Here is a 243793-nt window from a genome sequence, read left to right on the forward strand (position 1 = left end):
AGACTTACAAGAAATAAACACAATAAAAGTATTTCTGTGTATTTCTGCTAATACTATAGTGTTCTAATAGGCTAATTGAAGTGTCACAAAGACCCCCAGTATTTTGAAATGAATCGCAACTATACACAACCATCTTAACAGGGTGTCGGTTTTACCCTAACCATAGAGTGTCGGTTTTACCCCAACAGCGCACATTTTGTTATAAAAGCAATTAAAAATATTGAATTTTTCAAACTCGTCTTCAATGCACCTAGTTGATCATAGGACAGGCTGATAATAATAGGTATTGAAAAATGGGGTGATTTGAAAAGCTTTCGTTCGGTTAAAACCTTAAAATCTACCAACGAAATTTTACATCCAGACGAATATGAACGCTGCTGTCGAATGTTTTGTTAATTTTTATGACATTCGGCGCACCAACGTAAATCCAATTTTTCTTCAAATGCTCTGAATAAACGTACTAATAATATTGTATCATTATGAAATGAATAAAAATTTGATTTCTAGGAAAAGTTGTGGAGTGTCGGTTTTACCCACAGTGTCGGTTTTTCCCACAATTCCCCTATATATTCATAACAAAGTTGAATGTAGACTGGAAGACTGGAAGACTGCAGTTCATTTGTTCATCTCAAAAATGATAAATTTTATGAAATAATTGAAAAACTTTTCTAAAATTTATTTTATGTCTGATAGAGCAGCAGCACAATACAAAAATAAGAAAAACTTCGCAAGCTTGTGTATATTCCAGTCAAAGTATGAATTAAGTGCAGAATGGCATTTTTTGCAACATCCCATGGAAAAGGACGCTGTGATGCTATTGGTGACACTCTCAAGCGAATAGCAAAAGGAGCCAGTCTTGCTCGCGACTGTGAAAATACCACAACAACTCTCCGAAAGTTATATAACTGGGCAATTGAACAAACTGATAGAAATATCAAAAATTAAATTTTTGCTACATATCCACTGAACACTAGAACAAAAAGTCAGAAGAACTCGAAGAACTGTATAATAACTGTATAATAACGCCAAAACACTATCTGGCACTCAGAAATTCCACAGTTTTGTGCCTATTCCTGGTGGCAAAGTAGTGGCGAATAGGTATGCTAAATCAGAAGATGAACCAAAAATATTTTCCTTGTATAGAAATAATACAAAATAGTATGCATGAAGATAGTTTTAAGACAAATGTTATATATAAAAATAAATAAATGATTAAGTAAAATTCAATACATAATATTGTGGTGGTCATTTCTTTCCCTGATCTTTTCTCAGAATACAACTAGAAAATAAAGAAGTAATAATGGAATATTTGTTTAATGACATGAACATAGTACATTTGTGGGACAAAAATGTCAAGAAAGTTTGAATTTACATAAAGGCATAAAGCAATGATTTCATTACATCGCGCTTATAGTATTTTGGTAGTACATTTTCCAGTGAAATAAAAAGCATAAGTTTATAAAAATAAATTGATATTTGGCGGAGTTGTGGCATTTTCCCCGAAACACTTTTTTATTTAAGAGGTTTTCATTAGTATATGAGAATTCCTCATACCTTAACGATTAGTTGAGTTAGCTGTTTTAAGCTCTAAAAATTGTACTGAAAATTCTTATTCATGAAACAAAAATTTGTGCATAAAAAAGGAATCGTTAAAGTACGAGAAAAATTAATTATGATCAATTGAAAAAAAATTAAGAAAATCGATTAAGTAGATTTTCGGCAATCGTGATCACGGAAAAACCATTTTTAGTAAAACGACATTTTGAGAGAATCGAGTTTAAAATTTCGAATTGCCATTGCTCTTGGTGGACGAAGCGCACTTGGAAGCGCTGTAACTTTCGATCTATTTCTCGGATCTCTATAAAAATTTGAGAAAACATTTTTGAAAAGTTGTACTTTCAGATAAAGTAATAAAATAAATTTCGATTTTATGAAAAATGAGGTATGTATTCCCCAAATAAAAATATACTTAGTTGCTAAATTAGACAGTATCCTCTCATAAACTGAGTTTTGTTGGATTCTGAGATGATTATGAAAGTGGTTTAGTTTTAGATAAAAATACACTGAAGAAAAAAAAATCAGTTTGGACAAGGAAAAGTTTTTTCAAATAACTTTTTTCCTTGAAAGTGCCCAACTTGAAATTTTGACGGTAGGTAGGGAACATAATTACCTATCTTGGAACAAAATTTCATCCAAATCAAAAATGGTTGTTTTTGTAAATTGACTTTAAATTTTTAAAATCCATTTTTTAGTTGTAGAAATCAATGAAGAATTTTTTCAATATTTTTATTCTAAAATTTGATTAATTTTGTAAAAATCATTCCTACAACATTTTTTGTAGGATTTGTCATTTTCAGACTATAACCATTTGAAAATAATTGGTTTACCCATTCATGCCCATGTTGTTTGTGGGCAACAACGTTTTTAAACAGTTATAACTTTTGATTGAGGCAAGATTTGCTCACAAAAACAAGTAAGGCTATTAAATGTGACTATTGTCTTTCATTTGAGTATTAACAGTTACAAGGATCAGCTCTAGAACTGAAGTTATTGCAGTTAGTCTGATTGCATTCCATAGGAGCAGTGCTGCCAGGGACAATTTACGTTGACGACGAAAAATGAATTTTTCGTATATCTTCGTTATGTTGCAATATTATTGATTGAAAACTGACAAAACTTATCAATTTAGAGTGCCTTTGGCTACGTTTTCCACACAAGTGGACTATTGTAAATATTCTAGGAGAATTATTGAGCATTGGAAGGTAAAAATTGAGCAGCTTCTAGCACTGCGAGGGAAGCACCCATCTTTATGAAAAATGGCTTTTCGTGTTTCTTGACCCCACCGTTTTCAAGGAAAAATAGTTTCAAAATCTCACATGCACTAGAAAAAAGTTGGGCATGAAAGGGTTAAACAAGTTTGGCCCTTTTCAAAAGACAAAGTCTTCATGTGCAGAAAGTTTCATTAAAATCTGAGAGGGTGCTGCCAACTCTGAATACGATTTGGCGCGAAATTCGTCATTGATCACAAGAATTAATGCTGGGGAGACTTGACCAAGACTTTATGAGGAGACTTAACCATGTGGCAATAAACTGGAGAAAGATACAAAATTTCAGATATTTACTATTCTGTGCTACTACTGTGAATGTTAATCAAGTCACAAAAAATCACACCTTAAACACCAGTAGGGTAGACGCGCCCTTATTCATCGCATTAGTCAGGATGTCACATTATTTTGCCGACAACTAGGCTTACAGTGATCGGATTGCGCTTGTATAGATGTCAACAGCTTTGCTTCATTGCTAGGAAGCAGTACCATAAAAAAATCTGGAAAATGTTAAATGCCCGCGTTTGAGCGAAGCGAATAGTCGAGTACAACGCACCCTTATCCATCCTACCATTTGAGCTAATGCGTTGAATAGAGATAGCAGATACTGCTCTAACTAATGTGTTTGAGTGGGTGAGATGAATAGAGGTACTGAGATGAATTAGGGCACAGTAACCCTATATATATATATATATATATATATATATATATATATATATATATATATATATATATATATATATATATATATATATATATATATATATATATATATATATATATATATATATATATATATATATATATATATATATATATGTATATATATATATAGTCTATAGTACCAGTCTATAGTCTAGATGCCGTGACGTGTGAACATGCACAGGAATCAATACAGTTAATCCCAAAAAGGTAATGCATTAAAAAAAATCAAAATCCATGAAATACAATCCTTTTATATTTTTACCGGTGCTAAGAACCTCGACAATATGGAAAAAATGATAGCAGCATGTTTTATGCCATTAAGTTTTTGTTTTGATATTAATACGGTAGCTGGATATCTAAATTTAACTATATTTCTAATTGTCAATAGCTCTATATAAAAAGCTAGAGACGAGGATCGGACAGTGGTCAAGGAGGACAGAGATGGGCGGGTATGCATTTTTTCGTACCCGCACCCGACCCGAACCCGAATATTATTTTTGTAAGCTTACCCGAACCCGGCCCGTACCCGGATTTTATAAAAATACAAAACCCGAACCCGACCCGTACCCGGGCCTGTAAAAAAATCCGAACCCGACCCGTACCCGACCCGAATACGACCCGCAGTCAAATTAAAATAAATTAAAAACCGTGTCTGGCCCGAACCCGGTTTTCAATAAATAAATTTAACCTATTTGATTCGAAAGAGTAGGGAAACCCGGTGCTAGTTGGCGCAATTTTCATTTTTCATCTATTTTATTTAAGTAGATTGTGCTCTATTGAAAAATATTATCATTCACGTAATAGAATAAAACTCACCGGAAATAACACAAACTCCACAACATTAAGGAAATTCGTTTATTACGTTCGAAAACTGTCACCCATCATTTTTACAAAATAAAATGAATTGCAACATATGAAAACATATTTTACATAATTTTTGGTAAAAAACGAGAGATATCTAATGCAAACGAAGCCAAAGGAACTCTGCCAACTTATGCCTTCCGCAAACTAGGCCCGGGCTTCTATTACACTAGTTTACCAATTTTGGGGTGATTGCAGTAAGCTAAGAAAAAAAAAGTTTTCAATGTCAATTTTGGGTCACTGAACGCGGAAATCTTTTTCGCAGAATCGTTTTCGAGCTTTTTGAAAAATATGTTTTTGGAACTTTTTGTAGTCTTAGGAATAAAACTTTCAATCAACATAATCGACCCACCAATCGAAAGGTTTTGATGTGCCCACAACAAAAATGTATAACGTGTTTGGATTAAATATCAACAATTTGGGGTTAAGAGCGACCAAAGTCAAAAAAGCAATATATTGTAAATTATCCATTTTTAGTAACAATTCAGAAAAAAGTCTTTCAAAATCTTATGTGGCAGAGAAACTCCTCACATAAATTTAAAGCCTAAGATCAGAGGTGGGAAAAAACCGGTTTAGTACCGGTGCGGTGAACCAAATTTTCACACGATTTTGTGTTTCCTTTACATCGTGTGCGGTCTTACCGCTGGTTGTGTTTCAACGAGACACGAAAACCAAACCGAGTTTCGTTTACACAGCACCGCCCACTGAGACGTCCAAAAATTTGTTTCAAAATCGTTCAACACGGGTCCAACGATGGACGTTCGTTGAACGGTTATTTGTACGTTGTCCAAATTGGCCCAACGAACGTCCGTCATTGGTCGATTTTGAAACCAACCGTTCTTAGAGGGCGTGGTTTGGTTTTGATTTTCGTTTACCGGTGCACGAGTATGGAACGAAACACGAGAATACCGAAACCAAACTTCGGCTGTGTTGCGGTTGTGTATTCGGGTTGATGTTTATCGGCTATGCTAGTGCTGCCAGAATTTTTATTAGAAATTCAGTGCATATTTATTTTAGATATAATGTCAGGTATTTTTTCGGTAATTGAAAAATTGTTCTGAGACATCTTCCATGTACAACAAAAATGTTCCTCGTCATTTTGGAAGAAAATAAATGACTTACCTTAACTCAATATTACGGCATTTTCATGATGATTTATCATCAGGAACTTTGCAATATGGGTATGTTTGGTATGGGGAACTGCCCAAAAATCGAAAGTAAAAGGAAGTTTATTAGCCTTCGCTATTTTTATATGAGAGACTGAGAGCAAGAGTGGATTAAAATTTTGTTCAGAGCAAAAATGGGTTAAAATATTCCCTTAGATCCGAAAATGTATATTTATCAAAACTTCAGGCAAAAGCGGGTCAAATATCATTTAGCGCAAAAATTGTTCGACAAAATTTTCAGAGCAAGAATGGTATAGAATATTAACCCATTTTTGCGGTACGAAAATAATACATCGACGCTGTTGTGCTATCTTATGACAAGCGCCATTTTGCACATTTCGAGAAAAACGATTTTTAAGGCGGCAGTAGGATTTTATCTTGTTAAAAATCCGGAGAGACTTCAAATCCCTACTACACTTTTTTCCCAGTATTGAATTTGTGGAGCATATGCAAGTTCACTGTAGTAGTATCATACCTATCAACGATACAAAGTTTTTCCGCCCAAAGTTCAGCTAATTCTACAAGGTAGTATTTTTTCATAAAATCGCTTGGATTTTTCAATTTTTTAAACTTTGTAGCTCATTTTTATGTGTGTTTGTTCGATTTGCTCAGTCATCTGACAAGAAACGATTGAGCAACAGAAATTGATCAAAGCAAACACAGTTGGAAAAGTGCAGTTTGTTTACAATCCGAATTTTGAAAATTTCAATAAAAAATAAAATCTAAAAATATCAATTGCGAATGTGGTGTAACGCCGTCCAACTACTCGACTATTGCAGTTTAAATTGAGATACGTGTCCTAACTGGCATGTTCAATTCGATGCCTTGCAGTGCTAATCAAAAATTCTAAAAAATCATTTGAAATTCTGAAGGTAGCTTCGGTTGCTTTTATTTATTCCATACCGTACCATGGATACATTGGCTACTGATGATTGAAAACTGAATTCATATATGATAAAGGATTTGTAACAAATGTAAAAAATAAATTTATTTTTATTTATTGCGATATATTTTTCAGCTGCACTTCTAACTGCCCCGAATAATGATGACTGACGGTCAGTTTTGCCAACAACAATAATTATACGCGATCAATTATGTACTGGACAAAATACACTTATTATAGAAGAATGATACTTTCGATGAGATAATCTTTCACATTCTTCCCTAACGCATAGCCATCAATGCACTTCAATCCTTGCATTAGACGATTTTGTCATTGATACCCCATGCTGATATAAACATCAATGATATATCCATAAGTGTAAGAATTTTAACTGAAGTCTGCAACGTTTTATTGATTAGCATGAGCCGTGCTCACCACATTACCCGTGAATTATATACCCTGTGTATGCTGCATGACATCGAATTGTTTTTAAAAATGAATGTGTCTAGTTTGGAAATCAACAAAATAATGCAATAATGACAGCGAAACTACACAAGAGTAACATATGTTCCAAAAATCATTCCGTCATAATACAGAAAATAATAGATAAACTACACTAAGCGATATCAACAGGTTCAGAAGCTCTGGACACCATCAATGATATCAATGAAGAGAAAGATACCCAGCTTCGATATTTTCCATACATTCCATTGGAGACACCCTTTTATCGTCCTTTAGTACCAACTGTTCAAGTAAAATCATACTAGTGGCCTATTTCTTTTTAAGTTTAGCAATGATTTGATACTTTGGTCATTTTCATGTCAAGTCACCTGATCGAGAGTTTAGGTTATGCCCCGCGATTAGTAACAATCCAAGTAGTGAAGGCTCGAAACTATGTCTTCGATTTTTCGTAGAAGTTTGGTATCTTGGACACCATTGAATCACACCTTAGTGAGCATCAGTGTTATTTTAAATTTCACCAATTAATTCATACAAGTACATAGTCAAATCGGTCGACTTCCAGATCTGGATTTTTAGATGAACAGTATTTTTGTATTCGATTCTCTAGTTTTAATCATTTATACTTGCACAACTTATAATATTTATAATTGCGTCACGATAAGTAATTAGCATATATGTATTTTGTCAATTCATATGGCGAATCATGCACTCTGACGTTCTCGAATTTGCAGTAAGTGTACATAATTGAGTTGATGTTATTGGGGGAATTGCTTATCTACTCTTCCGTCCATCATAACATGTAATAGATATACTCCATATGTATAAGTATGAGTGATATGTGCCACTTGATTGTCTGACAGCCTGCTTTTCAAAGGTTTGTGCAATTTAGATGTCATTAAGTAATATTTGGGTTCGGATATCACATCGCATTGGCGATGTAGTATATTAATTTTGCTTTGTTCAGTTTGATAAGCTAAGAAATATTACCAGGGACTTTATGCAGGGGAAATACGTATTGTTTCGTCTTAGTAGGATAACGGCGGATTTTTGTTGTTATCAACCAATAAGTGACCTCTGATTAAATAGAGCTTTCAAAGAGTTAGGATCAGACACAAGTATTTTTTTACTGAGATGAGATGGGCTGTTGGTGGACCTGTGGCCTTCGTCTGGCACGGTCTATTCTCTCGTTGGTACGTAAGTCTTCATGACTGGATGGTGGGAATTCCTCCTTACAAGTGAATTCAAATTTCTCTCGGGTGGGGATACATGTGGGTCCTGCTAGTTGTCGACTCTTTTGATCTTGGGTATGTTGGCTGGCTCAGGGAAAGAGTGCAAGAATGGCACCTGGGAGAAAGCTGATTATTTCGTTCGATCAATCACTTTGGCTCTTGGAAATGACGAATCGCTTCTTCAAATCGGTGTGATATGTTCGAATTGAATGCTTAGTGGTTCAAATGTGCACTCGATTTAGGTCTTGAGTTAGGTCGTCTTCAAGTGCAGATTGTCACTACTCTAGCATATTTTCCTAGTATACATCATAACAACTACCAATATCGACTAGATCAGCGATTATCAAATGTTATAAGATCGAGAAGAAATATAGCACAGTTGTAGCGAGTAATGGCCAATATTGTTAGCATCTTTTATCATATTTATTAATTGTCGATTCATCCCTTTCAGACCTAAGAAACGAAAGAAGATAATTAGAACAAAACAGAAGCGGTTTCAATTCGAAATTTGTTTATTATAGATAATGACGACTCAAACGCGCTGGCAGGAGAACATTTTATAGGAGTAGACAAACTGAAGTACGCGACTCCACACTTTTGGAAACAAACATGTGCAAAAAATTGTCCTCCAGCCGATGGCCAGTGTATATTTGGCAAACAGTTTTCACTTCGTCTAATTTTGCAAAATTTGTCTCACGGGACGGATCGAGATCAACAAAGCCATAGGTTGCAGCTCTAACAGCCCGCGATGTGCCACATTGTCATTGTTTGTTTAAATAACTAGAACCGGTGTAATTTGGCCACACCTTTGCTAAACATTTGTTGAACATTTTACTGTCCGTTATTATCCGAATTTGAAAGATTTATCGAGATAAAATGATAGATTTTGATCGATTACCGTTTCCATTGGATTGACATGCAGATATTTTTGAAACGAACCACACTACCTTGAAGCTTCTACGATTTATAGAACAAGAATGTCAATATTATAAATGTAGTATAAAGTAGACCCGAAAGAATAGCTATATCAGTGGATTAACCGGCCAAAGTGAAAATTATGCATTGAGCAAGTGTATTGGGTGATACGCTTCTGCACTGCTACTGCAAAAGCGAGAACAGACTAACATTATGTTGACCCTAACAGAAACAGACAGTTCTCTATGAAGCCAACCGAACAAACATAGCCCCGGTTCCGTGTGATTCTAAAATCTAATCCGCGCCGTATTCGCGAGTACGCTACCTGTTGTCACATGATTAAAAGTCCACCAACTCCTGTTGTTGATAGTGTCCATCGTCACTTCATATTCCAGATGATATATCTCGACATCTACTGCTTATTTCGTTTTTGGCTCAGCGTTAGTGTAAGGTGACAATTTCAAACGAACTTGCCCTGACCCGCATTCAAAAATGAAATCAACAATAGTATTACCACATTCTATCAGCTAGGTACATATGAAGTAGGTAGTAAACAGGCCACATTACACTCAATACTTCAGTATACCTATACAGAAATAAAAGTTAAATTTTCAAAGAACTACATTTTGACGATTATCTTATTCCCTGACCAGCGAATTTTGGAAAAGACTGACTCATGACAGAATTTGATGCTATTGAAGCACGATTCTTTGGTGGAATCCCCGCCAAGAAAATGAACGTTTTTCAGGATCACTATCTGGTGGTTCGGCAAATTGATGTCGACATCAAATACCCGTTCGTTGATTCTTCCAATTGATTCCCAAGCCTAAAAGAAAAACAAAATTTTGAAAAAAATGTTTAATTTGCTACTATACTCACAAATCGAAAGTTTGTTTATGGCGTTTTCGTTTTTTCTTGGTGCTACACCGGTGTAGTGCAAAGAAAGAGATAGACTGATTACACCCAAGTTTGAATGAGTGTAGCACCGACTACACCGGTGTAGTGCACTGTCAAAAACGAATATGCCATTAGATATTTCGCAATCATTTGCGGTATCCAAGGAAATATAACAAACAAACTTTCGTTTTTAATCGACGGTGGGTACTTCAACGGAAATAGATCAGTTTAAAAATTAAGCAACATTCAAAATATCTCGAGGGGCCAAGTCCCTCCTGCCGCCTTAAAGTTTGAGATTGAATACCTCGAAACTTATAAATGGTATAAAAAATTCAAGGAAGGCAATTGATGCTTCTGTCTATTCTGTGTTAAACACTCAAATTTTACAAAGATCAGTTGACTATGTTGCGAGCTTTTAGTATAAATGTAAACAAAAGTCGCACTCACACGTGTCATAGATGTGTATTGATGACAAAATTTGTATAGCGTGTCATAATCGTGCATGGAAAATTTTCCATAGAAAAAAATCATAATTTTTTTACTTTTCTTCATATTTTTGCGTTCATATGGTCTATAAACAATCGGTGAAATGCATTTTGAAGGAAATAAGTCAGGGAATCTAGCAAAAATAGTGATTTTTGGTTACAGTGTTGCCAAATATGCTATATTTCCAGTTTAAAATTTAAATTGCATTTTTTTCACAATTCGCGCATTTTTGTTTTGAAAATGATTATGCCATTGTGTTTCTGAGAAAGTTTTACATATAAAAACATCTTACTCATCAAGATAATTTGAGCCAATCCCACTACACAGTCATTTGAAGCAAAAAATTAAAAATTTCTCAGCACATTTCTCGCTATATCTCAGTAACCATGCAGAAAGTCGAAATTCTGTAAACGCCACTTTGTAGAGATTGTTTAGACAAGTAATGTGGCATATCTAACTCAGTTTACCCCAAAATGGCGTTTGTCATAAGATAGCACAACAGCGACGACATAGGTTCATAACAGGTGTTCAGAATATTTCTTATTCGGACTTGTGAACAGAAATCGTAAGATTTTGGATCCGTATAGGTCAGCAGACACCGAAAATTGACCATTACCGCCATTTTAAAATCCAAGATGGCGACTTCCGGTTACCACAAAATAGTGAGAACCACCATCAATATGGGTGTCATTTTAAAAGATATGGTCAGCAGACACCGAAAATTGACCATTACCGCCATTTTGAAATCCAAAATGGCGACTTCCGGTTACCACAAAATAGTGAGAACCACCATCAATATGGTTGTCATTTGAAAGGATATGGTCAGCAGACACCGAAAATTGACCATGGGCGCCATTTGGAATCCAAGATGGCGACTTCCGGTTACCACAAGATAATGAGAACCACTATCAATATGGGTGTCATTTTAAAAGATATGGTTAGCAGATACCGAAAATTGACCATTAGCGCCATTTGGAATCCAAGATGGCGACTTCCGGTTACCACAAAATAGTGAGAACCACCATCAATATGGGTGTTGTACGAGCCTGTGCTCGTTCTGCGTGTCTCCGTCGGGAGTCCCTTGGTTGGAATCGGTTCCAGATTCCACTCGAAACTGATCCAGACGATGCGAAGAAAGGTGGACGATGAGATGATGGCGGGCTTTCGGTGACCGACGCGATCAAACGAGAGCGACAACGTAGATACGTGTGCTCGGTATGAAGATTAGGTTTTAACTGCCGTTTATTTCACTTGATCGGTATAAATACATATCACCATTATCTATTATTTCCCTATCGATCTTCGTACCGGTAAATGTGATGTTAGGTAGGCCTAGTTCTGTGCAATCGAGTTCAGTGTGAGTGCTAGGTGTAGGGGTGTTCTTAACCTAAGTGTAATAATTTACATTTCATTTAATTATATAATTTGATTTCAAATAATTCTTCTTCTGCGCTCGTACATGCCGCTCCCCTTGAAACAACCGGTTTCAACGTAATAGAAAGGTATCGGTGAGGCGTTGGATCTTCGGGCGATCGGGTTGACATCCTTCAGTCCCACGTGGCGGAGCCATTCGAACCGTTGACGAGGTCGTCGTTCGATCCGTCATCTGGCCGCGACTAATTTTCAAACCGTTGATGCAGGAAACGACTGTAGCACAGTAGCGTGGTTGATTGCAGATGCGATTGAGTTCGGATTTTATGATGACTCAGTGTGTAGTGGACTAGACGCTGTGCAAGGTTCATCCACCTGTGGCTTGGGTAACGGACATAGTTTGTGGATGCCGCGACGGTAAGTGACATTTCCGTCGAGCATCACTTCAGCAACTCGTACCTTTTCATCTTCTCCTGTAATGACCTTTGTGACTCGTGCGATTGGCCATTTGAATGGCGGTTGATTATCCTCATGTAACAGCACCATGTCTCCAACTGATAAGTTGGACTTGGGGCTTGGCCATTTGTAGCGTTTTTGAAGAGTTGGCAAGTACTCCTTGTACCATCTGGACCAAAATTCTTGGAACATGCGCTGCATTCTCTGCCACCGTGACAAGCGGTTGCAAGGAATATGCTGGAGATCGGGTTCAGGTATTGCTTCAAGCGGACCACCAATGAGGAAGTGGCCTGGAGTTAGAGGCTGCATGTCATTGGGATCGCTAGACATCGGCGAGAGAGGTCGCGAATTTAGGCAGGCTTCCACCTGGGCTAGTGTAGTTAGCATCTCTTCGTAAGTGAGCCGAACATCCATAGACACCTTATTCAGAATTTCCTTTGTCGACTTGACGCACGCTTCCCAAAGTCCTCCAAACGACGGTGACCGTGGAGGAATGAAATGAAATTCGATGCCAATACGAGATGACTCATTGATAACTGCAGTTTTATGTTGTTGAGACTCGAACTGCCGTTTCAACCGTTTCAATTCACGATCAGCACCCGTGAAGTTTGTTGCGTTGTCGCAATAGATGTGCTGGGGGAATCCACGTTTTGCCCAAAACCTTTTTAACGCACCGATGAAAGCCTCTGTGGTTAAGTTGGTAACGAGCTCGAGATGTGCAGCCTTCGCTGTCATGCACACAAAAACACATATGTAGCACTTAATTGGCGGCTGGTTACGTTTGCCTTGAATGACGATTGGGCCGCAATAATCAATCCCGACGTTGCGGAAAACCCTGTCTTGATTTACACGAACAGATGGTAGGTCAGCCATGATCTGTTCGGCTACTTTTGGGCGATAGCGAAAGCAGGTAATACAGCTGCGTACGGTAGCTCGGGCTTTATTCCGTCCGTCTATGGGCCAAAACCTCCTGCGAACTGCTGTTAGCAAGTGTGAGGGACCCGAGTGCAAAGTTTCCCGGTGCAGATCAAGAAAGAGCAATTCGACGGCATAATGATGCTTTGGAAGTAGGATAGGGTGTTTCTGACCGAATGGTATAAAAGCGTTTTTTAAACGACCGCCAACTCGAATTAGGTCCTCACCTCTTCGTATGAAAGGATTCAGTGCCAGTAAGGATGATTTTCTGTTAATAGGCAAACCTGCTGATAACTGGCGGTTTTCTGTCGGAAACGTTTCCAGTTGTATTTGGCGGATGAAGAGCATTTCTGCTGTTTTGATTTCTGATGCTGTCAGCGGACCAGTTATGATGTTGGTTTGAACTGATTTACGCTTACAATTTGTGACAAAGCGTCTACAATATGCCATCACACGCAAAACGTCATGAAAAGAATCATAATTTTCGAACGTACGTTTTAACCAACTTTCGTGCGTTCTCTCCTTTTCGATAGCAACCAATACTGTCGCACGCAACTCGAGATCTCCATAGGGAGGAGAGACATTTTTCCACAAATGTGAAGACTTCGGCCAATTTTGCACTGGATTCATAAGCCAGTGGGGAGCATCCCACCACAACGAATTGCAAATGATGTCGTTTGGATTCAAACCGCGTGATATATGATCGGCTGGGTTATCATTGGTCGAAACATAGTTCCAGATTCCGCCTTGTGTCAGCTGTTGGATTTCAGCAACTCTATTTGCGAAGATTTTCCATGTTGACGGTTCCTTTGCTAGCCAGTGTAGGACGATCGTGGAATCCGACCAAAAATAACATGGGCAGTGCACTTCCACACTTTCTAGCACCTTTTTCTGTAGATTGGCCAGAAGGAGAGCTGCACACAGCTCCAACCGAGCTAGCGTAGGTCGTCTTCGTTCCGGAGGAGCAACACGAGATTTTGCAGTCATGAGACGTATCGATACACCACCCGATGCAGACACAGCTCTGAAGTACACGCATGCACCATATGCTCGTAGAGATGCATCGGCAAACCCGTACGATGTTGTCCGTTAAAACAAATCGGGGAATACGAAGCTGTTTAAGGATCGGTAAACGGCTTACGAAGTTCATCCACTGCTCGTGAAGCTCCGAAGGCAAGTGTTGATCCCATTCAAGATTTAACTCCCACAGCGCTTGAATGAATATTTTGGCGATGACAATCACTGGTCCGACCAATCCTAACGGGTCAAATAAGCTAGCTGTTTGTGACAGTACGCTTGGCTTTGTAGAAAAAGTTTGTTTGGTCCATTGTGGAATTTTGAACAAAAAATCGTCTGACATTGGTTCCCACAACAGCCCAAGAGCTTGAACTGGAGCCGAACTGTCTAACTCCAACACCCTTTCAGTCTCCCAGTAGTCGCGTGGGATTTCATTGAGAACATTACGGCAATTCGACGACCACTTGCGTAATGATAGACCAGCTGATGACATCATGAGGTGTAACTGCTCCGTTGCTTCTAACGCCTCTTTGAGGGTGTCGAATCCATATAACAGGTCGTCAACATAAAATCCTTTTTTCACCACACGTGCAGCCGCTGGAAAATTAACTGCTTCGTCGTCAGAAAGTTGCTGTAGGCATCGTGTAGCAAGAAAGGGAGCTGTCGTGGTACCATACGTGACAGTAGTGAGCTGGTATGTGTGTAGGGGTTCCTCGGGAGCGTTTCGCCACAGGATTTGCTGATACGGTAGATCTTTTTCTGCTATTTTGATCTGGCGATACATTTTTTGAATGTCCGCTTTAATGACGATTGGCTTCATGCGAAAACGAAAAATTAGAGAGAGCATGTCATCCTGAACTGTGGGGCCTTTGAGAAGTAGATCATTTAAAGCAAACCCAGACGTCGTTCTACATGAGCCGTCGAACACCACACGTAGTTTGGTGGTAGTGCTCTCGGGCTTAATGATCGCATGATGAGGGAGATAATAATGTTGTCCTGGCAAATCTGACACCACATCAACCAGCTTCATATGGCCCAATGAGAGATATTCGTTCATAAAGGAACAATATTGGTGGTGCAACGCCGAATCCTTTGCAAGGCGTCGCTCCATGGCGTGGAATCGTTTCGTAGCTATAGATCGTGAATCTCCAAGATGCCCAATGAATTCTATGCGTTTAGGTAAGGTAACGATGTAGCGACCATCCGAGTCCCGTTCAGTTGTTGACGTGAAGATTTCCTCACAAAGACGCTCTTCTACTGACCAGATTGATTCTGACTGACAGGATTCAATTTCCCAAAATTTTGCTACCTGCTTGTTTAGACTCTCAGTAGTGATAACATGAGTGACCAAACACACTGGCGCTGACGAGCTTCGATGTGCTCCCGCAACTAACCAACCAAATACGGAGTTGTGTAGTGTAGGTTTATCGTCGTCGATCCGCATGTGACCTCTCCGAAGGAGATCGAAAAAGACCTCACTACCGATTACCATATCAATAGCACCTGAAGTGGCAAAAGTAGGATCAGCAAGTTGGATGTGGTCTGGAATAATCCACCCTGTAGTGTCCACCGACGAAGTGGGCAGGTCAGTGGTAACTTTCGGCAAGACTAAGAATTCCAACACCGCTCGATAGTTGTTGAACCGCGAACATACTGTTGCTACCGTTGAAAATGCAACCACTTTCCGTTCAGCCCCAACACCGTAGAGCTCCGTACTAGCTGAACTTTTTCGAAGATTCAATATTTGTCGAAATCGTTCAGTCATCAGGTTGGGCTGCGAAGCATTGTCTAGCAAGACTCTGGCAACAGCTATGTTTCCTTTGGGCCCAACCACCTTTACAAGTGCAGTTGACAGGAAAACTTGTACCTGGGGTGAGCGGTTAGATCGAGACGTCACAAACGAGGACTGAGAGGTACTAGGAATTTGGAGCGATCTTGAGTGTGCGCTTTCGTTTGGCGCCTCAAGCGATTGAGATATGTTGGTTGGTTCTTGTTGATTTGACAGCGTTGATGTACCTTTGGCGTTATGTGGAGACGATCGATGCAGAAGACTATTATGTTTCTTTCCACAAACCCGACAGCTACGCTGTTTGCATTGATTTGGATGGTGCCTTTCACTTATGCAGTTCGCACAAAGTCCTTTGCTGGATACGACGTTAATTCTTTCCGGAACGGTAAGTGCTTTAAATTTACCGCAGTAGAATAGGGAGTGATTTCCACTGCAGAGGCTGCAGGATCTATTAGACGAAGATGTGGTAGCGTATGTGGCTCTGGTGGTTTGAGATTTAGCATTCCGCTGAAAGTCAACTTCTAAGGACTGCAATTGCAATATATGGTTTTGCAAAAAGTATACAAGCTCCTCAAATTTTGGCATAGACTTTGGATCTGTTGTTCTTTCCCATTCACGTTTCGTTGCTGGATCTAAGCGCGAAGTTAGCATATGGACGAGAAGAGAACTCCAATCACTGGTGGGTTCGCCAAGTTTGTTCAGAACCCCAATGTTTTTTTGAAAATCATCAAGTAGATTGGACAAGGATTGTGCCGATTCAGTTTGCACCTTCTGAATGGCAAATAGAGCATTAAGGTGACTCTTGATTAGAACCTTAGGATGCTCAAATCGATCAGTGATAATTTTAAGGGCTACCGTATAATTATCTGCGCACAGGGTAATGTCGTCAATAAGCTTTGCTGCTGTACCCTTCAAGGACGCTTTAAAGTAATGGAACTTCTGGATGTCCGAGAGCTCTGGATTATTGTGTATCAAGGAGCGAAAGGTGTCGTAAAACGAATACCATTTATCGATGTCCCCATTGAATTCGGGAACTGAGATGCTAGGAAGGCGAAGTGTCCCACAGGTGGTTCCCGGTGTAGTATCAGGAAGCCGCTCAGCCTGACTCGAGCAATGGGTTTTGAGCCAAGCTTGGAGAGCGAAAAAGTCATTTTCAAACTCCTCTAAATCTTTCTGTAAATCCATTTCGTACTCCGTGACTATACCATCAGTCAGGATTTCTAGAGCCGAAGAGCTATCTTGATAAGTAGTATAAATTTGATCTAATCGAGCTAAACGTAGCTGAGCTTCTGCCAGTCTAGACGGTTCGAAAGAGTCAATGAATTTGTGCATACGCTCTAAAGCATCTCGAGCACGGTTGCAGGTAAATACGTGCTTTTTTATTTCCTGACTATTCGCTGCAGTCGCGGGATTAGGAATGGCAATATCATTTTCACTTTTAGAACCCTCCATTATGTCTAACTACAATCGCACGGGTCACACTTGTGATCGAGGGAAAGCAAAATGGCGACTTACGTGAATTACCTCCAGTTGAGCGCGTCGTTGGTGATACTTGGTGCGTCCGGAGTCCGAAGCGCGGGAATGTGTCCGGCTTTATGCAATGGGGACTGATGTCCAGGATAAATTGTGGATCCGATACGGTATTAAGTGATCGCCGGCTGTCGACGAGAGTGCTGCTGGATAGTGTCTTACGCGCTCGTTGGAACCAACCGCCCATTCAATCAGTCCTCATCAGTCCAATGACGCTAAAGTTGTTCTCGAAATCCTGTCTCACCCTGAAATGGTATCGAAAGTGCGATCAGTTCCTTTTCTTCCGTGATCAGGATGATTGGAACCGGACTTAACGTTTGTTACCGGCTTGGCGTCCCTTCCAGGAACAAAATGGAGTTCGATTTTCCTCGCCGAACAAGATGCTGCGATGAAATCTGGCCTTCGCGGTGATCCGGCTCGAAGGACCATGTACGAGCCTGTGCTCGTTCTGCGTGTCTCCGTCGGGAGTCCCTTGGTTGGAATCGGTTCCAGATTCCACTCGAAACTGATCCAGACGATGCGAAGAAAGGTGGACGATGAGATGATGGCGGGCTTTCGGTGACCGACGCGATCAAACGAGAGCGACAACGTAGATACGTGTGCTCGGTATGAAGATTAGGTTTTAACTGCCGTTTATTTCACTTGATCGGTATAAATACATATCACCATTATCTATTATTTCCCTATCGATCTTCGTACCGGTAAATGTGATGTTAGGTAGGCCTAGTTCTGTGCAATCGAGTTCAGTGTGAGTGCTAGGTGTAGGGGTGTTCTTAACCTAAGTGTAATAATTTACATTTCATTTAATTATATAATTTGATTTCAAATAATTCTTCTTCTGCGCTCGTACAGGTGTCATTTTAAGATATGGTCAGCAGACACCGAAAATTGACCATTAGCGCCATTTGGAATCCAAGATGGCGACTTCCGGTTACCACAAGATAATGAGAACCACTATCAATATGGGTGTCATTTTAAAAGATATGGTCAGCAGATACCGAAAATTGACCATTAGCGCCATTTTGAAATCCAAGATGGCGACTTCCGGTTACCACAAAATAGTGAGAACCACCATCAATATGGGTGTCATTTTAAAAGATATGGTCAGCAGACACCGAAAATTGACCATTAGCGCCATTTTGAAATCCAAGATGGCGACTTCCGGTTACCACAAAATAGTGAGAACCACCATCAATATGGTTATCATTTGAAAGGATATGGTCAGGACACCGAAAATTGACCATTACCGCCATTTTGAAATCCAAGATGGCGACTTCCGGTTACCACAAAATAGTGAAAACCACCATCAATATGGTTGTCATTTGAAAGGATATGGTCAGCAGACACCGAAAATTGACCATTAGCGCCATTTTGAAATCCAAGATGGCGACTTCCGGTTACCACAAAATAGTGAGAACCACCATCAATATGGTTGTCATTTGAAAGGATATGGTCAGCAGACACCGAAAATTGACCATGGGCGCCATTTGGAATGCAAGATGGCGACTTCCGGTTACCACAAAATAGTGAGAACCACCATCAATATGGGTGTCATTTTAAAAGATATGGTCAGCAGAACCGAAAATTGACCATTAGCGCCATTTTGAAATCCAAGATGGCGACTTCCGGTTACCACAAAATAGTGAAAGCCACCATCAATATGAGTGTCATTTGAAAGGATATGGTCAGCAGACACCGAAAATTGACCATTAGCGCCATTTGGAATCCAAGATGGCGACTTCCGGTTACCACAAGATAGTGAGAACCACTATCAATATGGGCGTCATTTTAAAAGATATGGTCAGCAGACACCGAAAATTGACCATTAGCGCCATTTGGAATCCAAGATGGCGACTTCCGGTTACCACAAAATAGTGAGAACTACCATCAATATGGGTGTCATTTGAAAGGATATTGTCAGCAGATACCGAAAATTGACCATTAGCGCCATTTGGAATCCAAGATGGCGACTTCCGGTTACCACAAAATAGTGAGAACCACCATCAATATGGGTGTTATTTTAAAAGATATGGTCAGCAGAACCAGAACATCCTCATTTATTGGGAAGGTTTAAAAAAATGTGAGCCTGAGCTGTACGCCTTGGCTCAGGTGGCATTGGCCGTCCCATGTACGCAAGTGTCAGTGGAGCGTTCTTTTAGTTCGCTGTCCCTAATCTTAACAGACAGAAGATTAAAGCTGAACGATAAAAATTTGTCGAACATTTTATTTGTAAAACTTAACAGAGACCTTTTTGAACGGAAATAGACATGTTTCATTAATTCTTAATAACATGTGGAACTGCATAAATATAACAAAACATGTAACTTAAAATAAATAAAGATTTCTTTTTACATCGATCACCTTAGATTTAATCATCCATCTTCGGGATTTCTTTGAAAGTTTGAAAGTACCTTGGAATTTCAAATATTGCATATTTTTAGGTTTAATTGTTTTCATTGATTTCAATGGTTTGATTGGTTTGATTGGTTTGATTGATTTGATTGATTTGATTGATTTGATTGATTTGATTGATTTGATTGATTTGATTGATTTGATTGATTTGATTGATTTGATTGATTTGATTGATTTGATTAATTTGATTGATTTGATTGATTTGATTGATTTGATTGATTTGATTGATTTGATTGATTTGATTGATTTGATTGATTTGATTGATTTGATTGATTTGATTAATTTGATTGATTTGATTGATTTGATTGATTTGATTGATTTGATTGATTTGATTGATTTGATTGATTTGATTGATTTGATTGATTTGATTGATTTGATTGATTTGATTGATTTGATTGATTTGATTGATTTGATTAATTTGATTGATTTGATTGATTTGATTGATTTGATTGATTTGATTGATTTGATTGATTTGATTGATTTGATTGATTTGATTGATTTGATTGATTTGATTGATTTGATTGATTTGATTGATTTGATTGATTTGATTGATTTGATTGATTTGATTGATTTGATTGATTTGATTGATTTGATTGATTTGATTGATTTGATTGATTTGATTGATTTGATTGATTTGATTGATTTGATTGATTTGATTGATTTGATTGATTTGATTGATTTGATTGATTTGATTGATTTGATTGATTTGATTGATTTGATTGATTTGATTGATTTGATTGATTTGATTGATTTGATTGATTTGATTGATTTGATTGATTTGATTGATTTGATTGATTTGATTGATTTGATTGATTTGATTGATTTGATTGATTTGATTGATTTGATTGATTTGATTGATTTGATTGATTTGATTGATTTGATTGATTTGATTGATTTGATTGATTTGATTGATTTGATTGATTTGATTGATTTGATTGATTTGATTGATTTGATTGATTTGATTGATTTGATTGATTTGATTGATTTGATTGATTTGATTGATTTGATTGATTTGATTGATTTGATTGATTTGATTGATTTGATTGATTTGATTGATTTGATTGATTTGATTGATTTGATTGATTTGATTGATTTGATTGATTTGATTGATTTGATTGATTTGATTGATTTGATTGATTTGATTGATTTGATTGATTTGATTGATTTGATTGATTTGATTGATTTGATTGATTTGATTGATTTGATTGATTTGATTGATTTGATTGATTTGATTGATTTGATTGATTTGATTGATTTGAATGATTTGATTGATTGTTTTCAATTTGATTGATTTCATAGATTTCATTGTTTTCATTGATTTGATTGATCGCATTGATTGCATTGATCGCATTGATTTCATTGATTGTATTGATTTCATTGTTTTTATTGATTTCTTTGAAGTCATTAATTTCAATTTCGACATTGTTACATTAACATCAACGACTTTCCCGAATCAAACATATCTACATTTATCGGTTTCATACGATTATTCGCCAAGAAGGATAGCCATTTTGAATTTCGTGTCCGTTATCTTGGTTTTTAATATGGTAAAGAACATCAATTGTGAAACGTTAACAATCGCCCAGAACCTAACATTTCGATATTGCCCCATCGACTCTCAACAACTAACCTTATTCAATTCAGTTGTTCAGTTGTTTATTCGGCAGCACTGCACATGAATTTACTGCCTCTTCTTTCAACCGAAGCACCGCGTACAGAAAAAAACCAGGTTCGGTTTTCTAAAGCCGAACCGATACCGCTGTTTAGAATACATTAACACGAGTTGAAAATCGTGCACGCATGTAAACGGTGCTGAGTGACTCGGTTTGGTTTTCAAAACCGACACTCGGTCGAGGTTGTCATTTCGTTTACCGTGTGAACGAAATCAAAACCGCACGCGATGTTGATCGCTCGTTTACACGTGTTGAGACTTTGAGCACCATACCAGTGACTGTACGTACCGGTTGGTTTTCTTACCCACCTCTGCCTAAGATTAGCCTTTACATCAAATATTTCAGCCATTAATTCTCGGGATCATTTCACATTCAATGATGGAATGATAACATGTTTTGGTCGACAAATGTATTCGAAGGGTTAGACTAAACGAAACTCAGATATTAATAGGGATGCTGAAAACGCCCCGCCAGCAAGGAAAAGAATCGCAGTCCGCACTGGTAAATTGCATGCGCGGGATTCGATGAACACGAGTTGAGAATTTTTCTTTCATTATCTTTTTTTACAAATAAATTGAAAACATCCACGACTTTGTTAACCTTCTAAAACTCGCGTCATCGTAACTAGTACAACACCCTTAAAAGCTCCAGCAAAATCACGTTTGAGCATCAGCGGCTGCTCATTTTGGGAGCCATTCACGTGAATACCAGAAGGTTGAGCTTGTGTGTCGAGCCAATAGACCAGCGGTTCTCAATCTTTTTCGTATCACGAACCCCTTATAAATCACCCTGGGTCGCTGCGGACCCCCGCGGATAAACATTGATTTTGTATCAATATTTTGTTTTCAGTTTGTTAGGAGTAAAACTTGAAATTTCAATCTGTACTCGGAAAATATAGTTTTCTTCGCGGACCCCTAGCAACGACTTCACGGACCCCTAGGGGTCCGCGGATCCCAGGTTGAGAATCACTGCAATAGACGATTTGAAAAAGGCTCTCTGAGAGTGCTAAAGGGTAAACCACTATTTGATGGGGATTTAAATGGTCACCTGAGTATAATAAAGGAACTCAAACTAAACCCTGTCTTGACAACAGGAGGCTAAGCCGAACTTCGATATCTCATATATGACTCCTATACTACCTCAAGGTACAATGTCATTCTATACGGATGGTTCTAAAATGGGTGAGCTGACTGGCGGGAGTCTACGGACCAAGAATTAAAGAAGCGATATCAATGGGAAAGTGGCCTACAGTTTTCCAGGCAGAGGTATATGCAATATACACGTGCTCGGAGGTCTGTAGGAAACGAAACTACAGACATGCAAAAATCGCAATCTTCTCGGACAGCCAAGCAGCACTGTTGGCATTAAAGTCGTCGAAATGTGAGTCCAAGTTGGTTTGGGAGTGCATCACATCTTTACAACAACTGGCAATTCGGAAAAAAGTAATGATATTCTGGGTGCCTGGCCACCAAGGAATCGATGGTAACGAAGTGGCCGACGAATTAGCCAGGTGTGGTTCATCAAACATGTTTGTTGGACCAGAACCATTTCTAGATATATCTACCTGTGCCATTAAACTAGAACTTTCGGCTTGGGCAAGAGACCAACTACTAAACGACTGGCGTAACGTAGAAGGCGCTCGACAAGCAAAGAAATTCATACATCTAGGTACAACGAGAGCCAAAAAACTAATGGATCTAAAACGTAAAGACCTACGTATAATCACAGGTATATTTAAGGGACATTGTCCTGCTATCATCTGAAAAAAATGACAAAAGTCAAGATGAAATTTGTCGATTTTGTAACTACAAGCCCGAGAGCGCGGAACATATTCTCTGCCAGTGGGCAGTACTATTTCTTCGAAGGGAGCGATACTTCGGAAGGCATCTTATGACGCCTCACGAGATATGGCATACCTGTCCCAAACGGATCCTCAGCTGCATCAATAATGTACTACCCGGTTGGGACGACACATGTCGACAGATAAACAACTCGCTTCCAACTACATTGGACTCGGGCAATTTGTAACATGTAGACCAAACAGGGGCAACCACAAAAGATAACCTGAATAGCGGTCGCAGTGGCAAAGTTTCCCCCAACAAAAAAAGCATCGTTAAAAAAAGCATCGTTAAAAAAACGTTGCCGAAGCAGGCTGTTTAATACCGTTGTGCATGGCTTTTCGGAATATTCAATTCAACACATACGAAAACGTTTAAGTGGAAAAGCTTATTTTCGACCGAAAGTGTGATTGGCTGAAAATTACAAAGTAACTTAGTGTCCCATAACATCCGTGATGTGAGGACATTTTTTCCGAAACTATTTAACCGTAAAATCGGGGTATATTTGAGCTTATATGAGACCTCTTTTAGTAAATTTGCGATGAGATCAATTCTTCCAAAAATCATCTAAATTAACATCAATTTTATTCCACAATTTATCAGCATATTTTGGATTAATTGGAATAATCTCGTGTACGCATATACATGTGAACATTGCTTCTTAATTAAACTTATCAATACATTTTGTAGTAACCTGAACATTTTTGCCAATAAAACCATAAAAAATCTACAATTTTTGGTGTTTGGTGGTTAAGTTAGACTATTTTCCTTGAACTGATCGATAGAAATCATTTACTACATATTTTTCCCATGCACTTGTTTTTCTTTTTGAATGTGGAATGATGGAAATTTACAACATTATTATTTCAAAAATGCTCGAGAAACTTCACAAAAAGCGATAAATGTTTCCCTGTTTTATAGAACAGCAAAATTTTTCAAACGAAATTATCTAAATGATGAACTTCCAGTTCAAAATCTCCCGGATAGTCCTGTTCACTCGATACACTCTCCTGGAAAATTATGTTTGTTTCATATTTTTCTACGAGGATAAGTTGTCATTTTTTGATTTTGACGGAAAAGGCCATCCAAACATTCAAGAACGGGTAAGTGCATAATTTTTCGAAAAAACCCGGAATAAATATATTTTAATGTACCCGACCCGTCCCGTACCTGGTGATAACAAAACCCGAACTCTCCCCGGTTCCTTCGGGTACGGGTTCGGGTCGGGTATCGGGTAAAAATACCCGTACCCGCCCATCTCTAGGACACAGCCCTCCCCCGCGAAGCAACTAGTGAGTCGGAGGGCTCCGTAAACAAAACACGAGGAACACTGGAACTCGTCACCTAAGCAGGGCGCTATGGGTGACTACTGAGAAACGGCCACAAACCCGCTAGAGTTAGCAAAAATCCCAATAGGGAAGACACCAACCAAGCGACAGCGTTCGGGGGTTATCGAGCAGCTGAAAAATATTTGGTGCAGGAAGGAGCCCCAAACTAAAACGATCAAGGGGCAGGATCCAAGACCGTCACAAAAAACTGAGCAACGCCCAACTTTCAACGAAATGGTCAAATCGAACTCGATGGCTATCATTTCTACAAATATGGGTATGAATCTCGGAATTGTCTGTGCAGACAAAGTTACAGCTAAGTGACTGACGGATGGCACAGCTGCTATGAAGCCTTGGGAAGGCGCTTGATTGGAAGCTGTTGAAGCGTCACAGATTCCAAAGCAAGCGCTTTACATCGAGTATTTTCTCGACAGCATCGACAGGTCCGATGGGAACATTCTCCACCTGGCGCAGAATCAAAACGACAATTTCTGCACAGAAGGGGGAAAGTCGCGAAGAAAAGCACGGTCCTCAAACGGTAGAACTCCTGTCGGTGGTAGATGAGTCTTCAGTGAAACTGATAACCTCCTAACAAATCCAGCTGAACTACGTATTCGGAAAGGCTAGAATGCGCCAGTTGAAGGGTGCCCCGTTCTTCGCCGAACGTGGAAGTTCTAGGCAAGCTTGGACTGAAAAAGCACCTGCGTGACACACGACGGACTTCTGATCATAACAAGCCTGCAGCAACGGTAACAAGTGCTTTTAGTTCGAAACTGTTTCGTTTAATTCTAGACCTCTGATAGATCGCCTCAGTGTGAAGTTTAATGAAAGTGCGATCTTTTTTTCAGATAACACCGAGCGCGGGCTGCACAGGGATGCGAGCTGCATAGTAGGCGAAAACCGTATGGAGAACGCAAAACTTGAAAAATGCACATAAAAAATAATAATGAATATGTTCAAAGCATTTTCAGGAAGGGCAAACTTTGTTCCATGTGTAATCTAAACTTAGACCACATTTTAGCAGGCGTCTTCCTGCAATAAATATCTATTTATTTTCTCGCATAAACAGTAGCTATACTATATCAAATAATAATCCTTCGGAAGCAAACACCATAAATCTAATGCGAAAAAAAATCGAAAGGGGTTGATTTTTCCGGTTCACCACAGGATCTGAGTGGTATTGGCATCGGCATTGTCGATGGTGTTATATCGCACATGTGTGCTTTTATTCACCCCGAGGTTAAATTTCCACCAAGCGGCACAAAAAATACAAAGAAGCAAAGGGTGACTATATCAACTAAGCACGGGAAACGGTTTGCGATTGAAGGGACTACTGCCTGGTGCTGCTGTTTGCTCACCTCCATTACTCACTTGTTCGTCTATTTGTCAAAGATCACACTGAAGTGGATTTGTGCGGATGAGGGAGACTACGGCGGTGCCCCTATCGGAGAGGGCTATTGTTTTGTGGTTTTAGGCTAAAATATGTTTCGAAAAATGTAGCCGACCGATTAGCCCCTAGGGGAAGGAAGGGAGAATGAGTCTTTGTGATGTTTGCTTTATTCAAGCACTTCACCAGAGGAGGCAAATGAATAGCGCGAAGTTCTTACTATCGCATTAGCGAAGAGAAATTACTAGGATTAAATGATTATTATGTTTCAGAGCTCGTTAGCGAATTGTTGAAGTGATTGAATTAGGCGATATTTATTAGCATTATTATCTGTTTGACAAATGGAGTAGCAACAGTCCTGATAATCCTTGAAATAGCAAATAACAAGTTTAAGGAAATTGCTGGTCCGGGTATGGCAAAGTGCAGTTGCCAGAAACTCACCTTGTATCATGTACGCTTTTCTTGTGGCAGCGGAGACCCTTTCCAAAATTTCGGAAGAATCATGAGTGATAGTGTTTTAACGTCAGTTACTAACTGCCAACAACTAGCTACTGAACGGAATTACGTAACGTTTGCACTTATCAATTGGAAAAATTTACACAAATTTTGTATTAAATTTCAAAGTATCAATAAATACTTTATAATAGGCCCGTGCGCAGAAAATTTTAAAGGGAGGGGTTTTGATTTTTTCCATTCATTTTAAAAAAAAAGAAGGTATAGAAATTCTCAAACGTTGAGGATTTTTTCCGAGGCACGGAAGACTGAGTCTTGTACCGGTTCGGGTCAACAAATTGGGAGAATGTCTCTTATCGAGAAGAAATCTTGATTTGACACCACCGCCTGCTGGCTTATGTTAAAGTAGTATTCTTACTGTAGTGGTTTGTAGTAAACCTACCGACTAAATCTAAATCTCTTATTCCTCTTAATCTTCATCCTTCCGGGCCACAGTTAGATATTACTTCAGGAGATATTGTACTCTTATGTACTCTTCGACCTTCGTGGTATAACTAACCTGCTCAAGTCAGCTGCAAATATCGTCACTTGACGAAACGTGAACCGATTCAGAGATGCTGAACATAACGACTTAAATCTCCTCAACACCTACAACCTTTACCAACCGCAGGGATTTTTTATACTTCGTGGCGATACTTGTTCGTGTTTACCTACTAGCTGGCGCTGAGAGCTTCCCGGCGGTGGAATTTCTCCCGATACCGATGTTCGTTTTCGTGAGCCATTCAATTCTTAGCCACTCCGCTGCAGAGAAGCGATATCCCAATTTTCAAATGGAATCCAAAACTCTCATGGAAGGAGCCCCCTTGCGCACGAGCCTGCGTGGTACACCTGCGTAGTAAACCTAACTAGTTGAAATTCTTCGAATTAAAAGTTACTAATAGTAATTATTTATCAATCTGTTCTTGTGATGCTAAATCTAAGGCAGATCACTTGTGTTGTGATACATTATTAAAAATCAGCGAAATTAAATGCATTTCTTTCCATCAAAATAGAAATTCATAATGTGTTTTGCGTTGCGTGTAAGACGTCAAAATTCTACAACAAAACTAACCCTACATTCAACAAAACGTCGAACAAAGTGAATCAGCGTATAGGATGTTTACATGTTGCATATGTCTTTTGTCATTTTTCTTAACACTGTTTACCAAAACAAACAAAAGACTTCAAGGGTCGATAAAAGTGATTGGAGGCTCGTAAAATAGGACTGCTCAACAAAACAGAAAATCTTAAGTGTGCCGAGACCACATACTGATTTTCGGAAAGAAGAAGAAAAACGATGAAAAATGGCGTTTTTGTGTGATGACAAATGGCGTTTTTCGTTTGTTTCTAGCATGTAAGGATCGGTTTTTATGAGCATTTGAAGATTTTTGTGCCTTTTAAAAAGTTGTTTTTAATATCATTATCAACAACTTTACCGAAGATACCAATCCTCTAAATAATGTTTTGAGTTTATTCTCCGTAATTATGTACAAGCGAATTAATTACCAAAATTGTTCTTTTTAAGAGATGCTCTGAATTATGTTGTATAATTTCTTTGAAGACATTGAACCTCCATAGTTGGTGGTTGCGAAATAATGTGATCTTGGCCGTGAAAAAACTGGTTTCGAACCTTTATTTCAGAATTCTTGACATAAAAAGTGCATAGCTTGAGAACGTGGCCTTGTGTACTAATTACGCCATCAATTTAGCACTCAAATATACGTCATAAATGGCCTCTTATTTCAAAATATTTTGCGAAATTTTCAATCCCACCTGGCTATTTTTATAATTGATAATTCAAAAAATTATTAAATGCTCTTAATAATCTATTCTGACATACTAGAAATAAACTGATATTGCCATTTTTGATCATTTTCCTTTTTGCCTTTCTCAATAGAAAGGTTTTGCAATTGCTCTGAAAACCGACTTTTTAACGGAGGCCCGGAGGGCCGAGTGACATATACCATTCGATTCAGTTCGTCGAGTTCGGCAAATGTCTGTGAGTGTATGTATGTAGGTGTGTATGTGCGTCTGTGTGTGTGTGCATGTGACCAAAAATGTCACTCATTTTTCTCAGAGATGGCTGAACCGATTTTGACAAACTTAGTCTCAAATGAAAGGTGCAACGTTCCCATAGGCTGCTATTGAATTTCTGATGGATCCGACTACCGGTTCCGGAATTACAGGGTGGTGAGCACGAACATGCAGAAAATATCGATTTTAATAAATTCTGCAATGAATGTATAATGGTGAAAAATCTTTAAAATGTGACCACAACTGCTTTGATTTGTAGTACTAGGTCACTAACAGCCATTCAAAGTCTTTTTGGTCACTTTGGCCACCATCACCGGTTCCAGAAGCCCCGGAGGAAGTATCCAAATTCAGAATAACAGTCACATCGGTTTCTCGGAGATGACTAAACTTAGCCTCAAATGAAAGGTATTGCGTCCACGTAAATGACTATTTAATTTCATCCCGATCCGACTTCCGGTTCCGGAGTTACAGGTTGTGATGTGTGATCACATAGCAAATTGTGATTCAAACCGATACTCCGATGAAAGCAGAAAAGGTAAAAATTTTGCTAAAATGTCTCTCAAACCACTTTAATTTGCAGTTCTAGGTCACCGACAGCCAAACCAATTTTCGTTGACTACATTGACCACCATAGACGGTTCCGGAAGTGCTCGGGAAAAGCGGCCATCTTTCAAAACTAGCAAACTCATATCAGTTTCTCGGAAAAAGTTGGGCCGATTTTCACAAACTTAGTCCCAAATGATAGCTATATTATCCCCACAGATGTCTATAAAATTTCGCACGGATCGCTTATATGGTTTCGGAAATATAGACTGAACTGTCTGGTCACATATCAAATTACCATATAAGCAGGAGTTCTAAATTTTTTTCAAAGGGGGGACCCCATGAAATTTCAGAAATCGAATTCGTATTTTTTATGCCAAACATCCTTAAAATGCATGAAACGTCGAGATTTTATGTTATCTCGAAAATTTTTTTTTTTATGAAAATCGACTTTTCGGGACTGCCGATTTCGCACCTTTTTCCAGTTCAATATTACCGTGGCTGTTTTTTCTTTTTCAAAATTTTAGAACTCGAATAATGATTTATTTTCCTGTATATATTTGTCATGTGATGTATAATATATTAATAAAATGTAATATATGCATTTAAATGCTTTTAATGAATATAAACAACGCACACATTCTCGTGATTCATGATTGAGAAAGGCACAATTGCACCGATAAATGGGTTTTTCTATACTAAAAACAATATGCAGTCTCAACTCACTCAAGTTTTTTTGACAAGTAAAGTTGTAAATGTTACATTAAAATAAATCCCTTATTTTAGAAAATGCGATAAATGCGTGATGCTTTATTGTTGAAAAAGCCTCTGATATCAGTATAAATTAATGATATTTCAATGAAAGTAAATAAAACTGGTTAATTTTTATTTTATATCGAATTCAAGAAATGTGTAAAGTAGCCCCCAGCTAGTTCACAAAAAATATTTTTGAACGCTTTATGAACAACTTTTTTATGTGTGAACTAATTCTGCTCATATTTGGCATAAATAATACATACACGATAACGATAAATCTGTGCTGATATGATATAAATCCATCGATTATTAAAGCAGTTATCATTCGCCAAAATTGAAAAATTGATAAAAAAGCGCGCAAAGAAGCCCCGCACGACGGTACCGTACCAGAGCAGACTTGTGCTTAAATGCTATAATTAAATTTATATACCATGTATATAACATCAATTACTCGATTTTTCCAAATTTAAAAATCGTTTATCCTTCATCGTAAATTTTTTACAGTTCAAGTTTTTCGAAATATCTGCTCTACATTTCGCCAAATCAAAGTTTTTAACGACATATTAAATAGTTGGACGCAACCTTTGAACAATTGAAGATTTAATGAAGTGATTTAGCTTCATTTTGGTGAGTAATAATTAGTAATGGCAGCTAGTTTAACCATTACGTTAATTTGAGGGAATTTCTTAAACTAGTGTAGAGGAAACTGTGCCAATGAACGCTTTTCTGTAGTAATAAAATCTATTTTTCTAAGTAAAACAAAAAATAAAGAAATAACAGGTCTTAAATTACAAATTAAGTGATTTTTCAAAAGTGTACGAATATGAAATTGTGCCATTTTCACACCAAGTAATGATTTTTTATGTGTAGTGTACGGAAACTTGCACACTTTAGATTGCAAATGACAAGAAAATGACAGATGATGATTCTACTACCACATTTACAAAACAATACCTATATTAAATAGCGCAAACATTTATGAAACAATATTAAACAGAGGTGTACGAATATGAGATTGTGTCACTGTATATACATAGTGGAATTAAAAGGAAGATATGTCTTAAGTATGTTAAATTAAGACATTCGATTCCATACACTCAAAAAAATATAAGCCTATTGATTTTACACATAGATTTTTGCAATTAGCGGAGGCAGATAGACACTATTTGTTGGCACATAAACCTAATGTGTGTATTTACAAGAAATATTAATCTTACATTCACATTTCATAACTATAAGGCACATAAAACCCGATTCTATAACAATACGCACATATAACTTATGTGTGTTCATACATAGTTTGTACAGTTGACACATAGAAGGTATGTGTTCACGTGATAACATTAGCATCTCTTCTTCCTATGGATTTTAAGTGGTTTGAAGCAAATAGAATTAACATTTGGATTTTTTAGTGTATCAATGAAATCTAAATTTCGCACGAAAACGAAAAATTTAAATAATTCAATCCCTGACCGCTTTAAAAAACTTTTAATTCGATATCAATTGACTTCAAATTTGCAAAAGGAATTTTTTTTCGGCGTTAGGATTTAGGCGTCTTGGTATAGGGGAGAGTGGGGAGGTAAGTATACTACGTCATATGCTGATGATTTTTACGCCCATATTATTTTTCTTGTTAGCACTTTCGGCAACCTAACCTTACACGAATCTGCAATAGCGAATGTTTGTTGACGCTTTCAAAAATAATCAATTGTTTTGTCGTTAAAGTGGGAATGGGTGAACCAGGGGATAAGTGAACCACTATGAATGTTTTTCATTTTGGATGTCGTACCACAGCATGCAAAATTAAATGATATTTCGTACTTTCAAAACAAAAGGCCAAACGATAAACGAAAATTTTCCATATCGGTCCACGTGTGTTTATATTTGTTGGAAGAGTGGTTCAATTTTCCGCCTTGGGTGGTTCTTTAACCGTGGGGATATATGAGTCATTTAACATACATTTGTTAAGTACTAATAATCATTACCACACGTAAATTTTCATTGCCAGAGGTATTATATATGGTAAAACATTGTTTGTTCATTCAAATAGAATACTCAAAAGGCCTAAGAATTATTGCAAGTAACAAAAAAGTGGTTCATGTATCCCCACTCCCCTTTAATTTGAAACTCATTTTTCCCATCTTCGCATAGCAAATCAAAAAATGGGAAAATGTTTTTATCAATTGATGAGTTGCTCCAATATTAATACTTTTTTTTTGCCATTATTTCCAGGTTACCAATATTGGATAATCCTAAAAGCGGTTGCAAAAAAAAATGATAGAATCAATTAACATTTTTCTTTTCCGCTGAGCGGACAGCAGCAGGATTTTTTTCGCCTCGTTAGGCGATATTCCGAATTGGTTTGCATCCCGTATAATTTATTTATATGATCCCACAAAAAACCGCCGTAAAGCAAGTTATATGAATTACAATTAATTTTATGAATAATTGAAACGGAGAGGAAATTAATTTTTCTGATTTTTATATTTTCATTACGAGTTTTTCTCTTTGCTTCTCTTCTGGTTCCACCTAATTGGAAATATCCAACATATCGTGCCCTTCAATACGATAGCGGAAGGTTGATTTTCTTCCACAAAAACCAGCGTTCATTTTTCGGATCGTGTCATCATCATATAGTTTTTTTTTATACGAAAGATATTAATATGAAAATTTAATAGCAAATTAATGATTTGAAACGGGAAAATTCATATGTGTTTCACGTATGATAATGTTCTCGCTGATAGGACGCAGGTACGTATGGGTCAGTGAAACCAGAATGGCATACAAGTTAGCAGGTGGCATACAAAACCTTATAGAATTCAGAATAGTTACCTAATGAGCTGGTATTAAACTTGCTTATATTGACTACAGGGTCACAGGTCGGACTCGATTATCCCAGGGTTTTAAAAAAAATCTCACCCCGGTTTATCGAATCACCCGGATAATCGAATCAAACCTTTTTTTTGTGTAGTTTTTTGAATTTTAACTTCATTTACGAAGAAATTGGAAATAAAATGGTCAGTGTAAATTTTCCTATTATGGTAAATGTAAATGTACCTATTTTGGCCCTAGTCGATTTTTCAGAATTTCAAGGTGTGATTTGTATTTTCAGTTGGTTTTCATTTATTATTTATATTGGGAACGAGTTAACGGTGTGTATCAGTTGTTTGTAGCTATTTGGGCAAGAATTCTAAGACAATTTTTTTTTAATAAATGTGTGCATTTTGCAATATAGGTCAAACTCGATTACCTTTGGTTTCGATTTTCCGGGGTAAATGATTCGATTACTCGTATACTAGAAAAGAAAATTAAGTAAGTAAGTACGCTTCCGCATAAATAAAAACTTTATCTGGAATCCTCCATATTATACATAAATCATAAGTGCTATGGTAACCACATACTTTAAGGTCTATTTATGATATTACGATAAAAGCGTTTTCCTGTAAAATTATAGAATGAAGATACGAGTTATTGTTACAATATAGGGAATGGTTATAATATAATATTGTATGTTGGAAAAGAATTGAGGTGCTTCCGCAGAATTATTAAAAAATATATCGAAACGATTTGAATTGAAGTCACAATGATGGTAGTCGTTTTCATATGGTTCTGTAAGGTTTGCTTTAAAGAAAAACGTGTATCGTTACAATTTCCTTACAAGATTACCATAATGTTCACCTCAAGTTGAATCGTTTGGTTACAGTTTTCAATAATCCTTTATATTGAATTGAATGTGTTGTTAAAATGAAATAACGAATCTTTGTTTATTGCACATATTTATTGGGAAAAAATAATAATTTATCCACGGATAAAGTGCTTTAATACTTTATTATTATTTCTTACCAAATGGAAATCAGATTATTTAGGTTAGATAAAAGAAATTCCAAATTTAATTTTTGGCGTACAGGTTTTGTTTTTGGACAAAATCTAAAGCTTCATATATTCTGTAAAAGGTGAAATGAATCCACAAGGCTGTCAATAATGTTTTACTCAGCGAAGGTCGATTAGATTAATTCACATTTCATCTATAGCAACAATTTGTTTATAAGCACATTGCAAAACGGTAAAACTAATAATTAAATTTCGTATATGGCAAAATATATCACATCGTAACACTGCCGTTTAAGAATTTCTGTTAGTAGGAAGGAGCTTCACGAATTTAGGATGGACTTCTAAAGAAGGGCTAATACCATGTATTGCAGTCCTAGCAACTCAAGAATTTCAATCCTCCTCTAATATCCGAGCTTATACCTTTTTCTTAAGTGGATCAATGTAAATGTATTACATTTTTCGTATACATCATGAGTCTTTTTAACAACGTAAGTACACAGCTGCCGGAAGTTGCTACACCTGTCAAGACGAAGAGTCATGGTCAATTCTAATAACGGATGCATCATCCAGATTCTCGATTTGCCTAACCAACCAGATTCAACGGTTTATATATTATATATGAATGTATTGTATCAAACACACAGCTCACCATCACCGAAAGGCTCGCAAACCTCCTCTTAAACCAATTCAAGGAAAATTAAGGGAAAATTTGAATTGAAGTTCCAACCATATACGGTATGCTCCGTAATTATTCAGCTCTTACAATCATGGTCATTCGTAATCATCAACAGGTTATTAGTATATGTCGATTTACCCTCTTCCTAAAGTCGATTGTGGCTAGATTATTATGAAGACCAAAATACGTTCCACAAAATTACAGAAATAGCTCAATTGTTAAAATCGGCAGTACCACCACCATAAGATGTCAACAACCGAACATGGAGGCGGCATGCAATCAAATCACAGATTACCCATAAATCGATAGAATAAAAAAAGTTGTTCGAACTGATGAGGGGGGAGGGGGAAAGAGGCTCTTGGGTGAATCAGAAAAAAAAAAAACATTTATAAAGTTCTTTTTACATCAGCCGCATTTGATAGTGTCGATAAAGTAGTTTATTATACACACTCATCACATTTTGCCCATCGCATAGTGTCACTCGAAAACTATAACTGTATTATTCGAGAAATTGTTATCTGTGGTTACAATACACCAAATGATCGAAACGATTTGTGGTGTGGTACCATGTTTGTTTTGTGTCACGATTTGTCATATTGTAAAAAAACATTAAATGAATTGTGTGTAGTGTAAGATTATACTAATCGCACAGTATGGTGAAGAAATGTTTATGGTAAAATGTTTAATGTACCTTGTTATATCCAATAACAATGTAGTACCGCAAAAATGGATTATAAGGTCACCATTCTCCTTATAATATGCCCTAAAAGTTGTTTGAGGAAATTGGAATTTTTGAATGGTAACGTTACTTAACGACCTATTCGGCAAATGGTACAAGTGGCGCTGACCATAAGTGGAATAGTCAATATGATTGTCGGTAGCGTTGGTTTATCATTTCGCTAATGATAAGAGGAAACTTCAGGGAATGGTTTTTTAAGGTCCAAATACCATTGCGGTTATCTTACAAGAATGGTCACCAAATATTCGGGCTGGAGGTCGTCTGTTTCTTGGCTCCAGTTTAGTTTACACGATGATGTCACATTTCACAACGTTTCTTTTAACCCTAACTTTTCTTTCAACCCTCATTCTAGTTAGAAGAGTGCGTATGGTGCTGCCACAAAGAGATCCTTGTCCTTGTAGCATCATTTAATTGACCAATGTCGTACCGGATTGTCAGGTGATCACCACACATGTAGCTTGCTTGGGAGAGTTTGCTCTCCCACTCATGTTTGTCACCAGAGAAGGACCACCAAAGGTTACGTAGATGATGGGTTCTCGGTCGCCTCAGTGACCCTAACATTCATCTTTGCTTGAGCTACTCAAGAATTGAAATCGCCTCCAGTGGTCTCTGGTCTCTTATGAGAATCTTATTAATTGTACAAATAGAATAATGTATAATGTATAATCAGTACAAACTAGCTCTATTCGCGATAGTTCATTTATCGCTTCATTGAAGATCTGTTCTTGTTCACGTGGAGTAAAACCATTTTCCGGGTGACCTATCAACCACAGAACTATAACTTATTTCAACACACGAAAACGATGAAGTAATAAATAGTATGTATGTATCAAGTATAATCGCACCATCTGGTCTCCTAAAATAGATTGATTTGGGGTTTTCGATTGATTGACACCGGTGTAGTGGAATGCACTGAAACTGCACCGTTTTTGCACTTTCTAGCAGAAGTGTAGAAAACTGGGTATGTTCCATTGACACTTCTGCTAGAAAGTGCAAAACCAGTGCAATCCACTACACCGGTGTCAATAAATCGAAAATCGTATTTGAGTCCGTCACACGCCATTTGTCAACCGAAGCTCATCATTGCCAACTTTTATACTTGTCTAAACGTGTCGCGGAAAGTACAGCAGGTTCGCTAGTGCAATGGTCCAAGCGTGCCGTGGCGACCAGCGACTGTTTCGCCCACGCGTTGTTTTTCGCATGCCGGGCAACACAAAAAATCAAATATTTTAAAAACCTTATGTTTGCTCAAATTTTTTTTCTTGGAATTCAAAGCTGATAATATATGCAACATTTTACAACTTAAACGGAATGAATATCGCGTGAAGAAACCATTTAAAACTGCATTTTATAGGATTTTTTTTTAAATAGTGGAAATAGTTAACATTCGTTAAACCTTTTTTCGACATTTTCTAGACCAAACATTTGTTAAACCACCAGTAAAGTTATATGCAATTCGAAATTAAGCTTTGGCTGTAAAAAATATTATAATAAAAAGGTGCATAAATTTTCAATTAACTAAAACTACTATAAATATTTCGAATATCGACAAAATATTTCACGAAGATGTTTAGGGGTACCTAAACAATAAAATAAAAATATGTTTTGCAAAATTCACCACTTTATGAAAAATGGGGGGGGTCACTTCAGAAATTTTTACTCAAATGGGACTGTTATGTGGATCAGACGCCCGCAATGTGAGATTTTATTATAAGCGCGACAATATAGGGCAGCTGATTCAATAGTTGTGATAGTGATATTTTGTATCTTGAATCCATTATATTGATGAAGGGCACCGTTTTTCCATGTCATGGGTGTTCAGAAAGGTTTGATGAAGCTATTTCTGAAAAAAAATTAGATTATAGTGTGGTTTCTGTTCAATTTAGTTATTTTTACTTTATTAACTATAATAATTTTATTTGTCAAAAGTAATGACAACCTTTCAATTTCCATATCAGCACTGCTGCTGACGGTGGAATTTATATACATAATTTTTAACTTTCTCTTATTGTGTACAAAAAAGCCTCATTTCATACTTCACTACTCAGATCATTGATTTGAACACAATAATCGAAAGTCAAAACAATATTGCATGTAATTCGACATCCAACAGAAGTGGTGCTAGAAAAAATGAATATGTATTTTTTCAACCGTCAGAACATCAATCGGTATCTTTTTTCACAAGCGTCAGATCGTTTTGCGGTCTTCGCAACTTTGTTTCTTTGTTAAATTACCAATAAAAAGCGCATGGCGATTTATTTGTAGGATGTTCTGGGCGAAACCTAGAGGAACTATTTCACAGTTGTTCTAGGACTCAAATGATACCCAAAAAGTCACTCGGAGCAGGAATCCTTTTTTTCCCACCCTAATAATTATGACGTGTGAAACAATTTAACTCAATATTGTACTAATTTTCACACATGTTTTTTGTACTTCTTAAAAATACGTACAAATTTTTGTACTTCTTATGGCGTTTTCGTTTTTACCTAGTGCTACACAGGTGTAGGGTAAACAGGTCTAATACGCCCCCCTTAAGCAAAATTCACCATTCGACGCTATGATCTTCTCACTAACTACTCTAATTTATTGTTATATTAGTTAGAAATTAGTACCCGTTTCATTTTTTATTAAAAACATCCTGAGAAAAGTACAATTAAACATTTTTTAAAGATGCCTAAATTCTAGTTTTTTCTTTCACCCAGGGCAAAATGCCCCCGGTGAAAGTGCAATATGCCCCACAACAAGAGGACGGTATGCCCCACAGCAATCGGTGAGTATGCCTCACAACAATGGGTGGGGCGTTTTGGTCGGTGATGAACTGTTGTGAATACATGAATAATTCTACACACACACACACATAGTTTTAAGCCAAGCTATAAACTAAGATAGTAACTATAACATTCTAGTAAGCTACTTGAAATAGTTCTATCGAATCCGACTATTTCTAATTGGTTGTAATGCTATTGGAAAAAGTGGAAGCTTACATAAAAGTAGCTCTTATGAAACTTTTGTGTATATTGTTGTTTTGCAACATATTAAAAATACCAAACTAACTTAGTACGTTGATTTCATGAAACGATACTGTTATCAGTCATCAGTGGCGTAGTAAGAAAATTTTTCGGGGGGGGGGATATGAAATTTTTTTATATATTTGAAAAAATGTTCAAAAATATTCTGAGCAGGAGAAAAAAATGTTCAAAAACCAACAACTCAGGGAACGGGTTTGGGTAGTCAAGGTAGGAAAGCTAGTTGTTGGTATAGAATAAATGCTCTTCCTCTACGAGGACAATCTGGGCGGCAAACTTCAGACTGTCTAATTTACTGAGACCTTCAGTTCCCTTGTGCCATTCAGTACGACTTCCTCGTTGAGCTTCCGACTGGTTCGCGAACTACTCGGTCTAGTTTTCGACGCTAGATCTAGCCTACTCCGACGAAAAGTTCCCCGGCGAGAGAAGTTCGAGCCAACCAGCCAGGTGCTGCGGTCAGTTCGGCGATTCCGGTAGAGTAGGGCATCCGGTTTGCTGGATCCCCGGCGCGACTGGTGGTGTATCGTCGCGGTCCACGCGGTCTCGTTCCCGGCGGTGAATCTGACTGTAAGCTGACGGAGAGGTCCCAGACGAAAGAAGTTCTCCCGATACCGATTCTTATTTGGTTTCAGTACCACAACTTCTTGATCCCTTTGACTCCGTAACCGGTGCCATTTAGCACCGCAACTCCTTTAAGCCATTTAGTTCTCTTCTTGGGCCATTTAGCACTACTTCCTTCATGGTCCATTCAGTCCTCGACTTGTTCGCGAACAACTCGGTCTAGTCCCCGACGATGGACCTGACCTACTCCGACAGAGAATTCCCCGGCGAGAGAAATTCTCCCGAGATCGACTAATCAGCTAGATGCCGAGGTCAGTTCGGCGATTCTGGTGAAGCAGGGTATCTGATGCACTGGTGCGCCGATGACCCGCGACTAGTGGTGTCTCGTCGCTGTCTACTCAGTCTAGTCCCCAGCGGTGAATCTAGCTTACGCTAACGGAGAGTTCCTGGCGAAAAAAGTTTTCCCAATATCGATTCTTCTTTGGTTTTCGCTATTTTTCTATCGGAACAACCGGTGGGGTGCCGTGGTCGGTCGGGCGAATCCGCATGGAGCGTGACGTCCGGTTCGCTGGCGTTTCGACGACTCATACTCGCTGCTCTGTTGCAGTCTATTCGACTAGTCCTCAGCGGTGGATCTAGCTTATACCTGCGGAGAGTTCCCTGGCGGTGATTGCTCTCCCGAAACCGTTGTTCGATGTCCATTCCGCTGTAAGACGGTGTCGATCTACATCAGCGGTTCTCAACCTTTTTCTTACCACGGACCCCTTAGATATCACACTGGGTTGCTGTGGACCCCCATAGATGAACATAAATTTTGTATGCTATCAACATGTTATTTTCAATTTGTTAGGAAACAAGATTTGAAATTCAATATGCACTCGGAAAATATATTTCTCTTCGCGGACTCCCAGCAATGACTTCGCGGCCCCCTAGGGGCCCGCGGACCCCAGGTTGAGAATCACTGATCTACATCATATCTCTGTTTACTGCGTTCCACGTCCCTACGTCGCTTGTAATTCTGTAGGCTACATTATCCGGGTTGATGTCCGGTCCTCCCGTTTTAAGTAGCTCCCTGCACGTCCCTTCAAACCTCGGACATTCAAAGACTCTGCTTGGACATTCAAAGACTTCAAACCTCGGACATTCAAAGACGCTCCGGTGTCTCCTCGACGTTCTCACACTCCCGGCACAGTGTTGACGTTGCGTACCCACACCGATGAAGATACTCCTTAAGCATCTGTGGCTCGGTAGGAGCTGTTTCAGGTGGAAGGTTATCTCTCCGTGCTTTCTATTGACCCACGTCGACAGGATTGGATGAGCCGGTTGGTCCACTTTCCTTTCTCCGTATTATCCCATTCCTGCTGCTACGTCACCATCGAATCGATTCTCATCATCTTCCTCACGTTTCTGACGTTTCATCGATTGTAGCACTTGATATCCTCCGTCAGGGTAATGCAGATGGGAATCATCTCGGCGTCAAGGCATACTGCCTCCGGTACGCAATCGCAACTCGTACGACCAGCAGTCGAAGAGTCCTGTTCAGCTTTTCGCGGTTTCACTTGGTTTTCAGCGCCGCTCCCCAGGCAGGAGCCCCATATCGCAGTATCGATGACGAAACACTAGATAAAGACCCGACATTTCGCATGTGTAATCAACGTGGTTGTTTAAGCTCAATCAGTCGTCGATTATCACTCCCAATTGCTTCAGTGCACGCTTCGATGCATTCACATGCCCTTCGATGGTGATCTGTACCCGCTGAACCGCTTTGCAGTAGCTGTCCAACAACAAATCCGTCTTGTAGTGAGCTATTTGCAGCCTGACCCGTTCATCCAGCTCTCGATCGCATCTATTGTCTCCGTCACCGACACCTCCATTTCTTCAAGTGTCTCACCGTTATTGACACATCGTCCACGAAACCAACGATTTTCACTTTCCTGGGCAGCCGCAGTGTTAAGACCCCATACTAATAGAATATATTCGTAAATCGCTAGGAATTAATTTCGTACAAACAACTTTCATAAAATATACGAATTTTTTGTACATATGATGAACCGTTCGTAGTTCCATCGAAACTCTTTTATTTTGTATTACGAGTTTTTCGTGAAAACTACGAAATGACTTTCGTTGGCTTATTATGAAACAGCTTCATTCAGCAAACGAGTCGTTCGCTGTTATATACGAATATCTTTATAATATTTACGAGAACCATTCATCAAACAGTCCACGTCAAAAAAGCAATATGGAGCCATTGTTGATATTCGTCAGATAATTGTTGTTGTCTGACTATTTAGTAGTCGTATCCGTGTCCGCCGGTTGCAGGAAGATTCCTTGAACCTCTTTCGCTTCCAGTTGATTCAGAATCTGGAGCAGTACAGAATCGATTGAGCCGTCGCGAACTGCTCGTTGATTTTGTATGAACAATTTTGAGTTTTTCTCTGCCGGAGCAATATCGGTGCTGTCAAACATCGATCCTAAAAGATCGAATGCGACCAACGAAATCGTTTGTAATATACATAAACGTTTATTAAAATTAACGAAACATTTCGTTTCTTTCACCAAAAATAATGTCGATAACTTTCGTGCAATGTAAACTATATAAGTAAAATTTACGAAAACTTTCGTTCATCAAGCGGCCTTTTCTTCGTACCACAATAAAATCGATTTGGCAACATCGATTTTTCTAAATAAAAAAACGATTTTGTCAAACATCGATCCCAAAAGAACAATAAGAGGCTAATAAATACGAAAACTTCTAAGATAAACGAAAAAATTTCGTGCGACCAACGAAATCGTTAGTAATATACACAAACGTTTATTAAAATAAAAAAAACATTTCATTTCATTCACGAAAAATAATGTCGTTATCAACGATAACATTCGTGCAGTGTACATACATTAAATGTGTAAAATTTACGAAAGCTTTCGTTCACTATACGGCCATTCTTATTCATAAAATGAACGAAACTTACTATTTACAGGGCACGAAAATACTTCGTTGCAGAAAACGACGCATGAATTCGTGCATTACATGATTCATTATATTCACGAATTTATATTATCAGTGCATCCCATTCCAAAGTGTTGGACAGAGAATGGAGCCCTGAGTAACGCCCGCTGCGACTCGCATCGCCTTCTGCCCTTTTGTTCGTCTGGTATAGCAGTGCTCTACTCTGGAAGTAGCTCTTCAGGATGCCACATTCTTTTATGACACGCTGCGCATTGGTCTATTCGAGGCTGAATGGCCCGGTTCCATCCCGACCGGGGGTTTTCTTTGATTTTAGTCACATCGACGTGTCTTTGAGCTCGTCGTTAGTCACTTGCCACTCGACTGTGTTACCTCCTTCTTCTTCGCCGTACGGTGTCGGTGACCAGGTATTTGTATCGTGATTCGGGAAGAGACCCTCAACGATTATCTTTAGCTTACCCGGGCATGTTTCAACTGGTGTCGACGAAACCTCGTCTTCGTCATGACGACTCAGTACGCGTCCCCCAGGGATTGACGTTTATTTCTCAGCACAGATACTTATGGCAATTGGCTTGCTAAGCTTGATCTCCCGTTTTAAAGAGTCCCTACCTTCTAGATGCGCTCCTATCTCAGTCTCCGATCTTGCACTCTGAGCCCGCCTTCTGGCTCTAAGACAAGCAGCGTGTAGCGTACTGAGTTACTCATTTAACCAGTAAGCTGCACGCCGTCTACTGCATGGCCCTAGTTTTCGTGACGTTGTAACGTCACAAGCCGTCGCAATCCTTCTTGTTAGCCGTCAGCCGTATCAACGTACTTGATTCCGTTGTTCGCCGAAGTAACTCAACAAAGAGGTTTTCGTTAAAGGCGTTCGTCTTCCACTTTAGCTTGCCGCCCGTCTTTCTTCGTGCTGCAGCAGGGTTCCATTGGCCGATGCGGTAGCGAATCGCCTGGGGGTCTCTATGGGGTTACTTCTCTCACACTCTCCAGTCCATGTTCGCCGTCAGTCAAGGACTACAGAATGTGGCGAAATTTCTCTCGGTACCGATATCCGTTTCGTGAACCATTAAGCTCCTAGATCCTCGCTTCGCCGCGATCTACTCGTTATAGTCCTCGGCGGTTGAGCTAGCCTCCACAACGTGCCGAAAGGAAGGTATCGAGTCTGCAGCCAATTTTCACTACAAGGAAATATTTTCACAAGATAACTTTTGCAAATGAAACTTTGAGAATTTCATTTAAAATATTAGGCATTTTTTTGTTCAACATATTCAATTTTCTCAAATTTCTCCAAAATAATTCGGGGGGGGGGGGGTTTCGTCCCCAAAACCCCCCCCCCCGCTACTACGCCACTGTCAGTCATTTTTACTTTTTAGATAATTCAGGAATCCTGGGAATCGAAGAGGGGCATTTAGCCCCGGTGGGGCGTATTATACCCTTTTACCCTAGTGCAAAAAAGAGATAGACTGATTACACCCAAGTTTGAATGAGTGTAGCACCGACTACACTGGTGTAGTGCAAAGTCAAAAACGAAAACGCCATTAGCCTCATCTGATATTCCGCATGTACAACCTAACAACAATCATTTTATTACATCATTAACGAATAACATTGCGAAACGCTTACCAGAGGAATTCAGGATTTTCGGAGTAGGCTCAGACATTACTTTGATATTCTCTTCAGTAGTATTGTCAACGCTCGTATCCTGGTTATCAGTATTCTAGTCTCCTACCAATAAACCGATTGTCTTTCTTCGATGATATGTTCGAGGTTTCGTGTCCGAACCAAGAAAGCCTATATTTGTTACAAACTCGTTCTCTAGATTCACTAGTAATTCAGAGTTAGATGTGTTATTTTGTACATCTATTGTTCCTGAATCGAATTCACCCAATTTCTTCAGTGGTGGAGTCGCAGATTCAGCTTTCTAGAAAGTCATGAAAATTTAGGTTATGATTCACGATAATCCAAATGCATACAGTACCTTTTACTTCGGCAGTCTATTCATTAAAAACACAATATTTTTGTTCGTTGCACTTCGTAGAACTCGTTTTTTAGCTGCTGGTATTCTTTCACGTCTCATATTTTTCAAATCCACTTATAATCGCAATACAGAACTTGAGTGTATTGTAGAGTGACGACAATTATTGAATATGTTACATTGATTATCTGTTAGTGTCATCAAACGAGCAAACGACTTCTTAAATCCATATATTTGTGAGGACATTTGTTTATAAGGGCCGATTTCTACACCCTCGCTTAACTTTTAAACCAGGTTTACCAGCACATTTAAACCTTGCTAAAGCGTTAAGCGAGGGTGAAGAAATCGGCCCTAAGGACCGTTTTCTTCACCCTCGCTTAGCGCCTAGGCCTGGTTTAAACGTACTGGTGAACCTGGTTAAAAAGTTAAGCGACGGTGAAGAAATCGGCCCTAAGAGAGCATTCGCGAGCTAGTTTGATCTACAGACACTTTATACACAGACTAGCGAAATTGAAACCAAACGAACTGTCAAAAAGTGCAGCCAATTGATCATGAGGGTTTTGTGAAGGAAAGTATAGGAAGAAGCCCATGCAAAGCTTATGGGATCTTCCGTGACGCCAGTTTCCATTCATCGTTGTTAGTTTTACTTTTTACTAGCAACAATGAATGTAAACTGGTATCACGGAAGATCCCATACACGCAGAATTTTATTTATTCATCGATAGCATACTTGTCTATCTGCCTCTCATTTCTTCTGCGGTAAATTTTATGCATTGGACAGATTCGGTCTATCCACTCATTAAATGCTTACTAGAAGTATATGCATAAAAATGCATAAAAATCACAGCAAAAGAAAAGAGACGGGAATAGAAAGTATGCTAACAATGCATGTTTTTGTTTATCTGTGTAGGTTTAAAGTGTCTGTAATTTGATCCAGTCCCAGATCTATTAGGTTTTACACCAACCGACATAACCCCACAAAATGAGGCGGATGAACTTCATTTGACAAATCTCGGTGGTTTGTCTACATGGGCGTTACGTGAGCTCGAACGCAACAGATGAACATCCGTTGCACTCGAACTCACGCAACTGACAAAGTAAACAAGTAGAACTCAATTCTGGATATTGCCAGGGTTGCTGGATCTATCCTGGATCATTTTTACGAACATCAACATTTCATACAAATTGAATAAAATTGACAGGTATTTATATTGGTAACAGAAATATCACTAAAAAAATTAAATTTTTAAATGGAGTTAGAATTGTATATTGTTGGTTTAGTGGCGATCTTCGAGGTGCCCTTATTTTTAGCAATTATGAAAATCATGCAAAAGAAATCTAACAACAAAGATGGTCTGTACTTCTCACATTTTCGGTATGTTCAGTAGTTATTAATGTGAAATCATTCATGTGAAATACGGCGGAGATGCGCATTCATCGTATAATGGTTGGACATGAGCCTAGACATCACACGAATGAAGTTTCGACTTACATCCAACCCTTTGAACCATGCCTTCGTTGATACTTTAGGGATAATTGAGTGCAACCAGCGTCCCAGATCACCATTGTCCCATGATGTTTGCCAACTAGTAAGCGTCCTCTGACGAGAAGCGAATTCATTGAAGGCAATAGGTCTTTCATAGAAGTCACCGTCTAGTGCCCCTATTTTGGCTAAATTATCCGCTCCGGTATGGAGCAATGAGCGGGAATCCACACTAAGGTAATTTGATAAGATTTATTTGTTAATTTAGTTAAGTATTCTCGTATCTTCTTCAAAAAGAACGGTACGTGATTATCAAGCTTTAAAGAGCGTAGTGCCTTAATTGTGCTGAGGCTATCTGTGAGGATGAAATAATGGCTCGGAAGTAAAGTATCAATAATTTCCAGACTATAGTGAACTGCTGCTAGTTCGGCTGTGTAAACAGAGGCAGGCTCTGCAAGCTTGAAAGAGATCGAGGTGTTCTTGTTGAAAATACCGAAGCCAGTAGCCTCATTGATTCGTGACACATCAGTGTAGAACATTTTATGGCAGTCAATGTGTTGGTATTTACTTATGAATATTTTAGGGATCTCCAGAGAGCGCAGGTGATCCGGGATTCCACGAATTTCCTCTTGCATGGACGTGTCGAAAAATAAGGTGGAATCTGGAGTATCTAGTATATTAACACATGTCATAACATAACTAGAAGGCGTTATTTCTTGTGACATGTGATCGAAATACACTGTCATGTCATGGTTTGGCATTGAAGATCGACAAGTCTTTCAAAATTTTCAATTACCAGTGGATTCATAACCTCACATCGTATAAGTAAACGAGAGGAGAGATCCCAGAATCGATCTTTTAAGGGAAGAACTCTCGCTAGTACTTCAAGACTGATCGTATGTGTCTAAAAATAAGCGATTTGATAGCACTTGGTTTTTCAACAGAGTCAATTTCAGTATCAACCATAAACGACATCAGTGTAAGTAGAAACGTTGTACTAGCATCTCTTACGTTAGACCTCTCGAAGTTTTCAAATAGAAGCCAAATTTCACATTGGAATGTAGAACCATGGTTTTGTTTTGCTTGTAGTCCTTATTTTAATGGAAATAATGTTTATAGGCTTATCGAACATATATTTCGTTGACAATATTTGACAGGACAAATATTCGTGAAACTTTCGCGATGGAACAAAATTATTTCATATTTTGTTCAAAATTTTCAGAACAAACCCTACAAATTGAAATATTTACATATTTCAATATATACTTGATTTCATAACGTTTGGTTAAGAAAAGTCTAAATCGATAAAAGTGACATGGGACAGATATGCTTGCAACAGCAGATTTGTAACTTTGCCTGGAAGTTGTCTGTCTGTAATAGTGGAAATCCGAACATGCTGGATAATTCGGTAATAATTCGGAACATCCGAACTGTATGCCAATGATGACCATGATGATGAATACCCGCCCTTTTAACAAATTGAACAACTACACTTATCTCGAGGGTCTTCGATATCCCATCTGCATCAACAGCGATAACCATCTAAAAGCGTTTGTAATATCTCTATGTTTTTGTTATTGCATCAATCACGACCTACGAGCGGTAATTGTATTACTGAAATTGACACAAAAATCATCTCCACTGCTTTATGTAGTTACAACAGTGCCTAAAAAACTCGCATAGCTAATAAAAAAACTCAGCATCAAGTGAAACATCATCGACGGCAATCATCTCAATCGGGTAACGAAATTATGCGATTTGATTTTCCCTTCTGATGATGCGGTATCACTTGAACCATCTTCTTCCCCATCTTGCGAAGAGTGTGATGACAGATTTGCTCACTTGGTGACAAAATGCGACAGGAGGGTTAGACAGTAGATAGGAAACCTATACCAAGTACATCAGACTACAGTAGGGTTTACGGCGAAGGAGATGATTTTGTCATTAGCATATTTTATATCCGCACACCCGAAAAATATGCACAATGATTCACCATAATTGAGGACCCGTGCCATGCCGGTACCACCTCCCCACCACCGGCTTCGATACTGACGGTGTCGAGAATTGAAGAGGTGGTTCTCGAGGGTTTTCAATATCAATTACCTAATTTGCATATTTTAAAATTGAATCAAACTGGTTAGAGCTGATACAGATCTAGCACCGTCTCGCTTTTGAAGTTTGTAATATGATTTTATTTTATTTTTTTTTGTTAGATAGGAATGTTCTGCAGGGTTCGTATTCAAAGGGTGTTTACTAAAATGTGTCTAGCTTTCAAATTTTTTTACTGGTTTTTATAAAATCATCTGATAGCATAGATAAGCTTACAATAGGCACGAACACATATAACACTAATAATCAACAATCAACATTTATATGAAATATATCTTCAATGTTCAAATAGTTCATTGTCTTATGCTCGTTCAATTCTGCTTACGGAACGGTGTAGCGGCATTGTTCGTACTAGTACTGTTTTTGCCTTTCTCATACAAAGAAAGGCTATGCAATCACTGTAAAAATCGATCTTTTAATCGAGGCCCGGAGGCCCGAGTGTCATATGCCATTCAGTTTGTCGGGATCGGAAAATGTCAGTGTGTGTATGTGGATTCTTTTGGTGGTTTTGCACGGTTTGTGCTACGACCAATATAGAAAATCGGCCGTATTGAAGAACCACGATAGTAGCTCGTTTTAGTATTGTTTCCGTGCGCGCTTGTGTGCTGCTACCCTGTCAAAAAAATGCGGACGAACATGGTCAGGCGATTTAAAAAGTTTGACGTTTGACTCAACTCGCCTGTGCTAATTGCCCCTCGGAACAAATGCAATTTGCGAATGCGATTTAAAGGCAATTTCAATACTTAGACAAATTTTCTGGCGGCTGAAATGGACTTGGTTGTTTTCGCGATTTTCAAACATGGCGGTTCATGTTTGGCTTAAGCTTAAAATTGTTTTTCGAACAATTGGTGTGTTCTCCCTTGTACTTTGTTTGTCTAGTGCACTTCATTTAGCCAAAAAATGTGGGAAATAGTGGAATCGTATGTAAGTATAGTGGAATAAGATCTCTGACCTAGAGTCTTAATGAACGTCAGATTGTGGCAAGTTTTGGAGTGCAATACCAATTTCATCATCCGAATTCGAATATAAGCATTATTTTTAATTTTCATATCAGGCAATTAAGGGCGATTAAATGGCGCGTTCCGTGGGCGTTTTGGGGGCGATTTAAGGGCGGGTTGGGCGTTAAAACAATGAAGGCGGCAAATAGCCCAAATGTTGCATTTGAAATAGCCCCCTAATTGCCAGCAATTTGCTGAAGGGAAATTAGCTCATCCGAGTTGGCAAATAGCCCCCCGTTAGCCAGCAACTTGCCCTTTTTGACTGGGTATTTTCTAAAACTGGCGAAGAAAGTCCTTCGGTGGCTGGCAAAAGTTCGTGCTCGAACATTTTGGTCCTTCGAAACGGATAGAAGGCAATTTAAACCGTAAGTGCGTTGTGCGGTAGTGAACAAATCGCGGGAAAAGATACTGCTGCCATTACGGCGCTGAAAAAATCCGCAGTGAAAGTGTTTTTTTTTTCATGCAAACGCGATCGCGCGGTAAAATAACGATTCGCGAGAAATTAAACGCGTCGATGGAAAGGCCGAAATACGAGCCGCGTCTACAGTGCCATTTTGGACGCTAAGCTTAGGAAGCTGTTGTTGACATCAAAGGTACTGGTGCTTACTATCGCTGCCTTGTCAACCAGCAACGACTCCGATTCCGGACTGGAATCCTCGGTGAGTTTTTTCCAATCTTCCACCAACTGTGGCTTATAGTAACATTTCTTTAATTTTCATGAAGGTCCCACCTTCAGTCATTGTGGCAATCAGTGGACGATCCGCGGATCGAGTGGAAAATCGTTTCGCGCCCTCGATTTGCGATATCGCGTAGAAGTGGGTTAGTTCGCGGCGGGAAGGAGCAATCATTCGATAATAAAACTGTTCACTTCCGTTCGAATTTCGCGTTTGCGAAGGGCAATTCATCGTGTCGTGAAGGATTTAATCGTTTCGAGCGTGATTTGTCCTCGTTCGGTTTGGTTTCGCGTAGAAACGGTTAGTTCGCGTCGGGAAGGAGACCGTTATCGATTTAACTGCCGTTTCCGTTCGTAGTGCGTCGTGATGCCGCCCAATTAGGATAAGGTATTGGGCGACTGGCTAGACCAGCGTAATGGATTTCTGGCGATTCGTTATGCGTTGGAGAAGTTCATCCTGTGGTACGATCCTGCACGTGATGCTTGTCAGTTGAGTGTTCGTGTAGAGTCGCTGGATAGAACTTTTGCGCAGTTCATGGAGCCGCAGGATGCAATTGAGATACTGTACAAGGAGGAATTTCTGGCGTTATACCTGACGGAATGTGTCGATTTCGACCAGCGATACTGCGCAGCGAAAGGTTTTCTACTCTGCAAGGTTCCTGTAGAAGCGAACAACTCAGCTTTGAACACATCCATAATGGCAAATCAACACTTTTCTCGACAAGATTACACCTCTGTCTTCCAAAGATCGACCTATCGAGATTTGATGGCGATTTCTCACGTTGGTTGTCATTTCGGGACACCTTTACATCTATGGTTCATTCAAATGGGGACATACCAACGGTCGCCAAGCTTCAGTACCTTCTACAATCGCTTGAAAGGGACGCAAAGCAGCCGTTCGAGTCAGTTGACGTTGAAGCCGACTACTATGCATCAAAATGGCATGCCCTACACAAGAGGTACGACAATCGCCGTTTTCTCAAACGTCAGCTGTTTAGAACATTCTATGAGCTGCCAGCGGTCAAGCAGGAGTCTGCTAAGCGCATCCACAGTCTTGTCGACGATTTCCAGCGCCATATACAGGCGTTGACGAAATTAGATGAACCTGTGGAGCATTGGGATACACATGCTGTCGTACAAGCTGGACCAATCCACATTACGAGCATGGGAGGAGAAAATGAGCAGCCAGGACGATGTCTAGTACGAGGAACTGGTTGAGTTCCTGTACCAGCGGGTGCGCGTCCTAAATTCCATAGGACCAGATATGCAGCAACCGGAACCTTCGAAGGTGGCCGGCCCCCCGAGTTGAAAGGGCACGAAGGTGAAGTTCGCAGTTAACGCTGCTGCTACGCCCAACCAAGATTCTCCATGTCAGTTAGCATGTTCAGACAGCCAATTCCCTTCCCAACTGCCCAGTGTTCCTAGGAAAGGATGTCCACCAGCGCCGTGAGCTGGTTTCACAAAAAAGGGTTGTGTTGTAACTGTCTGAGCTTCGGTCAGGAAATTCCCGTAGGTTGAATTAGAAGATCCACAGTTTAGTGTTCCAGGAATGATGGACCTCGTCATCAGAAGTCAGGCCTTTTGGGAACTTAACACCGGTAGAAAGATCTCGCTCGGTAACGGTCTTCCGTGAGTAGTCGAAACGTCATTCGGATGGGTGGTCTCTGGTTCCTCGTCCAATGGAACTAGCTGCATTCCTCGGATCTGTAATCTCTCCATTACCAATGAAGTTTTGGAAGTCGCATTTCAGAAGTTTTGGGAGTTAGAAGCGATTTCCACTAGTTTCGCACACTCTCCCGAAGATAACCGTTGTGAAGAGTACAGTACAGTCAAGCGTGATCCGACTGGATAGTACGTCGAAAGTCTTCCTTGCACCGAAGATCCAGAAGTCTTCCTGGAGTCCTCCAGAGCCATCGCAGAGCGCGTTTTCATAGCCTGGGGCGCCGTTTGCAACGAGATCCTGCAATCAAGGAATCGTATCATCGCTTCATGGACGAGTACCTACAGTTCGGAACCATGAGAAGGCTCGACGAGCGCGTAGATGTCGTGAAGGTTCACTGTTATCTCTCACATCATTCCGTTTTCAAGTAATCGAGCACCACGCTCTGGTTGCGGACATCGAGAAGATGTACCAGCAATATTCCTGCATCCTGATGATCAGCCGTTTCAACGAATTCTATGGCGCACAGGCTCAGATGAACCCATCGCACAGTGGATCCACTCCATACCTCAAGAGTAGTTTAAAATGTCTGAAAATATCATCTAAGGGTAATTTTGGTGCGCTAAACTCGATTTTGATTGAATTAGGATGCTAAAATGAAAATTAGATAGCCTAGGGTGGTTCTAAAAGTTTTTTTTTAATTTCGCAAAAGTAAATTTTATTAACTTCTCAAAACAGATACTTTGTAAGTGAACAGAAACATTTTGATTTCCTAGGGTAGTCCTTAGTAACGAGTTAGCTAGGGTTATCGCCCCTTTGTTGAAATCTGGTGAATGAAAAATGATGTAATTTTATACATTTGTTTGTAGATCTTCAGTCCAATCTGAATATTATCGTAAAAAAAATCATCCCTTCATAGCTCTTTAAGAGATAATCCTTATTTACTAATTTATGAACGTATGCGTTTAGAATAGTTATAAAAAATAGCATATCTTAAGGTGTTTGAAAGAATGCCTGAAATTTTTGTTTTATTGGTTTATTTATTTATAGTTATCGCCAAAGCTATTAAAAGATGATAGGTTTATTTGATTTTAATGAAGATCTCAAATCATGCCCTACTATGCTCTATTCACAGTTTCTCATACGATGCGTACTGCAGCTAAGCCGCTCATTACTTTTCCATTGATTTTCAATTTCAATGATGATATGTATATCTCTCTTTGTGGGTAGTGACTTGGTTTTTTGTACGAAAACATCCTGAGGATACTTTGCACTGTACGTGTATGCTTTGAAATAGAGGCGTGAGCGTTTTTACATGAAACTCTCATCAATTTGGATGTGAATTATTGAGGGAGATTTTGAATTTGATTGTTGATTGCGATAGATTCAATAGAGAGTTTGCACTTGAAAATAAATGTTGCATTACTGGCCAATAACTAAAAATTGGGTAAAAAAGAACACTTCCCACACTCACGTGTTTACCTTACATCGATCGCCAGTAAAGCTAACAACCAATACCTACTAAAGAAATAGTATTCATGGAAAGATATGATAATTGTTGCAGTTAGTTTGCCTCGTTGGCTTGTTTTTATTTGATTTTTTCTATACTGCAGATAACTGTGAAAATGTAGAAAAACTAGTCACAGTTGCAAGACGGTTAAGGCGTACTTATATGTGTATCAAGGAAATCGCCCCAAACCCTGAATTTACAAGCAGCGTTCAGAAAAAGAAATCCACCGGTGAATAATAATTCAAAACTTCATGAAATTAAAAAATACCATGCGTCTCCACAAAAAACTAATTTTACAAATGCCTAAATATCAACCTTCGGCGTAAAACGGCGCAAGATGGCACTATGATTTTTGAAAACTAGATAAAATTTTACGTCAGTTGTACTAGATGAGATCCTTCAACACGCTTTTACCGATAAAGAGATGACACTCTGAATGTAAATAAGTCCGCGTTAAACAACATAGTGATTTTCTATTAGAAACGCCTATATGTGTTGTTAAATTATCATTGTAGTACTTATTAAAGCGAGATGAATTAGAATGAACAAAATCTTTTTGTCACTCAAATTCTTGCAGATTTTGAAGACCTTGTACGGTTCAAAAAAATGTAGCACTTATTATTTTCAATCAATTCACTAAAAAATTTGGCGAATACAGCTTTGGGTAATGTACATTTGGAAAAAAATATAAAAGGTGTGAAAATCGACAATAAATTTTGGAGGTTTTGGCCGGCCCGGTCCCACTGTGCATCTCTACCTATGAACTGCAGACAGGAATGTACGGAACAGCGAGCGCTCCGTACCTAGCTACGCGTACTCTGCAGCAGATTACACAGGATACCAGGCAGTCGTATCCAATCGCAAGTGGTCCAGTTACGGAAGACTTCTACGTCGACGATTTTCTTTCTGGGTTGCCGGACGTAGAATCCGCTATCAAGCTGCGTCGTGAGGCTTCGGCTGAAAGTGAAGAAAGCCGTTGGTAGTTTGCCAAAGTCCGTAGGCAGTAACAAGTAGTGCAATCACGGCACAGCCACTTAGTTATAGCTCGACTTTGGCTGTTTGTTTGGGATTGGCGGTGGCCTTTTATTGGTTAAGTTTTTCCATTTTGTATTCTATCTAGATTATTCACGTTAACACTTGCAATCCGGGGACAAGGAACTGGATTGAGATTGAGATTGCATAATTTGTTTAATGCTTCGCTTACGTTTCCAAGGCAACTTGTGTACGTTACGTTTCATATAGAAAGGTTAGTGGAACTTATATTCAACACTCTTTTATATGACTATCGTGGTCATAATAGCTCAATTTGGTTAATTGACGCAATCTAACAAATAATAATATGGGGGACTCAAATCATTCTTGACATATAAGCTTGAGCTTGTGCGACCACCGCTGGCCGCTACTCCGTTATCGATCTGGACTAGCTGAAGTTGCACAGGGAATAAGTAGATAATTATATTTGGGAGTAGCGAAACATCATTCAATGTGCAACTCCTGGTAATCCTAAATTGTTACGTAGATCGCGGGAGGAAAGTAAAGGAATGGTTAGTCCGATACTTGCTTTTGCTAGAGGCCGCACTACATCGCACTCCACAAGTATCACGGGAGGAGGATATTTGTTAGTAAGTAGAGACGTTGGATACAACTTCTTCTTTACCGACGCCATAGAGGTGACTTCACTTCTGGACTAGATATCGAACCATCAATTCATGGACCGGGGACCAACCGCTTTACTTCTCTTCCGTCACCACAGATTTTTTCACCTCAGAATAATCGCAATGACCTTGGCTGGAATTGAACCCAGGCCAACTGGAATGAGTGGCGGTCACGCTTACCACTCAACCACCGGCGCCGTCTCATATAAGATCCTTTAAGTAGCCTCAAAACTGATTTTTTAAATTGTATTCTCTTAAATTTGAGAAAAAACACGACATTTTCAAACAGCTGTAAAAAACCGAATGGGATTGATTGGGAATGTTTTCTTCGTGGAACAGTGAGAGGATACTCCAAATAATCTTCTCCTTTTAGCAGATTTACCCGACATTGCCCGACAAGGTAATTTTTTAACGAATATGTGTAAAATTGAAAAAAGTGAGCACTTTTATAAAACCTACCAAAAACGACAAAGAAAAGGCAAAATTGACCCCAATTGATTGTAGTTGCTGGAATTTGCTATGAAAAGTACGATTTTGATTTATATATTGACTTTGGGTAATTAGTTTTTGAGCAATCTAAAAAATTTAGGGATAATGGCTTTCAAGCTAATAAAATGTGTAAAAAATCACTGATTTCAAATTATTGCATACCAAAATTATCAAACGAAATCGCTTTTCTTTTTAAGCTAAACGTTAGAGTATGTTTCGAAGAACAATTTAAGACAACAATATGGTCAAATAAACAAAAACTATATTTTTTCTATTTTGGCCAGGTTTTGAAGTTAGTTACGCCTCTGTGCGGCGGCCGCTACCGGCCTTCCGCTCCACGCTCAGGGATGACAGGATCTGGTAAAAACTGTACTCACGGGCACGTTTTCGTCTCGAAAGTGGTTTACCGTAAACTTTCTTCCACAATGGCCAAGTGTTTCGTAAAACCGCACAACACGCTCGCGGAGTACTTGCTGTTTCGACGCCATCTTCGATTGAACTGACAGCACCCGAGCGAAATGAAACATGTCTCCCATTTATAGGGAGCTCAGAGAGCGATTGTCTTGGAGAGAAAATAATTTACGCTCTTTTCTTTAGTTACAGAAAGGTATTGAAATCATTCTCATTTTTTATTGAACACCCGTTATATTTCTAATTATTGAGTTTTCGCTTTATTCACTCTGCTCCAGAGTACGACAAACAAAACTTAATACACTCGAATCTCAATTGTACCATCCGATGCCTTTTGTAATCTCTCGACTGTACTTCGTTATTTCCTTTTCCAACTTACTTTTTTACATGGAAATTGAAAAGAGAAAGAGGCGTTCGTGAGTACGTACCATATGAATGAGCTGTAGTCTGTTTGCAACAACATTTGCAATCGAACAAATCGAACCGATTCCAGTAGTGGACCAAACTCTGGCCACTATCAATGTCGACGAAACAATGATTCCGGGATCCGAAAACATTCCTTTAGTACACTTGTACTAGTACTTCTTGCAAGTGGCAGTTTTTCGTTTTACTGGAAATCCATTTCATAAAAAGGAAAATGGCGAAACAACAACAACTGTCGTGGAATAACCTTATTGAGCGCTCTCTCGAGCTGGTAATTATGGAACCCCTTTAGGATCAATACCTGTTCCTAATCAGTCTACTTTTCCATCTCAAGCGGATCGGAATGAATTTTTAAATTTTTAATTTGAAACTCAGCAGCAAAATTTGAACAATCTTCGATACAATACAGTGGTCGTTTGTCCAATCCGCCCTTGTGCTCGCGAAGTGGAACAATTAATAAAAGCGCATACTCGTAATGCGGTACTGATAGCATTTAAAACTTTGGCCATGGCGAAAAGTTTGGCTTGGGAAACAACTAGCAACACGTCGTTGCGCATGACAATGTTAGAATCAAGATACCCGTTTAGAGTGACGATGATAAGACTGGTGTGCATCTACACGATCTATCCCCGCGTACAACTAATAAATTCACTATTGATGTCGAAGTACGTAACGGTGAAAGTTTGAAAACTGGAGAAACTTTTTTTCCAGGTATATCCAATGGTGTTCGTATAGTGAGAAGCAAATCTCAAATCACGCTGTGCACATATGAAGGGCAGATCCCTACGTGCCAAACCATGTGCGAAAGCCTCTAATGAAACAACATCAACTGCGAGCAAACCGAACAACATTAACTAAATCACCAACAACCGAAGTTGCAACTCAGCGGAAGCGAATGCTGGAACAACAGAATCTACACATAGCGTGTCCGATCATATTATGCTGCTTACCAATCAACTGCTAGAACCCCAGACAATAAAGTAAATAACAAAAAATACGGATACACGATCGTGACCCGTTGGTCCCACAAACGACTCAAACCAGGTAATAGTCAACATCAAGAGGACAGCATGGACGAAAACGATAAACCGAGTGAAAGCGGATTAAGTGATTTACATGGATTCGCGCATGGGCATGGTTTCATGGCTGGACGATGAACAGCGACTAACAAAGTCAAGTATATTACATAACAAGGAGTATGGAAAGTCGCGCTCAAACTGATACTACCAACACCAACCTATCCGCCGGTTTTGATATAGCAATCGATAAAATGGAGAAATTCGGAATCAACAGTAGTTTTTGCAACTGTTTCGATCCTAGCTCTCAGATCGAGAGAAAATGGTTGTTATTCGAGATTGCCAGATATAGCGCATGGAAGCTACTTCGGGATCGTTGATGTTTATGTTTTGCTTCAATGACGTGTATTTAGTGCAGAAAACTCCTCGCCTGTTCCTGCACAGACGATCTCATAATAATTCGTCTCATTTGCTCAATTCAGGATTTCCGATGTCTCCAACAACAGTATGAAACTTTCGCTGGTGGTGGTGCAGCAAGAACTTCGCTTGTGTGTAAATCCTGAAAAGCACAGTGATCGAATTCCCACGAAAAATTTTCTGGTAGAGCTCTTCCTCCCAGACCCACAGAACTTTGTAACTGCCGAAAACCTGTGGAGAAGGCACAGTCGATTGATAGGTAACGGGGAAAAGCAGTCTCCATTCGACTGTCCTGGTTTTTTACTCGCCTCGTATGGTTACCCTAGTTTATATCGATACTATGAAGTCTTCAGTGATGACCAAGTAGAATCGAAATAATTTGGAGACGTTTTGTAAGGAAAAGAAACATTCTCAACGGATTTTATCAGCTACGATGGACATTCATCAAAACTATGAGCAGCGTAAGATCCATTTGGCATCAATTCGCTTGAAAATCGATCCATCCGTCGATACGTGAAAAAACACTTTTGCAATTTTTTTAAATTTGGGTGAAGCGAATCGATCAAAACTTTTGTATATTATAATGTATCATTTCAATATCATGCTGTAATTTTTCCATGTAAAAATATCCACAAACGACTCGGTGACGAAGTTTTCTGTGAAACGTCTCTGGAAAAAACCAGGGCAGGAAATATTCGAACCGAACCTATGTTCGAATACTTTCAAAGCGCGAAGCTTTGCGTTACTGGTTCGTATTCACAAGCTTCGCATCACAATCGCTTACCATCGTAATTGCGGACATTTGGGCGATACTTTTGCATGCTCTTCGGCGAGGACAAAGGAAGCTTCTTGTTTATTTCATTGATGTTCGGAAAGATATGTAAAAGCTTTTGCGTAGTTTTCGACGAACACGAGCTAAGCTCTTGGTTCGTGTGATCGATATTTTTGAAACAGTTACACGGAGCTTCGAAGCGATGTTCGCGAACACAAAAGAAAGATTACCTCGAAGTATTTCAGAATCGCGAACACCGAAGGATTATATCAATTTAGCATCGCGAGGGCCATCGCTAACATGTTCGCCGGACGATATTAGTTTTCTTTATTCAAATACTTACCTACTAGTTATGCAAAAAAAAAGTATATTCTAGACAGAGGCCTTGTATTAAGGGTGGAATAGGTGAAAAATAATTGTGACAATGTGTAGCTTATGGATGCTGGGGTTAACTGAAAAGTGACGTAACAAGTTTATTTAAGATACCCTACTGATATATTACCAGTAGGGATAAAATCAAGATTTCGTGACAGGGCGGGGATAAATTTTCAAATGAAATAAATTAGGGCTAGAAAATGAAGTTAAACACAATGTACACGACGTATTGAGTGGGTCGCTTATCTTAGTCATGTTCCTATAGTCACTTACCAGTTATGTCAGTTTCTTGAGGATAAAGATATCGATATCCATTCAAAGGAAAAAATCGATTATCAGTTAAATAAATAACGTCATGATGTGTATGATGAATCCTAGAAATAAATAGGGAATGTCAATAAACTCGACCATTCCATTATTTGGCAGTTCTGGTCGTTTTGTAAATCTTGTTTTCGACTAACAGTAAAACCATTTTGATTCAGAAGTATGTTTTAGAAGGGCGCATGTTTTTTCGTGCACTTATTTAAAAAAACGCTTTGAATCCATCTACCAGTGTGATGAGACATTTTTATAACTGTTTTCGAATATTATATCGGTTGAGAACTTTTAGAACATGATATTTCGAGAAATTTTGAAAGTGAAATTAAATCAGTTGTAAAGTTATAGAAAATAGCCTTTTAAAATGAACGGACAATCGAATTATTATTAATACTTTATGAATACATTATCTAAATTCTTCATTCAATGCAATATGTATGCAAAAAGTTAAAAACTGGATTTCCCTTGAGAACTGGGCCAAAAAATCGAAAAAAATGTGTTGGCGATCCGAGAACTAGAACAGAAATTGTAACCCTTGGACCTCTGAAGTGCATGCGTACAAAATGCTATAGACTAATGTTTGTTTTCATTCATTTCATTTAATAATTTTCAGTTGAGCAATTCTGTCGCAAACTGTATTGTGGAGCGAGGGTCATAACTTCCTAAATTTAAGTGTTCCTATTAATTTAGTACACTCTCTTTAACATAAACTACTCTAACGAATGAACGAATGGGAGTAGGTTCGATAAATTTTGAAAGAAGCCGTTAAATCAACCACTTAAGGGATTACACCACCGCAAAATTAAAAAAAAAATCGAAATTGATCGTGATTGATTTTATTATTCCATATCAATATTTGAATAGGGCTAATAAGATTTGTGAACAAACTTTTGTTTTGCTGATTTCTCTTAATTTGTTATCATTTCAACACAGAAAACATTTGAAATCGATTCTACCGAGGGCAAAGATGTTGATTCATGTGTATTTTTCATAAAATTCAACTCTGTAGCGGAAAAATGAGCGAAATAAGTTTGTTTACAAAAGTCTCATTAGCCCTTTTGAAGAATTACTATTGTATTGATCTTAAATATGGGTCTTCAAAATAATATATCAAAATATGGAATGCGACAAAAAGCGAATAATAATGGAAAGACAGTATTCGAAAAAGTTCGAGTTTAGAACGACTTTCATTCTACTTGGAGTTATTTATTTCGCTTCTCATTTTCCGAGATTTCCCTTACATAAAGCATTTCGGCTATAACTGATTCAAAAAAAAAAAAAAAAAAATACGGGGGGCCCTAAAGATTTCTTTCTTTTATTTTTTATTAGTAAAAGTCAAATAAGGGAAGATTACATCATGGAGAAGATAAACCAAATTTTGTCCTTTTCAGAATTGTTTTTGGATTTCCAACAAAAAAATCACTAGAACATTGTTTGTAAGTTCTTTGCGTTTCTCCATCAGTAATTAGTTAACAAATACAATACAAACAAGTTGGAATATCCTTCTCATTATTTATCACAAAACACATGTACAGGAGTCAGGAAATAAATTTCATAAAAGTGGAACATGTAATAAGTTTGACACTTCATTTATTAAGTGAACAGATTCTGTCGAAAATGTTTGAAAATAAATATTTTGTCTCTTGTGATTAGGTAATCAACCAATAAACTTATAAAACAATATTATAAAAATCATTTGGAAGCTTTCCTCTTGGTTTGGTACAGATGCCAAGAAATTATAATTCAATTAATGACAATAATAATGGATTCAAGTATGTAGGTATTTGTTAATAAATTCATTTGGCAAAATTAAAAATAACGTTTACCACCCAAATCATCGCATATTATTGAGTGAATATGACTAGCCGATTTAGGAATGTTGCGCAAGAACGTTAGAAACCGCAACAAGTTGAAAACAAAGGCCAACGGACTACGCCTAACTACCCCTCAGTGGATGCAAATAACTGAAGTTCGCCGTCTAACTGAACGCAGACGTCAGCAGTGAGATTCCATCCGAAAATTGTTCTTTTTAGGAAGAATTTGTTTTAGATAGGGAGATTATTAAGAGAGGGGTAATGGTTTTAGCGTTAAAAAACACTATTTGCGATTTTTTTTTAGAAATTTGGGCGAAGCGAATTGATCAAAACTTTTGTACATTATCCAAAAGAGTCATTTCACCAAAAAACATTTTTTCACGCTGAAACCCTTACCCCCTTAAACATACTTTATACATCTTCACCTAAACTCCTTGGCAGGGAAAATATACTCCGCTTGAAGAAGAAAAGACGAGTTTGCAATCAAAGTAGCTAGTAAACATAATTGTATTCCGAAAAAAAGAATTTGAATTTCACTACCACTACGCTCATTCAAACTCGTGGCTCATAAATTGGTAAGGTATGCGACGCACCTAATCCCTAAATCCTAAATTATAATCTTAAAATAATCCATTTTATTTATACTCAAAATAAGATTTACAGTTTATGATTTTAAGACAGATAGTCACGTAGCGAACATGTTCGCGGTGGCCTCATGATGCTGATGCTTGAAGCGATATAAAACTTCGATGTTCGCGATTCTCAAATAAACGAGGCATTCGCTTTATATGTGTTCACCGAATATCGCTTCGAAACTCTGTGGAAATGTTCCAAAAACGCAAAAACCACGAGCCAAGAGCTTACCTCGTGTTCGACGATGTGTGCTTCTAAGGTTAATGTGAACTTTTTCGAACATTGTAAAGAGCGAACTAGATGCGAAGCTCGCTTCGTCCGAGCAGAGATAAGTTTTACCCCTAAATGTTCGCAGCGATTGTGTCAAACTCATCGATTGCATGTGGTATGCTTGAGAAGGTGCTTCGTGAAGCTTCGAACAGCAATCAATTCATTTTTCGAAATTTTCCTGCCCTGACTGCGATTCAAAAACTACTCAACCGATTAATTTCAAACTTTGCATACACGTTTTATGTAAAAAAATACGTTGAGTTTTCAATTGCGGAATTTCTCGTGAAAAATAGCAAATGAGCAAGAAACCCCCTTAATTGAAAAATTATCTCAAAAACTCAACGTAGGAGTTGGGAGTTTTTGAATGGCAGTTAACACCACAAATCGTATTTTTTCAGAAACGTTCTACAAAAAGTATCGCCACCGAGTCGCTTTTGGATATTTTTGCATGGAAACATTACAGAATGTTATTGAAATGATACATTATAATGTACAAGAGTTTTGATTAATTAGCTTCACCCAAATTTAAAAAAAATCGCAAAGTGTGTTTCTTTTTTTACACTGAAACCCTACACAGACCCCCCCCCCCCTAATAAACATGTTACAGAATAGCTCACATGTCTAAGTCATTTCACTTCTTCAAATAGAATCAAAAAAATATAAGATAACCCCTTTAATTGAGGAAATAAGCCAGCGTGACACATGAAATCTATTTTAAAGTCACAAGCAGCTAAGAAACTAGGTGTCTTCTGATTTTGGACGCTTTAGGCTTTATTAACACTGCAGTGAAGTAATTAGAAATGGTACATACACATGCATTTGTATTTGAACCATCAGAGCTCCAAGTCTCTCCTCTGTTGGAAGTTGCTTTTCAAGTTTGCAATAAAATCGAAACGTAAAGTTGATCGGATATTCAAGAATACGCATACATATCGGTTCTTATTATGGGTAATCGTTTATTTATTTGTTTTATTAAATTGCAATGACATAGCAATCGCTGCTTATTAATTCAATATACACATTCGACCAATGAAGCATAATCTCTGTACAGGATTGTTTTATTTTAGAAAATATTTTCCAACGCTGCTTTGTTGGCTTCATGTTTTTGCTAGCAAATTTTCTAATTTTCTTAGCTAGATATTTTTGATTTTGTTTGGCATGTGCTTTACGTATTCTTAGTGATATTTACAGTAACTACCTTGTGGGCTCAACTTGTTGAGTGAAATAATGGAACAATTTTGAAAATTTTCATTCACCATACATGTAAGGAATGTTTTGGTTAACTATCTTTCGCTATAGTAACAAACTAAATTAAGTAATAATGGTGGGTAAGCAAAGTGAACGAATACACTAACCCTAAGTTATTGCAATGTCTAAAACCTATTCTCACTAAGTATTATTTGTAATAATAGTACGAATAAAACTGCACAAATGGGAAAATGCTACTTTCACCAGTAATTAAGTATTTACACAATCGTCTTCGATACTGTTCAACATCACATTTGCTTTGAACCGGCCATTCCCTCCTATTAATCGTTAGTGGATTTGTCCCCGTTGTGCCTGGGTGAACCCTGTCCAATGCCGGGATTGTTGTGGTTGGTACTATTTGGGCTATTATTATTATTGTTGTTGTTGTTCAGATTGGGCGCTCCGAGTGCGGTCAGTCCGGCGGCGTGATTGCTCAAATGATGATGCATCGAGAGGTCACTGATGAAATCACTCGGCTTTCGACCACCGCTGAGGGCAGTGTGAAGTGACAGCGGTGGTAGATGAAAACCAGGAAAAGCTAATCCAGCTGCCGCAGCCGCCTGCAGCGAATGTAGCAAAGCGGCGGAATGTTCCTGTGCTTTCCGTCGAAGTTCGGCAACCGAGGACGAGCGTGGGTCGGCTGTGCCGAGGGTGTTGCTAGTGGCAGTGGTGGATAACGAGTGCACCGAAGATGTACAGCTAGGTGATGAGGTGGCTGTCGACGAGCCGGACGTGATGGGCGATTTTACCGGGCAGCATGAACACAGACTGGGGAAGGCAGCTGGAATGTTGAAGACAGGGCTGAGTATAACCGAATGGCGAAGGTTCATATCGAGCAGCATACCTTTGAGATTGGGAAACAGCGGGGGCGCAAACTGGGACCCGAGGGAAGCCAAATGCGGCGGCAGAAACAGCGGGGGAGTCGTTCTTGGCTGTCCATTGTCCAGGACCGGTCGAAATCCACCGTTACTGTAAGAAAAGGGTTTGAAAATAATTAGTTTCGGTGGAGAATCAGGGGCAGGTTGTTGCGGTAAATCGAAGCAGAGTAATTTCATGAATAATAAACATTATTTGAATCATATATTTTAGCATACACGTTTCTTGAAATTTGATGACAGCCAGGATGTAATCATAATTAATGATTTTTCATTTTTTAAACAACATAACTCTCTCAAACTTTTCAAGTTTGCTCTATAATCAATTGCATAGAATGCTAACCAAAACCATCTTTTGAAGTGGTGTGTGATAATTTGCAATAATGATAATGTTCTGATGTTTAGTCGAGGTAGTATATTTCATTATCAAGAACAACCCGGATATATGGAGGATGACAAAATTGAGGTACATCTACATAATTCGGCACAGAATACTAGCTTAGAGTCATTTAAAAAAAATTTCAAGCGCAGAAATATGGAATCCGCCATCAATGACACTTGAAAATTCGTTTCCAGATACTTCCAACGGCGATCCTATTATTTAATACTTGTCTATTGAGTGCAAATCACCTATGGAAGGCGTAATCTGCAAATAATCACCCACGGCTTAGTTAAGCATACTTATTGATCCGTTTCTACTGAACTATGTATTTGTTTTAACAACCAGTTTTAAGATACAACAAAGACAAACAGTGTTTTAACAAAAAACTACAAGGAACAGCCCAATGGGGTTGTGCGAGCTGTTATTCTAGAACTACACTTCCTAGTACAGAATATTTTAATAACAATCAAAATTAATTTGTTAGTATATTTGGATGTACAATAATAAATAATCGGAATATTGTGGAATTCTTCAAAAATCAATTGATATATAGGCACAGGTCTACCTACCTTAATGGAATGTAAATGCGTGCGTCCAAAAACCCAATTTAAGATACCATTGTATCACCGAAGCGGTTAAGTTTAGTTCTAGAGTATCTTGAGATAATTTAATGGATATAATATACTTTTTTTGGTATTAATCCCCCTATAAGTCAAATATTTTCATTAATTTTCTTTTGAATGGTTGTATTGAGATAGGGGCCATGCATAAAAGACGTAGCATTTTGGGAGTTAGGGAGGGTATTCCAAATTTGTGACGAAGTGTGACGATGGGGAGGGTAGGGTCAGAAGTTGTGCGACGTAGCATTATGTTTAAAACCCATTGTTTACAGAAAACAATTTAATGATCCTCCATTCCCAAGAGAAATAAATTTAAATTCAAACAAGTTACTTTTGATGCGGTTTTCATGAGGTAGATTTTACGATTCGCGGAATTACAAGTTCGCAAAAATACGAAAAGATTTTGTATGCGGATTTAACTTGCTACATTACTTAGCTAATGTTGCTAACTAGTAGACTTAGTTTGGAAGCTGAATTAAATTTTCACTTCGGATTCAACCAAACAAAATTTAGTAATTTAGATGAACGTATGCTGTTTAGAATCATTGGCAGCCGCAGGATTGTGAACTGAGAGAACTTCTCTTCATGCTCCCCTTGACATATAAAATTCAAAACAAAACTATCAACACTATATTTGTCATGAAATTATTTTGCACGCAATTTGCTGTAATAATGAAAATGTTGATAAAAGTCGGCAAGCATTTTGAAAACATATGTAATTTTTTTTTTCATTCCCGGCCGCTTTGCATGGGACCAGGGGGAGGGGGTAGGTAAATGCTACGTTATGTACAAGGGGGAGGTTAGAATTTTGTGACCAAATGCTACGAGGGGGGAGGGAGGGGTCAAAAATCGCCGAAAAAAACTACGTCATTTGTGTACGGCCCCATAGTGTCTTCATCAAATTTATAGCTCTTTCTTTTGCGAACAATTTTGCTGAAGATACCAAGTGTCTATCTTGTATGCTTTAAAAAGTAATAGCTTGTTATTTATTGTTCAATATAGTAAGGATCTTTTTAATTATACCAGCCGAATTTTATTTCGATAGAACGGAATAGGATGTTCTTCTTATCGGTGTTTTTTTACAATGGAGAAGACCTTTACGTCCTAGCCCAGTACACGTGCTATTGGTAGAGTCCAAGCTACCGCACGGGGTGCACTGGGGGCGTGTCGGGCTCGAATGGTGACGCTGCCATTAATACCGACTAAACTCCATTGGGCTCCGCCATCGTTCCTCCCAGGAACTACCTCTCGGTATTACTTCTGGGTGGATGGCTGTACTTAATGTACTCATTCACTCTCACTCACGCGTTCATACGTCCTGTATGAGGCTTACTTGGGTGCTCTCTCTATCGCACCTTGATTCACTCTCAAACACTCCACACGACGCTGACTTTTGTGCTCACCTTTTTCGTTCCTTGCGAGGCTGACTTGTGTGCTCACCTTACTCATTCCTTGCTAGGCTTACTTTTGTGCTAGCCTCTACCATACTATGTGAGGCTGACTTTTGTGCTCACCCTTAACATGCCGTGTGAGACTGACTTGGATGCTCACCCTTTCACTCCTCTGCCACGCCATGAGGCATCGATAGCTAAGTCCCAACATACTACGCTACGACCTTAGCGTCTTGGCATGAGGCAGTCCACCTATACGCCTATACACTCACTCTTCTGTCTTGCTTCGGGGTGGCTGGGTTTACCCCTTACGCGGTTGCCAGTCGCTGCGTCAAACCTGCCTCAGCATGAACAGACCATTCACTCCCTTTTTTGCGCTTGGTCTTTTTCGCTCCAACTAACCAATCACTAGTTAGCCGTGCCCGTCGTCTGTTGCTCGGTTCGCCAGATTACCTGTAGCCTACAGGCAATCTGGGTGGTAGCAGCCGAGACTGCGTTCCACTTCTCCACCGATTGACACATCCGCTGAATAAGGGTATCAGGGGTTGTGTCCCAGCCACAGACATCAAGCATTGCTCTTCTTTCGACGTCGAACCGATGACATACGAACAGTATGTGTTCGGCAGTTTCGTCTACACCTGGGCAGTCCGGGCAGACTGGAACCTCCGCGTGCCCGAACCTGTGGAGGTAGTGTCGGAAACAGCCATGGCCTGACAGGAATTGTGTCAGGTGGAAGTGAACTTCCCCATGGGGTCTTCCCATCCAGCTCGATATGCTAGGTATCAGCCGGTGGGTCCACCTACCTTTCGAGGAGTTGTCCCACTCACGCTGCCATCTGGCGACCGAGGTCACCCTGGTGCGCTCGCGGGCTCCTCTATTTCCACGTAGCTCGAAACACTCCTCATCTTTCTGAATGACCAGCCCGACTGGCATCATGCTTGCTATCACGCAGGATGCATCGTGTGATACCGTGCGGTAGGCAGATATCACTCTGAGGCACATCACGCGGTAGGTGCTCTCCAGTTTCTGTAGGTAACTGGTTACCCTCAGTGCTCTTGACCATGACGGGCCGCCGTACCTGAGGATAGATACGGCAACGCCTGCCAGTAACCTACGTCTTCTGGCGCACACCTTTGAGCTGTTGGACATCATCCTCGATAGAGCCGCAACAGCAGTCGACGCTCTCTTGCATGTATAGTCGACATGACTGCCGAAGGTCAGCTTGTCGTCTATAATGACTCCGAGAGACTTCAGACTTCGCTGTGAAGTGATCGCGACTTCTCCCACATGGATAACTGCATGTTGTGCCGACTTGCGGTTGTTGACGATAACTACCTCCGTCTTATGATGAGCGAGCTCCAGGCCTCTCGCGCTCATCCATTCCTCCACCGTGTTGATCGCGTGTTCTGCGGTTAGTTCTACCTCAGGGATTGACTCCCCGTAGACCTCCAAGGTCACGTCGTCAGCAAAGCCGACGATCTTGAGCCCAGGAGGGAACTTCAGTCTCAGAACCCCGTCATACATGAGGTTCCATAGCACCGGGCCAAGGATCGAGCCCTGTGGGACTCCGGCGGTAATCGGAACCCTTTTCTGACCGGCATCGGTCTCGTATAGCAATACGCGGTTCTGGAAGTAACTTTCCAGAATCCGGTACAGACCCACCGGTAGGCTAAGCCGGTGTAACGAGAGCGCGATGGCATACCAGCTTGCGCTGTTGAATGCGTTCTTCACGTCAAGTGTCACTAACGCACAGTATCGAATGCCTCGCCTTTTTCGTTGGATCACTATCTCGGCAGTATTTATCACTGAGTTGAGAGCGTCCACTGTGGACTTACCCTTCCGAAAGCCAAACTGGTTGCTTGACAGACCGTCCGTACCTTCCGCGTACGGGGTTAGCCTGTTGAGGATGATCCTCTCAAGCAGTTTGCCAGTCGTGTCTATCAGACAGATTGGTCTGTACGCCGATGGGTCGCCTGGCGGCTTCCCGGGCTTCGGCAACAGCACCAGTTTCTGCCTTTTCCATCTATCGGGGAAACGGCACTCGTCAAGGCATCTCTGCATAGCTAGCCTGAACATGTTCGGGTTCGCTATGATCGCTGCTTTGAGAGCGTTGTTTGGAACTCCATCCGGCCCTGGAGCTTTGTTCATTGCTAGGGATTTAGCCACTGCGAGTAGTTCTTCATTCGTCACCGGAGCCACCGTTTCGGCCGTGCCGCACTGTCTCGTAGTGCAGTCGGCCAGGAGCTTGTGGCTCGAGACGGGAAGAGTACTTCGATAATCGTCGCCAACCGGTCCGGAGACCGTTCTGGGGGTGAAGAGCCCCCTTTGGTGTTGGCCATCACAATCCTGTAGGCGTCACCCCACGGATTCGCGTTGGCACTCTTACACAGGTTGTCGAAACACGCTCTCTTGCTTGCTGAGACAGGCTGACCGTAGAGCTGCAATCTCGGCACTCCACCAGTATACCGGGCATCTGCCGTTTCTTGGTAGTGTTTTTCTCGGCATAGTGGCGTCGCACGCGCGTGATAGAACAGCTATCAGCGCATCCCCGCTTAGACTGTCGGTGTTGGCCTCCAGTCCCAGGGCCGCGGTGAAAGCCTCGCTGTCGAAATGATTGGACTTCCACCCGCGTACCTGACAGGGATCTCCCGCCCTCGGATGCTGCACACCATAGTTGATCCTAAAGCGGATTGCTAAGTGATCGCTATGGGTGTAGCCTTCGTCTACCCTCCATTCCATGCCTGGAGCCAGACTCGGACTGGCAAATGTTGCGTCAATACACGCCTCCACCCCGTTTCTACGGAATGTACTAGCGGAGCCATTATTAGCTAGCACAGTATCGAGTTTCGCAAGCGCCTCCATTAGCACTTGACCCCTGCTATTTGTACAGCGGCTGCCCCACTCCACTGCCCAAGCGTTAAACCTATGCTATGACTACCGGTTTTCGGCCCACTAGGTCTGACGAAAGCCTGTCGATCATCTGGTTGAACTGTTCTATGGGCCACCTGGGTGGAGCGTAGCAGCTACAATAGAACACACCATTGATCTTGGCAATCGCAACACCCTCGGCGGAGAGTGTATTACCTCTTGAACCGGGAACCGTCCCGTTGTACAGATTGTCACCATTCCAGACCCGTCCAACACCCAATTGCCGTTGCCGGCAGGGATGTTGTACGGGTCTGATAGGAGGGCGACATCTGTCCTCGACTCCGAGACCGACCGCCACAGCAGCTGTTGGGCTGCTGCACAATGGTTAAGATTTAGCTGTGTGACGTTCACGGCTTCTTCTTATTTACCTCACCGAAGGGACACGAAGGTCCGCCCATAGCATGTTTATGGGCTTGCTTCTTAGCGTTGCAGATAAGGCACTTTTGCGCCTTAGTGCAATTCCGCTCCTCATGCCCCTCCTCACCGCAGCGACGACATAGTTTGCTCCTGTCTATGCCCTTGCACTCGTAGGATTTGTGGCCGGACTCAAGGCACCGATAGCACCTATCCACTGAAGGCGGCTGGGGTATGCTAATTGGGCATACCGACCAGCCGATCTTCAGCTTACCTTGCTCGGTTACCTTTTTGGCATCCGCCTTCAGTAGCCTGAGGTAGGCTACTTGGGTGCCAGAGGGTCCCTCTCTAAAACGCACAGAGGCCCGCTCGATTGTCACGTCGCATTGCTCCTTAACGGCTGCGACGACATCTTCTGCGGTCGTGAACTCGTCCCGATGCTTGCACGACCTGACCTGGGCGCCTTCACCAAGGACCTCTTGGGCCAAGGCCTTGTACACCGCACTAGATTGTGCGCCTCGTTTCAGCACCAGAAGCATTTCTCCCGTGTTGGTGCGTCTCACGCTACGCACATCTTGCCCAAGGGCCGAGAGGCTTTCGGCCGCCTTCATCGACTTTAGGACGTCGGCATATTTGTCCTTGTCGGTTTTTAACCACAAGGCCTCGTTTCTGTCCTTGGCCTTCTTCGCGGCCACGGTACCTCCGGTGTCGGTGCCAGCTTCTTCTTGGTGACCAGCGTCCAGGGGTTTACGCCCCCCTGCCCCGGTTGCGCCGTTGCTGGTACGATCGCTCTGCCCAGCGAGGTCACTCTCGCCCTCGCTTACCTCGGCCAAACGGCGTTTGGCCTTAACGGTTGCACGCCGTGTGGTGCCGGTTTTTGCACCCTCGCCTAGCGACTTCCTAGGGCGCTTCGCGTTCGACGCCGTCTTGCGATTGCCCTTGCCTTTTCCCTTCGAGGGGGACTCAGCCGCCGCTTCGAGCGACATGGCTGCTCCATAGAAGGTGAAGGCCACTGTCTGAGTATCTGTATCGACCTTCTCTCTTCCCTCCCTCTTGGAGGCCACTGTCTGGGTTTCTCTGTCGGACTTCTCCCGACATTCCACCCTCTTGGCGTAAGCCTGCTGTTCCTGTCTTGCGACACGAACAGCTTTCCGGAGCACCAGGAGGCTCTGCTTCAACTCCTTGCTAATGTTTTGCTTTGCGCTAGTGAACTCGATTATTGAATCGAGCTGCTACACCACTTTGCGCATCGCGGATAGTGGCCCGTCCAGTGCGTTGGTAGGGCTATTTCCTACCACTGCTGGGGGGTCACTAGTGCTATCAGATGCAGCACTCGTCGCTCCACTACTCACCCCACGGGGGGAGACCTCGCCAAACCACCTCTAGCAAAGGGGTTTGGCACCTTCGTTTGTTTATTTGTTTTGTTTTTGTTTATCTCCATGTTTGTATCCACGAGTAGCACGAGAATAAATGTCCGCCACGCCAGAGCTCCGCATTAACGTGGTAAGAGACACTTACTGTGGGGGTTGCCCAGGTACCCCACAGGCTCCGTTAACGATCGAGCATCTTTTTCACCCCCTCGATCACTCATCCCTCGGCACGGGTCGCTTCACGCCTTGGAATTGGGGTTATGACTTATCTTGCTTTACGTGGTGACCGCGGCCCAGATCGTCACAACCATCCTCCTTTACCAGGGCTTTGGACCTGTAGCTCTGGTTCTCAATAGTTCCAGGTACGTATATAATTACAGACATGCTACTATTGAGATCCGTCATTCGCTAGTGGAGTTCAATCGGTGTGCAAACGATCATTTGCACGAACATTCTGACAGTTAAATTTCTAATTCATGACCCTCAAATCGATCTGGATCATATCTCGGATTTTTGAGAATATATTTTTTTCTATTGCATCAAACTACACCAATTTTTCGGTAGTTTGTAGTTTTTTGTTGTTTTTTATGGACGCAAAAATCGTACGGAAGAAAGAATGTGTCGGACATGTTAAGAAGCGTATGGGAACGATATTACTAAAACTGAAGACAGAAAAGAAAGGTATCGGTGGGAAAGAAATGGGAAAGTTGACGGATAAATTAATCGACGAAAATTTTATGAGCTGGCGATTCGGAGAACCTCAAATTCTGTAGAACATATGCGAAATGCAATCTGGGCTTCCCTCGAACACTGTTCGTCATTGAAAATCCCGAACTCGGCGAGGACAGTTGGTGCAAGTGGCGCTAGCTGGAAGAAATTTTCGAACATGTCAGGATCTACAGAAGTCTATCATAAATCATTATGATTTATTAGAAAGATGCTTAGGAGCTCACACCCACAACATCAAAGTGTCTCTGAATAGGGGAATTTGCGTCTTTGCGCCAAAACGCTTGCACAAATTCTGGCAGGCACTCAGGCAGGTGGTCAATGTTGCGACTTATTTGGCAGTCAGCATTTTCAACCAAGGATTTTGATTGATATTACTAGCTATGAAGGTGATGAGAATTACCTTGGGGACTGAAGCTGAAAGATGTGCTATTCGACTCGACGGTGAACGTAGGGTAAGGTGGGGCAAATCCGACCGTTGGGTAAAGCCGACCCCCTCTGTTATCGAAAATCGGGAGCACTACGCGAACTAATATCAATGTTGTCGTGTAGAGCATCGAAAATAATCGTAATGGTGGTATGACAGCATTTTGTTAGTCTACACTACTTTTTACTACTTTTGATTTGATTTTTGTGCATCATTGACTACAGGATATTTCTGATTGTTAAAGTGATAGCATACAAAATGTAAGTGGATTTAAATTCTTTGATTAAAGTCCTACAAAGTGCATAGATGAATTTAGTCCAACTTTTTTCATAATTTTTTAATTGCATCGTAATGAAAAATGACGCGGTGGGGCAAATCCGACCTCTTAATAGTTGGGTAAATCCGACCGCTTTTTTGCTAAGAAAATGATTATTTATCAAACTTAAATATATTTTTTTTTGTTATTAGTTATTATTATTTTGAACAATGGTTCATAATTACAAGCGAAAGACACAAAAACGTGATGAATATGGTATTCGTCGAGCAATTGCTCCTATGCAAGTGGGAATATCTTTACGTGCTACTGCTCATGATTTTGACACTTCAAGATTAACATTGAATTCCATTTTCTTCATGTTACTATTCAATAACATAACATAACATTCATTGATTATGCAATAAAATTGGACTAGTGCTAGACTCAACTAATGCTAATTTGGGTACTAGTTTAGATACATCGTCTAACTAGATACCCAGATGGTGCTAGTTACTGACGAGATGAATTAGGTCTTGTGCCCTTAACGCGCAAAACGGTTTAGTCCAATTTTATTGCATAAAAAAGTTAGGTTGACGATTTTCAAAGTGATTGCATAACCTTTCTATATGAGAAAGTCAAAAAAGTTTGAAAAAATCCATTCAGTAGATGCTTTACAATTTCGAAAAAGTGATAAATTTTAGGCCTCGCGAGTAGAGTATTGGTGGTCAAATTTGGTTTGAAAAGATTTTAAGTTTGAAGCTAATATAAAATTCAAATTAATTTAAAATTTCTCAACAGGTTAAACATTTGCGGGAGGGATTCGGACCCTCAGGACCCTCGCCCTGGATCCGCCGCTGCTTTAAGGGTTTATACATGCAGCGGACCTACATAGATTAGAAATTTTTATTATTTTCTCAAACCAAGATCGCAAAATTTTATTAAGGGGTTTCACCATTGTAGAGCACGACAAAATTTGCATGTTTTGGAAATTTTACTTGATGCAATGTAAAGTTGAATCGAGATCCCGTAAAATAGGATTTTTAATACAAGTTCTGAAGTATAAATAATAAAATTGTCAAGTGGTTTAAACACAAGATGGCGTTTGGACAGTATTTTCCCGCAGTATTTTGGTAAGGGTCCATGGCCAGAAACCTACTTCCCGTAATCTTTGGCCTGGATCCAAAAACAAAAGTTTTTTTTCGATTACTTAGAACAATAGAAAGCAACGTAAGTAAGATTTTTTAGATATTTTGATTAAATGGCAACTTTTAAATAGAAAAAACACTGAAAATGTCATAAAAATTGACACAAAAATGCATTTAAAACAAGTCCTGCGTACGTCACTGGAGAAAGCACATGTTTATAGCTTTCCAATTTGTTGTTGACACTAGTATTAGTAATGATGATACAAATCAATTTTTTTTGTTCAATCACTAGTTATTGTGAGTCCATCCTATAGAAAGGTTATGCAACCACTCGGTATCCGAAAAATGTTGCTCACTGCCAGATCACTTTTGAAAAAAGTCGTTATCGAAATAATCGCGTTGAGGTAGTGTGTTATCAAGGGCCGCAATTTCAGTTCTAGTTCTCCGATCGCCATGAAATTTGAATATACACTATTAAGGATATGTCTATACGCAGTAATTTTTGATTTTTAGGCCTTCCACAACATATATAGTTTCTTAAGGGAATTGAGTTTTTCTATTAATAAAGCATTGAATGAAAAACTTCAACATGTTTTTCACAAAGCATTAGTAGTAAGTTGATTGTCCGCCTATGTTTAAGAGCTTTTTTTCGTTTTACCTTCGATTTGATTTGACTTTCGAAATTTCTCGCAATGATGTTGTCCCATGTTGATTTGATTGCTGTAATATCCGAAGAGGGAGTTCTAAGAGTTATAAGAAATATCTTATCACACTGTTAGGTGGATTAAAAGCGTTTTATCTATTGGAATCTGTTCTTTTAAGTATATCTGCATGATTGACGAAGATATCGAAAATGTATCGTGGAATGGCTGAATTACAAGCGTTCAAATCCTAACCACTTTTCGTTACACATCATTTTTGTAGTTTCACGTTAAAAAATCTATATGCACGGTAAAATGAAACAACCCACAGATTAAGTTTTTTTTAACTTAAATTTAGGTACTTTTGAGTTTTGCATCTCTTTCGCACTTATTAGTGTTGTCAAAAACAAAGGGAGAGATTCGACTCAGTCGAGGTCGTCCGTGGAATAAGGTACTTTTGAGTTGTTTGAGGTATACTTAAAATTAGGTAGATTCAACTTAAATTTAAGTATATTAAACTTAAGGTTGAGCATAAACAACCTATCAATGAGTTTTGATTTTTGCCGTGATTAAAGAAAAACTACCTTCAACATGGTTTACCTAATTTTACCTTATTCCACGAGATTGAGTCAAGACAGCTCAACTTTGGGTAGTTCTTCGTATCCGTGTAGGACTTACACCAATATAAGGGAGACTGGAGCTAGTTGGCGATGTTTAAGCTTTCATTTTTATCGTTTTGAATTTGGTAGATTGTACAAAATAGAACAGATTGCCTAAAAGAGCAGACTGTTGACAACGTCTCGAGCGTATCTCTAAAACCCTGTACATACCACACATTTCCTTCGATGCCGGGGTAAGTTGGCGGGTTCTACGCACCATATATTTTTTCCTATAAAAACACGGGTACTCCCTGTTCAAAAGCAAATTTTCGATATTCTTCAGGTGATTGGCCTAAGCAAATGTTACCTGCGTTGACGAGATACACAATAAAAAGATTCTCTTACTTTGGAGTGAATTCCAGAAATAAATTATGACTATTTTACACTGTAAATAGTATCGCCAACTTACCCCTAAAAGCTCATTTTACGAACTATCAAAAATATAATCATTCGTGGAATAGATTTAAAATCACCCTACATAACACAAAATATTTAAAATTTACTTAGTATGTTCTAAAACACAATATCGCCACAACTTTTACAAAACGAAATGTTATGCAACATAAACACATTGGAGAATGTTTTTCACATTACTGGAGGTACACAACGAGAGACATCATCATATGTCTAATAGAAACGAAGAAAAGGAGACTTCGTCAGCTTACCCCAACCGCCAACTAACCCCCTTTAGTAATTACATTTTCAGTATAAAAGATCATAAAACTACTCAGGACCTTGCACAAAGGGGGAGCGTGTTTCAATCCAATCCTACGAGTAATTTGAATTTCATTAAAAAAAAATTCTTAACTTCCTGATCAGAAAGAAGCATATGGTGACACACGATACATAGCATGCCATTTGATTTCGGTAGTCATCGAAGAAACTCTGCGAGTGATGTACGTCAAGTTAGTCGGCATTTCCGGAACGATTCACTTCTTTACAATTTTCAATATTAGAACAGTTGTGAGTAGACCAGTTACACAGAAAAGGTTAATCAGCGAGATAGTAACGGCAGCTAAAAGGATAAAAAGAACGAATAACACAAGCTTTCCTAAAGTAATACCTAGCGGTAGCCCCGGATTAACGACGATTGTGAGGAACAAGAGGTTTAGATTTAGTCGAAAGGCTTACTACAAATCACTGCAGTAAGAATCCGACACTACAGCAAGCCAGCAGGCAGTAGTCGTTGTGGAAGATTTCTCCTCGATAACTAATTTGTTGAGCTAAGTCGATTGATACACAAGAATCACAAGAATCTAGACCTCGGGAAAAATCGTCAATGTTAAGGGTTCCTACACATTTTCTTTTATAAGAAACGTAAAAACCCCCTCCTGAGAATTTTCAGCATACGGGCCTGGAACTAACTAGAATTCCACTTCTCGCATCAACATTTAGCACGAAAAATTCTTCTGTAACTTGCAGACATGTGCCTCCAGCAATTATTTACCTTGACGAAAAGCAATTTTCCGCAAATTTGATTTTCCTCACACTCGACGCAATTAGGGCGTATAAAATATAAAGGTAAATAAATTTCGGAAAATTATGTTCACATCATCGTGCTCCTCGTTCGTCGGTCGAAAGCGAGCAGCGCCCGTCGCTGGATGAAGGCATTCTTCCACCTTTTCCCAGTCGCTTTTGGCATAAACCGGCACGATGATGAGCGAGTATTAATTTTTTATCATCAGTTTCATACTGGTACTAAAACAAAACGGAGGGGAGCGAATACGGCGTATATCCTTGATACAACAAATTGAATTACCCTAAGTAGAACAAATAACATCAAAGTTGAATCTATTCAGTAGCAATTTCCACTATTCAAGTGAAAACGATTCATCACAGCGCTATCGCTTTCAATATGTGACCTGCATCTGCATCTGCTGAATCGAATATTCTATGCTTTGGCTGGGAAAAATGCAAATTGAAGAAAAGTGTATGAAAAATAAATGATTTGATAAAAATTGATAATGTCTAACTCTAAGCTCCCTAGAGTCGTAGTCCCCGCTCAGCACTGATTTGGTTCCCATTCGTGCGTTACAAATCCTGATTCCGAGTACCAGCAAAGAGTAGAATGCAAATTTTTTCCTCCCAAATATCAACCAAATGCGCTCTGGCAAAACGGTTGGGGAGTAAAAGAAGCGAACTCGACAGGAACCAGGTGCATTAAAATTTGATTCAAATCGATTCTGGCAAGCGTAACGTAATATCCTTCCCCAGAGCTTGGCCAGGGAACAACGACTGTCAGTTTTCCTTTGCAGAATGTAAACTCCGAGCTGGTGACGTTCTGTGGCAAGTGGCACCGGAAAAGTTCGTGACCTAGTAGGTAGAGCAGTATTTTAATGTGGAGAATCATCGTAGCACGCAAAATAGGTTCTTGATTTTTACTTTAAAATGTACGTACATTAGGGTGGGACAAAAATTAGATTCCTGCTCCGAGCAACTTTTTGGGTTACATTTGGGTCCTAAAACAATCGTGCAAATTCTTAGCTCGATCGGTGAAATTATATTTTTGCGCCCATGGTTTAAAGTTTACATGGGAATTCGCATGGGAATAGGAGTCTCCCATTACATCCTAAAAATAAATCGATAGATGGTTTTAGTAGGAAATTGACCAGTGAATCAATGTCTCGAAGACTGCAAAACGATCTGACGCTTGAGGAAAAAGTTATTAAGCAAAAACCGATTGATGGTCTGACGATTGATAAAATATTCATTTTTTCTAGCACCACTGCTGTTGGCTTTCGAATCATATGCAATGTTCTTTGACATACTCTCGTTGAGTCCAAATCAATGATCTGAGTTTTTTTTATTTCGATTATAGAGGTTTTAACCTTAAGGTCATTCGCCTCTTCGGGTTAGAAAATCTCTTATGAAAAATTTCTAACCCTATGTGCGGGGTTGGGACTCGAACCCAGGTGCGCTGCGTACAAGGCAATCGATTTACCAATACGTCACTTCACAATAGTTTTTAGGAATAAAATGAGACTTCTTTTGTCAATAATAAGAGAAAGTTTAAAATTTTGTATATAATTCCACCGTCAGCAGCAGTGATGCTAAGAAAATAGAATTTTTTATCAATCGTCAAAGCGTCAATCGGTTTCTGCTTGATAACTTTTTGCACAAGCATCAGATCGTTTCACTGTCTTCGGGGCACTGTTTCACTGTTAAATTTCCTACTAAAACCACATATCGATTTATTTTTAGGAAGTAATGGTAGACTCCTGGAAGAATTAATTTGTGAAATTCAATTTTCCCATACGAATTTCCATGTAAACTTTAAACCACGGCCGCAAAAATATAGTTTCACCGATCGAGCTAAGAATTTGCACGATTGTTTTAGGACCCAAATGTAACCCAAAAAGTTTCTCGGAGAAAATTTTTATTTTTTTTTCATATAACCTTGTCCCACTCTAACGTACATTCAAAGACACTGCAAACCAATGCCCCATTCGAAACATAATCTACATTTGTTATTCGAAAAATTCATCACGTAGACTGGAAAGAAGCAAATAATTTCACTAAAGATCACTGGCGGCTCCAGAGAGAGAGAGACATGGGGGAAGGGCATGTACCTCCTCCTACCTATTCATTCAGAAATGGTTCTAGTAGAAGAGCGTCTGTTTACATTCCTTTCATGATAACTTGTTTTTGTAAATTATTATGAAATGTAAGGTGTTTGTTTAGTACATTATAGCTTATTGCCTCAATATCATTGATGAATTAAACAGATACGAGTTGTAATTAGTAGCTTAACATCTCTAATAATTTCTTTACATGATTTGCCAAATACTTCGCCACTCCTCGCGCATGTCAGGAAACGCGTTTCTAAAATTTGAAATTATATTTTTCAAATTGTGCATCAGATATATTATGCCAAGAAGGCGTGCCCCCTCCATTATCGTACAGCTCGTGCCGTCTATGCTAGAGATGCTATCAAGTCGAGTTGTCGTATTTTGTCGCCTGACAACATTTCACGCGCAGAGCTATCCCGGAAGTGACAGAAATGCATTTTAAGATTATAGCTAGCGCTGCTTTTAGCCGTTTGTTCACTGTGGCAGGAAGTTTGCATGACTTTAGGTTTTTGTTTGGAATGGAAATAGAAAAACGTTAACTGCTATACTAGAAGCGATTATTTATACTGCATATTAGTGCAAAGCAGACCCGTGCGCAGAAAATTGTTAAGGGGGGGGGGGGGTTGGGTAAGGGTTCCAGCGCGAAAATAGGTTTTTGTCAAATTATTTTAGAAAGATGGGTGAAGTGAATTGATCGAAACTTTTGTACATTATACTACATCATTTCAATAACATTCTGTAATTTTTTCATGCAAAAATATCAACTCGCGACTCGGTGACGAAGTTTCTTGTAGAACGTCTCTGGAAAAAAAATATGATTTGCGGTGTTACCTGCCATTCAAAAACTACTTAACCGATTTCTTTCAAACTTTGCATACACATTCTATGTACAAATACCTAACCCCTACGTTGAGATTTCGAGATAATTTTCAAATTAAGGGGGCTTTTTACTCATAAAATGGCGCAATTTTTCTTAAAAAAACAGCGATTCGGCCATTTTATTAATAAAAAACCCCCTTAATTGAAAAATTATCTTATAAATTCAACGTAGGGGTTAGGCATTTTTTACATAGAATGTGTTCGAAATAAATCGGTCAAGTAGATTTTGAATGTCAGTGAACATCGCAAATCGTGTTTTTCCAGAGACGTTCCACAAAAAGCTTTATCACTAAGTCGCTTGTAGATATTTCTGCATGAAAAAAATACAAATTGTTATTGAAATGATGTAGTATATTGCACAAAAGTTTCGATCAATTCGCTTCACCCATCTTTTTAAATAAAATTGACAAAAAAACTGCTTTTTTACGGTGAAACCCTTACCCCCTTAAGGGGAGAGTTTTAACTTTTTTACGTTTGTTATAAACGAAAGATATGGAAACCCTTTGAATATTTTTTTTCCGACGGCTGGAGGGGCTAGTTTTGTGTAACAATCGACTCAGCTTAACAAATTGGTCAGTTATCGAGAACAGCATTGTGTTGTGGAAAAACACAATACTGTTTGCTGGCTTGGGGTAGTGTCGGATTGGTTTGTAGTAGTAGACTTTCACCGATTGCTGAACCTGCTGTCTGAAAAGCACATGCACTTTTCGCATAGCGATTCAACAACATCGCGATTTAGATCTTCCCCAGGGCTCGTGCCTAACTCCCCTACTCTTCAATTTCTACGTGAATGACATTGACGATTGTCTTGCCCATTAGGTCATTAAGCTATATATAGTTTTCCATTCCATTCGATAAATTTTACGGTCCGTTATACATAATATAACATTATTTAAATTCGTTGTAATACGTAAAAACGATTTTTTTGTTTTTTAAAATAAATCTTATGTAAGAGTGCCCCCCTATCTTCTAGTTTTAGTTGATCAATATTTAATCTCGTTAAGAAATGCACAACAGTACCACTACTTTGAAATAGCCCTAATTAATTCCCCTTAATCTTGAACCACTCTCTCTAGTTATTTCTAGTTAATAAGCTTGTAAAATGTTCCGCTTAGTTAATAATTAATTTCTCCTACAAACTCCCTTCTAAAAATCATAAAGTGAATTACAATACAAAGAACACACGAAATGACCCGTCCCCCAAATCTTACGAATATTATATTATACTCTCTTTTATATGTATATGTATAAGTTTTTTTTTTAGTTTCATTATATAAAACAAAATAATATTGAAATGTGTAACCCCCTAGTTTTAAGAAATTCAAAATGTAAAACAATGAAAAAATGGCACCTTTAAGCTAACGCATACGTGCCTTATCAAATAAACAAATTGAAAAAAAAAAATCTTATGTAAACATAGACAACCATGCATTGGAAAACTGGGGTTGTTTACATCTGGCCTATCAAGACAACACCCAAAATGAAAAAAAACTATATGCATTGGATGGTGTTTATGTCAAATAAAAATAACCCTGCGGGAAAACAGGGAAAACATGAATACATTTTATCTGACAGGGCATCACTTGTTGTGAAATTCGATATGTCAAATGCTTCTGATAGTGTCAAATCAAGACTGTCAATTTCTTTATTTTAAATTTAAATTTTGTTTTCACGTTTCCTGAGTTGGAAAAAAAACATTGTTGTGATCACGAAAAAAGCTTTATCGATGTATGTAATAAAAAAAGATTTTTTTCTCATTTAATGACCCAATTCATGCACGCGAAAGCAACTTGCAGACGACGGGGTAGTCTCTGTTACAGGGTCCAATGCTGCCGATTTGCAATGACCATTGCAAGATACTTTGGACAATTTATCTACTTGGGCTCTTAAGCTGGGTATCGATTTCTCGACGGAGAAAACTGAGCTGGTCATCGCAACTACAGCTTCTGTTAATTGGTGTAATGAACAATCAGGTCTTCAAATATCTCGGTGTCTGGTTTGATTCTAAAGGTACCTGTGGATGTCACATTAGGTATCTGAAAAAGAAATGCCAACAAACCCAAGAGACCTGATCAGGTTATAACAAACAACGGTAATGTCGGTGGTGGAGTGCGGGTACGCTCCGCTGCGAACATACACTTCATCAAACTGGAGAGAATCCAGTATCGTTGGTTGTGCATTTCCTTAGGTTGCATGCACTCGACCTATACGATGAATTTCGAAGTGCTGGCGGGCGTTCCCGCGCTGAAAAATCGATTTTGGGAACTCTCATATCGATTGCTCATCCGATGCGAAATTCTGAACCCGTTGGCGATTGAAAACTTCGAGAGGCTCGCGAGCCTAATTCAAACACCCGATTGTACTTCGACTACATGGTACAGAGTATCAATCCTTCTTCGTACAATCCCAACCGTGTCCGTTTCCTAGATACTTCTGATTCTACTGTATCCTTCGACTCATCCATGAAGGAAGAGATTCGTGAAATCCCGGACCATATACGCCCGCAAGTGATCCCCAATAAATTTTATAATAAATTCCGAGAAGTCGACTGCGACAAAATGTTTTACACTGACGGATCAAATCTCGATGGGTCCACTGGCTTCGGTATCTTCAATAATACTATCACCGTTTCATTCAAGCTCAATGATCCCGCTTCAGTTTACGTCGCAGAGTTAGCTGCAATTCAGTACACCCTTGGGATTATCGACACTCTGCACACATATCACTACTTCATCATTTCGGACAGTCTTAGCTCTAAAGAGGCTCTTCATGTGATGAAGCGCAAAAAGTATATCCCCTAATTTCCGGGGTAAGATACGGGAGTCTTTGTGTACGTTATCTGGAAAATCTTACCAGATTACCTTTGTTTGGATCCCCTCTCATTGGTCTATCCCGGGCAATGAAAACGCCGACTCTTTTGCAAAGTTTGGCGCATTAGAAGGTGACATATACGAAAGACCAATTTGCTTCAACGAATTTTTTTAGTATTTTTCGTCAGAGGACACTCAACAGTTAGCAAACTTGGCTAACGATGGCTGCACTCTATTATCTCAATGGTATCAACGAAGCCTTGGTTCAGGGGGATGAATGTGGTTCGCGATTTCATTCGTGTAATGTCTCGGCTTATGTCCAACCACTACAAGTTGGATGCGCATTTGCGGCGTATAGGGCATGCGGAGGGTAGTTTGTACGCCTGTGACGCGTGCTATCACGACATCGATCACGTTGCCTGGGTATGCGCCGGGTATTGTGATGCCAGGTTAAAGGATTCCCTTCGGACCCGAGGTAGGACACCCAATGTCCCAGCTCGAGATATGCTGGAAAATCGTGATCTCCTCTATATGTCCCTTATTTATATTTTCATAAAAACGATAAATTTTCCAATCTTTTATTTCTTGTGTTAAGAAGTTCCCTGTCCTATCTTGTGGAGCCGATCAGCACCAGAGTGCCACTATGTGACCGCCGTCGCCCTTACCACGCAATTAGAAGCGAGTGCAACCCGATTCTCCGCAGGTCCGATAAATCTCATCCATCAACCCGGGTATTGACATCTGGGTAGCCTGAGGCTCTAAGTCGCTGATCTCCCGTTTGCCTGAAAGTGGCAAGTTTGGTTTTCTTTCCATGTCCGCCTACTCTCTTCTGTCCCTGATATCACTGCTGCAACACCGATTTTGGAAATAAACAAAATTTGCTGTATTCCTAGTTTTTAGATAAGTGTATTTTTATCATAACAACTATTTTTTCAGCTTGTATCTCGACTTCTATTCCTAGTTTTAAGATAACTGTAAAATTTTTCGTGAAAAAACTTATGTTCCCCTTTTTGTATATCAAATTGGATTCCTAGTTTTAAGATAGTTGCAAAAAAACTATTGCATCCCATTGTTGTATATAGCATTGTATTTCTAGTTTTAAGATAGCTGTAAAAATTTCCCCTTTTTTGTAATAAAATATTTCAACATTGTAACCTTATAGTTTTAAGAGTTCTAAAATGTAAAAAAAATAATTTGGCCCCGCCAAGCTAACGCATTTGTGGCTATCAAATAAACGAACTGAATTGAAAAATTGGAAAACACTTCATATCTCTGAAATTTCTAAATAATAAATACATGGTTCTTTGAGCAAAGTTCCATGGTTTGATGAGTGCCAAAACTTTGCGGAAGCAACCATTCTTCTATCAAATAGTCGAGAAAAGTATTATTATAGGCCGATTTTTGAATTAACGCGTTCTATTTGTAACCTGTCAGGGTGGAAATATACTATTTTTTGTCTATATACTCCGTAGAGTGTATTTGTTTACGTAAAATAATGCTCACCGCTGTTTGGTACCGTTCACATTTAGTTGTAAATTTTTGTTCGTTTTCACGTTTGTGAACGGTTTTGTTCGTGCAGATAGGTTAGATAATTTTTGTTTTATCTTTGTGAATAAGTAACATAGGGATTAGATAGGCCACCGCTCTCCTTTCGTTGAACAATGTGTGCTGATAATGCTGCGCACCAGCGATGACAGGTGCGATTTTGCTGGTATGTGTTTGTTTACACGGAGAAGGAAAGACAGCCTCAGCGAACGAGTCCGTGAGCGACGAACCACGGTTATTGTCAGACGCCCGAATTAACAAATCCTTTTCGGGACAGTTTTCCCCACTATTGCCAGTGAAATAAAGTGCGCGCGTGTGACGGCCAGTTAAATCTGTCGGAGAGTTCCGGCCCGTGGTTCGGGCACACGTAAAAGCGGTGTCAATTCGCCATTAAGGGATAAGCTAAACGTCAAGGAGCGTTTTCGCTATCATCAAGGAATCAAGTCACCGACCGTTCTCACTATGGAGGGCGGACAAAAGTGCGGCCCTGACAAAAGGGGCTCCCGGGCAAATAGGAACCCGAGTAGTGGCAAAACCGCTACTGACATATTATGCGTTTTGCCTTTCTCATATAGAAAGGTTATGCAATCACTCTGAGAAACGTCAACCTAATCCCGGCCCGGAGGGCCGTGTGTCATATCCCATTTGATTCAGTTCGTCGAGATCGGAAAAAGTCTGTATGTGTGTGTGTTTGTATGTGTGTGTATGTATGTGTGTATATGTGTGTGTATGTGTGTGTATGTGTGTGTATGTATGTGCGTATGTGTCAAATAATGTCACTCATTTTTCTCAGAGATGGCTGGACCGATTTGCCCAAACTTAGTCTCAAATGAAAGGTGCAACCTTCCCATCGGCTGCTATTGAATTTTGGATCGATCGGAATTCTGGTTCCGGAATTACGGGTTTCAGAGTGCGGCCACACAGAAATTTCTCATATAAACTATAGGAAAAATTAAAAATAGAATTTTTATTTTTGATGCTAAATGTGTTCAAGGTGCATGAAACGTCGAGATTTGATGCAAACTCGAAAAAAAATTGACGACGATTCACTTTTTTGGATTTTGGCACATTTTTGCCTTTCTCATATAGAAAGGTTATGCAATCACTCTGAAAAACGTCAACCTAATCCAACCGTCAAATTTTTCGACTCGCATAAGGTTTCTGGATTTTAACAGGGGCGTAGTTGATGGTTTACGGAGAGGGGTTACACCCACCCCCCTCTACTGTTCACTCCACTCCTTTAAAAAGCTCCTTAAATCACCCCTCAGACCACCACCCCATCCAGCCCTCATACCCCTACCTTTCAACCCCATCATCTTTAAACCACCACTATATCACAAAGCATACCAATTTAAGCTGGGGAGTCGTTCGTTCATGGGATTCTCGCCCTCCTCACATACCCACCCCCGCATGACAAAATGAGTTACCAAGCAGATAACATTGATCTAATGCTGATTAGGCTAATGGAGTATGATATTTTTTTGTTTCAAGTGTTTCACCGTCGACACGTACACAGAAAAAAATATTTTGTAATTTTAAGTTTATTTTCATGCACATATTTGGAGCATGAATATAAATGTAAAATATTAAGTTCCACCACAAATACACACGACTTGTCGTGCTTTCTTCAACGAATTTTATTAGAATTTTACACGTGGATTGAAAATTACAGTTTCTTTAAACGGAAAACCAATGCACTTCAATGTATTTTTACTCGAAAACTGCTGTAAAATGAATGACATGTAATATTACACGAATGAAAGTGGAAAATTGTATGCTGTTTGGTGTTCCAATTGATTTTAACGTAATTTCCAATCAAATTTTTGATTCAATCGTTGTATGTTTACATTCGTATTGATTTACATGTCGTTTAAATTTCATTATTTTTTGGTGTGTAGCTCATCAAGTTCGTGGCTGGCATGCCATTGTGTATAAATGCAAAGTGTACTAAGAATCAGGCTTGCTGGAGCATCACTCATGATGCAAAAATGAGGTGAGGTATCAATATTCTGAGGAGGACTTCACACACCTCTCCAATAGCAGAAAAAAAACTCTTCTCCCACTCAACAAGCAAACTCATCATCAGAGGTGATGACTTGTTCAATGATTAGAGGATGTTATGTGCATCACACAGGAGAGGCGAGAGCGCAAAACTGATTGAAGATGGGTTGGAATCCCTCTTCCAAAATGCTGAGAGTGTGGAGCGCGAGAGTGATTGTTTCCCTCTCTTGTTTTAATGGAATTTTGTCTGCTGCGTAGGATGGGGATATAAGTATAATTTTCGTGGTGTAGATCAGTGCTTCGTGGAATATGGATATCATCATGTGGTGAGAATGGAAGAGGCTGGAGGACCCAGTTTTGACTCTACTGTGGCAAACGGCCTTGAGCACAGGTTTCAATTGAGCGAGGATTCAGTGGCCTAACTAAAATACTAACGATCAGACAACACTAAGCTCGGAAAATTTAAAATCAATCCTATTCGTCAAACTCAATAACACCATAATAGAAGATAAATATTTTGATTTTGAATTCTAATACAACATGAAATCGCTTCCAAGTAAAATGGGTGCAAAATATTCGATTCTATTCTAGCGTTTTTTCTCAATAAAATTTAAAAAAAAATGTTTTTATCAAATAGTTTCGTTTTTATCTCTATTATATATTGTTTTGGCCGGTTAGTTTCCAAGTAATGAAGTTTTAAAAAATAGTTGTTTGTGTTTATTTATTACTAAATGTCAAAGTAGAAAGTTTGTGCGGATTAATTTCCAATGGGCAATACATTTTTAAAATGAGATATTTATCGACAGCAATATTTAAAATTATATATAGTCGAAAATTTTATGATATTCTGATTATCTTTCAACGCTAGGGTAATGAGCCTATTTTCGGCCTGTTTCTATTATCACCCTACTAATTTGTAGCCGTTGGTTAGAGCAGTTTTTCCCATCTTTGTTCAACGTATTGGATTAAAAGGTAAGGCAATAATTGGAACACTCGATTCGAGTTTTCGTTGCGCTTAAATACGAACATTTTACAGCTTTCATACCAATTCAATCAGATTCACAAATTTTGTTTTCGTACTCGAAACGCTTCTCCATAAATAGTTTAGTTATAGGCTTGTAAGAGGTTTACCTCTTTTCCCTATATTCGGAGCAAAAGACGAAGCTACTTATTTTGATACTGATTTCACTAAATAATCCCCCTAGAAGAGAAATAATGTTTTAAACAGATTGATTGACATTTGTAAATTTTCATTGCAAAGTATTAAAAATTGGGTGAGTGGCATTGAATTTTCAGGAGGAAACTCGAAAAAAATGCGGTGTACACACTAACTTAAAACCTCCTATACTAATCGTTTAGAAATTTCGCAGAGTTCTTTCTCACATCATTGCCCAGGTACCTACGGGAGTGCTTTACAACATCATTATTATTTTTTAAATAACATGTTAACCGATTTCTTAACGAATGTATTGCCTTCAAAGTGCAATGAAAAATTTGAAAAAATAAAGGCTGCTCTAATTACTCCTTATCATCTTCACTTATAGCAAAAAACATTTTCTGAGACCTTTGGCACCAAAACATTAGTTACGTTGTCCAGACTTAGCCGATTTCTAGAAAGTTCTAAAGAGAACAATTGCACCTTTCCAAAGGTATGCTGTATTATTCTGTTATGCAAGAAATATTGTGCTAAATTGCGACAATAATAAGAAAATTGTCATGTTTTGCATTTTTTTCATGACAAATATGCAAATGGTTCAACATTCTTCCAAAGGCACTTTATGGTTCTAATAAGAATTCATTTAATTCTGTTATAAATCAATTTGGGGGCATGCAACATTTTTCAAAACATTTTGTGTTGCACTATAACCTATGCTAGTTCACTTGAAAAGTTAAAAAAATCACTATAGCACCATGAAATGAGTTATGATGAAGTTTTGGTAACAAATTCTTAATCCACCTGGACAGTGCGTAACGAATAAACGGTTTGCTTCAATAGAAACATGTGTGTCACGTTTTAGCTTAGCTATGGGTGCCATTAGGATTCGTCGCGGTGCGGATGTGGGCGGTAAATGGATAGTCCGCACCGCAACCGCAAAAGAAATAATAAAACCGCACCGCTTACCGCAACCGCATTGCATTTACCGCACCGCACCGCGCGGTAATGCGGTAAAAATCATGTATTTTAAAAATTGTGCTGAAAAATTATTCATTTGTTTTGAGTAGCCATATATAGTAAAATGTTATTCTTATTTACACGAAAATTATCTTTGACGGACTCCTCAGAATGTAACTTTTATGAAAATATTCAACTTTGCAAGTTTTATTAAGAGGGGTGAGGGTTTTGGCGTGAAAAAACACTTTTTTTTTAAACTTTGAGTGAAGTGAACTGATCAAAACTTTTGTACATTATAGTGTATCATTTCAATAACATGCTGTAATTTTTCCATGCAAAAATATCGACAAACGACTCGGTGACGAAGCTTTTTGTAGAACGTCTCTGAAAAAACATGATTTGCGGTGTTACCTGCCATTCAAAAACTACTTAACCGATTTCTTTCAAACTTTGTATACAGATTCTATGTAAAAACCCCTACGTTAAAGTTGCGAGATAAATTTTCAATTAAAGCAAAAACTGTCCAAACTATGCAAAATTTGGCATCTGGGCTAACTTTGACTTGTCACAATATGAAGGAAGACCTTGAGGGAGACTTTGAGAAACACCAAAAAAATCGCAATGCCTTACACTAATCTCGAAAGCTTTACTTTCAAAATGTTACAAAATACTCCTAACTGAAAAATATTATTTGTTAATTTGGTAGAAAATGTTCCCAGTTGGACAAACAATGGACGCACGCGAAAAAAATTCCTTCGAATTCGTTTGGTTTGATGATGATAATTACATTCTTTGGATTGTTTTTATCATTAGTCCATCTCTAAATTCTCCAAATTAACCAAAATTCACAGTTGAGACAATGTCATCGAAAACGATTCATAATTCCACAATTTCTAAGAGGAATCAGGAGAAATGATGCATTTTGTAATTGGATTTGACAGTAAAATTCAATTGTTTTTCAATGATTGGATTTTGCGTTTTATGTATTTGAAAAGGTTTATTTGTAATTTTTTTCTTTGAAGTATAAAATAAATAGTTTTCAAAATATGTCGTTAAAATAATGGTGCCAAATTATATTGGACACAGCTTATAGATTTTATTTCTTAGTAACAGTATGTTTTATCATGTTTGAATGACCAAAATGTAAAAAATCAAGTAGCGATGGGTCGAATACAGATTATATTCAGATTTCTTTTCAAATCATTGTCAAGTCTATGGAAATTAGAGCAATTAAATGTTTATCATGTTTCTCTATTGTAGGGTAATAAATAAAACTCCAACGTTCTGAGAGAGAGAGAGATGTTCCTAATAATGACATTGCTAAGTATTCGTTAAGAAAATCAATCTAGTTGCGTCCTTCGTAAATGGTAAAAGTTATAGCTTTAATCCACTTTTTAATGCAGACTGCAGACTAGACTGCCCAGAAAAATAATGAATTTTTGAAAACTCAATCGGCCTGCCCCTGATTTGATTACTAGTGCCACTAGTAGTACTTGAACCAAATTTGAAGCAAATCGGACAAGTTTAGCTACCGGACGAACGCTCCTGAAGTTTCTATGGGATTTTTTGACAATTTACATGGAGAAAACCCACTAACTCGCCTTTTTGCCGCTAGGTGGCACTGTATGCATCGTATTATCAATATAAGTGAAAATAAGAAAGATAATTTAATTGTCTACGATTTTGACGAAGACTGCGAGTCAATCCGGCTTTGTTAAAAGAAGTTATTAAACTTTTAACGAAGTGATGTCTGAGTCAGTTTTCTATGGGGCCTAGTTTGCATGGTTGTGTATCAGTTCTCGATTCCCACGAACTATACATTTTTATGTATGTTCAAAAGAATTGTAATAAATAATACGAGTCATGTTTTAAGTGAAAAATGGTAGTTTCAAATGTGACCGCATAGAGGGCGCCAGCGCTAACTTTGCATAGCAGAGATAGAATATCGAAATGTTCGGAAGAATTATTGAAAAATACCAGCTCTACAGCTTTGTAGAAGACACCTAATATCTATATCTTTCCGTTGAAAAGTTACTGTTGGCGCCCTCTATGCGGTACAATGTGGAACTAAAATTTTCTAACCCAAACATGACTCGTATTATTTACTACAACTCTTCTGAACATACTATTGAGCTAAATCTAACAGCTATTTTACAAAAATGTTTAGTTCGTGGGAATCGAGTACTGATACACAACCATGCACTGCTAGGCCCCATAGAAAACTGACTCAGACATCACTTCGTTAAAAGTTTAATAACTTCTTTTAACAATGCCGGATTGACTCGTAGTCTTCGTCAAAATCGTAGAAAATTAAATTATCTTTCTTATTTTCACTTATATTGATAATACGATGCATACAGTGCCACCTAGCGGCAAAACGGCGAGTTAGTGGGTTTTCTCCATGTAAATTGTCGAAAAATCTCATACAAACTTCAGGCACGTTGGTCCGGTAGCTAGACTTGTCCGATTCGCTTCAAATTTGGAACAAGTACTCCTTGTGTGACTAGGAATCGACTCAGGGGTGGGCCGATAGGGGTCATTTTTTCCTGTCACTCTACTGCAGACTTTATCAATTATTTTTTGAAGTGCGGTTGCGGTAATACCGCGCGGTAAAAGCTCATTTCCCGCACCGCATCCGCGAGAAAAAGTGTCTCACCGCACCGCTGTTTTTGCGGTGCGGGTGCGGTAAACACCGCGCGGTTGCGGTAATTACCGCAACCGCGACGAACCCTAGGTGCCATACGTCAAAAAACGTAGCAATTTTTGATACCTAACTACTTCTTCCTAAACGAGTATTATATTTTAATAATATATCGCTTGGCAAATTATGGCCCCTTAAGGAGGGTACTGTACTATTTTATCACTTACGAAGGCTACAATCGATGAAATTTCTATAAATTGGCACCAACACGTTGGCTTCGTTCCTAAGAACCACTAGTAAAATAATAAATGGCCCGAGAATGGTGGAATACTTTTGTTTGAGTGCAACGAAAACTCTAATCTGGTGCGCAAAATATCGCACTACAATTTAAGTCAAAAGATAGTACAAATATATGGCAAACGCTACTCTAACCAATGGTTTCAAATGGGTTAAGAGCTAATTGTAATAGGGCGAAAAGAGGCTCATGACCCTATACATATTTGAAAACTATGTATATATTTAAACAGTTGAATTGCTTCATGCAACGTTTAACTATACATTCATTTCAAAAACAAAAATATTTATCAGAAATAAACCTTGCACACGCATCAAACCCATATAACAAAACCTCATAGCAACTAATCATTACCTCCTCACAAGGTGTGTGAGGACATCACAAACTCCTCTTGAATCATCATGAGGTGTAGCCCACTCTCCTCCACGGAGCAAATATCCCATGCGTAATAAAATATTTTTCCACATCATTTCGTTGAGCAAGAGAGGAGCTCTCTCATTTTTCGGGTCCTCACACACAACGGTAGAGATGCTCCCGTTGCATCATTCTTTTCTACCTCATCCTGAGGGAGGGATAGCAGCCCTCATTGTGTGTTGAAGTGTTTATAACAAGTCTGTGTAATGGACATTTCCACAACTATGTTGAACATAAAAAGCCTCCGTGCTATAGTTTAGAGAAATGAGAAAGGCACAATTGCACCGCTAGGTGGATTAAAACAGGTTTTTTTTAATTAACGCGGATTTTTTATGAGTGCGGTTTATTACGCGGATTTTTTAATAAACGCACATGTTTCCCCCACGTAGAACAAACTCTGTTGTAATATAGGGGAGCCCGGGGCTAGTTGGCGGTTGGGGGTAAGTTGGTGGAATCCCCTTTTCTCCGTTTCTAATAGACATAAATCGCTGTTTCTCGTTGTGAAACTCGAGTAATGTGAAACGCCAATGTATTTTTGTTGCAAAATATTTTGTTTAGTAAAAGCTGTTGGTGATATTGTGTTTTTGAACATACTTTGTAATTTTTTTTTTAATTTTAAACATTATGTATTATTTAAGGTGGTTTTCAATCTATTCATCGAATGATTATATTTTTGATAAAGCGTGAAAAGAGCTTTCAGTATCCGCATATATATTACACCCATCTATACACAAAAGTATTTTTTTAAATTCCTTTTCACAAAATATGCTGTTAGGGTAAGTTGGCGATGACGCACACAAGGGGCAAGTTGGCCGACTATGTACAGTGCAAAAATAGTCATCAAATATTTCCATTTCTGGAATGCACTTCAAAGTAAGCGAAATTTTTCTTGTGTCTCTCGTCAATGCAGGAGACAATTATTTCGGACAATCGCTTGAATAACTTCGAAAATTTGCTTTTAAATATGGAGTACGCGTCGAAGTCAAAATGACGTGGTTTTGAGACTGAAATATAATAAAAAGTGTCGAATAATGTACAGTTTTATTGAAAGGACAATCGCCACATTTCATAAGGACCACTGATGTAATCGAATTTTCATTTTATTGCTTATTTTTTGGCATAACGCCAACTTACCTCGGGGCTGGGGTAAGTTGGCAGCTTTTCCGCGTCACATTTTTTGTCTCTAGAATTGAAGACAACGTATCAATTATTTTAATAAAATTCAGAGGTGTTGCCAACATGTAACGTGTTCTATTTTGCATGATCTACCAAAATCGAAGCGGTAAAAAATCAGAACTGAAAACACCGCTAACTAGCCCCGGTCTCCCCTAATTCTACAAGTTCAACTTTCGATCGGTCAATCGAAATTAGTCAGTATGTTGAAATATATTGCGTAAGTTTTTTGAACGTTGAGGTTTTAACCTTAGGGCCATTTTCCTCTTTATTGGTGTTAAAAAAAACTATTTAGACAAACCTTTAATCCTCGGTGCGGGGTTGGGAATCGAACACAGGTGAGCTGCGCACAAGACCAACTACGCTATCTCCGGCCCTGTAAATTTTATCTATAAACTAGTTTAAGTCATCAATGAGATCAGCTGAATTCCAGTTGATTGTGTACTTGTTCTTATGCGATTGTGTCCAGGCAGGGGTACACAGCAGCTCAACTAAAAATTCGATGGAAAATTGAGTTAAAATCAATGCATCTTATTAGAGGATTTAAAAGCGTATAATTTTACGTTTTCATTCGTTTGATTTTGCGCGTCATATATTTTTCAATTATATTTGAATAAACAACTGGGGAACTGGGGGCAAGTCCGACACCGTACGTTTATTTTGAGCCTTCCGAGACACATAGATGTCATATCGATTCAACCAACGTCACAAAATAAACAAAACATGCGAAAGGAAATTTGATGCGCATTTGGATGTTATTTTTAGTTGAAACATTTTATAGTGCCAACAGCACAAAAGCTTTGTAAATCACCAGTATTTTTGCCGCACATTCTAATCTGCTCTCCATATCATTATTTATCTGCGTTGAGGATAGGTTTGAGTAATCCGGCACTGTTTATTGGGCATTTGACAAAAATATGCACTGTTGGGGTAAGTTTAGTTTTAGGAGGGGTAAGATCGTCACGCTGTTTAGATGATTGAGTTTTCATTTTTGATTCAATGCAAACGACTGGGAGTTGTTTATGGTATTCAATTACACTATCATAACATCATGTTAATATTTGAAATACACGGAAACTCTGGTATTTGCATTTATTACTTGTCAGTATAGTCTTAAATCGACCAAAAAATTAAAAATCTAATTGAGCGCGATTCATAGTTTTATTATAAAACGAAAGGAAAAAGGATAATATGAGATTCTAAAATGATATTGAAGAGCAATTTCCATCGACTGCCAATTGTTGATCAACAGAGTTCCGAAAAATCATAACATGACAATAAAGCTTGAAAAGATTAAGGAGGAAAATCTTCACCATAATACAAACCAAGTGTTGAACATTATTTATTCACACCACACATTCGTATGCTCTTCCTCTTGCTACGCGACGAAATTCCAGAAAGCATGCATTTGCATCACACATACTCATATACACATAATTACACTTTATCAAACATACACAACACATTTTTAATGAAATAAATTGTACAAAAAGAAAGCTAACAAATATGTCGCTCTTGCCACTTCGGGGTGTCGGTCTTACCCGCAGCGTTTTTGCCTTTCTCATATAGAAAGGTTATGCAATCACTCTAAAAATCATCAACCTAATCCCGGCGATTTTTTTTGACTTATTTAGGCGTAGGTAGGAGTATGCAATGAGGGGTTGCTACTTTAAAATTGATACTAGCTTAAAATTTCTTAATATGTTGAAAATTTTCGGCAGGATCCGGACCCCCCAGATCCTCTTCCTTGATCCGCCGCTGGTTTCCAGCGATGTTTCAGTGTCGACACATAGTATCTCAAGATCGTGGCTGTCGATCCATTGTATGTATGTGCAAATCATACTGAATATATAATATTCATTTCCACCGTTGTATTGAACATAACTAGCCATGAAATTGTAGTTTAGACAAATGAGAAAGGCACAATTGCACCACTAGGTAGATTAAAACAGGTTCTAAAATGATATTTTTCTCCATTTTTTGGCAACCCATAATTTTTTGAAACACTGAAAAAATATATCTTGTTGAGAACCATCTAAACAAGGATTATGCACAGAATATACAATTTTTGGTTCTTTGTGGTATTTTAGAAAAATGATTGCACTTAGGGTGTCGAACTTGCCCCCGGTTCCCCTAAATAGAGATGCATTGGGTTTTAAAGGAATGAAACTGTAATTTTCAATCAAATTTCGTCAAATCATAACAAAATTCGTTAATAAATGCACGAAACGTCGTGTATATTCGGGGAAAGATTTAGTTTTACATCTATATTCATTTTCCAAATATGTGCCTGAAAATGCATGTAAAATTATAAAAAAAAAATTTGTGGTAGTAGAATCTATATCAGAAACTTTTTAGTTGAAATTACCCTGATTCAAAATCACCGAAATCAGTTCGCGCTGCTCTATTGGCCGCATCTCACCCCAACTTTTACCCAGATCCCAGAAGCATATACAACAAACGATAGCAATTAACAATGTTTTCGCGTGGCATGCCTCCGACGAAAGTGCGCTAAAGTCACGACATCATCATTCAGCACACAACACAGAATCACTCGACTTCTAAAGTGCAGCGCATCGCAACGGCAGACAAAGCGTTTCGAACATAAACAACAATTTAGGGGAAAGATAGGAAATGACTTGGGTAATGATTGTTTTCGTATTGCAGTCATTTAGAGCGAAACAAAATCGCCACGTGCCACGCGCACTCCGGACACTCGTAATTGCATTACTTTTCAAGAGTGCCAAAGAGAAATCTGAGTATCCTGGCCTGGTGTAGGGAATCTGCGAGATATCTCAATTATCGGATTTTTGCATATCGTTGCGGATGTCAGCAGGAAAAGATTTATTGTCGAGAACGCGATGGCATTTTACTGACATTAGAATAAACCGGAAAAGGCATTTCCAGTCCAAACCTTCGGATGACATAGGGGGCTGATAGCTCGCTGTCTAGTAAAAAGTCACCTACCTTTCACTGAAGCTACCAAAGAGGTGGCTGCTGAAGCTGGGAGCGCTGCTGGCAGCTGTTGAGTTTTGACCGCTTGTACTGCCACTGCTGCTTGTGGCTGGAAGCGGACTAGAATCTTCGGCTGAAGCACGTGTCGACGTTGTTAGCGAAATGGGACCTCCGACTTCGATTGGAGAATCGGCCGACATCGAGGGTGTCGGACTCAGTTGTTGCGAGTATCTGTAAGTAAGAATAACATTTTCGTCGGTATGATTATACGTCGTCTTCTAAGAACTTCCGGAACAACAAAGTAGCAAAGGTTCTCAACCATTATAGAGTTTTGGTACCGTAAAACGGGGTAGCTTTGATCATTGTTGAGAGTTTTTTTTAGTAACATACGATATGATGATTCCCTCTAACAAAATCCTCGAAATAAATTTAGTCTGAACATGTTCAGCATCTATTGGCAACGATTATTTCGTCATTTAATGTACCTTTTATGAGCACAATATTGAATTGAAAATGACACAACTCTACTGAATCGTTTTGATGTATTCAAACAATCCCTTGCATTTGTTTGTTTGATATATCAACAGACATATCAAAGCCCCAATGATGTTGGTCTTAATACTAATCTTATTTCTAACAATCAAATCGTACACCAAAACAAATAATTTTAAAAAGGAATTAAAAGAGGTCAAGCGTTGTTAACGAACTGATTAAAAATTCTGGAAAAACGTATACGCAGAGTTTGTCAAGAAACGATGAAATCGAATATTGAAGCGACCTGGTTAAAAATTCGTTGCAGACCAGTAATCGCTCCATACATACTATAATTAGTGCGTCGGAGTATTAATCGGAACATTGTTGCGTAATGCTCAAGGTGCGACGTTTAAGTTGATTTGTTCCAAAATAGCTGGGGCATCTATACGACCTTGCAGAGTGTTAGCGATGAACAAAGCTCTTGCGGTATTCTTTCGAACATATAGGAGCTCCAGTTAAATCTGCGGACACCGGTTTTCACAGCTAAGTAGTCGAGCAGAATCTCTCCACGGCAGTCTACGGAGCGCGAAACGTAAAAAGCGACGCTAAACGGACTCTATTCTCTCAACGCCGATACTGCAATTTGCGCTCCACATTTCAGAACAATATTCTAGAATTGATCGCGATAAAGATCAATAGAGCGATTTGAGACAGTAGATATCCGTAAAATTTTTGGCTATCCTGAAGATGTACCCAGTGCTCGCTACGCTTTACCAACTGCATAGGTTGTTTAAATGTTTCTAGTAGACGGTAGTTAAAATAAATCGCATCCTTCCGTGAAAATAATATTACCGAACACTTCTTCGGGTTCACACACACACATGTGGTTCGTGTTACACCAATCAGCAAAGACATGAAGCTGCTGTTGGAGAAATCTGCAATCTTCAATTGAACAAATTAGACGAAAAATCTTGAGTCTTCAGAACTAGAAGTATAGCAGAAACAACGGTCCCTACCCGATCAGAAGCACATAACAGAAATATATCAAAACTATATCTCGAATTGTTACTTGTTATAAATTTCTGTTATTTTAACTACTAACGAGACCTAATTTTTAACACAATATGTTACAAAAATTGTGTTCAGTTATAATCTTGTTATTTCATTCTGATCGGGTAGTGGCTTCCTTGAGGTTTTCCTGATGTAGAAGTGAAGGTGGGGGCCTGACAACCGCTATCTCTCGGTCTGTAAGGAAGGATCGAAACCATTGCAAAACACTCGTTTGTACCAAATCTCTCCATTTTTGGGATTGAAATCCAAGATGGCAATCTCCCGTCAGCAAAAAAACGCAACAATATGGGTATTCTTGGAACGGGCTTGAGAAGTAGATGATAGAAAACGATGAATAACGTCGTTTAAAAATCCAAGATGGAGGTTACCGATTAAACAAAATATTTGAAACAGGCGTGACATGATGACCGGAATCGATGAGTGACATCATTTCGTGATTCAAAACGGCGACTTCCGGTTGAGCGAAACTTTTTAAATCCTTATCAATATGGATATTTTTGGAACGGGTGTGACAAGTAGATGACGGGAGTCAATGAGGGACGTCATTTTGAAATTCAAGATGGCGACTTCTAGTTGCCCAAAATTGTCCAAAACCCCCAACAATCTGAGTATTTTTGGAACGGGAACGGCAAGTAGGTGACAGAAATTGATATGTGACGTCATTTTGAAATTCAAGATGAACGACTTCCGATTGAGCAAAACTTTTCAAGATTTTAACAATATGGATATTTTTGAAACGGGCGTGACAAGTAGATGACGGAAATCGAAGAGTGACGTCATTTTGAAATCGAAGATGGCGAATTTCGGTTGCTCAAACATTTTTAAAATCCTTACACTACCGGTATTTTTAAAACGGGTTTCTCGAGTAGATAGTAATTAAATCGCCATTTTATATTTTAAAGTTGTGTCATATATTGACTTGTGGAGTCCAAAATCTAAAAATATTGTTGGGGCCATAGAAAATTCTGCTTTGCCAGATGGCGCCATTTAAGATTGTAAGAGAACAATCGCCTTCTGGCATCAATTCTTGCACCCCATTCCGAAAATACTAAAAATGTTAGGCACATAAATAATTTTGCTTAACCTGAAGTCATCAAAATGCATTTTATGTATCGATTTCTGTTATTCACTCGCTAAGTGTCTTCCGAAAATCTACATTTTGTTTGTTTTATGGAGTATTGGTGGTATACAGTAAAGACCCGATATGTCTACCCCCGATGGGCTGTAGCAAACGAACCAAGTAAAATTTGAGAACATAAATACTTTCTTGGGCATATTTTTCATACCTTAAAGATTCAAAAACAAAAACATTTTTTTAATTTTGCGCTGGAAATTTATGAATTTAAATTAAAAGGGTAATTGACTGTGTTTATGGACTACCGGAACCGGAAGTCGCCATCTTGGATTTCAAAATGGCCCAAAAATTCGATTTCCGTCATCTACTCGTCAAATACATTCTGGTAAAACCCATATTGTTGTGTTCACAGTAGTGGTGGGCGCCGATGAAAAATATCGTTATCGACGGCATTGGTGCAATTTTGACCGGCGGCTGCGGCGTATCGGCGTGACACTGTTTGCTCAAATCGGCGGCGGCGCAATACGGCGTGGGATATTTTTTTATTTATTAGGCTTGCTTGCTCAAACCTTGCAATGTTGACTGCTGTGTCTGCGTGTTTCATAGCTTTATGATGTAGTGGTAACATCGGTTTTCAGTCTATCTTCTGACGTCGCACAAATCAGAAGCAAAAAAATCGCTACGCTGTAGCAGGCTATAGGTACCAGTGTTCTATATCTGTGCACATACAAATTGTATCGTTGCCCCCGGTTGCGGAGTGCCAAATGAAACAAAAATGCCTGTGCTACGGGATAACACGATTTCGATCAACTTTATTAAAACTCGTGTTAGACCCACAGTTCAGGAAGTGGAACAATTAGTTAAAGTGAAAATGGAGCTTAAGCTCACTGAAGTTACGTACATTCAGCTACATCACGTAAAAAACTGTGTTTTGATTACGTTTAGAAGCTTAGCACAGGCCGAAAACTTCATTGCAAAGAACAACATGCAACACGAGGTAGAATTTAATAACACCAGAATCAAGATCCCGTGCATATGGAAAACGACATGGTGGACGTGCGTATCCATGATTTGGCCCCGTGCAATAAGGAAGATTTCATTAAACGAATCATGTCGCAATATTGAGAAGTAGAATCTATTACGAATGACACCTGGAGAATTTTTTTCACCGGCATTCCCAACGGCGTTCGTATTGTGAGGATGCGAGTGACTAAACCAATACCTTCTTACATGACTATCGAATGCAAATCATTGAAGGATGGCGTGACCTATAAGCAAACAACGCTAATCACATATCCCGGGTAGACCCCAACATGCTAATTCTGTAACCATATATCCCACTACGGAAAAACATGCGCCGAAGCATCTAGTCAAAACTCATCTACTACAGCCAACAAGCCTAACAAACAGCCACCGACACCTTCAGATAAACCAAAAACAACGATCCAATTAACCAATACTGTAGGTACAACGACCACGACAACCACTCTCAAACCAACAACTAGCATCGCCAATAAAGAAGCATGAAGACGGATATACAACAGCGATCCGTAAGAACAAGAAACAAATAAGAACCTCTGATCGTGAACAGCAAGAAAGCAGTACCGATGACTACATGGACGGGAACGATAACGCGATAGAAGGCAGACTGAATGCCCACCAAGCGGCTTCACCGCCAAGAAAAAAGATCTCAACACGCATCAGCGAATTGCGTCAACAACATCTGGCAGACCAACATTCTTAGAATTTATTTTTTATTTTTACTTATTTTAAAAAAATTAAAAGACCCACGGCTCAGTTGTGCTAACGCATTGAGCCGTTTCAAATAAAAATTTAGATTAAAAAAAAACATCGACTTTCAGTGTAACTGGAAATGGATTATATTTGAGTAAATAATAATAACATGAAAATAAATATTTTAGCAGACTCCCGTTTAAAATCATACACATTTACCTCGGTCGGACCATATCCGATCATCTTTCGAAATAAAGGTAATCCGCTATTCATTCTCAATATTTCGAAAAAGCAGCCGTGATGGATATTTTGATAGTTCGCCCAGATAAGCTCAGAATTATGATATTCTGTCTAAAGTAAGCAAATGACGTTGCTGGTGACAAGCCTTTTATGAACGACTACCGCGTCTACATGCCCATACATAATGTTGAGAATGACGGTGTGGTCATCGATTTGAGTTTGTCATGCGTAGATCTAGTGAAGTACGTAGTTGGTTTTTTCAATTATCCCTTGCTCCCGTGAGCGAAGATTTTGAACGGCAGTCGTACTGGACGGAACTAAATTGTGTGTCGCTTCAAACTCGTGTCGGGTGACCTTTGGAAGGAATGCTTTGCATACACTTACGTCTTCTTAGACAAAGATCGCCTCCATGTTCGACTGTTTGTACTGCGCGTCATGCATTGCATCATTACACTATTTACAAGGTATCCAAATGACAATCGATGTGACAATTGCACAGAGACTCATCAGTAAGACTTTTGTATTGTGAAGGCTTAAAAGTATGCCTACTGTTAGTAGAGTCCACATGATCTATTGCTAAGCCCTGCGTACAAACTGCGCCGGATGAATCCTTAAAAGATGCTCTAAGTATTAATTTGCGGAAATCCTAAAAATAGCTACGCCACTATCCAATGGAGCTTTGACTTACGGAAGTCGACTTTCTTCAGTACCAACACTTGCGCAACTGATAACATTTAACACGTTAGGCCAAAGAGAAAGATTCATTTTGCAGAACAACGTACAACACGTTGTTGGAAATGATAGCGTCGCAATACAGAAAAGTAGAATTCGTTAAACCTGATACCATTAACCGAAGTGACTTTGATCACTGGGGTGACTTTGATCACTCGAAACTTTTTTTATAGATTGCATATTTGGCCAGAATAGTCTACCGAATCCTTAAAATTATAAATGAGTTTTGGTCTAAAACGTATAAAATACTGATTTGTTATATTTTTTGAGTGTATTGTTTGGTTTTTGGGTACAAAAACCCAAGGATGTTATGCACCTCAGAGCAAATAAAGAGAAGAATAACAAACGCTCTTTGCACTTTTCATGCGAACCACCGCTCTTCTCTTTCACAATAAACCTCTTCACTCCGATGCGTGTTGCTCCCGCACGTGTATTCTACTCCATGTCTGCACGCCACAAAGAGTAGAAATAAAGAGGCTTTTTGGTGTGTATCTTGGTCCCACGTAAGTAAAGAAGGCAACCATAAAACATTTTTAAAATGTTCTTCCGATCTAACTTTATCTGAATTGTAGTTTGATTCGCCCCTCGCTTGCCAGTGAGGGGAGGCACAAAAAGTTGCTCTTCAAGGTGACTCTTTGAACGAAATTGTGCAGCTCTTGGTGCACAGATCTTACTCTTTTTCGTTTTCAAGTTTCTCTTTGTGCAGTCGTCTGCACATCGCTGTGTTTTTGTGCTGCTCTATTTGGCCAGAATAGTCTCTTTGTAGCTTATTGTGTGAGCAAATACAAGCCTGCAAAAACCACAAAAAAAAACGAAATTTTACTTTACTTTATTTTACGAAGCTTCGTATAGTGTCTATTTTTTATAAAACAAATAAAACTTAGATCTTAACAAGAGTAATAAATTGTGAGTTTTAATTTTTCTTTAGAGTGGGGTGCGCCAAATTTATTTTCAATAGTTCACTTATTTTAAAAACATTTTTTTTGTAAAACTAGTTGGCAATAAATTCAGATTATTTCAAGCTAAAATTCGCAATGTTCTTTACATACGATACTCCAAAGGGTTAAAATGGATGAAACTCTTTATACATTGATAAACTACTTTTATTTCAGTATAGCAGTTAAAGTATAGCAGTTAAAAATATTTTCAGATTCCTTTATTATAGTTGGGCTCGAATTATACGAACTTTGGTCACTCTAATTTTACAGTAGATTGAAATACTTTGTACAATACCAATTATCATCTATTTTTAATATTTAATAATTGAATATCTTTTCAGAATTAGTCTTAAAAAACATTTGAATGAAAAATATTAACACCAAGAATTTAATGTGGGTGAACATGCAGGTTATCAAAGTCACCCCGGAATACGAGAGCGGACTTGAAATTGAAATCATTTTTGGACAAATAGCTATAAGCGGACAATTTCAGGTGAAACCATTCAATCTTCTTCACCATACATCAGTACATGGTTTAAAAACGTTAAACTTGAAAAAATGTGTTAGATATTACTTCCTACTTGACTATACAATTCAAAACTTTTTGAACATTATTCATATAACCAAAGGTTGGCTCATGATGCTATTCACGGGTTTAGGAACATTAGTTCACGTAATTAAAACATTCTGAATATTTTCTTGTGAACTATTTCACGAAATTCAGTATTTTATTCATGGATTCATTGAATCCTCGTCCTTCATGATTCCTAATATATTTTTTACGATCCATTATTCGTGCTCGTGCATTAGTTCACAAAATTTTAAAATATTATTCATGTATACGTGGATTGGTTCATGAATCTTAGTATAATAATCACGACATGCCATTCATGGTCGTATGATAGTTCACAAAATCATCAAATATTACTCATGCATTAGTGAAATGGTTCATGATACCTAGTATAATAGTCACGACTTACCATTTGCAATCGTGAAATAGTTCTATAGTTATTCATGCATTCGTGTACTAGTTCATGATTCTTAGTGTAATAATCACCACTAACTATTCGTGGTCGTCAAATAGTTCACAAATTCATGAAATATTATTGACCTAGCTCTAGTATATGATTTACGGTCTATTTTGTGTCCTTGTAATATTTAGAATATATTCCAAATTATTTTCAATATCATGAAATATTGTAATGAAATTTTCACGTCAATTCTCACAAAATTTGTGCTATTCTTCGTGTTTGTGAAAGAGTTCACAGATTAAAACTGCTGATATCATGAACATGAGTCACATTCAGGAATCAGAAATCAGTAGCGACTGGCTCAAGTGGCACGTTCCCCATGTTGATCGGAGATTTGTGCCTTGCCATGATTTGTCTTTTCATCATTTCCTGATGGGAAGGATTTGGGAAGTGGTAAGGTTAGGGATAAGGAAATAAACGACACACAGAACATAGACAATACTGAAGTATTCTTCACTCCCAAGGGACTAAAGACACTTCGCGATGAACGGATATATCAACACCCCCGAGGGGATATTGAGATAGCGGAACGACAGCACCCCCGAAGAGATACTGTCATTCAAATTCGGCTTAAACCGATTTAGGTTTATAAACCTTCGCCGTGACTTTTTGGAAGCCATAGTTCAGTTTATAACCATGCCTTGCTAGAAAGTCCAGAGATTGATCGTCGATACTGCAAAAATACTGCTGTATTTTCTCTGTAATCGACTTGGTTTTCAGAATTTCCCAGCAAACTGTATTATGAAAATCTAGCCTCATCAAAACGTCAGAACTCCGCAAAGATTCCTTGGAATTCCAAGGAATGTATAGGAATATCTTATTCTGATGAAGGCTATATGGTTCGACAATAAAACGGAAGTCTCCTGCCTTCCCACTTATCATCTTAAATTACTGTTTCAGCCAGATACAGCTTTGTTCGTTATCCGGAGAGAACCAAACAATGCCATACCTTAAGCCAAATCCACTGAAGCTGGGGATGAAGGAGTCAGGTGGGATTGAAAAGAGACACCCATGAAGATCTTTTAACAGATCGTCCTTCAGTGCAACCGTTAAGTGACCTTTCTCCAGCTTGCTTGTACTCGATGGTTATTGAGACACAAAGGCTCTATACCATGAGTCGAAGCATTGTTTGGAGAAGCACCACTTCGGTTGCGCTTTTTTCTTTGATTTTTATCAAAATTTTTACCCCTGTTTATGGGTTTAGAAAGAGCCCGCTTCTCACTACTATCAGTGTTTACACCTGATGTTGCAGGAAGAGACTCAAGTTTCGATTCAATGATACCAAAAATTTAGCGAAAAGCCCAAAAAGAAATGGAGGTGACCTGCACGCAGCAACGGTTGGATCCAAAAGAGTGGGAATTTGCACTGTGGAAAGTTCCGCACAATAAAATTCAGTTTTGCACTACCACTTATTCAAAACTGAAATACAACACATTAGAACCGCAAAAATATGCTACGTCTAGTAGAAGTACACTGACAGCTAGGAAGATCGAGAACAAACACCAACCACAATAGATTAGTGTGCCTACGATTTCAGTCTACCAAGCACATACAGAAAGTAGCTAGATCTGAAATTTGTAGTACACTGTCGTTCAAAATTTCCGAAACAGCCCTGTAAAAGCTGCATGAACAAGGGAACACGGAAGTATATACGGAGAGAGCACGACGGACATTAAACATTTGAGTGACTGAAAGTGTCACCAAGTGATGACTTCTCAATGACACACAAACTAACTACCATCGTGTGTCTCCGAAGATGCCCGGGAACCCGAGCCAATCCAACTATTTCATAGCTGTTCCAAAACATCTGAACGGCAGCGCACCACTGTTGATGAGATTTATTCTCAATCTGTGCTTGTTTTCGTAACCCTCCAAAGCACAACACCGTCGAAAAAACAACACAGCGAAGGAATCCCCCAGTAAAAGCATTTACTGCTTTTATTTTTGAGCGCACCTCACCATACTGCTCCAAAGACAGTGCTGCGTATCTGAGGGTCCAGAAACAAAATAAGCCTCACTCTTGGCCGCACCTATACTTGAGACAATATTCGCTCAACAATACACAGTATAACACTGTTGAAGGATACCTACAAATTTAAAATAGCTGTGATTATGGCCAAGCAATAGACGGCCAATCGCTGCGTAAACAATAAGTAATCCAAATGCGCATGTGGTAACATGCGATACACTGATTGTCTGAAAAACTTACCAGCGGACTCCGATTTTACAAACCTGATTACGAGCCGTTGCTGCTCATTAAAAGGAAGGCCAGAGATTGGTTAAAACCAACTGCTCTGGACAACTTATCAACGTGATACTGATTTAGCCCCTCTCTTTTTATTTCTCGTTTTTAGAGTTTCCTCCTGCCTTGTGGAACCGATCAGCTCCAGAGTGCCACTATGTAACCGCCGTCGCCCTTACCACTACGCCTGCATAGAAGGAAACTGAAGCGAGAGCGACTCGAGGTCCGATGACTTTTGAAGGATTCCCCGCGGGTCCGAAGAATACCATCCGCCAATCCGGTACTCGACGACTTACTAGACTGAGGCGCAAATTTGTTTCGCTGATCCCCCCTCCCGTTTGAGCGAAAGTTGCAAGTTTTGCTCTTCTTTCCCTGTCACCATACGACTTCTCTCCCCTGTCCTTGATACAACTGCTGCTACACTGAATATAAGCCACCCTCTGAATATCTTAACCAAGCATAAGTTTTCGTAAAAAAATCAAATTAGTATTCTGTATTCCTAGTTTTAAGATAGCTATAATTTTTACTCTTTTTTGAAACTCTTGTCCTCCATCTTGTAAATAGAATTGTATCCCTAGTTTTAAGATAACTGTAAAATATTTCGTAAAATACGATTACTCCCCCTCTTGTATATCAAACTGAATCCCTTGTTTTAAAATTTTTCATAAAAAAATCTTTTGGCCCTCTCTTGTATATTGAATCTTACTTCAAGTCCTAAGATAGCTGTAAACTTTCTTTTCTTTTGTAAAAAAAATATTTCTACATTGTAACCTCCTAGTTTTAAGACATCCAAAATGTAAAAACAAAAGAATTTGGCACCGCCAAGCTAACGCATTTGTGCCTATCAAATAAACGAAATGAAAAAAAAACGCTTTTAATCCACCTAACAGTGTGATGAGACATTTCTTATAACTCTTATCACTCTCTTCGGATATTATATCGTTTGAGAACATTTAGAACTTGATGCTTCGCGATGTTTTTGATAACACATACTACATGGGAAAGTGGCAGGACTCAGAGAATCGCTCAAATCAGCATAGGACAACATCAGCGCTAGAAATCTCAAATCAAATCAATGGGAAGCGAAAAAAATGGCCCATAAAATAGACATAGCTACGAATTATTGTTAATGCTCTGTTAATAAAATATCTAAATTGTGGTGGGAAAACTGAATTTTCCTAAAGGACACCATTCAAAGAAAATCAACAGTGAATATTTCCAGACTTTTATTTCCTATTTAAAAACTATTGTGTTTTTTATATCCTAGATTGCATGATTCAGTGATCGAAACCCAAAACTTCATAAAGTATTTGAAATTATTAAATTAAAATTTGTTTTTGCTATTGAAATTTACAAAATGATAGTATCGCCCCTTTGGCGATTGTTTACCTTTTCGGTCCCACCTATCAGCATTGAAGTATCGTTCTTACGTTTTTTACAATAACTACCGTTCTACACCACCGATTTCGTCCGGGTTTTTTTCAATAGCGATCATTGTTACTATTTACAGCTGGTATCAGCTTGATAATCCTAAAAAATACGAAAATGACAGTTTCGCCCGTTGTATTTTTTGCTGTAGTTTAAGAAAGCAATATCGTAGAATCCAAATTTTTAGGTTAATTGGTTGCGTTTCAAAGCCCTCATTCGCATGTATGAAAAAAGCCTTATGTTTACATTTGTAAGTATCGCCATTTTCACAAAAAAAGGGTTGAAATGAAATCGCAGCTCCGGATATCACGCTATCTTTGAAGTGCATGCGTACATAGTTCCAAATTTTACTTCGACATCGACTTTTTCTAAAGGTGACTTCCCAGTAGTATCCTTGATTTGAATTATTATCGCTAATCCTAATGCCAAAGAACAAATAAAAACAAACAAATGTTGTAGCTCGATTCAATAAGAAATCCCCAAAAATGAAATGTACCTATTAATGTGAAACACAGTGAATAATACATACAATAAAGATCCATTTTTATCAGTCTCATGGTGTATTTTAGGCTGACAAAATGGGGACATTGACTAAATTGGGCAATTTTTTTTTCTTTATAATAAACTGAAGCTGTTAAAATACTGTTGAAATATTCTTGATGTAGTCTGATAACTATTTCTGATTATGATGAACTTTTTATTTTTGCATATTTCCATCTTCATGATAAGGAAAACATGCTCAAGAAAGGATTTACTCGAATTCTGTCTTGTTCGTCTGCTAGAGCCCATCAAACATATGTTCATATTTGGCTGATAAAATCAGGGTTTCAATGTATTATAATAGATATTCAGCATTCGAAGAAGTTTCTTGTGAACGAGTATAGAACGACTTTGTTTCTACTTACTTCAAGTCAGCAGCGTAGCCAGAAATTCGGTTTGGTGGGGGTTTGGTGAAAATCGATCATACTGTCCAAACGGCATAATTCCGAAACCGTAATTCTTGAACTTTTAAAATTATGCAGAATTAATTTTTCAGAAATAGTAACAGAGTTCGTGTCTAGCGAATTTGTTGAGACTTTATTGTAGTCATGAATATTAACCTGAGAAAAATCACCATAAATACTTCTTGGACGATATACCGTCAAAATTATTTTGTCAAATGATGCGCTGTTTAACGTTTGTAAAACTCATCGAAGATACTAAGCCTCCGAAGTTGGCGGTTTCAAAATGATGCTATCTTGACCTTAAATTACTGATTTTAAACATTTGACCTATACATATAATTGGTCATACAACAAAAATCAAATGCTCATCAAAATCGATCAGAACCTGCAAGAATCGAATGGAAATCGTTATTTTTCATAAATTTCTCTCTACATTCGGAAAGTGTTATCCTCGTTAATAATCATATTACGTTTTCGTCTCAACTCGACGCATTCCCAAAAAAAAAATCTGTCTTAGTCCACCTAGTGGTGCAATTGTGCTTGTCTCATTTGTCCAGACTACGATTCCATGGCTGGTTATGTTCAGTACAATGGTGGAAATGAATATTACATGTTCAGTACGATTTGCACATACATACAATGGATCGACAGCCACGATCTTGAGATAATATGTGATACTGAAACATCGCTTGAAACCAGCGGCGGATCATGGAGAAAGATCCGGGAGGTCCAGATCCTGCCGAAAATTTTCAACTTGTTAAGAAATTTTAAACTAGTTTTAATTTTAAAGTAGCAACCCCTTACTGCATACTCCCTCCGGGCCGGTATGATTGACGATTTTTAGAGTGATTGCATAACCTTTCTATATGAGAAAGACAAAAATGTACCAAAGTCCAAAAAAGTCAATTTTTGTCAAACATCTCAATGTTTCATGCATTTTAAAGTCATTTGGTATCAAAAATACAAATTTGATTTTGAAAATTTTTCATTTCAGTTTATATGGGAATTTGCTGTGTGATTGCACTTTTCAACTCGTAACTCCGGAACCGGAAGTCCAATCAATAAAAAATTCAATAGCAGCCGATGGGAAGGTTGTACCTTTCATTTGAGACTAACTTTGTGCAAATCGGTCCAGCCATCTCTGAGAAACAGAGGTCAAATTTTTTCCACATACACACAGACATTTTCCGATCTCGACGAACTCAGTCGATTGGCATATGACACTCGGCCCTCCGGGTCGGGATTGGATTGACGAATTTTAGAGTGAATGAGAAAGGCAAGAACATTTTTAGCAAATGTTGAAAGTTATGCATTTTTTTGGTGAGCAGTTCTATGTTTCATAGACATTAAATCAATTTTAACTTCTCTTCCAATTAAATAAAGACCCTTATTACAGTACATCTCTACAAAAACGAGATCAATTTGAAAATAAATCTGAGGACTATGATTGATTACAGAACTCTGTAATTTTCTATTGGAATGTTTTCAGGCAGGAATTTGATATTGATGCTATTAGACAACTGTGAAATCAAGACCAATAGATCAGTTACATATCAGGACCCCATTCCGACAATTTATCAAAAGTCCTCATGATGTTTACAACAACAGGTTATCAATCTACGGATCAGATAATTGTTATTGTAATATCGAATTAAATCAGTCTGCATCAATAAATTTTCAACTTCAATCCAATATTTTTTTTGGGTGTGGTGGGGGGGGGGGGGTTGGTGGCGTTGTATGGTGTTAAACCCCAAAAACTTCTCTGGGCTACGCCGTTGCTTGGAGTTATTTATTTCGCTTTTCATTTTCCGATATGTTTCAGATCGATCCGATGGTCATTAGAAAAATTGCAGTCAGAAGGTTCGCACAAATGAACATTTTTGCACTGATAAGTAATCAAGTTCCTTCCAGACAACTTGGAAGTGTTCGGTGATTATTCCTAGCGGTTGTAGGTAGAAAAATGAAATACAAAATTCGATTTGTCGAAATAATGTTTGGCTTATTTCAATGGATTATTTCTATATTGAACAATAAATAGGCGACAAAGAGTAATCAACAAACAACAAGCCATAACTTTTAAAGTATTCAAAATAGTTATTTGAAGTCTTCAGTAAAGTTATTCGCAAAAGTAAGAGCTACAAATTTGTAGAAGGCATCATTTCGATATAATCACTTCCAAGAAAATTTGTGAAAATATCTCACTCATAGGGAGATTAATCAGTAAAAGCACAATACCAAAAGAAAGGGCATATTGCCTCCATTATATTCTCCGAAGATACTATTGACCTAAAATAAGCCGTTTTGGCGTTAATAATAGATTACATGTTTTTGGTTATATTTCTGGCAATGGGAAATGATAAAAATCTTTCGTCCGCATTTAATGTTAAATATCTCTTTTGATAATAGTCCGATTTCAATAATCTATAGCTTGTTCGAAAGGTATTCGTTAAAGCTGTCTAAAAACATATAAATTGTTAATCTATTTTGTCAATTTCGGCAGATAATCTAAAAAAACTGCAAAAAACGCCATTTTTACGCATTCAAACATTCATATCTTGGAAACTAAACATCAGAATCAAAAACAAATTAATAGCGTTCATACTGTTTTTTAGTTCTTTCATTTAAAATTGGTTTGGATAAGATCGGTTCAGCCATTGCTGAGAAACACGAATGAGAATTTGTCCGTTACATACACACACACACACACACACACACACATTGTCCCAAATCGTCGAGCTGAGTCGATTGGTATATAAGACTCGGCCCTCCGGGCCTCGGAAAAAATCTTGAAAGTTTGAGCGAATTCTATACATTTCTTTTATAAGAAATGTAAAAAACGTGATACTGTAACCATCACGATATAATACCGCATACAAAGAGAAATGCGGACCGGCACAGGAATTAAGTTTCATCGCAGAAACCGACTGCGAAAACAAACACACTAGACACTACCACTGTGTGATGATTCACACAACACCATGCTATTCAGCATAAACAGTCATGATACACAGCCATGCCAGGCTGGGAAACTGCACTGAAAACCAATTTTTGATTTGTTAATCAATTTAGGCTTCACTACCTCACAATACGGGATAATAATAAACCAATAGATAGCTAAATAACACCCCACAGATTTAATCGACGGCGTTTTCGCTAAAAAAAAACGACTTTTCGGAAGATGCGCGGCATCGCGTCCACTACCCACTACACTTCAACGAAAACTGCGTTGAGCAGCACAAATCGTGTTTGTGAAAGAGTTCACAGATTAAAACTGCTGATATCATGAACATGAGTCACATTACTCCACGTGTCAAATTCGAAAATGAGCTGTAGAATAAAATATCACGATAAAGCGAATAGAAATTACGAAAATCGTTCCTAAGATCCTGAAATCATGAAAAATCACATAACTCGTGACAAAAATGTCAGACATCGTGACTGAGGACATAAATAAACACGACTCTTGACTAAAATATCACAACGTGAATAGAAATTACGAAAATCATGTCAAAGTTCCTGGAATCATGAACATAAATCGCATTACTCATGATAAAAATATAAAACTACAAGGGGCAGCCCTATGGGGTTGCACGAGCTGTAGACGTTGGACTATACTACTTAATGTAAAATATTTATTTTATTAGTACATTTATAGTAATAATAAATCAAACATATCTCTTACGTATGGTTTAATCACAACCAATCAACATCGAATATTACATATTGAACCAAACCTTCTTGGTTATCAGGTCATTTCATTTGTAGTAGGTGATCGAATCCGATTAAACTTATTTAAGAAGATCTGAAGAAAGAAGACAGAAAACTGTGATTGAACTAATATCTGGAACTAAATCTTTATAGAATAAGATTAGCTTGTAAAACCTTTTCGATTGTGTGTGGTAAAAAACCCGGACCAGTGAAGAAAAATCAAATTTTAGACAATATAATCACATTTCATGTATAGACGAAGCATTCTAGTTATATTTTGCCATTATTATAACATTCCTAAAGTACGCATACAAATATAGCGAATGCAGTGCTCTTAATCATATATCGAAACTATAAATATATAAGACTCGAAAACAATTTTATATATGCAATAATTTTTTGCGACGGTTTTTCAAGTGGCAGTGTATTCATTCATAAATAGGCTTTGTAGTATGTACCTATTAGTAGAATCAAAGTACTATAGGCTGAGTGGAAATGAATCACGTGATAGGGAAATAAATCAAGGAATTGATCGAACGTAAATAATAAATTCTCGTTGTGCAATTTAGTGACAAATTAGATCTATCTACCTACACATTCGCCTCAAACATTAAACCCAAGCGCACAAAGCAAAATGAATCAACGCTGATGATGATGGGTAGAGCGAAAGAGACAACTAATACCACGACACTATGTAAACCGTGTTTGCAAATGGAGCTCGCATGTACAAACTATTTTGTATACGAATAATTATACATAAGTGTGCTGGAAACGAGTACAACACAAAAGATAGCATAGTGTTTGAACGGGCAAGCTCATTCACATTCACTGGGTAGCGTACCTCCACAAGCAATGTAACGGACTTCTAACTCAGCTACACTGGCTGTAAAAGCACACAGCGCAGTGATCCGCTTCGCCTGCCGCTCAGCGTTGCCATTATTTATTTTGGAAAATCCGTAAATTTGATATCACTGGCTGACGTCAAAATCCGCAAAAATCCGCAAGCAATAAAAGCCATATTTTTTCCACCATTAAGGGCTTTTCAAGCTTTATTACAATATATTATCGTTATGTAACTTTTATTTTTCAATTTTCAAATGGTTGACTGAAAACTTTTTCCACACTCGCCGCTGAATTTGGGAGAAAATCCACTTTCTCAATGAACTAAAGGAGCTGCGGAAATTCGACCAGACGCATATATAGTTCTGCGCACCAGAAATTTTCAAAAAGGAACATTTAAAAAAATCATGAATTGGAAATATAAAAATTGAAAATTAAATGATCGAAAAATCACAATTAAAACCTAATAAATTTCAAAAATAAAAAAACAATAAAGATTAAAAAAATAAAAGCATCGAAAAATTAAAAAAACCTGAACTGAAAAATGACCAAAAAGCACAAAAATTTAAGGATGCGCCAATCAAATTCAAAGGGGCGGGCATAGCGTAGATAATAAATCGTTTGCCTCGTTGGCAGCTCACTTGGATTCAATTATCAATCTCGCACATATCCTGAAAAAGGAGGCAAATGACCCTAAGGCTAAAACGTCTATAATCAAAATAAAAACAATCTATCTCAGGAACTCACGAATTTAAAATTCAAAATGCTTCAAAATTTCAAGTTAATTGATTTAAAATTTTAGAAATTAAATATTTTAAAAATCTAAAAACTATGAAATTAAAAAAAAAGTTATTTAAAACTTCAAAAAGAAAACCTTTTCAAAAGTTTAAAAGTTCTAAGGTATCAAAAATTGAAAATTGAAAGATATAAAAATTTGAAAAAAAGATATTAAAATCTGAGGATTCAAAAATTTAAAAAGTTGAAAATTTGGAATCCAGAAATTTAAAAAATTGAAGATTTAAAAATCTAATAAACAATTAAGATATTTTTTTTGTAGGTTCAATTGGAAATTTAAAAATTTACGGGCCTAAGCATTTAATTTGATATTTTTGATTTTATAAATTGAAATCCATAAAAATTTAAAAATATAATTGTTAAAAAAATTTAAATTCAAAAGTAAATATATTTGAGAATTCAAGAAGTTAAACATTTAAAAATTTATGCATTTTAAAATTTGAAGATATGTTAATTGAAAATTTTGTGATATAAAAATTATATCAAAATTTGGGAATTAAAAAGTTTAAAAACGTACTTAAGGATTAAACATTAAAAAATTTAAAATTCAAAGATTTTAAAGTTCCATTTCTTCTCAAAATTTAAAAATCGGACATAAATATTTGAGAATCCAAGAATTTTGAAATTTAATAAATTGAAAATCAATAAGAAAAATATTCATAAATTCAAAACAAAAAATTAAATATTCATAAATTTGATTTTAAAGCATACTAGACTTTGAAATCTTGTAAAGTTTTAAAACTTTAGCGTTTTTGAATTTTAATGCTTAAAAATTTAAAGTAATACTTAGCGAATAGTTGAAACAGCGAGAAAAGCGGAATCGAAGAAACAATTTCAGTTTATAGTATTTTTTGTCGAACTTCAACACTTGTATTGTCGTCGATTAAAAAAAAGTTACATCGCACACTAACTTAAACCTATTTTTAATTTGAACAATTCTTTACTAATATTAAAATCAAACAAATGATATACACTGTTGAAGAGTTGACAGCAAACATCCAAAGGATTATTCTGGCCGTACTGCGTGCAATGTGTGGAGCCTAGTAAAAAATCAATTCTTCGGAAAGACCTTCCAGGAACGTTGAGGTCAAGTTTTACTAGAAGCACAGGAGAGTCTACGTTGTCTGTCAGAAGGTCGAAAATGAAAAGTCGTTGCAGAAAGATCCTTCTGTTTCGTAACGTAGGGAGATTGATGAGGGTACAGCGATCTTCATATGAACGAAGCTGGAAACGATTTTGCCAGGGTAACCGACGAAGTGCAAACCTGATAAAGTTCTTCTGTACCCGTTCTATGCGATTAATATGTATGATAAGGAGCCCAAACAGTAACGCCATATTCTGGAATACTGCGTACCAGTGTAATGCATAGTGTTGCGTTTGATGAGTCCAACTCGTGAAAAAGTGATTGTGTTGCATTTTTGAATATTCACAGTCCATCATAGTTGTTATGACATTTTCATATCATCAGCATACATGACTTTAGAAGATTCACTGCAGAGGTTGTTCACAATGAGCACAAATAGAAGAGGTCCGAGATGACTCCCTTGAGGAACGCCAGATGAAATGACTATGACGAAGTCTATCAGATTCCAAAAATTTTTCAAAGACTTTTCTATGCTTTGTAATTTTAAAAGGTAATTTTAAAAGTTTGGAATAAAAAATCCTTTCCTTATAGAAAATATTCCGTAATTAATAAATTTAAGTTAAATCACAGACTAACAGACATAACACTATGAGGGAATTCCAACAAAAAACACCGATCCGGCAATTTTCCCAGAACACTAGCTCCATCTTTTATTCACAGTCCCAAACACTCATTTGCTAATGAGTTACCCCTCAGGTTTGGGAACAATTTTTCACTAGTTGTCTATGCCCCATATGCTTGTTCATATGTCAGTGGCGCCATAATTTCAAATGTGGTCACAGTCCCAACTACAAACATATTTAAAATGACCGTTAAAGCGGTCGAAGTATCGTTTTCGAGTGTTATGTCTGTTAGTCTGTGGTTAAATTATGTAATTTTTTTTCAAATTTTGTATAGACATATCCACTCGACTAATAATTACATTCAAGGTACTTATATCACATCTTATTCCTTATAGTTGAAACGATTTTACATTAATCGGAACATTGGAATTATTATTACTAAAATTTTCACGACATCGAACGTAAGAACCGATGTTGGGGAGACTTGACCAAGTGACAATAATCTGAAGAAGGATACCAAATTTCTGATATTTACTACGCTGTGGTATCTACTGTTAATGTTAATCACGCACACAAAAATCCCACCTAAAATACCAGCCTATATATTTTAGTATTAGTAGTCAAAGTTAGCAGCAATATGGATAATTTCGTAACGTGTGAACATGCAATGTAAGCAGTACAGATAATCCTTAAAATGAAATAAATTTAAAAATCGAAATTTATGAAACGCAACCCTTTTATATTTTTTACTGTTGCCTGAGGATCTGGACAATATGGAAAAAAGGATTACAGTATGTTTTATGTCTATATTTTTTGTCCTGGTTTTTCAATTTTTGCTTGATCAAGTTTCCCCAGGCCTTGGTCAAGTCTCCCCGCAGTTGACCAGAGAAAACGTTCACAGAAAAACTTTTATATCTTTTGCAAAAATAATTTAAAAATTCTGCAAAAAATCATGAGCACGCACATTACCTTTCTACATCATATCTCAATGAGTTTTGAAGGATTGAAAACTTTTTAGAGAGTTATGCAGGTTTAGCTGAAAACCTGGTCAAGTCTCCCCATGTTCCCCTATATGTCAAAGTCAGTTACATCCCTGTACGCCAATGATTGCATAATTTAATTTATTAAAATAATATAATGTACGTATTGTGATTTTAAGATTTAAAATTGAAAGATTAAGGCCAACCATTTGGTTCATTCATGAAAAATCCGCAAAAAATCCGCAAATGCAGAAAATCCGCAGAAAAATCCGCCACTCTATTTCAAATTGCGGAAAATCCGCAAGATTGCGGAAAAATCCGCAACTATGGCAACGCTGCTGCCGCTCAACAGGCGACTGAGCTGCTTCGGCGAAATCCGTCCGTTTAAATAATCGATGATGACGTTATTCATAGAACCGTAGCGCGCTAGGTACACAAATCTGTCGTGCTGGAAGCGCTATCTTATGTGTGTAAAAGCGCGATATTTTGATTAGGTTGTTCATTATTTAAATTTTTAATGCCATCATATCAAAAATCTTTGGGTTTATCTATTGGAATCTATTCTTAGAAGTATTTCGGAGCGACATGCGCAAAAAATTTGAAAATTTATCGTGAGATGGCTGAATTATATGCGTTTAAAATTGGACCACTTTTCGTTACATACCATTTTTGTAGAATTTGCAACGTGCACCCCTATATCAAAAACAAAGACGTAGTCCTACGTCAAAAAAATCGCGACTAATATCCGGAGATCGTTAACATGAATCACTCTACTCATGATGAAAATATGAGGATAACGTGAATATAAATTACAAAATTCGTGACTAAGGGCCTGAAATCATGAACATAAATCCCGCCAGTCTGACAGAAAAATCCGATAGTAAACTCATGAATAAAATAGCATTTTCGTCCATAAAAAAGTTACGTATATCGAATATAACGTAAAACAAGAGTTCATAAATTGAGGTTCCAGTGTGCTAAGATTTTGCTAATCAAAGTTACCCCGAAAAAAAATTAAAATTTTCAACAAAATTATTTTATTTTTATAGTAAAACGATATAAATCACCCAAACATTTGTTTTAAAAATACAAACAAGTACATCTACTTGATTTCAGGAGACATAATCAATAAAACTTTTGAATTGAAAAATTATTAAGGCTCCTCCGTTTTACGGTATTGTTACTGCTCTAAGAATGTCATAAAGTTTACATTTTCTCTCTCATATAATATACTGTTGAATAGACCAGTAGCAAAAACCTTACTTCAATAAAAATCCATCCAAGGATTTTAGGATACAAAAGCAAATTCCAAACGAAGAGTATGTACTCACTTCAAACCTGGCGACGGCGTTCCAGCACTATTCGATCCGGATTGAGTCATCGAGTGCAATTGATTGGTGGAAAGTGGTCTATCCGGTTCAGAGTCCATCCGTGGGCTCATCGGTGGTGCACTGGAACTACGCATATCATCATCGTCGGCGTCGCCAGTAATATCCGGACTTGAGTCACGACTATCGGTTTCCAGCTAATGCGAGGTGAAAGAAAAACCAACCAGAAGAAGAAAAAAAATACGGACTCAGAAAGGTTACAAATTCCGCTTGAAATTCCATTAGGAACGCTTCCCGCTGCTGGGCGAAGCCATTCGGCATCCAGTTCAATTTACCTTATCATTCAATAACTGCGGATCAGATCCATCGCCTCGCTTCCGCTGCTCCTCTTTCAACCGTTCGGCTTTGCGCCATTTGGCCCGTCGGTTCTGGAACCAGACCTGCAATCAAGAAAAAACGAGAAAAATTCAATTTCGTTCCAAATTGGCCTTATACTCTCGGGTTCTCCCATTCCCATAGATATCAGAAACCAAAAAAACTTCCGCATTCCCGCACAAATATTCACTCACATAGATTGGGGGGATTGGCAACTGAATTATGTCGAGGTAAGCAACTGTGCTTCTATTGAAGCGCCCTGTACGGATATAGGAACTGTTTTGCACAAGTATTGGGATTTCACCACGAGTCTGGGGGTCGGAAGAAAGAAAATCAAGAGCTTAAATAACGAGCCAAATTGAATTTTTCGACTTCTCATTCGTTTTCTTCGGTAATTCTATGTACGACCTTACCCAACTCGTTGGAGAGCTGTTCCAAATTGGCTGATTGAGTTCTAAATTTTATCCTATATGTATATGTAGGCAACACACACTGCACTCTTCGATTTTTTCCACGTTTCTGATTGCCAACCCCCTTGACTAGGTTGGGGAATTGGGTTCGGGAAGCCATTGTGCATTGTGATCGAGCAGTTGAACACACCATTTTGTTCGGGCGCACATGCGCCTTGCAAGGAGTTGTACCGAAGAGATAATCGTAAGCGAGGAAGAAAGTAAGAATCCGCACTCTCACGGTACCACCCATACCGCCCAGTCTATTACCGCTAAATTGCCAGATTCTGGGGAAATGGAATGGAAGAAATGGTCGGTATAAGCTACAACAATTCAACGAAGTATAAATGATTTTAGATGCTATTGTGGTAGTAACTAAATGGATGGGAGGGGTGTTTTCTGGGGGCGGTAATTTATTTAGCTTTACATCAGCTCGATTTGCGAAAGACCACTGGATAGGGCGGATTGGTGAAATCGATTTGCTGGTAACGGGAGCAGTTGGAAAACAAGGAAAAATCTAGGGTTGCGTTTCATAAATTTAGATTTTTTAAATGCTGTTTTCCTTTTAACGATTATCTGTACTGCTTACACTGCATGTTCATACGTTACTAAATTAGTCATATTACTGCTAACTTTGATTACTAATACTAAAAGATATACACTGATGTTTTAGGTGGAATTTTTGTGTGACGAGATTAATATTAACAGTAGGTACCACAGCATAGTAAATATCAGAAATTTTTTATCTTTCTTCAGCTTATTGCCACTTGCTCAAGTGTCTTCATAAAATCTCCCCAATATTAGTTCTTACGTTCAATGTCGTGCAAATTTCAGTAATAACTATTCCAATATTATGCTATATTTCACCCTAAGGAGGAAAAATTGGGTAAACACCAATATTCCAATATTCCGATTAATGGAAAAGCATTTCACTACTTCAGAAGGAATAAGATGTAATACAAGTATTTTAAAAATAATTATTGGTCGAGTAGATATGTCCATACAAAGTTTGATTAAACATTATATCATTGAACTGAAAAAAATTAATTACGGAATATTTTCTATAAGGAAAGGATTTTTCATTCCAAACTACCTTAAGGGTTCGAAACAAGCATAAAATTAGTTTTAAAATTTTTAAAGAACCTAATTGAATACGTCATAGCCAATAATAGTATTCTGCGCTTGGTCAAGTCTTTCCATGTTCCCCTATGTTATCGAGTTTCTGAGATGTAGATGACGTATATTAGAAATACACGCAGAAAAAAAATCAGTAAGAGTAAACAAATTTTGATTTTAATTTTCCAACAAATTTTCCAACAAATTTTCCGTTTGATATAGTGACAAACAAGATTCAGGTTTGATTTAATCAATACTGTTTCTTGAAATTACTAACAAATTCATTTTTTGACTTTTCAATAGTTTCAACAAATATTTCGTTTGAAACAACTACCAACAAAATCATGATAAGTGTAACCTAACAAACAGGTTCGAAGAAACAAAAAAGTATCTTTAGTATTAACCAAACGAGAGAACAACTCAAATTTAGTTGAAACCAAACATTCGTCAATTTGAAATTCAACTAAACTTTTTTTTTCAAAAGCGCCTGATTTTTCTGCGTGTATAACTTTCAAGCACAACAATTAGGGGAACTGGGAATAAGACGGACATATTAAGGGTAAACTCAAATGTAACATAGGAAAATCATGGTTTTGTCAAAATGTTGTCTATGTTGCAGTTCCACATGTTGGTGTTCGAGTGTCCAAAGGGATTGTGTTACAAAAATCAATAAGTATGTTTTTTTTCGATTTCGTTTTCGAGCGCTCGATTGAGACAAAAGTGTTTGGTTTCCTGTCCGCGCAATGTATAGTGACAAAGAATAGTGATTATCCGCGTTCATGGTTATCTTGCGCATTCTCTGCCTCTTCGAGGTTTCGGACTTTTTTCTTCTTGTGTGCGTGTGTTAGCCGCTAAACCGCATTCCTCAGCCTTTTGTTCGCACAGTGAGGATTGAACAATAGCAATCTATATAACCTGGACTGCTGCGTCGTGTGAGACGCACCAGTCCAGGTTATATAGATCTGAGCTTGATTCTCGACAACTAGAATCAAGTTCAGATTAAGCCAGTATCCGACGCGAACATACAAAAACGTCCTTCCAATCCGTGGTGAGGCAAAGAGTGCTCAGATGTGTACGCGGAGAAGGCCGCCGCGTATAAGACCTTCCGGAACGCCGAGAAACCCGCTAGTTTTCGACAGTACGCGACGTTAGACAAGCGAATGAACAGTTTGATGAAAGCCAAGAAACGCGGTTATTGGCGCCGGTTTGTCGACGGATTAACGAGAGAAACATCGATGAGCACTCTTTGGGGAACTGCCCGGCGTATGCGACACCGACACAGCACTAATGAGAGCGTGGAAGTTTCAAACCGTTTGATATTCGATTTCGCCAAGAAGGTTTGTCCAGATTCCGCCCCGACACAGAAGATCTACCGCACCGCGTCCCCTCACGATAAAGCGAATGAAACACCTTTTTTGATGGTGGAGTCCACACTTGCTCTCTTATCATGTAACAGAAAACCTCCAGGACCAGACAGAATCAATTCAACTCGTTGAACTTATTTAATAAGTTTCTTGAGGCTAACATTGTCCCACACGATTGGAGACAAGTGAAGGTTATCACCATCTAAAAACCAGGAAAACCAGCCTCCGACCACAATTTGTATCGGCCGATCGTAATGCTATTCTGTATCTGGAAGTTGTTCGAGAAAATGATCCTATCCTGCCTCGACATTTGGGTCGATGCAAATGGCTTACTACCAGATACACAATTGACTTTCGCAAGGGCAAAGGGGCGAACGATTGTCTTGCGTTACTCTCAGCCGAAATTCAAATAACCTATGCTACACGGTGAAAAATCCTCACGTTGATGGAAAGTGATTTGCAGTTGATTTCGCACTACTTGCCCAACATATCAATGCGATGTGTCAATCCGTTGGAATAGATCATTTCAGAGCACTACGAAATCAACAGTAAATCACTTCCATTTGAAATGTGTTGCACATTGCTTCTAATAGATCTTGCAATTAACTATATACGTATTCCTTACGGTAAATCCCATTATGGATTACCTGCGAACAAATAATTACATAATAACTTAACCACAAGTAAAACATACAATACTCACGTACTACATTACTTGCAAGTTTTCCATTTTTGCTCCTATTTCCGTGCATACGTTTGCAGTCAATTGAAGACATTAGTGTGTTGACACTTTTGACACTTGTTATTAATAATGGAACCACTCAAATTCAATAGATTAGTACAGTGGTGCGAATTCAACGGATATTCATTTCAATTTAAAGATAATTTCTGTTAAATAGCTTTCTAAGACCAGGTCATTCTGATACGAGTTATTAATCCTTAGAAAATCAATGCCAAATCACTTCAATTGTTAGTGATACATGATAAACTGATTCAAGTGCAACATCATTTGAATTAGACGTGACAATTTTTTACCGTGTAGCAAAGAGCCGATAGCAACAGTGTTCCTAGATATTAAGGTGGCTTTTGATTCAATTTCTATCAACATGCTTTCAGAGAAGCTGCACCAGCATGGTCTTTCAGCGACTTTAAACAACTTTTTACAAAACTTGTTGTCGGAAAAGCACATACATTTTTCGCATGGTGATTTATCGACATTACGATTTACTTACATGGGCCTTTCCCGGGGCTCATGTGTAAGCCCCCTGTTGTACAATTTCTATGTCAACAACATTGATGAATGTCTTCATAATTCCTGCACGTTAAGGCAACTTGCAGGCGATGGTGTGGTTTCTGTTACGGGACCTTGGACAATTTGTCTGCTTGGGCTATAAAGCTGGGTATCGAATTCTCCACGGAGAAAACTGAGCTAGTTGTATTTTCAAGGAAGCGTGAACCAGCACAACTACAGCTTCTATTAATGGGTCAAACTATCGCTCAGGTCTTCACAGAAAAATATCTAGGGGACTGGTTCGACTCGAAAGGTACTTGGGGATGCCACATTAGGTATCTCAAACAGAAATGTCAACAAAGGATCAACTTTCTTTCTTCGTACATTAACCGGAACATGGTGGGGTGCCCACTAGAGTGACAAGAAAAAAATGACTCCTATCGGCCCACCCCTGAGTCGATTCCTAGTTCCACCAGAAGTACTTGTACTGATACACAACCATGTACTGCGCTGACATCACTTCCCTAAAAGCTTGATAACTTCTTTTAACAAAGTCGGATTGACTAGAAGTCTTCGACAAAGTTCTAGACAATTGAATTGTTTTTCTTATATTCACTTACAGTGATAATACGATGCATACAGTGCCACCTAGTGGTGAAAGTTCGAGCTAGTGAGTTTTCTCCATATAAATTAAGTCGAAAAATCCCATGCAAACTTCAGGTACGTTGGTCTGGTAGCTAGGCTTGTCCGATTTGCTTCCAATTTGGTGCAAGTACTCCTGGTTGGACTAGGAATCGACTTAGGAGTGGGCCGAGTGAGTTTTCAAAAATTTATTTATTTTCTAGGCAGTCTAGTGCCCACCCAGGAGACCTAATTAGGTTGTATCAAATAACGATACTGTCGGTAGGGGATTATGGATGCTTCGGCTTTCGCTCCGCTGCGAATATACATTTCATCAAACTTTGGCAACTCTCATATCGATTGCTCATTCGATGCGATATCTTGAACCCGGAGCTGATTGAAAATTTCGAAAGGCTTATCGAGCTCAATTCTCAGACCCGTTTCATGTCCCTGTACTTTGACTACATGGCACAGAATATTAATCCTTCTTCTTACAATCCCAACCGTGTGCATTTCATAAATACTTCTGAGTCTACTGTTTTCTTCGACACATCCATGAATGACGAGATTTGTGGAATTTCGGACCACATACGCCCGCAAGTGGTTTCAAAAAATTTTTATAATAAATTCTGAGCAGTCGACTGTTCTAAGATGTTTTTTACTGACGGATCAAACCTCGAAGAGTCTACTGGCTTCGGTATTTTCAATTAAAAGTTCACCGCCGTCTACAAACTCAGTGACCCTGCTACAGTTTATACCGCAGAACTAGCTGCTATTTAGTATACCCTTGGTGTTATTGAAGCGTTACCCGCAGACCATTACTTCATCGTTTCGGATAGCCTCAATTCCCCTGACGCTATTCGCTCGATGACACATGGAAAGCACTCCTCGTATTTTTGGGGAAAATACGGGAACTACTGAGTGATTTATCTGACAAATCTTTCCAGATTACCTTGGTGTGGGTCCCTTCTCATTGCTCTATTCCGAGCAATGAGAAGGCGGACTACTTTCATTTGCATTGTGTTCGATTAAAAAAAAGTTACATCGCACAGACTTAGACTAAACGCTAACTTAAACCTATTTGTTATTTCGACTATGTTAGTCACATTTTCTTTTTTACATTTTAACAACATTCAGTTAGCTAGAGATTACTGGGTAGGGAAAGTTATGAAAATTAGAGCCAAAGTTCTCAAGAGAGAGCAAGGATGTGAAGTAAACAGATCGGAAAACTAGAAGTGGCAGGGTCATTAGAACAGGCTTAATATCGTACGGCCTTAATTTTTGTCTTCTGCTAATGAGGGTCGAGCTTAGGCAGCATAACTACGAATCACCCGAGTTCACTAGCATGTGTCCTGGTATAGATAGACATGTCCATCTTTACCGTGACAACAGACGCCTATTTTTAATTTAAACGATTCTTTACTAATATGAAAATCAAACAAATGATAGACACTGTTGAAGCGTTGACAGCAAACATCCAAAGGATTATTCTGGCCGTACTGCGTGCGATGTGTTGAGCGTCGGAAAAAATCAATTCTCCGGAAAGATCTTCCCGGAACGTTGAGGTCAAATTTTGCTAGAAGCGCAGGAGAGTCTATGTTGTCTGTCGGAAGGTCGAAAATGAAAAGTCGTTGCAGAAAGATCCGTCTGTTTTGCAGCGTATGGAGATTGATGAGGATACAGCGATCTTCATATGGAGGAAGCTGGAAACGATTTTGCCAGGGTAACTGACGAAGTGCAAACCTGATAAAGTTCTTCTGTACCCTTTCAATACGATTAATGTGTATGGTGTGATACGGAGCCTAAATAAAAAACGTCATATTCTAGAATACTGCATACCAGTGTAATGTATAGTGTTTTAGACACCAAGGTCCTTGACGGCTACGCCTCGCTCTACGGGAGCAGAACAAATCTAGTATTCGAACTTAATTGGAGTATGTACTCGTGTAAAAGTGATTGTGCTGCATTTTTGAATATTCACACTCATTCCGTTTCTGTCGCTCCAGTCAATGATCCTATCGACGTCCAATTGCAATGCACAACAGTCTACCATAGTTGTTATCACACGGTAAATTTTCAGATCATCAGCATACATGACTTTAGAAGACTTTAATTCACTGCAGAGGTGTTTCACGAAGAGCACAAATAGAAGAGGTCCAAGATGACTCCCTTGATGAACGCTCGATGAAATGTGGAAAGGATCCGAGAGTGTAGTTCCAAGTCGCACCGAGGCGCTACGGTTCGCAAGGTATGAGGAGATCCAATTAGTCAGCCAGTCCGGCAGTTTCAGTCCGCCTTAGCTTTTCCACAGCAAGCTGATGAGGAACAGGGTCGAAAGCTTTCGAGAAGTCGATGTACACCGCATCGATCTGTTGTCGTTGTTCCACGATGACACGTAGCTCATCAGATTTGTAGTTGTCGAGCGCTTTTTTACAAAACCATGCTGGTCCAAAGTGATGATGTGTTTTAACGCGGGGTAGATAACATCTAACAACATACTCTCGAAGATTTTAGGGAGGAAGCTTAAGATTGAAATTCCTCTATAATTGGTGACATCATGTACGTTGCCTGTTTTGTGGATTGGAGTTATCAAAGCTTCCTTCCACTTTGTGGGGAAAACATTTTCAGCAAGAGAGCAATTGAATAATAGAGATGCTGGTAGCGCCAAAGATGAAGAGCAATTCTTGATGAACGATGGTTGTAGCCCGTCGGACCGCGGGGCTTGGAACTGTTAATCCCCCGAAGATTAATATGTACCTGATGTTCGGTGAATGATGTTGCAGGCAAATTCAGAGTGAACCTTGGCAAATCACTCAAGTACGATTCAGACAAAGGTGATGAGTTATTACTTAGCACGTTTTAAAAGAAAGAAGAGAATAGTTTTGCTGCCTCCGCTAGTGACGTTGATGTCCTGTCTGGATAGTTGACGCATTCCGGGATTCCACCAGAGTACGTTTTGTTCCGCATGTAAAACCAAAACTGCTTTGGGTTGTCCTTCATGCTGCATTCAATTCGGGAAACATATGGGCAAAAGTATGTTGCATTCACGACCTCGAATTGGCCTTCCAATTCCCGCACGGACGTTTTGTCGGTTTCGCCTTTTGTTCTAAAAAATCGTTTTCGAGCCTTCCTGAGACGATTTCGAAGATTTCGTAACTCAGCATTCCACCAAGGTCGTTTGTTAGTCGGGCGGCGCGTGCGTTTTCTCCTAAGCACAAGTTGTTGAAATATTGGTTGAGCTAAGGTGGGTGTCCTAGAAGGAGACGTTTATGAAAGACCAATTTGCTTCAACGATTTTTTCAGTATTTCTCATCAGAGAACCCTCGAAAGTTGGCAAACTTCGTGGAGCAATGGTGAACTAGGAAGATGGCTACATTCCATAGTCCCTAAGGTATCGACGATACCTTGGTTCAAGGGGATGGATGTGGGTCGTGACTTCATTCGTATGATGTCCCGACTCATGGCAAACCGTTACACGGTGGATGCACTGCACATCTCCAGCGTATTGGATAGTGGTATCTGCGCTTGTGGCGACGGCAATCACGATATCGAGCACATTGTCTGGGCGTGCACCGAGTACAGTTTCGCCAGGTCTCGGCTAATGGATACCCTCCGGGCCCGAGGAAAACCACCCAACGTCCCGGTTCGAGATGTGACGCAAGCCGAGATCTCCTCTATATGTCCCTCGCATACGCTTTCCTCAAAACTATCAATATACAGATATATGTCCCTTTTATTTTTTTTTTATTCATTTCGTTTATTTGATAGGCACAAATGCGTTAGCTTGGCGGTGCCAAATGCTTTTGTTTTTACATTTTGGATATCTTAAAACTAGGAGGTTACAATGTTGAAATATTTTTTTTTACAAAGGAAAAGAAAGTTTACAGCTATCTTAAGACTAGAAATAAGATTCAATATACAAAAAAGGGCCAAAAGATTTTTTTATGAAAAAATTTAAAACAAGGGATTCACTTTGATATACAAGAGGGGGAGTAATAGTATTTTACGAAATATTTTACGGTTATCTTAAAACTAACAATATAGTTTAGTACACAAAAGGGGGAACAAATATTTATGAGAAATTTCACAGAAATCTTAAAACTAGGGATTCAATTCTATTTACAAGATGGAGGACAAGAGTTTCAATAAAGAGTAGAAATTATAGCTATCTTAAAACTAGGAATACAGAATACTAATTTGAATTTTTTTTAACTAAAACTTATGCTTGGTCAAGATATTCAGAGGGTGGCTTATTTCCGCATCAATGTAGCAGCAGTTGTATCAAGGACAGGGGAGAGACAGGGAAAGAAGAGCAAAACTTGCAACTTTCGCTCGAACGGGGGGGGGGGGGGGGGGTGGAAGGGGGATCAGCGAAACAAATTTGCGCCTCAGTCTAGTAAGTCGTCGAGTACCGGATTGGCGGATGGTATTCTTCGGACCCGCGGGGAATCCTTCAAAAGTCATCGGACCTCGAGTCGCTCTCGCTTCAGTTTCCTTCTATGCAGGCGTAGTGGTAAGGGCGACGGCGGTTACATAGTGGCACTCTGGAGCTGATCGGTTCCACAAGGCAGGAGGAAACTCTAAAAACGAGAAATAAAAGGAGGGGCTAAATTGGGATATTTATCGTTTTTATGAAGGTATAAATAAGGGACATATAGGGGAAATCACGAGTTGCCAGCATATCTCGGACTGGTACATTGGGTGGTCTACCTCGGGCCCGAAGGGATTCCTTTAACTGAGACCTGGCGTCACAATACCCGGCGCACACCCAGACAACGTGTTCGATGTCGTGATAGCCCTCGTCACAAGCGCACAGACTACTCTCCGCAAGCCCAATACGCCGCAAATGCGCATCCATGGTGTAGTGATTGGACATAAGTCGGGACATTACACGAATAAAATCCCGACCCACATCCATCCCCCCGAACCAAGGCTTCGTTGATACCTTTGGGATAATCGAATGTAGCCATCGTCCAAGTTCCCCATTGCTCCACGAGGTTTGCCAACTGTTGAGCGTCCTCTGACGACAAATACTAAAAAATTCGTTGAAGCAGATTGGTCTTTCGTATATGTCACCATTTAATGCGCCCACCTTTGCTAATGAGTCGGCCTTTTCATTGCCCGGGATAGAACAATGAGAGGGGACCCAAACAAAGGTAATCTGATAAGATTTTTCAGATAACGTACACAAGGACTCCTGTATCTTCCCCAGAAAATACGGTAATTGCTTTTTAGGCTTCACCGCACGAAGAGCCTCGATAGAGCTGAGGCTGTCCGAAACGATGAAGTAGTGATCTGTGGGCAGAGTGTCGATGATCCCAAGGGTGTACTGAATTGCAGCTAACTCTGCGACGTAAACTGAAGCGGGATCATTGAGCTTGAATGAAGCGGTGATAGTATTGTTGAAGATACCGAAGCCAGTGGACCCATCGAGATTTGATCCGTCAGTGTAAAACATTTTGTCGCAGTCGACTTCTCGGAATTTATTATAAAATATATTGGGGATCACCTGCGGGCGTATATGGTCCGGGATTCCACGAATCTCTTCCTTCATGGATGTGTCGAAGAATACAGTAGAATCAGAAGTATCTAGGAAACGGACACGGTTGGGATTGTACGAAGAAGGATTGATGCTCTGTGCCATGTAGTCGAAGTACAAGGACATAAAACGGGTTTGAGAATTAAGCTCGACGAGCCTCTCGAAGTTTTCAATCACCAACGGGTTCAGAATGTCGCATCGGATGAGCAATCGATATGAGAGTTCCCAAAATCGATTTTTTAGCGGAAGAACGCCCGCCAGCACTTCGAGACTCATCGTATGGGTCGAGTGCATGCAACCCAAGGCAATGCGCAAGCAACGATACTGGATTCTCTCCAGTTTGATGAAGTGTATGTTCGCAGCGGAGCGGAAACAGAAACACCCGTACTCCATCACCGACAATATCGTTGTTTGGTACAACCTGATCAGGTCTCCTGGGTGAGCACCCCACCATGTTCCAGTTATTGTTCGGAGAAAATTGATCCTTTGTTGGCATTTCTGTTTCAGATACCTAATGTGACATCCCCAGGTACCTTTAGAGTCGAACCAGACCCCGAGATATTTAAATGTGAAAACCTGGTTGATCGTTGCACCCATTAATAGAAGCTGGAGTTGCGCCGGCTCACGCTTCCTAGAAAAAACAACCAACTCAGTTTTCTCCGTGGAGAACTCAATACCCAGCTGAAGAGCCCAAGCAGACAAATTGTCCAAGGTATTTTGTAATGGTCCTTGCAAGTCGGCAGCTTTGGGCCCTGTAACAGAGACCACCCCGTCGTCTGCAAGTTGCCTTAGCGTGCATGAATTGGCAAGACAATCGTCAATGTCATTCACGTAAAAATTGTAGAGCAGGGGACTTAGACATGAGCCCTGGGGAAGACCCATGTAGCTAAATCGCGATGTTGTTAAATCGCCATGCGAAAAGTGCATGTGCTTTTCAGACAACAGGTTTAGCAAAAAGTTATTTAAAATTGGTGAAAGACCATGCTGGTGCAGCTTCTCTGACAGAATGTTGATAGAAACTGAGTCAAAAGCCCCCTTAATATCCAAGAAGACTGATGCCATCTGCTCTTTGTTAGCATAGGCCATTTGGATTTCTGTAGAAAGTAACGCAAGGCAATCGTTCGTCCCTTTGCCTTTGCGGAAGCCAAATTGTGTATCTGACAGTAAGCCATTTGCTTCAACCCAATTGTCGAGGCGAAACATGATCATTTTCTCGAACAACTTCCGAATACAGGACAGCATTGCAATCGGCCGATACGAGTTGTGGTCGGAGGCTGGTTTTCCTGGTTTTTGGATGGCGATGACCTTCACTTGCCTCCATTCATAAGGGACAATGTTACCCTCAAGAAACTTGTTAAATAAATTCAACAGGCGCCTTTTTGCAGTGTCAGGCAGATTCTTCAGCAAGTTGAATTTGATTCTGTCTAACCCTGGGGCGTTATTGTTGCACGATAAGAGAGCAAGTGAGAACTCCACCATCGAAAACGGTGTTTCGTTCGCGGTATCGTGAGAAGGCGCGGCGCGGTACGTTTTCTGTACCGGGACAGAGTCCGGACAGATCTTCTTGGCGAAAGCGAATATCCAACGGTTTGAATATTCCACGTTCTCGTTGGTACTATTATGGTTACGCATACGTCGAGCCGTACCCCAAAGAGTGCTCATCGCTGTTTCTCTCGTTAACCCGTCGACGAACCGGCGCCAATAACTGCGTTTTTTGGCTTTCATTAGACTCTTCATTCGCCTTTCTAACGACGCGTACTGTTGATAGCTAGCGGGTAACCCGTCTTCCCGGAAGGCCTTATATGCAGTGGACTTTTCCGCGTACAGCTCTGAGCACTCTTTATCCCACCACAGGGTGGGAGACCGTCCATGGGTATTCGCGCTGGGTACTGGTTTAGTCTGAGCTTGATTCGCACTGTCGAGAATCAAGCCAGCCAAAAACCTGTACTCTTCCTCCGGAGGAAGTTCTTGAGTGGATTCGATTTTAACGGATATCGCGGTCGCGTAACTCTTCCAATCAATGTTCCGTGTGAGGTCATACGAGACATTGATTGTTTCCGATGGTCTTGAACCGTTAGCAATTGAAATCACGATAGGCAAATGATCGCTACCGTGGGGATCAGGGATCACCTTCCACATGCAATCTAACTGTAGCGATGTCGAGCAAAGCGATAAATCCAACGCGCTTGCGCGTGCTGGTGGTGTAGGAATCCGCGTCATTTCTCCCGTGTTTAAGATGGTCATGTTGAAATTATCGCAAAGATCTTGGATTAATGTTGATCTATTATCATCTTGAAGACAGCCCCATACCGTACCGTGCGAGTTAAAGTATCCCAGAACTAGCCGCGGTGCCGGTAAGGATTCCGTGATATTACAAAGCGTTCGGTGCCCTACCGAGGCTCTAGGAGGAATGTAGATGGAAGCAATGCAAAGATCTTTACCTTTGATTAAAACTTGACAAGCGACAATTTCAATGCCTGGTGTCGAAGGGATGTTAGTTCGGTTGAAAGAATAGCACTTTTTGATCCCCAACAGTACTCCTCCATAGGGGTTTTCTCGATCCAGACGAATTATATTAAAGTCGTGGAAGTTGAGATTTATATCGGAAGTTAACCAAGTTTCACATAATGCGAAAGCATCACATTTTAAACTATTTAGTAAAAATTTAAAGGAATCGATTTTCGGGAGGATACTTCTGCTGTTCCACTGTAGAACAGTGATCGAATCGGTGACCTCGTTCGATGACTTAGCCATCGAAGGATACGATCGCTGCAAGGAGGGGCCATTTAGTAGTCAACTGCTTCAAAAATGTTTGCACTATAGGGAGAAAACGTATCAGAAGGCTTTTAAGAGGATCAGTAACATTGAAAGCTGTGAAAATTAAGTCCACTATGTCAGAAAATTTCATTAGTCCGCTACTGGACTGAGTATCTGTTTGAAAAAAGGGGACACTTGGGGTTTTTGGTGTCCCTGGAAGTGGTGGGTACTCCTTGTTAGAATTAATATTTCCAAGTCCTGGAGCAAATTGCTTCGGTTTTTGTGCATCACTTCCGTTGGATTTAATGATTGTAGTTGGCGCACTCTGAGTGGACGACACCTTGGCACCCTTACGGGGCAATGTAGGGGAGGCTGGATTTCTCCTCTTCCTGGATTCCCCTGGGTTAACCAAAGATGTTCCCTCTCGTGGGTCGTCAGATTCTTGCTCAACGTTAGCCAAACCAGCATAGGGATTTTCGGACAGGACAGATGGCGAAGCATTCTTTAGCATTTCTGCATAACAACGCCTTGAGCGTTCCTTAAGGGAGCGCTTAATTTTATCCCCGCGCTGCTTGTACGCAGGGCATGATTTAAGAGCATGTGAAGGGCCCCCGCAGCAAATACACTTTTCAGTTTCTTTGTCGCAAGAGTCATCCTCATGCTCTCCTTCGCATTTGCCGCATCGTTTCTTATTTCCACAATATGTGGCTGTGTGGCCCAACTGCTTGCAATTGCTGCAGCTCATGACCCGCGGTACAAACAGGCGAACTGGTAGGCGAACCCTGTCAAGGAGGATGTAGTTGGGAAGAGAGGACCCGGCGAATGTCACCCGAAGCGAGCCTGATAGAGAGTAGGTAGTCTTACCTCCCTCGGTGTTTGCGGTATACAATTGTTTGCATTCTAAGATCTTAATCTGTTCAAGAGAGGGGTCCTTAAAGCAGCCAACCCCGTGCTCCAACAGTTCTTCGCATTTCAGGCCCGGTTCAGACACTACCCCATCGATTTCACAGGCCACACAAGGCACGTACGCTTTAAATTCCCGCGTAAAGCGCTCACAGCAAGCAATCGCGTTTGCCTGGCCGAGATCATTCACTAGAACACGTATCTTGTTTGCCCGAACACGTGTTATCTGCACACCAAAAAAATCTGAATTTTATCGTTGACGTAATTGCAAACATGACACAATTCAACAAACCGTAATTTACGAAATGACGTAACATTACCGTGTTCCGTTTAATTTTACATGAAACATATACTTTACATGCGCAATGACATAAAATTGCACTTCCTACCATTCAGAACAAACGCTGTATGTGGAGTAAAATTACATGATTTACGAAATTAAACGTCATGTAAAATTAAAGTCAACCGTAAAACTAAGTCATTTTTGATGCTCGTATATGTCATGGTCAGGAGACGTAAATTTACACTATTTTTTCTAGGTGTGTGAGTTACGGCCGGGTAATTAGCAGTCAGATCTCGAGAAAGTTTTAATATATTAACCGGTTTCTCTCCGGTCCGAAAATATACCACCCATGGCCCAGAGGAACCTTCTGGGTACTGCTTTATACGGGGAGCAATGCGAGTATTAGGGGGATCAGGGACTTCCATGATTACATCAGATGGTATTTCGCCCTCGGCCATTTAAGCACGAGGGCAGAGCGTTATATAAACGGGAATGTGTCTTATTATTTGATTACAAGGTAGAGTAAAAGTAGGGAAAAGGAAAGAAAGCAAACGAGGAAAAAATAAAATAAAGCAAAACTTATCTGCAAACAACGTCGATTGTTCCGCACCAGCGAAAACAATGTACTGGATTTACTGTCGGCACCAGCAGAACGGCAGCTAACGAACGAACAAAGGATGACCTTGACTCACTAAAATTTACACACCGAACACCACTGTGAAATATAACGATCCGTTCCGTTCAAAGGTTGGGAGACGTATGCCCTTTTATTTTTCTTATCATTCTCAGAAGTGCCCTCTTCCGCCTGTATCATACACCCTCGATGGATTGATGCGACTCCAAGGCGAAACCAAACATCTCTGTCGAATGAGCCAACAAACATGGGACTTACAGCACAAACATTACACCCGCAACTCGAAATTTTTCCGATCCGCATCTGAGCCGTACTGCGAAATCGTCTGGAGGAACCCCTGCCGACTGGAGCCACCCGGCATCCCAGTACTTGATTCTTCCTGATGAAGGCCACCCGAGTCTGTAACCTATGCCGTTGATCTCCCGACACCTGAAACTAAAAGTTAATAACTTCCACTGCCATCTTTGTCCACCCTCCCTCCCCTGACTCTTATACCCAGAAGTATCACCCCCTACTCCTCCCCCCGTCCTAATATCTTCCGAAGCATTTAACCCTTCCTGTTTCTTCTAGTTTTAACTATTATATTACATAATCTCGTTGAAAATTCCCAACTCTACTACCACATAAAAATAACCCTTATTAATCTCCCCGAATCTTCACAAAAATCAATCTATTTATTCCTAGTTTTAAGATACTTATAAAAATTGTTTCCTTTAGTTAAAAATTATTGGCTCCAATAATCTGAAATGTCAAACCATATTTCCATAAAACTAATCTTACAAAAATTATATTATCCCCTTGTGTATATGTATAAGATAGCTATAAAATCTCCTTAGTTTCATTTAAAAAAAAAATGAATATGTTATCCTCTAGTTTTAAGTATTTTAAAATGTAAAACAAAACAAAATTGGCACCTTTAAGCTAACGCAAACGTGCCTTACCAAATAAAGGCATCGAATAAAAAAACAGGTCAGGAAGCAAAAAATTATCCATGAATAATATTATGAGCTCTTTGCAATAATTCAGTTGAAAATATTTAAACCGCGCACAACGCTTCCTATTATATAAACCAGTCTTCCCATGAACATCAATAAGTTTGCACCTGTGTACAAAATTTCGTGCACGCGTTCAATCTCAAACTTACTTTGCCTTTGAGTACAAGTTCGCCTCGAACATCGAACCCAAGCGAACGATGTGCAAACTTACGTTTAAACACCGTGTACGTACACCGTGTGCGTACACAAGAAAGGCACACACAAAACATAATGAGTAAACACTAGTGATGATGAGTTATAGAAAGAGAAAACTAGTGTCAAGAACCTGTGTGTACAAACACCGCGTACGTACATGGGGTTCAGTTGTGCAGACGAACATGTGTACGTGTTTTGGTACGCATTAGCGCGTTTGCACACGAAATGTGGGTTTAAGATGAGCACAGCACTAGAGCGAACATGGTGTTCGATGTTCATTTGGGAAGTCTGATTTATTACAAAAGCGGAAACTTATTTTATGGTTTTGAAAATTATTTATCGTGCATGAATTATTCGTGACCAATATGCGTGAGGCATAAACGGATCCCCAAATAATATTATGAACTTTGTGAACTAGTGCACAAACTAGTTGTTTTCATTTTATAATCTAATTCACAATCACAAAAACCATAAATTTACTCAAATATTTTGACGTAGGACTACGTCTTTGTTTTCGATATGGGGGTGCACTCTGCAAATTCTATAAAAATGGTATGTAACGAAAAGTGGTCCAATTTTAAACGCATATAATTCAGCCATCTCACGATTAATTTTCAAATTTGTTGCACAAATCGCCCCGACATACTTCTAAGAATAGATTCCAATAGATAAATCCAAAGATTTTTGATAACATAGCACTAAAAAATTAAATAATATACAACCTTGTCAAAATATCGCGCATTAACACAAAGAAGATAGCGCTTCCCAAGCTCTGTACGACGAATTGGTGTACCTAGCGCGCAACGCTTCTATGAATGACGTCATCATCGACTATTTAAAGAACGGACTTGGCCAGACACGCTCAGTTCCCTGTTGAACGGCTGGCGAAGCAGATCACTGCGCTGTGTTTTTTAGAGCCAGTGTAGCTGAGCTAGAAGTCCGTTACACTGGCTGTGGAGGGACGCTACCCTGTGTCGTCCAACAGGCGACCGCTCCAACTGCTTCCTAAATGCCGCTGTAATGTTGCCAGTAAATTTTTGGTTTAACTAGCACATGTATTTGCTATTTGCGCTTGAAATTAAGTAATGTAGTGGCAGTAATAAGCTTCCCATTTTGGTTTAAACGCGAGGACTGTTTTTAAAACAGGATATGATTAATTAGTTTAGCTCATCTAAGCAATTTTATCAATTCTGTAATTCAAAAGGAATTTTACGGAACTTGGTGAATTTGGCCCCACTTGCAACTGGTATAATCAACCTGCACAAAGTGTTCCATAACGCAGAGCTGTTTTTTGGAACAAAATGTGTTATCATTCAGCCCTTCGCTATGCAAAATCACGATATTATGACAGATGGGCTAAGCGCGGCCGTTCCTTTCAATCGGGAAAGGCCGCGTGGAACAGTGGCGTAGTAAGAAAATTTTTCGGGGGGGGATATGAATTTTTTTTGTATATATATGAAAAAATGTTCAAAAACATTCTGAGCAGGAAAAAATGTTCAAAAACCAACAACTCAGGGAACTGGTTTGGGCAGTCAATGTAGGAAAGCTAGCTGTTGGTATAGAATAAATGCTCTTCCCCTACGAGGACAATCTGGGCGGCAAACTTCAGACATTCTAATTTACTGAGCCCTTCAGTTCCCTTGTGCCATTCAGTACCACTTCCTCGTTGAGCTTCCGACTGGTTCACGAACTACTTGGTCTAGTCCCCGACGATAGATCTAGCCTACTCCGACGAAAAGTTCCCCGGCGAGAGAAGTTCGAGCCAACCAGCCAGGTGCTGCGGTCAGTTCGGCGATTCCGGTAGAGTAGGGCATCCGGTTTGCTGGAGCCCCGGCGCGACTGGTGGTGTATCGTCGCGGTCTACACGGTCTCGTTCCCGGCGGTGAATCTGACTGTAAGCTGACGGAGAGGTCTCAGACAAAAGAAGTTCTCCCGATACCGATTCTTGTTTGGTTTCAGTACCACAACTTCTTGAGCCCTTTGACTCCGTAACCGGTGCCATTTAGCACCGCAACTCCTTTAAGCCATTTAGTTCTCTTCTTGGGCCATTTAGCACTACTTCCTTGATGGTCCATTCAGTCCTCGACTTGTTCGCGAACAACTCGGTCTAGTCCCCGACAATGGACCTGACCTACTCCGACAGAGAATTCCCCGGCGAGAGAAGTTCTCCCAAGATCGAGCTAATCAGCTAGGTGCCGAGGTCAGTTCGACGATTCTGGTGAAGCAGGGTATCCGATGCACTGGTGCGCCGATGACCCACGAATAGTGGTGTCTCGTCGCTGTCTACTCAGTCTAGTCCCCAGCGGTGAATCTAGCTTACGCTAACGGAGAGTTCCCTGTCGAAAAAAGTTTTCCCAATATCGATTCTTCTTTGGTTTTCGCTATTTTTCTATCGGAACAACCGGTGGGGTGCCGTGGTCGGTCTGGCGAATCCGCATGGAGCATGACGTCCGGTTCGCTGGCGTTTCGACGACTCATACTCGCCGCTCTGTTGCAGTCTATTCAACTAGTCCTCGGCGGTGGATCTAGCTTATACCTGCGGAGAGTTCCCTGGCGGTGATTGCTCTCCCGAAACCGTTGTTCGATGTCCATTCCGCTGTAAGACGGTCATGATCTACATCAGCGTTTCTCAACCTTTTTCGTACCACGGACCCCTTAGATATCACACTGGGTTGCTGCGGACCCCCACAGATAAACATCAATTTTATATGCTATGAATATGTTATTTTCAATTTGTTAGGAAACAAGATTTGAAATTTCAATATGCACTCGGAAAATATATTTTTCTTCGCGGACTCCCAGCAATGACTTCGCGGCCCCCTAGAGGCCCGCGGACCCCAGGTTGAGAATCACTGATCTACATCATATCTCTGTTTACTGCGTTCCACGTCTCTACGTCGTTTGTCATTCAGTAGGCTACATTATCCGGGTTGATGTCCGGTCCTCCCGTTTTAAGTAGCACCCTGCACTTCACTTCAAACCTCGGACATTCAAAGACTTCAAACCTCGGACATTCAAAGACACTCCAGGCACAGTGTTGACGTTGCGTACCCACACCGATGAAGATACTCCTTAAGCAGCCGTGGCTCGGTAGCTGTTTCAGGTGGAAGGTCATCTCTCCGTGCTTTCTATTGACCCACGTCGACAGGTTTGGATGAGCCGGTAGGTCCACTTTCCTTTCTCCGTATTATCCCATTCCTGCTGCTGCGTCACCATCGAAGCGATTCTCATCATCTTCCTCACGTTTCTGACGTTTCATTGATTGTAGCACTTGATATCCTCCGTCAGGGTAATGCAGATGGGGATCATCTCGGCGTCAAGGCATACTGCCTGCGGTACGTAATCGCAACTCGTACGACCAGCAGTCGAAGCGTCCTGTTCAGCTTTTCGCGGTTTCACTTGGTTTTCAGCGCCGCACCCCAAGCAGGAGCCCCATATCGCAGTATCGATGACGAAACACTAGATAAAGACCCGACATTTCGCATGTGTAATCAACGTGGTTGTTAAAGCTCAATCAGTCGTCGATTATCACTCCCATTTGCTTCAGTGCACGCTTCGATGCATTCACAAGCCCTTCGATGGTGATCTGTATCCGCTGAACCGCTTTGCAGTTGCTGTGCAACAACAAATCCGTCTTGTAGTGCGCTATTTGCAGCTTGACCCATTCATTCAGCTCTCGATAGCATCTATTGTCTCCGTCACCGACACCTCTATTTCTTCAAGTGTCTCACCGTTAGTGACACATTGTCCACGAAACCAACGATTTTCACTTTCCTGGGCAGCCGCAGTGTTAAGACCCCACACTGATAGAATATATTCGTAAATCGCTAGGAATTAATTTCGTACAAACAACTTTCATAAAATATACGAATTTTTCGTACATATGATGAATCGTTCGTAGTTCTATCGAAACACTTATTTTTTATTACAAGTTTTTCGTGAAAACCACGAAATGACTTTCGTTAGCTTATTACGAAACAGCTTCATGCAGCAAACGAGTCGTTCGCTGTTATATACGAATATCTTTATAATATTTACGAGCACCATTCGTCAAACCGTCCACGTCAAAAGAGCAATATGGAGCCATTGTTGCTATTCGTCAGATAATTGTTGTTGTCTGATTATTTAGTAGTCGTATCCGTGTCCGTCGGTTGCAGGAAGATTTCCTGAAGCTCTTTCGCTTCCAGTTGATTCAGAATCTGGAGCAGTACAGAATCAGTTGAGCCGTCGCGAACTGCTCGTTGATTTTGTATGAATAATTTTGAGTTTTTCTCTGCCGGAGCAATATCGGTGCTGTCAAACATCGATCCTAAAAGATCGTTTCGTTTCTTTCACGAAAAATAATGTCGATAACTTTCGGGCAATGTAAATTAAATAAGTAAAATTTACGAAAACTTTCGTTCATCAATCAATCGGCCATTTCTTCGTATCACAATAAAATCGATTTGGCCACATCGATTTTTTTAAATAAAAAAAAACATCGATCCCAAAAGATCGACTGAAAACAATAAGAGGCTAATAAATACGAAAACTTTTCTAAGATAAACGAAAAGATTTTGTGCGACCAAAGAAGTCGTTCGTAATATATACAAACGTTTATTAAAATAAACAAAACATTTCATTTCATTCACGAAAAATAATGTCGTTATCAACGATAACATTCGTGCAGTGTACATTAAATGTGTAAAATTTACGAAAGCTTTCGTTCACCATACGGCTATTCTTGTTCATGAAATGAACGAAACTTACTATTTACAATGCACGAAAATACTTCGTTGCAGAAAACGACGAATGAATTCGTGCATTGCATGATTCATTATATTCACAAATTTATATTATCAGTGTATCGTACATCCCATTCCAAAGTGTTGGACAGAGAATGGAGCCCTGAGTAACGCACGCTGCGACTCGCAGTGCCTTCTGTCCATTTTTTCGTCTGGTACATCAGTGCTCTACTCTGGAAGTAGTTCTTCATGATCTGGCTCATTCTTTTATGTCACGCTGCAGCATTGGTTTATTCGAGGCTGGATGGCCCGGTGACTTCCCTGACTTTGGCAGCAACATCAGTTTCTGCACCTTCCTCATTTCGGGGATTACCACTTCAGCAGTAGTATACTGAACATGTCCGGATATGCCAGGATCGCAGCTTTCAGCGCCACGGTTGGTATTCCATCCGGACCGAGGGTTTGCTTTGATTTTAGTCACATCGACGCGTCTTTGAGCTCGTCGTTAGTCACTTGCCACTCGACTGTGTTACCTCCGACTTCTTCGCCGTACGGTGTCGGTGATCAGTAGTTGAATCGTGATTCGGGAAGAGACCCTCAATGATTATCTTTAGCTTACCCGGGCATATTTCAGCTGGTGTCGACGGACCATCGTCTTCGTTATGACGAATCAGTACGCGTCCCCCAGGGATTGGCGTTTATTTCTCAGCACAGCTACTTATGGCAATTGGCTTGCTAAGCTTGATCTCCCGTTTTAAACCTTCTAGCTACGTCGCTTGCGCTCTTGTCTCACTCTCCGATCTTGCGCTCTGAGCCCGCCTTCTGGCTCTAAGACAAGCAGCGTGTAGCGTACTAAGTTACTCATTTAACCAGTAAGCTGCACGCCGTCTACTGCATAGCCCTAGTTTTCATGACATTGTAACGTCACAAGCCGTCACAATCCTTCTTGTTAGCCGTCAGCCTATCAACGTACTTGATTCCGTTGTTCGCCGAAGTAACTCAACAAAGAGGTTTTCGTTAAAGGCTTTCGTCTTCCATTTTAGCTAGCCGCCCGTCCTTCTTCGTGCTGCAGCAGGGTTCCATTGGCCGATGCGGTAGCGAATCGCCTGGTGGTCTCTCTGGGGATACTTCTCTCACACTCTCCAGTCCATGTTCGCCGTCAGTCAAAGACTACAGAATGTGGCGAAATTTCTCTCGGTACCGATATCCGTTTCGTGAACCAATAAGCTCCCAGCTCCTCGCTTCGCCGCGATCTACTTGTTATAGTCCTCGGCGGTTGAGCTAGCCTCCACAACGTGCCGTCGGGTAGGTGTCGAGTCTGCAGCCAATTTCCACTACAAGGAAATATTTTCACAAGATAACTTTTGCAAATGAAACTTTGAGAATTTCATTTAAAATATTTGGCATATTTTTGTTTAACATATTCAATTTTTTCAAATTTCTCCAAAATATTTCGGGGGGGGTTTCGTCCCCAAAACCCCCCCCGCTACTACGCCACTGGCGTGGAATTTTGGTGAAATGCGCTAATAGTGTCTCTTTCGCTCTACCCATCATCATCAGTGTTGACTCATTTTGTATTGTACGCTTGGGTTCATTGTTTGGGACGAATGTGTTGGTAGGTAGGGGTAGGGGAACTGGCGGTAAAATGAACACGTTAAGCAAAGTCATTATTTTCTAACTAATAAGTGAATGAGATATTACGATCACCTTATATGTTTCTTGTTAGACATGTTTTGTACATATCTGGTAAAAATACTTCGTCATAAACACATTTTTTCAAACATGATTCTTGATTTCTAAACATGTCCAAAAATGAGACATGTTTATAGCGAGTGGGTAAAATGATCATGTGGCGGTGGTAAAATGAACGGCTTCTGATGACCTGCAAAATGTCCTGTATGTATGCAATGCGCAGCGTTGGAAAGCATTTTCCGATCAATGCTGATATCCCAGCAAATCATGAGCTTTGCACACAGGGCATTTTGCAGGCAAAAAAATGGGCACGGAAGAATTGAATTTTCATGACGTAATATTAACCATTTTACAATCCTGTGGCATCGAAACACATCTACAAATTTGGGGTTATCCATGGGTGGTTGGAATTTTAAGGTCTGTTTGAGAGTAACTAGAAAGCTTGGTCTATACATGAGATGTGATTATATTGCCTAAAATTTGATTTTTCTTCACCGGTCCGGGTGTTTTTCCCACACACTAAGTACTAAAAAAATAAATATTTTACTTTAAGTAGTATAGTCCTACGTCTACAGTTCGTGCAACCCCATAGGGATGCCCCTTGTAGTTTTTTAATCTGAAAATTGCGTTACGAAAAATAATAACATACCTACATGATTCAATAATAAATTAGGTCGAAACACTTCAGGCGATAAGTAAATCTAAAGTGACACGATTAAGAATCAAAATCATACTCATATGCTAATTGATGCTGTCGCTAATAACACATTTTTATAACAGCATGGCAGTGCTCCTACCAGTCTCAGTGTGCATGAATGATAAAAAGCCGAAATAGTCCCTCTCTCTCTGTTTTCGTATTGCCGAGGATAAGAATTATTCCGCTGAGGCACAAAACGAGGAATAATTCACGAATCCGCACGTAGCAACTGCTCAACCTCACGTGGGGAAAACACATTTTCCTTACACCAGTCACGTTTCCAGCTTTCACCGACGTCGCCAGCATCCAGCGTGAAGAGCAGCACTCAGAAAATAATTCCTTAATCTCATTCGTTATATTTCTTTCGTCCTTCGTTCCATTTATGAAGTTATGATTATTTACGTTGAAAATTGTATTTAATTTTTCAACCGAAACCAAACGGCGAGCGTGAAAAACGGAGAATCCACACTGGCTGATGTTGATGCTGCCACTTCTAGCGCAACTGATGGAAAACATCAAAATTCCACGCAGATCCATAAAACATTAGGTGAAATTATGAAACGCTATACTTTTGGCTTTTTGGTTGTGGACGGAGCTCTTTTTTCCGAACCTGGCGCGGTTCTTGGTGCATTTAAAATATTAATAGCCCCTGTTCCGTTTCCCCTGCTCGCGCTAGGAATCACTTGTTTCGCTCCGAAAATTGTTCGCCGGAACACGTGTTACACGCGGCAGGATCGTCGGATGAAAGCGGGTACAATTCCCTGGACGATACCATTTACGGTGGTGTCAAGTTACAAATTGCGATTGCAACTTTGCCTTTTTGGTAGCTTCCCGGTTAGAATTAGTTTCAACTGGTACCTACGTACGTTGTTCGAACAGGGGTGAACTGGACGGGTTGCATTTTTGTAGGCCAGTGGGAAATCTTGTGCCGGGTTGAGTTTTAAATTGAATTATATGTGTATGCTGCTATGCTACTGACTGTAATGTATATTATTGATTTTTCTAGTTCATCTTACGTTTTGATTCGAATTCCGGATAACCGAGAGATTCTTGTTAAATCACTGGTACTACTAAACTCATACAGCCTGTTCCATCTTCTTGGGTCCTTTGTCTATGAAAACTATCATTGTTCGGTTAGGTTCGGTTCAGGTTACTGATGATTAATGTAGGGATTAAAAGTCAGCATAAATTGGTTCCAAATGGTAGGCTCCCCAAGCGTAAACGGAGATTTGTACCATTTTCTTAATGAAATGGAAATAAAAGGAATAACTTGTTCCAAAATTCCAAAAGATCGAATTTTTATGGTATAGTTTTCTTTCGTAATCCCAATATAGTGATCCCACTCCCGTATAAAAACTCTTTATTGGAGACCGTGCACATAGCCGACAACGAATGAAAGTTCACAAAAAAGCAAGCTACGGAATGGAAAAGGAAACTTTGTCAATCAAAAAAAATCTACCCAAAGCCAATACTGATTCAGACAACACTCATGCCTCCACGAAGGCCATACGAATGCGACATCCTGCACCAGAGCGAACGGTGCCCGGTCTCCCAAAAAGCATCCGACATCCCACAGCCATCAACGGAATCACCACGAACCGCAGCTATTTGTCGATGGGCATCGGAGACAGGACAGGAAAATGCTATACACCACGTAATCCAACCTCGATAGCGTTCAAACTTACATAACCTCGTCATCATCAGCACATTATCGGATTAGACGATTTCGACGTTATTAAATTTGACTGTCCGGTTGCCCTCTCTGTTTCTACGGTCATTCGGTTTATATTGAGTTACCATCGTATTTTACTCCCTGCAGGATCTGCTCGCAAAACAAACGAAAGTGACATAGGAACATATAGGATGACGGTGGAAAGCTGGAACATGTGTATGTTTGCATGCCTTCAGGACTTATGGTTTTAGTTTTTCTTAGGAGTTTGTCCCTCTTTTCTAAATGTATTGGATCTGTTGGTTTTATATGAGGATGCAGAGAATTTTTTTTCTGCGGGGAAATTTTCTCGAACCGAATTGCAGAAGAGCTGCTATAAGATCAAATAACTTACTTGCACTCTGGCCTCGGTGAGGTTTATTTTCATTGCCAGATCTTCCCTGGTGAATACGTCGGGGTAGTGAGTTTGGGCGAATGCAGTCTCGAGTTCTTCCAGCTGTTGGAGGGAATTGGGTTAATTTGAACATGTGAAACGATCAAAACGTATAATATCTACCTGTTGCAAAGTGAACGTTGTTCTATTTCTGCGTTGCTTTCTCCTCACGAAACTTTCGTCGTGAATTGCAGGATGATACGAATAGCTTGTGTCTGAAAATATGAACAATAATAAAATAATAAAATCAATGTATTTTGTTGGTGGCTTGTTTTAAACGATTTGAATTTAATATTGCCGTTTTCTGTTGCTGTTTATTCGCATATATTTTATTCCGCAGAACAATTATGGCACTATTAAGTGGGTTAATATTCTTTTATTTTCATATTTGAGGTTTGCTTATGTTTTACAGTTCAAGGGATACAACATATTGTTTTTCATCTTAAGTGCTAAATTTTTTCCAGGTAAAAACGGTATTTAATTTTACAGTGAAACTACAATAGTTTGATTTTTTTAATTTGATAACCTAATAAATTGAAAACTGTGTGGTAGCGATACCCCTCGGACAGAGCATTATTCGTTTGCTATAAAATCCGAACACTACTCGACCTTTTCGGGCACGACAAACACCGGGCTCTCGGCTACCGACATGCATCGATGAGAAGCAGCCATCAGCAGCGATCGTCCTCTTTCTCAGCAGACTGCCAACGCGAGTGGACGTGCCGGTAAGTAAGTGGTCAGCAACGCAGACGCCGAGTCGGGAAGATGGCGGTTTTCACAAAAACCTAAGCAAAAAGCTCACGTATGAGCTGGTATTCGGACGAGTTTGCTGACTGTCGGAAATGGTTAGTGATTTCGAGGATTCTATCTGTAACTTTGGCAATATTTGCCTGTTGGTGAACGTCTGTGGTGTTTGTCCGCATGGAAAGTTTAAGGATCATTTTAAGATACTTATTTGGGAGTACCTGCACCTTCCGTAGATGCGTCGCAGCACAATCCTTCCATATTGGGCAAGCGTATAGCAGCATGGGTTGCACAATCTGCTTGTAGACGGCTAGACGATTTGTTGAGGATAATTTCGATTTATCAAGGGGTACAACTTTTTAAGCATAGTCAGACTCCTTTGTACCGTATTTTCAATATGCTGTCGGTAGATTGTTTTTCTGTCCAGAATTAGTCCCAGATAGCGAACTTCGGTTGACCACGGTATGCTAACACCATGGACATACACTTGTTTTGGAGGATTAAGCAATCGTTAGAGTTCCGGTGAGGGAAGATGGTAACTTGGGTTTTTGCAGCGTTCACGGTTATTTTCCAGTCCAGATTTGTTTTGTGCGTTATTGTTTGTGACACGTTGAAGCTGGTGTACGGTTAAATGACCTCTTCGAAATCACAACTGCTCTTCGGGAAGGATGTTATGCTCTATAACGTACCCCAGTATGCGGTCTTGGATAGGTATTTCGAATAGTTTGCTAAGCGCCGATAGCAAACTTATTGGGCGATAGCTAGATGACACCGTCGGGTCCTTACCCGGCTTGAGGATAGGAATCACTTTCGAAAGTTTCCATCTAGATGGAAAGTAGCTTGATGACAAACAGCAATTAAATATTTTGCAGAGCAGAGACAAAGCCTTCGTACCCAGCTTTTTCAAGACTATGTTAAACAGAGCGTCAAAACCAGGAGCTTTCATGTTGCGAGTCAATTTTACGTTTTTTCTAATTTCATCGACAGTAATTCGAGCTTCAGGTGGAACATCGTTAGGGGTTTGCTCCAAGTTCACCACAGATTCGCGTACAATGTCTTCTTTAGGACCAACAATATTATTGTCAAGGCTATGGGATAGTTTGAAATGTTGTGAAATTTCATTCGCTTTCTCTAACGGGGTAATCAGCACGCTAGAACCCACCTTCAGGGGAGGAATAGGTTTTGGTCGATCTTTCAAGACTTTTGCTAGCCGCCAGAATGGTTTGATAGTAGCTGTAATTCTTTGCTAAAATTGTTGTTTCTGATTTTATCTAGCCTGATCTTAATATTTTTTGTTAATTTTTTAGCAAGAAGCGTTCTCGAAACGTTCAATGTACGTTGGTATTGTCTTCTGACCGAGTTCTTTAAGTCTTTTGGTAGTGTTATCAATCTGAGTGAACTTACGTGCCACCGGAACAACAAGAACGTGTAACTCTTCCGACTGTTTCACTAGTTGGATGAAGCGATCTAATTCTCTGTCGACGTCTTCGCAGGTTTCGATTGAAATTTCACTATCGATGCGGGCCTCGATGTAGTTGGCGAACTGGTCCCAGTTAGCACGATGGAAATTCTTGCGCGTGGTTCGATGATGGGTGAACGTCTGCGCCTACTACTACAGTCACAGTAAGGTGGTCCAAGGATAACGCTGTTACTGTTTCCGGGATTGACAACCCTTCTGTCATATTTGTCAAGAAGAGCTCCAATGTGGAGCCGATTCCGGCTGGCGAGTAGAAGGTGGGAGCATCCGGGTGTGAAACGATGTAATGTCAATGTTGCGCATCATCAGCCAGAAGCCTGCCATTATTGTTAGAAGTGGGACAGCCCCATGAAGCGAAGCGAACATTCAAATCACCAGCCAGAACAAATTTGGAGCTGCGACGAGTAAGTGTCTGAAGGTCGTTCTTGAAACGGCCCGCCGTGGTGTCACTCTTTCTGGATTGTTCCGGACAATACACAGCACCGAAGATGATTGGACCGTTTGCCGTGTCAATTTCAATTCCAAGCGCTTCGATAAACGTTGTGTTAAAATTGGGAAGCATTCTGAAGGGCAACCCTTTGCGAACTGCTATAGCCACACCTCCCCCTCCAGAAGAAGTGTGGTCCAGTCGAACGATGACGTGATCGGGAAGACAAAAACTAATGTTTGGTTTGAGATATGTCTCTGTGATGGTATATCGATATTTGCGGATTCTAGGAACTCAGCGAATTCCAGTTTCTTGGATGGCACAGAGTGGGCATTCCAATTAAGGACTCTGAGCGATGAGGTGCCCATGACGGTAATAAAAGCGCATCATCACAGAGACTTGCTCCTGTGCTGTACGACAGGCACGTGTCTGCTTGTCCAATTCGATGAATTGGAAGGCGAGCTGATCCATCGTATACAATTCCCCGGGTGGGGCGCCGTTTGTTACTTGTGCGTACGTGCGAAAGCCTGGAGGGGAAGGCTTGAAGAACGTCGTCGGTTTCGATGTGCGCGGGCACTGGGGAGTAATCGTCAACATTGGTTCCAAGGCCGGAAAATCGTTGATGTTCAGATCCACGTCGCTCTTCCGCTTTGGTTGGCTTCGTTTCGACGTTTTCTTCCGCAGCTCGATGAACTCGGTTCGATTTTCGCACGTTCGACTAGTGGAGAGGTGTTTTTCTTCACAGTTAAAACATTTAACCTCGTACTTTTCCAGTAGGCACTCTTCCTTCGTATGGTTCTCGCCGCACTTCAGGCATCGAGCACGGATGTGGCAGTTTCTTGTACCATGCCCAAGTTCAGGCAGTTGGAACATTGGGTCACGTCACGATGGACTGGCTTGTAGCGCTCCCACTCGATGATTATGTGAAAGAGCGCTTTGATGCCTTTTAGCTCGCTTGACGTTGTGGAACCTCTCTCCAGGTGCACGAGGTAAAGCTGATCGCGTTATTTGACATCTTCCAATTCTTGTCGTTTCATTTTACACACAGCTAACGGTTTCAGATTGTGTTCTTTTAATGCTTGCTGAAGCTCCTCTGTCAGCATATCCGGTAGTCCGCGTATCACATCCTTCAGCGGTTTGCTCGATGCGATGTCGTGCGTGAAGTACTCGAACTTCACCTGTTTGAGATAATTCTCAACAGCATCGTAGTGTGGCCTGGTGGGAACAATGATTTTATACCCGTTAGAACACAGGCGAATGGATGCTTTGAGGCCGTGGCTGATCAAATTGTTGAAATCTGTTCTCAGTGTAGGCGGAAATCCCTTCACGTAGAAAGGGGGCAATTTCTCCTTTTTCTCGACCTCCTGGTTCGATAAAGTAGCGAATTTATTTTTGACTAGTAGCCGTCTCTTTGCAGCCTCATCTCCGTCGGCGCCTGGATCCAGCGGTCGCTTGGACACAGCAGAAGTCCCTACACCAGGGCCCGTTTTTCCCATTACTTGGGACGAACCGAAAGTTTCGAACAACGCGAAACAACCGAAAACAACTAGCTTTAAAACTTTCAAAAACGTGTCTACTCTCGGAGCGAGTAACACACAAACTGTTGTTTTGAAGAGCTAACTTGCAGTTTTTAGAGCTTGTTTCAAAGGGGTTTGATTGACCACCCCCCCCCCCCATTTTTTATAAATCATAGAAATACCTTGTGGTGCAATTATGTCTTTTTCATTTCTATGATTCCATGGCTGGTTATGTTCAATATAATTGTGGAAATGCCTTTTACGTTCTTAGAACGCTTTGCACCTATATACAATGGCTCACCAGCCACGAACTTGATGACCTACGTGTTGACGCTGAAACACTTGAAACGAAAAAATATCATACTTCATTAGCTTTATCCATTTCGCCGCGAGAGACAATGGAAAAAATCATAGCTGTGACGAATGATTTCACAATTTAAAGTCACTCCCTAATAAATTAAACAATCAAAAATCATAGTTATGAAGACGACATGGTTACCTTTTTTGACTACGACATGATAGTTGAATGTATTTTGATGTAAAGAGTGTCCCACATAAAATTGCATCACAGAAATCAGCTGCAGAAAATAACCCATTGGATATTTCTCTTGAACATTTGGGTAGAAATAGTTTAGAGTGTATTGTTTACATAGAATTTTTCTCGCTGTCAACGTCGCGAATTGATTTTGGAAAGTCCTCAACTCTCTGATCGGGATATCGGAAGACAACTCGGAATCGTGCAGCCAACGGTAAGTCGTGTGATTAAACGTTACTATGTAAGTAGCGGTTGCCCACTACGTGGCTTCTTGTTTGCCCGGCGGACCCTTCTTATCAGGGCGGCCTAGGTGCTTCTATTAGAATTTCGGATTTTCGTAACACAACAAAAAAGTAAACAAACAAATAAACTACATTTACCAACTCCTTTGCTGCACTGTGCGCTGCTCGGCGATCTGCTATTGAAGGCGGGAAGACGACGGTTTCGCCCGACCGGCCGGGACTCCAACAGCCGCGTTCTCCTTTGGCCCCGGCAGCGGTCCTTAACAATTAGCCAGGGAGCTTTGCTCCTTTGTCGGAAACTCCGTAGTGACGATGGTGACGAATCACCGGATTCTTTGCTCCCCGCAGTGTTCTTCCCAGGGGGAGTCGCTGTCCACCCTGCTTCACCCTCTTTGGCTATTAGCTGGGAAGGAGAGCAAGGCTCGTTCGGTTTATTCTTTCCAGCGAGGGCGGATTAGTGCGTCTGGATCCTTTGCGGTTATCCGGTGAAGCGAAAACTCCTTTTTAGCTTCCCCCCACGGTGATCCAGCATCAGAAACAATATGAGTGCCCAAACCACGGGCCGGCACTTTCCGACGGATATCTTCCGTCACACTTGCACACTTCGACCAATTATTGTTGTGGCTGTTAACTGTCCTGGAACGGCTTATCGAGGACGTCTTGTATTTACCGTGGTCTGTCACTAACTATCTCTTTACACGATGCGATAGCACATGGAAACCATTTCATTTTTATATATAGAGGTTTTTGTTGGACCAGCTACCCAACACAGCCTTTTGTCGAGTTACATGTTTTGAGATTTAACTGAAAAACCCGACACTTTTGTAAACCGGCAATATGATTTTTGGTTTTCTCATCATAACAACAGACTACTTAAGTTTTTTGAAGGCAAACCAAAATTTGGACAGTAGAGGGTTAAGTGAGAGAGATTTTCTTACCGTAACCGTCTCAAAGGCCGGGGCAAAACAAATTTGTGAGTTAGCTTTCCAACCAAGCAGCAGCGAGGCCCAGAAAAAAGTGCATGGGAAGGCAGATTTGGTCTTCCGCAATTAAAATGGAGAATTCGGAGAAATTATTTTGTTTTTTTCTTATTCGGACCAAAGTCCGTGGTATTGTTGTTAGAAACTGACGGCTGCTTTTGGAAAGCTCCCAAATGAGTTATCCATGTTAACAGCCTACTGTCAGTCCACAGACGACACAGAAATTTTTTTTAAGTCGGTTTGAGGAGATTTGCTGGTCACACTCCGAGGTTTTTACCTGGTAAATCCACCAGCTCGTAGCAAGATGCACCATTCTTAGAGACAATTTCGTCTGGTAAGTATTGTGGTCCAATTTAAAGACTCGAGTGCATTCGACAACTTCATATTTCGCCGTAAAACTATTTGACTGTTGTCAAAAGGTTTAGCAAACTTCCGATGCCTCAAGTTATATTGGTGTCGAAGGCCTCACTTGCCTTTGCCAAATTTTTGGCCACAATCAACCTCACGGGAAATCCTGTTGCTGTCATCGGCAGATGCCATGTCACACCCGTGTATTACGAAATGAGGACTAAACCCAGTGGAGCAATGAACGGATGTATTTAGGGTGCGCTCCACATTGCTGATAAGTCCTCCTGAGAATGGTAGTGACCCTGAAATAAAAAAAGGTGAGCTAGCCGCGTGGTGTTCTTCAAAGACTCTCACAATGGGATCATATAGAGGCGACTACATATTACGGACATGAATACAAGTTTGGAGTTGAGACTCAAAAAGCATGAAAGAAGACGAAAATTCAGTCTACTTTCTACTTCTGCCGCAGTCAGACGTACAATCGAGCCAAGTGAACAACTGGGCTCTCGATCTAGTGTGCATTGTCTCGAGAACAAAAGAAACATCGGATTATTCTTGTCATCATGAGTAAAGTTGGCGAAAAAGCTCTACTCCGACCCAACGCTGCGGTCGTTGACTTTAAATTTTGTTTAAAACGACCGAGTTTTAGTGAAGTGGAATACCTTCTGAAGGAAAAAATGCAACTTAGACTTACGGAAGTATCGCAATACGGAGAAGTAGAATCCGTTACACCTGATACTTGGAGAAACTTCTTCCCGGGTACTCCTAACGGCGTTTTTGTAGTGAGGATGCGGGTTGAAAGGCCTATACCCTCCTACTTGACAATAAAACTCAAAACTCACGGAACTATGCAACCTACGCTATGCACATAGCTCGGGAGGCGTCATAAGATGCCTTCCGAGAATGTCCCGTAAATAAACCTGTGATTATACATAAATCTTTTCGTTTTAGATTCATTAGTTTTTTGGCTTTAGTTGTATCTGGATGTATGAATTTCTTAGCTTGTCGAGCGCCTTCTACGTTAAGCCACGCCTGACTAATTTGTCGGCCACTACGTTATCATCGATTCCTTGGTGGTCTGGTACTCAGAATATTATTACTTTATTTCAAGTTGCCAGTTGTTTTAAAAATGTGATGCACTCCCAAACCAGTTTGGACTCACATTTTGACGACCTTAATGCCAACAGTGTTGCTTGGCTGTCCGAAAAGATGGCGATTTTTGCATGTCTATAGTTTCGTTTCTTTCAGACCTCCGAGCAGGTGCATATTGCATATACCTCTGCCTGGAAAACTGTAGGCGACTTTCCCATTGATATCGCTTGTTTAATTGTTGGTCTGTAGACTCCCGAGCCACATGCGTGTATAGTTTTGCGAGACTGGGTTTTCCAATGACCCTTTTTTACTTATACCGATTTATACCTGTATGCGTACGGTTTAAAACTTTGAGTACTTTGAAATATTGGATATTCATTTACCGTGAGACATGTTGCTAGACTTCAGCGATTCCTAGTAATGCTGCCTAAGCTCGACTCCTGCCAGCAGAAGACAAAAGATTAGTGCGTAAGATTTTAAGACTGTTTCTAATGACCCTGCCACTTCTAGTTTTCCGATCTGCATATTCCACATCCTTATATTCTAAATTTTCATAACTTTACCTACTCAGTAATCTCTAGCTAATTGAATGTCTAAATTTGTTATGGAATCTTGTTGATTGATGGCCAGACCGCTCGGCTTGAACCACGGCTTTGAAATCCCTCTGTCCGATATGGCGATGTACAGAATAACTTTTTTCAAATTATGCTTAAACTTATACTTTACTTCGGGGGTGTGGCCGATTTGTCGCTGGAATAGTAGCTGTCATTTCCTGGAACGTGGGTCTTCGAGAGCGGAAAGTAACTTTCATCGTCCAGTACGAACAACGTCACACAGTCATTCTTCGTCATCCACCGGCACTGCGATTTCACGATTACTATCTGCTCGTCCGTGTACTCGGGGGACCGAGTCTTCTTACGACATATGATGTCCTCCATCTTAAGGGTTTGATGAAGAAAGGTATGGGAGCAGTGATATTTTCGGCTGGCGTCGCGTAAACTCGTTCCGTCCTTGTTGTCGAACAGCTTTTTCAATACTTCCTTATTCTTTTTCGTCATTATCTTCGACGGACGGCCGCTACCGGCCTTCCGCTCCACGCTCAGGGATGCCAGGATCCAGTGAACTATACTCACGGGCACGTTTTTGTCTCGAAAGTGGTATGCCGAAAACTTTTCCCACGATGACCATGCGTTTCGTAAAACCATACAACACGCTTGCGGAGTGCTTGCTGTTTTTGCACCCGAGCGAAAAGAATCATGCTACCCATTTCTAGGAAGTCCAGAGAGCAATTCTCTGGGAGAGAAAAAAAATTACGTTCTTTACTTTAATTAAAGAAAGGTATTGAAATAATTCTCATTTTTTATTAAACACCCGTTAAAAGACGATTTCGGTTCACAATCCTCGTTGGAAAAAAACTCTGTTTATACTATCGCGTCATCCCTCGGTATAAGCCAGTTGTTTAGCGTTTTTAAGTCTTTCTCGGAACCAAAGCCTGGTTACGAACCTATTGAGCTCCTACTGCATAACATCGATCACTGTAAGGGACCATTCATAAATTATGCAACGAGAACATTGCACAAAATTATCTCCTCCCCCCAAGTACCAATTTATCACATTTCTTTATCTCCCTTCTATCCTCTATAAATTCATGAAAAAATTCTCCTCAGTGAAGCATGTTACGTAATGTTCTAGCTAACTCCGCCATCTCCATATGTCACAAAATGTCGTATTTTACCGCATCTTCTCGCCTCAAAAGTTTTACGTAATTTATGAACGTTTCGTCATTTGCATTACTCGAAATTGCTGCGGACTGCGGATACGAGTAGAAATATCCGTTGTCTGAGATGATACTATAGTGAAAGGCAGTATGATAGATGTTCTCAGTACCGTCTTTACGCATGGGCACACTGGGCCAGGGCCAGGGCCAGGGGCCCCGGGCTTTTAGGGGCCCCCATTTTAGGATGAATATAGAATCATAGTTCCAAAAAATAGTAGCACTTAATTGTTTATAACTCTTTAGCGTGCGGGGTATCAGTTGCTAGGATTCACACATTGTACCATATTCCATGTGATTTTTAGAGAGCATCAGTGATGGTAGCGATAGGGAACGAGGCACTACATGACGAGGATGATATTGGACCAATTCAAACGTCAATCCAACATTTTGTTTTAAGTTTCAAATCGTTTTGAGCAAAAACAATGAATTATTTTCTACAATGCTAGTTTAGTCTAGTCTACACATACACAGCCAATATATGTAGAAATCCTGGAAAATTGTAGACATTCACGTATAATTTTTCTTGTCAGTATTAATGTTTGTGGCGCATATGGTATGTGACACAATCATTAAAACGGCCAGGCCAACTGTGCAGCGTACAGAATAAAGGTGATTCAAAATTATACGGCATTCAAATTATTCATTTAATAAAGAATTCAATCAACGAATCATTTTGAACCTTGAATAAGGAAAAAACATGGACAACCGTACCGACCGTTTCAATTTGATGGGGATTTGATAAATCGTTAGGAGTGATTTGGCTAAAAAGGTTAATGTCACTCCTTTGATGGGACAGAGGTATTGAGTCCTGCCCTGGCTAATGAGCCTAGATTATAGCGCATTTACTCACTCCAATGAAATGTTTTTTACAATACGTATATAAAGTTCGAAAGGTACCAGGAGCGGCAACAAGGTGGCAAGATTTGCAAGCTTGAAAGCTGTACAGAAAGTGGAAGAAGAAGATGTCGAAATTCGGTACACAGTCCTTGTTTGGCAGGCGATCCGCGCATGTGCAAAATTTTAATTTCTTCATTACATCAGGGATTGTGAATGGACAAATCTTCACGAAAACCTCTAAAAATGACTTCTGGACTTATTTTAATTAAGTTCGTTTATTTGATAGACACAAATGCGTTAGCTTGGCGGTGCCATACTCGTTTGTTGTTACATTTTGGATATCTTAAAACTAGGAGGTTACAATGTTGAAATATTTCTTTATAAAACAGGAAAATTTTTACAGCTATCTTAAAACTAGAAATCCAATGCTATATACAACAGTTAATCCAATAGTTTGATTTTTTTTTGCAGCTATCTTAAAACTAAGAATCCAGTTTAATTCTCCTCCTGGACTTCTTGGGATTTCACGATACTTTCGCGACCAGATTAGGCATTTTCCACTATACCGTCGTAGTCTGGTACAGAATCAATTATGCTATTTTTGTACGACACTCCGTCTTATCAAAAATATTTTAGGCCGTCAGAATCAGGAATCAGTAGTCGAGAATTTGTGCCTCACGGCCACGTGCATTCGATGTGTTTCCTATTTCGAGTCTTTTACATTACTGGTATTGAAATGATTTTTTTGTAACCTGAATTTATATTCATTTATGTTTGGTTATACATTTTGTATAATTTTGCAGTCAAAGTGATATAGCATTTGCTTTTCGTATTTGATGAGCTTTGTTGGTAGATGGTTGCATTTCTGTTTGTGGCTGATTATGAATGAACTGCCAATAATTGTGGTAGTGAATTGTTGTAATTAATTGTGTTGTTCATATTAATAGGTCGAGTAATTTCGAAAGTTGAAAAGGCTAATTATTGTTATTATCTGCAATGAGTGCCTATCACCGACATCAGAGAGCCGACTCTACCATCAAAACCCTAGACTTGCCACTTAACAACCGGCGCCGTCTTTGAGATACTAATTCGTTTAATATGAAAATACGTATTTGTTTGCTATCTTCGCCTCTCCGAACCGTTCACTATAAAAGATAGCACAAAACTTCTGTTAAAATATATAACAAAAATCTACCTCACCGGCAATTTGTGTAGAGACACTATATCAAAGAATCCTGCAGCGAAAAAACGAATATCTAAAAAGAATGAGCCTCGAATTGCGCACTTAGATTCTACATAATGAGTAAAGCCATGTCAAGTGATCCTCGAATTTTTCGCAAAATCACCGATCTTCATGAAATATATTTTATTGTATAGGGATTATGGTGATTAGCTTTTGGTATAAATATTTCGTTAAAATTCCTTTTTTTCTTTAAGATATTAACCCTTAAACTTTAATGCATGATAAAATTATAAATTTTATATCTCAAAAACTACTGAAGATAATTCAATGAATTTTTGCACACTTATGGAATGATATTTGCACTATCTTATAAAAATATTTTTACTTTATAATTGTGTGAATAACGGTACTTTGCATCTATTTAAAATTTTCAATTGTATTTTTTCTTGTGTTCTTTACGCTAAAAATTTTCAAAACGTATGTCAAATTATGCGGCAATCTTTCACCTTCAATAATCTGTATTGATAATTTTTCATTTTTGTTCCTATCGAGAGTTATGGAGGTTTTTGTAACAGTGCGCTCATCCAACGCACGGCCCACTTTGATGCAACACGCGAGAACGTACATATTGGCAACGCCGCACGTCGCAACGTCCTAATGCGCATCGCTTTGAAGGAGCGTATCTCATGTTCAAAATTGACATCTCTGAGATTAAAGCAAAAAGGCAAGCCTTTCTTTATGGACAATTGAAAGTGATGTTTTCTGAGTAATTTGCATGCTCTTTAGCGTTATTGTATTGTTCAGGAGAAATTTAATTTTCTGTCACTCAATACTTCGGACAAGCGCGCTCGGATGTTGCCAGCCGATGAGCAAAGTTGAGCAGTGGGCATGTTTTAACCTACGTTGACATATTTTTCGCAAATTGACATACTTCACCACGTTTTATTTTCAGTTGGTTCTGTCTGAGAGGTAGCACGGTATATTGCGAAACTTTTCTTAAATCCACATAGCGACTTTTCAGCCATGCGCCATCGGGTCGTGCGTTAAATTCCGCGCTCATTTAATTTGCATCAGTTCGAGTGAGAAAACGTTTTGACGTTTGTTTTTGTTTCGATCGCACTTGGGTGTTTCCCATATAGAGACAACTCGACGAAATGCTATATTGCTCAAAAAAATTCGATTGTTTTATGTTATAAATATGGGTTGATCACACGAATGATGTATTCCGTTAAAAAAATTTCATGAATATGTTCGTCGTATCTTGTTTATATGGCATCCATGTGGAGTGATAAATTTATAAATTATATTGGTCAACACATGTATAGCATATGTCGTAATGGGCGCAAAAAATACAACGAAAATAAATATGGACATGAAAAAAAAATTTTCGTTAAATTTTCAATTTTACATCCTATGTTTATAGTGATGGGATCCTCTATAACGCGTTTAAAATATAGGAAAATTTACACGTTTAATTTTTCTTCTTATAGTGTTTGCCGAAGTAATGGAACTGGAATATTAGATGACTCAACACTGTCAACAGGTACATGCGGAAAACTGTAACGATGTTTTTGAAATAAAGATCGTTGATGATAAATTGAAATTTGACAAAAATAAATAATATCTTACCAGAACTTGGAGAACCACTAATTAACAGAATTAACAGAAGCAATAGTAATAAAAAAACCCCAACATCGATGCGATTGAACAACGGATTTTATGTAAACTTTTTTCAAAAGACACATCGTTGTTTAAAGGTAATATCACTTGGTGAAAATAAAAACGTGAAATAAAAAGCTGTTGTCATAAAATTTTCATTTTCATATATTAATGTTGTAGACTAAAAATGAATTAGGATATAACGTAGATGTATTTCGACTAACAAAAGTGTTTTTAAAGATATTAATTGTTAGTAGCGTTAAATTATAATAATAAAAAATATATTAAACAACTATAATTTTTGTTGTGCACTTTGGTCAAAAAAATTTAACGCATCTCAAAATATCCAGAAAAAAATCACCTTCGATAATCCGTATTGAAAAGTTTGCCCTTTTGCGCTAATCGAGAGATGTGGTTTCTGTTAGTCATGCGATGCGCACTTCCCACGCGATGTGCATTCTGACGTAGCGACGTGCGGCGTTGCCAATATGAACGTTCTCGCGGGCTGCATCAAAGTGGGTCGTGCGTTGAAAGAGCGCACTGTTACAAAATCCTCCATAACTCTCGATAGGAACAAAAATGAAAAAATATCAATACAGATTATTGAAGGTGAAAGATTGCCGCATAATTTGACATACGTTTTGAAAATTTTTAGCGTGAAGAACACAAGAAAAAATACAATTGAAAATTTTAAATAGATGCAAAGTACCGTTATTCACACAATTATAAAGTAAAAATATTTTTATAAGATAGTGCAAATATCATTCCATAAGTGTGCAAAAATTCATTGAATTATCTTCAGTAGTTTTTGAGATATAAAATTTACAATTTTATCATGCATTAAAGTTTAAGGGTTAATATCTTAAAGAAAAAAAGGAATTTTAACGAAATATTTATAACAAAAGCTAATCACCATAATCCCTATACAATAAAATATACCTCATGAATATCGGTGATTTTGCGAAAAATTCGAGGATCACTTGACATGGCTTTACTCTAATATCGATTGATTTCGATGGCTGTAATATTCAATATTATCATCTGTAAATGTAGTTGAATTATGATTGAAAAAAGTGTGGCTTTTTTAAAGTTGGGAATTGACTTTGTCCAACTGCATCGTATCAGGAACAGTAAGAAATTGTGAACAACTTTGTACGAATCAATGTAACTTTTGTAAATCACGTAGTCGTCATCTATGAACAAGTTGAATTTTATTGGCATATTGCTAAATATTTTTATTAGATTGTCATAGTGTCAGGACAATGATTGAATGAATCGTCGATATTGACGTTTAACTCTCCTTACTAAATCATTCCTCATTATTGACGGAGGCACTCTTCAGCCCCAAACAACGTCTTACAACAATGAAGATCAGATTATATCATATGGGGTGGAAATAGCGCAGCTGGTAAGTCCATTACACTGTACGCAGCTCACCTGAGTTCGAACTCCCATAACCGCATATAGTATGTTATGCTCTTTGTCACTTTTGGTAAGATTGGTCAGAAATGCTAATATCTTTTTAAGATCTACTAAAATCATCTTCTGTTTTTCGACTGTACCTGGACATTTACAAGGCCACCTATAGTGATGGAAATCTAAATTTTTTTCTCGATATATTTTGATAAGTACAGTATTTTTAATACTTTCACATGGTTGAATGATTTGGCTTAAATTTGAAAAAAAAAATCTCAAGGTGGCATAGATGCCTCCCTGATGCTGGGGATCATTTTTCGATCATCCTACTCTACAGCAGTGTATGCCTGTTCAATTATAGGGGCCCCTCAACTCAGTTGTGCCCAGGGGCCCCGAGTGGTCTTAGACGGCTCTGGATGTTCTCATTGTAAGTGAGGATGAAAGTGCTGATATCGATAATAATTCCATCAAGCAACAACCGGATCCGAAAGAGAATCTTCCGAGAATTCAGAAGATGGTGAGTTAGATGGTAAATCAGAATGGTAAAAAGATGAGTGGAGTCAGGAATATAACGCACCTACAGGATTTTAATAAAAGGATAATCCTGATCGTTTATTAGTCGAATAATTTGCTGGCTATAAGAGTTTACAAAAGAATCACGAAATGTTCTAACCAGGCCACCAGGGTTCTTATTTCGTAATAAATGTTAACATTCTAAACAGAAGGAGAGAGAGATTATGAATTCATCATTAACCTTCCCTAGGTGTTAACTTTTTGTTACGAATAAGGTGTTAGCGGGTCATATTGACCCCGATTTCGAACTTAGTTTTAAGGCACATTTTCAGCCAAATCTACATGAACTTGTACCCAAATTGTTTGTTGAAGTTTCAATTTTCAATTTCTGGTGAATATAACTGTTTTTGACCAGGTTGGCCAGTGGGAATCGGTGCCGAATGGGGTCATGTTTGGCATAAAAAGATGTACGCAGAACCGTCATCATAAATCACCGGTTTATTGACAGAATACTAATAATAAATGCAAACAAAACAAAAATGAGAATGTATATATTAAATTTGTATCGGTCGTATCATGACCGATCTGGGATGTTCCGGATTATAATTCCGATGCCGATTCCGGCAGTATAATACTATTTCATATACTATTGAACAAGCGACAAAGTGATCAATCATTGAAACTGATCCCAAAGTTTTGTAATATTCTTGAAAACTTACATAAAATCCCATCTAAAATGATAGTGATACTCTGATTCAAATACTTACTCTGGATTCTACGTTAAAATTATTCGGAAGATCCGGAACATCCATAAAACTGGCTAATTCATAAATCTAGTCCTAGAACTCAAAAGTTTTTTTCAAAAATATTGGCATCAATTCGTTGTTATTACTGGAAAATCGACCCTATTGGCCACATAATAACTCTCCGGAGATCTGGAACATCCGTGGAAATTTGCCCTAGAGATCTGAGATATTTTCGAAGACATATAAGGGTATATCATTGACATAAATTCGTTCTTGTGACTGCGACAGGAACCCTTTGATCTATCGGATGATCCGGCGTAGAATAGGCCAGTTCACAAATTTGGTTCCCAGACATGGTAGCTTTCGCAAAGTACTTTTCAAGGTTTTGTGGAATTCATTCATTTTTGTGCTTGGGTATGAACTCGAATTGACTCGTCCTGCAATAACAGTTTGGGAGTATCAGTCTGGCAGCACAGGTCACGTTGCATCCGCGTGCAATCAAGAGTAAATTTTCGAAAGGTTCGTTCTATTATTGTAAACAAAGATTCAACTATCAATTCAAGGAAACTAATAACACTTCCAGGTTGACTAACACCACAATAATGAGGAGAAACGATTCGTCGTCAAGATGGTGATGTTGGTTTGCGCAGAAGTGGCATGTTTCGAAATGTTTACTTATTTTACAGTTCGTTTTTACGCGATGCCGTAAAAATGAAAATTGCGTTCGAATTGTTGTTTGCGACAGAGGATTCGTGTTTTTGAAGAAAAAATCCTAGTAATGTAAAACTAGGAAAGATGGATTCTGTGTTTACAGAAAGAGTCACGTACATAGTGATGGGGACCTTCAAGCGTAGGGGAGACTAAGGAGACTTGATCCCCGGGGAGACTTGATCCCATCATTGTAACTCAAAGGCGGATCAGAATACATTAATCGAATATACTAGAAAGTTGCGCAGCTTTATCTAAACATAGGTTTCTTTAAAACAAAAAAATAAATTGGACATGTGTTATCGAATTTTTACCGATTCAAAGAAAAAAATCTCAGAAAAACTGAAGAAGATTTATTTTCTAAATTTTCAAACTTTTATAAAATTGATAAAGTCACCCACTACATACTATACTTTTGCATACAGAATTACAGGAGAATGTCAATTATATGAATACGTTATGATTGAGCTGATTTTTTTGTTCAACTATGCTTGTACTAAAGTTTGCTGAAATAGATGCTATGGGTTCACTTGATCCCTTCAAATTCGTGGAGATTTGATCCCCTTCGCCATGCTTCATACACACCACTGAAAATAACCAAATTCACACCAGAACAATTGAAGTCATTGTTGCCGTAAAATAACAAAAAATACTGTCAAAAATGAACGCTTCATCGTACAGAAACTTAACTGTAATTGTTTACTACAGTATACGTAGAAACCATGCATCCTACATTTGATGTTCCTCAACCATAATAACGACAGCTTTCAAATAATTGCACAGAGATTTGGGGAATTCGTAAAACAAAACTTGTGAGAGATGCGTAATATGTAGTAACAAAAATAGTAATATGTAATCACAACAATTTAATTAATACCACAATACATTTATAACATTGAATGGGGTTAGGTACCTATTTTTGTCCTATTGCCACATTATTTCATTATTAATTTTATTATTTCAGCTTCTTTGCTTTGTTATTAGGAGCCATTTTTTATTTCGATTATAGAGGTTTTAGCCTTAAGGTCATTCGGCTCTTATTAAGAGCCAATATAATAACAAAATTGGTGAAAATCTTCTGTTTGAGCGCAGCAAAAACTCTAATCGAGTACCCCAATTATCGCAACAGCATTTGAGCCAATGCGTTGAGCAAAGATGGCAGACGCTGCTCTAACCAAAGGCTTCAGATGGGTAGGATGATAATAGAAAAAGGGTAAAAATAGGCTTATTACCCTACATGGTCTTTTAAACACGTTTTCAAAAAATAATCAAGTGTCCCCAAATTAGGGATCGAGTCTCCACTAATCAAAGAATTTTCCGGTTTTTTGTTGTTTTCCAAAAATGCTCATAGCTCATGTCCAGTATAATATTTCCATGTAATTTTTTTATGATTATCAGTCAACCCTAGAAACAATATAAAACTACAAAAAATACATAGTTTTTGTATCATTCCACGGAGTAGGATTGAAAAATAAAAAAGGGGATCAAGTCTCCTCAGTCTCCCCTACTGAGATGCCCTCTACAGAAAAAAAAATCAGAAATTGTAAACAAACCTCATTGTAGTTTGAGGAGTTACCTGATTTTTCTTTGATTGTCGAATGACACTTTATTTCCCCTATACGCACACTGTAAAATATAATGACTAGGGGAAAGAGGGTAACAGTGGAACTATGAAAACAATACGTTTTCATAGTTCCACTGTTACCCTCTTTCCCCTACTGTTCTTTCTTTTCGTAACCCGAATGTTTGTGTTAACTTTGAATGACTTCTACTAAGTTCCAAAATAAATTAATCCGGAGTGAAAACCAAACCACTCTTTCATTGCTCGCTGAATTTTATCGAAGGTTATATATTCTAATATACTGATGATTGTAACAAAGGTGAATATAATCATGTTTTTTGGCTGATTCAAATAATTTTATTTGTAATATTATTGATATCGACAGCAATACTTCACCTAAATGCTAGCTATACAAATACGATTTGAGGGAAAATATCGGAAGAAGCATTTCTCTTTCGTTTGATGTTGGGTGATGTATAATGTATCTATCTCTATCTATAGCTCAAGAATATATAGATTTGATTTGTGCGTTTCACTGCAATACTATTGTACCTGATATGGATATAGATGGCATCATGCTAATATATAACACTCTCGTTCAGAACCACACACAGCCAGAGTTGCCAGTTGCCAAATTTGTTCATCTCATTGTCTAAAATGTTACTATGTTATGACTATTTTAGACAACGAGATGAACAAATATGACAGAAACTTTTCTAACAAACAGCATCAAAGAGGTAAAGCGAATATATTTAGGAATAGAGCGAAGCTAGGCTACCCTATATTAGAATATTACGTGCTACATCACCTCGGGATTTTGTCACAAAATTTCAATAATTATTATGTATGAGTATTTTTGGAACGGGCTTGACGAGTAGATGATGGAAATGGATGTTGGAACCATTTTGAAATCCAATATGGCGACTTCCGGTTGAGCAATATTCTTGTTAATCCTTACAATATGTTCCAAACATCATTTTTCATCATGTACTCGTCAACCCCGTTCCGAAAATACCCATATTGCTGATTCATCTATACCGGAAGCCGCCATCTTGGATTTCAAAATGATATACGACATCGATTTCCGTTATATACTCGTTAACCCCATTCCGAAAGTACCCAACTTTTATTAGTAATTGTTTATTTATTTATTTATTTATAAGAGTAAATAAATGGAGGTTTCAGTGTACCCTTATATGTTTTCGAAAATACCTCAGAGCTCTAGGACAAGGTTCGTGAAGAACAGCCCTTCGGGAATGCCCGACAATTTTGAACTCAATTGAAAATCGTTGCGCTTCATGAAAGAGGAAAAGTTAAGAAATTCCAAACTGCTAGGTGCAAAACTAAAAAAGTTAGCGCATTTTGTAAGTTCATTTTGGGTCATATTGACCCCAACACCTAGGGAAGGTTAAAGATCTTGAACTTCGTTTGCATTATTATATTGGCTCTTAACCTTCCGGAAGTCGCGCTAGTGCACTGAGTGCACGCTGCTCTGAAAATGTAGCGAAATCGTCTTAGCACATTAGCGGCTGATCATTCAGTGGGCCATTTACGCGACTTCCGGAGGGTTAAGAACAAAGAAAAGCTGTTGATGCCAATTTGCACGCACCCCATCGGCCATGAAATTGTGAGGCACCTTTACCCTATTCTCGGCAATCCTTTTACCGAGAGAAATCCATTAGCCGAGAGAATGGCAACATAGTACCCAGAAAATGAAAATGACGAAACAAAAATGGATGGAAAAAGGAATATGAGATCAAAAATATCCTCTGAAATGACATATGCCGTTCATACTTAACTTTACCAAACATTCAAATTCAGAATCCGTACGAAAATGTCTCGTGGAAAAGAGGGTTACTAACCTCTATAACAGTATCATTTTTCAGCCAAATTTCGTTCTTTTATTTGATTAGGTCGTTAAATCAATTAAAAGTTTCCGTGCTCATGTTCATGCAACGCCCAGTGATTGTTGGGGGCTTGGAATATTCAGCACCAACCCCAGGAGCCGAGAACTTCCTGTTGGACCTATCCTCGGTTTTTGAAACGACGAAGTTCAAATGTGCAGAAAAAAACTTCTGACATGATAAAACACACGCTGCCCGGCGCTCGTACAGTCGGTCAATCTCTTTCTACTTTGAATTCACGCACCGGGTAATCTAGCCTCTTGTCTGTGTAGTATTTGTGCGTACCGACCAGTCTAGGTAAAGCGCTCCTAACTCGGACAGCAGGCTGATGGTAATTCAATTTCAGAAAATGTTTTCGATGTAGAACGGTATAATACGTTGTTTCGATTTACTCGTTTGAATCTAATATCATCGGAAGAGAAACGAGGCAGGTCCTGATGGTATGATGCGGACGAACTTCTCATCACTAATGTTGGTGGTTCAAGTCAAAGTAGATTCCCCGGTAGTAGAAATTCGAGATCTTCCTATTCCCATCTGATTTCTATCAGCTATTCATTCTTTCCGGTATCTCCAAAATTTCAACGTGCCGAGGAATTATCATCGTTTATGGGCCTAGACAGAAACTTTAGCTTCTGTTCTAATCTTGTATGTATTTAGCACTGATGTGCGATACTGGAACATCTCTGACCGAGGGACATCCTACTCTCGAAATAGAAAGCCTAAGCCACCAGCATTCAGCGACAGGATCAGCAGTAGCAGCCAGCGATAGACAAAGGCTGATGGTAATCAAATTACTTCTAACCGAAATTTTCGATCCTCTTCGATGATGGAACCACCCTCCCCCACTCAGCACCACATAGCCACCAATCAATGCCAGCCTGGTGGAATTTCGGAAGTCATCAGACTCACCGCAAGCAAAATTCATGTTCATCGAATTATTCGTTTAGCTCGGATCAATGAAGTAACCCTGTCAGCAGACATGCGGCAGATGTTGAGTGGGACTGCGTACGTACATAGACTTCGGTGCGGTTCTTGAAATCGGATGTTTGATGCACAACGCTTCGAATGGATGTTCGTGCATTTCAAGTTCAATTAGAGATAGAGATGGCGAAATCTAATTACGCATTGATGCGTATGCCGTCGACGTTCGTATCGAGCCGGTTCAAAGTCATGGTGAGGCTGTTGTGCGCTACTTTGGCACGAATGAATGTATGTCATAAATCTTTACATTTGGTAATATCCAATGAAGTTATATTCGAAGCGGTGGAAATTTCACCTAATATTAATATTAAATTTAATATTAATTTATACAAAAAATTTCACTGCTTATTCTTAGCGAACAGGTTATTAAAAACTCGGGCTCGAATATATCACATCTTATTTGGATGCACCTTATCTGCTACCAGGGCCGTAGCGTTGTCTTCTGTTAGCCTTGGCGGAGTTCCAGTTGTTTAATTGATTTTTAGCTCGACTTTCGACACATGATTTTGTGTGTTCCATGAAAATGACACACTTATCATGACTTACTTTAGAGTAACTAAGTAGTACCATAAGGATTAACTGTTTATCCTTACTTGTGTAATAAAGTAGAACAAGATTTTGAAACAGAATTGGTTGAGTTATACATGGTGTTTGGTCCATGGTTAAGAATCTGTGAAGGGGTGATAGAGAATCATATTTGGGGAAAAAATTGTTCTACACATACTATCAAATCATAACCGGTACAGAGTTATTGAACTCTTTCTTTTTTTAACCCGTTTGTCTTTAAATGCCTTTAACTCATGAAGTATACGTTATATTTAAAATATTTTAGTTTCATTGGAATGGTGAGAAAATTTCCTACTGAATAGAGCTCTTTTATCTTTTAGTTAATGGATTTAAGTAAGCTTTAAGTGGTGAAGTAGCCAAAGTTTGTGTTTTGATGAGGTTTTTGTAAGTTTTCTTAAAATAAAGAATAATGAACATAACAATACCTATTACCCAAATGTCAAGTTTCAAAACGATCCATAATTTATTCTTTCACATGATGTACGCATCTCTTCTCCTTTCGTTGAAATTTCTATATTAAACCTTTTCTGTAGTCGACTAGTAATTGCTTCAAAGACTCTAGCTTGAAAATATGCTTTATATTTTACCAAAATTTTATTGGAAAGCCGAGAGAATTTCTTGTCAAATTATGTACAAATACCTATTAGTTAAGTGTACTAAGTGACGTTTTACTAATAAAGTAGTTTAGAATTAATATTATTAGACGATTTTTATAATTTTACTAATTACTAATTAACAAATTTCATCCATGCGATTGTTCATTTGATGCCTCTTAAAATTCTTAAACTTGGTGCAATTTAATAGTAGATATAACCTGACGTCATTGTAAATGCAGTGGGTTCAAAATCATTGTTTTTGCATGTGCAATTATGTGATTAAAATGACTCTGCGTTCAGGGCAGACGGAACGCGTGGGTAGTATGGGTAGTACTACCCACTCGAAAAATACCGAGGGGGGAATTACCCACTCGAAAGTTTGGAGCAAACCAAAACTTGACATTAACCACGTACATCATGCACAAAATGTATACGTCTGAAATTCCCGATATACAACAATTTCATATTTTTATTCAGATACGAATTTCTTTGCTTTACAATTTAAATTTCTTGAAAATATGGGATAATAATCAGGATTTGCTTGAAATTTGAAATTATTTTTTATATTAATACGAAGGGGAATACATTTTGACACATCTACATCTTAAAACAAGGAATTCGGATCGATATACAAAAAATATAATTGCAATTTCATTCGGATCAATCGGTACAGTTAGAAATATTTTTAAAGACTAGCTATACAATTTGTAATTTTTTGGCAAGAACTAATATTTGATTAAAAATTGAAACAAGAAGAAACACTAGTAAGCGTTTTGTAAGGAAGGCAAAAGACATACACAAGAGGGATTGATTCGAACATCAGTAGCAGAGATCGTATCAGGTAACTGAGAAGAGGGCGGACAATAATGACAGGGAAAAAATAAATTAAACTTGCAACTTTTTGACAAACGGAGGATCACTGTCAGAACATCACGAACCGGATTGTCGACTGCCGTCCTTGGATAAGCTGGGAACTCTAGGTATTTGCAGGTAGCTGTTACCATGTCAACCAAAAAAGAATAGATAACTAAATCAGCATATCTCTCGTGTTTAAAAATATGTATATGAGAGACAGATAGGACAGATCCAGGATAGCTAGCGCATCTTGGACAGAAACGAGGCCTAAGGGATTCGTTTAACAGAGATCTGGCGCTAGAACACTAGGCGCACGACCAGACAACATGTTTAATGTCGCGATAACAAGCGCAGAGAACGGTCTCCACGACCCCAATACGCCAGAGAAGCGCTTCAACGAATAATAATAATGTCCCATTCGGACTTCTAGAGGCCAGGAGCCACTTACTTCGGTTTTGTAACAGCATTCATCAAGGGACACTCTCAGGCCTTTGCGAGGAAGCTAAGGAGAGCAAATGTTTCTCCTCTTTCGAAAATTTATTAGCACATTAGAAGATGTTCCGTCAATGGGATTGACAGAATCTCGCTTTTTAGTGAGCAAGGAAGCGTAGAAATTAATCGTTACCGGTGGCGTAGACCTCTTTAGCATTTCTTCTTGGAGTTTTCCTCAAAAGAATGCTTCAGTTTTCCTCAGTATAATTTATATGTGAGATATGTCGACAACTCATGCTGAGCCTCTCCACAGAAGGAAAACTGTTCATGATTCTCTCCGCATTTTCCACACCTTGTCATATTTCTACAATGAGTAAATAATGGGGCTAGAGCCGTATTATGCGTTACGACGGCAGTTCATGCCCCGCGGCACCAAAATACGACCAGGTAGACGAGCCTCGTTCAACAAAATAAAGTTTGGAAGAACAGATCCGGCGAAAGGCTCGAAATGAGGCTCATGGAAAGTAAGTTGTTTTCTAATACTCCTCGATTTTTACTGAACGCAATTGCTAGTATACCAGAATTTGGACTGACTGAAGCAAAAGTTTCTAGAAGGAGCCAACTCCATATTTTGCAATTAAGGCCCCACTCGGAAACTACACCACCGATCTCTACTTCCCGGACGGGTACGTAGACAAAATACTTCTTCTAACAAGCCCGAGTGTTATTTAGTCGGATCATTTGATATATCGATGATGTTAAATGGCTTTTCTTTGGTCCGGAAGTAGACCATCCAGGGGCCGGTTACATCAGATGGATATAATTTGTATTGAAAAGGAGACTTATCGCCATTATTTTTGCCATTGGAGAATATTAAAATCGACCTTCATTAAGCCTGAAAGGATGTCGATCGTCGGAGACACCTTCCCATTATTCAACACTATCATGCGGGCTTCAGTATTCACAAAAAGAACCGAAAATTTATGCAACAAAATTTAAAAGAATGGAATAATTGGTAATTAGCTGTAGAACATTTGTAGTATCAGTAATCAACAGACACATTTTCGCTGAGCCTTCGGTCATACTGCCCGTTAACAAAGGATGTTTCCAAATGGCTACCAGCTATTATCAGGGAATTTTCATTTTCACTTACACGCGCAATGACTGAACTTTTGTCAGTACGGCTAGAAATTATTCCGATTCTTACTACCCACTCGGGAAAAAATTGTTCCGTCGGCCCTGTCTGCGTTGAAACAATAAGAGACACTGATACGGACTCAAAGAAGGAATTGTAGAACTTGCTAAGATGCATCATTTCGATGATAATGAAGGTGATGTTTTTATTTAATACTAGCTAATACCCATCGCGCGTTGCTGCGATTTTCGGCGAAATAGGAGAAAAGCACAATTTGTTCCGAAGTGCCATCTGTCGGGCAGATAATATCCAATCAATAGCACACAAACACGCTCCATAACAAATGCCTACTATGTATAAACTTTTTTGGCAATCGGTTAAGCCGTTTGGGAGTCCATAAATCATATACATACAAACATTGACTTCATATATATATATATATATATATATATATATATATATATATATATATATATATATATATATATATATATATATATATATATATATATATATATATATATATATATATATATATATATATATATATATATATATATATATATATATATATATATATATATATATATATATATATATATATATATATATATATATAGATTTTGAAGAATATTAGCAAAAACGCTAATAATACACTAACGCAGAGTGAAAGCAGAAGCATCCGTATTCCATTAACAACAGTATCTATGTTTGATACAACTTAATAGTGAGACATTCACCGAAATGTACACGCCGCTCGAACTGCCTACTAAAGGTCGCTCTAAGGTTTCCAGCAAGTTTTTGGTGTAACTAGTACTTGTATTTGCTATTTGCGGTAGTAATCAGCCTCCCATTTTGGTTTTAATGCAAGGACAATTTTTAAAACAGAATTCGATTGATAAGTATAGCTCATTAAACCAATTTCATCAAATCGGTAATCTAAAAAGAATTTTTGAATTTTACTGAACGTGGTGAATTTGGCACCGCTTACATCTTACTGCACAAAATGTTGCAACTTTTCAGAAGGAATGTTGGTAGAAAAGCATCCTTAATATTCAAGAGAAAACTGATGCCATTGACTCAGGACAGCATTACAATTGGTCAATACGAGTTGTGGTCGGAGGATGGTTTTCCTGTTTTTTTTTGATGACAAGGGCAGTCACTTGTATACAATGCTATCCTCAAGAAACTTATTAAATCAACAAGCGTCTCTTGGCAGACTCTTCAACAAGTTGAATTTGAATCTTTCTGACCCTGGGACCTCATTGTTACAAAATGAGAGAGCAAGTAATAACTGCACCCTCGAATAAGGTGTTTTGTTCGCGGTATCGTGCGGGGAAGTGACGCGGTAGATCTACTCTGCCGGGGCGGAACCCGAACAAGCTTTCGTGGCGAAATAGAATATTCAACGGTTTGAATATTTCACGAACTCGTTAATACTGTTTTGGTTTCGCACGTATCATGCACGCGATCCTCATCGCACTTTCCACAGTGGCCCAATTGTTTACAATAAGAACAATTTATGACCCGCGGTACAAACAGGCGGACAGGCAGACGAACCTTGTGCCAGAGGAAGTAGTTCGGTAAAGCGGTTCCAGTGAAGGTCACCCGATGAGATTTTAATATTGAACACGACTATTGCTGAATCCAAACGTCTGAAATCCAGTTTGATATAAATGAGATTTGGTCAGCCTTCAACTATTACTTTTGCCATATTAGAATGAATCTACGTGCATGGGAATCGTCCCAGCAGACCTCTCAAATGAACATCGTTCACAATGTTCGCTCCAGTTCTGTGCTTATATTAAACCCACACTTCTTGTACGGACGAACTTAAACACGCTATTTCGTACCAAAACACGTGCACGTGTTCGCCTGCACAACCGAAACCCATGTGCGTACACATAGCTTTGTGGCACCAGTTTTCTCTTTTTCACTCTCATCATCACGTCATCAGCGTTGACTCTTTTCGTCTTATGCGAATCCTTCTCGTGTACGCACCCGGTGTACGTACACGGATGTTTGAACTAGAGTTTGTACATCGTTCGCTTGGGTTCGACGTTCGAGGCGAATCTGTAGATTGAGACGAAGCATGTTTGAGGTTGAACACGTGCACGAAATTTTGCACACAGGTACAAACTTGTTTATGTTTATGGGAAGTCTGATTCTCAGCGATCGTAATATTGAACGTCTCGGTACTATAACACCACAACCATCCTCTGTATACATTAGTCCCGCAATTGTCAATGAAACCATAATTTTGATAAACAATCTGGACCCAAAAAAATCGTGCGGGTCCGATTTAATTACCCATTTATTTATAAAAGAACACCACCAATATTTCGCACTGCTATTAACCTTCCGGCAGTCGCGCTAGTGCACTGAGTGCACGCTGCTCTGAAAATCTAGCGATATCGTCTTAGGGCACCAGCGGCTGCTCGTTCAGTGGACCATTTGCGAGACTTCCGGAGGGTTAACCAATGTCTTCAATGAACTAATTCGGACTGATTTCCCTGAATGCCTAAAAATTGCTCGAATAGTTTCAATCTTTAAGTCCGGTGACCTTAAAAACTTGAACAATTATCATCCGAACTCCTATCTCTCCACTCTCGACAAGATTATTGATCAGTTACTGGTGAAAAGAATCAACGACTACATCAACCGCTACTTTATACCCATCAATATGGTTTTCGAGAATGTTCGAGCACGCTTGGAGCTACATGTGACATGGTGGAGGATATACAGTAGCGCTCAAAAGTCTTTTGTAGGTGGTATTTCGTCGGTAATATTGGCATCTTTGTTATCGACAAAGGAGTGCAGAAAAGTCTAACGACAAAAAAATCGCTTGCTATGTTATAAGGAATCGCAAAAACTTTAATTTTAAGCTCTAGGTTTAAAATTACGGGAGATAGGTTTCCGACCGTGGACCCTTTCCAAAAAGAGGTGTCAACGGGAAAATGCTGCACAGCCACCATCTTGTCACAAAATCACTTAAAAAAATATGTTTTGTACTTCTCAACTAGTATTTTAAATCCCATTTTATAAGATTCCGATTTACCTCTTTATTGCGTCTAGAAAAAATCCCGAAATATGTCTATTTTTCCCCGTTCTACAGTAATGTAACCCCTTAACAGCACCGCCCTAGCGACTGAATTCCGATCTAATATGAAATGATGAAATAAAGCGCTAGATACCATGTAACAACTTTGCCAAAGACACCATAACTCTAAAACGAAAGATAAGGAAACGACGTCATTTCTCAGAAAATGCAAGAAATGAAGTACCTACAAAAGACTTTTGAGCGCTACTCTATACGATTCCTTGGATAGTAAAAAAAAGTTGCTGGAGCTCTTTTCATTGATCTGAAAAAGCATTTGATGCAATCGATCACAGTATTTTGATACAAAAACTGTAATTTTTGGGTATTAGAGGGATGACCAAAATTCTTATAGAGAGCTACCTTAACAACTGTCGGTAATACGTTGGAGATCCTTGAAATGAATTGAGTCATATTTCCACTGGAGTACCGCAAGGCAGCAACCTGGGGCCGGTTCTATTTCTACTCTTCATCAACGATATATCCAAGCTGCGGCTAAAAGGAAAATTACGCTTCTTTGCTGACAAAACGTCCGTTTTATATCAAATTGCAAACAGTGAGGCAGTGCAGAATCCAATCAAACACGACCTTCACATATTATAAGATTTCTTCAATACGAATCTTCTTTCGTTTAATTTGGCGAAAATAAAGAATAAGTTCCTGCAGTCTCTTCGCCATCGATTTCCACCCCGTGCTTCCTTAGAAATACACGGCCATGAAATAGAAAAAGTTTACGAGTATCCCTTCCTAGGGTTAGTCATGGACTCAATTATGAGGTAGTACTCTCACTTTAATCAACTCAAGAAAAAAACTAAGTTGCTTGTGCGGATTGCTGAGAGCGAATCTGTGCCGCTTCTTCTAAGATCCTAAGATTCCAATAATCTAAGATCTTAGCAATAAAAGCACTCTAGTCCAACCGGAGTACCAATCGGCACATCAGGATCGACGCCAGTAACATCCTGATTATGGCATACTGGCCATGGCGAACGTCAACGGACAGGACACAGATCACGAATAGGACGGCGACTTTGGGTCGACAGGCGTGCTGTTCTACTCCCTAAGTAAGGAAGGATGACACCGACTTGAAATGGCGAGTGGGCTAACAGTAGCAGTAGATCCTCGCACGCAAACTCTCATTATTGACGACGCTTTCAATTTCTATTCTTACAGCTGGAGTACATACATTATAATCTCGCTTTAAAGCGCTCGCTGCAATCCATATCGTTTGCTTGCTTTGAGTTTTGCTAACAAAACTCTGGCCGGATCTGAGCGGACCTTTAAAATCTCGATCACAGCCCAGAACCGTTCTGTCAGGTTTTTGGAAATCTGCTAAAGATTCAGCGATTTAGTTTTGGGCCGAAAGAAAACCACAAATGGACCAGTTGAGAGTTCTGGGTAGCGTTTAGGTTGATTTGCAGCTATTTTGCGGCTATTCGACCCTCCCCTTGCACACGGGCCTGGTCTTGAATGATACCAAATACAAATATAATTTGTATTTGGTGATATATACACAACCCAGTTAAGCATAATTTCATAATTCGTTAATATTTCTCCGCGCCCTTTTGTCGTCAGACGAACTCCGGAGCGGCTATGACACCGTTATGTTATGGTCCCCCTCAACTGCCTGCAAAAACTAATTTCTTTCCAGAGCAAATCCCCATCTCGGACTAAGAATTAACACCGCATACGAACAAAGTGCACAAACCACTTAGCAAATTAGTGACTAATTCATAAGTTTAACGTAGCACTAATGTAGTTACGAAACAGATTATCTTGGTAATTTTGCTTCCTTAAGTCAGAGGGTTCAAGTTACTCCCGGTTGACCGTTCCGAAAAGTTTGAGGTTAATCCTATCTGATGCGGTGCTGGTTTTGTCCGGCATGTACCGGTACGATTGCTGGCCACGAGAGGAGAGTACATACATAATGTTTTCACAGAGCGGCAGATTACTGTGCGCACTTTCCGAGATGAAGCGAAATGTGCTGTGTGTGTGTGTGGGGGACATTTTTCGAATAGTTTCATGCTGTCCGCAAAGGTGTCTAACCTGGAAAATGCAACCACTAGTAGCAGATTTGGTAATGCGGTCAGTAGTAGTACGTTGTGGGTATGCGGGTGGGTGACTTGTGAGATTTTAATCTCACAGGTTAGATTTTTACCGTAGATTTGTTTTATGTTGTTAGTTAATAAAGATTCGACCTTAATATTACCACAATTGTACAGTCTTTAAACTCTATTTATCGCATTTATCGCTGTCATATACTGTTCGATTACAGCGGTGTTAAACATTCGAAGGAATTACACAATACAACAACACACGAATCCATGATTATCAAATTGTAGTACATATTGGAATTAAATACCAGAGAATACTTACACGGATGCGTCGGTGCGAACGGGTATTCTAGCGTGGGTAATCGCGGCGGATGGGGTCCTGCCGGGTGCAGTGAAGGTGGACAGTGATAGCAAAACATTCCACGACCTCCAGTGGCGGAACCCAGCTGAAAATCAATAGAGAAAATCAAATTAGTCAAATTTTCAATGATATTTTATTTTATAAGCGTTTGACACAAAACAAAATATTTTTCCACCATTACTTGTACTCCAAATTCATCACACTCTTAAAGTGGTCCGACTAATTAAACACAACGTAAAACGGGGAATCGTCCCGTGAATAGACCGGAGATTAATCGGAATTTCGGCTGAAGTGTTTTCTTTCGCTCCTTTCCTGTGATTTTGCTCACATATCCCGCACGTTGCAACAAAGCACAACACTTGTAGATCCCGCACTCGAGAGATTTTTTTAGTCTTAAAGTTTATCGCAGCCTTCAGATCTTGTTTGCTTCATATGTGTATAGCCAGCCGTCATCGTCGTTGTCGTCATCAAACAATTAACGCTCTACCCGTATATTAAATATGTGTGCTGTGCTGTTTTCTCGGCGTTGGGTAATAATTGAATAAAACGAGTTTATTAAATGGGTAAGAAAATTGCGTGATTTTATTAAGGCAAATTAGGGAAGGGAAAAAAATAACATACATACTATGGTCGGCGAGGAAGGATTTTGATCCACGTCGATTGTTGGTTCGGAGCAGAACGGGCGGGCGCTGTTGTGTTCCTGATGCAAAGATAAGCAGGGGTACAAGTTCGTTTGATTCGGTTTTCGCTTCTTGCGTGAAATTTGCTCCTCAAGTGTCGATAACCATTTGGTATTCAACACTTTTGAGTTGGCTTGAGCGTAGGGATGCTTAGCATGTTTATAATTTTTGTTGAAGGTACAACAGAGACGCAACTAAGAATTAGGAATCCAGTCTGAATCCCGTGATGAGTGTATTCATTATCGTAATCTGAAAACAGGAATCAGAACATAATGATTCAAATGGCGCGTATCCCATTTTTCTTAGTTTACATAACTAATAAACTAATATAAAACGAGTTCTTAATCTCTTCTGCGTGCTTTCCTAAAAATGTAATTTCTCTGTCGGAATCGAATATATTTACGAATTTTTGGAACAGGTTCCATATTGAAAAATGTTGAACAATTTACATATTTTGCATGAAGGAATCTCAAGAATATTGTTGTACTGAAAGCGTAAAATATGTTTGCCTTTCTCATATAGACACCGACGTTTTAACCGAGGCCCATATACTATTCGAATCAGTTCGTCGAAATCGGCAAATGGCTGTGTGTAAGTGGAAAATAATTTAAACTCTTTCTTAAAGATAGCTGGACCGATTTGTACAAACTTAGTCTCAAACGAAAGGTACAATCTTCCAATCGGCTGCCATTGATTTTTTTGCTGATCGGAATTCCGGTTCCGAGGTTGCGGGTTGAAAAGTATGGTCACACAGCGAATTCCCATATAAACTGGAACCACCATGATGGCCAAATTACTTGGATTTCCGAGTCAAGATCCTTAATGACAAATTGGCTACCTATGACGGTTCTTGATGGCAATTTTCTAAGTTCATGTCCCATTTATTTCCTAGCAAATTCTGCACTGATTTTTACAAACTTGATTTCTAATGACTCATTAAATGCTGTTGAATTTTATTCAGACCTGACGTTTGGTTGCGGAGTTATATGTTGGTTAGTTTAGTCACACAGGAATAGATCACAGACGGCCAATCAAAAATTCTTTCAACAGGCTCGTAGCCAGCATTTTGTGTTGGGAGTTGCTTTTAAAATCATTGCATTGCATCTTTAATTCTGATCTGATTATATTTTGAGAAGTTCCTTATGAAAACAATTCCAAATTTAAGACAGTATAAACTAAAATCCTAAAAGCATGTTCTTTGTTAAAAGAAAAGCTGTAGTATATCTACGGATTATTGAGTATTAAGTATATGTTAACCGAATATGACAATCCTTGACGGAGCTAGAAAATGCAAGGTATTCTAAACAACACGTTTGCAAGGTAGAAGACGCTAAATCGATATGAGTAGAAAATATTGTTAGAATGTTTTAACGAAGAGAACGCCGAAATTTGCACTAAAGTTTTAGATTTATAAGGTGATTTGTAGATGTGTAGAAACGGTTCAACTACTATTTTCTTGATCTGGCATCTTGCTACTATTACTCGGTCTATGGCATGATGCTAACACAATTTGTTGATATATTCTATTTAAATGAAACTATTTTCAAGGCAGGACCTGGCCCGGCAAATCAGAGGCCCGACCAGGATAGATTCTATTCAATGGGATTAAAATATATATTTCAATGATTTAATTAACTAAATTGTCGAAGAAAATTGTCCAAAAGTCGAAAGAAAATCACTTAACACTGATTACTACTACATTCTAATTTACGTAAAATTTGTGACATGTATCATTGATGACACCGCTGTAATAACTAGCAACTATAAAAATGAATAATTTCAGTATCTCTTGCTTCTGACACATCGAAGGAAATAAATCGCCTTTTTTATTTTGATTATGGAGGTTTTAACCTTAGAGTAATTCGCCTCTTTTTGGGTTAGAGAGATTTCTTTTGAATAAATCTCTAACACTATTTGCGGGGTTGGGTATCGAACCCAGGTGAGCTGCGTACAAGGCAATCGATTTATCAACTACGTTATGCCCGTCCCCTACATCTTACTTACTTCCCCTGTCCGGAAGAGTAAGTAAGGTGTAATGCCAACTTCGGTTACACTTTCTAAGTTAATTCGTCACTTTGTCAAACGAATATATTGACACTAATCTGCTCAGTAGTTGTTTTTTTTAAATAAAGGTAATTTACTCTATTTTCTCCATAAGATGTTCGACCACTTGAACAAAGAATCATTTTACCACAATTTGAGAAACAGTTCCAATTAAGGGGCTACATACCTTTTTGTGAGAAAAATGTCAAGAAAGTTTGAATTTATATACAGGCTAAACTAATGATTTCATTACATCTAACTTATAGCATTTTGTAGTAGATTTTTCTGTGAAATAAATAAGCATAAGTTTCTAAAATGTATTGATAATTGGCGGAGTTATGGCCTTTTCCACGAAACTTTTTTTATTTAAGTGGTTTGCGGTGATCACTATTGAAGACCAATAGATCAACTAAAATCCCAAAAGTAAAAAAATGCCATTAGTGTATGTGTATTCCTCGTACTTTAACGATTATTTGAATGAATAATATTTTTTCCTGTATTCGGCAACGTTTTTCCTAAAAACCGCTGTTTAAAACTTTAAAAACTATTAAAAAATTCTCATCTATAAAACAAAAATTTATGCATAAAAAAGGAATCGTTAAGGTACGAGAAAAATTAATTACTATCAATGTTTTTGAATGTCTCAGTGGTTTTTGATCAGCTCTCTCATTTTATTTCATATCAAATAAAAATATAACGAAAAACTGTCACATACTGAAAACATGAAATCGAAACAATAATCCCTAATTATTGACTTCAACCAGTTACAACATTTTAGTCGCACTCCGTGGTAGCCTAGATAGAAATTAAGTGGAAACCATTAAAAACGACTAAAATGCTGCTGCTACTGGTTTAAACATTAAGTTTATTATGATTGATTGACTAATATGTGGTTTAGCATTAATTGACATCCGATGGAAAGATAGTCCTACGACTACTGTATACGTTTCTGCATATCAGCGAGGTTAGTAGTATACGAGTGTATGCAGCTCGTGGGTATATGAACACCGCTATGCTACCACTTATTGGCTTGTTTACTTCTACATGTTTTCCTTGCTTATTGTTCGATTGATAAAAATATCACGGTTTCCGGATTAGCAGTGTTTTTAGTGCGGAACGCATTCCCTGCATAAACATGAAATTGAGTGTCAATAGAAATCCTATTGCATTAAAATGGTACGAAACTAAAACTGTCCTCTTGGCTATATTGTTATCAGCATTTTTTAATTATATAATTCGTTTATTCGATTCGATTCAATGCGTTAGTTAAACGGAGTTGTGGGTCTTTGATATATTTCCATGATGTAAACAATAAAAATGATAAAACGTTAATAGTTGTCGAACAGATCTCGTGCGTGCGACTAGCGATTACGCGTGAATACCTGTTTACTAGGCTCGAAAATATTATTTCTAAACAACAGCGCACAGTGGCACGGTGAGTGGCAAAACTCGAAATAAATAAATTGTCTGGCAATTCTTTTGCAAATATTTATTTTATTTTTCTCTTAGTTTGAATAACATTATCTCAAAATTTCAAAATGAATTTTTAACATGTCGTTGAAGCAAGTGATGTCGTTGATTTCTGTTCAATTCAATTTATTAAAATTATTAGTACCTTAAAACTTCAAATAGCTATATCTCAAGAACTACAAAGCCAATAGAAGCAATTTTGAGTTCTTTGGAAAGGAGGATGAATATGAATATGCTAAACAGTAGATTACATTTATGTTTTTGAAAATACCCACATGGAGACGTCCTGTAGCTCATAAATCTCTTTTCAAATTGGTTGTCTAAACAACATATGACTGGAATTAATTAGTAATGTTTACTATTTCTGTAAACCATTACTGCTATCCGATGCGATCGGCTACTATTGTTAACGTGTATATTAACCCTTTGACGACCTGCCTTCAAATGGGTTTACATAAAAGTAGTCGAAAAAAAGAATTATGGAATTTCAAAACTGATACCAGAAATGGATTCAGCGACCCAAAAATAGTAAAAACCTCAAGTTTTAGCCACATAGAACAATTTTTATAAATTTGTCACAACTTTGTATGAACAGGTGCCACTGTGCAGCGTCTCGGTGGCCGTTCATTTCTATCTCGTTTACTTTCGCGTCATCATCGTGGTTACTGCCATATTAATGTTCGCGAACAACTGATTTCAATCTCGTTTCGTACCCTTACAGGTCACAAACCTTCCTCAGCTCTTCCTGCGTGTCTTGATTTATTATCCGCCGGTGTAGGTTGCTTACGTATCGAAAGACATACGCCATTTCTCTCAACAGCGTGTGCCACTTTGAGAATCTGCTGAAGTCAACTACTGTTGTTGGATTTGATACGTATAGCATGAACGGATCTCTTCCACAGTTATTGGGACGGCTACATGCTGCGGCGGCCAAGTATTTTCCGGCAGTTTCATAAACTTGTACCCATGGTACCCCTCGTGGTCTAGATCGAGGGGTGATCCGTGGCCCCACTTAGTAGCGATGTCAGCAGGATTCATTTTCGATGGTAGCCATCGCTACTCGTAAACCTCAGAATCGCTGAGCACTTCTGCAGTACTGAATCGTTTATAGCGACGGGGGTCCAGGACAGAAACGTGCTAGAGTTTGAATGTAGAACTCTTCTAGCGATTTTCACCGGATGACTTTCTAGAATGAGCTTCATCTGTCTTATTTCCAGTAGTGCAGCCCGTAATTTCAGGCATGGTATCGACATTGGTTTAAGCGGGGCTACCTTCGTTTTGGCGGCGACCAATGCCACCTGGATATCACCATCCGGCTGTACGGTGCGAAAGTGAACTACGTCTGCATAGGCTTCTTCATTCGCGTCTACGAAGATATGTAGCTCCATTCGATTTTAGTGATCCGCGGTCGAACTAACGAAGTAACATCTGGGAACACGAACATTGTTGACCAATGGAAATAGCCCAGACCACTGTCGCCAACGTATCAACGCTTCACTATCATTTCGCTCATCTCACTTGACTCCTGATCGCCAGATCTGCTGCAGTATGATTTTACCCTGAATTATGAAAGGAGCCAACATTCCGAGAGAATCAAAAAAGGACATTATAACTCTAAGAACCAGTTGTTTCGTTGGAACTTTTTTGTCGATCAGATTCTGCAGATCTTTGTGAAGTTCCACCGAAAAACTTAGCAAGTCCTCTTCCGGTAGCCATAGTAAACCGAGTACCCGTGTGTAGTTTACAACTCCATCCATGTTCAGGTATTTAGGCTGCGACAAAGTATGTTCATCCAAGTGTTCGAGACCTGCCTTACTATTGGAACGCAATCCGTGTTTACCACTCGCTTTTAGGAGCAGATCGAAAAAAATGGCGAAAGTTTGGGGTCCCAGGAAACCCCTGGTGTAGAAATTTAAAAAAAAATTGTAACGAGGCTTCACAGCTTAAAACCAAAATTTGTATGGAGAACTAGGGGTGTTCAAGAGGGAAGATATCAATGAATGAATTTCATCGAAAAAGGAACGATGCAATTTTTTAGCTCGATCGGACATCCTTGATGGAAGTTCGCCGTTTGAATATTGATTTCATGATATTCGAAAACAAAGGAAGGAGTACTAGAAATGTTGAAAATCGAATTCCTTCTACAGCTTCGCGGGGTGAGACTCCGCAAACTTCGACGCGTTCAAGTTTTTGACACACTGGGCGGATGCGGATGAGCACGCCGAACCGAACGTCGCCACGTTCATAATGTAAACTTCTGGAGGCTTCGAAGGATCGTTGCGGAATTGGTAACGTTGAGCTTGCCGGTTTTTTTCGACGGATCAGGACCCTGTAAAACATTACCTCGATATCGGCTTAGATGGCTATTGGAAACAGGCGAAACGGAAAAAGGACAACGGGTAACACAGTAAGTTGATTGGGATCTTTTTTTGTTGGAGACGAACCACTGTGAGCAGTATTTAGATCTATTGTGGGACCTTTCATCAGCATTGCATTCAGCGATATGCCGTTGACCTTGGCTGAGGCGTCCCATATCGTCCCATACCTCCGGTTTCTTTGGATGTATGATTGCTTCATGTAGAAAATACAACACTCTTCTTGTGTCAGATTCAGTTATGATTCGCTGGTACTATTGGAGTATCCCATGTCTTCATACTCGTTAATTTGTCCATCCGGTGATCCAAACATTCGAGTCTCTTCAGGGCCATAGAAAAGCTATCTGGGAATTGGAAGTTGTCATATCTCCAGATCAAACCTGTCTCGAACCTATCACCAACACGAACTGTACTATGTTCCAATATGTATCAGATTTTTTTCTTCTTCCGACTCTAGCGCACGATGGGGAGGAGTTCCCACGTCCTTCTTGGCAAAATAGTCTTTGACGATGTCGTGCAGTATTTCGTTGGTTGAACACTGGCAATCATGGTAGTTCAATGACGGGATAGTTTCGCGAGATTTCGTTCCACTGTATGCACTCCATCCCAACCTGGTGCGTACAGTAACAGGCTCTCCAGCGTCATCTTCTTTTACCTGAAGAGGAACCGTCAACCTCAGATTATTGATTCCTATTAGTATACGTGGCTTCGCGTCGTAACGTAACTGGACATTGGTAGGTTCCGCATGTGTTGATGTTTACTCGACAGCTGTTCAGGGTTTGTTGTGGCAGGGTAAAACTTTTCACCGTGCGTCTTTCATTTCAAACTGTGCAGAGTAGTTGTAGATCACCACCTAGTCCTAGCTGTTCCACCCGAGCACTCTCGGTCAGTATTATAGAAAAACCACCATTCAGAAACGTGAAAGTTTCTATGTCCACTTCAGGTCCGTGAAGTGCGATCAGGACAATTCTGAAACGAATGGCTTGCTCCGAACAACGATGGACATGATTCGCTGATTGTATTGCGGATTGTTCTCTTGCATTAGTTCGTTAGAGCGAGGGTCTAAGGGTAGTAGGGGGTCATGACGATATTGACATTCGCCTACACCGCAAACGTTGTTCAATCGACACGCTCTCCTGCCGTGAAAATTTAAACAATTACGACAAATGGCTGTCTTTTGCGGCAACTTCCATGGACCGTCCACTCTGTATGACTTGAAGCGATCGCAATCCTTTAGGCGACGGTCTTTGCCATTACACGCTGGCCACGACTTCTCCGGTAGTGTACCGGAATTGCTTGGATGCACATAGTCGGTATGTACGTTCAATGTTCCACGCCTTGATCTGCTGTTTTCCTCGCATATTTTTACTACTCCGGAATAGAGTGTAACACGACTGGGATTCCTTACTACATCGGAAATAAATTCTCCGAGGTCCTGCAAGTTGATCTCCGTGCCTCTATACACACGAGCCAATCAAGCTTCACGTCTACCGGCAGCTTGTCGATCAGTTCGAGCAACAACGATGGGTTTGAGAGGCGAGCGCGTTGATTGGCTGCTCCCAAGTGATCGCACAAGCTTTGAACCGCTATTCCGAAATCGATCAACGAGTCCATCTTGTCTGCGTTTGGAACAGGAACAGATCGTATTTTTGCCAAAAGTGCATTTATCAATAGTTCAGGACGACCGTATAGTAAACAAAGGGTTTTGATGATGTGAGGGACTGACTCCCGGAGAAGTAAACGGCTGTGAATGGTTTTTAAAGCCGGGGGCTTCAGACATCTTTACAATCGAATGAGGTTTCCCGCGAGAATGTATCCACAGGTAAGAGTTGTTGTGCCAATCAGCAGGATTTCCGGGGAAGGATGGTAGGTCACGAGGCATTACCTGTCTCGCAGCCAATTGCGAGGGAGAGGGTGCATAATGAGCAAATTGTTGTTGTATATTGGGAATGTTAGTTGGGCCAACTCCAAGTTGTTGTACTAGAGACTGAAGGTTCCCATCTTCACTGCAGCAAGGCTGAATTTCATCTTGATCCTCATTGATGTCGATGCTATCGAACTTTCCTGGCGTGGTTAGCAAGGATTTATCCGATGCCCGAGGAGTTTTAGCCACATTTAGAGTACCTGGGGGCAAAGAATTCCGAACCATCAGATATAGCTTTGTTGGAGGGCGTTCGTGGTAGGTTGTGGTTGTCCCAGTAATAGTGGTTTTCGTAGACAAATTTCCCTTCGACAACAGCTGTTTCCCCACAACAAGTCGCTGACGCTACAAATCTAACTCCTTCTGTAGGACGAACCATAAACCGAATTTGTGTCGATAATACTGCCATTCTTGCAGCAAATTCCAATCTGAAACTTGAACCACTTCGGCGAGTCTTTGTGCTATCACTCACTACTGGAATATTCCTTTCCTGCTGGAGAGCAGCGCACATGTTTCCAGTTCTCAAAAAAGGAAACAAATCGAACATTGACAATTATTGGGGAATCTCGTGTTTAAGTGCATTATCAAAACTATTCGAGCTGGATGTCTAAGACCCCTTTTCTTTCACTGCAAACACTACATTGCAGACGACCAACACGGTTTTATGCCTAAACGATCGACAACGACCAACCTACTCTCGTTCACAACATATGTACTCGATGGATTCGCTGGCGGATTGCAAACCGATGCTATTTACATGGATTTATCTGCGGCCTTCGACAAAATCAATCATGATATCGGAATAACGAAGCTGTACAAACACGGTATTCATGGACAATTACTGCGCTGGTTTCGTTCCTACCTCGATGGAAGGCAACTCCAAATCAGCATTAAGGACTGTCTATCTACACCATTCTTCGCTACATCCGGCATCCCACAAGAAAGCCATCTCGGTCCACTGATATTCCTCCTCTACTTTAATGACGTCAACATCAAATTACAAGGACCCCGCCTTTCTTTTGCTGACAACATGAAAATTTTTCGAGAAATACGGGATAAAACAGATACCAAGTTTCTTCAGAGTGAATTGGAGAGCTTAAGTACGTGGTGTGATTTAAACAGAATGGTTTTAAACCCGAGTAAATGCTCAATCGTTACGTTCACGCGGAAACGTCATTCGATTCAGTTTAACTACCATCTCTTTGACTCGAGTATTCCAAGACACGTCAAGGATCTCGGAGTCATCATGGATTCGGCACTAACGTTCAAACCACACACATCATCCATTGTGGATAAGACATCAAGACAGCTTGGGTTCATCTTCCGAATAGCGAAAAACTTTAAGGACGTATACTGTTTAAAATCTCGCTATTGCGCGCTGGCTCGCTCAACACTGGAATATTATTCTGCTGTTTGGAACCCTTACTACCAGAACGGCGTCGACAGAATCGAGACCGTCCAACGCCGGTACATACGCTTTGTACTCCGACATTTTCCTTGGCAAAACAGATTTCAGCTGCCGAGCTACGAAAACCGTTGTCAGTTAATACAGCTCGATACTCTAAGCATCCGGAGGGAATGCTCTCGAGCCCTGTTCGTGTCGGACTTACTGTCTGCCAGGGTGGATTGCCCTACAATCCACGGACGTCTTGATCTTCAAGCTCGCGTTCGAGCTCTGCGCAATAACTCTTTTCTGCGAGTCCCGTTCAGGAGAACCAACTATGGGCGCCAGAGCGCTGTTACCGGGCTCCGTGTGTTTAACAGTGTGGCGACGGCTTTCGATTTCAACCTGACAAGGAATTCGATAAAAACAAAAATAATGTGTATTCTGAAATGTAATTAGTTTAAGTAACCACCATTGGGGCCAAGGAGTCTGTTGGTGACGGTACAACAAATAAACAAAGACGGTAATTTTGGCGTCGTCAGCTCTGGAATCGAGGGCATTGGATTTTATTTCGGACTGTGTTTTGGAATCGCGCCCTTGTCGTGCAACTGATTCATTTCATTTGCTGTACAGGATTGGGTCCCATCGGGCAAAGCGGCCACTTGTTGATCATCCACACCTACAGCGTCATCTTTGTGCCCTGTTTGTTTTCGAACCCATTCTACAACATTCGCCTGAGCATTTTCGTGACCGATATGGCTTCTCCCGCTGGAGAGATCATCTTCCGCATGCGCTCCATACTGTATTTCTGCTGGATGTAGGCGAGGTAGGACTGCGATTTGAATTCCAGGTTCTTCCTCTTCGCATCACGCATCTCATTCATCTTGGCTTTTGCACTACCGGTGGTGCTTTTGGACGCAGCACTGCTAGCTGGGATACAATTACGGCACCACCAGGGATGGTCTCTGATCGACCCGGTGATTCCGGCGCATCGCTGGTGCCACTAATTTAGGAAATCTTCACACTGCAAGGGGTCACACCAAAGAGGGCTCCTCACCCCCAGAACGGTCTCCGGACCGGTTGGCAACGATTATCGAAGTACTCTTCCCGTCTCGAGCCACAAGCCCCTGGCCACCTGCACTACAAGACAGTGCGGGCACGGCCGAATGAAGAACTACTCGCAGTGGCGAAATCCCTAGTAATGAACAAAGCTCCAGAGCCGGATGGAGTTCCAAACAACGCTCTCAAGGCAGCGATCATAGCGAACCCGAACATGTTCAGGCTAGCTGTGCAGAGATGCTTTAACGAGTGCCGTTTCCCCGATAGATGGAAAAGGCAGAAATTGGTGCTGTTGCCGAAGCCCGGGAAGCCGCCAGGCGACCCATCGGCGTACAGACCAATCTGTCTGTAGACACGACTGGCAAACTGCTTGAGAGGATCATCCTCAACAGGCTAACCCCGTACGCGGAAGGTACGGACGGTCTGTCAAGCAACCAGTTTGGCTTTCGGAAGGGTAAGTCCACAGTGGATGCTCTCAACTCAGTGATAAATACTGCCGAGATCAACAAATACGGGATAAAACCGATGCCGAGCTTCTTCAGAGGGAATTGGACAGCTTTAGTACGTGGTGTGATCTAAACAGAATGGTTTTAAACCCGAGCAAATGCTCAATCGTTACGTTCACGCGGAAACGCCATCCGATTCAGTTTAACTACCATCTCTTCGACTCGAGTATTCCAAGACACTCTAACGTCAAGGATCTCGGAGTCATCATGGATTCGGCACTAACGTTCAAACCACATACATCATCCATTGTGGATAAGGCTTCAAGACAGCTTGGGTTCATCTTCCGAATAGCGAAAAACTTTAAGGACGTATACTGTTTAAAATCTCTCTATTGTGCGCTGGTTCGCTCAACACTGGAATATTGTTCTGCTGTTTGGAACCCTTACTACCAGAACGGTGTCGACAGAATCGAGGCCGTCCAACGCCGGTTCATACGCTTTGCACTCCGACATCTTCCTTGGCAAAACAGATTTCAGCTGCCGAGCTACGAAAACCGTTGTCAGTTAATACAGCTCGATACTCTAAGCATCCGGAGGGACTGCTCTCGAGCCCTGTTCGTCTCGGACTTACTGTCTGCCAGGGTGGATTGCCCTACAATCCTCGGACGCCTCGATCTTCAAGCTCGCGTTCGAGCTCTGCGCAATAACTCTCTTCTGCGAGTCCCATTCAGGAGAACTAACTATGGGCGCCAGGGCGCTGTTACCGGACTCCAGCGTGTGTTTAACAGTGTGGCGACGGCGTTTGACTTCAACCTGACAAGGAATTCGATAAAAACTAAAATTATTCGTATTCTGAAATGTAATTAGTTTAAGTAACCACCATTGGGGCCAAGGGGTCTGTTGGTGACGGTACAACAAATAAACAAATAAACAGATAGCGATCCAACGGAAAAGGCGAGGTATTCGATACTGTGCGTTAGTGACACTTGACGTGAAGAACGCATTCAACAGCGCAAGCTGGGATACCATCGCGCTCTCGTTACACCGGCTTAGCCTACCGGTGGGTCTGTACCGGATCCTGGAAAGTTACTTCCAGAATCGCGTACTGCTATACGAGACCGATGCCGGTCAGAAAAGGGTTCCGATTACCGCCGGAGTCCCACAGGGCTCGATCCTAGGCCCGGTGCTATGACGGGGTTCTAAGACTGAAGTTCCCTCCTGGGATCAAGATCGTCGGCTTTGCTGACGACGTAACCTTGGAGGTCTACGGGGAGTCAATTCCTGAGGTAGAACTAACCGCAGAACACGCGATCAGCACGGTGGAGGAATGGATGAGCGCGAGAGGCCTGGAGCTCGCTCATCATAAGACGGAGGTAGTTATCGTCAACAACCGCAAGTCGGCATAACATGCAGTTATCCATGTGGGAGAAGTCGCGATCACTTCACAGCGAAGTCTGAAGTCTCTCGGAGTCATTATAGACGACAAGCTGACCTTCGGCAGCCATGTCGACTATACATGCAAGAGAGCGTCGACTGCTGTTGCGGCTCTATCGAGAATGATGTCCAACAGCTCAAAGGTGTGCGCCAGTAGACGTAGGTTACTGGCAGGCGTTGCCGTATCTATCCTCAGGTACGGCGGCCCGTCATGGTCAAGAGCACTGAGGGTAACCAGTTACCTACAGAAACTGGAGAGCACCTACCGCGTGATGTGCCTCAGAGTGATATCTGCCTACCGCACGGTATCACACGATGCATCCTGCGTGATAGCGAGCATGATGCCAGTCGGGCGGGTCATTCGGGAAGCTGCGGAGTGCTTCGAGCTACGTGGAAATAGGGGAGCCCGCGAGCGCACCAGGGTGACCTCGGTCGCCAAATGGCAGCGTGAGTGGGACAACTTCTCGAAAGGTAGGTGGACCCACCGGCTGATACCTAGCATATCGAGCTGGGTGGGAAGACCCCATGGGGAAGTTCACTTCCACCTGACACAATTCCTGTCAGGCCATGGCTGTTTCCGACACTACCTCCACAGGTTCGGGCACGCGGAGGTCCCAGTCTGCCCGGACTGCCCAGGTGTAGACGAAACTGCCGAACACATACTGTTCGTATGTCATCGGTTCGACGTCGAAAGAAGAGCAATTTGATGTCTGTGGCTGGGACACAACCCCTGATACCCTTATTCAGCGGATGTGTCAATCGGTGGAGAAGTGGAACGCAATCTCGGCTGCTACCATCCAGATTGCCTGTAGATTACAGGTAATCTGGCGAACCGAGCAACAGACGACGGGCACGGCTAACTAGTGATTGGTCAGCTGGAGCGAAAAAGGCCAAGCGCAAAAAAGGGAGTGAATGGTCTGTTCATGCCGAGGCAGGTTTGGCGCAGCGACTTGCAAGCGCGGAAGGGGTAAACCCAGCCACCCCGAAGCAAGACAGAAGAGTGAGTTTATAGGCGTATAAGTGGACTGCCTCATGCCAAGACGGGAGGGTCGTAGCGTAGTATGTTGGGACTTAGCTATCGATGCCTCATGGCGTGGCAGAGGAGTGAAAGGGTGAGCATCCAAGTCAGTCTCACGCGGCATGTTAAGGGTGAGCACCCAAGTCAGCCTCACATGGTATGGGTGGGGCGAGCACAAAAGTCAGCCTCATGTGGGAGTGTTTGAGAGTGAATCAAGGTGCGATAGAGAGAGCACCCAAGTAAGCCTCATACAGGACGTATGAACGCGTGAGTGAGAGTGAATGAGTACACTAAGTACAGCCATCCCCCCAGAAGTAATACCGAGAGGTAGTTCCTGGGAGGAACGATGGCGAAGCCCAATGGAGTTTAGTCGGTATTAATGGCAGCGTCACCATTCGAGCCCGACACGCCCCCAGTGCACCCCGTGCGGTAGATTGGACCCTATCAATAGCACGTGTACTGGGCTAGGACGTAAAGGTCTTCTCCATTGTAAAAAAAACACCAAGCATCGGGACGGTCACATGCCACACAATTGTAGCATTACGGGATGATTTTCTTGAAGAAATTGTTCCGCAGTCGAGGTTAAAACGCAGTCCTGTTAGTAATTGGACACAGCTTCAAGCTGGAATTTAATTAGTATGATTAAATAATTAAAGTAAGTGCCTTACATCCTACTCACAAAATCAGTGCGAAACTTCTTCTAATATCCGACAACAACAAACCTTCACATAACGCTTTTTTAGGCCTATTAATAAAGTAAGTAAATTCAATTCTAATTCTTAAATTTGCTCTGCTGTACTTACAAATTTCCTAGCACCAATAATAATTGGTCGTACGCAGACGATTTAATGGTTGGAAATGCAGTTAAAGGTTTGCAAAGTAGGTCAAATATATTTAAAAGAAAAATTGTTTACTGTTGCCATAAACAAATACTTGTTATTAATCGAGACTTATCAACATTGAGGCATGTCAAAATTGAGATCCAACTGTATGCATTTTCTTATATCCAATTCTATCGATTGTTTTGGAATAAAGGTGCTGCAAGGAAATGGGGGTTGACTCAATAGTGGCTCATCTGTTCGCAACATCACAAAACTCACCACACAAACTGATGGCTGCATTATAATTTGATCAACACCCAACCAATGACATGAAGATTTAATCATCCCTAACTCAGTATGATGTCATCTATCCGAGAGACATTTGGGGTGCGCACTGAATTCGCCAAGTTCAAGTCTATGAACGGCGAGCATATGGCACACAGCCGGTAAACACAACATAAAGCCTCCCTGGAGAGTGGATAGATGATGGCGAATAATTAAAGAGCAGGCGGAAAATGCAAGCGCTAATCACATGTTGTCAACGCTTCAGCCTCTACGACAACAACAACGGCTGGCAGTGCCGGAGCTCTTTTGGAACTCTCTGTAAGGACCGAGTGGCCAATTTATCGTGTTTGCGGGCATGCGAGCGAGCCAAATTCAATTACCCGCCACCATCCAGCGGCAGTAGATCGCTTCAGCGAAAGGGGTTAAATTCTGAGATCGTCGTTCGTAGCAATGCAAACGAACATCGCGGGAGGCGCCCGGTCGGCCAAAGTCTAGCAAATCGATTCGATTCAATTGAGGCGAACAAGCTACATAGCTACAGCTTCACTCTCACTGATGATGATGACGATGATGACAGGAGGACGATGCGGGGCTGGTCGGGGAACTCGTTCTGTTTATGCATAGTTTGTGTAGGCATATTCATCAACGGAAAGCTCATTCGTCTTGATTAATTTAATTCTGTTTGATGGCACTCACCAACACATGGGAGCCGGGAAACATCGGCCGCCGAGTCGAGTCATGGATAAATTAGTTTTTATTACAATTAATTTATGAATACATTATTAACAACGTTTATAGTCAAACAATTTCATCTAAATTAACTTAAATTGAATTTGATGCTGTCGCGGGGCTGAGAACTGTTGAAAGCGGGATTCTGGTGGTTGATGCTGCTCTGGCTAGTAACAAAACTGTTACTGAACTATATTGGTTGATAGATTTTGCGCACTTTGCGGGTCCTTGGCAAATAGAAAAATCATATAGAAATATATATTTACAATGTTTCGCCGGAATGGTAGTAACAAATGAATTATGCTCAAATATCTAGGGGAAACAATCTCATAACGCACTTGCTGTGCAAAGATTGGTCACGCTGAAAAATTTGTTCTTTCTGCGTTGTATCCACTTATCTGCGGATGGGCAGTTTTCGAGGCGAGAAAAGTAGTTTAAAGCAAAATATCCAGCCGAACGCTTATTAAATTAGATCTCATTGAATTAAATTAAGTTAATAATTTAAATTCATCTGCATACGTATCACCGTCATCACACCCGTCATCGTTCGCGGCTTATGATGGACAAGCTCCAGATATTTGAGCACAACCAGCATCAGCTCAGGCCTTAAATTTGCGACGTCCACGACGTGGATCGTGAGTTGGTATTGTTTTTTTTGTGTGTTGTGCGAGGGGATTGGGACAGTTCCGGAACGTATAAAATCACTTGTCCTCTCCGCAGTTTCTCACTGATGACGCATGGAACAGTCGTTGCCAGTATGATAGGCATACGTGCACAGTGCACCGAAATGAGTGTGCAAAAAGTAGCACGGATGCATTTTGTCTGCGCAACGATGCATCATGGCTTTGGTGGCTTCGGACACGTTTGCTGACACACGTTCACACTGCTTTAGGCCGGTCCTGAGTGGATCGAAACATAATAAACTGTAGAAAGTTCTACACAGTTTATAATTGATATGGATTCAGACGCTTCAACTTCCACCAGTCAGGTGAATAATCCTTTCCGTGGAATTTCACGTGATTTGCTGGTTGCATCGTGTATGTGAAGGGATGGAGCACGACGCGTACAATTGTAGACTGTGGAAAGTTGTGAACCATACCATACCATTATCCGTTATATTGTGAAAGGTGAACATTTGCAACTTCTGATAAATATTGCTTACTATTTTGCATTTTGTTGCCACTTGTTGCATCTACCCATTCTTTTAGTGTTTCTGTAATTAGCCATTTAAAACAATTTGAAGGGTTGTGTGGAAGATACGACCACGGCGCACTGTGACGCCGATGCGGAACATTTCGTTCCGAAGCTATTTTGTATTACTCTATATTAGGGTGGGTGCTCTTATAGTTGAGGTGCACCAGTAGTTGCAGTAGTGGGTTATACGCCTAACTAAGGTACCAACTGTAAAAAGTTCTGCTTCAAGCAGGATATTTAATAAACAGCCATTTATTAGGGGGAACTGGGCAAATTCGGACCTAGTAAGGGTTTATGAGCTATAGAACTGGAACGTGTCAACGCTTTCACAAATAAATATTTTTTTTCTGAAATCCTGATGAATAGCGCACATTTTTTTCTAAGGCAACTTTTTCCGATCTTTTACCGTATTGTGTATAAAAGGTTCTGCGCAAAAGTACATGAAAGATCTGAATTACCCCAAACCTGTTCCAATTCGGACCCCCATTGCTTATCGATTGTTTGCAAGAGAAATGAATCGAAATATGTCAACTGAATTGCGAAAACTTCTGTTTTCCGGAAAGCTCGACCGACTGCATACACCTTCCTCTCAAGCGGTTTTCGCGATCGCGTATCATATCGTACATACGGAAAATGGTCCGCAGTGGACTAACCCATATTCTATTATTCATACACCGATTAAACGGAAACAGTTGATTGTCTCGCCCAAAACAAGATATTAAATAAAAGGTAGTGTCCGGCTGATTCAAACTCACGTTAATGCACTTTATTAAATTAATTGTTGTTGGAATCAAAGATCTTGTTTTTCGGCTTACATATTTTTCAAAAAAAAAAAAAAAAAATGCGCTCCGAAACAACACGCACGCACACGCAAACTGAGATCCGAACAATTTTGTGAGATAGAACAGAGTTATATGACAGCCATGAAAATGATATCTAGAGGAAATTTTCAATAGGACGTAAGTAACATTGAGAGCCTCTCTTTGTTTACTTTCTCTTTCGTTTATTACGACGTCATTACAGCAATTTGTACTAATTTTCCAGTACATATCGAAAGCCGACGGTTTTTACTACAATATCATGCAAAGAGTAGAGTAGTAAATGTTGAAATGGCCGAGTAATGAAAAGAAGAGAAAGACCGCAAAGAGAATCTCTCATTGTTACTTACGTCCTATTGCAAATTTTCTCTAGATATATACACTTTTCATAATAGTACCATAACTGAGAAAAAGCTGGGGGTCCGAATTGGCCAACGGTCTGATTTGGGCCAGTTCCCCCTATTACTACTGAGGAAATCACTCGACACTTAGATGCCTCCCTTGTATATGACTTACCTCTACGAGAATCTACTGCACAATGACACTGGCAAAAGACCATCGTGGCAGTATCTAACCAATATACTGGATGGTGGGGCAATGCTGTATTGCTCTCTCGCTCAATTTCTGTAACTTTACAACGTAATAAAGTTCAACTTCATATATTTTCCATATATCTGCTGTCCACGTGCTTTACAGAGATCGAGCGAGAGAGCAATAGCATTGCCACACCTTAGGCTGTGAACCATTTGATAAAATTTTTAACTTTTAGTTAAAATCTGACACTTCGAAAGTTATTTGCAAAATAACCCTACTCTGGAGCATGGTTAAAATTGACAAAGCGATAGTTAAATTTGACAGCTCGATGGTTAAAATGTTGCCCATGATGCAGAATAAAAAGGTGGAAACATTTTCTGTACCTAATTGAGGTTGTCAATATTTTTCAATACAAAATTAAGGGAAAAAATGGAATCGATAACGTGTTGTGTTAAGATTTGTTTGGGTTATTTCATGATGTGGATGTTTACTTTTCGAGGCAATGACTGTCATACTTAATGTAATAAGAAAAAAAACTAATTTTCAAAATATCGACAAATGTTCACACCTCTACCATCTTGTGGTTATCGCAGCTGTCAATTCTAAATAACTATCCATATGTCAACTTTTGAAATGGTTCGCTTTCTCGGGTAAATTTTTCCATTCAAGAGAAAATAACTTTCGAACTGTCAAATTTAAACTAAAGGTTAAAAAAATCGCCAAATGGTTCACAGCCTTAGTATCAACCTCATTGGTATCTAACATCCGCTGTGCAGTAACAGTGGTGCCAGCAAAACTAGGCATTATTGGCGGTGTAGGACACTGCTGAGTAAGAGACTGAGGGGTTAGAAACTGAGCTAAATCTACACCGTATATTCTTCCTCTTCCCCAAAAAAGAACTGCTTCGCTCTTCCAACCTTTTTTTTTTGGTTCAGTGTATACCTAGTTGATACAAGTGTTTATTTCTACTGCTCGGTATTTGATTGTTTTTTTTTAGTTTACTTTGCCATACATCCTGCAAGTTGTGCTGAAAATCGCAAAACAATTTTCCAAACAAAACAGCTTGTTGCTATTACTATTGTCACACTCGCCTAATCTCGAAGCCAGGCTCTCACAGTCACTCACGCTACTGTCATCAACACGCCATTCAAGTAAACATGACAAAAATAAATCTATAGCTTTTATTCAAAACGACATATCTACAATTAGGGTTCGTCGCGGTTGCGGTAATTACCGCAACCGCGCGGTATTTACCGCACCCGCACCGCAAAATCTGCGGTGCGGTAAGACACTTTTTCCCGCAGATGCGGTGCGGGAAAGAGCTTTTACCGCGCGGTTTTACCGCAACCGCACAGCAAAAAAATGATAAAGTGATAATTTTGATTATTCTAAATTGATAAACAGACTGCTATAATGAAAGAAAATCTAACTGTGTCCGAAATATTTTGACGCTATTATTTTTACGACATATTTTGGACTAGTTATTTTATACTTCTAAGTAAAACTTCACAAACTAACCATTTCAAATACATAAAATGCAAGATCCAAATAGAGACAAAATTATTAGATCATTTAAAAACGTTATTATACTTTACTCTTAAATCCAATTTAAAAGTGCATAACTTCTCTCGATTTCTGTTGGGAATCGTAGAATTATGAATCGTTTTCGATATCAATTTGGTAAACACGTGATCAAACGTGATAACCCTAGTGAGAAATTTTGGTGTTTACCAAATTTTCCTCCTTAGGGTGAAATATAGCATAATGCTACATAACTTTTTTTCGCATACTTCCGTTCAAATAAATACTGTAATTTTCTACCAAATTAAGTCCTAATATTTTTCAGTCAAGACTATTTTGTAGCTTTTTGAAGCTTTTGTTGCCAAATACCACATAGTTTGACTCCCGTTCACTTCAATTGAAGTTTTTGCCATTGGCTCTTTGGCAAAATATTAGAGGAAAATATATTAAATGCTAGAACTTTCGAACTAACATTTAGAATATTACACTTCATTCATTTATAAAGGGAGCAATCTTAGTTTTTGAATGATAATACATCTGTTTCTTGAAGAATGCGGAAGATAGAGTTTTGGGATATTTAGTCCGTAAAACCCCCTATTTTTAAAAATCATTTCTGCTGTATACTACAAATCATACATTTTTTGCAGTTTTTCTAATGTTCAATAATTTTGTGCCGGTTGAGACCGGACTCCTGATTAGATGTAATGTATAGGCAATTTTTCGTCAAATAAGGCGTCGTTCTTATTAATGAAATACAATATGTTTTTATTTCACTGTATTGGATTATATGCGCTACTATATAGAAGTAGTGGTATTTCGACTTTAATTTTTTTTGGTGAAATTCCTTTAAGAATAAAAGGTGGTTTACTACGTAAATGCGAAAAGCATCCATTTCATTTTCATATGTCAAAAACATTGAAAATATGAGAATTTAAAGAAAAAAATATGCAACTTCATTTCTTATTACATTTTTATTCCACATTATTCAATTAACTGAAGGGTTGCTAAAATAAAAGTTTTCCTATTACTGCAGTAGAACGTTTTTGAATGTATAATGTTTGCCTTAAAATGTACGGAATTTTATTAATAGAAAATGCAAAAGTTGATTTTTTTTCATAAACATTACATTTAAGTCTTTTAAAGTTAAATTTCGTGTGAATAAGAATAACATTTTATTATATATGGTTACACAAATGTACAATTTTTCAACACTATTTTTAAAAATATAAAAAATTTACCGCATTTACCGCATTACCGCGCGGTGCGGTGCGGTAAATAAAGTGCGGTTGCGGTAAGCGGTGCGGTTTTATTATTTTTTTGCGGTTACGGTGCGGACAATCCATTTACCGCCCACATCCGCACCGCGACGAACCCTATTTACAATGAGTGACTCTTTTTGTTTTAGTTTCTTTTTCAATTTTTACAGCTCCACTATAGCACTTTTCATTTATTTTACAGTACAGATCGAAAGACAGTAGTTTTGACTAGCATAGTATTCAAAGAGTTGAGAGAGATAAATGTTAAAGCGACCGCATTATTAACAGAAGCGACAGTTAACAAAAAGTGTCACTCATTGCGGATGTCTTTTTGAAAAAAGCCTCAAGAAATGCGCAGTTGATACTTAATTTGGTGCTTCAGGATCGATCGGCCAAATAATTTGTGAATTTTGTTCAGTATGCTTACACGTAATGTACACCAACGTAAATAATTCTATCGTAAAATCGATTAGAGATTGCCCTGGAGTTTGTTGGCTTTGGCGACAAACAGAAGCAGCTCATTAAATAAAACCATTAATTTGATTTTGAAACGCACAACCTCCTCTCTGAAGCTGATCGGTGCTGTGATGGACAGTTTTCAGATTATCAGCCGTATGTATCCCACTTGTGCAAGGCCAAGCTGCCATCATCCCGGAATTCGTGATAGCACTGTGAACGGCGCTGCTCCTTTTCTTGAGCGACTTGACGACTTGCAATTAAACATCAGCAACCATTTCGAAACGATCATTGACGACAACTACAAACGACCTCATACCAGCAGCACTTCCAGGCCCTCCTTATCGCAGCCTGATAGAATCCCGAAAGTTGACGCTCCAGTACTCACACCACCTTCGTCAGTTATTTTAGCTTTTTTGCAGATTTTTTGTAATATTTTTTTTTATTTTCTGGATTGGTCCAAATATAGAAATCTGATGAGTTTGCACAATTTTGTGGCTATAAGAGCGGTAGAACCATTAAAAATTAGTAAAAAAATGGATCTTTGGATTTGCTCGTGAATTTTACTTCAGAAATCGGTATCTAGCGTATTTCAAAAGCACTACTTTAGGAGGTTGATCCGAACATAGAAGCGCAATTTTACCGAAGAAAGTGTATAATGTAAAGCGAATCATACAATTATTCCAAAACCAAGGTATCTATTAATGCCCATTAGGGTGGGACAAAAATTAGATTATAGCTTCGAGCAACTTTTTAGGTACTATTGCGGTCCTAGAAAAACTGTGCAAATTCTTGGCTCGATTCCTGAAACTATATTTTTGCGCCCACTGTTTAAAGTTTACATGGGATTTTGTATGGGAAAACTAACTTTCACAAAATAATTCCTCCAGGAGTCGCCCATTACTTCCCAAAAATAAATCGTTATGTGGCTTTTATAGGAAATTTAACAAAGAAACAAAGTCTCGAAATCCACGAAACGATCTGACGCTTGAAAAAAAGTTATAAAGCAGAAACCGGTTGATGCTCTGATGATTGATAAAATATTCATTTTTTCTAGCACCACTGCTGTTGGTTGTTCAATTATATGGAATTTTGTTTTGATCTTCTCCTAATGTGTCTAAATCATTTATCTATACTGTTTGGCAACTTCACAAGAGTTTTGAGGGATAAATTGAGGCTTCTTTTGTACATAATAAGAGAAAGTTAAAAATTTTGTATGTAATTCGACCGTCAGCAGCAGTGATGCTATGAAAAGTGTAATTTTCATCAATCGTCAGGGCATTAATCGGTTTTTGCTTAATAACTTTTTCCACAAGCATCAGATCGTTTCACGGTCTTCTAGACTTGGTTTCCTTGATAAAAATCCTATAAAAACCAGGCATCTATACATTTTTGGGAGGTAAACGGGATGAATTATTTTGCAAAACACGATTTCCCCATACGAAATCCCACGTAAACTTTAAACCGTGGGCGCAAAAATAAAGTTTCACTAAACGAGCCAAAAATTTGCAGAGTTGTTCTGAAAGCTTAATGGAGTCCAAAAAGTTACTCGGAGCAAAATTTAATTTTTTTCATATAACCATGTCCAACTCTAATGCCCATGCTTCTCGAATCGTTGTTTTTAGCTGAAGTGCCACATCGAATTGTCGTTCTTTTGCAAGCACACGCTGGCACAAAATATCCTAAATAGTTTCTATTGATGTCGGGTTTATGCATCCATGAAAATGGCAATAGCGACTGAAATATAAGTTGCTGGTTTATAAATCATTTCAACCAGTTTCAAAATCAATGGCTCTGAAGTTTATCTCAATTATTGTTTTTTCGAGTGAATTGATTAGCACCTTTATAGCTTTGGAGAAAATCGGATTACAATGTTTTCGGCACGAAGTCCTTTGCTGAACCAAATAACGACTTTGCTATGCCATCATCAGTAATCAAAACGTGCTATTATCCGTGACACAAGTTTCCATTTTGGCTCTAGCGTTCATCTGGTGGCCAAGTCGAATACTGATGCGACGAAATCCATGACTTACTTCTATAGAGGTGCGACGTGGGATACGCCATGGTGAATAGTTTGGTTCGCGGCTTGTTTTACATTTCTTATAAAAGAAATGTATAGAATTCGCTCAAACTTTCAAGATTTTTTCCGAGGCCCGGAGGGCCGAGTCTTATATACCAATCGACTCAGCTCGACGATTTGGGACAATGTCTGTGTGTGTGTGTGTGTCTGTGTGTGGGTGTGTATGTAACGGACAAATTCTCATTCGTGTTTCTCAGCAATGGCTGAACCGATCTTATCCAAACCAATTTTAAATTAAATAACTAAAAAACAGTATGAACGCTATTAATTTGTTTTTGATTCTGATGTTTAGTTTCCAAGATATGAATGTTTGAATGTGTAAAAGTGGCGTTTTTTGCAGTTTTTTTGAATTATCTGCCGAAATTGACAACATAGATTAACACTTTATATGTTTTTAGACAGCTTTAACAAATACCTTTCAAACAAGCTATAGATTGTTGAAATCGGACTATTATCAAAAGAGATATTTAACATTGAATGCGGACGAAAGATTTTTATCATTTCCCATTGCCAGAAATATAACCAAAAACATGTAATCTATTATTAACGCCAAAACGGCTTATTTTAGGTCAATAGTATCTTCGGAGAATATAATGGAGGCAATATGCCCTTTCTTTTGGTATTGTGCTTTTACTGATTAATCTCCCTATGAGTGAGATATTTTCACAAATTTTCTTGGAAGTGGTTATATCGAAATGATGCCTTCAGCAAATTTGTAGCTCTAACTTTTGCGAATAACTTTACTGAAGACATAAAATATCTATTTTGAATACTTTAAAAGTTATGGCTTGTTGTTTGTGGATTACCTTTTGTCGCCCATTTATTGTTCAATATAGTAATAATCCATTGAAATAAGCCAAACATTATTACGATAAAAAAAATTTTGTACTTCATTTTTCTATCTACAACCGCTAGAAATAATCACCGAACACTTCCAAGTTGTCTGGAAGGAACTTGATACCTTATCAGTGCAAAAATGTTCATTTGTACGAACCTTCTGACTGCAATTTTTCTAACTTATAACCAACGGATCGATCGGAAACATATCGGAAAATGAAAGTGAAGTAAATAACTCCAAGCAACGGCGTAGCCAAGAGAAGGTTTTGGGGTTTAACAACTTCCCTCCCTACCACACCCAAAAAATATATTGGATTGCAATTGAAAATTTATTGATGCAGACTGATTTAATTCAGTATTACAATAACAATTATCTGATCCGTACATTGATAACCTGTTGTTGTAAACATCATGAGGACTTTTGATAAATTGTCAGAATGGGGTCCTGATATGTAATTGATCTATTGGTCTTGATTTCACAGTTGCCTAATAGCATCAATATCAAATTCCTGCCTGAAATCATTACAATAGAAAATTCCAGAGTTCTGTAATCAATCATAATCTTCAGATTTCTTTTCAAATTGAGCTCGCTTTTGTAGCGATGTACTGTAATGAGGGTCTTTATTTAATAGAAAGCGAAGTTAAAATTGATTTAATGTCTATGAAACATTTGCTAAAAATGTTTTTGCCTTTCTCATTCACTCTAAAATTCGTCAATCTAATCCCGACCGGGAGGGCCGAGTGTCATATGCTAATCGACTCAGTTCGTCGAGATAGGAAAATGTATGTGTGTGTACGTATGCATGTGTGTGTATGTGTATATGTGGAAAAAAATATGACCTCTGTTAATCAGAGATGGCTGGATCGATTTGCACAAAGTTAGTCTCAAATGAAAGGTACAACCTTCCCATCGGCTGCAATTGATTTTTTTTATTGATTGGACTTCCGGTTCCGGAGTTAGGAGTTGAAGAGTGCAATCACACAGCAAATTCCCATATAAACTGAAATGAAAAATTTTCAAAATCAAATTTGTATTTTTGATGCCAAATGACTTTATAATGCATGAACCATTGAGATTTGATATAAACTCGAAAAAATAATGTTTGAAAAAAATTGATTTTTTTGAACTTTTTTGCCTTTCTCATATAGAAAGGTTATGCAATCACTCTAAAAATCGTCAATCATACCGGCCCGGAGGGAGTATGCAGTGAGGGGTTGCTGTTTTAAAATTAAAACTAGTTTAAAATTTCTTAACAAGTTGAAAATTTTCGGCAGGACCCGGACCTCCCGGATCTTACTATGTGATACTGAAACATCGCTTGAAACCAGCGGCGGTCAAGCGATGTTTCAGTATCACATAGTATCTCAAGATCGTGGCTGTCGATCCATTGTACGTATGTGCAAATTGTACTGAACATGTAATATTCATTTCCACCATCGTATTGAACATAACCAGCCATGGAATCGTAGTCTGGACAAATGAGAAAAGCCCAATTGCACCACTAGGTGGATCAAAATAGGTTTTTATTTTGGGAATGCGTCGAGTTGAGACGAAAACGTAATATGATTAATAACGAGGATAACACTTTCCGAATGTAGAGCGAAATTTATGAAAAATGACGATTTCCATTCGACTCTAGCAGGTCCTGGTCGATTTTGATGAGAATTTGATTTTTGTTGTATGACCAATTATATGTATAGGTCAAATGTTCCAAAACAATAATTTAAGGTCAAGATAGCATCATTTTGAAACCGCCAATTTCGGAGGTTTAGTATCTTCGATGAGTTTTACATACGAACAGCGCATCATTTGATAAAGTAATTTTGACGGTATATCGTCCAAGAAGTATTTATGGTGAATTTTCTCAGGTTAATATTCATGACTACAATAAAGTCTCAACAAATTTGCTAAAGACACGAACTCTGTTACTATTGTCTGAAAAATTAATTCTGCATAATTTTAAAACTTCAAAAATTACGGTTTCGGAATTATGCCGTTTGGACAGTAAGATCGATTTTCACCAAACTCCCACAAATTGTAAAATTGGTATTGTAAAAAAACGTAAGGGCGATACTTCAATGCTGATAGGTGGGACCGAAAAATTAACCAACGCCAAAGGGACTATATTCTATATATACTATCATTTTGTCAATTTCAATAGCAAACACAAATTTTAATTTAATAATTTCAAATACTTTATGAAGTTTTGGGTTTCGATCACTGAATCATGCAATCTAGGATGTAAAAAACACAATAGTTCTTAAATAGGAAATAAAACCAAGTCTGGAAATATTCACTGTTGATTTTCTTTGAATGGTATCACTGCTACTATCGCTTTTTTCAAGCAAAAGCGTTGATTTCTTAGTTCTCAGTCGCGTTGTAAATTTGAGTAAAGTATAAACTTCAAATCGATTAAAAAAATTCGATTTTTTGGCTCAGTATAATATACATAACCCCTTTAGGAAAATTCAGTTTTCCCACCACAAGGCATTGATTGAGGAATTTAGATATTTTATTAACAGAGCATTAGCAATAATTCGTTTGTATGTCTATTTTATTGGCCATTTTTTCGCTTTTCCATTGATTTGGTTTGAGATTTCTAGCACTGATGTTGTCCTATGCTGATTTGAGCGATTCTCTGAGTCCTGCCACTATCCCATGTAGTATGTGTTATCAAAAACATCGCGAAGCATCAAGCTCTAAAAGTTCTCAAACGATATAATATCCGAAGAGAGTGATAAGAGTTATAAGAAATGTCTCATCACACTGTTAGGTGGATTAAAAGCGTTTTTTTTAGATGAATTGATCGATTGCATGACGAACAATGTGTGTCCTCGATATCGTAGCAGAGTTGTAACAACTTTTAGAAAATAGATAACTCCTACTCCTACTCTCTTCGCAGCGAAATATTTCTTTACAAATTGTTTCGGAAAACTATAAATGCATGTTCCACTTGCAGTTGAGAATTATTTGCTGATATTGTTCAGAAATACTTATAAGAAAAGATTCCAGTAGTTAAAGTTAAAGATTTTTGATATTACGGCATTGAAAATTTGTATAATGTAAAGCATAGCCAAAATACTATGAATTTTCACACAGAAGGTTGCGCTTCTCTAATCTGCGACGACATATGTGGACACAAGGCATCCTACACTTCTATAAATGACCTCATATCGCCTGTTTGAATGTCGTTGAATATATTTTAACACCACAATCGTATGTATGTAGTCTGGCTTGCCCATGCAAACAACTTGATTTCGAGATGTAGGAGGTGTTAGCTCTGCCGATTTCCCGGTGACCCATTTCATAATGACAGAGACCTAGCGGTGAATTCGAAGGTCATTTTTCCGTCGGAAAGCTCCGCTCAACTATAATACGAGTATCAACCTTATCTGAGTATTATTATCAAACTTTTGATTCCTTGCCGCGAATAAGTGCGCTTGGAATTGACACGTATTTTGTGTATCATGAAATTTTAACCCGCAAATCGGCAAGGGGTCTTAGAGGCCCAGCTAGTTACAGTTCTCTAGTTTCAGTAAACTTGTAATTTGAAAACAAATGATCGATCGTTTTCAATTCTCTCACTGATTAAACGATAAAAAAAGGCTTTTGATTTTATTGAGTTTTAGAAGCGCCGCTTCTTGAAGTCACAATTTTAGCTTGCCTTTTTGATGGTTAATAAATCGCTTCCAAGATTTAGCTTTTTACCATATCTACCGTCATTTACCTTTGCGTGGATTATATATGTGTCGATTTCTGAAATACCCCAAATGGACTTGTTGTTGTTGTTGACCCATCCTAATTGTATAGTACTTCCAAAATGATGTGTCAAAAATTTCGTATCCGATAGCAGTTCTGCCCAATATGCGATCATGTATGGTAATAATTTGTTAACGAAACAAACAAAAAACAAGAATATCGTGAAAAGATTTTTGAAGCGCGATTTAGATTAGTTGGAAAATTTTTGTCTTGTTTTTCATTTTCCGGTTGCCAATAGAATGTTCAGAAACAAGACAACGGAATTTGCGTAAATTCAAGCGTCTAGGATAACGTTTCTGCTAACAAACAATCGAGAAAAAAGTCTCGAAAAAATGTGTTATTATATCGATTACCAGTTTAAATCGAGTTGAGTTTGGTTTAGTTGACCGCCAGTGAGTTTCCCGTGATTGATCAAATTAAATCAAATGTATGATACTTGAGAGTTGTACATCACACTCAACGTGCAACCTAAAGAGACTAAGATTATGGTATGATCGATTACATAGATGGCCACGCCCATGCAGGTCAATTTTGGGATGGGAAGGAATGTTAGTTCAACACTTGTGACTATTATGACCGAGGAATTCTCTGTATCATCAACAAGTATCGCAGGATAGGATTAGTGTTAGTAGGTAGGGAGATGAATCAGGATATATTTTGGTTGTAACCCGTCAGGGTAACAATTTAGCACTGGGTGGAAATATACCTATTTTTACGTACTCTCTCCGAAGAGTGTATTGTTTATGTAACTTAGTGCTCACCGCTGTTCCTTATGATCGTTCACTTTTTCTTGTTTATTTTGTTTGTTTTAGCTTTTGTGAACGATTTTGTTGGTCTAGATAGGTGTAGTAAGTTTTGTATAATTAGCATAGGGTTTAGTTAGGATGACCATACGTCCTGGTTTCCCAAGACATGTCCTGGTTTTTAACTGACTGCCCTGGTGCCCTGGGAAGTCGAGGAAAATGCTTGATTTTTGTCGTCTTTCAATCCGGAACCCGAAGAATTGTTTTTTGTGTCTCTGCGAAGACAATTCAAAGTTTTGGTAAATTTGCATCTGCTTATGTTCCCTTTCCAGTGACATTTTTTCGTCTCACTGGAAATCCACGAACATTTTTCCAATCCATGAAAAGGGAAACGATGAAACATCAATAACTATCCTGAAATAACTTCATTGAGTGTTCTCTACCATTACCAGCTTAACTATGAAACAACTTCAGGATCATTGCAAATAGTACCTATTAACATGGCTTCACGCCTGGGCGCTGATCAACTACTAACCTGCCGACTTTAGCATCCTACATAACAGGGAGTATGGAAGGTCGCGCTCAATACAATATTATTTACACCAACCTATCCGCTGTTTTTATATAACCATCGATGAAATGGACAAATTTTTAATTAACGGTTATTTTTTCCTTTTTTTATTTCGACTATGTTAGTCACATTTTCTTTTTTACGTTTTAACGACATTCAATTAGCTAGAGATTACTGGGTAGGGAAAGTTATGAAACTTAGAGCAATAGTACTCAAGTGAGAGCAAGGATGTGAAGTAAACTGATCGGAAAACTAGAAGTGGCAGGGTCATTAGAACAGGCTTAATATCGTACGGGCTTAATTTTTGCCTTCTGTTAATGAGGGTTGAGCTTAGGCAGAATAACTACAAATCACCCGAGTTTACTAACATGTGTCCTGATAAAGGTAGACGTATCTATCTTTACCGTGACAACCGGTTGCATTTTGATCCTACTATACATATGTGTAATGAAATATTCAATAATCAGGGCCGGTGGGTAATGTGAGTATAAAGATAGTACTATCCACTTGAAAATAATCGAGTTGGTAATTACCCACTCGAAACTTTGGAACAAACCTAACATTTGAATTTTGCCACGAATGTGTCTAGGGTGCACGTTTGAAATTTTCGAGGTATGACCAAGATTCCATTTGCACAAACGCATCGCAAGTGATTTATGTGAATGTAATGCAAGCTTATGTAGAGGTAGATGGGATAAAATACACCCCTAAGGAAATATAATCATAACTTAGCTATAGACCATCAATTGGGAGAATTTAATTAATGATATCATTTAGCCAACATGTTACTCTGAAATCACAATCGCTTTGCAAAATATTCAGGAACACGAAAAATTTTCAATTTTTCAAAATCATTATAAATTGCTCTTTGAAAAATGGGCAGGGCAAAACGCACCTGTATCGAAATAACTAGTTTTTAATGCAGAAGGTATCAAAAATTGCAGCATTCGAATTAACAGCCTAAGTGTATTCTACTTCACTTCGGTTATGTCTCTGACATTACCTACCCATTTTTTTAAATCAGGAATAACGTAGGGAAGGTACTTGGGACCGTTTATGTTTCTGCTTTACTTCAATGACGTGTGTTTAGTACTGATAACTCTCCGCTGGTCCTGCACAGAAGATTTCAAAATATTTCATCTCATCTGCTGAATTTATGGATGACGATTTTCTCAACATCATGTAGCCTTCGTTGATGGCTAGCAAGTAAGAACTGCGTGTGTGTTAATCCGAAAAAAGAGCTCGATGATCGAATTCTCATGAAAGACTTTTTGGCTGAGCTATGTCTGACAGACCCTAGAACTGTTTTACTGCCGAAGCTCTGTCTGCCAGAACCTAGAACTTTTTAGCTGTGGAAAATCGGGGGAGAAGGCACAATCGATTTAAAGGTGATGGAGCCAGGTAGTCTGCTTTGAACTGTCCTGGTTTTTTACTCGCTTGATATGGTCACCCTAGATTAGTGAGGTTACCGCTCTCCTCTTGCTGGCAAAGCGTTCTGGTTATGCTGTAGCATAACGATGACAGCTATTCGGCGGTGCGGTTTTTTGGTGTGGAATGATTTGTTTTGGTCGTGAGGAAGACGGCCATCGAGTTTTTTGGGAAAATGTTTCGAGCCACGGTGATTGAACGACGTCGTGTTTTTTGGCCCGTTTAGACGTTTTTTCGCTGGATTATTTCAGCCAGTTCTATTGTGCGGAAGAATATTCACACAAAAGTGCCGGCCCGTGATTCGAGAACTAGTGTTTTGGTTTTGGGTTGGCGGAAAAGCAAGCTATGCACCATGGAGTCACTCGTTTCCCCGGCTAAGTACAAAGGACCTAGAAGACGCCTTTCCGCTCTCGATGTGAAGGATCAGCCGAACGAGCCTAGCACTCCTTCACAACTAAACGTCAAGAAGAGCGAAGAAGGGCGGCCAAAGGTGCTCCTTGGGAAGAACACAGCGGTGACTTCTGATGTCTCTCGCGGGGAGCAAGTAGATCCGGCGATAATTCGTCATCGTCGCTAGGGAGGTTCCAAAAGGAGCAAAGCTCACCTCCCTAGCTAACAGTCAAGGACCGCTGCTGGAGCAGCCAACGAAAGCCAGGAGGAGAACACAGCCGTTGGAGTCCCGGCCGGTCGGACGAAACCGTCGCCATCCCACCAACAGCAGCAGTTTGCCGAGCAGCACACAATGCAGCAAGAGGAAGAGGAGAATACTAGTCGGTAAATTTATTAAATTGTTTTGTTTGTTTACCTTTTTTTGTATTACGAAAATCCGAAAGTCTTGGTAGAAGCACCTAGGCGGCCCTGAGAAGAAGGGTCCACCGGATAAATTTATATAAGATCCCGAGTAGTGGGCAAATCTCTACTCACATGGTAGATATTGTGATTTAACTAAGTACTCACGCGGTTTGTCTTTTTCAGATTAATCCAGATTAAAGTTTTCAGATGTGCGACCTCCAGTAGAAATACGAATGTCGTTCGAATAGGCATTTTAATAATTCTTCTTATTCGGGGCGGTACTTAAAAGGATAAAGCCGTGTGGAATATAATAGAGGTCTATTCATCTATAGGCAACATGATATTGGTAATATGTACGAAAGTTGTTCGCGATCAATTTCCTAGAATTCAAAACGAGCAATTTAAACTCCGAACAGCCAACCATCGGGAGTATTTCTTCTTATTAACACTTCAATAGTCATTACCAAAGTTTGCAGTACAAAGCAAGCGTACAAAAAGTATAAAAGCTATCTCAAATGACTGTAAAGAAATTCACCCTATCAAACACGTTTCCATAATTGGGTTGAATTCTATTATTGCAAATGACATATTTACTATGCGTAATAAATATAATAAACACAACGACAAGGGCTCTTGAACTATCGGCGGCCCAGAAGAATAATGGATGTGAGAAGACAATACTGGCAAAGACCGACTATCATATGAGCGGTTCAAACTCGAAAGAGAGTACTGCACTGGATGATTTTGAAGAAAGGAGCAGGAGTGCGATTTTACCAAGTTACGATGGCCCTACATTATCTGTCATAATGAAGTTTTGGAGTGTATAAATGTTTACCACTGTTTGGGAAAGCAAAAGTAGTACAAAGCTAGTGTCGACCTCAAGAAGTGACTTTTGGAGGTAGGGGAAAGAGGGTAACAGTGGAACTATGAAAACGTATTGTTTTCATAGTTCCACTGTTACCCTCTTTCCCCTATTCGTCAATGTAGATTTATCAGTAGACGGTTCCAGATTTAATAAAAAATGACTTATTTTGACACATTTACAGATCTCTTGCCACACAAAAAACTTTTTGTGCAATTCGACAGCTTCATCTTAGGTCAGTTGAATACATTTCCTACATGAAAATTTGCTTTTCTAAATGCGGTTTTTAAATCAAAGCTTACAAAGTTATTGCTTGGCGTGGAAGAGCCGGTATATCAAAAAACGCTGTTACTGAGTGTAGAATTAGATTAACAACCTATTGTAAAACCGCTAGAAGAATCCTAAAACGTTGGTACACAATCGGGAATAGAGAATCAGAAAAGGTAACTATATGTCATTACAGAATTGATAACGGATATGACGCAAAACCTTAAGGATCGTGTAAGTCTTTGGTATGGAGCAATACCATGACCTAGGAACTCCTAGCATGTTGTTAGTCGCCTCTAACGACATGGGAGCAGGTTTCCAGTGGTTCTATTTGCGCCTGCAATAGTTCAAAAAGCCCACCGGACACCACACAGCTTTGTCGATTAGTTTGTATCGATACAATAAAGTCTTCAGTGATGACCAAATAAAATTGGAGTAATTTGGAAACGTTTTATTAGGAAAAGAAACGACCTCACCGAATTCCAGTAGCTGCGATGGACTTTCATCCAAACTATAAGTAGCGAAAAATCCATTTGGCATTTATTCTATTGAAATTCGGTTCACTTTTTCAGCAATCGCTAATCATGAATCCGTCGATACTGGATTTACTACTCCGCCGAAACCTGCCAAGTACCTCCTAATAAAAACAAGGTCGAAGCGAACTCACATCCGTCTTTTTTTCGGGCAAGTACAGTCAATCACTCATGATAACCATCGGCAGACGTCAATCTTCATAGGCAAATCCAGGAGCGGATCCAGAAAAAAACTTCGGAGTGGGTCTGAAATTTAGATTTTGAAATGTTCATTGTACAATACGTAGTATGTAATACCCTTATTTATTTTTGATATTTTATTGCCCTCATTTAATTAAAATCAGTTTTGAGGGTCGAATCTAGTTTGGAATGATTTTGAATTTAGAACGAATTTAAAATAGAAACCATTTTAAAATTTCTCAAGAAGTTAACCCATTCATGCCCATGTTGTTTGTGGACAACAACGTTTTTAAACAGCTATAACTTTTGATTGAGACAAGATTTTCTCACAAAAGCAAGTAAGGCTAATAAATGTGACTACTGCCTTTCATTTCAGTATTAGTTACAGAGATCAGCTCTAGAACTGAAGTTATTGCATTTTTCCTGATTGTATTCCGATGCAGCAGTGCTGCCAGGGACAGTTTACGTTGACGATGGAAATTTAATTTTTCATATATCTTCGTTATGTTGCAATATTATTGAAAACTGATCCAACCTATCAATTTAGACTGTCTTTAATTACGTTTTCCACGCAATTGTAAATATTCTAGGAGAATTGTAGTGAGCATCGGAAGGTAAAAATTGAAAAGCTTCTAGCACTGCGAGGGAAGCAACTATCTTTATGAAAAATAGCTTTTCGTGTTTCTTGATCCTACCGTTTTCAAGGAAAAATAGTTTTGAAACCCTACATGCACTAGAAAAAAAGTTGGGCATGAAATGGTTAAAAAAATTCGGGCGGGTCCGGACTCCCTGGACTCTCCCCCCGAACCCGCCACCGGGCCAATCACACCATCGGTTTGTCTAATTTTGACGGGAACCGAAACCTTTCAAATCCAACGCGTAGGACTACTGCGATCCTTTCAATACCACAATCGTACGTATTTATTCAAAGCGGCACTCCATGTCGTTCAGCTAGTTTATATAACTGCTCTCAAATGTGCCGCTCTTAGCCGACTGCTTTCAGCTTTGGGAATCACACTGGCGACTGGTTTTACTCCCACTTGCTGCGCGTTTTGGGAAGGTTCGCTTTATTTACTAGGTCCGCTTGAAATAAAATTAAATCACGGATATTTGGGTTGTACTTATCGAATATTGTCGTTGATTTTGACCAATACTGTTTGGAGTATTTGCAAAATATAATGTTTTATCCATTTCAAATAGTTGACTCTGTGTGTTTCTGTAACTATGACGGTTGAGGTTCAATCGTGTGGTGGGTGGGTTAAACTTTCTGTATTACGCACACATTCTCATTTCAGATGCAACACATAAAATCAGTGTGCCTTTCATTGGCGTTAAATAACTAAGATGATTTTTAGAGAATCCTACCGTTTGCGGTAAAAGAATAAACGCATGGTATGTTAATAGTTCGTATAACCCTATTGGACTGTTCTTTATAGTTTTATTTCTTTCTGCACATATTTAACAGAACGGAAATAGAAAGTTTGCCAGGATATGAATGCTCCACTCTAAGCTGAAGCTAATAGTGACACCTCCCCGCCCAATTAGTAGCACCCATTCCGCATACAATTTTCGCTCGATCTGTTTACGGACTCGCGTCATCAACTTTTATTTATGGAATCAATCAGCGTGCAAATTGAACAAATTGAATAAATATCCGCTTGATTATTTATTGAATAAATCATGGTCCCCTTTGTTTACATATCTATATCAGTACAGCTATTGCACTTATTGTTGTTTATCTAACAAACTATAACTGATAGCTCGCAGTAGAACCGATGGTCAATAATTTGCTGATGATAAAGCGGGATATCACCAACTAGTTCCGGATTATATTTTGTCACGCCATTCTATCCGCAGATTGTAAAAAAAATAATTCGATTGTTTGTGTAGTTAGTGCGTAGTTTTAGGCTTCCGTATTACTCTGTCAAAACAGGTTTCGTATTATAAAAATATATCTCTGTTTTTCAGTTATTTGCTGATCGTCGTGGAAATTGACGAAAACTCCAAAAAGCCTTCCTTCCGCCGTACCTATATCTGTTCGTGAATGGCTCCATTACATTGATCCGTTTATGCGAGCTTCATACCCAGAAACCTTAAATCTGAATAATTTAAATTGCATCTGAGTTGAATAATTAATTTTCGTTAATTTTATTTGCGCGAAATCAGTGGCAACCGGCGGAAAATTGAGCTGTTTGTGCGAACCGGGCAGCGTGAATACTGTCGAATATTGCCGAGTGCATATTTTCTGTTTCGATCAACTGATGCATACATCAATCACAATCAGATTTCATTGTAGTGGTGATGGAAAGGCTCTCTACGGAGGCCGCGCCGAGGATGGACGGTCTCGCGCTGTGGTCAATTTCATCTCCACAATGCCAAGTTGATAAAAGTCTGTAATCAAATCATATAATACTCACCACGGTAGACGGACAAATGGGACGCACTGATTGTGCTGGATTTTTCCAGCTTGTGAAAATTGAAAAGGACGTTGACTGCTCCAGATATATGCTTGGTGATGGCTGAACACATCACTCGCCACTCAGAGTTAACAGGCAAACTATTTTTAAAATAGATCTTATCAAAGTGCGTTTACACCTCATCCCACGACAGCGAGTGCGTGCTCGGCTGGTTTTAGCGGAAGGAAGCAAAACGCGTTGGATCACAATCGTAACAATTTGTAGTAAATGCTTTTGATACCTTCCGACAGCAATAGTCCAGTCTGGCAGTTTGGTGTGGGTTTTTCGTAACCAAGAAAAGTTCTATAAATAGAACGGTCTCGTTCTAGCGATGATCTGCATACTCACCATTTAAACTTACACACATAATAGTATGTGCAGATTGCTGTAATTAGTAAATGCTCAACTTCACAGTGAATGTTAATTGTTTAATTAAAAACAATTGCATCTTGTTTGCTACAAGCTACGATACGTCGTAAATAATGTTTAACATCTGTTCATCTTTTTGCTCAAAAACAACACTTGCTGTAGGCACCCCGGTGCCGCTTTGTAAAATAATATTTGTACCGCAATTATTTCCACGAAACCTCTAATTAATTATTTACGTCCTAATCATTACTGAAACTAATTCCAGTAAAGTGATCTGCACTTTGTCACTTTCTGCTTATTCCTCCCAATTGAAATGTTTCGATTTTGTGACGTTTTCAAAGTACTCCTCCACAAAATCTGACCTTCCCCAAATCAACGTTACGCGATTGTTCGCCCGTGCAACAGTTGCTCCGTCCATACAGCTGTTTCGGTTTTTATCAATTTGGCCTTGAAACGCGCAAAAAGGCAGCAGCCCCGTCGACATCATTCTATTACGGCTCATCATATTCACATAATACATCCGCGCATTAAATTTAAAACAATCTACGGGAGCAGTCCGTGACTGAGAGCGTTGATAACTACATAGGAAGGCAGGTATGATGTTGCAACTGTGCACGGAGGGTCGTTTGAGGCAAATTGGATAGCAAATCCATTTTTCAGTTCGTCTATATAAGCTGTATTATTCTAGTTCGTTTTCGACACAGTTTGAGCTCAACGAAGTCGTTGGTCTTCTATATATTTACAACACAGTCTAATACAAACAGTACGTTCCTGAATTAGAGGTGGTACATCGAATAGTATGGGATTCTTCCACAAGAAGGGGCTAGTGAACTTGAGCATGTAATTTTGTCGACCTACTGTATCTCAGTTTCCTGACTCTTTGGAAGGTTGTTCTCTTTTTGCTTCGAACTAAAACCGAAAATGGTGAATGTCACCAAGGGAAAGAATAAATCGATGATATTCCGAAAATAAGTCCACTAAACTGTCAGATGACGTTCCTTTTGCTCAACTAAAATAATTTTTTCTTTCATGATTTTAACATGTAAGCAAAGAAATTAAGATTTGGAAGTCGTAGAACTCCTGTGTACCATTTCTGTAACACCATTCAAACACTCACGATGGTAATCGGTAAAAGGTGCTTACATACAATATGCACAGAAATAATAACACAACATTCCTAAATACAGAAAAATGCCAAAAAACACACTTGTTCTTCAATTTGTTCAACGTACTGATTTAATTCGAAAATCGTATAGCTGACTTATGACATGAATTAGGGTAATTTGGGGAGAGATGCAGCACACTTCTTAAAATCGATACTGCATCAAAGTAAACCATTCAATATTTGATGAAATCATTTTAATCAATTGCGACAAGTTTCTAAAATACTGTGAAATGATTTTTGGCATGAAAAAAAATTCATCAAACTTCCATGAACATTTAAAAAAAGGTCATTGCGGGAGAGATGCCGCATCATGGTCACAAACTGAAAAATGGCGAACAAAAGTCTAAATCGGCCAGCACCTTCATTTTTCTTAAGGGGGTAATACCATTTCTAGAAACATTTTTTATTCAACATTTTAAAAATATTTTTTTTGCAACCTTGTCTAACGATTAAGTTGGAGAAACTTAATTAAGGTTACTATTTATTCATATGTTTATGCAAGCGATTTATATCTATGTGTTGGTAGGGGTCCTTTAAAAGCAGTTTTTGGTTGTTTCTTCCAACAATGTAACTTTGGTTTGTTCTTGAAAGATTGATGTTGAAAAAGCATAAATTCGTTGAAATTTTCATTTTATCCCAAGATTGACATCACTACAAATCAATGCGTTCACTAAAATTAGTGCCTGAAAATTTAAAGAATAAACCGAAGTAACTAATTCTTAAATACGTATCGCCCGTTTAAATATATAGATAAATTAACTCATAATCCTATATGTCACTGTGTTAGGTCCGTTAGTTTGTGGATATACCTTTTTAAAAACATACCCAACGCAAATGTTCATTTAATGACATTCCGATGTGAAGAAAAATATTTTTTAGCTTTGGTTCCTCCGCCATCGAGTGCGGCATCTGACCCGCAATTGTATGGGAGAGATGCCGCACGACGACATTTTCCTCTGAAATTGTGGATGACCGTGCTCATGATCAGAATGTCTTCTAAAAGGTCCCAGCTATTCAACAGATACATGATTTACCAATAAAAAAATCGAACAATTTAAAAAAACGAAATTTTAATGTGGTACTGAAAAACTTTCGGCACTCCGTGACGCAACTGGACGGACACAAACGTTAATACAATTTTCGTGTGTTAATAATATGGATAAAGTTACCCTATATACGAGATATAGATCTCACCCGACGCGGCATCTCTCCCGAAATTACCCTATACTATCATACTGGGTAGAACAATATTGATTATAACTATTGAATAGAATTAAACAATTTTACGTGTATCCGTTCCTTTTGCTTTTTGGCTGCTAAATGTATCTGAATAATACATATATCCTAAATATTTTCATAAAACGCTTTGAATGTAGTTAGGATACCAGGACTACGTAGTTAATGAAAAAGGTAAAGAAGGATCCGGTTAGCGGATACTTTTACTTTTTCCGCATCGCACGTTCTGTCCCAGGTTTCGCATGGCGCCAGAATTTAAAAATTCTTCAATTAACAACTCTGGTAAAGACTGTACTTCTAAATAGTCGCAATCTTGAGATTCAGAAATCATGAATATGCATGTTCACTAGCGCTACCTAGTAGCAGAATCCTGAACTATTCAGTGTATCACTTTGTAGGTTTTTATCTCTTGTGCAACTATATCGAAGATACCGTCCTGCTAACAAATAAAAAATTCGAGATGCAGTAGGCCAAAAATGGCATGGTCAGTGGCACAATATCGAACTATTTCGAATACCACCTCGTAGGTTGTTATCACCATAACAACAATGCCGAAGACACATGTTGAAAAATCAGACACTTTAGATACAGTGGGTCGGATAAAAATTAATAGTCACTAGTGCTACCTGGTTGTAGAATACCGTCATATTCGTTCGCCCATCCGAAAGGTAATTATCGACTGCCCAAGTTTGCAGAAGAATGTAGTGCTCCAAATGACACGAATCACGAGGTATTCTAAAGACTATCTGTGTTGTACAAAGTACAACGCGCGAGTACTCGTGTTACAAAATTTGGCGCGAGTGCCGGATGGTTAAAATTAGTAGGCCGCCTGCTGATTTAATAAAAAACAAAAACTTTTTTGCCTCTTGTTACTTCAACATAAACGAATAGTTGGTTGTTTATATTTTAGACTCCATCATAACGCAAATTACCTGAACTGCAAGGAGTGTTTTGGTTGTTTAATTCTTGATTTCTAATTTACAGTAGAGGGGTCCAGGACCTACTGGTGGCCTAGATCGTTGCATTTGCGTTTTCCGCCGTAGAACGTTGCACTTGGGTACAAATGTACCCCACGCGTTTGATCGCAATTTTCGCAGATAAAAATGAAAACAAAAGAAATACATAATACATCATTTTCTTCGTTTAATTAATTGCGAAAACAACTGCGTAAATGAAAGTGCGGAATTTATTGAATTAATGATACATAAATTAGCTTGCACAACAAAAAAATTGAAAAAATCGCGGTTTTGACTTCTTTCACAAAAATTACTACAACTTTGCGAATTTTCAACCGGTTTGAAAAAAAAATGATTCTAAAAGTTGAAAGAATGTACCAGTAATACATTGGTAACACGGATCGTTGCTGTTACATCAGTTACTGTGCATAAATTATACTTGCGAGTCATTGTTTTAAAAAACTAGCAAAAATAAACAAATCAGCGAAACTGAAATCGATTTCTTTTCTACTTGAAAATTAAATTATATTAATTGAATAAATGATTAAAAACGATTATATGATACTAATTGTTTCTTACGTAGTAAAATAACCAGTATTTAAACTGGTATTGTCACGAGTCACATTTCCACTGACAGCACGAAACCTGACGAAACACTAACGGCAACCGTACACTGGGGTACAAATGTACCCCACGCCAACTTTGACCCCTGCTACCACGAAGGCTATAAGCAAACTGGCTATACTACCTTTTCCTACTCTAACTAGGAACTCTAAATTTAATTATGGCTATCCCAAGTAGCAAATCGCAACTAGTTTTATTTGTCTAAGTCCGAACTATGTTGAAACGCAAGAACTATCAAGTTATTTTTGTTGCACTGGTTGAGCATAGATAACATCAAGGTTATTTCATAACATCTTTTGTCGCCGAATAGTAATTTATGTTGCCAGCTAAAACATGTTCATTAATTTTCCGAACTGGTTGCTGATATTGCAGTGTTTGTTGAAATTTAGTTGCGATTTTGATTTTGTGATATGTATTTTGACAATTGCCCATTGTCAAACACCAAAATTTTTACTGAAAACGTTTCGGTTTACAAAGTCGTATTCATGTTATACGTATGTATCCGTCACATATCATCATTACGCCTTTCAGCACAAACTCACACGTATCAACAAAATGCTTTCACAACACTGAATCAACAAGTTCACAACAAATGCTTAGCAAAACGAAAAATAAATTGTATTTTTGTTGCCATTACATTGCGAAAATTCACCGATAACACTTAATGCGCTCCATTTGATATTATAGAGACACTAAACTGTACGGTGGCGCCAACTGTAATATTTTCGGTGTATCGGGAAAATATAAACAAATGGCATGTATGTTATTACTGATTTAAAACGAAATGATTAAATCCCTTCCATACAAATTTTATTATTGGTATATTTGAAAGTATTTTCGGAACTTAGAACAAGAAGGGTGGTAGATAGAACGGAACGAGTAGTATGAATTTGAGACAAATCTTTTAGTTAGAGTACCTTCCGAAAACAATAGCAAATTCCCTGTTTAATCTGTGAAGCGTCTTGTAGATTTTGTTATAAATAACTTATGCTAACTGACATTTGGTCTAAGAATGTACGAATTTCTCAATAACGTCAATCGAAACCACGTAGACAAAATTCCGGCATATTTAGACCCAAATTAATGATCACATGCGAACTCAGTTTGTCAAATAATTCAATTGGAAAAATGTTTAAAGCAGCAGCAGCATTACAGCAATCAAATACTATCAGTTCCTATTTATTGGAAAAACATCAAAGTTGCGAGAAAATTTGTAATCGCATTCAATTTCAGTTCCTATTCAGCTTTTTGTTCGTGGCTGCGTTCCCAAATGCGCACCCCACTTTGACAAGTCGTCTGTCCAGTGTCAATTTTGACAAACCGTTCTTTCAGTCTCAATTTTCACATCGCGGTAGGCGTTCATTTAAATTCTCAACTCAAACATTGCACGTCAAATCATTTGAATTGAGAACATAAATGAGCAGGGTAGGCGAGAGTTGTGAAACTTGCAGCTTGTCAAAATTGACATTACTAACGAATTGTCAAAAATGACACTGGACGAACAACTTGTCAAAGTATAGTGCACATTTCAAAACGCAGCCACCAGCAAAAAGCTGAATAATCATTGAGTTCTTATTCCTATCCATTTATTTTTATGTGAAACTCAAGTATAAATACATTTGATTTACCTTTGGCTTAAAATAGCTCCAATTTTCGTGGAAATTGATTATTTTATTGTTTCTTGTAATAATATTTCCCTGCGTTTCTCTTAGGAGTATGACCCAATAGTTGACCTATTTGTATTAATGCTACCTCGGCGGTAAAAGAATAACTTCCTTTTAAAATTTCTCGTTAAAGTCATACATGTCACATGTTTACATTTTTTCCGATACACCGAACATGTTATAGTTGGCGCCACCATACAGTTCGACGCCTGTATAATAGGAAGTGTAGCGTATGAAGTGTCACCAGTAAATTTTCGTAACGTAATGGAAACAAAAATACAATTTAATTATTATTTTGCTGAACTTTAGTTATCACTTAGTCAATTCAGTGTTGCGAACACTTTTCATCAATACATGTGAGCTCAAGGTATAATGATGATATGTGCCTGATACGTACATATGACTAGAATACGATTTTGCAACTAGAACGTTTTCAGCAAGAATGGTACAACACAGGGTCATATTAAGGAAAGATATATTTTGATGTGAACTGAAAATTGCTCAATGGAGAAAAACTGTATACTGGAAAATAGTTGTACACAAATCGAAATCTTTGCTCATTGATATAAATTTGTTCGAAAAGCATATTGTTTCGTATTCACCAAAATCACATCCTTAATTCGGCCCTGGATGGCTTGAAAGCCATGCTATTTATTTGCATCATTTTCTAATGCATCGAAAATAAAATTTCAACCGGCTCGCGAACCTTTATAAATGTCCACTGTTAAGGCGATTTATGTTCCTAATTTATGATTAATGTGTGTTTTCATTGCATAATGTTGGTTTTCTGATGTGTTTCGGTTTTCCCCTTGAAAAATTGTTTTAAAATGCTATTGATAACTTCATTTCACCAAGAGCGCGTGAAATAATAAGAAGTGCAATAAAATATCACTCGATAGACTATGATGCGCAGAGAAATTTGATGCTTCATTGGCCATTTTTGATATGTAGAATGACACTACAGTTCATATTTAAATAATCAACATATACTTTGACTCGGTCTTCATTTTCATTTCCACTGGTCACATAATCTAAACATATTTGTATGAAAATAAGTCACTTTTCAGTAGCGCTTGACAGTCCACGTCAACGACAAAAAGGTATAATTAAGTAATCTTGCTGCGATCTGTATTCAACATAATGACAACAATATGATTTCATTTAGCTATTCTCGCATCGTTATTGCAACGAAACGGGAACTAGTTTTTCACTGTTTTGCTCAATCATAATTATGTTGAAAATCGGCCTAAAACTGCGCTTTTTGGGTCGCGCAAGAAGTTAGATGTCAGTCGCAACAGCTCCTACTTTTTGTTGCCAACTGGTTATGAAATAGTTACTGAAACAAAAATTGCTACTTGGGTAGGGTCCCAGGTCACTATATGCCGAATTCTCGTCTACACACGGCTCTAAAGAAGGCGAGGGGTATATTTGTACCTCCGTACAACGTTCTATGGTTAACTTAAGAAGATCGTGTAAAAGAGAATACGTTGCATCAAAGAGCATACTGTTGGCTACATCTCAGAAATTTGAATATGTGACGCGGAAAACTCGCCTACTTACGACTATACGCACAATGATGCCACCTGTCAACTTTTGATGATAAAGTATGGATCGCGTGAGAAGTTTCTTCGATAAAACTGTATTTTTCAGCCTCAATGTTCCGGCATTTGAATTTCGGCGCACACATCGTATTCAAAAGCGAATTTTCGAAATTCTTCAGGTGAAATTCTGAAGTAAACAAACAAAAAACAAATTTTGTTTGAGGTTACATATATTAGATATATGACCACGGAAAGTTCTTTTCGCGCGCTGCCGAAAAATCTAGTCATTCGTGCAATAGCTTTGAACTCGCGCTAAATAACGAAAATTCTGAAATCTTAAAACTTGGTTAGAGCGGTATCAGCCATCTTAGTTCAACTCATTGGCTCAAATGGCAAGCAAATGGTTCATAAGAAGAAAGCAAAGATATTGGTGCCAATTCATACGCATTTCATCAATTGTAGTCCGAGTAATTATTGAAATGGTGCGGCACGCTCTCTAATACGACTAAAATAGGTTCTTTACTCTAATGCGCTCGAATACTCAATATCGCTTACAACGTGTACGAAACATAATTTAATGCAACATAAACATATTGGAGAATGAATTACACAGTACATGAAGTGCAGAATTAAAGACAACGCCATATGTCTAATGCCAAAGAAAAATAAAAAAGATTTTACTAACTAGGCCCAGACTCCCCTAAATATTATTAAATTATAAGGACATCAATATTCTAACAGCAGCATTCACCCAAAACTTTTAAAACATACTTCTTATCAGCTAAAATGGCATATAATGCTAGTTTCGTTACGATAAGTAGGCGGAGAAAATATTTTACTAAAAAAGCTAAACTTCCGATTAATTCCACTAAACCAATTTACACCTACAGTGAAGTTTTAGCAACAGGCTACTCAAAAATATTTTTTTAGTGATTGAAATTTTCAAAAACAGTTTAAATTTGTTTAATGAAGATTACCGTTAAACACAAAATAGTTTTTTTTTCCACGTTTTCCTCGAATTTTAAACTTTGAATTTCAATTGCCTTTTAAAGATTGCTATGTATATTCAATCAATGTGTGTGTTTACGCCGGGATCTGGCCGATACTCAAGCCCGGGAAACAGTGAAACACAGGGCGGACGAACAGCACCCGGAACGAAACAAACTTGGCTGGCCCCGCACAGGCCAGCAGAAGGGCGTTCTTTTCCACCTGCTTTGGACAACTTTCAGTCCACACAACACTGAAAGTCTCTTATAACATAACATTTATTTACACTATTTACATATGTTACATTCAAATTTCACTGCTTCTAATATTTCTAAGTCCCGGTCTGTGGGGAAGCGGTAGTGCAACGTATGCACGGCGAGCGCGACGCACAGTCAGTTCTGCAGGACTGTCTTGATCGGCGATAAACTTTGTACTGCCGTACTGCCCTGCTGCTCCCACAGGACATGAGACGGCTGAAGAGGAAGATGACCCAGCCGTGTGCGATCATCTGCTCTCGGTGCTGCTACGGCGACGAATTTGCGTAGAAATCGCCGTACAGTGAAAACTTATTGTTGTCTTCTCCAGTGGCTAACATCAGCAGTCAGCTGGGCAACGATGATCGTAGCGCAGGATTTGCCTTAGGTGATTGAGGCTGGAGAATAATTTCATCTGTGCGTCGGGGGAGAAAATATTTGATTTCGCACACTATCTGCAAGTGCCGATTTTGGCGGTCAAAATCATTTTTCTGGTGCGATGTTCACTTCGGCGTGAACATTCTCCCCGCCTTGAATTATTAAAGAAATTCAACAAGTTGTTGCTTAGGCCTGTGAGATGGGTCGAACTACGATAGAGTTGGTAGCGTTGACGATTCCGCTAGTTGGTATGGAGTAGCGGTGTAGCTGTGATGACGATCGTATAGTCTTTTTCTTGCGATGACGTAGTACGGGCCGGAAACTGTCCGGAGATGACGTAGTACGGGCCGGAAACTGTCCGGAGATAGTGTTGCTAGGTGATGGTGACTCGTCGACGGCGATCACAGAAAACATCTGTGCGGTCCAGTCTGCTACTGGAGTGGTGATCCCGTGACGTCACAAACGTTCGTGGTGATGAGAATAGATTTCATACCGATATTCTGTCGGGATGATACTCGTAGAAGGTGGAGTCCGATATTCTGTCGGAATGATGATCGTAGCGCTTCGTTGATGTAGCGATGAGTGCACCTACGATCATGATAAAACGGTCCGAAATTCTGTCCGAATAGATGTGCGTACAGACCATAGTGCGGTTACCGATCACGATGAAAACTGAAAGAATAAAATATCTGTACGCAAACATCGTTGCTGCTGAGCGAAAAATGGTACTTAACTGTTGTCAAGTCACAGCCGGGGGGTTCCGAGAACCCGCCCGGCGAGGCTTGTGCTCTTTACAGATGCTTCAGGAACTGCTCGATTCCCCCGAGCTTGGGCCAGGATCTCGTCTGGCGACTCTATACCCTGAGTGAGGGCCGGGATCTCGTCCGGCGGGTGTGTTTGCTGCTATGGCTTCGTTGATGGTGATGACAAAACCGCTTCGTCGTATCTTACTGCGTGTAGTGATGCGATGTGATCAACTTTGTGGTGCAATCCGTACATCCGTGGACGGATTACACGCAAAAAGATGGATTCCTCCGGTCCAACCACAAGGAGTGCATTGAGGAACAGAATCCCACGGAAAGTTGATCCAGTATCGGGTGAGCTGACGGATGACGGGGTAAATTTGGCGAATGTCACTTTCCGGTTGCATGATTTCTGGCGAATACGCGATCATAAATCCACCAAATCGCCCTTTGGTGGGACCAGAAAACACCAACGGTGAAATATGAAGCACTTGGTTGCTTCCCAGGTCGGAAAGTGACTCGACATCCGTGTGTAGTTGTGTGTGTTTAAGAATCGTCCTTCGGTCGTCTTTGACGGGAAAAGTGAAGCCAATTGCTTCCAGGAAGAACGAATCGAACGTATATGTGGTTTGACGTTGTGCGCATTTTGGCCACCAGAGATCCTTAATGTGCCTAGTGTGCGTGTACGGGGTACGATACAGCTCTAATGCCGGTAGAGCAAATCTAGTGCAGGCTTATGTAGGGAAAACACGATCACGCGCCGTTTCGATTGCTTGTTGGCGACACATACGAAGAACGGCGTTCTGTGCTGCACTAGATGAAGCGGCCGTCGGTTTGCCGCGAATTGATGACGTGGGATTTGGCATCTGATGCCACAATATGGCTGGTTTCGACTGTGAATCGGGCTGGTAGTCTTCGTCGTAGGGTGCTCACTAATATGTGATGACGTAAATGGCTCACAACGGTGCTCGTCCCGAAGAATCGCAGCGAAAGCGGGACGTGTTGTGGCCACGAATCGGTCCTGCTTGGACCTACTGTTACAGCGCGGTCGGTGTGTAACTTTCGCGAATTGTGTTTCTTCGTCAACGGCAAGAAAAAAGACTACCAGACGCACCGATTTATTCACACACTTGAATGGAACTGCACTCACCCATTTCCGTCGATGATGCGATGGAAAACGCGTCCTACAGCTGGCAGATTTGTTGCATAGCTGTCCAGCTGGCCGCCGATTCTCCAAATCAGCAGCGAAAGTAATCTCGATCCGCGTCTTCGCAGTATTGGAAAATGGGTGCAGTCTCCATTGCATTTTCTCCCACAGACCGGGTAGATCGCGATGGCGCTCGCGAAAACAAAAGCACGATCGTTGCGCGCGTTTTGCAGCGGACCGCTTGGCTTGCGGTAAATGGAGCGCCATCCTGCGGACTTGAGAGTCAATCCGGCTCGAAGGACCATGTTTACGCCGGGATCTGGCCGATACTCAAGCCCGGGAAACAGTGAAACACAGGGCGGACGAACAGCACCCGGAACGAAACAAACTTGGCTGGCCCCGCACAGGCCAGCAGAAGGGCGTTCTTTTCCACCTGCTTTGGACAACTTTCAGTCCACACAACACTGAAAGTCTCTTATAACATAACATTTATTTACACTATTTACATATGTTACATTCAAATTTCACTGCTTCTAATATTTCTAAGTCCCGGTCTGTGGGGAAGCGGTAGTGCAACGTATGCACGGCGAGCGCGACGCACAGTCAGTTCTGCAGGACTGTCTTGATCGGCGATAAACTTTGTACTGCCGTACTGCCCTGCTGCTCCCACAGGACATGAGACGGCTGAAGAGGAAGATGACCCAGCCGTGTGCGATCATCTGCTCTCGGTGCTGCTACGGCGACGAATTTGCGTAGAAATCGCCGTACAGTGAAAACTTATTGTTGTCTTCTCCAGTGGCTAACATCAGCAGTCAGCTGGGCAACGATGATCGTAGCGCAGGATTTGCCTTAGGTGATTGAGGCTGGAGAATAATTTCATCTGTGCGTCGGGGGAGAAAATATTTGATTTCGCACACTATCTGCAAGTGCCGATTTTGGCGGTCAAAATCATTTTTCTGGTGCGATGTTCACTTCGGCGTGAACATTCTCCCCGCCTTGAATTATTAAAGAAATTCAACAAGTTGTTGCTTAGGCCTGTGAGATGGGTCGAACTACGATAGAGTTGGTAGCGTTGACGATTCCGCTAGTTGGTATGGAGTAGCGGTGTAGCTGTGATGACGATCGTATAGTCTTTTTCTTGCGATGACGTAGTACGGGCCGGAAACTGTCCGGAGATGACGTAGTACGGGCCGGAAACTGTCCGGAGATAGTGTTGCTAGGTGATGGTGACTCGTCGACGGCGATCACAGAAAACATCTGTGCGGTCCAGTCTGCTACTGGAGTGGTGATCCCGTGACGTCACAAACGTTCGTGGTGATGAGAATAGATTTCATACCGATATTCTGTCGGGATGATACTCGTAGAAGGTGGAGTCCGATATTCTGTCGGAATGATGATCGTAGCGCTTCGTTGATGTAGCGATGAGTGCACCTACGATCATGATAAAACGGTCCGAAATTCTGTCCGAATAGATGTGCGTACAGACCATAGTGCGGTTACCGATCACGATGAAAACTGAAAGAATAAAATATCTGTACGCAAACATCGTTGCTGCTGAGCGAAAAATGGTACTTAACTGTTGTCAAGTCACAGCCGGGGGGTTCCGAGAACCCGCCCGGCGAGGCTTGTGCTCTTTACAGATGCTTCAGGAACTGCTCGATTCCCCCGAGCTTGGGCCAGGATCTCGTCTGGCGACTCTATACCCTGAGTGAGGGCCGGGATCTCGTCCGGCGGGTGTGTTTGCTGCTATGGCTTCGTTGATGGTGATGACAAAACCGCTTCGTCGTATCTTACTGCGTGTAGTGATGCGATGTGATCAACTTTGTGGTGCAATCCGTACATCCGTGGACGGATTACACGCAAAAAGATGGATTCCTCCGGTCCAACCACAAGGAGTGCATTGAGGAACAGAATCCCACGGAAAGTTGATCCAGTATCGGGTGAGCTGACGGATGACGGGGTAAATTTGGCGAATGTCACTTTCCGGTTGCATGATTTCTGGCGAATACGCGATCATAAATCCACCAAATCGCCCTTTGGTGGGACCAGAAAACACCAACGGTGAAATATGAAGCACTTGGTTGCTTCCCAGGTCGGAAAGTGACTCGACATCCGTGTGTAGTTGTGTGTGTTTAAGAATCGTCCTTCGGTCGTCTTTGACGGGAAAAGTGAAGCCAATTGCTTCCAGGAAGAACGAATCGAACGTATATGTGGTTTGACGTTGTGCGCATTTTGGCCACCAGAGATCCTTAATGTGCCTAGTGTGCGTGTACGGGGTACGATACAGCTCTAATGCCGGTAGAGCAAATCTAGTGCAGGCTTATGTAGGGAAAACACGATCACGCGCCGTTTCGATTGCTTGTTGGCGACACATACGAAGAACGGCGTTCTGTGCTGCACTAGATGAAGCGGCCGTCGGTTTGCCGCGAATTGATGACGTGGGATTTGGCATCTGATGCCACAATATGGCTGGTTTCGACTGTGAATCGGGCTGGTAGTCTTCGTCGTAGGGTGCTCACTAATATGTGATGACGTAAATGGCTCACAACGGTGCTCGTCCCGAAGAATCGCAGCGAAAGCGGGACGTGTTGTGGCCACGAATCGGTCCTGCTTGGACCTACTGTTACAGCGCGGTCGGTGTGTAACTTTCGCGAATTGTGTTTCTTCGTCAACGGCAAGAAAAAAGACTACCAGACGCACCGATTTATTCACACACTTGAATGGAACTGCACTCACCCATTTCCGTCGATGATGCGATGGAAAACGCGTCCTACAGCTGGCAGATTTGTTGCATAGCTGTCCAGCTGGCCGCCGATTCTCCAAATCAGCAGCGAAAGTAATCTCGATCCGCGTCTTCGCAGTATTGGAAAATGGGTGCAGTCTCCATTGCATTTTCTCCCACAGACCGGGTAGATCGCGATGGCGCTCGCGAAAACAAAAGCACGATCGTTGCGCGCGTTTTGCAGCGGACCGCTTGGCTTGCGGTAAATGGAGCGCCATCCTGCGGACTTGAGAGTCAATCCGGCTCGAAGGACCATGTTTACGCCGGGATCTGGCCGATACTCAAGCCCGGGAAACAGTGAAACACAGGGCGGACGAACAGCACCCGGAACGAAACAAACTTGGCTGGCCCCGCACAGGCCAGCAGAAGGGCGTTCTTTTCCACCTGCTTTGGACAACTTTCAGTCCACACAACACTGAAAGTCTCTTATAACATAACATTTATTTACACTATTTACATATGTTACATTCAAATTTCACTGCTTCTAATATTTCTAAGTCCCGGTCTGTGGGGAAGCGGTAGTGCAACGTATGCACGGCGAGCGCGACGCACAGTCAGTTCTGCAGGACTGTCTTGATCGGCGATAAACTTTGTACTGCCGTACTGCCCTGCTGCTCCCACAGGACATGAGACGGCTGAAGAGGAAGATGACCCAGCCGTGTGCGATCATCTGCTCTCGGTGCTGCTACGGCGACGAATTTGCGTAGAAATCGCCGTACAGTGAAAACTTATTGTTGTCTTCTCCAGTGGCTAACATCAGCAGTCAGCTGAGCAACGATGATCGTAGCGCAGGATTTGCCTTAGGTGATTGAGGCTGGAGAATAATTTCATCTGTGCGTCGGGGGAGAAAATATTTGATTTCGCACACTATCTGCAAGTGCCGATTTTGGCGGTCAAAATCATTTTTCTGGTGCGATGTTCACTTCGGCGTGAACAGTGTGTATGAACGGTGTGAGCGTTACACAGACGTTAGAAGTCGAAAATGATTTTGATTGACTTGCAAAGGTACATACCACGGTTTTTTGGGGGCGCATATTACGATTTTGATGCAAGATTTTCAAAATTCAAAATGGCGGATACAAAATGGCCGACATTTTAATCTAAATATAAGTAAATTTTCACGAATGAAGATTTAATGTTTCCAGTGTATGCCAATAATGTTTATAATGTATCGAATTTTAAATGGTGTGTAGTTAAATGATAAATGGGTGTTTTTATGATGTAGCTATTATGAGAATTGATGTTATTAGAATTTTCAAACTATGTATTTTGTAATATTATACAACATGGTTACAAAACTTTTAAACTCTCTTTATGATTATTATTCACTCTATACAATTGTTATTCAATAGCTGTCCGATACACATATTTTTCAAAAGACGAAAAATAGTATTTTTCTAAATTATAGAAAATAAGCCGGTTTTACGACGAAATGCATGGAGTGAAAATTGACAATAAGTTTGCATGCAAATTGCAGTAACTAAAAATGAATATGACAAAAATACGAAAACAGGTGAAATTCACTTTAAATTGTTAGACCGAGGATTTGTGCAAAGTCCATTATTACGATGAAGCGTCCATTTAAATTCATGGGTTATGCTTGGTCTGAACATCTTTGTACTACTTCCTGGTATCGTTTTGAACAACCACGTTTTGTTGTCATGCTTGCTGACATACTACGACTGGCAACCTTCTTCCAAACAAATTCGCCAAACTGGAGTATACGCCAAAGCGAGCTTTTTGGCCAAATCACGGCCGGAGATTCCAGTATTCTTTTGCACTATTCTACTGATTTTCGCACGTATTATCCTGTCATATAATCCACCTCTAGATTTGTTTTGCTTTGCATGATCAAACGTCATAGTTTCCTGGTAACGTTTAAGCATAGTATTCAAAATCGATTTTTGAAATTTGGATCCTTTGGCGATCACTTCTGTTGACCTCGTTGGTTTTCAATAGGGTTGTGGTACCGGTAATACCGGTACCGAAAATCCCAGGAATACCGATCCATTTTTTGTACCGTAATAAAGCCAGTACCGGTATTTTTGGTACCATGCAATTTTTTTGTGAAAAACATGTGGACTCTCTCTAGAGGGACCTGTTTCAAAATATCGGTCTGCAAGATGACTTTTAATTATATTAATTACCTTCTAGAGTAATCGTTGAGCTAACAGCTTTGTGTGGGAATGAGGTGGGGCCATCATCATAATAATTCTAGAAGTTAAACATTACTAGCTCCCGTTGTACTGAACGGTATATTTAAATTCCCGCACTATTTTGTCGAAATTTTATTCGAAATGATTTTAACGATCTTGTACTACATCTCAAAACATTCACATCTAACGTAAGAGACGTAAAAATTTATTATGCATTTTTATTAGTGACATTCTGATTACTTCCCATTATTCACTGGGTGGCGCGTAATAAGACTATGGTCTAAGTCATGTCTGTATTTGGTTTGCTCTTAAACCTTTATCTATAAAAGAACGAACAGTGATTTAGTAGCTAATACTTTTAGACTTTATCGATTTTGTTGGCTATTTTCGGCAAATTTGAGACTAAGAGAAACGAAAGCAATGAAATTGAAAGACGGATAGGTATTCTAGAGCGAATCAGTTATAAACTTAGAACGGAAAACTAGAACTAGGCAGGCTCATATGGGCATGATCGAAAGGAAATGTAAAGAATTTTTTGCCTTCTGCAGAGTAGGAGTTGGGCGTTCCACCCAAGTCTACCGCATGGTCTATGGTAGAATATAACTCATCATTATGTTTTACCGCCGGCGTCGGCGGTAAAACATGATGATGAGTTATGTTCTACCATAGACCATGCGGTAGACTTGGGTGGAACGCCCAACTCCTACTCTGCAGAAGGCAAAAAATTCTTTACATTTCCTTTCGATCATGCCCATATGAGCCTGCCTAGTTCTAGTTTTCCGTTCTAAGTTTATAACTGATTCGCTCTAGAATACCTATCCGTCTTTCAATTTCATTGCTTTCGTTTCTCTTAGTCTCAAATTTGCCGAAAATAGCCAACAAAATCGATACAGTAGAACCTTGCGGCAATTAAAACATAGTAACATAATTTTAGACTTGGTGAACTGCTTCAAATGGGGCGATTTGTAGTTATTGGTGATCAGAAAATTCAGCAAAACTCAATTGTTTACAGGAAAGCAAGGAGCCTTGGTATGCACTAGAGAATAGTAGGCAAACGACATAAACGTCGAGACAGAAAAGCAAGACAGGAAATGTGAGAAACCTGCTCGGATTTACTACCATTCTCGCTGTGATTTACTGTTGTTAATAGGGTTGCTTACATTTACCATCTGTTGAAGTCGACAAAAGTCGCAACGCTAAGCAGTTTTTGATTACAAAGTGGCCTAGATTTCGAAATAAAAGAAGGTGCCGCAAACGAAAAATATCTTCTGCTGCAATGAGTCGTGCCATTCCGAAGCAATTAAAAACAATAAACATGTTATTGATCAGCACAAATAAATCATCTGAGAATAAGGTCATCAGTTTGAGAATTCAATTTCACTTTGAAGCTTTTTTCGAATTTAAAAAAAAATTCGAGTACAAGTACTTTACCGGTACTACAGGTACTGAGGGTTTCAGTGCCGCAGTGCCAGTTCTCGCCAAAAAGTGTCGGTACTGTAAACCCTAGTTTTCAATATGAACGACCAGAATTATTTACGGCTTTTGTGTTCCACTTTTGATAACTTTTGAATATGTTTATGAATCTTGATGAAATTTTCACCACTAAATACACAATTCTTCCTGATAAAACTGCAGTATTGTGCGATTCGCTATGACAACCAGCAGTAATTAAAAGTGCGAGTCCAAATTTGAAACTGAAAATCTTATAATCCGTCTCCGTCTCCACTTAATCAATAATTACTCCTTTAACAAAAGCACTGTTTTTGAGTGACTTAGTGGAATGTTATATTAAACACTTTTACCGTTGTCTACCGTTTTAATTCCACTATGATGCATCATAGTGGAATTAAAACGGAAGACAACGGTAAAAGTGTTCAATAATTTCTCAAAAAGGGACATATTCGGGCAAAAATCCTATAATGTTCCAAATGGAGAATCGTTCAAGGCACATAAATGGCCTTGAAACATAGAGGACATACGTGAACAAAAAAGTATTTCAATAATTTAACAAAAATGTGTGTTGAAACCGTTTGCTACAAAAGCGTGAAAGTTATTGGCATTTTCTATAAACAAGCAAAATAATAACTTTGAACATCAGTACATATAAATAAAGTATGTAAGTCAGCATAACTTTCCATTATTCCAAATTTGAAACCAGCACTTTTATCAAAATCCAGCTGCACTTGAATAATACTGATATTTCGAGCGCTCGATAAAAAATATGAGCAAATCGCGATGGTTTAAACTGTTTGGATGTGCCAACAGCTCAAATATGGAAATATTGGAGCGTTTCACTTAAAATAGCATGCGGCAGCACCATCTGAAAGACAACATATGTACTAGAACCCAAAGTACTACCATGCAATTTTCGACTTTTGGCCAGGTTTTCAGGCAAATCCGCCACTGTGCGTTGGGAAGCAATGCTAGTGCGGGCGACAACATACAATCGTGTTTTACTAGTTTTATTAGGATTTTTATAGAGACCACCTACAGGCGGTGTTGAAAACTAGAGGATTAAAACGAAAAACATTAGATTGCTGACATTTTATGAAGGGGTAACGCGAATAACTTTTAAAAAGGACTTAATTACACGAAATAATTGTTTATGTTGAAGCGAAATTCCAAATATCTCGAAAACTAACGCATTTTCGAAGATATTTGTTAAATGCATTTTAATTTAAAATGATACTTAGATATATATTCTGTACTAAAACAATAGTTTTGTATGTCAATTAGTATGAAATTTAAAAACATGTATTAAGTTATTGTTAGAAAAACTTTTTTATTGATAGGTTCTCCACCATACAATCACATTCAAAATGTTTTTTCTCTTTAAGTTTTTGTTGACAAAATATTACAAATTAGAAAAAAATGGGTTTTTTGCAATTCGAATTTTTAACATATTTGTTTTTGTGAAAAAAGACACAACTTTTTCTCAGTGTATATATTTTTCGTGCAGAAGTATTCATTCCATGTAACTCGTTCTCAGATAGGTTTACTGTATACAATAGAATAATTGAACAAAACAATTTTGAAATTAATGCCCGTCGAAACGTCTACGCCCTTTTAAAAAAATAATCTTATTGACTGTGGAAAATGTTTAGTCCTCCATGCCGGTTAAACCTGTAAAGTTTCATCGGAATCCAAGAAGGTCGGTCACGATTTTAGAGATTTTCGGACGGATCTTCGTGGAATTCCTTTCCTATATTTTCCGATTTAGATAAAGTTTTCAACCTTTGAAATGCTTTCGTTTTATTAGGTACGCGAACTTCGCTCATAGACCTTACATGTTGTTCACAAGTTTATTGATTTTAAGGTGCCACAAAATGAAAAAAAAGATCACTTTTCAAGTTATCAAGTAAAGGTTGTATGTCTGGGCAAATACAACACAAAATTACACTTTCCCAAATTAACCCATTATTGCCCAACTTATTTTTCACGCGAATCACAAATTGTGTTTTCCGATCGAAGAAAAATGATGTGGTCATTCCAGTAAAATTATTTTTGTACTGAAAGCAGCTGAAATGATAAGGAACAACCAGTGAAAATTTAAGATTGATCGGTTAATCGGTTCCTGAGATATCGTGATCGCCGCGGATGAACTTTTCAACAAAATACAACTCCGAGATAATCGAGTTTTACTGTCGGTGCAGCGTTGACTCGTCGAGCGTATCAAACACTACGCACCGCCTACGAGTGGTCAATAGGTAGCGGTCTATGGATAGCTGTAACTCAAGTTGTAGTATTCCGATCTTAATGAAATTTTGAGAAAATTTTCCTCAGCGTATGTAGTTTCAGAATATCTAATTTGCAAAAATTCGATTTTTTTCATCCTAACAAAAATGTGTAACCCCTTAAGGGAAAATTGATTAAAAACAAAACATAAACACCGATTTAACAACTCTAACTTCTCTAAACATATTCTGCAAGAGTATATGAACAATATTAACTCGTTGGTAATGCCTGTTCTGCGTTATTAATTGAGTAATAGGAGTTATTCTTAGCACCTACTATATATAGTAGGTTGGGCAATAAGTGGTTAATATACTCTCAAAATCTAAACCTGGAAACATTAGTAAATTTTTTGGAGTCAGTCCCGAAAAATAGTTTTTTTTACATAAATCAATATTTTGAGGGTGCATCACATTTTTCATACATTATTTCGAGTTGCATTTTATGAGATCTAGAACCTATCCTAGGACACCTGAGAAGTACATATTCACTGTTGCACCGTGTATTTGATGTGAACTATTTCACAATTATAGAACCATAGGCAATGATTCTAGTTAAATATTGTGATCGCGTTCGTTAACTAGATAATCTCCAGTTCACGGTTCGTCTATTTGTTTTGAACTTGTTCATATTACTTGCAACATTTTTAATATTCTACTTCGAGTACTCGTAAACTGGTTCACGAAATCAAATTTTAGCTGAATGATAGATTTCGTTTATCACTCTGCTTACGGTCAAATTGTTGCATCATCAGTTAGTTCTTTCTGTATAGCAAATGTTGTATTTGGCATGCAAAATGGGATAATGGATCAAACAATATTTTTTATGCTTATATTGTCTCACGAACGTTCACAAACGCATTGACCATTGTCAGTGTCAGGTCCTTACATCAAACAATTGTACCAATTGCATCATTATTTCCACGGGAACACGAATTTGATGATATTTATCTTAATTCATTAAATAACCAATGTTGAATTAAAAGAAAAACGACAATCATTTTTCAATTGCGTTTGAAGCCCAGAAATAAATTTTTAGATTCTGTAACTTTTTGGAAAGGGAATATCAGAAATAATTATAGTAATAAAAATAAAAATAATAATACTTTTTGAAATTGATTAGGTTATGGCAAATTTTTATGGTTATATTGTCTATTAGATATTTTCCAACATTTTGAAACGTACAAGAGGAAAAGATTTTAATGCTAACTGATCACATGCGAACTCATGTTCGAATTTGCCGGCGGTGTCGAAACGCATACCTTCAGTAACTCACCTTATTTCCGTCCGTGAAAATTTTGTATAATATTAGCAGGCTCCTGCCTGCTCACGGTAATCCTAAAAAAACTCACGTCGCAATTAAGTGCGTCGTTGTAGCACTGAAATCTGAGGTTTTGTTCCGAATGAGATAACACTTTTGACGACACCAAACACTATGTATATCAGTTTTGCAAATCGAAAATGGCTAAACAACTTTTTTTTAGTTCACTCCAACGAGTTTTCACGTTTAACTGCTAGTCTCGTCTTGGTCACGATCCGTTTTTCTATGCGTTAGGCTTAGAAAAGCCCCTTCAGAAGGCTTCACTAGCGAAACTTCTCACAACTTTCAGTCTTCGGGAAAACCAAAAAAAATCGCCACAAAATCCAATCCAACCATCTGACTCTCCAGCGTGCGCCAAGTGATCGTCGGTCAAATGGCGAAAAACGCGCGCGCGCTCTGGAACACGTCTATCCGCGGCGACGGTTGCGATAGGAATCGACCAGCAAATCTTTCGCACTTCCAGCAGCGCGTCGTGTCGTCAGTGGTGATGTTATCCAATTTTCTACATCCCGCATCCGCAGCCCCGGAGCAGAGAGTTCATGTCCCTTCCTTCAAGCTTTCACACACAAGTGTCTAACCGAACTGCCATCCAGCGAGTGCATGGATGGATATCGCGGATGATATTAATGCGGCCGATGCTGGCGGGTGCACGACAACTGGCATAGTTCAGCTGTTCTGGAACTTCCATGCTGTGTCTATATGTATGGAGGGGTAAGGGTGTGTGGCGATGGTCGGAGATGTTGCGCGGCAAAGCGAATCCAATTGAATGAAAACGATATAAAACCAGTAATAATTTTCCACCACGCGTAGAGGAGGAGGGGTGCTGGTGTTTTCGGAACATGCCGTCTATGCCAGCCAGTGTGTATGTATGCGCCGGAGTAGATGAGAGCGGTTAAGAGCGAATTTAATCAAAATTTGATCCTGTAATGAGTTCGTGCTGCCTTGTTTCAGCCCTAGCTGGTTGATGTATATAGCAGCGAATGAAAATGGTGAAAACGGATGGAAAACTGCATGTATGGTAGCATACATTTCCGGACCGGAGTTTGCGCAGAAGGGTCTCCCCTTTTCAAGTACACGTGGTCCTCTCGGTGGTGATTGTTAGGCGGTGTGCTTTTTTATTGGAAATTGAATTTCTTTTGTTTACTGTGGGCAGCAATTGTTGTATTTATGAAATTTAAAACTTCCAATTCTATTCTGTGCCTTTTTCGTAAAGTGAATCGGTGTAGTCTTTAGTATAATGAGTAGTTAGATATTATAAAGTTTTAACAAACAAATAGCGGAACCAGGGGCTATTCGAACCTACTTAAGCAAATCGCCCTTTTAGGTGGATAGATGTGAAAAAAGTTACCGGTCAAAAGTCCTAATTGGTAGTTTGAAATCTCAGCTGCATTTTGTGCCATAAAAGGTTCATTTGCACCACTCAATTGCAGCGCTAGGCGAAGATTTGCATACCTCTACGTTTTTCCATCATTTTACAATGTAGGGGTAATTCGGACCACCCTACGGGGCAATTAAGACCGTCATTTTTCTTCATTTTTTTACAATGGAATTATGTTTACCTGCGAATTAGTTACAAGAGACACTCCTTAAGAAGCAAAAATAAATAAATTACTTTACAAAAACTTAATCTGGTATGTCACAGCTGTTGATTGGCGGCCAATGTATTTTCTTTGTTCTCACCCCGGCCCCGGGGTAAGTTGGCGGTATGTGATGATACGCCAAAAACTAAGCAATCAAATGGAAATTCAATTACTTCAAGGGTCCTTTTGGAACGTGGTGAATTTTCGAGAAAACTGTATATTAACCGACATTTTATATTTCAGTTTCAATACCCCGGCATTTTGACTTTGACATACCCCCTATTCAAACTCCGCTAGCGAATGATGGATCTCAATAGTGGCATGTCTGTAATAATATACGTACATGGAACTATTGAGGACCAGAGCTACAGGTCCAAAGCCCTGGTAAAGGAGGATGGTTGTGATGATCTGGGCCGAGGTCACCACGTAAAGCAAGGTAGGTCATAACCCCAATTCCAAGGCGTGAAGCGACCCGTGCCGAGGGATGAGTGATCGAGGGGGTGAAAAAGATGCCCGATCGTTAACGGAGCCTGTGGGGTACCTGGGCAACCCCCACAGTAAGCGTCCCTTACCACGTTAATGCGGAGCTCTGGCGTGGCGGACATTTATTCTCGCGCTACTCGTGGGATCAAACATGGAGTCAACAAAAAACAAAAATAAACAGTCGGAGGTGCCAAACCCCTTTGCTAGAGGTGGTTTGGCGAGGTCTCCCCCCCGTGGGGAGAGTAGTGGAGCGATGAGTGCTGCATCTGAAAGCACCAGTGACCCCCCAGCAGCGGTAGGAAATAGCCCTACCAACGCACCGGACGGGCCACTATCTGCGATGCGCAAAGTGGTGGAGCAGCTCGATTTAATAATCGAGTACACTAGCGCAAAGCAAAACATAAGCAAGGAGTTAAAACAGAGTCTCCTGGAACTCCGAAAAACTGTTCGTGTCGCAAGACAGAAACAGCAGGCTTATGCCAAGAGGGTGGAATGTCGGGAGAAGTCCGGCAGAGAAACCCAGACAGTGGCCTCCAAGAGGGAGGGAAAAGAGAAGGTCGATACGGGAACTCAGACAGTGGCCTTCACCTTCTATGGAGCAGCCACGTCGCTCGAAGCGGCGCAGTGGAGGGTCTTCAAACAAAAGTCGGACAAAACCTCAAATGTTACCTAATTTGGCTGAAAATCATAATTTAAGCTAACTTTGAGGTGCTGAGCTCATTTTTGATGTCAAAAGTCGTAAAATATTAAATGCATTTTTCCATACAGTGTCATTGAACCTTTCTTATAAATATGATACCGTTTTCATGATATATTTTCCGTTACTGTTCACCAATGTCAGCAATATCATAAAAAATGAAGGACACTACTTTGAATCCATTGTATAACGTGTTTGTTTACTGTAGATTGTCTAACTATTTTACACAAAACACCATGCGCCTCCATATCAGCAACAAAGCTTCAAAATCTCCTTAAACCTTTTTGCGCACCTAGGCGCAGAAAGAGACCATGATATTCGAAAAGTAGAGGTTATTTCCCATAGAATGTATACTATGTGACCGTTCCGAAATGATTCCGAAATTTGTACAGAATACATTAGTGAAAAAAGTATTTTTGTTCTGACCACCTCAAACATATTTAAACAAAAAAATCATAGTTCCAAGCAAATTTACCAAATGTATTATATTCACCAACCAAGTTCTTTCGTTCCTCTACACAATGAAACTAGTTGTGCTAAAATCGGATCAAAATCAAAAGAGCAACATGCATTTGAAGTGAACAGAGCAATGGTGGTTTCGGAAATGAAAATCATTAAAAAGTCCGGACTTTGCTACGTTTAAACTCATGTTAAAAATCTTGTTCTTATCCAATGATCATAAAATTTTGAATATACATTATTCAATACATGGAAAATTTAGGAAAAATATAAAATATCAATATTTCAAAAATTAATTTTTGAGGTTTTGGCCAGCCTCCAGCCACTGTGCGGCGGCCGAGTTCCCCTCGAAGGGAGAAGGCAAGGGCAATCGCAAGACGTCGAACGCGAAGCGCCCTAGGAAGTCGCTAGGCGACGGTGCAAAAACCGACACCACACGGCGTGCAGCCGTTAAGGCCAAACGCCGTCTGGCTGAGGTATGCGAGGGCGAGAGTGACCTCGCTGTGGAGAGCGATGGTACAAGCAACTCGGCACGACCGGGGCAAGGGGGCTCAAACCCCTGGACGCTGGTCACCAAGAAGAAGCCGGCACCGACACCGGAGGTACCGCGGCCCGCGAAGAAGGCCAAGGACAGAGGCGAGGCCTTGTGGTTAAAAACCGACAAGGACAAATATGCCGATGTCCTAAAGTCGATGAAGGCGGCCGAAAGCCTTTCGGCCCTTGGGCAAGATGTGCGTAGCGTGAGACGCACCAACACGGGAGAAATGCTTTTGGTGCTGAAGCGAGGCGCACAATCTAGTGCGGTATACAAGGCCTTGGCCCAAGAGGTCCTTGGTGAAGGCGCCCAAGTCAGGTCGCTAGGGGCGGAAATGACTCTCCAGTGCAAGCATCTGGACGAGTTCACGACCGCAGAAGATGTCGTCGCAGCCGTTAAGGACCAATGCGACGTCACAATCGAGCGGGCCTCTGTGCGTTTTAGAGATGGACCCAGGTAGCCTACCTCAGGCTACTGAAGGCGGATGCCAAAAAGGTAACCGAGAAAGGGAAGCTGAAGATCGGCTGGTCGGTATGCCCTATTAGCATACCCCAGCCGCCTTCAGTGGATAGGTGCTATCGGTGCCTTGAGTCCGGCCACAAAGCCTACGAGTACAAGGGCATAGATAGGAGCAAACTATGTCGTCGCTGCGGCGAGGAGAGACATAAAGAACGGGGTTGCACTAAGGCACACAAGTGCCTTATCTGCACCGCTAAGAAGCAAGCCCATAAACATGCTATGGGCGGACCTTCGTGTCCCTTCGGTGAGTTAAATAAGAAGAAGCCGTGAACGTCACACAGCTAAATCTTAACCATTGTGCAGCAGCCCAACAGCTGCTGTGGCAGTCGGTCTCGGAGTCGAGGACAGATGTCGCCCTCTTATCAGACCCGTACAGCATCCCTGCTGGCAACGGCAATTGGGTGTCGGACGGGTCTAGAATGGTGGCAATCTGTACAACGGGACGGTTCCCGGTTCAAGAGGTAATACACTCTCCGCCGAGGGTGTGGCGTTTACCAAGATCAATGGTATGTTCTATTGCAGCTGCTACGCCCCACCAAGGTGGCCAATAGAACAGTTCTACCAGATGATCGACAGGCTCTCGTCGGACCTAGTGGGCCGGAAACCGGTAGTCATAGCGGGAGACTTTAACGCTTGGGCAGTGGAGTGGGGCAGGCTCTGTACAAATAGCAGGGGTCAAGCGCTAATGGAGGCGCTTGCGAAACTCGATACTGTGCTAGCTAATAATGGCTCCGCTAGTACATTCCGTAGAAACGGAGTGGAGGCGTGGATTGACCTAACATTTGCCAGCCCGAGTCTGGCTCCAGGCATGGAATGGAGGGTAGACGAAGGCTACACCCATAGCGATCATTTAGCAATCCGCTTTAGGATCAACTATGGTGTGCAGCATCCGAGGGCGGGAGATCCCTGTCAGGTACGCGGGTGGAAGTCCAATCACTTCGACAGCGAAGTTTTCACCGCGGCCCTGGGACTGGAGGCCAACACCGACAGTCTAAGCGGGGATGCGCTGGTAGCTGTTCTATCACGCGCGTGCGACGCCACTATGCCGAGAAAAACACTGCCAAGAAACGGCAGATGCCCGGTATACTGGTGGAGTGCCGAGATTGCAGCTCTACGATCAGCCTGTCTCAGAGCTAGACGTAGGATGCAAAGAGCTCGCACCGAGGATGCAAGAGAGAACCGCCGTGAAGTGTTTCGAGCTGCGAAATTGGCCCTTAACAAGGCTATTAAAAGCAGCAAGAGAGCGTGTTTCGACAACCTGTGTGAGAGTGCCAACGCGAATCCGTGGGGTGACGCCTACCGGATTGTGATGGCCAAGACCAAAGGGGGCTCCTCACCCCCAGAACGGTCTCCGGACCGGTTGGCAACGATTATCGAAGTACTCTTCCCGTCTCGAGCCACAAGCCCCTGGCCACCTGCACTACGAGACAGTGCGGGCACAGTCGAAATGGTGGCTCCAGTGACGAATGAAGAACTGCTCGCAGTGGCTAAATCCCTAGCAATGAACAAAGCTCCAGGGCCGGATGGAGTTCCAAACAACGCTCTCAAGGCAGTGATCATAGCGAACTCGAACATGTTCAGGCTAGCTATGCAGAGATGCCTTGACGAGTGCCGTTTCCCCGATAGATGGAAAAGGCAGAAATTGGTGCTGTTGCCGAAGCCCGGGAAGCCGCCAGGCGACCCATCGGCGTACAGACCAATCTGTCTGATCGACACGACTGGCAAACTGCTTGAGAGGATCATCCTCAACAGGCTAACCCCGTACGCGGAAGGTACGGACGGTCTGTCAAGCAACCAGTTTGGCTTTCGGAAGGGTAAGTCCACAGTGGACGCTCTCAACTCAGTGATAAATACTGCCGAGATAGCGATCCAACGAAAAAGGCGAGGTATTCGATACTGTGCGTTAGTGACACTTGACGTGAAGAACGCATTCAACAGCGCAAGCTGGGATGCCATCGCGCTCTCGTTACACCGGCTTAGCCTACCGGTGGGTCTGTACCGGATCCTGGAAAGTTACTTCCAAAACCGCGTACTGCTATACGAGACCGATGCCGGTCAGAAAAGGGTTCCGATTACTGCCGGAGTCCCGCAGGGCTCGATCCTAGGCCCGGTGCTATGGAACCTCATGTATGACGGAGTTCTAAGACTGAAGTTCCCTCCTGGGGTCAAGATCGTCGGCTTTGCCGACGACGTAACCTTGCAGGTCTACGGGGAGTCAATTCCTGAGGTAGAACTAACCGCAGAACACGCGATTAGCACGGTGGAGGAATGGATGAGCGCGAGAGGCCATGAGCTCGCTCATCATAAGACGGAGGTAGTTATCGTCAACAACCGCAAGTCGGCACAACATGCAGTTATCCATGTGGGAGAAGTCGCGATCACTTCACAGCGAAGTCTGAAGTCTCTCGGAGTCATTATAGACGACAAGCTGACCTTCGGCGGCCATGTCGACTATACATGCAAGAGAGCGTCGACTGCTGTTGCGGCTCTATCGAGAATGATGTCCAACAGCTCAAAGGTGTGCGCCAGTAGACGTAGGTTACTGGCAGGCGTTGCCGTATCTATCCTCAGGTACGGCGGCCCGTCATGGTCAAGAGCACTGAGGGTAACCAGTTACCTACAGAAACTGGAGAGCACCTACCGCGTGATGTGCCTCAGAGTGATATCTGCCTACCGGACGGTATCACCCGATGCATCCTGCGTGATAGCGAGCATGATGCCAGTCGGGCTGGTCATTCGGGAAGATGAGGAGTGCTTCGAGCTACGTGGAAATAGGGGAGCCCGCGAGCGCACCAGGGTGACCTCGGTCGCCAGATGGCAGCGTGAGTGGGACAACTCCTCGAAAGGTAGGTGGACCCACCGGCTGATACCTAGCACATCGAGCTGGGTGGGAAGACTCCATGGGGAAGTTCACTTCCACCTGACACAATTTCTGTCAGGCCATGGCTGTTTCCGACAGTACCTCCACAGGTTCGGGCACGTGGAGGTCTCAGTCTGCCCGGGCTGCCCAGGTGTAGACGAATCTGCCGAACACATACTGTTCGTATGTCATCGGTTCGACGTCGAAAGAAGAGCAATGCTCGACGTCTCTGGCCAAGCGCAAAAAAGGGAGTGAATGGTCTGTTCATGCCGAGGTAGGTTTGGCGCAGCGACTGGCAACCGCGTAAGGGGTAAACCCAGCCACCCCGAAGCAAGACAGAAGAGTGAGTGTATAGGCGTATAAGTGGACTGCCTCATGCCAAGACGGAAGGGTCGTAGCGTAGTATGTTGGGACTTAGCTATCGATACCTCATGGCGTGGCAGAGGAGTGAAAGCGTGAGCATCCAAGTCAGTCTCACACGGCATGTTAAGGGTGAGCACAAAAGTCAGCCTCACATGGTATGGTAGAGGCTAGCACAAAAGTCAGCCTAGCAAGGAATGAGTAAGGTGAGCACACAAGTCAGCCTCGCAAGGAACGAAAAAGGTGAGCACAAAAGTCAGCCTCATGTGAGAGTGTTTGAGAGTGAATCAAAGTGCGATTGAGAGAGCACCCAAGTAAGTCTAATACAGGACGTATGAACGCGTGAATGAGAGTGAATGAGTACATTTAGTACAGCCATCCCCCCAGAAGTACTACCGAGAGGTAGTTCCTGGGAGGAATGATGGCGGAGCCCAATGGAGTTTAGTCGGTATTAATGGCTGGTCACCATTCAAGTCCGACACGCCCCCAGTGCACCCCGTGTGGTAGATTGGACCCTACCAATAGCACGTGTACTGGGCTAGGATGTAAAGGTCTTCTCCATTGTAAAAAAAAAATAAAAAAAAGACGGCGAACATGGGCTGGAGAGTGTGCGGGAAGTATCATCATAGCGATAACAAAGCAATTCGTTACCGCATCGGCTATCGGAACTCTGTTACTGCACGGAAAAGAATGCCCGGCAAGCTGAAGTGGAAGACGAAAGCCTGCAACAAAGATTTCTTTCTTGAGGCTCTTCGGGCAGACAGCGGAATCGAGTACGTTCATGCTGCTGATCTAACAAGAAGGATTATGGCGGCTTATGATGCCATAATGCGGCGAAAAATGGAGCCACGTTCTAGACGGCGTAAAAATAATCGAACGTACTAAGAACAAGAAGGATCAAGTACAAATGAATGGCAAGTGACTAACAACGAGCTCAAAGAGGCGTGGATGCGCCTAAAATCAAAGAAATCCTCCGGTCTGGTTGAAACACCAAATACTGAAAGCAGTGGTGCTGGAATATCCGGCCATGTTCAGGGTGGTGCTGCAGAAGTGTTTATATGGTGGCAATTTCCCCGAAATGTGGAAGGTGCAGAAGCTGGTGTTTCAGCCAAAGTCAGGGAAGTCACCGGGCGATTCAGCCTTGCATGGGCTTGCATGTATACTGAACACACTCGGAAAACTCCTGCAAAGAAACAAGTGGACATGGTGTGCAAACGAACTTTTGGAAAGACCTGGGGTTGAAACCTAAATACATCTATTGGATTTACACGACAATTGTACGTCCAGTAGTGTCATATGGATGCTTTGTGTGGTGGCAAAGGGGAGAGGTGATGACGGTCAAAGCTAAATCATCTGCAAAGAATGGCGCTCATGGCTCAAACTTATTTGGGAGTGCATCACATCTTTGCAAAAACCGGAAACTCGGAATAAAGTATTGATATTCTTTCGTCACTGCAACGAATTCATCGTTGGATACTTGTATCTCTTTAATTTTAAACCACTTCATTTCGCCCTATGGTATAATTGATCATTGCGTTGAATCGTGCTCCAAGAAGAGCCCTACAGCGATTATTGAACTATCAAGGTACTTTTACAGGGGCGACATGGAACCTATGATCTTTGCCAACAATACATAATATGAATTGCTACGGGGATCGAACTCACCGTTTTCATGCGGTCATGTCACGTTTTAATGCCACACGAAAGGCTATTTTTTGGTCATTTCTACTGGTACTTGCTCTCTAAGCGTGTCTTCTGGCTCTAGACGGGTAGTGTGGAGGATGATGAGTACATTGTTTCTTCATCAGTAAACAGGGCGTCGACTTGTCTCTAGTTTTCTTGGAATTATAGTGATAGTGGTTGTCCTTGACGTTTCTGTTAACTCTCCCGCATTCAACTCCGACGATGTCAGCCGATATGTAACAGAAGGTAGATTCCGCAATCGACATATAACACCAATCCTTCACTTTCAAAAGTAATGTTAAAGTAGAACCCTAACCCTTGCTCAAACAATGTGAATGAGACAAGTAACACCCAAAACGAAGCACAACAGTAATTGTTTTGTTTATTTTGCGGAAGTAAATTGCAACCCAGTGTATCTAAACCTGAAGCAAGAAACAAAGCTTAATCAATTATAGAAACGTTCAGCATGAAACAACCATGCTGAAAGGCAACACCAACGTGGAGTAAAAGTTTCCGCACCCATCCATTCCATACCCACACCAACAAAACGAATCAGTCCTTAGCTCCTCCCACCGTACGTCGCATGACTGAGATTCCCCTGATTTCCATTTTCTTTGCCGACCAGCATCACTGCATTCCATTGTCAGCATCAACATTGTTTGTTTTGTTTGTAAACCACTTCTCTCTCCATCGCACTCACACATACTACTACCTTTTGTGTTCAGAGTGTGTCGCATTCGTACCGTCCGTGCACTTGAGACGTTGCCCGTGGGAAGGAAAATTCACAACCACTACCAGCGTAAGACAACATTTATTTTATTTTCATTCAATTGATCTCTGCAGAAATTTGGTATCTAATTGTGTGCGAGCGCCTTCCATGTGTAGGATCTAGGGTGAGTTAAATTAAATGATAGGATTTTCGCTCTGTTTCGGCATTATATCTTCGTCGGTTGGAGGAGGGTGGGAGGCGCGTAATTTGACCAACACATCACAGTGCAGGAAATAAAAAATACAGCACGTGTACAATGAAGAGTTGCCGGGCACAAACGATTGTTGGGTGGTGTTTGTGTGGCACCACTCCCGGAGTCCATTATAAGTTAATATATTAAATTGCTTGGTTTTTAAATTTAGAAATTGATTCAGTTAAGCAATTTGTGTGTCATGCAATTTTATTCAAACTATTTCTTCGTTTCATTCTGCAAATAGAAATGCTGTTCACACTGAATGATGGGTAGTTAGTATAGGAGATATTTTCAGATGTTTTATCTGTTTGGAGATACTGGACATTCCATAAGGCAGTTCAGTTGCGTTTTTAAAAATTACTCCAATTGTTGTTATCTGATGGGATTCTACAATTGAAATGTGGACAGCAAATATTTGTAGTTGTGTCCAGTTGGAGCGGTTTCCCAGATTCAAGCATTCAAATGTCAATGGAAAACGATAAGTTAATGTTGACCAACAGTCATACTAAGAAAAATTGCCGACGGCATCTTCATCGTTCACGATTCATTCCGTCTATTTGTTTAAAATGTACGACTTCCACTTAGACGTGTAGTCATCCTGAACAGGTGGTTTTATCAATGCCGGTAAATCTATTTGATGTCCTGCAAGGGGAATCCAGTTTGATGATGAAATTGAAATGATATACGCCTGAATATATACAGTGGAAGAACTCATTTGCATCAATCGGAATTTTGTAGTAGTCTCGGCAAATACGAGCGAATTCAAAACGGAGCTGGTGCCAATGTAATGTAAGAGATACAATTACGGGTTTGAATTAATGTTCCTCTTCAACGTAATTGAAAATATGATTTTTAAATGACATTTCCAATGAGATGTGAGTTCATTGGTTGAACTAGGTAATAGTGGCCCGTAGTAAAGGATTAATATTTTCTTCAATCAATGTGGACTGGAAACATAGATAGAATCGGAAGGTGTCGTAGTAGCTTTAGCCAGTTTTATTGAATGGTTCTTGGAATAATAAAAATAGCATTTTTTGCAATATTAATTGTATTCATCATTGGTAGTTTTTTAGCTTATATTATGGAGTAAATAACGCAAATAAAATGGAGTAAACAACTCAAATATTTAATTCAAATATGAAATTTCAATTTTGAAAGGAACATTGTACAACTCGTCATACGTAATAACTTCATCTTATGGAAATAAGTGAAAAATTGAAAAAAACTTCCCATTTTGAAAATTTTGGAGTGTTTGAGTCTCTGTGTACAGACCAATAATTTGACAATGTACAAACCGATTGCAGTGTGACTGTGGAAGCTTAAGAATTTATATTGTCTATATTAAATGTAATGAGTGTTGGGCATTTCGTTGATTACATTATAATGGACTAGCAAACCAATTTCCATACTTCAAGGAAAACAAATCAGCCCCATTAGATAATAATGAGAGAGGCATAAAGTTCCATTCGATGCTATAGTCAGAAGTGTTATCTTCGCGTTTTTACTCACAAAACCTTCCCACTAGCAGAGGAAATTCCAAGTTCGAGGTGACTACTTGAGACAGTCGTATTCAAGTGGCACAATCTAGAATCAACTTCTTCTCTGCGAGCATGCATGTGTTGCTTACGTGCCGCAGGGGTTGATGGGCGGAGTTTGCGGAAACACTCTCGATTTGGTTCGATGGTAGGATTCAACTAACACATTTACAGCGTGAGCTTTCGCTTCTGTACCAGGTTGTTCGTTACAGTGCTACATATATAGGGTTTCAGCTAGGGTGGCTGTGGGTTATTACCGATGTGGTCACTTTTGCGTTAAGACAGATTCGTGGATTTTGAGTTGAACCCACCAAAAACTGAAAAATAGTGACGAAATAGTTCCTCAACATTTTTCGGATTAAGGTGTGTCGAACTCAATATGGACGGATATGTCCTTATACATTAAAAAATAAATTTTGTCACTTCTACGTGAAAACATGTGAATCTCCTCCACCCCACTTTTCACGTTACGTTCAAGAAAAAATGGGAACTTTTCAGTCATGTAGTTAAAAAACAAAAAAAAACATTGAATTTAGTATTTTTTTATTAAAACAATGTTTATTCTTCATAAAAACGCTTTTAATCCACTTAACAGTGTGATGATACATTTCTTATAACTCTTATTACTCTCTTCGGATATTATATCGTTTGAGAACATTTAGAACTTGATGCTTTACGATGTTTTTGATAACACATACTACATGGGATAGTGGCAGGACTCAGAGAATCGCTCAAATCAGCATAGGAGAACATCAGTGCTAGAAATCTCAAACCAAATCAATGGGAAAGCAAAAAATGGCCCATAAAATAGACATACAAACGAATTATTGCTAATGCTCTGTTAATAAAATATCTAAATTCCTCAATCAATGCATTGTGGTGGAAAAACTGAATTTTCCTAAAGGGGTTATATATTGTAGTGAGTCAAAAAAATCGATTTTTTTTAATCGATTTGAAGTTTATACTTTACTCAAATTTCCAACGCGACTGAGAACTAAGAAATCAACGCTTTTTCTTGAAAAGGGCGATACTAGCAGTGACACCATTCAAAGAAAATCAACAGTGAATATTTCCAGACTTGGTTTTATTTCCTATTTAAGAACAATTGTGTTTTTTACATCCTAGATGCATGATTCAGTGATCGAAACCTAAAACTTCATAAAGTATTTGAAATTATTACATTAAAATTTGTTTTTGCTATTGAAATTGACAAAATGATAGTATCGCCCCTTTGGCGATTGTTTACTTTTTCGGTCCCACCTTCAGCATTGAAGTATCGCCCTTACGTTTTTTTACAATAACTACCGTTTTACACCACCGATTTCGTCAAAAAAAACAGTTTCGCCTCTAAACTGCTAGCAAAAAAAGTATCGCCCTGTTTGTTTGCATGGAGCGTGGAGGGCGAAACTTTGAATAAACAAACAAAATTACAGTTTCGCCCGTTGTATTTTTTGCTGTAGCTTAAGAAAGCAATATCGTAGAATCCAAATTTTTAGGTTGATTTGTTGCGTTTCAAAGCCCTCATTCGCATGTATGAAAAAGCCTTATGTTTACATTTGTAAGTGTCGCCTTTTTCACATAAAAGCGTTGAAATGACATCGCAACTCCTGATATCACGCTATCTCTGAAGTGCATGCGTGCATAGTTCCAAATTTTACTTCGACACTGACTTTTTCTAAAGGTGACTTCCCACCCAAGTAGCAATTTTTTTTTCAGTAACTATTTCATAACCAGTTGGCAACAAAAAGTAGGAGCTGTTGCGACTGACATCTAACTTCTTGCGCGACCCAAAAAGCGCAGTTTTAGGCCGATTTTCAACATAATTATGATTGAGCAAAACAGTGAAAAACTAGTTCCCGTTTCGTTGCAATAACGATGCGAGAATAGCTAAATGAAATCATATTGTTGTCATTATGTTGAATACAGATCGCAGCAAGATTACTTAATTATACCTTTTTGTCGTTGACGTGGACCAGTGGCGTAGCCAGGGGGGGTTTTGGGGGTTTAAACCCCCCCCCCAAACCAAAATTAATTGGATTGAAAAAAAATTGATGCTGACGAATTTAATTTAATATTCCACAAAATATTTTTGGAAAAATATTCTCTGATCACTACATTGAGAACTGTGTTTAAAGCGTCATCAGAACTTTTGGAAAATTGTAGGAAGGGGATCTTGTAACTTATCTCTTAGCCAAAATCCCATAGTTGTCAAATTACTTCAATGTAAATTAAAATAACTGTCTGAATTATTATGAGCTCATTTTTGGAAAGATGCTTCAAATATGGATTAGAGACAATTTTTCGAATGGGAATCTAAATTTGAATAGGTTGATTGCATATAAAACAAGCTTGTTTACCGAAAACTTACATACATTTCAACATTTGCTGAAAATGTATTTTTTTAGATTGTGTAGAGTTTAGACAACAATTCAATATGGTTAACAACAAGAATAACATTTCAGAAACTAGTTGAAAGCTGATGTAATTTTGTCTCTAGCTGACCTGCTATCGGTTTTATGAGCATTGGATTTTTGTTGTATTATCAACTATATGAATAGCCTCTTAGCAGGATGCAATGAATGGCGTACTAAAATTTTGTGTGCTACGTACTAGTACTGCAAGTTGTGAGGTTGACTAATAAAGAAAAGTAAAATTAATGCTCGATAAATTTTTAACGGTCACGATCACATTCATTCGAAACTGCCAAATTTCGATGTTAAGTAACATTGAAGAATTTCAAAACGTAAAACTGTTCATCTGCTGATAGAATAATTTTGACGGTTAATCCTCCTAGAAGTAATTATAGACAAGAATTACTCTTCAACCAAATTTGGGTCGAGACTTAATGTCTCCAGCAAAGTTTTCGAAAGTGCTATTTCAAACAACTTTGTCAAAGACATAAATATCCCACATATTCAGAGTATCGAAATATAGTAGTAGAAAACCTTTACAACAAGCTATTCTGAAATTACTGTATTTGATAAATCTCTTCTGCGGTAATTAAATAATAAATTCACATTGCGTTCAAGGTGCCTTTGAAGCTTTTAAAAAAATAAGGGAACTGGATATAAAACAAATAATTCCCAGATATTAAAAGGACTCAAAAACACAAAGAGTGATTCCATTTTCAGGAGCTAGCATCAATTCGGCGCAAGCTTAGTCCGCCCACCAAGTTAGTGTCGGATTCTGATGAGATGAAGTCGAAACGCAAGTTTCAGTTCCATCCATCCATAATTTAGTTATAGGTTTTGTGTTCTCAACTCGCAATGATTGTTTCAAACAATTTTATCCGTAGCGCAGAAAAAAATAGTTTTCACCTAAATTTTTCTTCACTAAGAAGAAATATAGCAGGCCCAGTCCATTTAAATCCCTATATGTTGAATTCATGTAGCCTTCATATTTTCAACAAAATTGTTTGAAATGACATTATCAAAAATTTTGCTGAAGGCACCATGTCTCTTAATATTTTTGAAAAATTAATTCACCATAATTACCTCTATGAGAGTTAATCACTAAAATCTCTATATCAAAGCAGGCGCTGTTTTATGTTGATAACTTCCCGAAGTTGTCAAACCTTCAAAGTCAAGGATTATTATATTAGGCGATCTTGAACGTTCAAAATTTTTTAGATCATTTATCCCACTTTAAAAGATCGCAATTTTTGACTTCATTGACATATTATACAAGAAAATAATCTATAGAGGTTTGAAAACTGTTCCATGTTGATCCTTCTTGTTTGTAGACTGTAATGACATCTGTTAGACTACTTATGTTTTTGAGTTTTCAATAATTTATCAAACTCATATTAAATTTTAACATTTTTCAAAAAATTTGCGATTTTCATCAAAACCCCCTCCAAACCAAATTTCTGGCTACGCCACTGACGTGGACTGTCAAGCGCTACTGAAAAGTGACTTATTTTCATACAAATATGTTTAGATTATGTGACCAATGGAAATGAAAATGAAGACCGAGTCAAAGTATATGTTGATTATTTAAATATGAACTGTAGTGTCATTCTACATATCAAAAATGGCCAATGAAGCATCAAATTTCTCTGCGCATCATAGTCTATCGAGTGATATTTTATCGCACTTCTTATTATTTCACGCGCTCTTGGTGAAATGAAGTTATCAATAGCATTTTAAAACAATTTTTCAAGGGGATAACCGAAACACATTAGAAAACCAACATTATGCAATGAAAACACACATTAATCATAAATTAGGAACATAAATCGCCTTA

General features: G+C 39.6%; 3 protein-coding genes across 4 annotated transcripts; all 3 read right to left on the bottom strand.

The window, feature by feature from the left end:
- Positions 1-12124: 12124 nt before the first annotated feature.
- LOC131679874 (uncharacterized) lies at positions 12125-12991 on the bottom strand. Its single transcript, XM_058960624.1, has one exon. It carries the CDS (start codon positions 12989-12991, stop codon positions 12125-12127), a length of 867 nt encoding a protein of 288 aa, XP_058816607.1.
- A 955-nt stretch (positions 12992-13946) lies between these two features.
- Positions 13947-17429, bottom strand: LOC131679875 (uncharacterized). Its single transcript, XM_058960625.1, has one exon. The coding sequence runs from the start codon at positions 17427-17429 to the stop codon at positions 13947-13949; it is 3483 nt and encodes a 1160-aa protein (XP_058816608.1).
- Positions 17430-61698: 44269 nt separating this feature from the next.
- LOC131682007 (diencephalon/mesencephalon homeobox protein 1) lies at positions 61699-228510 on the bottom strand. 2 transcript variants are annotated; one of them, XM_058963137.1, is made up of 9 exons: positions 227817-228510; positions 170830-170953; positions 141251-141342; positions 141089-141190; positions 115786-115890; positions 115454-115647; positions 94196-94414; positions 62859-62983; positions 61699-62795 (listed from the first exon to the last, which is right to left on the bottom strand). In XM_058963137.1, the coding sequence occupies exons 2-9, from the start codon at positions 170924-170926 to the stop codon at positions 62296-62298; spliced, it is 1434 nt and encodes a 477-aa protein (XP_058819120.1). In that variant the 5' UTR covers positions 170927-170953; positions 227817-228510; the 3' UTR covers positions 61699-62295. The 2 variants fall into 2 exon arrangements, with proteins under 2 accessions (XP_058819120.1, XP_058819119.1); XM_058963136.1 differs by having other exon boundaries at positions 227831-228509.
- Between the last annotated feature and the right edge of the window lie 15283 nt (positions 228511-243793).

This window comes from Topomyia yanbarensis, chromosome 2, assembly GCF_030247195.1.
Source record: "Topomyia yanbarensis strain Yona2022 chromosome 2, ASM3024719v1, whole genome shotgun sequence".
Taxonomy (NCBI): domain Eukaryota; kingdom Metazoa; phylum Arthropoda; class Insecta; order Diptera; family Culicidae; genus Topomyia; species Topomyia yanbarensis.

What these genes read in the sequence shown, in the direction of transcription:
- LOC131682007 (XM_058963137.1), bottom strand. Translation starts at nt 170,926, where the DNA reads ATGTTTTGCTATCACTGTCCACCTTCACTGCACCCGGCAGGACCCCAT. An exon ending in GTTCGCACCGACGCATCCGT is followed by an intron (nt 141,343 to 170,829) that starts GTAAGTATTCTC and finishes TCATATTTTCAG; the next exon opens with ACACAAGCTATTCGTATCAT. An exon ending in CAACGTTCACTTTGCAACAG is followed by an intron (nt 141,191 to 141,250) that starts GTAGATATTATA and finishes TCCCTCCAACAG; the next exon opens with CTGGAAGAACTCGAGACTGC.
- LOC131679875 (XM_058960625.1), bottom strand. Translation starts at nt 17,429, where the DNA reads ATGGAGGGTTCTAAAAGTGAAAATGATATTGCCATTCCTAATCCCGCG.
- LOC131679874 (XM_058960624.1), bottom strand. Translation starts at nt 12,991, where the DNA reads ATGACAGCGAAGGCTGCACATCTCGAGCTCGTTACCAACTTAACCACA.